This window comes from Eschrichtius robustus, chromosome 1 (assembly GCF_028021215.1).
Source record: "Eschrichtius robustus isolate mEscRob2 chromosome 1, mEscRob2.pri, whole genome shotgun sequence".
Lineage (NCBI taxonomy): Eukaryota > Metazoa > Chordata > Mammalia > Artiodactyla > Eschrichtiidae > Eschrichtius > Eschrichtius robustus.
The window spans coordinates 194,099,298-194,387,655 of record NC_090824.1 but is presented as its reverse complement, the minus strand read 5'-3'; the positions used below and the strand labels follow the sequence as shown (position 1 = coordinate 194,387,655).

Sequence of the window (288,358 nt, the reverse complement as noted above, 5' to 3'; positions counted from 1 at the left end):
TGTCATAACTGGGACGGGGTATTTAGGAGTCAAAACCAGACAGCCCCATCCAAGATGGGGAAACTTTCAAACAGTAGGCAGGAGGGGCTGTCCCAAAAGGTAGACAGTACTTGGTAGATGTCATGTTCTATCCCCACTGCACAGATGGGAAAGCAAAACCCAGAGGTTCAGCCTCAAGGTCCTACCACAGTAAGTGGCAGAGCAGGGACTCATAAGACTTTGAGTCCAATCTATTTTGACTTTGTTGGTGGGAAATTTACATTCCCACCAACAGTGCAAGAGGGTTCCCTTTTCTCCACACCCTCTCCAGCATTTATTGTTTGTAAATTTTTTGATGATGGCCATTCTGACTGGTGTGAGGTGATACCTCATTGTAGTTTTGATTTGCATTTCTCTAATGATTAGTGATGTTGAGCATCCTTTCATGTGTTTGTTGGCAATCTGTATATCTTCTTTGGAGAAATGTCTATTTAGGTCTTCTGCCCATTTTTGGATTGGGTTGTTTGTTTTTCTGATATTGAGTTGCATGAGCTACTTGTATATTTTGGAGATTAATCCTTTGTCAGTTGCTTCGTTTGCAAATATTTTCTCCCATTCTGAGGGCTGTCTTTTAGTCTTGTTTATGGTTTCCTTTGCTGTGCGAAAGCTTTTATGTTTCATTAGGTCCCATTTGTTTATTTTTGTTTTTATTTCCATCTCTCTAGGAGGTGGGTCAAAAAGGATCTTGCTGTGATTTATGTCATAGAGTGTTCTGCCTATGTTTTCCTCTAAGAGTTTGATAGTGTCTGGCCTTACATTTAGGTCTTTAATCCATTTTGAGTTTATTTTTGTGTATGGTGTTAGGGAGTGTTCTAATTTCATTCTTTTACACGTAGCTGTCCAGTTTTCCCAGCACCACTTATTGAAGAGGCTGTCTTTTCTCCACTGTATATTCTTGCCTCCCTTATCAAAGATAAGGTGACCATATGTGCGTGGGTTTATCTCTGGGCTTTCTATCCTATAACAGGGACTCTTAAATGAGACAAAGAAGGGCATTCCATAATGATAAAGGGGTCAAACAGCAAGAGGATATAACACTTTTAAGTATGCATGCACCAACCTAGGAGCACCTAACTATATACAGCAAATATTAACAGACCTAAAGGGAGAAATAAACAGCAATACAATAATAGTGGGGGACTTTATAAGCCACTTACATCAAGAGACAGATCATCCAGACATAAAATCAATAAGGAATCATTGGCCTTACATGACTCATTATGCCAGATGGACTTAACATTCCATCCAAAAACAACAGAGTAAACATTCTTCTCAAGGGCACATGAAACATAAAGCAGGATAGATCATATATTAAGACACAAAACAAGTTGATAAATTTAAGTAGATTGAAATCATATCAAGCATCGTTTCCTACCACAGTGGTATGAAACTAGAAATCAATTACAAGAAGAAAACCAGAAAATTCACAAATATGTGAGTATTAAACAACAGGCTACTGAAAAACGAATGGGTCAAAGAAAAATCAAAAGGGTAACTAGAAAATGCTTTGAGATCATGAAAACAGAATTACCACATACCAAAACCTATGAGGTGCACCAAAAGCAGTTCTAAAAGGGAAGTTCATAGCAATAAATGCAACTATCAAGAAAGAAGGAAAATCTCAAATAAACAACCTAACTTTACACCTCAAGGAACTAGAAAAAGAAGAACAAACAAAGCCAAAAATTAGTAGAAGGAAGGAAATAAAGATCAGAGTGGAAATAAATGAAAGACTAAAAAGACAATAAAATATATCAATGAAACTAAGATCTGGTTCTTTGAAAAAATACACAAATATGACAAACCTTCAGCTAGACTCACCAAGTAAAAAAAGAGAAGACGACTCAAAATCAGATATGAAAGGGGAGATGTTACAACTCATACCACAGAAATAAAAAAGATCATAAGAGACTAATATGATCAATTTTATGCCAACAAATTGCACAACTTAGAAGAAATGGATACATTCCTAGAAACATACAAGACTGAATCTGGAAGAAATAGAAAATCCGAACAGATTGATTACTAGTAAGGAGATTAAATCAGTAATAAAAACCTCCCCAAAAGCAAAAGTCCAAGATCAGATGGCTTCACTGTTGAATTCTACCAAATATTCAAAGAAGAATTGATATAAATCCTTCTCACACTCTTCCAAGACATAGTAGAGGAGGGAACACTCCAAATTCATTTTAAGAAGCCAGCATTACTCTGATACCAAAACCAGACAAGGACATCACAAAAAAAGAAAATGACAGGCCAGTATCTTTGATGAACACAGATGCCAAAATGCTCAACAAAATAGTAACAAACAGAATTCAATAATAATTAAAGGGATCACCCACCATCGTCAAGTGGGATTTATTCCAGGGATGCAAAAATGGGTCAACATCCTCGAAATCAATATGATATAAAACATTAGCAAAATGAAGCGTAAAAATCGTGCGATCATTTCACTAGATGCAGGAAAAGCATCTGACAAAATTCAACATCTTTTTATGATGGAAAATCTCAACAAAATAGGTATAGAGGAAATGTATCTCAACATAATAAAGGCCATATATGACAAGCCCTCAACTAACATCATACGCAACAAGTGAGAACTACACGTTTTTCCTCTAAGATCAGTAACAAGACAAGGATGTCTACTGTCACCACTTTCCTTTAACATAGTGTTGGAAGTTCTAGTTAGAGCAATTATGCAAGAAAAAGAAATAAAAGGCATCCAAATTATAAAGGAAGTAGTAAAACTGTCACTGTTTGCAGATGATATTATATAGAAAAAGCCCAAAGACTCCACCAAAACCCAGATAGAACTAATAAACAAATTCAGTTGCAGGATACAAAAATCAACATACAAAAATATGTTGCATTTCTATATGCTATTAACAAACTATAGAAAGAGAAATTAAGAAAACATTCCCATTTACAATCACATCAGAAATAAGAAAATACCCAGGAACAAATTTAACCAAGGAGGTGAAAGACCCGTACACTGAAAACTTTAAGACACTGATGAAAGAAATTCAAAGGGACTTCCTGGTGGTGCAGTGTTTAAGAACCCGCCTGCCAATGTAGGGGACATGGGTTCAAGCCCTGGTCCGGGAAGATCCCACATGCCATGGAGCAGCTAAGCCCATGCACCACAACTACTAATCCTGCACTCTAGAGCCCACAAGCCACAACTACTGAGCCTGCATGCCTAGAGTCCGTGCTCCACAACACAAGAGGCCACTGCGGTGAGAGGCCCGCGCACTGCAACGGAGAGTAGCCCCTGCTCACCACAACTAGAGAAAACCCCTGTGCAGCAATGAAGACCCAACACAGCCAAAAATAAATAAATAAACAATTTTTTTTAAAACAGAAAAATTCAAGACACAAATAAATGGAAAGATGTTCTGGGCTCACAAATTATAAGAATTAATAGCATTAAACACTTCATGCTACGCAACGCACTCTACACTCCATGCAATTCCTATCAAAATTCCAATGGAAGTTTTCACAGAAATAGAAGAAACAATCCTCAAATGTATATGGAACCACAAAAGACCCCAAATAGCCAAAGCAATCTTGAGAAAAAACAAAGCTGGAGACTTCATGCTTCCTGATTTCCAATTATATTACAAAGCTATATAATCAAAACAGTATGGAATTTGCATAAAAAAAGACACATAGATCAATGGAACAGAATTGAGAGCCCAGATATAAATCCACATATATATGATCAACTAATTATGGCAAAGAGGCCAAGAATATATAACGGGGAAAGAACAGTCCCTTCAATAAATGGTGTTGGGAAATCTGGACAGCCACATGCAAAAGAATGAAACTGGACTACTATGCTACACCATACACAAACATTAACTCAAAATGGATTAACGAGACTTCCCCAGTGGCACAGTGGTTAAGAATCCACCTGTCAATGCAGGGGACGCCAGTTCAAGCCCTGGTCCGGGAAGATCCCACATGCCGCAGAGCGACTAAGCCCGTGCGCCACAACTACTGAGTCTGTGCTCTAGAGCCTGCAAGCCACAAGTACTGAGCCCATGTGCCACAACTACTGAAGCCCGTGCGCCTAGAACCCGTGCTCCACAACAAGAGAAGCCACTGCAATGAGAAGGCCACGCACTGCAACGAAGAGTAGCCCCCACTCGCTGCAACTAGAGAAAGTCTGCACACAGCAACAAAGACCCAACACAGCCAAAAAATAAATTTATTTATTTTAAAAACATGGATTTGGCTTCCCTGGTGGTGCAGTGGTTAAGAGTCTGCCTGCCAATGGAGGGGACACGGGTTCGGGCCCTGGTCTGGGAGGATCCCACATGCCGCGGAGCGGCTGGGTCCGTGGGCCACAACTTGCTGGGCCTGCGTGTCTGGAGCCTGTGCTCCGCAACAAGAAAGGCCGCGATAGTGGGAGGCCCGCGCATCGCGATGGAGAGTGGCCCCCGCTTGCCGCAACTGGGGAGGGCCCTCGCACAGAGGCAAAGACCCAACACAGCCAAAAATTAATTAATTAATTAAAAAAAAAACTTTAATAAAAAAAACAAAAACAAAAAAACATGGATTAAAGACTTGCACATAAAACCTGAAACCATAAAACTCCTAGAAGGAAACATAGGCAGTAAGCTCCTTGGCATCCATTCTGGCGATGACTTTTTTGGGTTTGACATCAAAAGCAAAGGCAACAACAACAACAAAAAAAAGCAAGTGGGACTACATCAAACTAAAAGCTTCTGTACAGATAAGGAAACCATCAACAGGATGAAAAAGCAACCTACTGAACAGGAGAAAACATTTTCAAATCATATATCTGGTAAGGAGTTAATATCCAAAATATATTAATATAAAGAACTCATATAACACAACAGCAAAAAAAAATCTGATTTTTTTTAAAAAGGGGCAGAAGATCTGAATAGACATTTTTACAAAGAGGACATACAGATGGCCAACAGGTACATGAAAAATTGCTCAAGATCACTAATCATTACCTCACACCTGTTAAAATGCTTATTATCAAAAAGACAAGCAATAACAAGTGTAGGTGAGGACGTAGAGAAAAGGCAACCCTTGTTTACTGTTGGTAGGAATGTAAATTGGTGCAGCCACTATGGAAAATGGTATGGAGTTTCCTCAAAAAATTAAAAATAGAACTACTGTATGATCCAGGAATTCCCCTTCTGGTATTTATCCAAAGAAAATGAAAGCACTAACTGAAAAGATATATGTACTCCCATGTTCACATGTTAGCATTTACAATAGCCAAGATATGGAGACTACTCAGTGTCCATTGATGAATAATGAAAATGTGGTATACATATACAATGGAAAATTATTCAGCCATAAAAAAGAATAACATTTTGCCATTATAACAATGTGGATGGAACTTGAGGGCATTATGCTGAAATAAATCAAGCAGAGAAAGACAAATACCTTATGATCTCACTTACATGTGAATTTAAAAAAAAAAATCCAAGCTCATAGATACAGCACACAGGTTGGTGGTTGCCACAGGCAGGTGTTGGGAGGCGGGCAAACTAGGTGAAGGAGGTCAAAAGGTACAAACTTCCCAAAACGAAAAGACAACGTAGAGAATGGAAGAAAATATTTGCAAACGATGTGACCGACAAGGGGTTAATTTCCAAAATATACAAACAGCTCATACAACTCAACCAAAAAAACAAACAACCCAATCGAAAAATGGGCAGAACACATGAATAGACATTTCTCCAAAGAAGACATACAAATGGCCAATAGGCACAAGCAAAGATACTCATCATCACTAATTATTCGAGAAAGGCAAATGAAAACTAAAATGAGATACCACCTCACACCAGTCAGAATGGCCACCATTAAAAAGTCTACAAATAATAAATGTGGAGAAAAGGGAACCCTCTTACACTGTTGGTGGGAATGTAAATAGGTGCAGCCACTATGGAGAACAGTATGGAGGTTCCTCAGAAAACTAAATATATAATTCCCATATGATCCAGCAGTCCCACTCCTGGGCATATATCTAGACAAAACTGTAATTCAAAAAGATACATGCACCTCTATGTTCACAGCAGCACTATTCACAATAGCCAAGATATGGAAACAACCTAAATGTCCATTGACCGATGAACGGATAAAGAAGATGTGGTACACATATACAACGGAATACCACTCAGCCATAAAAAAAAACAAAATAATGCCATTTGCAGAAACAGGGATGCAATTAGAGGTTATCACACTAAGTGAAGTAAGTCAGAAAGGAAAGCCTAATACCATATGATATCACTTATACGTGGAATCTAAAATATGACACAAATGAACCTATCTACAAAACAGAAACAGAATCAAGGATATAGAACACAGACTGGTGGTTGCCAAGGGGGAGGGGGTCGGGGGAGGGGTGGAGTGGGAGTTTGGGGTTAGCAGATGTGAGCTTTTATATACTGGATGGATAAACAAGGTCCTACTGTGTAGCACAGGGAACTACATTCAATATCCTATGATAAACCATAATGGGAAAGAATATATTAAAAATAATGTGTATATATATATATATATATAAATAACTGAATCACTTTGCTGTACAGCAGAAATTAATGCAACATTGTAAATCAACTATTCTTCAATTTAAAAATTTTTTTTAAAGGTACAAACTTCCAGTTATAAAATACATAAGTCTTGGGGTTGTATTTACAGCATGGTGACTACAGTTAATAATATTATATTGCATATTTGAAAGTATTAACAGAGTAGATCTTGAAAGTTCTCACCACAAGAAAAAAAATGTTATCTATGTATGGTAACCGACGTTAACTAGACTTATTGTGGTGATCATTTTGCAATATATACAAATACTGAATCATTATGTGTATACCTGAAACTAATATAATGTCACATGTCATTTATACCTCGGTACTTCCCTGGTGGCACAGTGGTTAAGAATCCTCCTGCCAATACAGGGGACACAGGTTCAAGCCCTGGTCTGGGAAGATCCTACATGCCACAGAGCAACTAAGCCTGTGCACCACAACTACTGAGCCCGCGTGCCACAACTACTGAAGCCCGTGTGCCTAGAGCCCGTGCTCCGCAACAAGAGAAGCCACCGCTGTGAGAAGCCAACGCACCACAATGAAGCCCGCACTCACCGCAACTAGAGAAAGCCCGCGCACAGCAACGAAGACCCAACACAGCCAAAAAAAATAAATAAATTTATTTTTAAAAAATTATACCTCAATTTAAAAAAAAAAAAAGAAAATGAGAAGGGAAAGAAGAGGAGCAGAGAGGTTTCTCTCTGGTTGTCCATCCCTGTGGGAGTGGAACATTCATGGTGAAATAGCAGCCTCTCCTCACACCAAGTTTGGGAGTAGATGGGAAAGGGTCTCCCCTCCCTGAAACCAAATGAGTGAGGCACCAAGAGAAACACTACTGAGATGGTGGGCGCTGGCAAAATGAGGCACCTCCTCAGACAGAAGCTACGGGGATATCAAGGAGGAGGACGCTTGGAACAGCGGTGACGAGGTGGTGGGGCAGCCATCATGTCCACTTGCTGGAGGCACCAGGGGATGTAGTTGTGCTGGAGCTGTCTCCAGGTGGCCCAGCTAGAGCAGCACCACCAGGGACTAGTACTTCACACACCAGGTAACTGCATCGAAGGGAGCTCCTCAGTACAGTCTGAAGGACTCATCCATGTACACCCTTGAGAGAGCAGCATGTGGGAACCCACTGAAATGAGCATATCAGTGGATTAGTGTAGCCAGGAAAGGAGTGACCATCAGCCAAGAGGGGAATGCACAACTTTCCAACTCCATCCCTTTCTCTCTCCTCCATCCTTGCTCTGCACATTGGAGCATCATTCCAAATACTTTCCCTATCCCTCAATCTGAGAAGTCCAAGTCTCACTTCAAATCGGTACTAGCCTAGTGAGGGTGCGGAAGAGAGGGAGGTGATATTGACATTTAATTTGAAATTGAAGCTTTAGGCTGGATTGATTTAATAACTAAGTGAGCTGAAAGTTAAGGACTCTTAAAAGTGACCCTTAATTCCCTTTCTTTCTCTCTACACCCCAATCAAACCATCAAAGGAGGCTGTTAGTTTTACCTTTAAAATATGTCCTTAATTCAACCACTTCTCACCACCACCCCGGTACACCACACATTCTGGTACAAGCTACCATTCTTTTTTGCCTGGATTATTGCAAAAAGCCTCCCCACCTGTAGCCTGGCTTCCAATCTTGCCCCACTACAGCCTATTTCTAATGCGGCAGACAGAAAGATGCTACTGAAATGCAATTCGGTTCACGTCACTCTCCTGTTCAAAACCCTCCAGTGGTTGCCCTTCTCATTCAGAATCAAAACTGAAGTCTTTACACTCACCGATACAGTCATACACGATCTGTACCCATCCCATCCCCATCTTCTCTCTGATCTTATTTCCTGTAATTTTCCCACAAAGACACAACTGGCCTGTTTTCTGTTCTTCAAGTTACCACACATGCTCCTCCTGCCTCAGGGCCTTTGCACTTGCTTTCCTTTTTCTCAAAACTCTCTTTACCCAGATAGTCCAAACCTCACCCACTTACCCACTTCAAATCTTTGCTCAAATGTCACCTTCTGAACAAGTTCACCCTTGACCATGCTATTAAAATGTATTTCCTTTTCCGGGTCCCCAGCACTCTCCTCCCCATTTTACTCTTTATTTTTCAACTCAGCCCTTGTGTACATCTAACATATTTTGCTAGTTGTGGAAGACTATGTTCCCAATTATTTGCCGTCAGGATTGTTCATGTGTTGATAAAACGTGAGAGGCACTGATGCATGGTACTGCTGAGCAGAAGCTTTAAGAGGCAGCTCTCTTTTCCCTCTGCCACAGACCAGCATGTCCCAGGGAGGGATGTCTCCTTGACCTTGAAGGAGACATGGAGCAGAGAAGCAGCCAACCTACAGAGGCCGTACAATATAACCTTGTTTAAAATTGTTTGCATTATATGTAAACCACCTAACTAATCTGATACTTAATTTGTCTATTACCTATATTTTCCACTAAAAGGTAGGCTCCATGAGAGCAAGGACTTTTGCTTGTTTTGTTCACTGCTATATCACCAGTGTTTAACACACAGTGGGAACTCAGTAAGCATTTGTTGAATGAACTACTCTAGCCAAGAATTTGTCACAGGATAGGAAAAGGAGATTTGACAAATTATGGTTTAAACCAGTGATTGGGGGAAAGAATACCACAGCATTGAGACCACACAATAGTAAACCAGTCATCTGTATGCTTGGTGCATAACAAATGCTGCATAAATGTTTGCTATGATGTCTACTATTGTTATTTGTAGGTCAAGGAGTATATGCAACTGAAATTAGGGTATAAATGCCAAAGGTATTTTGAGATGGGAAAATTCTGTGTTGGGTCTAGGACACTGGGATGGTAGGAAGTTCCAAATGGCCTTGCTTACAGAGCTGAGATTGTTGCCAGCTGATGGCTGGGAGTTCAGCTGGGGTTACATCCAGGGTTCTCAGTTCTTTGCGACGTGGACCTCTCCATATAGCTGCTTGGCCTTCTGAACAGAGTAGAAGCTGGATTCTAAAAAGGAATGTCCCGAGAGGGCAAGTTTCAAATTGTAAGTGCCAAGCAAGCCTCGACTCGTGTTTCATTTGTTGATGTTCCACTGGCCAACGTTAGACGCATGGCCAAGATCAGAGGCAGTGAGGGAGGCAACTACACCAGGATGTGAGCACTGGGGAGTCTGGGTCATTGTGGGCAGCCAAAGGAACATCTCAGGGAGTATCTGGACCAAATACAGATCGAACATCCAACATCTCAAATTCATCACTGTATCCAAGTGATAAAGTATGAACTACTTTGGGAGTTCACTTCACACAAACCAACTTTGTGAGAGTGTGATTTATAAGTGATAATGCCAATTCATTTTTCTTGGGAAATCTGTATCAAAACTTGGAACCATACACATAGGGGCAGCAGGTCCTCGTGGTGGGAAGGGTCAACAGGAGACCAAATGGCAGTTCATGTGGTGCACAAAGAATCAGTAAAAAGGAAATTCTGCACTGTCAAAAGGACATTTTCAGCAAACTGAAAATACCTAGTGTGTTATCATTCTCCAAGTCTAAGAATATTTCATCTCAATCAGTGGAACTGGCCATTAGAATCAAAGTAATGAGCCCTCTGGAAACTGCTAGACCAAGAAACCAGATTTCATTCTCTAAATTTCTTCTTTAAAGACTTGGTATGGACGTATGCAATTCTTATTTCAAACTTAAATACCACCAGATTACCAAGGACAAAGCTTCTGCTATTTTAAATTTAAATTGATGGTTTCTGGATGAAATTCAAGGATACCGGTATCAACGGCAAAATACATACATAATACCTCACACATACCTTACTCCAATAGCCAATCACATTCACTTCTTGATGCTTCTACTTAGCCTCAGTTATACAGAGCAGTATTTTTGTACTTGCCTCCAATTCCCGAAAGGAATGTACCCGATTTGGGCATAATATTTGAAAACAAGTGTTTAGCAACATCAGTCTGGCATTGCCCTCCAGAACGTTAGGAAAATATAGAAAGACTAAAGAAGGAAAAATAGATCCATGATGTGGGCCATGACTAGGGAAGGGAAGAAGGAATCTGAAAAATCACAGGAAGGAAAGACCAAAAGGACTTGCTTTGAGGGTTGTATTGGATACAGGGTACACAAAGAGGGAGGAAAATAAAGATGACTCCAAAATATTGATTTAGGGAATTGAAAAAAATGGAATTTGAGAAACAAAATCGTTTGGAATTGGATGGAAAAAATAGGATGATGACTTATTGGCATGGGTGGGGGGTTGAGTTTCAAATACATTCACTCATTCTACAGATATATTTTGAGCGCTCACTATGAAGACACTGTTCTAAGCTCTAGGCTCCAGTGGGGAATAAGACAAGGACCCTGTCCTCAGGGAGCTTACATTCTACTGGAGAGCAACAGACTGCAAACATGTAAGCAAATAATTCCGAATAACAATTTATAAGTAACACGAAGAAAATAAAACTAGGAAATGGGAGAGAGAGTGAATGGGACTCATAGGGGAGGGTGGTAACCACATTACTTCGAGAAGTCAGGGGAAATCCGAGGCGTGAATGGTGGAAATGAGCTAGGGAAGGGAGCATTTGGGGAAGGCGTTCCTGGCAGAGGGAACAGCAAGTGCAAAGGTCCTGAGGTGGGAACTAGTTTTGCATATTTGAAAGCTGGAAATGAGAGAGGCAAGGTAAGACATTGGTTTGGGGAAGGGAGGCAGAGGTCAGATAATATAGAGGCTTTAAGTAGTGGTGAGAAGGTTGGATTTTATTCTGATAGCGATGGGGCACCACCGAAGAATATTAAACAAGAAAGTAATAGGACCTGATTTTTAAAATCACTTGTGTTGCAGTACATTAGTGTACCAGATCAATATGCTGTACACATTTACTTAATGATGTTACATGTCAATTACATCTAAATAAAACTGGGGAAAAAAGATTGCTCTGGCTGCTCTATGGCGGATGTATTATTAAGGAGTAAAAGTGGAGGTGAGACATCAGTTTGGAAGCTACTGAAGGGCTCCAGGGAAGAGATTTTGGTCTAGATTAGGGTGCTAGCAGGAGAGGAGTTGAGACATATTGATAACCTGTCGGTGGATACATTTTGATGGAAGACCTGCTGATGGATTCAAGGTAGGGTGTGAGGAACAGAGAGTAATCATGCAAGACTCACACCTGCAGATCCCAGAGAGAAACACCGTGAGAGACACTGAGAGGGAACTAGAGAGAGACACACACAGATAATTTGAGAGACAGCAAAAGAAAGAATTGTAAGATATTCAGGATGGGGGCATTCTCTAGGTACCTAGAAATATAGGGCTAGAATTTAGGTGAAAAGTTAGGACTGGAGATGTAAATTTGAGACTTCGTAGCCTAAGCGTGATGGCGGCAATGTTCATGCATCCTATTAGACTAAGCACAGGGTGGGAACAGCAAGTCATGCCAAAGGGAATATTCTTATTTAGAAACTAGCAGCATGGCTTTGGGGCGAGGATGGTGGGGTAGAAGGATCTGAGCTCACCTCCTCCCACAAAAACACCAAAATCACAACTAACTGCTGAACAATGATCAACAAAAAAGGACTGAAACCTACCAAAAAAGATAATTCTACTTTCAAGAAACTAGCAGGATGAAGGAGAGTCAGAGGGCTATTCCCAGAGACAAATGACCAGAATAGGGAGAGCACCAAGTGGACTGAAGCGGCATAAACACAGTGTCTGGGTGACTTTGTCACCTAGCAATGGCCTTGTTTGTTGGTTTGTCTAATCTGAGATGAAGCTCCAAAGGCCTTAGTGATGCAGGAGGATGAGGTCTTGGAAAGGGCCAATCTATTTTTAAAAAGGAATTCTTAGCAACCATTAAAAATCGAATCAGTTGAAACAATGAAATGCCACTACGCATCTACTAGAATGGCCAAACTCCAAGACACTGACAGCACTGAATGTTGGTTAGGGGTAGAGCAACAGGAACTCTCATTTATTGCGAGTGGGAATGCAAAATGGTGCAGCTACTTTGGAAGACAGTTTGGCGGTTTCTTACAAAGCTAAGCATACTCTTACCATACGATCCAGCAATTGCATTCTTTGGTATTAAACAAAGAAGTCAAAAATGTATGTCCACACACAAACCTGCACATGGATGTTTACAGCAGCTTTATTCATAATTGCCAAAGCTTGGAAGCAAATGGATAACTAAATTGTGGGACATCCGGATAATAGAACGTTATTCAGCGCTAAAAAGAAAGGAGCTGTCAAGCCATGAAAAGGCATGGACAATCCTTAAATGCATATTGCTAAGTGTAAAACACCAATCTGAAAGAGCTACATACTGTATGATTCAAACTATATGACATTCTGGAAAAGGTAAAACTATGGAGACAATATATAGATCAGCGGTTGCCAGGCATTAGGAGTGGGGAAGGGATGACTAGGCAGAGCACAGAGGATTTTTAGGGCAGTGAAACGATTCTGTAGGACACTACAAGGGGGGGGGGGGAACATGTGTCTTCATACATTTGTCAAGACCCACAGAATGTACAACACCAGGAGGGAACCCTAACGTAAGCTACAGACTTTGGGTGATGATGCGTCAACGTGGTATAAAGGAAATCTCTATACTTTCCGCTCAATTTTCCTGTGAACCTCAGACTATTCTTTTTAGTTTATTAATTTTCAAAAAAGGAATCAGTAGAGTGGTGTGGCCTGAAGTAAATGCAAAGAGACCCAGAACCACAGCCATTGCCATCAGTGAGATAAGCATGGCCATTGCTCTTTGTTAGCTCGACTCCATTCTTCCAGTTGCCCAGGTGAAAAACCACCATGCTGCCTTCATTCCTCTCTTTCCCTCACATCCCCACCTGGTCCATGAGCGTAACTGTTGTCTGTACCTTCAGAATACATCCAGGAGCTAATCACTTCTCCCCCTCTACATGATCTTCTTCTTAGATTATTGCAATGGCCTCCTAATTAGACCTCTGTGTCCCCCACCTTGACTCCTTAAGATCTGTTCTCAATACAGGAGCTGAGGAAACCTATTCAAGCCAGAGCCCAAGGTCCTGTCTCCACTCAAAATCCCCCAAAGACTTCCCATCTCACTGAGAGCAAACCGACATCCTTACATGGCCTAAAAGACCCCACATTTTGTAGCCCCATCTCACCTCCTCCCCATCAGTCTCACCTCGCCGCCTGGCCCTCTCCCCCTGAACTCCATCTCAGGTAGGAGGTAGATGGGCCCCTGGGCTGGACAGCTGGTGCTTGTCAAGCAGAGTAACACTGAAGCTTTGTTTTTCCTGGACACTCCAAGGACAAAGTTAGTGGCAGGAGCTGAGCTCTGCTGGAGTCAAGAGATAAGATGACCACTCCTGAGGTCAAGGAAACCTCCCCAGCTGCACATGCACAGGAAGTCTTCTTGGGGGTCACAAAGAGAGGGGCACCACCCCATAATAAGTGTGGACACACCCCCTTAGGCTTCTGCGGTGGGATCCATCTTAGCAAAAAGTTGCGCGCACACGTTGGGGAGGGCCCTAGGGCAGGTCAGGTGTGGCAAAAGAAGCCAGATAATTGGCCAAAGGTAAACAAAGACCCGGAAGGACTGTCCTATGGAAGTGACTCAGATCACCTCGTTACTGAGCTCCTCATTAGGGAGGACGCCCACACCCTTTCTCTTCGGGTGTGTATTTCTGCCTTGCTTCTGACTTAAATAAACAAACTGCTTCTCTGTGTGCTCTCCCACTTGTGCTGTGTCTCTAATAATAAACTTTGTATCTGTTTTTACAGTTTTTGCCGCCTTGAAATATTCTTGCTTTCAAATGGGGGCAAGAGCCAGGGCCACTCTGCTTCTAGCCTCTATCCCCTGGTGGACTAATGGCTAGGAGTCCTGGTTTTCATGCAGGATACCCAGGTCCAGCTCCTGAGAGGGAACTAAGATCTCTCTTCAGGACCGCTCACTGCTGTCTCTCCGAGATCACATCCACACCACCTCCCTGTGCTGCAGAATCCACTGGGCGTGGCCTGTGTGCTTCTCGCACTTTCTGCCTGGAATCCTTTTCTCCAGGACACCCCCATGGCTCACTCCCTCATTTTGCCCGATGTTCACACCATGCTGTCTTATTGGTGAGGCCCTCCCTGTCCTCTCTAAAGAAAATAGTCCCCTTGCCAACCATTGGCCAGGCCTTGGCTGTCTCCCTTAACTTGTGTTATTTTTCTTCTATAGGACGTTCTACTAGTTTATTATGTCCTTACTGGTTTATTATTTTATTGTCTTTCCTCTTTAGAGTGAAAGCCTCATGAGGGCAAGGACTTTTTTCTGCTCCAGCTACATCTGTCCACCGAGTGTCTGGCACACCCCGGACACAAAATATTTGTTGGGTGAATTAATGCAAGAGCTAAGAGAAGAAAATTCCAAATTTTTCAAGGTTCATGTGAAAAAAAAATTGAAAAGAGACTGAGGCTCTTGGGATGTCTCTGTCTTTGCTCAGGCTGCTGTAGCAGAATACCATAGACTGGGGGACTTACAAACAACAGAAATTTATTTCTCACAGTTCCAGAGGCTGGAAGTCTAAGATCAAGGTGTTGGCAGATTCAGCGTCTGGTGAGAACCCACTTCTAGGTTCATAGAGAGACTTTTTCCTCACATGGTAGAAAGGTCAGGGGAGATCTCTGAGGTCTCTTTAATAAGAGCACTAATCCCTTTCATGATGGCTCCACCCTCATGGCCTAATCGCCCCAAAGCCCCCCACCTCCAAATGTTGGGGACTAGGTTTCAACATATGAATTTGGGGGGACCACAAATGTTCAGTCTACAGAATTCTCTTAGTAGAGTTTTGACACACAATTTTAGAACAAATGGCACATTGCACTATTTTATTAATTACAGAAGTTCTGCCCCTTTGATTATACTGCACTGACTGACCAACCTGATATGTTTTATACCTTTCACTTTCTGTTAACATTTAAAGCTCATTTGCTTAACGCAAACTTTATGAACTAAATTAAGTTTTTAGAATGTATGGAGTTGATTATAAACTCCAACAAAGCCTGAATTTTAGAAAACCTTTGCCTTTCAGTTGGCTATTTTTGGATGCTTTTGCTTGAACACTACAACACTGCAACTGAAAGGAAAAACAAAAAACTCTACATGTGTTCAAGGACTTGACCACAAAACAATGGTCATGTATATTAAAACCTGATAAACCTTTTCAAACTACATTTATCATTAGTTCACAGCCAAAGCAAGCAAACTGCAAACAGGCCAAGCATGTATTTGGTAAGACATCAATTTGTTGTCACTGAGAAATTCTAGAAAAAAGAGAAATTACTTATCTTTTTCCTCAGTGGTTTAAACAAGTTTGAAATAGCTTAAATTACACTTACTGAGCAAACAGATAAAACCAGTTCAAGGCATCTAACAGCACCACTAAACAAGGAGAAACATTTATCGCTGCAATTAAGTAGTGATACTAATATTTTTATCTTTCATTATTGTTAATATCATCACTAAGAATAAAAAGAAAAACTTGGACCACTCCACTGAGCCACTTGAGAATGGGACCACAATTCCAGATTGGGTGACACCCTTACAATTGCAGCTATTTCTTTTCTGCAGTTTTGTTACTGCTGTCCTGTCCTCACCATCCTTTCAAACTTGTTTAGCCATAAAATACATGGAACCTAGTAAAATAAAAAAAAAAAAACATTAAAGTATCTCAGTACTCTCAATGTGAGAGAACACCAGAAGTTCAGACGTTATGTTATGTTGGGCTGTGTAACAATAAAACAGACATGAGGCTAAAAATTGTCTGTTACAGCTATTAAGAACTTTACAAGGTAAAATCTCACTGTAGCACTTCACAGCCTGTCTCCATAGGAACTGCAAAACATCAACACGTGACTTTGAAATACACAGTGTTCCTCTCACTGAACTCAACAAACCACAGTTGAGTTGGAATAAATCTTTCATGGCTAAATTGTTATCTTTAGTCCAAACTTACTATCATAGTCCCTAAATCAGGGTTAGGATTAATTCACACTTCTGCTCATCTGTCTTCATAATAGAACTACAATAACTAACAGAGTTCAATACATACTCAGGCACAGACAGAGAGATGAATAAAGCAGAAGATCCAGAAATGAGCTTGTGTGTGCGCGCGCACGCACACGTTTTATATGTAGTATTTCAAGCCAAAGGGAAAAGGATGGTTGATTTAATTGTGTGTCAACATGTATCCATTTGAGGGAAAAAAATTAGTTAGAGCCCTACCTCACACCCTATAATAAAATATATTCCAAAAGGATTTGATATCATAATAGTATAGTAAGGATTCTAGTACAAGATGGCAACATAGAAGCCTGAATTTACCTCCTCCCATGGATACAATGTTTCTACAGCTATATACAAAACAATTCCCTCTGAAAGAAATCTAGAAAGTAGCTGAGGGTCACCTACACAATAGAGCAAATGAGAAAAATACAACATCAAAGTAGGTAGGAGAGGATGAGACACAATCTCACCATAAACCCACCCCCTGGCGCAGCAACATACAATTGGGAGGGAATTCACAGCTCCCTGGTTCTCCATGAGTAGTGAAAGGGTTGTACCCAACATCTAGTGCCCCAACTTTTACGACTTTCACCTGAGGGATGGGCCCCCAAAACACCTAGCTCTGAAAGCCAGTGGAGCTTGAGTCAACAAGACCCACAAGGGTATACAGCAAACAAACGGGCTCATGAGGGCTCATAGTGGCTCTCACCCCAGGGCTCAGCACAAAAGCTGCAGAATGAAACACCCATCTCCCAGTCTTGTTATGAAAGAAGCCTATTTGTTTATCCTAAAAGCTTCAGCCTGAGGGTTAGACTCCTAACTTAACACAAATCTAGGGGCTGATGGCAATCTTCTCCAGAGAATGAAGAGGCCAGTGGGCACCAACTACATGCTCCCTCTCTCTGCCCTGCTCTAGGTTGCCAATATCTCTGTGAAAGGAGCTTGTGCAGCTGCCACCCAAGAGACACAGCCCTTGATCTCCTGGCTTAGGTGGCCAACAGAGCTTACTTTACCAGTCCCATAGGATTACAACAAAGAAACAGTTCTTAACTGACTACTCCCCAGAGCTCCAAGGGAGCTGATGGAAATGCCCAACTCCCAGTCTTTCCCTGAAAGAAGTCTATTTGCATACTTCATTTTATTTTTTTTTAAAGAATTTTTTAAATTTTATTTATTTATTTTTGGCTGTCTTGGGTCCTCATTGCTGCACGCGGGCCTTCTCCAGCTGCAGCGAGCGGTCCTCCCATTGCAGTGGCCTCTCTTGTTGCAGAGCATGGGCTCTAGGTGCGTGGGCTTCAGCAGTTGTGGCTCGTGGGCTCAGCAGCTGTGGCTTGAGGGCTCCAGAGTGCAGGCTCAGCAGCCGTGGTGCACGGGGCTTAGTTGCTCCACGGCATGTGGGATCCTCCCGGACCAGGGCTTGAACCCGTGTCCCCTGCACCGGCAGGCGGATTCCCAACTACTTGCGCCACTAGGGAAGCCCCTATTTGCATACTTTAAAAGCTGCTGCCTAGGGTCCAGCTTCCAATCAGCCTGCCTCTAGGTGCTAAGATCCTCCCCTCTTTGGGATACTAAAAGGTCTTGGCACACCCTCAACTACTAGGAGCCACTAAGAACAAAGAAGGCACTTGGACAATCACAAAGGTTAGAGAAACAACCCAGAGCTAGGGCAGTTCCGAATGATAGGTTAATCTCCTACAGGAGACCATGCCCTTAAAACCGGCAGTGGTGACTGTTTTATCTAATGCATGGAAACCACACAGAGAGTCAAGGAAAATGAAGAAACAGAAGAATATTTTCCAAACAAAAGCAAAAGGACTCAATCAACACACCTTAATGAAATGGAGGTAAGTGACTTACCTGATAAAGAATTCAAAATAATGGTCATAAAGATGCTCACCAAACTCAGGAGAATAATTTATGAACAGAGTAAAAATTTCAACAAAGAGAGAAAATAGAAGAAAGTATCAAACAGAAATCATGATGCTGAAAAATATAAAAACTGAACTGAAAATTTTAATTGAGGGGTTCAACAGCAGAAAAAATGAAGTAGAAGAAAGATCAGCAAACTCAAAGACAGGGCAGTGGAAATCACTCGACTGGAGGAGAAAAAAAAAAAAGAATTAAAAGATTGGGACTTCCCTGGTGGTCCAGTGGTTAAGACTCAGTGCTCCCAATGCAGGGGGCCTGGGTTCAATCCCTAGTCAGGGAACTAGATCCCAAATGTATGCCAAAACTAAGAGTCCACATGCCACAACTAAAGATCCCGCATGCTACAACGAAGATCCCACGTGCCGCAACAAAGATCCCACGTGCCACAACGAAGATCCGGTGCAGTCAAATTAATTAATTTTTTTAAAAGTGTGAAGATAGATTAAGGGACTTATGGAGCAACAAGTGGGCGAATGTTCACTACAGGAGTCACAGAACGAGAAGGGAAGGCAGAAAGCTTATTTGAAGAAATAATGGCTGAAAACTTCCCTAACCTGGGGAAAGAAACAGACATACAGATCTAAGAAGCCCAAAACATTCCAAAAAGGATGAATTCAACAAGACACACATGAAGATACATTATAATTAAAATGTCAAAAGTTAAAGACAAGGAGACAATTTTTAAAGCAGCAAGAGAAAAACAACATTATGCACAAGAGAACCCCTATAAGACCATCAGCAAATTTTTCAGAAGAAATTTTGCAAGCCAAAGGGAATAGCACTATACATTCTAAGTGCTGAAAGAAGAAAAAACTGCCAACCAAGAATATTCTACCTGGAAAAGTTGTTCTTCAGAATTTAAGGATAGATAAAGAGTTTTCCACACCAGAAAAACTGAAGAAGTTCATGACCACTAGACTGGCCATACCACCACCCCCCCACCCCCACCAAAAAAAAGTTAAAGGGGCTTCTTTAAGCTAAAACAAAAGGGTACTAATTAGTAACAGGAAAACATATGAAAGAATAAATTGCAGTGGTAAAGGTAAATATAAATTCAGAATACTCTAATGTTGTCATCATGGTGGGTAAATCACACATAAATCTAGCATGAAAGTTAAAAGACAGAAGTATTAAAAATAACTATAACTACATAATTTGCTAAAGTATAAACAAGATTAAAAAATGTAAACTGTGACATCAAAACAAGAGGGAGCATTTCAAAATGTCGAGCTTTAGTATGCATTCTAAGTTAAGTTGTTATCAGCTTAAACTAGACTGTTGTAAATATAAGATGTTTTATATGAGCTTCATGGTAACACAAAGCAAAAACCTATAATAAATACACAAAAGATAAAGAGGAAGGAATCTAAGCATACCACTATAGAAAATCATTAAATCACAAAGGAAGAGAGTAAGAGAAGAAAGGAACAAAGAACTTACAAAACAGTGAGAGAACAATTACAAAATGGCAATATTAAGTCCATACCTATCAATCATTACTTTAAATGTAAATGGACTAAGTTCTCCAATCAAAAGAGACGGGGGTGGGGGTGCTGAATCAATGAAAAACAAAACCCAACTATACGTGGCCTACAAGAGATGCACTTCAGCTTTAAAGACACACACAGACTGAAATTGAAGGGATGGAAAAACATACTCCACGCAAACGGAAATCAAAAGCAAGCTGGGGTACCTGTACTTCTACTTCAACACAAACTGTAATAAGAAACAAAGGTCATTATATAATGATAGAGGGGCCAATTTGAAACTGAACAGGACCCTGTGGGGCCCTCCTAGGTACAAATCCTTTCCATGTCCCCCATTTCTTGTTTGTAGGAAACAAGGCTCCATTCAGCCTCTTTGGCAGATTTGAACAGTTGCTAATCAGGGAAGGGAGGGAATGCAGAAACAAAGAAGGAGCAGCCAAGAAACAATAGTGCAGGGTTGTGGCTCCTCCTCAAGGAATATATATGTACTCAATATGAACTCAATATCTTGAGTTTCTGCTGCAGGAACTAAGGCCCCCACCCAGAGGGAGGATGGTAACTTCAGGCTGAGTACAAGATTCCTGGAACACCGCCCTGTTACCTCACCACCAACCAATCAGAAGAAAGTCTGCACACAGTAGAAGATAATGAAGACTCTGACCCCCTTCCCAAATGACCAACTGTGATTAACTTCCCCTTTCTCCCTTTAAAAACTTTCATGGTAAAGAAGAATCTTTAGAGTAGGTTCCTGGACATGAGTCTGCCTTCTCTCCAGGTTGTTGGTCTCCTGAAGAAAGCATCCTTTCTTTTCCACCTAACACGTGCCTCTCGAGTACTAGCTTTCAAGTGGCAAGCAGCTAAACCTGAGTTTGGTAACAAATTCAACAAAAGGATATAACATTTGTAAATATTTATGCAACCAACATAGGAACTCCTAAATATCTAAGGCAAATATTAACAAACCTGAAGGAAGAAATAGACAGTGATACAATAATAGTTGTGGATTGCAATACTCCCACTTTCAACAATGGTTAGATCATCCAGACAAAAAAAAATCAATAAAGAAACACTGGACTGAAACTACATGCTAGACTGGATGGTATTACAAGACATTTAATAGAACATTCCATCCAAAAGCAACAGAACACATTATTCTCAAGCACACATGGAACATAATCCAGAATAAATCATATGTCAGACCATAAAAACAGACAATAAATTTAAGAAGAGTGAAATCATATCAAGCATCTTTTCTGACCACAATGGTATGAAACTAGAAATCAATTACCAGAAGAGAGACAAATGAAAATGTAAATACAACATACCAACACTTATGAGATACAACAAAAGAAGTTCTAAGCGGGAATTAAATAATGATAAATGGCCACATTAAGAAACAAGAAAGGGCTTCCCTGGTGGTGCAGTGGTTGAGAATCTGCCTGCCAATGCAGGGGACACGGGTTCGAGCCCTGGTCTGGGAGGATCCCACATGCCGCGGAGCAACTAGGCCCGTGAGCCACAACTACTGAGCCTGCGCGTCTGGAGCCTGTGCTCCGCAACTAGAGAGGCCGCGATAGTGAGAGGCCCGCACACCGCGATGAAGAGTGGCCCCTGCTTGCTGCAACTAGAGAAAGCCCTCGCACAGAAACGAAGACCCAACACAGCCAAAAATAAATAAAATAAAAAATAAATTAATTAAAAAAAAAAAACCTAGTTCCATCATTAAAAAAAAAAAAAAAGAAACAAGAAAAATCTCAAACAACCTAACTACACCTCAAGGAACTAGAAAAAGAAGAAACTAAGTCTAAATTTAGTAGTAGGAAGGAAATAATGAGATCAGAACAGAAATACATGAAACAGACACTAAAAAGGCAACAGAAGAGATGAAATTAAGAGTTGGTTTTTGAAAAGATGAATAAAACTGACAAACCTTTAGCTAAACTCACCAAGAAAAAAAGAGAGGACTCAAAATCAGTATTGAAGGAGGAAACATTAAAACTGATACCTTAGAACTACAAAAAAGAATAAGAGACTGGGGCTTCCCTGGTGACACAGTGGTTAAGAATCCGCCTGCCAATGCAGGCAACACGGGTTCGAGCCCTGGTCCGGGAAGATCCCACATGCCGCAGAGCAACTAAGCCCGTGCACCACAACTACTGAGCCTGTGCTCTAGAGCCTGTGAGCCACAACTACTGAGCCCACGTGCCACAACTACTGAAGCCCACGCACCTAGAGCCCATGCTCCACAACAAGAGAAGCCACTGAAATGAGAAGCCCATGCACCGCAACAAAGAGTTGCCCCCACTCACCACAACTAGAGAAAGCCTGCGCACAGCAATGAAGACCCAATGCAGCCAAATAAATAAATAAATAAAATTAACTTAAAAAAAAAGAACAAGAGCCTATGGACAATTATACCAACATATTGGACAACCTAGAAGAAATGGAAAAATTCCTGGAAACATACAAGCTACCAAGAATCAATCATAAAGAAGCAGAAAATCTCAAGAGAATGATTATTAGTAACAAGATTGAATCAGTAAACAACACTCTCCCAACAAACAGAAGTCCATGATCACCAGCTTCATTGGTGAATTTTATCAAACATTTAAAGAACAATTAACCAATCCTTCTCACTCTTCCAAAAAACAGAAGAGGAGGGAACACATCCAAAATGATTTTATAAGGCCAGTGTTAGCCTGCTATCAAAACCAGACAAGGACACTACAAGATAAACAAAATTACAGGCAAATACCCCTGATGAACACAGATGTAAAAATCCTCAACAAATCAGTAACAAATTGCATTCAACAATACATTAAAAGAATCATACACCATGATAAAATGGGATTTATCCCTGGGATACAAGGATGCTTAAACATCCGCAAATCAATGTGATGCATCACTTTAACAAAATGAAGGATCAAAAGTTATTTGACCATCTCAATAGATGCAGAAAAAGCATTTGACAAATTCAACATCCATTCATGATAAAAACTCTCAACAGAATGAGTACAGAGAGAAAGTTTCTCAACATAAAAAAAGCCATATATGACAAGTCCACAGTTAACATCATACTCAACAGTAGAAAATTGAAAGTGTTTCCTCAAAGATTAGGAATAAGAAAAGGATGCCCACTCTTGACACTTTTATTCAACATAGTACTGGAAGTCCTAACCAGAGCAATTAGGTAAGAAAAAGAAATAAAATGTATCCACATTGGAAAGGAGGAAGTAAAACTGTCTCTATTTGTAGATGACATGATATATTTTATATAGAAGACCTAAAGATTGCACTAAAAACTGTTAGAACTAATAAAAGAATTCAGCAAAGCTGCAGGTTACAAAATCAATTTACAAAAATCTGTTGGGTTTCTATACAGTAACAACAAACTATCAGAAAGAGAAATTAAGAGAAAAAATTCCATTTTAATTGCATCAAAATAATAAAATATCTAAAAATAAATTTAACAAAGGAGGTAAAGACATGTACATGGAAAATATACAACACTGATGAAAGAAGACACAAATAACCATTCATGGATTGGAAGAATTAAATTGTTAAAATGTCCACACTACCCAAAGCAAGCTATGGATTCAGTGAAATCCCTATCAAAATTCCAAAGGGATTTTTAACAGAAACAGAACAAACAATCCTAAAGTTTGTATGGAACCACAAAGACCCTCAACAGCTGAAGTAACCTTGAGAAAGAACATAGCAGGAGGCATCATGCTTCCTGATTTCCAACTATATTACAAAGGTATAGCAATCAAAACAGTATGGTATTGGCATAAAAAACAGACACATAGACCAATAGAACAGAGAGCCCAGAAATAAACTCATATGTATGTGGTCAATTAATTTACAACAAAGGAGCCAAGAATATACAAGGCGGGGGATGTAAAGGAGAGTCTCTTCAAGAAATTATACTGGGAATACTGGATAGTCACATGCAAAAGAATGAAACTGGACCACTATCTTACACTGCACACAAACATCAACTCAAAATGGATTGAAGACTTAACAGAAGATATGAAATCATAAAACTCCTAGAAGAAAACTTCTTGACATTGGTCTTGGCAATGATTTTTTTGGATTTGACATGAAAAACAAAGGAAAACCCAAAAATAAACAAGTGGGACTACATCAAACTAAAAAGTTTCTGCACAGCAAAGGAAACCATCAACAAAATGAAGAGGCAGTCTGTGGCCTATGCACTGGGAGAAAATATTTGCTAATCATATGTCTGGTAGGGGGCTAATAGCCAAAATATATAAAAACTCATACAATTCAATAGCAAAAAAGCCAAAAAAAACAAAAACAAAACAATCTGATTAAGCTATGGGCAGAGGATCTGAATAGACATTTTTACAAAGACGACATACAGATGACCAATAGATACGTGAAAAGGTTCTCAACGTCGTTAATCATCATGGAAATGCAAATCGAAACCACAATGAGATATCACCCACACCTATTAGAATGGTTATTATCAAAATCACAAGAGAGAAAAAGTGCTGGCCAGGATATAGAGAAAAGGGAACACTTGTGCACTGTTAGTGGGAATGTTAATTGGTGCAGCCACTATGGAAAACAGTATGGAGGTTCCTCAAAAAATTAAAAATAAAACTACCATGTGATCCAACAATTCCACTTCTGGGTATTTATCCAAAGGAAACTAAATAACTGTCTCCAAAAGGTTATCTGTGTCCCCATGTTCACCGCAGAATGATTCACGATAGCCAAGACATAGAAACAACTCACGTGTCCACTGATGTATGAATGGATAAAGAAAATGTGATATATATGTGTATACGTATATATATATATGAATTTCCTTCTTTTTTACGGCTGAATATTCATATATATATAAATATACAAATATTATTCAGCCGTAAAAAAAGAAGGAAATCCTGCCTTCTGTGACAACATGGATGGACCTTGAGGGCATTTTTCGAAGTGAAATATGTCAGACAGAGAAAGACAAATACTGTGTTATTTCATTCATATGTGGTATCTAAAAACACAAACTGAGCATAGATACAGAGAACAGATTGGTGTTTGCCTAAAGCAGGGGGTGAGCTGAAATGGGTGAAGGCAGTCAAAAGATGCAAACTTACAATTATAAGATAATGTCTTGGGATATAATATACAGCATGATAACTATAGTTAACAATACTGTATTGCATTTTGAAAGTTGCTAAGAGAGTAGTGTTAAAAGCTCTCATTATAAGAAAAAAACTGTAACCATGTGACATGACGGATGTCAATTAAACTTGTGGTAAACATTTTGCAATATATACATATGTCAAATCATTATGTTTCACACCATGGACTAATACAATGTTATTTATCAATTATGTCTCAGTAAAAAATCAGAAAAAACATTTTAAGAGTATTAGTAAAAGTTCTAAGTGACTTTAAATGGCCTTGGGATGGAAAAAAGACTTTCTAAGCATTACCTAAAGTGAGAAAATGATAGCACTGACCTAAAATTTTACAATTTCTGTATGTAGAAAACCAGAACTGAAATTAAAAAGGAAATGACAAAATAGAAAAAAATACATAGACGTGGCTGACCACCACTCTGCCCCAATGAGAAAACAGACTCAGGATATAACAGGACACGCACTAATGAAAACGTGCCTCTCTAAGCTTTAAAAATGCTCTCTTGAATACTGGGAATCATGATAATGCATGGAAAGAGTTTAGGGCTGGCCCAGCACTTGACATTTCTAATAAAAATGGTTTTACAATATTTATTAATGCATGCGTATGTGTTGGTTTATGTTTGTGTGTGCGTGTGTGTGTGTGTGCGCGTGCACGCACACGCACAAATACATCTACACAACCAACTCTCCCATTTTGCCCAGAACTGATCACTTTGATAACTGAAAGCCCCAGGAAACTCCTCAGTCATCAAATCGAGACAGCTGGTCACCCTACGACATGCATACAGAGCAAAGGACATGGAAGAGTACGCACCAAGGTTTTAAGAGGACTTAATTCTGGGGAGGAAGTCTTATAGATTGCTTTTATTTTCTTTGTTATGCTTAGTTGTATATTCTAATTTCTTCATAAATGTGCTGGTTTCATGATAAGGAAAAAACCACATTCATTCCAATTTGACATTTAAAAAAAATTGAATAGAGCCTCTAGAACTATTAATCGCTATGGCATAATTCCCAAAATATAGGTCAGGTCAAATATTAGCAGTTCTTATAATATGAGAAAATCTTCCAGCCCAAAGACATGACATGCTATCAATTTACCAAAAATGTTCCCCATGCATGTTTTCTGTACTTTCACATCTTGACAATTAGCATGGAAAATCCAATATAATTGCTTTAATAAAAGGCATGCTATGCAGTTATATTAGCATGCAATGCTCTTAGTGCTGTCAGTAAAAATTGGAGATGGTCCACATTTCTATCCCGTTGAAGGTACCGACGTTTGTGATGTCATCATTTCAAAGACTGACTTATGTGCTAAAACTTTATCCATTACTTATGAGGATTATGTGATTAACTTTGTATCCTAATGATAGATTTTCTGATTTATTCTTAAATGGAGGGGTTTTATTTTTATTTAATTTCCTTAAGAATTGGAACTGTTCCTAACTTAAATACATACTTGGAAATGTCTTTTTTTCTTTGTTTTTTTGTAGAGGAGATGGGTGAAGGTGGGTCCCAGATCTTTTGAGGAGGGAAAAGAAAAAGGTATTTTCATTATTCTTTTAGTCCCCAGGGGCTGGGAGTTGCATGGAAGACAGATGTGGCAGGGAATGACAAACCATGGGGCAGCCCCTTCTTGTGACTAGGAAAAGCCTCACAATCCACACAAAGATCCCCCAGTACCAGGGGGATCATCTTTCATTTCCTTATTTAGTGCCAGCAAGCTGTTAATGGCTTGACTCAAGTCTTTCCAGTTACGGTATTTTTGAATACTTCTGCATGAGATTTAGAATGTCTGAGTTGTTAAGACAGAAAAAAATTTTTGGAACAGTGGAAGCACACAAGACAGCCTCTGATTCCCTAACTCTGCTTCCTAGAACTAAACTCAAAACACAGACACACATAGACAAAGACACACACACACACACACAGCTGCTGGCCAGGACCTCATGAAAACATAGACGTAACCCTGTAACTCGGTCCTATTCAGAAACCCATGCTCTCTGGTTTAAACAGCTCACCTACATGACCGGAATCCACTGAGCCATAATTCCAGATACATTTGAAATCCCATCTTTGGAATCTGGCACCATTTTGAATCAGGCCCTTACACTGACTGCCTCAGCTCCCTCTACAGAGAATTGCCTGTGCTTATCACTGTTGGCCTTAATTAAGGAGCCCAAATCAAGTATCTGGGATTACATTACTGCTCTATCAACTGCTCTCTGGCTTTGCCCAAGACAAAGGGTCTCTTTTCAGCAATTGCAGCTAATCAAAACCAAAGTGAGCCACAGGCTTTACGGCTCTCCAAAACAAAACAAAAGCCAAGCCACACCAGAAAGTACTCCCCCTTCATTGCCCCAAATGCGTCTCCTGAGTTGTCCCTTGTTTCTCACTCCTTTCCCCAACCACAGCCCCCTCCATATGCAAACTGAAAAAGAAGGCCACCAGGTAGACTTTTTGATGGATTCAAGAAAAACTTACTTTCTACCCACCATTATACTTTTTAGAGGAGCTCTATGGGGGGGTATCTGGAATACCCCTTGGAGACGATACAGCTTTGTTTTCACAGAACTGCACCAGAAAGTCACGCGAGTCCTTGAAGATGCACACAGGCTGGCAGCAAGCTGAGTTCTATGAACCGCTGTGAGCGAGTCTGGAGGAAAGTAAGCAGCATGGGAACAATCAGCCTGTAAAGTCCGCACCCAAAGCGAAGTGCTGGGGCTCAGGCCAACTCAAGAACCCAAGATTGAGGAACATACGAGCCAATGAGCGTGGGCAGTTGACCTCTTGTTTGAAGGGCTGTCACAAAGGCAGCTCATTAACCCACAAAAGATCCCACTTCCACATTCTCTGGTTTCTAAGCGTTGGCAGCAGCGTTCATGTTCTTTTGGACCTTGTGGTGCACATCGTCTCTCTTCCCTCCCTCCTTCCAATCCATTACCCGGTCCCAACTGTTTCCTTTCTGCACAGTTAAGCAGCCATAGGCCTGGCTCCTGTAAAAGTGCCTCCCCAACCTTCCTACCTCTGTCTCCTCCTATTCTGTCTCATGCCTAGAAACAAAAATCATATTTCCGTAGTACATTTTCTTAACCTACTCTGTCCACAGAATCTACCACTGGCTCTCCATTGATTAAATTATATGCATTGTTTCGATTTAAAAAAATGCTTAGGGATTAAAGGGGATTTTTACAATGCATTCCTTTCCCCCATCATTGAACAACTGTCATCTCCAATTACTGATACAAACAGCAGTGCCCACCCTCCTTCTCATCCCCTATCAACCACAGCTCCCACGGGCCCTGCCTTTGAGCCCAGTGGGAGTGGATGGAGACAATGCCTCAGAGCCGCTGGATTCTGAGACACAGCAAGTGTCGTGGCAGCACAGTTGGAAACCCATTTTCAACTCAGACTCGAAGCAGAAAGTGACTGAACACCCCCCGCCCAAAGCTGTTTAAAACAACACACTGAGTATGTTAGTTGGACACAAAGAACCTCGTTGCCCAAAGAGAATAAAGCCTGCGAGGAGACTCCAAACACAGTTCAATCTAGGTAGAGAGAGAGAGACAGAGAGATGCAACATCAATTTAAAGAGCCTAGCCAGTATTTGCAAAATACATGGGGAAAAGCAAAATCTTCCCTAAAAATCAATTCATGAAGATTCATCAGTTAGAGACTACACTGGGAGCAGTGACATAAGACTAGCTATTTTTGGGGTTTAGTTATAGGAACTTTGAAACCAACAAACAAAAAATCACAGCACAGCTGGTGCACAACAAATTCCTGGAGAAAGAAGATTCCAGACAAGAGTCTTTAACCCACCCAGGTTACTGCTATCATAGGTTCATGAATGAAGAAAAAGTAAAGATTGTCATCATAACCCACTAGATGTTCCTTTTAGCTTTGCGGGAGAGATCTGGCAAAATACATAGGTAATTGTATGTAGCTCTCATTTCTGAGCATGAGTTCAGCCATTCTCAGTAAATCCTTCTGTTGGATTTGTAAGACACCTGCTCCCCTCCTAGAAGGACTGGGTAGGTTCTCACTGACTCTTCCTAGAGGCCTCTGATTATTCAACTAGTACATTTCATTTAAAAATCACAGAAATTTCTCTGAGGCCATCCCATTTATTTCTAGCTCTGTATATAGAGATAGCACTAGTTATGTATATCTGCATATTTCTTAGTGTTTAAACATTGATGTAATTTGGTCCCATATTCCAAGTAAAAGACTCTACCAGATACTATGAGGACACACAGCACATTATTCTTACCCCAAAGGGCTAACAATCTAGTAAGATGAAAGAAACGAGAAGTCAGGAGTTAGATAATGATGAAGCAATTAAGAAATAACTCAGTCCTCGTGGAACTGCTATGGCAATCAGAGGAAGAAACCCCACCAGGACTGGGTGTTCTTGTGCTGTTTTTTCCTACATGCAGGAAGTTGCAATAATTTTCCTACTGAGTCTTGCTGGATGTTTTGGGTTTAGCCCCTTTACCTACCCCCAAAAATGGAAGTTTAGGTGTTGGGCCTGAGTTGTGATGTTCCATCCCCCAAACCTGGGAAGGGTGTTGGGGAAAAGGTCACTTGACCACTAGAGACCCAAGAACCAGCATCTTTGAGAGGAATTTAAGTCAGAAACCTGTAGAACATCCAATGAGAAATTCAAAGAGGCTAGAATTAAAGAGAAGAGATGGAAAGAAAATATAAGTAGGAGAGTGACCCCTGGCTAGAAGCCAAGGAAGCCAGGGTAACTGAAACCAGAGGATGGGCACAGAGTCTGGGAACATTCTCCAGGTCAAAGAAAACAGTTGCAGTAGCTTTTATTAAAAGGGATTGCACCCATGGATTTTAGTGGGTTGAGTCATCAAAGGGCTTATTGAATGCAGACGCCACTTCCCACCAGGTGTGACACCTTCCCATCAGGAAGGGAGGGATGGAGCTTTCCTACAAGAGTGTACCCAGGGCCAACCCTAATGTTCCCTAGAACGTTTCTGAGGTGGAAGAAGAGTTCCTGCACCTACGTCTCTGACCCAGACACTTCCTAGTGGCTGATTTTAATGCTGTTGGATGCCCACAACCTCTTCCAGCACACACTTAGGGATGTGAGGTGGAGAAGGGAGTCTTGGGTCTTGGTGATCTAGAGAAGCATTAATAGAATGCACGGAGGTGTGAAGACCTTGAAGATAGCATCTCTTGTTACCTCGGAGACCCAGAAGTTGTGGTCTTCCAGCAGCTGGCTTGAGCAGAACGTACATTGTATCTGGAGGCCAGCCCAGACTCACAAATCCCCCCTTACTCCTTCTCCCCGGGGCCCAGCACTAGTTATAAAACTCCTTATATGTATATGGTAATAGCTTCCTTAATACTGACCAGCTGTTAGGGTAACAGTGGTGCCAGGGATGGCAGGGAACCAGCAGGAGTGGAATGATGACGGATACCAAAGGGAGGGCTCTGGCCAGTGAGCCACGGTGAGTCATTACAACTGACTTCTGTCGTGAATACAAAGAGCGTGTGTCTTTTTGAGTAAGAGGTGCTACTCTGGGGTTCTCATTTGAGTATCAGTTGATGCAACCCATATGGCTGATGGTCTGTGTACAGTAGGCAGATGGAACCAGAAGGTCTAGGACAGTGGGCTGTTTGGTCTGACAACAAAATCACCTGTGAAGTTAAGACTACAGATCATTGGGCCTCATCCTTGATCTACTGAATCAGACTATTCAGGGGTGGAGCCTTGGCACACATACATTTTTTCAAACTCCACAAGTGATTCTGGGGCATAGCCAGGGTGGTGAACTGCTATTCTCGAACAATGCTTTACAACACTGGGATACAAAATGAGGACTGAATTCTGATACTATGTGGTCAGCTAAACTGGGAGATATTTGGGGCCAGGTAACCTGTGGGGATGTTATATGCTTAGGTCATCTGCGGAATCAGAAGGCCTTCTTGACAAACAGGGTGACAGCTCTTGATCCAGTGATGAGTGTACCTTCGGTATGGGGCTAACAGGCAAGGACTTCAAATTCTGTTTGAGATTATTTCCCTTTAGGTGGTACAGGGGAAAGAAGAATACATTTTAGTCTGCGCTCAAGCCTTTCCCCAAGAATATTATTTTGATTATCTTTCTTGGAAGAGAAATGAAAGTTACAGTGGACATGTTTAAAGTTAGATATTGATAGTGTTTTTAAAATATATCAATCAGAGAGAATCTTCTTGTCAGCTTGAGCTAGCCAGATACATCTCTTATCCCTAAGTATTTAATTCACTAAGTTAAATAAGGCGGCCCCAACAGGATTTGAATCACTGCTCTTCTGATTGGACTTGACTGAGTAAATAGGCCCCTGGCTTGTACACACTTGCTATCAGAACAAGAGCCACCAGTGGAAACAAAGCTCAACTCTGATAACAGTGGGAGGGGAGGGACTTCCCTGGTGGTCCAGTGGGTAAGACTCCACGCTCCCAATGCAGGGGGCCCGGGTTCGATCCCTGGTCGGGGAACTAGATCCCGCATGTATGCCACAACTAAGAGATCCCACGTGCACAACGAAGATCCAACACAGCCTAAATAAATAAATAAATATTTAAAAAAACAATAGGGGGAGGGGCAGGAGGCGGAGTGGAACACACTGTAAGAAAGCAGAGCTCTTTGAAAAGTGGGACGACTGCAGGAAACATGTCAGTTAAGACTCACCTTCTTCTGGAGGATATCCCCATAGGGAAAGCAAGGCAAAAATGTAATCCCAGCACAAGTCAAGCCAGGGTACAAGGAGATTATTAACCTTTGCTAGCCATGTAATCTCCCCCCATGAAAATATCCTCCTTGTAAGCTTGGGTAGAAGCACAGCTCGTAGATAGTTTACTGTTGCCACCACATCCTTCTTTAGCAAGCAGGTCACATTTCATTTTAAAGTCCCTGGTGTTGGGCTTCCCTGGTGGCGCAGTGGTTAAGAATCCGCCTGCCAATGCAGGTGACACGGGTTCGAGCCCTGGTCCAGGAAGATCCCACATGCCGCGGAGCAGCTAAGCCCGTGCACCACAGCTACCGGGCCTGCGCTCTAGAGCTCACGTGCCACGACTACTGAAGCCCGCGTGCCTAGAGCCCGTGCTCTGCAACAAGAGAAGCCACTGCAATGAGAAGCCCACGCACCACAATGAAGAGTAGTCCCTGCTCGCCGCAACTAGAGAAAGCCCGCGTGCAGCAACAAAGACCCAACGCAGCCAAAAATAAGTAAATAAAAATAAATTTATAAAGTCCCTGGTGTTAATTGCTCAATTTGACCAAGACGAGAATGGGTTCCAATGGTCCAAATTCTTCTAACTAACTCAGTCAATCAATCCATGGACAGGTCCACTAGTTGGCTGCATAACGTAATGTCATGGCAGATATATGGCCACTCAAAGTTTGGTTGGATTGCATTTAATGTTATGAATGGGCCCAGGGGTCAGCCGGGGTATTGCCATGGCACAGGCACAGTACATGGGCTCAGCCGCCCCAGGTTGCTATGTAGAACAATCCTTCCTCCATATTCTTTTGCACCCTCCAAATTTCATGACTGCCTCTTCAGTTCAGGGAGGGGCCATGACACATGTGCCATCACTTGGTTAGAGCGATAGCATCACAAAGTTTGGGGGCCAAAGGACTCCCTGTGAGGACACTTGGGAGCCCAGATATCTGTTGACTAAGTATATTGGTCAGACTTCTCCAGAGAACAGAACCACTAGGATGTACTGCGTGTGTGTGTGTGTGTAGATAGATAGTGTGTACAAGAGGGAGAGTGAGAGAGGCTTCCCTGGTGGCACAGTGGTTAAGAATCTGCCTGCCAATGCAGGGGACGGGTTCGAGCCCTGGTCCGGGAAGATCCCACATGCCGCGGAGCAATTAAGCCTGTGTGCCACAACTACTGAGCCTGCACTCTAGAGCCCACGAGCCACAACTACTGAAGCCCACGTGCCTAGAGTCCATGCTCTGCAACAAGAGAAGCCACCACAGTGAGAAACCTGCGCACCGCAACGAAGAGTAGCCCCCGCTCTCCACAACTAGAGAAAGCCTGCAGGCAGCAACGAAGACCCAATACAGCCAAAAAATAAATAAATAAACTTATTTAAAAAGAGTGAGAGAGAGAAGAGAGATGTATTTTATGGAATTGGCTCACACAATTATGGAGGCTGGCAAGACCAAAATCTGAAGGGTGGGCTCGCACGCTGGAGACCCAAGGAAGATTTGGTGTTGCAGTTCAAGTCCAAAGGCTGTCTGCTGGCAGAATTTCCTCTTGCTTGGCGGAAGTCAATCTTTTGTTCTATTCAGGCCTTCAACTGATTAGGTGAGGCCCTCCCACATTATGGAGGGCAAGCTGCTTTACTCAAAGTCCATCCATTTAAATGTTACTCTCATGCAAAACACCCTCACAGACACACCCAGAGTAGCGTTTGACCAAATATCTGGGCACTACAGCCCAGCCAAGTGGACACATAAAATTAACCATCACAGCGTCGAGTGGGCACCCTCATCAGCCTAGAAGACCGTCCCTCCTCAAGCATCAGAGAGTACCAGGTACAGGTAGTCAGTAACAGGGGTGTCCTTCTTTCCCACGTTGTAGAGGGGTGGCGAAAAGAACTAGATAGACCCCCCAATCCATCAGAACACCACCTGGCCAGAATGGTATTCATCCCCTCTGGAAGTCACAGTGTTAGAAAGAACGAGAGAGACTAATAGTGCCATTTGAAGAAAGTCCTTGTTGCCAGCGCGCGTTTGCATAGGGTCCTGAATGAGGATGGAGGGACACGTCGTGACCTCAGTGAGTAGGAGGAAATTGTCGGCTGTATGAGGGTGAGGCCAGGAGTGGTCTCACATGGCCCAAACCCCACTCTGCTTAAATATTTGCCTTTTCAGTGCTTTGAAGGCTGTACCCCAGGCTTTTGTTTACCATTCGTTTTCCCAGAAATCAAAATCCCTCTGGAAAAACTTAGTCACATTGTGGATTGTGTCCACCTTTATGAGTTTCACAGGAGTACACAACGAATGGGAGACAGTATCTTGTAGAAGAATTTGGCAAAAGAAGACTATTGTGACTCAATTCAGGGCAGTTAAGGTTACCACTGTCTCTCTACTGAAAAGCAATCCACACAAAGCCAGTAAAATCAACAGTAGAGCAGAGAAGAAGCCATTGTTACTGCTGCGGAGTAAACCACTTTAAGGGGTCTTGTCACGCCCTGCAGGCTTGGAAGTTCTGAGTTCCAAGTTTGCTTTCACTGAGCAAAGCAAACCAGCAATCTATAGACTTACATGACATAAACTAAATCAGACCAAGCCTAAGAGAAATGAGCTCAGTGACGATATAACAGATCCCCCATCTCTTCTCTCCCTGATGGCTTGCAAACTCCTGAGGGCAGGGTCTTGGCTTTGTTCTCTGCTGTGTCCCCAGAATCTGGCACATCACAACCTCTGCTCAGTAAACTTTTGTGGACTGACTAATTTGCTGATTAAATAAAGTTCAAAGCAATCTTTCTGTAAGTATGGACACAAATCACAGTGGTCAAAAAGGAACGAGACTTTTTGGTAGGAAAATTGGAATGTTCTTGGAGTGTTTAATTTTTGAAATGAATTTATTTATAAAATGGCCACCACCTCTGCCCATCTGCTTGGCCCTCTGTAACGTGAGACTGGGGAATGGCATATTTACTTAGCACCCATGCAATGCTCTGGGGCACACTTGATAGGTAAATATGGCAGGGTGGGTAGCACCCAACCTATTCATTCACAACAGCCCTTTCCCTTCCTAGCAGAGAGACAGAAGTTCCTGGAAGAGTCTACCAGGTTGCTAATCTGCCTGGATTTTAACTCGTTGAGGGCAGAGACTGTATCTTATCCCCAGAACCTATCCTACTGCCTGACATATACAAAGTGTGCTCAGACGATGGCTATCAAATGTTTGTGTTCCATTTTTTCTTGCCCCGCAAGGAGACTGGAACGTGGGGGGATTTCAGGAAGCCTGTGATAACAGAAAGCTGGTAAAGTGAGCAAAGCTGATTACAATGGAATATCAGAAAGAATTACGAGGATTAACGGTCGATATTGACAAAGAGAGCAACATTTGAAGAGAATAACTAGAATATTGAGTAGGTGGAGGTGATAAGAAGACCAGAGTAAAGAAAGATAACCAGACCGCGAGTGAGTACTTACTTACACTGCCGGGATATAGAATAGATTCTGATTTATATAAAAAGATGGAGAGCAAGAGGTTGGGTCTTAAGGAGATTCAAAGAACATGGAAGGTAGAGTTCCCAATTTCAAAGAGCTTGCACATTATACTTTGTGTGTGTCTCTGTGTGTGTGTGTGTGTGTCCACTGAGGCATTTTATTTGCACAGATGTATTACATCCCTAGAAAAAGAAGCCCAGGATTTTCCCTCCTGTGTGTTTTCATCTTGCTTCATGGTCCACGATGCCAGCTGAGGTTGGCAGTACAATGAAACCAAACTGACGTGAAGGGAGCAGGTTATTCTGCCATTTTTCCAGATCTTTGAGCTGCACATCAAGTCTGGGGCTGATCACTCCACACCTGCTTAGCCTGCCTGTGAGGTGCACAACAATTTGCCCAGCTCTGTGATCAACGATTTCAAATTTGCCAGCGTAACCATGCTTCATCATCACAGTTAGAAACTGCATGATGACTTCGGAGGATGGCCTAATGAGAACCTGGGGTTCGCCTCTCTTTTCAGCATCGTAGATGCTCTTGAGAACATCAGCCAGGACCTTCATGGGCACCATGACAGTGACACGGAAAGATGGCAGAAAGCAACACTTTTTCATTAACGATAACCCGGACCAAGTGTCATAGCAAGAAATAATAATTTAATAATCAGGAATTATTATCAGCTTAAATAATACCTATAATATGAATATTATAATGTTATATACAAATGTATGTTATATATAAGTATTATATATTTACAACTATATTTCATTTTCATAAACTAAGTCATAGGTTAAAACCCCACAAGTAAACAACAAGGTCCTACTGTATAGCACAGGGAGCTATATTCAATATCCTGTGACCAGCCATAATGGAAAAGAATATGAAAAAGAATGTGTGTGCATATATATATGTATATATATCACTGAATCACTTTGCTGTAGAGCAGAAATTAACATGACACTGCAAATCAACTACACTTCAATAAATTTTAAAAATAAAAATTCGGGCTTCCCTGGTGACGCAGTGGTTAAGAATCCGCCTGCCAATGCAGGGGACACAGGTTCATGCCCCGGTCCGGGAAGATCCCACATGCCACGGAGCGGCTGGGCCCGTGAGCCACAACTACTGAGCCTGCGCGTCTGGAGCCCGTGCTCCGCAACAAGAGAGGCCGCGACAGTGAGAGGCCCGCGCACCACGATGAAGAGTGGCCCCCGCTCGCCGCAACTGGAGAAAGCCCTCGCACAGAAACGAAGACCCAACACAGCCAAAATTTTAAAAAAATTTTAAAAAAAAATTCAAACTTAAAAAAACCCCACAAGTATATTTAAAATTTGCATTTGTCATCTTAAAACAGGAACTGAGGCATTTAGTACTCTCAAATGAATAAGCCCTAAAATCACCGTTTGAATGCTGCTGAAAACCCTCCAGCGCCTCTCAAAAGCCACCCATCACATTACAACGAACTATGAAGTGGACCCGAAATTAACGCCTGTGCTTTCACTCCTGCAGGGCAATGAATGTTGACGATTTGGGGGACATGAGTGCTTTACAGTACGGAGCTTTCTCCCAAGTTTATATAATTCTCTGTAGGTGGCTTTTCTTTTGTTCACATAGACCAACCATTTAAAAGATGTGTAGTTGTGTTTTCCATGCAAAAATTAATGTGTACTTCCGGAAAAAAAAATTGAACTAAATTAAAATTGACAAAGAAAGAAAAATAAAATTTGAACTCCGCTCACATTTCAACGAGCAGCTGAATTTTGTTTTGCCTTGAAGAAGATGAAATTATAATGAGGTCTTGGTTAGAGTGATGTCCATGTCGGGGTAATGTCTGACATCTGTTCAATTTTGCCTTTTCTTTCTGATGGCCGTAACTGCTGAAAAGTCCAATACACGAAACTCTTATGAGGTGTTCAATAAAATCAGAATTCTATTATAGTTCATTGTGAGACAGGCCTGGGACCCTTTGCTGCAGCGCTGAAATGCTTGCACCTGGACAAATGTCTCCTCCAGCTACAAAATACAAGTAAACTACAAGGGACTAAAAATAACTGTGTGCGTGCACAGTTGGGGCAAATTCTGGACAAAAGATACAAAAAGACCAAAAAAAGCCCAACTGCCACTTCTGAAGAGCCGCGAGCAAAAACAAGGTGTCGGGAGCAAAAGCGGGGTACTGCGCATGCCCCCTGCGCTCAACACCGCAAAGTGGTGGGCAAAACACCTAAGCCACCCTTCTGGCCCGACCCCTGGACCCATCCCTACCTACCCTCACCCCATACAGGGAACCAGCTTGCCTCCCTCAGCAAGGGAACTTGTTGCTTGTTCTCACTCCCCTCTGCTGCAGCAGGGGCCCTAATAAAGCCTTGCCTGAATTTCTTGTCTGGCCTCCGATCAATTTCTATTGATCAATGAGGCCAAGAACCCTGGTTGGTAACAACTGTGTTAGAAGAGCTCGGGCTTATGTCAAGATTCCCTGGAAACCCCAATTCTTTACATTTAACGAATGCCCCATCATTTCCTTTTTCTAGGAGGTGACCTTAGGAAAATCTGCAACCTTGATATTGCCCTCAAAGATAAGAATTTTTTGAAAAGGAGACAAGTCATAAGCAGAGACCTTTGGGCTTATGCTGTTATGAGCCTCCAACTTTCTCATCCCCTCACTCTCTAGTCTTCTCTTTCACAGCCCCTCAATCCTATTTGCTTCCATACTTGAGTCCTTGCCTATTCCCACCCATCAACAACTTTCTCCACAGAGTTCAACCGACTCTGTGTCCCTACACAACAGCCAAGGAGGACCCCAATCCCACTGCTGCCAGAGAGAAGGACAGCAACCCAAGTGCAGTCTGAACCATTTCCCCCCAGAAGCACCGTTAACACCGTGGTTGGGTTTTGTGATAGACGGTTCCCTTACGAAGCCATTATGAGCAAACCAGGTGGGCTGGCCTTTGGGCTAATCCCATTTGTTCCTATCAAAAAATACGTTCCAAGTTCCACACAACCCATAAACACTGGCTTTGGTAGCACTGTGTGTTCAGAACCCAGGCGCTGCTTTCAGAGGAAGTCACATTTGTACTAGACACGAGCTGCACCCTCTTTAGTTTTACTAGAACAGGGCAGAGATCCAGGTTTATTTTATTCCTGTGGGAATAAATATATGACTGAAGCCTATCCACGGCCCAAGTGTCAGATACAGAAGTTAACATTAAAAGAAATAAAAATGGAAGGTAAAATCTTCTAACCACCTGTTTTTTTCCCACTGCCAGGCAGATTTCTATTTTCTTAATATTTTGTTCTAAGAGCAGAGTGGAGAGCTGCCATTTTCACTGTGCTATCCTTTCAGCTAACAGGGAAGCTGAAAGCATCATGGGTTGTCTCAGATTAGAGAGCTAACTTTTCTCCCGACTGCCATCTTCCCAATTTGGTAAAAGTCGAGCCTTACTGGGCTACATCTCAACTGATTCCTAATTAGCTTTGGCCTTGTGTCCTTAGAGGCTAAGATCTCTGTAGAACATTAAGTTGGACATGGAGAGAATGTCCTTGGAAGTGTACACACTCAGACAGAACGTAACTTCCCGTGCATTTTCAGGTCCTAAATCGCTTCACTAGTGTCTCCACTCTCAGCTGCTAATGAGAATGAAGCCGCTGTTTTAAATCTGCTGGATAATGTATGACTAATTGAAGACATACAGGTTTATGTCTTGCCTCTCACATTATTATAATCTCGTGGTCCCGCCAAACGCACAAATCTTCATCACAGCAAGCTCTCTGTGTTTGTGGTGGCAAACCTCCAAAACAGTGTTGTTTGGCAAAAACAGGAGTGTTTTTAGCAACAAAACCCAAGACAATTGTGTGCTAAAACGTGAACCCAGTATAGTGAGGGCCAATTAACTGAGCATCTGTTACATCTGGGCCCAAGCTATTAACCGCAATCTTGATTATCTTCACGTGTAAAACAAAGGAATCCCAGGTCTAGGTGTATTTTACTTTTTTTTTTTTTTTCACATAAATCAGAGATCCAAATTTGTTCGCAAATGCTCTCTGGACGTTTGAAGCCCTTTGGATAATTCAGTGGAGTATTTTGTTTGCTTCTGTTTTAGTTTCTCGTGAAATCTGTTCTTTAAAAGTTTACTTAAATGTTTAGGTTTATATGCCTAACATAAGAAATCATCTGTGTCAGATGGCACGATTCTGAATGAAACGAAAAGAAACTCCAAGTCAAAGTGACTTAATAAAGAGTATTTAGGACTCACGTACCTGAAAAGTCGAGGAGTGAGGAAGACATCAGACGCGGTGGAATTAGAACTTCAGCTCCGTTTATCTGTGCTTTCAGTTTCTCCTCCAGGATGGCTGCCAGCAACTGGGGTTACGTACCACCTCTTTCCTAACCTGGAGGAGAAAGCGCCTCACCTCGCATCTCTCGTTCTATAAACCTGAACCAATCATAGTAGCTATTAGAATGACAGGCATTGATTGGTTTATGCCTGGGACACGAGCTTCATCCCCCACCAATCACATGGCCAGAAAGATGCACAGGCTGTTTGGCTTACGCCAATCAGAGCCTCGCCCTAGAGTTCCTGCTGGGTTCAGCCCACCTGAACCACCTCGATACTCTGCAGTGGGGTGGGGTGGGGGGCTGTGGTTCACCCTAGAAATGGGAAAGAGAGGTGATGGATGCTGCAAAAGCGACTATTAAATGCCAACGGCACCATTTTCTTCAAAAAAAAAAAGAAAAAACTGCTTTTTCTTTTTCGAATTGTCAAGAGACTACAGATAATTGTTTAGAAGGAGCATTTAATTTTTTTTAGAGTCGAAAGAGAAAGATAGAAATAGGACCGTATTTATCTACACAAAAGAACAATTTTATCAATATTATCATGGTTAGGAATCCAAGCGTTCTGGAATCTGAGTCCTTTGATTTAAATTGTGCCTCCGTCACGTACTAGCTGCATGATATTGGGTAAGTCAATTGGCATCTGTGTCTCAGTAAATGAGGGTAACAGTAGTGCCTACAACATCAGCACTAAATGAAAGCACACATGCAAGTAAATCTTGTAGCAATAATAAGTGCGCCATGACGTTACCCATCCTTCACAATGTGGCTTCTATGGGCAGGGACCTCGCCTGCCTTGTTCACTGCTGTAACCTCAGTGGCTGGCACATAATAGGTGTCCGATAAATACCTGTGGGAAGAATGAATGAATCTCCTTTCCTCCGTCTCTAACTCTCAACATAAGAGTAAAGAAGAGGAAAGAGTTAAGCAAATTAGAGGCCAGTACAGCTGGAGCCAGTTCTTGGTTGACGGCCAGCACAAAAATCCAGGAGGAACAGGGTTTGGAGTTGTAGATCCACTTTGACTGCGGTTGGAAAAGTGCAGCTGACAGGGTCTGGAAGAGAAGAGAGGAGTGTTTGCTAAATCCCACAGCATGGGCATTTTTCTTTCTTTCTTTCTTTTTAAGCCTGAGAAGCAAAGGATGAAACTGTATCATCTGGTTCAGTAACATAATCTTAAAATAAAATGAAAAAATCGGGGAGTTTCTCTGTGGGAAAAGAGAACAAGAGGATTCAAAGGAAAAAGACAATAGAGAATTTAATCCAAAACATCTAAAAGCAAGTATTTTTTTCAGGGATTTTCAGAGATTGTCTACAGAAAGAGAAAAAAAATTGAAAGAGAAGAATAAAACTGTGAAGATGTTTCAAACATGAGGACTCTTTAAAATATACCTACAAGAATTCCTTATTCGTACAGATAAACATGCTCAATTTCCTGCTGACCCTCCCCCTTCCCCTCTCCCCCAAATCTTTATCAGCTGGGCTTCTACCAAGATGTGGCAGAATATGGACTACACATGGGCCCTGCTCAGTGAGAAGAAACAAAACTAAGCTGAACTCTGCTCCCAAGACAAAGTAAGTGAATATTCACTTTGTAATATTCAGAGAAACAATATAAAACAGAAGTCATGTGGAAGACATAACAAACGCACCATTTCACATTTTTGTTTTAAATACACTGTTTAATTTAGAATAGCTTTAGATTTACAGAAAGCTTACCAAAAAAAAAAAAAAAAAAAGTACAGGTAGTTTCCATATATACCCTGTGCCCAGTATCCCCTGTTAAGATCTAACATGAATATGTTCATCATTAGTCATAACTAATGAACCAATATTGACATATTGTTATTAACTGAAGCCCATACCTTATTCAGATGTCTTTAGTTTTTACCTAGTCCTTTGCTCCAGGATTCCATCCAGGGTCCCACATCACAGTTAGTCATCATGTCTCCTTAGGATCCATTAAACTGTGACAGTTTTAGACTTTGCTTCTTTTGGGTGACCTGGACACTTTGGAGAAATTCTGTAAAGTGTCCCTCAATTTGGGTTTGTCTGATGTGTTTCTTTTGCTTCGACTGGGATTATAGTTTGGGGGAGGTAAAGTTCCGTTCTCACTACGTCATATCAAGGGTACATTATCAACATGAATTACCACTGATGATGTTAATCTTCTGTACTTTCACCCCCTTTCCATACTGTATCTTTGGAAGAAAGTCACTGCACACAGTGTAGGGAGTGTGCTGCACCTCCTCAAGGGGGCAGTATCCTCATAAATTTTTTAAAAATTCTAATGTGTAGGAATTTGTCTCTTCTCCCCACTTACCTGTTTATTCAATCATTTGTATTAGTATGGACTTGCATTAGTCTACTAGGGCTGCCATAACAAAATACCATAGACTGGGTGGCTTCAATAATAGAAATTAATTTTCTTGCTGTTCTGGAGGCTGGAACTCTAAGATCAAGGTAATAGTAGGGTTGGTTCCAGATGAGACCTCTCTCCTCAGTTTGCAGATGGCTGCCTTCTCACCATATCCTCACTGTGCACATGCCAAGAGAGAAGCATTTCTGGTGTCTCTTCCTCTTAAAAGGGCACTAGTCCTTCGGGATTAGGACCCCACCCTTATGACCTCATTTAGCCTTATTTACTTCCTTAAAGGCCCTATTTCCAAATATAGTATCATTGGGGGTTAGGGCTTCAGCAAATAATTTTGGGGGGTGGGAGGATACAATTCAGCCCATAACAGGGCTCATAATTATTTATTTTAGACTTTGGGTTATAATCCAATACTATATTATTTATTTTGCTCTTCAAGTAGCCTGTGGGAGCTCTTTCAGTTGACTCTTGTGTCCCCTTGACATATCCCATCAGTTTGGTTTTTGAACACTTCCTTATTTTCTGTGCTACAAGATACCCCAGGTTAGTCTTGTATATTACGTGCTCCAGCCTTAGAATCAGCTGTTTCTCCAAAGGACCTGAATTCCTTCTATTGGACAATGGTATGAGAAACCCAGATCTGGTTCCTGGGTTTGCTTGTTGCTATTGGGTGCTGTTGCCTCTAGGCCCTCTCAACAATAGCAGTTCTTTTAGTGCTTTTTATGTTGACTTTTCAAAGAGTCTGATATAGTGTCTTGTCCCAAACCTAAAAAAGAGAAATAGGTTGATAGAAAAAGTAAGTTCTTGGGAATCAGATAGAAATCCTGTGATTTATCATCAGGTTTCACCACTTACCAGACAAGTAACCTCCTGCAAGTTACTTAACCCCATAAAGTTTATGTTTCCTTATTTTTAAAATGGAATATTTAAAAATATGTTAAAAGAGATTATGTACATAAAGGGCAAAGCAAACCATAAAGCTCATGATCAATAAATATTAGTAACCCCTTATCATATCATGGGCCACCTATTATGTCTGCAATTTGGACTTCTGAGCAAGAGATAATTGCTCAAAAACTACTTTGGTAAGTAGTTTTCTCCACATGCAAAATCCAAAGCAAGAATAAGTTGACTTATTTATGAAGATTCTGTCCTGTATTTCAAACTAGCTATTGGACAACTCTAAATGGGTATATAGATATTACTTCAAATTTGAAATATTTTAAGCTAAATTCTTTTCCCTAAACTGAGTTCCACATTGGATTTTTTTTTTTTTTTTTTTTTTTTGGCTATGCCACGTGGCTGGTGGGATCTTAGTTGCCCAACTAGGGATTCAACCTGCCCCCATGGCAGTGAAAGCTCCAAGTCCTAACCACTGGACCACCAGGGAATTCCCCCAACATTAGATTTTTACATTTCTAAAAGGAGTAGTACCATAGTTCATCCTAATTATCCAGATTCAAACTCTGATAATACCAGACTAGATATTTCAGACTAACCCTCCTGCTAAGTATAATTTTAAAATATTGACAAAGCAGACAGAGAAAGAAAAATACCATATTGCTTATATGTGGAATCTAAAAAAAAAAAATGGTACAAATGAATCTATTTACAAAACAGAAATAGGGTCACAGATATACAAAACAAACTTATGGTTACCAAGGGGGAAAGAGAGGGGCATAAACTGGGAGATTGGGATTGATATATACATACTACTATATATAAAATAGATAACTAATAAGAACCTACTGTATAGCATAGGGAACTCTATTCAATACTCTGTAATGACCTATATGGGAATAGGTTCACTTTGCTGTACAGCAGAAACTAACATAACATTGTAAATCAACTATACTCCAATAAAAATTAATTAAAATTTTTTTAAAATAAAATAAAATAAAATATTGACAAAGTACTTTTTCAATAGTCTTAAAGACATCGGAGCATTTATAAGTTATTAAGGAATTGTCAAGCCAGTGTCCAACAGAAGAAGGAAACTCAGAGAGGGTAGCCAATATCTGGAGCCATTTTGCCCTAGAAGAATTTTCTATTCCTTTAATGAAATGGAATACTGAGAGTCTGGGGTGGATAGGACTTACGGGACGAAGGGAACAAAAATCGTAATCCATGGTCTTGCAAAGAGGTTGTTCAATGGCAAATACTCCATATTTAGTGTTGAGACTCTAAAAGTCTATACTCTAAGGAGGAATTGGAAATAGATTGGCCTTCCCAGGGACTGAAGCTCAGCTTCAAGTCATCTCAATCCCTGGAAATTGATTAAAATGAGTGAGTGGTATGATTGCTCATAGTCGCCTGCCAAAAATAAGTGTTAAATTCTATTTGAATGAAGAGCACATCATTGCAGGGCTCAAGTTACTTGTGTAGTTTTTCATATATGGTATCTGGCATTTAATTTTTTTAATATGTTCTTTTTTGAAAGGCACCCAAGTAAACAAGATAATGTGATCAAAACACAAGAGAAACAACAGATGATGTAAATAAACCCCTCCCCCATAAGTCACATAATGTAGTTAACAGACACAATCTTTAAAATAACTCCAAAAATGTTTAATAAAACAAAAACCAAGATTGAGATCTTTGACAGAGAACTGGAAACTATAAAAATAAAATAACCTATGGCAATTCTTTAACATAAGGGTACACTAACCAAATTTTAAAATTTGATGGACCAATTTAGTAGCAATTAGTCACAATTATAGAGCTAATCAGTGAACTGGTAGATAAATCACAAGAAAAATATTAAGATGAAACATGTAGAACTAAACAGATGGAAAATATCAACATAAAATAACAATAGAGGCTATACTGTGAGAAGGTCAAACATACACTAATTGGAGTCTCAAAAGAAGATGAGAGAGACGGTGGGAAAGAAGGAATACTTGAAGAGATAATAACTGAGAATTTTTTTAAAGATATTAACCCACAGGTTCAAGAAGTTCTATACCTCATGAAGTATAAATAAAAAGAAAATCACAACTACACACATATTAAAAGCACTAAAACAAAAACTTTTCACTACCCATCCCCACTGCATTGCACCATCCTAATTGTGACCTTTATTTTTTCACAAGTAGACTAATATATTCATGTAACTACTATTCTCTATTTCTCCCTCATTTACAAAGCTGTCAAATTAATATTCCTCAAACATGATTTCTTATCCAGAAAATACTCAGAATTATTTGGTAACCTCTCTACAACATGATATTGCCCAAAGGAGTGTTAATTGAGAAGGATCAACTAAGACAGCAGGACACAGTGAGCACCCGAGGTCCCTGGTGAAGGGCAGGCACATGTGGATAATTGAAAGGAAAGATTACATAATTCCATTAGTAATCCATAAGCAATCAGAAGTGTAAGTAATAATAATGACTAACACTCATAATGCTTTTCATATGGACCCTCATAGGTTGATGTATTTTAACTCATTTAGTCCTCACAACTCCATATGATATACTGTTAGTATCTTCATTTTACAGTTGGGGAAACAGAGATGGTAAGTAACTTGCCCATGGTCACACAGCTAAGCAACAAAGCTGACCTATGGACCCAGATATCTGGCTCCAGAACCCATGTTCTTAATACCTACTGTCTCTGCATGTATGAGCAGCAATGGTTTCTAAACAGAATCATAGTAGGACTGAGCTGACGGCAAGGATTAGAGTTCAGTAGAGAAATGTTAACTGTGTTTAGAGCTAATCTCTCACCTCCCAAGAGTGAGATTCATGTGAATGAGATCACACTGTGACTAAGGGCTAGACAGCAATCTTAACATCACTATAAAAAGAATTAAGTTTTAGAGCCCTTCTCTCCCTGGGATTACCATTATTTCCATGATTTGGTACGAAAATACATAGAGGCACAGGTTTTTCAGGGATTTCATAGGAAATCACTCTAACGTCTACATTGAGCAAGTCCTCCTCGCAAACCAGTTGAAAAATGGCTAAGCTTAATCCATTTGGTTTAGTTTTCTCCTTCCAGAAATGCTACTTGGCATCTTTCTTTTTCTTTTATGAGAGTGTTTTAACTTTCATCTGCTGGTTTTAATTTAACTTGTCATATTTCTATTTTTTTTGTGCGTGTGCCCAGAGGCCTCTGGGAAAAGGACACATTTTTTAATAAGTCGAAACAATAAAAACCAGAAAGGTCAACTTAAGTCAATTAGTCACGTTTCAAGCAATCTAAGTAGAAGACAAGAAATTCACTTCCAGCCTTCAAATTGTTCTCTCAAAGACTGCTAACCCTAAAGACACAGACGTAGGGAATGGACTTGAGGACACGGGGAGGGGAAGGGTAAGCTGGGAAGAAGTGAGAGAGTGGCATGGACATATATACACTACGAAATGTAAAATAGATAGCTAGTGGGAAGCAGCTGCATAGCACAGGGGCATCAGCTCAGTGCTTTGTGTCCAACTAGAGGAGTGGGATAGGGAGGGTGGGAGAGAGACGCAAGAGGGAGGAGATATGGGGATATATGTTTATGTATAGCTGATTTCACTTTGTTATAAAGCAGAAACTAACACACCATTGTAAAGCAATTATACTCCAATAAAGATGTTTAAAAAAAAAAAAAAAGACTGCTAACCCTGGAAACAGACTAGGGCATTCCTGCACAGAGAGAATTAAAGTGATCAAGGTCATGGGTACAGATAACTTAACTGTCATGGTAAGCAGGAAGCCTTTGTATGTAAGTTACACAGATGACAAAACACACAGATACCATAGGAGGCATATGGCATTCTATAGGGGCTCTAAACGTCCTAATTTGGTTCCATGTCTTAGCACAGATGAATTCTGCTAAGATTGAACTTTTCTAAGTCAGGGGCCCCAAGGGACCCCAAGCCATAGGGTCCCTTGTTTTCCAGATCGGAGTGAGCAGAGTAACAACCGTATCTTTTTTTAAAGTTGCATCATTAATAGTCCATTTTATTCTTTGGTTGATCATGTGGCCATGTTCTTGGAAGGAAAATGATCTCCTAAAATCTTCCCCACAGCCATTCTTCTCTAACCACACCCTGTTAGTTTTGCTCTTGGCACTTATCCACTTAATTATATTCTTACCAGGTTGCTATCTCCTCACTGCATCATAAGCTCCAGGAAGGGAAGAACTATATCTCTTAAATTCACAAGTGTTTCTCCAGGGCTGGCACAGTACCTAAGACATAGTTGGTGCTCATATTTGTTGATGGGATAAAAAGAAGGAATAAACAAATAACAAAGTTAGGTAGGCCAATAAGATTGAGTAGAGGGGCTTCCCTGGTGGTGCAGTGGTTGAGAATCTGCCTGCCAATGCAGGGGATACGGGTTCGAGCCCTGGTCTGGGAAGATCCCACATGCCGCGGAGCAACTAGGCCCGTGAGCCACAGTTACTGAGCCTGCGCGTCTGGAGCCTGTGCTCCGCAACAAGAGAGGCCGCGATAGTGAGAGACCTGCGGCCTGCACACCGCGATGAAGAGTGGCCCCCGCTTGCCGCAACTAGAGAAAGCCCTCGCACAGAAACGAAGACCCAACACAGCCATAAATAAATAAATAAATGAAATTAAAAAAAAAAAAAAGATTGAGTAGAATAGAGTCCTTGCACGAGTGACATGCAAATCTGATTTGATTAATAGCTAGCTGGGAAAATATGAAATACTGTTTTTATGGGCAAATTCTTTCCTTCCCTCCCTCCTCCCTTCTTTCCTTCCTTCTCTCCTTTACGTCTCTCTTCTTTTTCCCTTTTTACCTGATTTGCAAAGCTACCACAAGGAGATAAAGATGGTGATGAACGTGAGAGAGACCAACTCAAATTTGGGAACTTTGTAATGAAAAGGTCATCTAAATTGTGAGACTACCTCATTTTTTCACAAGAAAATCTCACACGCTTTAATAGGGTCACAGACACTAGAGGGCAGTCCTAGACACCCTCCTAGTATCTTCCCACCGTGGAATAAACCCAGCAACCTAGTCTGGGGTTTAAAACACATTCAGGGGGCTTCCCTGGTGGCGCAGTGGTTAAGAATCTGCCTGCCAGTGCTGCGGACACGGGTTCGAGCCCTGGTCCAGGAAGATCCCACATGCCTCGAAGCAACTAAGCCCATGCGTCACAACTACGGAGCCTGCCCTCTAGAGCCCGCGAGCCACAACTACTGAAGCCCGTGCGCCTAGAGCCCGTGCTCCGCAACAAAAGAAGCCACTGCAATGAGAAGTCCGTGCACCGCAACGAAGAGTAACCCCCGCTCGCTGCAACTAGAGAAAGCCTGGGCGCAGCAACGGAGACCCAACACAGCCAAAAATAAATAAGTAAATAAAATAAATTTAAAGAAAAAAGAAAACACACTCAGATCACCAATCAGATGCTCCAGGCTTCACCTCCTCCCATAAGTGGAGGACTCCTCCGTGACTTCCCCACCTATTTGTAGGAGACCTTTGGTGTCTCGCCGGAGTCCTTCAGCATCCTCCAAGGGCTGAATGAAGAGTTTGGCTGCTTCAGAAGGCCACAGCTGCTGTCTCCCCCTGGAACCCACAACTATTTACCCTTGTCTTGGGTCCACAGAGATGCCTGCAGGATTGTGTTCACAAAAGCCTCTGCTTTCAAGTCCTGGTGCAACGGGGTGAATGTTTGTGTCCAGCCCGCCCCCCCTCCCCCATGCATATGTTGAAATCCCAACCCCCAATGTGATAGTATTGGGAGGTGGGACCTTTGGGAGGTCATGAGGGCGGAGCCCCATGATGGAATTAGTGCCTTATAAAAGGAACCCCAGAGGACTCTCTCACCCCCTTTCTGCCATGTGAGAATACAATGAGAAGTGGGCAACCTGGAGAGGGCTCTCATGAGAACCCAATTGCACTGGCACCTTGACCTTGGACTTCCGGTCTCCAGAACTGTGAGAAATAAGTTTCTGTTTTTTATAAGCCGCCCAGTCTATGGTATTTAGTTACGGCTGCCTGAATGAATTAAGACACCTGGCACATGCACAGGTGGGGAGAATGCCTCACTCCTCACTTTAAGTGACTCTCTTTCCCCAGGACCCCTGATACCTTATTGAAATTTAACAATAATAAAGCCCTTCGAATATATTCCCACAGCCTCCCTTGGCACTGGACTCAAGCATAAGCTTTTGGGGAACTGCACTTCCCAACTGCCAGACTCCAAATTTACAACTAAGATGTTGTGAGTTTTTTCCCATGGAAGTTTGCTTTAGTCACTGTGGCCAACCCATCAGACGTGTGTAGGTCTTTCAAGATTCTGGAGTGGACTGGCCCTAATTGAAATCTGTAAATCAAGGTCTTGCGTATAAGCTCAGCTGCCTGGGGTCTTTGACTCTCAGGAAGATTTATCCCCAGATGTCAAGGCTCTGGAAGAACGCCATTGGCCTCAGTTACCTTCCTTTTTTAGAGAAAGAATTGTTTTATTTATTTTTATTTTTGTTTAAAGCAGAGTTGTATTTAAAAGGCTCATTCTAAAAAGAGATCAAGTCAGAGTCTGGTGGGAATTTTCCTTCAGCTAAACCAACTGCTGGCTGTGCTTGAACATCTGCCAGCACGGGGGCCACTGCTGCAGCACTTTTAACTTAAAAGTGGCTAATAAAATCATGAAGGGAAATCATAAAAGAGAATTACAAACAAAATTATCAAAAAGAAAAAAAAAGATTTTACTATAATGAGATTCATCTTCCAGGGACCAGAAATAGAAAATTTGCAGACATAAGCTTATGCTAGCAGAGACACTTGACAGATTTAAAAGTTGTTTGCCCAAAGTAAGTTTAACTGACCAGTGTTTACTAATCAGTGGTTTCTAGTATTGCAGAAACTCTGAGTCCAGTTGGGCAAAAAAAAGAAAAAAACAATCAAACCAAAAACAAAGAAACAAACCAAAAAACCCCTGAGATCACCTCAGTTACCCAAAATACAAGAAGAGATCGAAAAACTACCTTCCGTTTGTGGTGCATTCATTTTTAAAGCTGATGGAATCTTCAAGAACACATTGTTTTTACATTGGCTTATTTTGTAAATAGTTTAATTAACATATTGAAATTGTGGTTGTATTAATGAAATAATCAGGTCGGGACTCCCCTAGCTCTTGATTTGGAGGCAGGATCACTTTTTATCACATAAAGAAATAGATTTAAACGTATTGGGGAGGGACTTCCCCAGTGGTCCAGTGGTAAAGACTCTGCCTTCCAAAGCAGGGGACGCAGGTTCGATCCCTGGTCAGGGAGCTAAGATCCTACATGCCACGGGGCACCTAAGCCCATACACCACAACTACTGAGACCGTGTGCTGCAAACTACAGAGCCCACGTGCCCTGGAGCCCTCACACCACAACTAGAGAGAAGCCCCCGTGCCACAACGAAGACCCGACACAGCCAAAAAAATTAAAAAAATAAATAAGTTAAAGAAATAAATATTTTTAAAAACTGTTAAAAAATAAAATAAACAGTGGGGAATAGTAATTGGTTATTAAGTTACAAAGGTATTTGGTCTTCTGTTAAAAAGTATGCACTAATGGTTAAATGTTACAACATCTCTATTTTTAAGTACTTCGGACATGGCTACAACCCAGAGAGCATTTTTTTTTTCCTAGGGTACTCTTTACTTATTTATTTTTGGAATGTCTGGGCCAAATCTGTTTCATCTTTGACCTTTGGGTTCTTTTCTTTTCTGTTTAGGGAAACAACTATGTATACCTTTCTCAGTATTAAATATACACACGTACTCACATGCATGACAAACAATTCCCAGACTTGCTTTTCTGACAAATAAATCAGTGCTAGTAGATCTTTAAAATGTTAAACTTCTCATTCAGCATAAGGCCTGTCCCTGTCCACGTGTTTCTCTGACGGTGCCCCAGGTTTTACTGATTGGCATGGTTCCCACGTGTCAGAATAGTACAATGTGCAAGACACCTATGCAGACCTATTCTGTCCCTGTAATGATTGCAGATTTTTTTTTTTTTTTTCTGGCGTCTTGGAAGACTTACTACTCTCCCAGGCTCTTGGTCTCCCAGGAAGGTCAAAGAGCTTCAAGTAAGTTTGCTTTCCCTCCACTCTTTGAATACCAAGGTACCACCAAACCCTTTTCTGAGACCTCTTAACACACTGCTACATTATGCCACCTCTCAATCACGACGCATGGGCATGCTCAAAGGGCCAGCCCAGAAGAGCTTGCTACTTTAGAAAGGTGACTTCCCATTATTGCCATAACTTAACAAAAACATACTTATAGACCTAATAGTATGAGGAACTGGTTTTGGCATCTGCCAGTCCTGGGTTCAAATCACACCACTTACTTGCTCTGTAACTTTGTATATGCTTGTACCTCTCTGAACCTTAATGCCCTCATCTGTACAGTGGAAAGTGACACTATTAAGAATATAGGCTTGTTGTATAAATCAAGAACAAGTGTGTTTTAGAAGAAACGGACAACTATATGTATCCAATTATGTGGCAATAAGTAGAATTTTCTTTCCTGGCCTACCCCTATCTTGAATTAAAAATAAGGAACATGCTAGAAATATCAAAAAGCGAGACAGTGACAAAAGGGGATACCCTGGTGATGTGCTGATTTACACAGATCAAAGCATTTTATAATATTGAGCTACTTCTGTCTGGTAAGTTGGTATGTGGACCAAGTGTACATCTAGGATTATGCTATTACTTTCTTTTTGTTTTTAATTGCACTTTATTAATTTAAACAAATAGAGATAATGATTGCTTATGTTATCTTTGTAAATCTTTTGAAACATGCCCTCATAAAGACTTGAGAAAAGGCTGGATTTTTTAACTCAAAATACTTTTTTTTTTTTTAAATTTTTATTTATTTATTTATTTATGGCTGTGTTGGGTCTTCGTTTCTGTGCAAGGGCCTTCTCTAGTTGTGGCAAGTGGGGGCCACTCTTCATCGCGGTGCGCGGGCCTCTCACTATCGCGGCCTCTCTTGTTGCGGAGCACAGGCTCCAGACGCGCAGGCTCAGCAATTGTGGCTCACGGGCCCAGTTGCTCCGCGGCATGTGGGATCCTCCCAGACCAGGGTTCGAACCCGTGTCCCCTGCATTGGCAGGCAGACTCTCAACCACTGCGCCACCACGGAAGCCCTCAAAATACTTTTTTAAAGATAATTTTTATTGGAGTATAGTTGCTTTACAATAGTGTGTTAGTTTATACTGTACAGCAAAGTGAATCAGCTATAGATATACATATATCCCCTCTGTTTTGGATTTCCTTCTCATTTAGGTCAACACAGAGCATTAAGCAGAGTTCCCTGTGCTATACAGTAGGTTCTCATTAGTTATCTATTTTATACATAGTATCAATAGTGTATATATGTCAATCCCAATCTCCCAATTCATCACACCCCCCCCATTACTTTCTACCTATTTAGGTGTTCCATTTCAACATAAGACTTGCCTGCCATGTGATGAATTTACACATTTCAGCATGCAGTCTCAGGAAATGATGGAGTTGAGGTTATTTCCCAGTCTCAAGGTCTCCCACAGCTCTGAATATGCCCATGTGTATGTTGCATGTGAATTACTCACTGAAATTTACTCTAGGGAACATCCCTTTTATGAACAATAGTAACCTGACCCAGGGTAGCAAGACTTTGTATCCAACACAAGTGGACTTTTGGACTGAGAAAAATGTTTTCTACCCTCTACTTTTAAGTCCTTGTCTGGGAAAGGACTATCCAGTTAGGAAATGATCCAGATGTGATGATTTGCTACATAATCTTCTGATAGCTTATTAATTTTTAGCATTTTTACAGGGATGAGACAAGCAAAGATGAAAATGTAAAATTTAAATCAGTCTGCCAAGTGGGTTCTAATGTAAGAGAGAGAGAGTCTAGCTTTTCAATGGGAGCAGAGATTTTCCGTGGATGGACTCCTACATCTGCACCACCAGACTAGACCACTGCTCTGAATCACAGTTGATGCTTCCAGCTTCTTGGGGATCCCATGCTAGTAACAGACTCAACAGGTCCGGCATCTAACTCACCATCTACCTCCCATTATGCTCTCCTTGCCCATTGCTACTGTTTGTGATTCTCCTCTTCTTAGTCGATACCTGCAGACTCACCTTGGGCTCGCCTTCACTTTCCTTCTGCCATCAGTCTTCTGGCCCTTTTCCTGCTAGTTAACCCTGTGGGCTTCCTTTCCCTTCCATCTGTTAGTCATGTCGAAGTCCTCATCAGCCAGTGCATTTGGGCAACAGCTGCTCTGCTGTCTCTTCCTTCTAACAACTGACCCCCTTCCCCCAACACACACACACATCCTCCACTGAACTTCCGGAATCCCTGTGGGCATGTCATGCCTTTGCTGTAGAACCGGCTCCCTTTGCCGCAATAAATGTTCTTGTCATTAAGATCCTTTCTCAGGACGTCCATCCCTATCTCCCACTGCTCTCCAGCCCACACTTTTATTCTAATCCCTTGCACAACCATTTCATCCCAGCCTTTCTGTCTTTAATACCTTCCCTCAATTACTACGCCCACAATGTCCAAAGCCAAACCTCATATTCAAGTTTCTGTTGAAATCTACCAACACATCTCCTTAAAATACTGTAGACCCTACGCACCTCTCCCGTCTCTATACCTATAAAACCCCAGCGCCACCCTGTTTAACGCTTAATTGCTCTCTTTCCCCATCAGTCCTGTTTCCCTGGAAGACCACATGTTATGTAAGGGCTTCTACATCACGGTTCTGTTCTGCCTTCTCCCCCTACTCATCCTTCACTCCCTACCCCAAGCAGAAGACACAGAAAGAGATCAGTAACACCGGTGGTGGATTGGAACTGAAGTTTGACCTCCTGCTGATTCCAACCTACACCCTCGACCCCTGCTGGGGGTAAACTGGAAATTCCGACATTCCCAACTTTGCCAGTCTTCACCACAATTACACAGGGTCAAGGACATATAGGGCCGAGTCACTTGACGTGCGCCACGTGCCTTTGAGAAAGACCTAAATAAAATCTCCAGGATTGCTCTGTTTATCAGTTACCTCGGCAGGGAGGTCGGGTAGAGGTAGGGGAGGAGGGGATTGTTGGATTTAAACTTTCATTCTCAGTCACAGGCGAACAAACGCACATCGACCCTGAAAGGGTCTTCAGGCTGCAGAGGTGATGCAAAGATCCCGGCTTGGTCTGGCCTCGTCCCTCGTGCTGGGGTACGCTTTCACAGTTTTCCATTTGGGAGACACTGGAGTAAACCCTCGCCCCATGCGGCGGGGGCCGGGGGAGAGGGGAGATCGGCTTCCAAAAGCAATGGCTTGACTTGGCTGTGTGAGGCTCAGATCGTTCTTGAGATGTAGAAAGCCGGGCGGCCGAAGCAGGCGCCGGCCGCCAGCGGGACCGAGGGCGGCCGGGGAGTCGCGGGCTCCGGCCCGCAGTGCGCGGACGCGCCGCTAGGAGGCGCCCCGACCGCGCCGCGGCCCCTCCCGCTGCCAGAGGAGGGCTCGGATCCCCTCCGCCAGCCCCCCGAGCCGCGGGACCAGGCGGCCGGCAGACCGCAGGGGACGCGCGGAGGATCGCCCGGGGCTGTCACCGCGGACGCGCCGCGCGCACCGACCCGGGCCGCGGGCATCGGGGACCGCCAGCCCCCCACGCCCGCCGTTCCCCGGCCGGGGTCTTCGGCTCCCGCCGCCCGGTGAGCACCGGCCGGGCGGAGGGCGATGTCCGCCCGGGCCCGCCGCGGTCCCCGGGGCAACCGGGCGCCGCCCCTCGCGCCCCTCTGCTGCTTCTCGGCCGCGCTGGTGGTGCTGTGGTCGCCCGCCTCGCAGGCGTTCAACTTGGACGTGGACCAGTTTACGGTGTACGGCGGCCCCGAGGGCAGCTACTTCGGCTACGCGGTGGACTTCCACGTACCTGCCGCTCGCACGTAAGTTTCCCCGCGCGCTCGGGCCCCCCCCCCCCCCCCCGCCCCAGGATGGGTCCCTGGCCCTCTGCCGGGGGACCCGCGCCTGTCCCCGCAGCCTGATGGCAGGCGATCCTGAGAGCCCATCGCGCTGCCCGCTGGGGGTCCCGTCCGGCTCCCCGCCACCAGCCTCTTCTCTCGCCTTCCATGCTAGATGTGCCTTGTGAACTTTGAGCTAGGGACATGCCGCTTGCCTAGAATCCGAAGGTCCCGGGGAGGTCCCGAGACAAAGACTTCAGCGTCGTACAAAGGGGGAAACGGGACCGAGCGGACTCAAGCCAGTGAAAACCACGACCGCAACACGGTCTGTTTATACGTAGCCCGTAACCATTAAGGGTCTGGGCGAAAGTGCTGTCTGCTACAAGCAGCTGGGCTCTGTCCTTGGCTATTCCCCCCCCCCCCCGCCCGCCCCTCTTCCCTCAACTCACTATATACATAGCTCCACCTAGAGAAGAATTAGGACTATTTGCACCCTCCTCCAAACCAGGTTTCAGACGCCCATAGGTTTCCGCGAGGAAATCAGGTTTGACGGTCGGTCTCCATCCTAAACACGTTTCTGCCCTTGACCCCGACCCTAGTCTCGGTGGGCAGGCTGCTCCAGAGACTGCGTCGCCTGCGCTCACGTTTATGATTCCCAAGGAGTGATTCCTCTCCAACCCTTTGCGCAGAGCGAGTGTCTTGGTGGGAGCGCCCAAAGCCAACACCAGCCAGCCAGACATCGTGGAAGGGGGAGCCGTCTACTACTGTCCTTGGCCCGCCGAGGGGTCCGTGCAGTGCAGGCAGATACCGTTTGACACCACCAGTAAGTGATACTTGTCATTCCCAACTGCGGGTCCTGGTTTCAAAGAGCCACAGCCATCCTGGAGTCAACTGTCCACTTTCTTTGTGCTCATGTGGCCTGTCTGATGGGTCTGTGTTGTGGGCAGCGCAGGTCCCTAGAGAAATCAGCTTTTTAAAGCCGGAGTGAAGGGGAGGAAAATGTTGAGTGCACCCCAGAGGGGAAACGGTATTGTGAGCGTGGGTATTTGGGCGCATCCTGGTAACTGCTGTTTCCTTACTCTTCCGAGATAAGCGTTTTCAGGGGGAGTGGTCGGTTTGGAGAAAGGCAGATGTTACACCCTAACCTTGATTCCGGAGAGAATTTGGTTACTTCCCAAGGACAAATCTGGGAAAAGACAGATCCTTAGCATTTCCAGTGCCCAAGCTCCGGAGGCAAGAGTCAGCTGCTACAGACCCAGATATCACTCCATGTTGCTGTTTAATTCTTTACAGAAAGAAAGAATTTTCTTTCAAAATATCGGACATTGGATGCAAACTAGTACAGGCAGAGTGTGGATGGATTACATTCATTTCCAAAATCCCTGGACAGATGTTTCTTATTTAATTAAAGGGAAAATACATTTTAAACAATTCAGGCTGGTTATGTTTCCTCTGGTGTTTTCTCCTTGGGTCTTGAGAAAACAATTTAAACTTAATGCTTTCAAAAACGTTAACACTGAATGTTTTAATTTGTACCTCCAAAACTTTATGAATTCAAAAGGTATACATTATCAGGAAGAAAACACCTCTTTTCAGAAAAATGTGAATGTGTCAACTCAAATAATGTTCTTTGACGAACAATCAATTAAAATACCTTTTGCACCACACAGCTATTTTATGACCTATTCTTCATTATTGTAACATTAGTATTCATTTAGAATTTATGTAGGACATCAATTTTCACAGAATTTTGATGAAATTGGATGGGTGGTATTTACCTGTTACTTTAACTGGTTTGCAGTTTTTATTTTAAAGGAGAAAATAATTTCAGGTCTAAGTATATGGGAATCATTTCAAAGAAAAAACTCCTACGCAAGTATTAGCTTGAATTATGACCAAACTAGGAAATATTTTATGAAAACACTTTAAAATTATGCTTTTCATATGTGTCTATATATGGTCACAATAGCTCATTTACCATCTTATTGACTAATTCAGTTATTTCATACCAATTTTTATAAACTTTTAAAGTCTAACTCTTAGAAACTGGAAAAATTAAACCACTTGATATTAATTTGTGAAAGAAATCTTTCAATTAGTTGTTGAATCAGGACTTTAGATGCTTCTAATTACTGACCTCTTGCTTGAGAATAAATTTCCTAAATCAGAACAATTAAGCATAAAATTAAAGGTATTTTACTAATCCACGTCAAAATCATTTGTATTTTAAAAAGTATTTTAAATGTAAGCCTTGATAAATAAAAACATAAATTGTTGGCATACTTGAATTTAAGCTAAGGGAAATTAGCATTTGCATTTTGAGACATTTGATGTATTTTTACCAACAGTCAATCTATAGTCATGGACATGAATTTAATAACTTTCTAGAATATTCCCATAACATATCAGCATATCAAATCAGGATCTGGTTAGTATATTTTCTCTTTGATAAGGAAGAATCAATATCTGTCCGGATAAGTCACACCTGAATACCTTTCTAAGTACTCATCCCAGTAGATGTCACCGTTCAACAAATGAAAACCAGAGAATACAGACATCAATATGAATTACTGAAAACTGACCACTCCCAACCAAAAATTTCCAATGTTAAATTACAATAGGCAGCATCTCCCAAAAGTTCATTCTAAAGCAACTGTTTGGAGCTTTGAATTCAGTTTCCCATAGAGAACTAATGCTGAAAGATCGTGCTTTGGTTTCCAGAATAACCCATAGGAATGCACTTAACCCTTACTGTAGCTGAATTATATTTGCAATGAAACAGTAGGGGACAAACTAGTACAATTTTGGCGATTAAATAAATAGGAAAATAATGAGTGTTGAGAAAACATCAGTGTTCCTTGGAGAAAGAGGGGGGTAGATGGCACCTTTTGCACAGGTTCTCAGGAAGACATCTGGATATCGCAAAGGGCTTTCGAGATTAATGCTGCTGGTTCTACAACTATGTCTTATTTCACTCCTAAATGGATGTGTTTTTTTTTTTCTCTTTTATTTGTTTTTTGGCCTTGCCTCACGGCATGCGGGATCTTAGTTCCCACTGTCCCCTGCAGTGGAAGCATGGAGTCCTAACCCCTGGACCACCAGGGAATTCCCTGGGGTTTTTTTTTTCTTGAGAGGTGCATTCATCCTAGTATTTTATACTTGCAACCATAATCGCCATAACTTGAGGGTTCATTAAGTGGAACAAAGTGAGGGAAACAGGGAGGGAGATGGATGTTTCTGAAATAATTGAGCAAGAAATGAAAAAAAAAAAAAAAGCAAGGCATAGGAGGCCACACAACATTTGTAAGAAATGAATGGTCTATGATGGAATGAACAAAGCAGTGAACGGTGAAAGCCTGGGGGAGTTTCAGAGAGAGAAGATAAGAATGACTGAGAAAAGAAAGTTCCCCATTTAGCCATCAGGGGGTACTGTGGGCCCAGGAACCTGGGCTGCTACTGGGAATGGCCTGAGAATGGGTGGGGGAATAGGAATCAGAGGACTGTGGCTCAGGGGTTTGCTACTGAGTGAGGGCCAGCACACTACATACACATCATTTCTACCAATGACCTTATCCATGAGCCACAAGACGGTGGAATTGCCAGTGAATGCCATTTGCTGCAAAGCTGTGAAAGGAAGGGAAGGACAGCAGGAGCCTGTAGAGCTATTTCCAGTTCAAGTGTCAGTTCTGTGAGCAGAGTATGATCTTGGAACCAAAGATGAAAGGCAGAAACAGAGGCATTCTGACTCTGGGTGTTGCAGTCAATGCTACCAGATGCATTGCATTTATTCATCACCTACTATGTACCAGTCACTTATACACATTATTTCTAATCCATACAACAAAATGACCATGTAAAACCCATTTTATGAGTAAGGCAACAGACATCAAAGGTGTTTAAAAGATACATCCAAGACCACACAATGGTAAACAGTAGATGCAGGGCTAGTCCAAAACAGACTGCAAATTCAAGGTTAGATCGTATGGAGCTGAGGCACTGCTCACCTTCCCTCCCCCTCCTCCACTTCCCCACCCCAAAGTTACCGTCACAGGTTCCAGTTAAAATGATCCTCCAGAGAAGATCTGAAAGGGGAAAGCAGTTTGGGTAGAAGGTTGTGGAAACCAGAGGTCGTAGAGACAGCCTTTGTCTTGGTGGGAATGATGGGTTGTATATGCCCCCTCAGCTGCCTCTTGTCCTACCCTCTGCCCATGGGCAGCAATGTGCAGGTTTCCCCCAAAGAGGAAGAAAATTCCTCTGCTTGACAAAGTAGGGGTTCTGAGTGCTGGACACCCGCAAACTGAGATGCACATAATAGAGTGTGATGCCTCGGGCATCAATATAGATCACATTGCAAATATACCTTTGTACAGAGAACCATGACTGTCTCTGTCTTCCACCCTGTCTGCTTTTACTATTACATCTGAATTCGAGACATTCTAAGTAAATTTGACCTTTTAATGATGTTGTTTCAACTTGTTCAGGCCCCGGGGGTGTCTATAAATTAATGCTCGCTGCGGTAACCTACTAAACTCTCTCAGCCTAGACACTGGGGGAGACTGGCCTATAATTTAGTCCGTGAATCTGGTTGTGATCTTGAACCTTAGTTTATTTAAGGTCAACTGCCTTTTTTTTTTTCTTTCTGCCTTTGCGTTTGAAATTTTTTTCATTAAATAGTCATTTATTTTATTTTTACTTTATCCTATAACCTGGATTTTAAAAAATTACTTACCATAAACGCAAAAATACAGGAAGCTGGGAATTGCCTAGCACTTCAAATGTATGAATACTATTAAAATCTGTGGTCCTTTCAAGTATGAAAAAAGAAAACTTTCAGGAAGCATATGGTGGTGGGGAGGGAAAAGGGTAGATAATTTTCCTGCTCTGCACAAAATCAAGTGGCTCCAAAAATGTCCTTCTCTCAGCTCCCTCCTGGCTTTCCCTCTTACTTCACTAGAATAAAATTCCCCCATCACCGAACTGATTTCTTCCACTTTTGCCTCTAAACTGTGCCCACGTCTTAAATGTAAAACATCGCATCTGCCAAATTCATGCCTCTCCTTTCTAAATCTACTCCAAGGTTCATTGTTTTTCTTCTTCCTACGTTTTCCAAACCTATGTGTGGATTACATAAAAACTCCTAGGTTACAGCTCTCCAGCTAGAAGAAGGGTGAATGAGACAGAATGAAACAGACACTCCATCTTTGGAATGATGAAAAGGCAAATTGCAACAGTGGTAACAAAAGCATAGTACACAAATATTTGATTGTTTTAAATGCTCGAATGCAACCTTTTGCAGTGAAAGATAATTGCATGTGCTAATAATGATGATAATCATCACAGCATTAGTAATCAGGGAGGGGCAAATAGCTGGGAACACTCCCAGTTAGAGACCCACTTAAAGAGTGAACAGGAAGAGGTGGGAGGTACCATTGAGATTTGGAAGTCATCTGAGAAAGACTACCAGAATTTGCCTGGCCTTAATTTAGCATCTTTGTGTTCCAAAAAAAAAAAAAAGAAAGAAAGAAAGAAAAAAGAAAAACTTAAAATGGAAGACAATTTGGTTAGGGTATTTCAAAGCTCTAGAATGGTAAGATTTTTTTCGGAATTGTGTTTTAGCTTCGAGCCCGGAAGCCTTTGTTGGGGGTGGAGGGGCGGGCAGGGGTCTGTTTTATTTTTCATTTCATGTCGAGTGAGCCCACAATAAGCAGCAGCTTAAAGCATCTGGCGCTGTGACTGGTACAGGGTTGTTTTTCCATAGCATTGGGTGTGCCCTTTTTCTCATGTGAGGGTTGGGAAACATATTGGTCACATAAGTCTTGCTTTTCTAACCTCCTCAGAAAGAAACCAGTTTTTGTTCAGGAACAAAGCAAAGGCAAATGCAGGGCAGAGCTATCCCAGTAAATGACAGAGGAGATAACACCAAGGTGATAGAACTCAGAGATAGCAGATATCTGGACTCCAGTAAGTTCAACTGAAAGTGGAAAAAACAAAAAAGGCGGAAGGCAGCCCAAAGATAACCTGCTCCTTTTAAGAATTAATATTGCCAGAGTTAGGGTAAGTTTTGCTTCTCACACACACATGAAAAAAAAATATATATATATGTATACACACACACACACACACACAGATTAGGGCAGAAAGCTTACTCTGCTAATTATTGATCCCGCTGAGTCATCAGGGGTGATTAAGCTGGAAGGCTCACTTATTCTAGAAGCAGCTCATGATGGCTTCCATGACTGACAGGCTGGCCCAACAGATGCAACCAACATCCCTCAGCTTCTCGCAGTTGGCTCTAACTTTCATGTGACAAAAGGCAATGGCCATCGAAGTCCTGACATGAGAAGTGAAGGGGGAGCGGTCCCCACAGCTCACAGCACCGGAGGAAGCAATTAGAAAACGGAAGTCCTTGAAAGTCCAACTAGAAATGGGAAACAGATCTGCTCTACGGCTAGTTGAGTAGAATGTGCGTTAGGCGCCTGTTGCTTAATCTGCAAAATTCCTTCAAGAAGCTGGACGTGTGTGTGATGCAACAGGCGTCCAGGCTCTTGGCAGGAAGAATCCATGCAGCAGCTGCAGCATTCTGGGAGGAACGTAGGAAATTGTCTTGAAATTGTTGTGAAGGCAAGAAAAACGCACTGGCACATTGAAGCCAGCCAGGTGTGATGTGCGAGTTCAAACTTTACCTGTCGTGTACAGAGTCCTGTATCTGTGAGTTGTGTTGATGAAGGGAATTGCTGACATTTCTAACAAGCTCAGCTAAGCAGTGCCCTGATGGACACCATCCAGATACACAAACATGGATTTTTGAGGAAGAGAGATAAAAAAACTAATTATTGATCTTCTTAAAAGCGCTCACTTTAAAAATATTTAATTTTCAGAATTCAGTTCAAATACATTTTCACATAACATTTTAGTGCATCAAGCAAGGTGTACGTGTATAATGAAATGCTAAAATAGATTAAAAGTAGTTTCGATTCTGGGTTACATTATATGGGGATTTAAGGTAGATAAGCAAATCGTGATGCACAAATAAGCAATTTATACTTTAAACATTCTACCTAATACACCGGTGTTGCTCTGTTATGGACCTCAGCCAGGCAGCTCTCAGACCAGCTGGGAGGGAATGGGGCTCGTCTCCAGCCCTGCAGAAAGGCCAGCTCCTGGATCTCTGAGATTTAGACCCAAAGGTCTGCAAGTGGAGAAATTCTTCTAGATCCACAGACACTGGCCAAAGTGATCATTTACCCTTTTACTTGCTTTAGTAGAAGTAAAGCATAGATTATAAAAATATGTCTTTATAGAAATGGTTGCCAGGCATTAGGAGTAGGAAAGAGGGGTTGTCTCCAACGGGGAAGACCAAGGGAATTTGGAGAGCTGATGGAACTTCCTGCATCTTGATTGTGATGGTGGATCCATGATGGTATGTGTTTATCAAAATTCATTGAACTGTACATCACCAAGAGTGAATTGTACTGCGTGTAAATAAAACCAAAAAAGAAAGAAAAAACATTATGGAGCATGGCCATTGCTATAAGCATGTGGGCTTAAACTCTTCGACTACAGGAAGGTCTGATGTAATAATAGCTGGAAGTATAAGGACACATCCCTGAAAAGCTAAGTAAGTCACCTTACTGCCCCCAAATAGGGGCAAACAATGTGTCAGATCGTCAGACCTTCTATACATTGTTTAAATAAAGAATACTATATTCCGAATGTGTTTGGCAAGAAAACTGTGAATGGAAACATGTTGAATCAGAATAAATCTTTGCAACGAAGCATCATACTTAGTAATTCTCATATCCTTGCTGAAATTCAGGCATGGGACCTCTCATTGATCATCATTAAACTAAGGAGGTCTTACTTCAAACACATTATTGTAGTAATCAAAAGCAGTATAACTGCACTGCAGAGCATTAACTTATTAACATTAGGTCAATTTTATACTTAAGCTCTGATATTTGACATATGGCCACAGATTTGTGTATGATATTGCAAAAGCCTCTGTATCAATCTGCCCTGATTTCGATGAGAGAGATGAGAGAGAAGGGCACACACCATTGCTACAGGAATAGGTTTATGCAAGGACCCTACACAGCCCAGGTTACACACAGCAATCTTACCCGAGGTGTATTGGGTCAGAGCCAACTCCCCCCAGGCAGGTTATGGCTCCATTTCAGATCGGTCTGTTGTCATTCCCCATGATTTGCCCACGTGCCTCTGGCGTAAGCCACCCCTGCCTCTTACCATATGGTTTCCATAATACGTCATGGCACAGCTTACCTCTCGGCATCTATTACGTACACCCGTGTCCCCACTTACCCTGAGCCCATGTCCTGGTGCCTCTCTCTTAACCACCCAGAACATCTTATTTTCCAGGAACGATTTTCTGGTATTTTTCTGGCTTCTCTCTTTCTACAATTCCCAGTGGAAAATATGTTTCAAAATTAATTCTAAAGTTGCTGCAGATCCTTTTTTAGAAGAAAAGGGGCATAACACTAAAAAACTAACATTTTCAAACATCCTACATATGGATGTGTCTCACGTAAATGATGGTATAAGTCACACAATTGGGTATTATAGAACCATAAAAAAATTAAGCCTACCAAGAATCAGGATTAAAATGGGGAAATGCTTTTGTTTTAATATTAAGTGAGGACTTCCCTGGTGGCACAGTGGTTAAGAATCCACCTGCCAATGCAGGGGACACGGGTTCGAGCCCTGGTCTGGGAAGATCCCACATGCCGCGGAGCAACTAAGCCTGTGCGCCACAACTACTGAGCCTGCGCTCTAGAGCCCACGAGCCACAACTACTGAGCCTGTGTGCCACAACTACTGAAGCCCACGCGCCTAGAGCCCATGCTTCGCAACAAGAGAAACCACCACGATGAGAAACCCACGCACCGCAACAAAGAGTAGCCCCCACTCGCCGCAACTAGAGAAAGCCCACGTGCAACAAAGACCCAATGCAGCCAACAATAAATAAATTTATTAAAAAAAAAAGTGAAAAAAATAAAATTTAAAATTATGTCTACAACTTGTAGAAGAGTACGAGAGGAGATAGGCAATGAGACGCTATTGGGAAATGTAATTAAAACTGGTTTTTTTTTCTTCTTTTTCTAGTGCATTTATTACTTATTTGTAAAAACCATGAACAGGTATTTATTTATGATCAGGAAAAATAATGATAAAATGAAACACGCAAAAATTTCTAAATGAAATTATTGAGTACACGGAAGTGTTATGGAGATTAACAATGGAAAACCACAATTCAGGTTCTGTATTAGCTGAAAGCAATCTTAGTTGCTTCCTCTTTTGTCTTGGGTGTAGGTGGCAGAGTAGTTTAGAAATGTACTTATTTACGTATAGGTGTTTATGCTTCAAAATACTGAAGACAAAGGGTGTTTTCAATGACAGTTATATGTGTAAAAATAAGAAGATGCAGTGTATCACCTGTTTTCATTCTAGATTGCTCCTACATCAGTAGAAACATAGGCTTGGTGGTCTGACATGACAGTTTCTAGAGCCTTTTAGAATAAGAGAGCTGTTTGTGGAGGCAAACTGCCTTACTGAGTCCACCTATTTAAAGGCTGATTTCATCCAGAAACACGCTCATAGACATATCCAGAAATAATGTTTAGTCCAATATCCAGGCATCTCATGATCCAGTCAGGTTAACACACAAAATTAACCATCACATCTTCTTTGAGACTTACGATATATAGTCTCCTTGAAAAGGCACTGAGAATTCATGAACAAAAGAAACCTGTTGGATCCATAGGATAGAATATTTTTCAACAGTCATTTCTCCTCACATTTCTTAAGCCAAAGAGTGCCTAGGGATTACTGTAGTATCAAATAACCCCAAATCTCTGGCTTAAACCAACAAGGTTTATTGCTTTTTCACACTATCTGGTTAATATGAACTGGAGAGGAGCCTCTGCTTATTCAAGTGACCCAAAGACCCAGGCTGATGGAGACTCCTTATTGATACGTGCTTTCAAGGTCACTCTAACTGGGAAGGCATGTGGCAAATTGCACATCGTCTCTTAAAACTTCCGCCTGGAATTGACATTTACTTCTTCTCCTCACGTTTGGTAGACCAAAGCACGCCTAGGAGGTTGGCCAGGCCAACTTATTTGAATATCTAACACTTTGTGGTAGATTGGTGTATTTACACACACCTGTCAAAATTGTTTATGCACAACCTTTAAAAGAATACTAGAAAGGAAATGCAATACAAGAGGTTGTCTTTGCAAATGCGATGAAAACAGGTTTTTCTTCTATTTCTAATGGACTTATTTTTCAGGACCTTTTTTTGGGGGAGCTGAAATAGCATAGTTCTTTGGGGCTATGGTCCCAATCCCCACATTTATGGTAAGAAGCAGACACATGGCAAGGAAACGAAGGTGTTTCTATCAACAGATGTGAAGATATGGGTGAAACTCATACTGACAATCAGTTCTCAACTTGTTCCACGTGGTCTCCATTCTTTGGCACAGATATTGTCTGGGAGGTCTGAGTACCCTTCATCCTTTAAGTCAGGCTCCTTGGGTGACATGTTATTAAATCATAATGTCTTTTTCCTTCAAAGCACCCTTTGGTTAACTTTAACTCATTTTTACTTACAAAACGCAGTTGGCCCTTGAATAACAGGGATTTGAACTGTGCCAATCCATTTATAGGAGGATTTTATTTCAATAAATACTACATTATTAAAGGATCCTTGGATGGTTGAGTTTGCAGATGCAGAGCTGCGGTTACAGAGGGCAGACTGTAGAACTTGAGCATCTGAGGCTTTTCGTATCCTTGGTGAGTCCTAGAACCAATCCCCAGCATTGTTCAAGGGTCAACTATTTTCTCTTAAGGAACAGTGGACTTGAAAATAAAGCTTAGCGTTAGCAAACAGTAAAATCAAATTTCAGGGACAAGAGGAGCATTAGTAACTTTCTTCAAGCAGGTCCTGTCCTTGACCCTGGAATTATGGCCATGAACATACCCTTGTGGGATTTATAGTGAATAGCCAGCGGCAAGTTGAGAAAAAGTAAGGTAAGGCTAAGGGGACAGAGAGCGGTATGTGTGTGTGTGTGTGTGTGTGTGTGTGCACGCATGCATGCACACATGTGCACTTTCTCTTTTAGATTGGCTGTGGTATTATTTTCCTGTTGCTGCTGTAACAAATTACCACGTACTTCGTGGCTTTGAACAACACAAATTGATTATCATACAGTTCTGGAGGCCAAGTCTAAAATAGGTCTCACTGGACTAAAATCAAGGTGTTGGCAGAGCTGTGCTCCTTCTGGAAGCTCTGGGGAAGAATCTGTTTTCTTGCTTTCTCCAGCTTCTGGAAGCTGCTCACATTCCTTGATTCATGGTCCTCTTCCATTTTCAAAGCCAACACTGTCTGGCTGAGTCCTTCTCACACTGCCTTGTTTCTGGTTCTCCTTTTCTGCCTCCTTGTTTCACATGAAAGGATCTTTGTTATTACTTTGGGCCCTCCAGATAATCCAGGGTAATCTCCCTATTTTAAGGTCAACTGATTAGCAACCTTAATAATTCTCCTTTGTCGTGCTACCTAACATAGTCAGGTTTGGGGCATTAAGATGGAGACATCTTGGGGGCTATTATTTTGCTTACCAGAGGTGGTCAGAGAAAGTTTCACTGAGGAGGTGATGTCTGAGCACGTGCCTAAATCAAGTGAGGGAAGGAACCGTGTGGTATGGGGCAGGGGGAATGTTCTACGTTGCAGGAGAGTCAATGTTAAGTCCGGAGAGGATAGTGTTCTTGGGAAATGGAGAAAGGCCACTGGGTTAAAGAGAAGTAAGTCAAGAAAAGAATGATAGAAAATGAGGCCCGAGAACCAGGTCTAGGCAAGATTATATAGCACCTTAAAAGCCAGAGTCAGGACTTTGGATTTTATTCTAAGAGTGATGGGCAGCCAGTGGTGGTTTTGAGTAGACAAGTAACAGAATTTGAATTATGTTTTTAAAAGGATCGGTTTAATAGCGTGTAGGCAACCAAGAGCAGAAGCAAGGGGATGGGGTAGGAGACAGACCCATCGTCTGGTGGTAGAAAAGTGCAGTTTGGGTTGAATGATAGCACTTAGGGTTGAGACGTGGTTGGATTTGGGATTTATTTGAAAGTGCAGTTGGTAGAATTTTCTTTATGGATCAGATGAAGGGTACAGAAGAAAGAGAAAAATTTGATCTGAGTAACTGGAGGAATGGGACTGAGAAAGGAAACAGTGGGGAAGGAGCAAATCTTAGAGAAAATATCCAGTTGAGTCCAGACACGAGAAATTGGAGATGCTTATTAGACATCCAAGTGATGTCAAGCGAGCAGTTAGATAAATAAACCCAGAGTTCAGGCGAGAGGTTTGGAGATTTAAATGTGGAAGTTTTAAGTATGTAGATGATATTTAAGGCCATGACTTAGGGAGATGGTGTGAATGAAGACAAGAAGTGAGGAGAAGCGAAGTGAAGCAAAGAGAAGAGAGAAGGGGAGGGGAGGGGAAAGGTCAAGGTTGAGACAGAGTCCTGGAGTCCCTGACATTTAAAGAAAAATCAGAGAATTGAGGAGGATGTATAAACAATGATAAGAAGGCGGCGCTGGCCGGTTAGACAAAAGAAGTCAAGAAGCCAATGAAGAAATTCGTGTGCATTGCAGTGAACTTTGAACATCTGATTTGGTCACAGAAAGTGACTGACAGCTGATAAAAGTAGTTGCAGTGGCAGGAGTGTCAGGAGAGAATGGGAGAAGACCAACAGGAGACAGCAAGTCTGTAGAGCCATTTTATCCCAAGGAGTTCCACCCTAAGTGAGACCACAGAAATGTAATCATCAAGAAGACACGATAGCGTGTTTGTAATCTAATAGGAATTGTCCAGTCGATAGGGAAATGATGATGTTGATTAGAGTAGGAGAATGAGCAGAAACAGATTCCTGAGTAGATGAAAAGGGATGGGTGGGACTTTACACAGATGGAGGGATTGGCCTTGGAGGAGCACAGAGACGGTCCATCCTTAGAAAGCAGAGAAAGCAGAGCCAGAGTGGGTTTGTGGGTTTGGCAATAGAAGGAAGAAAACGATCTTCTTTCATTTCTTCTATTTTCTCAGTGACATAAAAAGCAAGATTATCAGCTGAGAGTGAGGAGGTAGACACAGAAGGTTGAGATAAGGAGAAAATGTAAATAGTAACAGCGAAATGGCAGAATGCATTAAGCAACAAAGTGCACAGGGACTGCCCAATAAATCCTATTTAAAATCTGAATTTATTTGGGGAAGGAATACATTTTGCCTCCGCTCAACCTATAGTATGGTCCTACTTGTTTGGCGTAGAGTTTAAGATTTCCCAGAGGATAATTCCATCTTGGGTATTAATCTTCCGTTAAGTATACATTGAAGAAACAGAAGGTTTGAATGCTGAAGTTCCTGTTTTGTGTAATGTTGGGAATGGTGATTTTTTTTAAAAATTTATTTATTTATACTTTTATTTTTGGCTGTGTTGGGTCTTCGTTTCTGTGCGAGGGCTTTCTCCAGTTGCGGCAAGTGGGGGCCACTCTTCATCGCGGTGCGCGGGCCTCTCACTATCGCGGCCTCTCGTTGCGGAGCACAGGCTCCAGACGCGCAGGCTCAGTAGTAGTGGCTCACGGGCTTAGTTGCTCCGCGGCATGTGAGATCTTCCCAGACCAGGGCTCGAACCCGTGTCCCCTGCATTGGCAGGCAGATTCTCAACCACTGCGCCACCAGGGAAGCCGGGTGATTTTTTTTTTTAAAACCACAAAATGAACCATTTTGTTAGATGATGGTTGGTTCCCTTTTTACCACATCTTCTGGCAACAGGGATGAGGTCCTGAGGAAAATACAAGCATACAACAGGAGCTTTTCAAGTGCTACAGGGAGGCAAGTTTATATAACCTTCATCCTGGAACCCAATCATATCCTGTATTTAAAAGTATTGCTTTGAGGTCATAGTGAAGAGATTTATGTCATTCAGTCTGCTTGCTGAGATTCCCATGCTGAGAGATTTTCATGATTTCTTGAAGCAAATACATTTTGGGGCCCCGAACAGAGAAGCATGCTCTTCTCCTCACAATTGGAAGGTGACATATAAGTTAAGTCAAGAGTTCTCATTTCCCCAGCTATGTCGATGGCCAAGATATTTGATCCCAGGTAATTATTCCAAGTGTGAGAAAATCTAGAGATGAGAGAAAGTGTGAAAAATTCAAGGAGCTGAAAGAAGATCACTATGGCTCGGAATGGCATGAAATGTTGATGCTGGCAAGATAAGGGTGGGATATGGCTGGTTTTAAGAATTTTGGCATTTTAGAAAGAACTCTAGTGTCAGGACGGAGAATGCATTTGAAGGTGACAAGCCTGGAGGAAGGGAAACCAGGTAGGGGACCACTGCAGCCACTGAGGCTAAAGAAATGGGAGTCACCCCAGGGAAGTGGCACAGGAATGGAGAGAAACAGATGGACTTGAGAGAGCTCTAGAAGGAGGCACCAGCAGCAATTGGTTACTGAGTGGCGATAGGAGGTGCGGTGCAGGGTTGGTGGTTGTCAAGGATGCATTCCAAGCTTCTGGCTTGGTTCACGGGGCTGCCATTCTACTAGGTATAAACAGCAAGCAAGACAGACGTACTCGCTGGGCTTGAAATGTTCAAGTCCAGTGGAAGAGAAGACTAGTGCCTGGCAGCCCTAACAGAGGGATAAGCGCTGTAACAGGAGAAAGTGTAAAAGGGTTTAGGTGTGCAAAAGAGGGCTCTTGTTCTTGACTGAAGGGGGAACTTTTTGTGTGGCTGGGAAAGCGTCTCGGAGGGGGCATCATTAAAGGTCAGAGGTGAAGGGTGAATGTGTGTGTGTGTGTGTATACACACACACGCACACATGTGTCTGTCTCGGGGTGGGTGAGATGGGAAGGAAAACCATTCCAGCCAGCGTATGTGAGGTGGGGTGGGTTGTAGCAGGTGAGGTCAAAGTTGAGATCTCAGTCTCTACCACCCACCTGTAACCAGCTCTGCCCTGCAGATTTGCGTGTTTCCTACGAGGAGCCAGAGTGTTGTGTCTGAGCTGCCCCAGCTGGCGTCTCATTTCCCCTTGGAGACGTGATTCTTTCATTTCTTGATATTTGCTCCTCTAGCTGCATCACGTAGATGAGAACACTCACCCGAGAAATTACTTGCATCATACCAACAGAAGTCCATATGTATTTCTAGAACAAACCTTACATATGGCCTCCGTCAAATTACACATGAAAAACACTTAAATGATTTTATATGATGTAGAAACAAATGTCTGAGGAACACTAGCTAGGCCCTATTGGTTATTAAAAACAGGAAGTTGGAAACGTGATCTTTCTCCAGAAGACGATATAGATGTGGAAATAATTGTAGCATAAAACTGATATTCTCATCTAGATCAGGAAAACTATATAATAGGAAGATTGTAATACAATATTTACTAGTGCTGTCCGAAACCCATATTTATGAACACTGTTACTAGAACTCTAAAAGCATACTTTCAGCTCATTTAACTTTATTAGTTATTTAGTTATGTGTGGAACCAAACATTTAAATAGTGATATGAAAAATACAATTTAAAATAAAAGCTTCATGATTTCCAGAAAAGAAATGTCTTAAACTAAAGGAATGAGCTAGAAGCCTCAAACTCTGAATGGCTGGATGGGTTTATAAAACAACAGTGAGTGTGTCCAGGGAGGGGGGGATTCCAGTGGCCTTTCACTTACTACTTTCTACAATTTTTTTTTTTAATTTTATTTATTTATTTATGACTGTGTTGGGTCTTCGTTTCTGTGCGAGGGCTTTCTCTAGTTGCGGCAAGTGGGGGCCACTCTTCATCGTGGTGCGCGGGCCTCTCACTATCGCAGCCTCTCTTACTGCGGAGTACAGGCTCCAGATGCGCAGGCTCAGTAATTGTGGCTCACGGGCCTAGTTGCTCCGCGGCATGTGGGATCTTCCCAGACCAGGGCTCGAACCCGTGTCCCCTGCATTGGCAGGCAGACTCTGAACCACTGCGCCACCAGGGAAGCCCTACAATTTTTTATACAAGTTTTCTTACTTTATATTGTTTGAATTTTTAAAAACAATAATCTGAAAGAATTTCAATTTGAAAAGAGTTTTGGGCCTTACATGTTATTTTATTTCACTTCATTTTTTATATCACTGGCATTTCTTTACTACATTTTCTCCCATATATTCTCCATGATTCTTTTTTTTTTTTTTTAACTTTTAAAAAATAATTAATTAATTAATTATTTTGCCTGCATTGGGTCTTCGTTGCTGCATGTGGGCTTTCTCCAGTTGCAGCGAGCAGGGGCTACTCTTTGTTGCGGTGCGCAGGCTTCTCATTGCGGTGGCTTCTCGTTGCGGAGCATGGGCTCTAGGCACATGGGCTTCAGTAGTTGTGTCATGTGGGCTCAGTAGTTGTGGCACACGAGCTTACTTGCTCCGTGGCATGTGGGATCTTCCCGGACCAGGGCTCGAACCCATGTCCCCCGCACTGGCTGGCGGATTCCTAACCACTGCGCCACCAGGGAAGTCCCTCCATGATTTTTAACCATGTGTGAATGGCTATTTGTCAAGCATGGCCCTACATTTTAAAGCAGTTTTTAAGAAAGTGATTTGGATTAGTTGACAAACAAGGAGGAGTGGAATTTTGTAAGAGAAGCTTCATGTACAAAGTCTGGGAGTAAGACTCAATAGGGAACAGAGAGGAAGCTGCCTGAATGGAAGGAAACGCCATATCTGGAGATCAGGTGTGAGGTCTGGGACCTACATGGTGGAGGGCGGGACAGTTAGATCTGATCTACTAGGTAATGGCAGGAAAACGAGTATGCCCATGTGTGTTTGTGTGTGTGTTTGTGTACAGGCACACATTTGTATACAGTATACATATATGATATAAATAATAAATCTCAGTTATATAGAATGTTTATTTAATCAGAATAACATATTTCTGTCCACAATGGATGAATGAATAAAGAAGATAGATATAGATATCTTATATATATGTGTATATATATACATGCACACACAATGGACTATTACTCAGCCATTAAAAAGGAGGAACCCCTGCCATTGGCATGAATGGACCTTGAGGGTATTATGCTAAGTGAAATAAGTCAGACAGAGGAAGATAAATACTGTATGATCTCACTCATGTATGGAATCTAAAAAAAAAAAAACAAAAACCAGCTCATAGAAAAAGAGATCAGACTTGTGGTTACCAGAGCTGGGGGATGGGGAGAAGGGGAAATGGGAGAAGGGAGTCAAAAGGTAAAAACTTCCAGCTATTAGATAAATAAGTACTAGGGATGTAATATACACCATGATGACTATAGTTAACATATATAAAATAATGCATACATACACATAAACACACACACACACACATATATATGTATAGTATATATGAAAGTTGTTAAGAGACTCAATCCTAGGAGTTCTCATCATCAGGAACATATTTTTTCTTTTTTTGTGTGTGTGTCTATGTGAGATGATAGGTATTAACTAAACTTACTCTGGTGACCATTTCACAATATACGTAAGTCAAATCGTTATGCTGTGCACTTTAAACTTACACTGTGCTGTATGTCAATTATATCTCAGTGTAACTGGGGGAAAAAAGAGTAACACGTTTTTTGAACGTTATATGAAACAATGAATTAGTCTGATATTTCCTTAAATACTTGAAAATTCCCAGTAAGATGATCAAGAGTATGAAGGCTACAGAGGTATTCCTTCATGGCTTTTAATTGTGGTTTTGGAATATTAGGAGGCATACATTTGGAAGTTTAATTTTCCAGGACATAAAAATTGACCCAGATTCTTTTCTTGGATTTGTTTCTTTTAGACAAGGAGTTCTCTGGCTACCGATATTTTATTTTAAATTTTACATAGGAGTATTCCTTGTTCTCAGATACATAATTTCAATTTGAATGAAATATTTACAGCATACGCTGATGAAGGAAAAGATTATAAATAAACATATAAAGATTTCCTTTCCCCTTTTCCTGATTAAAAATGTCTGGACAGCTCCTGCGACAGCTTTAAAAAAATCCCTAGGGTGAAGCACTTGAAGTAATGACTGAAGATTACAGGGAAACTTACTGTTTTCCAGGACAAGGCTGAGGACTTTATAGTTTTTCAGAAACCACCCCATCTGCCAAAATGTTTGCTGCACCTGTGTCAGTCTCAGCTCTTCTCTCTCACCCATGGTGATCTACCCTCACTTCTTGTAATTCCTCCCATTCTACTCAGTGAAAAGATTAGAAAAATCTGCTTGTAGCCCATATGTGCACCATATTCTACATTCCCTCACTCACTCCTGCTCAGAAATGAATATTCCCGTGAAAAAGGAGCCGAATGTTAGTAGGTTTGCCACCCACCGGGATTCATACCCTGATTGCCCAGAGACCAAAGCTACCAATTAAGAGAGATGGCTTCAAAGCCCAGAAGTGTCAGACAAGCCAAATCAGTTTTACTGCTACCAACCATCTAAATTTCTCAGGTTGACCTACAGATGTCTTGATTTTATCTCTAGGTTTTCTTTTTTCAGATCATAGACGTAATAACGTTCACTGTAAAAACTCAAACAACACAGAAATATATACAATTAAAGTACAAAAAGCCACTAAAGCATGTACACTCCCTGCCTTCGAGAGAACCATCACAAACAGTTCAGTGTCTATACACTTACACACCCACACACAGAACATTTTGAATTTAAAGGATCATACTGAACAATATCCTAGGCAAGCTTCTGAATGAATAGATGGGAGTTTGGTCATTCATTCAGCAAACTCTTCCGGAGGACTCACTATGTGTCAGGCATTGTTCTAGAAGTGGGGAACACAGCAGTGAAGCAGAGAACGTCTCTGTCCACGGGATTCATGTATATTTGGAAGGGAATGGACGGTCAGTAAACAGGCAAACTACGAAATAAGATCATCTCAGTTAATGGTAAGTGCTATGAAGGAAAGTCTAAAGGGTAACGGGAGAGAATGACTTAGGGTAGGGTGAACTAGCTGCTCAGGGAAGGGGGTCTCAGAGGAAGTGGCATTTGAGCTAAACCCTGAGTGACAGGAAGGAGGGAGCCATGCAGAAAACTGTGGGGAGAGTATATGCAATGAGGAGACAGAAAAGGCTGGGCGTGTTCAAGAAGGGCGGTGTAGGGACTTCCCTGGCGGTCTAGCGGTTAAGACTTCGCCTTCCAATGCAGGGGGTGTGGGTTCAATCCCTGGTTGGGGAGCGAAGATCCCACAAGCCTCATGGCCGAAAAACCAAAACGTAAAACAGAAGCAGTATTGTAACAAATTCAATAAAGACTTAAAAAAAAGAAAGGTGGTTGTCTGAAGCTTAATGAGCTGGGAAAGTAGGAGGAGGTGGTGGGGGCCAGATCATGCTGGGCCCTTCCAGTCGCATCAGGAGGTACCAGTGCAGAGGTGGAATGACAACTCTCCAAGGAACAAAAAAAAAGATGGATTGTTCAGTAAGTGGTGTTGAGACACTGGCCTTTCATATTGAAAATAAGTAAGATGCCCATGCCATGTCCAATATAAAAACATTCCAGATGGATGACAATACTCGTAAAGTTAAAAGACTAGCAAAAATCGGAAGGTGATATTGACAACGTATATGTGGGAAAAAGAATCAGTACTCAGAATATATGCTGAATTCTTCTAATCAAAAAGACTAATAACCAAACAAGGAAATGAACAAAGGATATGAGCTAGCAATTCACAGAAGAAAAAAGTGTATGGTCCGTAAGCATAAAAAGATGATTAACTCTACTAATTATCAGGGAAATGCACATGAAAACAGAACAAAATGAAGGACCATTTCATAGTCGTCCAGGTTCGCAGAAATTTAACAGCTCTACGATGACAAGAGCTGATAGTCTCTCTCTCGTGCCCTGCGAGTGTGCATGGAAATTGGGGCTACTTTGGAGGTGGACTGGCAGAACTGATAAAACAGATATAATAATTCTCTATGACCCAGCAATGTCATTTCTAGTCTGGTGCCGGAGAGAAACACTTCTCCATCTGCAGATGAAGATGAATATAAGGATACTCAGGGCACATGTTTGTTGTAGTAGAAAAACTGAGAAACCTAAATGTTCATGTGTAAATGGAATGGATAAATAAAATGCAGATGGCTATCTAATGAGATACAATACTTACAGGAGTTTCAAAGAGTGAGTTGGATCTATTATCTATCTATCTATCTACCTATCTATCTATCTAATTATCAAAGCATAGGTTATTTCCCAAAAACATAAAATTGAATGTTAAACACAGTTACACGCTGTTCCATACAGATAGTATAATACCACTTTTATTCAGTTAAAAAGAGCACACAGGGACTTCCCTGGTGGTCCAGTGGTTAAGAATCTGCCTGCCAATGCAGGGGACACAGGTTCGAGCCCTGGTCCAGGAAGATCCCACATGCTGCGGAGCAACTAAGGCCACGTGCCACAACTACTGAGCCCGTGCGCCTAGAGCCCGTGCTCCGCAACAAGAGAAGCCACCGCAATGAGAAGCCCGCGCACCGCAACGAAGAGTAGCCCCCGCTCGCTGCAACTAGAGAAAGCCCGCGCACAGCAACGAAGACCCAATGCAGCCAAAACTTAAATAAATAAAAAATAAAAATAAATTAATTATAAAAAAATTTAAAAAAAAAAGAACACACAAAGAATACTCAATAGTAAATCGTTGGCAAAACTACAGCAAAACCTGACCCACCACCTGTTTGTGCATGCCTATAAGCTGAGAGTAGTTTTTACATTTTGTAATGATTGGAAAATTTTTTTAAAGAATAATATTTAAATGATGCATGAAAATTATATGAAATTCAAATTTCATTGTCCCTAAGTAAAGTTTTATTGGAACATAACCAAGAGCATTTTTAAAAACATATTGTCTATGGCTGCTCTTGCTACAAGGGCAGAGATGAGTAGTTTCGACAGACCATAGAGAATGCAAAGCCTGAAATATTTATTATCAGTCCTTTATAGAAAGTATCTGCAGACCTCTGTTCTATATTATTCATGGACATTATTTTTTAAATGGCCGGGAGTATACACATCACATTCATGATGGTGACTACCTCTGGATGAAGAGGGGATGGAACTGGAGATAGATGTCAAAGGGTAATGTGATGTTTGCAAATGTGAAAAACTTAACAATTGTCAGTTCTGCCTGGTGGGAATACAAGTGTTTGTTATATGAAGTCCTCGTGCCTTTCTATACTTTTTTTTAAAGCCTCAGAAAAGGTAAAACAGAAAAGTATATTTTGTAGACAATATTCTATATCAATGCATCTAAATCTGGCATATGTATTTTTTTAACTTTTATTTTATATCAGAGTATAGTTGATTTACAATGTTGTGTTAGTTTCAAGTGTACAGCACAGTGATTCAGTTCTACATATACATGTATCTATTCTTTTTCAAATTCTTTTCCCATTTAGTTTATTACAGAATATCGAGCAGAGTTCCCTGTGCTATACAGTAGGTCCTTGTTGATTATTTCTTTCAAAGACAGCAGTGTATACATGTCAACTCCAAACTCCCAATATATGTTTTAATAGTTGAATAGTACTCTATTTTATAGGTAATAGGAATTTCTTCTCGAATCCCTTATTTATGAACATTTAAGATGTTTCAGTTTTGCTGTCACAACCAGGACAGCAAATATCTTCACATTGCATCTTAAAGCATTTGTGTAATTATTTCTATTGAACAAGATCCTAGGAGTTGAATTCCTTGTTCAAAAAAATGTACATTTAAAAATTTGATATATGTTGCAAATCGCCCTTCCAAAATGCTGCATTGAGTTATTATCTTGAAAACAGAGATTATTAATATTTTTTGCCAAACTGCTAAGTGACAAGTATTAAGTCATTATGGTTTTAATTTGAGGTTCAGGATCTCTGCATGAATTTATGAGATATTTGATTTCTTCTTCCCTGCAATGCCTGTTTAGACCCTTAGAACTTTTTCTATTGAATTTTAGTCTTTTTCTCTTATTGATTTGGGAACTCTTTTACATATTAAATATATTGATTCTTCTCTTGAAAAAAATTCACCTGGATTATATTTATTAACTTTGTTAATAGTGTTCTGGCACTTGGAAAGCTTTACATCACATGCAGTCACTATAAAACTTTTTCCTAGCTTTTGGCATAGTTTGGGATATGCCAAGGAGAGAATTGCTTTAGTAACTAATGGTCTCCACCATCTCCCAGAACCACTGGCCCTTCCAAGAATTCTCTGGGGTTGACAATGCACAGTGCCTTCCTTCTGTTCCAGAAGACATGTGGTCCTATCCTAAATGCATTGGTCCATATCACGGGAGTTTGGTCAGGAAACAGAAACCACTTTGAGTATTATAATTAGGACTGAGAGGTTTATATGATTATTGGAAAGACTGGGTATGTGAAAGCTAGGAAGGTCACTGCCTGCAGATCAAGAAATCTGGAAGTTCAGGACTTGATCTCAGTGGTCTGAAGCACCAAAAAGGCATGACTGTCAAAGGATACTTGAGAGCTGCAGGAAGAACATCACACCTGCAGCTACTGATGCCCCCATGCGTGCTTATAGTTGCTGCCAGAAAATAATGGCTTCTCCATCTTCTCCTCTTTCCAGATCTCTCCATGAGCCTCTCATTCAACCAGAATCCTACTTGTAAGAGGGTCTGGAAAATGTAGGTTCCAGCTTCTCAGCCCTTTGCCATACCAAGGAGAGCTTAGAAGGACAGAAATTGTGCTGAGTTTTTACAGGAGGTTGTTTTCAGGAAAGATCAGATCAAATCGAATCAAAAACATTCCCTGTTCATCGAGCACCAGTGTGCACAGGACTAAGCCCTGTGTTGGGTTGTTTGGCATGAAAGAATCTTGTTCAGAAAAGAAAGGTGAGAAATTAGGGAAAGGTCACTTTCACAATCAACCCAAATATATGTTACTCATTTGAATTTTATGACATTATAATATTAGATTTACATCAGTGAATTTATAAAAATAATAAAATAGAATTTTTAAAAGGTTACTTGGGAATTCCCTGGTGGTCCAGTGGTTAGGACGCTGTGCTTCCACTGCAGGGTCATGGGTTCGATCCCTGATCGGGGAACGAAGACCCCGCAAGCCACGTGGCACGTCCAAAAAAAAAAAAGATGACTTGTCCACCTCAAAGGTCAAGGTAAGGAGGATACACCTAGATCACAACTCATTTCAGTAAAGAGAGACCTGGGACAGTGGGATTATTCTCTTTTGTAATCCTTGGATTAGGGATGGAATTAGTGACGTCCGTTCATTTGTATTCTTGGTCTCGAAGAAATTTGTTGCTGGAAAATAACCCACAATTTACACTTTTAATCAAGTTATTACACAGTTCAACCTTATAATAGCAGAAAAGATGCCTTAGGCACCACAAAGGTAGAGTCATATCATTTTCTCTAGCAGAAGGCCAATTTGGAACATTGACTTGTGTGTCTGTGAGGTCCCTTCTAATTCTTGTACTTAGGTTGAGTTTCCAGGTTTCTAATTAAGAGAGATTTTTAAAGGGTTGTATTGCTGCAAGATTCTGTAGTATATTCTCAGCTTATAAAGTACTTCCACATTACCTATGTGATCTTTATGACTTTGATCACCTGTGAAAGAGGAAAGGGGGAGGTATTTTCAACCTAATTTTAGAGAAGAAATTAAAACTGCAGAAGATTAAATGAATTGCCCAAGATCACCCAGTGCAGGGTGACAAGATCCTTTCTCTCTGAGGTCTACGATCTTCTTGCCTAGATGCAAATAGGAATGTTTATATTTTCATTTTTATGCTCTAATCTGTAAGGTGCTCCAGTTCTTTGCCAGTTGTGTGCATTTTGGGTGAGGATTTCCAGAACTTGTTTTTTCTTTTTTAAAAGTCCAGAAACATCAAAAGCATAAGATTTTAAAGAAGGAAATTTGGAATTTCCTACTAACATGTCAAAGCATAAATTTTAGGTTAAGACCTAAGTATATACAATTTGTTCTTTCTTGAAAAGTCTGTAATCATATGTAAACTCAACTGAATATTAATTGCGTGTATATTTTGGCCTCCCTTAATAGAGGTTAAAAGTTCATTTGTAATGCATTTATTATAGAGTCAAGGAGGAAAAACAAAATGCACACCAAAGAGAACACATAGAAATAAGATGCCCTGGTACAAATGTCTTTTGAAATTCATTAGCTGTTACTGATGAAGTTCAGTTAGAACCATGCGGTTAGAACCACATGGGAGATATGTCGACTGGGAATCAGGAGTGAAAGAAAAGATATCTGCTTTTTATTAAGACCTGAAGTGTGTCGTAATTGGGTTGAATTTCCACCCAGATGGTCCCCCTCATGCTGACATCTGCAAAGTGCGGATAAAACTGTGTAGAGGTGTTATTTTCTGTGACTGAGTGGACACATGTTACCCAGTTAAAAACCAGGAACTTGGAGTCCTTTAAGCAGATTCCTGCTAAACCGTGCTGAGAAAGCTGTGCTTCCTGGAGCATGGAGGTTCCAAGTAGTTTCACTATCAGAAAAGGTTTGGAATTCCTTAGAGCAGTTATAAATGTTTGGTCTTCCATCTGGCAAACCAATGACAAAAGTGTAGATTCAAGACTGTCAGACTCTACATCAAGTTTACAGTAGTTATCCCTGAAAATGTAAGTCATTAAAAAAATTGCTTTTTTAAAGTTAAGTTGTGAAATGTCATGTTCAAATATGTATTTTCATTTGATTGGTATTTTTCTAAGTGAAAAGTCTAGCTTAGACTTAGTCAAAAAGGACCCCCCAGGTGTATGACATTTTTAAAAATGTTTTTAAATGGGTAAATTTATTATCACATATTTTAGCTGGCTGCCACGTTTTACAAATTATTAACAATCCATGTTCTCCCTGTCAGACAACAGAAAGATCAGAGTAAATGGAACCAAGGAGCCTATAGAGTTTAAATCGAATCAATGGTTTGGAGCAACAGTGAAAGCTCATAAAGGAAAAGTGGTGGTGAGTATCAACCGTGTGCTGGTGGGGCTGCTTTGGAATAATACGTACACTGAAATGTTTCAAAACTCATATCTACAAAAATCCGTTCATGTAAGAACATATCAGATTTTCAAAGATAAGCTATCAGCATTCCAAAAAAAAGTTAGTGCTTAAAATTAAAGAATCTATTTTAGTCTTTAAAGCTACAGGAAGTAAAGCTGGTTTTCCAGAAAATTGGTTAGATCTTTTCAAATATTTCAAAAACAAATACGGAAGATAGAAAAATAAAAGCTAAATCCTAAAAAGGTAAATATTTTATTGCTTAAGGTTGATTTAAAGGGCTGATTAAAGTTTGACCAGAGAAACAGGACTTCTACTGTTAGGATACTTTAAAAGTTAATCTACTGTGATGTCATTGATCCTCTTTAGAACTAACGGAAAGTTTTCTTTAAAAACATAACTACCAATTACATGGTTCTCTGAGTACACTGATACTTTTTAAAGTAAAAATGTCTCACTCACAGATAGAGATCTTTTGGCTTTAAAATGCTATGACTTTGTGATTCTCTTCTCTGTAGCTCTGAGTGATAATACATGTCTGGTTTACTGAGAAATAAATGAGTGTATTAAGTTGATCTGGAAACTTTTTTGTTGTTGGGGGATTTTTTTTTTTTTTACTATTGGCTCTAATTTCCTTACAAAATAAAGCAATAACTTTTGTTTTTGGGATTTGTTTAAAGGTGTTTGAATTATGATTTAATAAAAATAAGTATCTAAAGGAAATGCCTTGCTTTATTTGGTCTGTGGTTAATGCCCCACAGAAATTTTGACATAAAACAAGTAATATATAAAAACATAGATAGCCCTCTTTAGTGACAAATCCAGAATTTACAATAGGCTCTCTGTAGAATTGTATTTGCATTAATATAGTTCTCACATTCCAGGATTGGTAAAAACTTTTTAATCCTTTAGTGATTTACAATGTATGTGAATAGCTATTGAAAAGCTAATTCCATCTAATAACTATTTGGGGTTAAAAAATCTTTTGGTACTATATTGATTTTGATTAAGTCTTGAAAACTTATATTATTGTGCATTTATTCAATATTTGTAGAAATCTTCAGAATTACTGAACGTAAAATAACACACCATGTTCATAATAAATATGCTTAATCTGAGGGCATGCTTGCATTTTCAAAATTATGTGGTAGGAAATAGGATAATATAAAGTACCTTTCAAGTTAATTTTTTCCTTGAGCACTGAAACTTAGCAGCATAAAGAATTAAATGCTACGCTGTGTGACAATTCTTAGAACTTCAAATTGCTGTGAACAGAAGTATCGATTTTGAATATCCAGGTATCATGTGTGTTTGGGTCAAAGCCTGAATATTATCACATCATCGTGTTTCACATCAGTGTGAAACTGAACAGGTATAAAAAAGATAACTTTTTAGGGCTGATAGCAGGCAAGCACTGGAAAGAATTTTCATGGCATTAAAGTGTTCTATGGTGATGTGGAAGGTGATGCGAGTTGGCTTATACTGAGCCACATAGGTAATGCTTTCCCTTCCAAACTCCTACTTTTCACCATTCCACCTTATGTTAAATGTCTTAACCACACAGGGCCCGAAGTTAAGGGGACTTAGATGAGTTAGAGAGCTTTTCAGTATTGGCCAAGGCCTCACAATACAGAGAGAGACAAAAACCCAGAAAACTTAAGTTATTTTAGTAAAGATAACTTATATTCTCAAGTAAGAAGGGTGCTACTTAGTAAAGTTATCTAAAAGTTGTTACACATTGGACTGATTACCAGGGACATGTTTGCAGTCATGAAAAGACTTTAAAATCAGGATCTGCCTTCTCTTTTTCTGGCATTGTTTTAAGTGTGATGTCATCAAATTAGGAGAGAGGCTAGTGGTTCCATATTCTAGAAGTCTCTAATTCTGCATCCTTAGAAATGAGTGCTTGAATATTCAGGTAAAACACATTTACGTAGGATTCGAGCTAGCAAAACAGAAGTCAGAAAGGTGCCTGTGTTTTCTACCTGTTTATTTTTATTGCCTCTCTCGTTCCTAGCACAATTAATTATTTAATTTACTTCAAGAGGATTTCATATATCCTCTTTTATATTTGATAATCCAAGAATCATGTTTTTCTTACCATTGTTTAAATTAATTTTTGTTTTGTCATGAATAAAAACCATCAAATGAAAAATAAACCCACTGTGATAAGGGGGTACCAGTCCAAATGTAAGTTATTGTTTTTAAAAAATCGTCAGGTACACCCTCAGTGATAAACCAGAGGAATCCACAAAACAGAGGTTTATAAACTTGTCTGCATCTTTTGATTTGAAAGTAGTTTTTCTTTAAGCAACAATTAAACCAAGAAAGGAACTAGTTCTCTTTTTAAGACATCACGCTGATTCATTCACTGTTTAAATGTTCATCTGCTTTTATGTAGGTCCAATTAAAAAAAAAAAGAAAATATGAGTTCTTTGCCTTTAGTAAATATTTACTTTTGCTAGGCTACTTTGATTTGATTTAAAATCCTGTGGGGGAAAAATCTCATTCCTTTGTATATGCTTAATTTGTTCCAATTCTGTGGTGCCTTAATGTTGAAATATCGGCTTTGGAAGTTTAATTAACTCTGACTACCGAGGTACTCATTAGCATATTGGCGGCCAATTAAGTCACTTAATAATTTAGCATTGTTTGTTACAAATTTAGGTCCATTCATCAACAAGTCAAATCAAGCACTGTATGAGGAATCTACATCAAAAAAAAATGTATTGTCTTTGATGTTTCCCAGGCCTGTGCTCCATTATATCACTGGAGAACTCTTAAACCGACACCAGAAAAGGACCCAGTTGGCACTTGCTACGTAGCGATTCAGAATTTCAGTGCGTACGCTGAGTACTCGCCTTGTCGGAACAGTAAGTTGTTTTTATTCTTGGAACTGAAATTTAGCTCAAGAGCTTTTCTGCTATAGACAGTGCAGGTAACCCCAAAACACCACCGGTAAGGAGAAAGCAATGGCGGTAAAGATGATGAACGGTCTTACAGGATGCTTTACTGTGACGTGAGGACCAAGACACGGAATTCTGCGGATCCTCTTCCGTGTGTTAGAAATTTTCTGTTTTTAGATATTCTGCAGTCAAATTGATTGGTTCCTTATTTTAGGCCTTAAACTCTCCGTCTCTACTCAAAATTCACACTGCATTTGCAAAATGCTAACTGTCCGCTTGTTAATTGTAGGAATGGTGTTAATTAGCATGATTGGACCCAAGGGCACAGTGGATATGAGTTCTCCGCCTAGCCTGTGTTCTCAGTGCCTGTTGCTTTCTTTGGCTGCTATGTACTCAGGTTGTCTGTATGATATACTTTTCTTCTTAAGGTGTTTAATCCCGTTTTTCAAAAAGATTCTGTACCTTTGGAGTCCACGTCTCATCTGGTAGTTCTAGAAAACTTCTGATGAAGTATCCTTTGAAGCAAGCCTGTGAGTGCCATCTTTGGGACACGGCTGTTCAGTCACTGATCTACCCAAGCCCTTTTGTGAATTCCTCCAGTTTGCTGTGTGTCATGTAGATCATTAGGATTTGTCAGCAAGAAACCAAGAGATTTGCATTCTCATTCTTGATAATTCACAAGACCACGTTAGGGAAAGAAATGGCATTGGAAAGAACATTCTAGTGACTGATTTTAGGATACTGATTTTTAAAAACTCAACCCAAATTAGATTCCCAAAACTATAAGTAAAATTTTCCCATTCCATGTGAACATTTTTAAATTTCTAGATTAATTTAGGCCAGATAACGAGCAACCATCAGAAATCAAACAATGAAGGTAGAGAATGGATGGGTGATATTAGAGGGTTCGTAAAGAGGCCTCTGAGCTTTAGAGACCTAAAGGGCTGGGAGTGAAACAGCTAACTCTGAGGATTTGGGTGAGGATTTTGGCAAGGAGAAGATTATGACTTCCTGTTTTAAAATACTGAAATAAATCAGCCACCCCCTCACATCTTAACGAATGTCAGCTGAATGAATAATCATCAACTCAGAATTTTATTTTAAATGGCTTTTTTTTTCTGTTCAGTCTAAATTTTTAATTTATTTTATTTTGTTTATTTATTTTTGGCTGCATTGGGTCTTTGTTGCTGCGCGTGGGCTTTCTCTAGTTGCGGTGAGCGGGGGCTACTCTTCGTTGCGGTGTGTGGGCTTCTCATTGCGGTGGCTTCTCTTGTTGCAGAGCACGGGCTCTAGGCGCGTGGGCTTCAGTAGTTGCCGGATGTGGGCCCTAGAGCACACAGGCTTCAGTAGTTGCGGTGCATGGGCTTCAGTAGTTGTGGCTCGCGGGCTCTAGAGCACAGGCTCAGTAGTTGTGGCGCATGGGCTTAGTTGCTCTGCGGCATGTGGGATCTTCCCAGACCAGGGCTCAAACCCCTGTTCCCTGCACTGGCAGGTGGATTCTTAACCACTGCACCACCAGGGAAGTCCCTTAAATGGCTTTAAAAGAGGTGTTCCTGGACTTTTCCTGGTGGTGCAGTGGTTAAGAATCCACCTGCCAGTGCAGGGAACAGGGGTTTGAGCCCTGGTCTGGGAAGATCCCACATGCCGCAGAGCAACTAAGCCCATGCGCCACAACTACTGAGCCTGTGCTCTAGAGCCCGCGAGCCACAACTACTGAGCCCGCATGCTACAACTACTGAAGCCCACAGGCCTAGAGCCTGTGCTCTGCAACAGGAGAAGCCACCGCAATGAGAAGCCCGCGCACCGCAACGAAGAGTAGCCCCCGCTCACCGCAACTAGAAAAAGCACCTGCGCAGCAACAAAGACCCAACGCAGCCAATAAATAAATAAATAAATAAATAAATAAACTTATAAAAATAAATAAATAAAAGAGGTGTTCCTTATAGATAATAAGACTCAGTTATGCATTCATTCAACACGTGTTTTTTGAACACACTGAGCACTAATTATTCTATGTTTAGGGAATAAAGCACAGGACAAGAGAAAGCAAAACCCTGTCTTCAAAAAACATATTCTAGGGCGGGAGAGAGACAACATATGTGTAAATATATAAGTTAAGATCCAGCAATTCCACTTCTGGGTATTTATCTAAAAGAACTGAAATCACTATCTTGAAAAGATATCTGTACCCCCATGTTCATTGCAGCACAATTTACAATAACCAAGTCATGGAAAGAACCAAAGCATCCATCAATGGATGAGTGGATAAAGGAAATATGGAATAGATAGAGATATGGATATGGATATATACACAATGGAATATTATTCAGCCATAAAAAAGAATGAAGTCTTGCCATTTATGACAACATGGATGGATCTTGAGGGTATTATGCTAAATGGAGCAAGTCAGATAAAGAAAAATACTCTGTATGATCTCATTTATATGCAAAATCTTAAAAAAAAACCCACACAAACTCACAGAAAAAGAGTACAGATTGGTGGTTGCCAATGGTGGGGCATGTGGGTGTGGGTTAAACAGGTGAAGGTGGTCAAAACGTACAAGATTCCAGTTATAAGATAAATCCTGGGGATGTAATGTACAGAATGGTGACTGTAGTTAGTAATACGATATTGTATATTTGAACGTTGCTGTGAGAGTAGATCTTAAGAGCTTTAAAAAGATTGTAACGGGGCTTCCCTGGTGGCGCAGTGGTTAAGAATCCGCCTGCCAATGCAGGAGACGTGGGTTCGATCCCTGGTCCGGGAAGATCCCATATGCTGTGGAGCAACTAAGCCCGCATGCCACAACTACTGAGCCTGCGCTCTAGAGCCCGTGAGCCACAACTAGCGAAGCCCGTGCGCCTAGAGCCCGTGCTCTGCAACAAGAGAAGCCACCACAATGAGAAGCCCACGCACCACAACAAAGAGTAGCCTCCGCTCGCCGCAACTAGAGAAAGCCCACACGCAGCAACGAAGACCCAACGCAGCCAAAAGAAAAAGATTGTAACGATGTGTGGTGACAGATGTTAACTACATTTATTGTAGTAATTATTTCACAGTATATACATAAATCAAATTGTGTTGTACACCTTGAACTAATATAATATGTCAATTACATCTCAAGAACAAAATTTTTTTAAATAATAAATAAGTTTCTAATATAATGTCAGGTAGTGAAAAGTACTACAAAGAAAAATACAGCAAGGCAAAAGCGTGGGGAGCGACATGCCTGGGGGGGAAAGGAGCTGTCTCAGACAGGACGATGGGAAGGGCTTCTCTTAGCAGTTACTGGAGCAGGAAAGCAGGAGCTTGCCAAGCATGGCGGCAGCCATTAAGAGGGATATTTTGTGTCGTGTTCCACTCAAGGTGTCATGCCGCTGGGCTCTGTAAGAGGTCCTTATTATTATGCTACAGATAAAGGTCAGGGAATTCCCTGGCGGTCCAGTGGTTAGGGCTCTACGCTTCCACTGCAGGGGGCACAGGTTCGATCCCTGGTTCGGGGAACTAAGATCCTGCAAGCCGTGTATCATGGCAAAAAAAAAAAAAAAAAAGTCATCTAGAGCAATAAATAAATCCTGAATTTATTCATAAAATTTATGGTAGAACTGAGATTCAAAACTGAACTTGTTTCATCAATTTTTACACCTATCCATATCATATTTCTCACGATTTGCTAGAGATACCTCGCCACAACAGTAAACTATTGTAGCTGAAATGAGGAGCCCGTCCTTCACATGCCTCTTACCTTGATGACATATCCTCTTCCAGCTAACATCAAGGATGATTGTTTAGAAAACATGTCACTGCTTCTTGTTCTGCCTTTTTATCTGACTGCCCATGTGATGGGAGAGCTCAGATTAAAATACAGCATAAGCCATCTAGACTTGTGGATAAGAGTTGCAGGGCGAGTTTGAACCATTATCTAAAAATTTAACGTATAGTATGCTCTCATTTTGAGTTACACGGGTATATTATGTTGCCAATTTATTTAGCGTTTACTTTCCTAAATAAAAGAATAGCTTGACACAGGTAAAGGTGAAGTTTATGTCGAGTTGCAGAATAGCCAAACAAATGGCCAGGAATTCTGTTCAGTCTAGTACACAACTCCAGTGTCACATCCTCCTGGTCTGTCTCTTACTGGAAGTACTTCCTTCTCAAATGCACCCAAGGAGCCGGCTTCCTGTGTTCCCAAAGGAGTTCACGGTTCATAAACACAAAGCCACCTTGTTCATGAGCGTATGGTCAGTATCACAGAACAGGGATATTACTTTCAAAAGAGAATTTCAAGAAGCCTCTCATGTTCATGTCACACCGCAAAGCCCCTTCACTGACACTTTGAGCAATTTGGGTGGTAGTCTGCTCATTCATATTAATGACATGCCTGTAGCTCTTACGGTCATTCATAATTTAGGTGGCAATGGTTTACACACACCTTTCCATTCTCCTTGGGAAGCCAACACATGATAGCGTGATTCCCTGGATTCCTGAGTTTACTCTATAGGGCATAATTGTAAAGTTCACAGATCCTCTGAAGTTCTAGGAAGAAAGATTCCTTCAGCTCTCACAAACTATAATCGTAAGAGAAAAACTTACTTTGCAAAGGAAATAACCTCCCATTTCTATTATAATCACCACTTCAACATTTGAAGTTGGTTGCTTTCTCGATGAATTTTATGAAAAATGACTGTTTTCTCTTAATTTTTTCAGTTTCCTGTTTTGCAGCAAAATGATTTCAAAGAATGGTCCTGTTTCTTCCTTTCTGAATAATTTACAATATTGAAAAAGTCAGAGTTGATTTTCAAAAACGATTTATAAAAAAGATTTATGCATTAAAAATACATTTCTTAAATACAGTCAATACATCTGTGTTCACATAATCATGTATCTTGTGTTCATATATATTTCTGGGTGCATACAACTATTTACAGGCATGAACTTCTAGAAGAATGGTACCTGGACATTTGAGACTTTAAGGAACTTTGTAGCATTCATAATTATAAACCACAACATATAGTTATAAAATAAAATATATTGTAAGGTACTGTGCACTAAACATTTGTTAAGAGGAGATCTCATGTTAAGTGTTTCCACCACAAAAAAAACAAACAAAAAAGCAAATTTGATTGAGGGTGGGGAACACAAGAAATCTTTTGGAGGTGATAATATGTTTATTCCCATGATCGTGGTGGTGGTATCATTGTATCAGGCACATGTCTAAACTCATCAAAACGTACACAGTAAGATGTGCATTTTTTTGGTATATTAAGTATACCTCAGTAAAGCTGTAAAAAATACTTAGCTTAAAAAAAACACACACAAAGCATCAATTGACATTTGAATTAAAAACAGATCATCAAAAAAATACAGTACATGAAGTAGAAAAGTATTTTAAAATATAAAGGGAACATCTGGAAAGAATGACTGATGACAGTGCTAAAATTAGCTAAGTACTAACCAAAGAAAAGAAAAAACAGAAGGCATTCTAGGCAAAGCTGGAAAGGCCTGATCCATTTCAAAAAGCTTCTGGAACAGGCACATGTCCAGCCTATACATTTTTCCTGGGATGATGTGCATTTCCTTTCCTGCCCTCTTATTTTAGTTTCCATTCAGGAATATCCTTGATAAGAAAGGAGTAATTATCTGCATGTTTGCATCTAACTGTATAATGACTGAGATTCCCTCTACTGAACTATATTTTGGTTTTAATTGAAGCACTTTAGAAGTGATACTCTTTTAAAGTACAAGTGACAAGTAGTACATTCCTCATCCTAATGTCCCAGGATCCTAATATCCTGGGAATCCACAGGTTGACCTGCCTATGTTTTAAAAAACTGTATTATAAAAAAGTCCTATTGGACATTCAGCTAGTGAATTACATTGCAGAGAGTATAAAATAAGCCATTGCTAGAGAGTTTTCTCTTTTGTGAACACTACAGTCCCTGTGAGATGCAATGTGATCAGAAATGCAATGTCCAAATTTACATAATGATAATAGAAGAATTTGAAGTTAACTTCCTGTGAGAGATCAGGAAATCGAAACTCTTATCGGTGACCCCAGCAGAAAGTGTCCACCCAGGTGACTAAATCTAGCTCTCTCTTTCTCAAGGCATTGCTTTACTCAGAACACATGGGCACCACAGAAACACATTATTGGCACTTGGGGAACTTGGAACATAGCTGGGAGATGGAGGTTTTATTTCTTCAAATAAACATGAGTTATAAAACCCAGTATCATAACTCCAAGGAACATTATTCCTATTGCTCTTACTGTAGAATCACAGTGCCATTTGGGACAAGAAAACAGATTGCAATGTATTTAAGAAATTACTTGGAATAAATTTTAAAAATAAATATAGAACACACATTGATCATTTTAAATTTAGAAGTCTATAGATAAAACAAGTGTATCCTGAACTGGTGATTAAAATATATCTTGGGGACAATGACGTTATAACATTTGTACCTTTTGATCATTCCAGGCAACGCTGATCCTGAAGGTCAGGGTTACTGCCAAGCAGGATTTAGTCTGGACTTTTATAAGGTAAATTCTTTTGATCTTATAGCTTCTAAAATTTATTTTATCTGTTTGATTTTTTTTTACCCCCTACCTCTCATTCCCACTTCCACCCCCCAATAACCACCATCAACAAAAGAACCTTTAGGTATATACCTGGCCTGTTTTGGCAACTTCTTTAAATTTTTTTGTTTGTTCTTTATTTTTAATAAAGTAATCTATACATATGGCAATTTATTAAATAGTAAAGAAATCATGAAGAACCTAGGGGCAAGACGGGAATAAAGATGCATACCTACTAGAGAATGGACTTGAGGATACGGGGAGGGGGAAGGGTAAGCTGGGACGAAGTGAGAGAGTGGCATGGACATATATACACTACCAAACGTAAAATAGATAGCTAGTGGGAAGCAGCCGCATAGCACAGGGAGATCAGCTCGGTGCTTTGTGACCACCTAGAGGGGTGGGATAGGGAGGGTGGGAGGGAGGGAGATGCAAGAGGGGAGAGATATGGGGACATATGTATATGCATAACTGATTCACTTTGTTATAAAGCAGAAACTAACATACCATTGTAAAGCAATTATACTCCAATAAAGATGTTAAAAAAATAAAATAAAATAAAAAATTAAAAAATAAAAACACATGGAATAATGGTTAAAACAGTGAAACCTGCTTGCTACACAGAGAAGAGAGTTGTTTAAGGAACTGGATTTGAAAGACGTTCTGTAATGCATTTAGAGAATTGTTTAAAAACCTATGTAGGAAAATGTTTAAAAGATTGCTATGTACAAGCTACTTTGACAAGAGTGTTATGCCAGGGAATGGATGATATAAACATTCTTTAATGCATTTAGAGAAGTGTTTAATGCCCTTTGATAATCTCCTCTGCTTGCTTCCTTTGCTTGTTATGTATTAAAAATGGTTATATGAGAAAAAAAAAAAAAAAGAAATACACAGGCTGAAAAGCAACAGTCTTGCTTCATTTTTAAATGAAAATCTCAAAAACTCAGTAAAGAAATATGCTTCTAAAATGATCACAAGAATCTATGTTTTTATCTCTTAGGTGTAATTGACTGATAAGATTTCACATTAGTGTTAATGTTAATTTCACGCATCCTTTCACAAATTAAAAACAGATATTTAATAAGAATGTCGGCGGCAAAGCTTCCATGGTTTTGCAAATACTGTAAATTTCATCAGTGTCTGAAATTTTACTCTTTTTCTCCCACCCATCCCCCCCACTAAAAGTTGAGGATGCAGGATAAGGAAGGTGGGGCTGTAAGTAGAAAGGAAAGTTTTTATTTTCTAGTCTGGAGTTGTCACTCCCTCTCCTGGGAAGGGGTGGGTTTGCAGATGTATAGAAAAAAAAAAACAGGCATTACTGTGGCCTTGAAATAAACAGAAACCAAATTTTCTTTTTATTGCTAAGGCTCAAAAGACCATGTCTACTAAATTGCACAGCATGAAAGATGTAGATATTTTGCTTACCTGAGGCAGTGCCAAAAAACTGAATTTATATATTCTCAGGGGAGAGAATTTTACTTAACCTAATTGAATCTAATTCAAATTATTTGATATGATAACACACTAAATAATTGAAAGCAATAAAAGGAAAGAAAATGACCTGCATGACTCAGATGTAAGGGCCTCTTTTAAAAATTACTTTTTATGTATAATTGTTAGAGCAATGCTTATGAACAATGATTTCTCACCCTTAAAAAAAAGAAACTGTTTTTCTTTTCCAATTGTTGTTGCCGTTTCTGTTTTGTAGAATGGAGACCTTATAGTTGGAGGCCCTGGCAGTTTTTATTGGCAAGGTAGGTCCTGCTGGCAGAGAAGAAATGCCCACGGGTTGTTTCCAACAGGGAGATGAAACAGAAGTAACATCAAGTGTTGACTTTTTATTATGTTAATTTTCTCTCCATATTGGTAGTTTCTCCAATGAAGGAAGCATCATTTCAGTTTGTACTTTGTGATATAAATGATATTTTAAAATACTGTTGCAACTTAATTCCTTCATTCACCAAATGCTTATTGAGACCATGCCAGGCTTTGTGCTAGATGCTGAGGGTACAATAATGAGTAACCCGCAGAGGTTAGCATCTGGGGAAAGATGCAGGCGTTAATCGAATACTCACACGAGTATTTAAGAAACTCCAGGCATGATACTCACTAGGAAGGTATGTCAAGACGGGGCCATGAGAGCACAGGAGGCTTCTCCAGGGTGGCCCCATGCAGGTATGTTTTGTCCTCTGAACACTGGCTGACGAGATGAAATACGACCTGTGCTCTGCTTAGGGAGCCCTGAACCCAGGTGCAGGATGGCGTCTGCCCAGGGGGGATGACTTCCTCTAATTCTTAAAAAGGTGTTACATGAGCCGGCATCAACCTTAAGGTCAACGAATTTGGAAGCAGCAACCCTGAACTGAGGCTCTGAACCCCAAGTAGGAGGTAACCAGGCGAAGAGAGGAAGGGTTGTGTGAAAATGTTCTGGGGCATAAAGGAGCCCGGCGAGCTGAGAATGGAGGGAGATCAGGGGACTAGAGTTAAGAGCTGCTGAGTGGGATGGAGGGGTCCCACCCTCCCTGCAGGGCTTGCAGCCCCAGGTAAGTAGTTTTGTCTTTATCTCCAAAACAATGGGAAATCCCCGGTGGATGGCTGGAGTTTAAATGGATTGCCTGAGGTAGAATAAGAATGTGTTGTTTGTTCTGAGAATAATGGGAAACCACTGGAGAATTTGAAGCATGGGATGCTATGATCGGATGTGTGTTACGCAAAGATCACGCTGGCTGCAACGTGGAAAATGGATCGGGAGTTGGCCAAAGTGCAGTATCAGCAAACGAGTTATAAGGTTATCAGCTAGTTATAAGTCTATAAGGTAAACCAGCTGTAAGGTTCAGATGGAGATGTTTACTTCTTAGAGTGGTCATAGTACACACTGAGAAAGGGGCGGAATTTGAGAGATACTTCGGAGGCAGAATAAACAGCTTGGATGATGGTTTGGATGTATGTGGGTGAAGAGGGAGGATGCCAAGGATATGTTTCTGACTTTTGTAACTGAATGGTTTTAGGTGGGTCCCAGTCCCTGAAATGGAGAAAGCCGGAAGAGAACGGGTTTGGAGTGGATTGGGGAAGGAAGATGATGAGTTTACTTTTGGTTATGTTGAGTATGAACATGTTTGAGATGTCCAAGACTTTTCACATAAGTATTTAGATGTATGGGCTTAAACTCAGAGAAGATATCTAGGCTAAAATAAAAACTAGCATAGTGGTGATAACCAAAGCCGTGGATGTGAATGGGATGCCTAAAGAGAGATTACAGAGAATACAGACTTAATTTTGGCTGTAAAGTTTAGAATAAGGAAAGAGTAGAATATGAGAGAGATGAATAGTTGAGTGAAGTTTTTTGGGTTTTTTTTAGTGGAGGAGACCTGTTCATGTTTAAAAGGCCAATGGGAAAGATACAGGCAAGATGGATTTATGATAAAATTTTATATGAAATTACTGTTAAGCTTAATTCATACATATACAACTATGAACATCAAATAGTTAACCTTTCAGTCTTTAAACATTATTTTGCAAACTGGAAAACAATATATCTTATGCAGAGGATGGGTATAAAATAAAAATGATGTGTTTCAAAAGATTTTGTTCTAATGCACTTGATTAATTTCACATAATTCTTTCCTTACGCTGAAAAAAAATGTCTGATATAGATGATATGCTGACAATTAGCCATGTCAAGGGGATAAAGAGCATTTGTCTGAGATAGATAATTTAAAATTTTACTCAGTCAGTCCTAAGATTATAATATTTATAGAAGCAACTAAAGGAAATAAGCAAAGGCAATGTGTCTGTGGGAGGAGGGAAGGGGATATTTAGCTTTAACCCAGAGAAAACTGGCAAATTCTACAGACGTTGTTCAGAAACTCATGTGTAAATACGATTGTCTTAATATAAGAACAGTCATTTCAGGCAAGGTCACTTGGAGATATTTACAGCCTGATTTAACAGTTTTATTCTTTTGGAACTTCGGACAGGAAGACTGTGGGAATGTGTGAATTCCCAAGGAACAGTTTGGCTTTAAAATTAATATTAAATTTTAGTCTCTTGAAAGCATTCCTCCAGTTTTTCTCCCAAAGAGCATGAGATCACACTTTTTCCTTAGATTTCCATAATAAATATAGGAATGCATAAAAGTTGTAGTGGAACATTGCTGGCCATCTTTTGGATTCATCTCTATCCCAATACAATCGTATTTCAAGACTTCTGATAGTGACTATATTTGGGGGAGATTAGCCAGTGTTCTTATCATGCCAATGTTGGTGGCAACGGATTCCCTTTTTGCTAAAATTCTGGCTCTTGCTGGGCCTCGATGCTTTCCATTGTCATAATTTTATGCTTTATGTATATATTTTAGCATAAGATGTGAATGACTCAGAGATTACATAATTCATTCCTTTAGCTTAGCTGATATGTTTTACAACCTATGAACTAAGTAAGTGATTTCGATTTAATACATTTGTACTTTGAGAGACGACAAAAAGTCTTATTAGAATGCCAAAGAAGACCCTGGTTGTAATGCTGAATATCCTAATAGCAAAAGCATGTAACCTTAGGGAATGCACTCAAGCTCTTTAGGCCACAGTTTCCCCACCTGTAAGAAGATATATTTGGGGCTAGATGATCTCGAATCTAGATGATGTTTCTGCTAGCTAGAATATTCTAGAATATTTAAATTACAGATGAATAGTTGAGTGAAGTTTTTTTTAACTAATCACATAAATTTTGCCTACAGGTGCCCTCACCCTTAGAAATGTTTATCATTTGGAGGTGGAGGAAGTAAGCAAGGTAAAGGCAGGAGGACTACAGATAAATTCAAGGGTATTGGATTAACAGATATGAACTACTCTATATCAAATAGATAAGTAACAAGGATATACTGTACAGCACAGGGAATTATACCCATTATCTTGTAATAACCTGTTATGGAGTATAATCTATATAAATACTGAATCACTATGCTGTGTGCCTGAAACTAACATAATATTATAAACCAACTATACCTTAATTTAAACAACAGAAAAAAATAAATGTTATATGAAAACAATCACATAGTTCATCTTTGGTTCTTCTATCAGAATGGAAAGCTCTAACCAGCTGTCAGCAAATTTAGCCTGCAGTTCTAGTGCCAGGCAGGAAAATTCATTGTCGAAAATGCAAGCAATCTCATGACCATTTTCAAGGGCGTGTGTGTTGTTCAGACGCCCTGTGTCTGTGCGGAGAGGGCCTGCCTCTCACGTTCATTCAGTTAATCTATTCATTTGTTTGAACACAGGTCAGGTGATCACTGCCAGTATTGCAGATATCATTGCAAACTACTCATTCAAGGATATCCTGAGAAAACTGGCTGGAGAAAAGCAGACAGAAGTGGCTCCTGCTTCCTACGATGACAGTTACCTTGGTGAGATGCATTGCTCAAGACATTTGCGGTTTCTCAAAAGACAAGCATGTTAAATGTGGAAGCAAATTTTATTCCTCACTTATAATATCTGGCGCCTTTTGCAAATTTTCTTCTCTTACTAGCTTCGAGTGGACTCTTAACTTTCTTTTCTTTTGATTCAGCCATTATATGTAGTCTCCATAGTTTGATAGCTGTTTTATAGGCTCCGTGACAATCTCTTGCAAATAAAATATTTTGCCAGTCGTAGATACTATGTATTAGTGAGGATGCCCAGTACCACCCGGGCAACATGATGATGACCCTTTCCAGTTTCTAGAAAGAGCAAGAGACTTTCCAGTTGCTAGAATGTTCTCGAAATTTATTATGTGCAAACCACACAATGCCATTTCATCAGTATTGTTTGCCACCTTTGGTATCGTATTGGCATTTTGATTCCTTGATGAACTTTTAAAAATTGTAGTTATCTTTTATCACCTCATCTCACTTTACAGCCAAGTGAAGTTTGTGGGAAATCATCATTAAAGGTATTAGGAAGTAGGCCTTGTTGGTGATCAGAAATTGCAAAACCTGACCACAAGAGATACCTTTCAGAGTAATTATGTCGGATTATGATGAGTCAGCAACTCTTAAAATGCAGCAACCACCATTCACACGTCAAGGTGGACAATGAAGCATTCCTATTTCTAAAAGGGACCTCAGAATCCGAAGGTGTTGCCAGGCTCAGAAGTAGCAGATCTATTATGCTTCCAAGATTTAGTATAAATCCCGGTTTGATTAATTTTTCTCTTTATAGAACCCTAAACTTTTATGTAATAGGATTTGTCGGAATTTCTGCACAAAGTAGTACTATGGTAGTGCCTTCATATTTCTAGATATAGATCATTTGTAAAGCCTTCAAACGTGTGATTTGCTTGTTTCTTGCTTTAAAACAGGATATTCAGTTGCTGCTGGGGAATTTACTGGGGACTCTCAGCAAGGTGAGAAACACTGTTGAAATGAAGCCCTCTATTGGATTGGCCAAAACGTTCGTTCAGGTTTTTCCATGCGATGTTACAGAAAACTTGAACGAACTTTTTGGCCAGCCCAATATAAAACACGGGGAAAAGTACAGTGACCTAAAAAGCTCTTTTAGGACTGTGATTTTTAAACAATTCTGAAACTTTTAATCAGCACTACATTTAATAACTCCTTTATGTTATAGCCATATGAGGCTGCAGGCTCCAAAGTTACTAGTGTGATGGCTATTTCTTTTTTTTTTTTTTTTTTTAAACCAAATTCTGAATGTTTGTGGGAAATGAGAAGCCGTGATTGCCAGGTATCTCACTTGGTATAATCCCCTTAGTCTTTCCTGTTTGGCAAGCCTGATTCCGAAATCAGTCAGCTCCGTTATATCTGACTGTGGTCTGTTTTTAGGTGCCCCCAGTAAACATCCATACCTGTGTCTATGAAGCTGGAATGCGGTGTAAGGTCTAGAATCAACTCAACATCTCTATTTGAATGGCTCTTCCAAACTTAATAAGCTTATACCTGAACTCCTGATCTTTCCACTTAAACATGCTCTACCCTCCATCAGCTCCACCTCAGTAAATGGCAACGCCATCCTCCGAGCTGCTCAAGCAAAAAACCTTGCAAGTCAGCCTTGGACTGTGCTCTTTCTCTCACACCCCAGCCATATCTAATCCATGAGCAAATCCTGCTAACTAAAGTCAAAAGACAGCCAGAATCTGCCTACTTCTCACCTCCTCCACAGCCTCCACTCTGATCCAAGCCCCCATCATCACTGTGGCAATAGCCTCCTAACTGATCCTCTTTGCTTTCATCTTGGCCCTCCTATGGTCTTCCCTAGATCCAGCAGCCAACGTGGCCCTCGAGGAACAGAAGTCACGTGGTGTAACTCCTTTGCTCCCAATTTGCCTGACTCATTCTGTCTAAAATCCAAGTCTTCACAATGACCTAAAAGACTCTGTTCATGAGGCCCCTATTTACTCTGACCTCAGCTCCTAGTCCTTTACGCCTGACTCCTTCCATCCACTCCAGCCACCCTGCCCTCCCTGCTGTTCTTTGAATACTCCAGACACACTTCTACCTCAGGACCTTTGCACATGCTATTCCTTCTGACTAGAACATACTTCTCCCACATCTCCATAATATTTACTCCTTCACTTTCTTCAGTCTTTGGTAACATGTCATCTTCTTGCTGAGACCTTCCCTGACCACCCCAATAAGTCATAATTCCTTCCGCCTCCCAATTCCAGCACTCCCAGTACCATTTTACTGCTTAGTTTTTCTGCGCTACACTCATCCCCCTCTAACATGACATTTGACTCTACTTTTCAAATTGACTGCCCCTTCCAGCTCGAGTATAAGCTCCATGAGAGCAGGGAATTTTGTCTTTGCTCCATGCTGTATCCTATGTTTGCAATTAACATCTATATGTTGATTGAATGAGTAAACTTACTACTGAAAAGTCCAACATCTAAGCCCAAATGGATCTTCTCTGATTATTAACGCTCCAACAGCATGAGCGCCCAACTCTGCTAGAGTTTATTACATCAGATAGAATTAATGCTAGAATTTGTGCTATACCTTTAGGACCAGGTTTGGGAGAAGGGAAATGTGAACGGAAGAGGACCCTTTTCCAGGCCCCCTTTCTTTAAATTAAACTAAAATGTTGACCCCAATGAATCAAAGGATAGTTTAAATTTATAGAAATGAGAGCTGGAAAGATCTTTGATAATCAGGCAGTTCCAACTCCCATCTATTGTAGGTGACTGGAAAAAATCAGTTTCAGTGATTGATCCCGGGTTTATGGCAGACCTAAGAACTGAAACCACTATTTCCTGAATCTACAGCCATATCATTGTGCATTGGAATATGCTCCCCACTTTTCACCAGAGTTGCTTTTTCTACCTCTATTATTGAAGCGTCCCTTCCTCGCGTACCCTTGGCTGCCAGGTTGTCCTATAATTCTGTTCCAGGGGGCCAGACTCAATCATTTATGGTATTTGGCTTTTCCTTAGGTAACTGAAATTGTTTGAACACATTAGTGGGACAGGAGCTGTTACTTTGTACACTAGTACAAAAGACTAGTACGAAAGACAGTGAAAACTGGAGAAATCAGAGTACGAGGTTTAACTGACAAATCACACACAGATCTGAGAAGCCAGGCTTATGTTCTGCAGGCAGAAACACAGGGAGAATGTGATGGGGACAGGTAAATCTCAAAGTACGACTTTGGGTCTTCTGTCTTCTTTCGTCTGTAGCAGAAGCAAAAGCCAGTGCGAAACTGTGGCTTCAAACCTCCATCTCTCTAAGGGATCCATGATAGTTACTCATTTAAGAGGCACCCTCTTTAGCTGATTTGTTGTATAGCTTTGCAGTGTACTATGCCACTCACCTTGTAAATGACTATTTCCATCACAGAATTGGTTGCTGGGGTTCCCAGAGGAGCACAGAATTTTGGATGCGTGAGTACTAAGAAGGCGTTACACGCTACATTCTCTACATACGCAAAGAAACCTTTTGCTGCATACAGTTTTCAAATCTTTTAAAATGCCCTTTAATAGTGAGCAGTACTGATCCACGCTTGTTTGCTTACGAAAAGGGAGGCTAGATTCTTTTCTGATCTGGGTGCAGGATCAACTCCATAGTCTGTGGGACCCAGTGTAAAGTGAAAATGCCTGGCCCCTTGTTCAAAATTGTTAAGAATTTCAGGACGGTGACAGCTGGGCTATCCAGAGGTTGGGTAGGGCTCGTCTGCATGTGGGACCCTTTGTGACTGACTGCACGGGTCACGTGCCCATGAAGCTAGCCTAGCCCTGTGCGTGTGCATAATCTGGGAATAGTTGCAGAGGATCCCATTGTTGATGTGATCAGCATTTTAATATGTCCCATACGGTGGACATAATAAGGTCAATTGTTATTTCACTAGTGTATTCGTTTGCAAGGGCTGTCATAACAAATGACCCCAAACTGGGTGGCTTGTAACAACATAAATTTATTCTGTCGCAGTTCAAGAGGCCGGAAGGCTGAAATCAAGGTGTGATCGGCAGGGTCACATCCCTCCCATGCATGTAGGGGTGGATTCTTCCTGCCTCTTCCAACTTCAGGTGGCCCTGCCTTTCCTTGGCATGTGGGAGCTTCACCTGAATCTCGGCCCCGGTCTCCATATGGCCTTCTTCCATCTGCGTCTATGTGTGTCCTCTCCTCCTCTTATAAGGACACCAGTCATTGGACATAGGGCCCACCCTAAATCCAGGATGATTTCATTTCAAGATCCTTAACTTTACTTATTCCACCTACAGAGACCCTATTTCCAAATAAGGCCACCTTCCGAAGTTCTGGATAGACATGAGTTTTGGAGGGATACTATTCAAACCCATTACAACTAGTTACCATAAAAATAGGAAAGGAAAATAAATCGACCTTATGAAAAGAAAAACTTATATTTTAAATAATGTTTAAGTCTGGTAAACTTATAATATCTATAGATTTTAGGTTGTCTGGATAGAATTTAAAAGGAATATTTTTGCTACATGGATACTACTTTAAAATTTCATTTTTTTGCAGAGAACCATAATCATCAATTTCTCATAACAGCATACGCACAGAAATGAAATTTAGATTAAATTTTTGATTAGATCAATTAACTGACTATCAGATTAGGCGCTCTCAGCGTTCCTGAATTCAGATTTCTCTACATCAGATTAGTAAGCATGCATTTTGTCTGAAAGGATCCCAGATTTAACCATAAGCAAAAAGTTCAGTTGGATTTTTTAAAGATCGTTCCTTTGGACTTATTTTTTTACATATAGAGCTAACCATTTATGACTCCTCACAAAAATTTTAAAATGATTTAAGTTAAACTTTTTAAAAAGTGTTCCAATCCTATGCCAAATGATGTAACCTATCTAATTTCTATGATTTCAGGTTTCAATCATTAACTCTACAGATATGACCTTTATTCAGAATTTCACTGGTGAACAGGTGAAGACATTTTAGAATCAAATAATGATTGTCACTCTGCACTAATAGTATATTGTAATATGTTATTTATTCATTCATAAAATAAATATTTACTGAGCACCTACTATGTGCTGGAAACTCTTCTGAGCACTGGGAGTGTAGCCAAGTATCAGACAGACGAGATCCCAGCTCTCACGCAGCAGTACGGGGGAGGCTGATGGGGGGTGACAATTAACAAACAAGTAAATGCCCATGATGATTTCGGAAAATGATAAGTGATGTAAAGGCAGAATATGCTCCCTAAAAGCCCAAAAGCCACTAATCGCTGAAATCCGAGAGCAATCCTGTTATGTTGCGGTCCTTATGTAGTGTGCGCGTTGATGAGTTCTGAGTACCCGCCTTCCCCCCGAGAAGACACAGGATTCCTGTAGGTTTCACATGTTGGTCAGTCAGTGGGTCTGGGCTCTGCCTTCCTGTCCTCACAGTGACTGGAACCCTCCCCAATCCCAACATTATATGGAAGATAAGCTCTCTGGTTCTGGTCCCTTCTCCCCAGGGGCTAGGTATGGCCCCTTACCCACTGTCACTGGCTGGGGTCTTATTATCGACGGGTCAGTTGCCTGCAAACAGGCTGCTGTCATCCTCCTGAACTAACACGGCCTGAGGTCACACTTCATTCACTACCCTGGGTTTCCTGGGTTTTTGACCTGTTGAAATCTGTCACATTTCTTTAAAGGATGAATGTGATACTCCCGTCTAAGGGAGCCAATCGTGAGTTGAATTCATTTATCTGGGCAACCAGTTTCCTCTCCTAACCACCAACCCAGGGTAAGGAGCTTCTAGCAAGCCTCACACTTGACTCCGGCCAAGTTACATCTTGGCCCACGGGATCCCAGGAGAATCCAGGTTTAAGATCCTGAAATGCTCAACTCTTAGCTACACACAGAAATGTGGAATCATATATTTGTCAAGCAAATAGAATTTTTTAAAGAACACAGAGCATTTTTGACATTTCCTCCCCCAAACTGGGGCTTTAGTCTATCCGTTACTGTGCAATCTTCAACAAAGCATTTAACAATGTCCCTCATGGTACTCTTGTGGTAAATATAGAGATATAAGGCTGTGATGATAGTGAAGTTGGTTGGATTTATAAATTTTGAACCATGGTTCACAAGTGGTGACAATTAATGGTTTAATGGAAATCTGGCAAGACTTCTCCTTTGTCTTTTCATTTTACATTTTTATCATTAAAAGTTCTTTAAACATTGTTAAATTTGGCCTTTCCGTAACTTCTCATCTTCAATACCACCTAGTTCTGCAATCTTGAACCTCAGAACTTAATACATAAGTGATGAAATTCCTCTGAGTGAAGACCACACAATGCCACCCAGGAATAAGAATTTCACCGTATGTGTTTGGAATAGAGAAAAGAGGTGGGAGAATTGAGTTATTGCATGACGCAGTTAAATGAGGCGTTCATTTCCTCTGCAAAGAGTATTTTGCACCTGGCACCCATGTCTTAGTCCATGGACTGCTATAATAAAAGTACCATAGACTGGGTGGCTAAAGCAACAAACATTTATTTCTCACAGTTCTGGAATCTAAGATCAAGGGGTAGGCAGATTTGGTATCTGCTGAGAGCCTGCCTCCTGTTCACAGCCGTCCTCTCACTGTGTCCTCACCTGGTGGAAGGAGGGCTAGAGAGCCCTCTGGGGTCTCTTCTCTAAGGGCACTAATCCCATTCATGCAGGCTCAACCCTTCATGACCTAATCACCTCCTGAAGGCCCCACTTCCTAATACCATTAAATAAGGAGTTAGGTTTCAATATTTGAATTTGGAGGAGGGGAGGCATAAACAGTCTATAGCAACTGTATATATTTGGAATAGACAAAAAAGGTGAGAGAATTGAATAATTGTGTTACACTTGGTAACTCATCTATTTTTTTCCTCTGCAAAGAGTATCTAGCACCTGGCACCTACTCTGAGCTAAACACTGGTCAGACAGGGCAGAGAGAAGAATGAACAACACAGACGGAACTGTCTGCCTTCTGTGGAGCACACTTTCCAGGGGACTGTAGGCTGATTAAATTTGTAGGTGATAGGAAGCTAAACTGGCTAAATCAGGGGTCCCCAACCCCTGGGCCACGGACTGGTACTGGTCCGTGGCCTGTTAGGAACCGGGCTGCACAGCAGGAGGTGAGCGGCAGGTGAGTGAGCGAAGCTTCATCTGTATTTGCAGCCACTCCCCATCGCTCGCATTACTGCCTGAGCTCCGCCTCCTGTCAGATCAGCACCAGCATTAGATTCTCATGGGAGCTCGAATCCTACTGTGAACTGCGCATGCGAAGGATCTAGCTTGCATGCTCCTTATGAGAATCTAATGCCTGATGATCTGAGGTGGAGCTGAGGCGGTGATGCTAGCTCCGGGGAGTGGCTGCAAATACAGATCATCATTAGCAGAGACGTTTGACTGCAGAGACCATAATAAATTAATTGCTTGCAGACTCATAGCAAAACCCTATCAGTGAGTGGCAAGTGAAAACGAGCTCAGGGCTCCCACTGATTCTGCATTATGGTGAGTTGTATAATTATTTCATTATATATTGCAATGTAATGATAATAGAAATAAAGTGCACAATAAATGTAATGCACTTGAATCATCCCAAAACAATTCCCGCCCCCCGCCCAACCTGGTCGGTGGAAAAACTGTCTTCCAGGAGACCAGTCCCTGGTGCCAAAAATGTTGGGGACTGCTGAGCTAAAGCATTGGATGGCAGAATATGGAACTGACAAATCTTGGCAAGCTAAAGCTACTGGCCAAATCTGAAAAGATTATAAACCTTGAAAACATAGGTTGAAAACAAACATATAAGAGCTAGAATGTAGAGAGATTAGGCACACTGGTTACACTCAGAAAAGACTTAGAAACCTTAGCAGATGATAAACTCAATATGAATTGATACAGAGACGTGGTTTACCCTCAAGTTAAAACCTTTTTATGCTTCAGTGATATAAAGAGTCCAAAGCAGAGGGTATCCATCCTACTTATCTTCTCCTGTCAGTGTGCTCATGGGGGTATCATCTTTTCTTTGGTATCCCATGTTGTATCTCTAAGAAAGATGACAAGCCAGCTGAAAACATTTCCATAGGAGATTTCATATGGAAATGGAATTAGATTTATTCTGTGACATTCAAGATTGCAGAACTAGGTAGGAGCATTAAGGACCAGATGTTACAGGAGGACCAATTTTAGCAAAAAGTATTCTAATAGTTGTATCTACAAATTGAATGGGCTTATTGTTGAACATCTCCAGAGGATGTCCGAGCAGATGTCATGGGTGTTGTGAGGAACATTATGCATTAGGTCAGGGGTTAAACTAAATGACTCGAGGACTCTGTCCATGTCCAAGGGTCTATGAATTTAAATGCAAAAATGTGCTGCAATGTAGCTAATCTTTCAGGGAAAACTGAGAGATGACTATAAAAATGACTTTTTGAGCACAAAATATATCATCTTATGGTTTTCCTTTGCAGATGGCATCTTACTTTGGATATACAATTGCAGTATCAGATGTTAACAATGATGGGTAAGTTTATAAGAACTTCCTCACTCACCAGATATTATATTCGTCCTTAAAGATGTTATATTTTTTCCTTCATGAAATACATCCTTCCGTACTTCCTCAACAAGATCGAGGCTCTCTTGTTTTAACTTTTTTTTTTTAGTCCAGGGCAAAAGGATACATCTACTAAAAAATTCTCTATCATCCTTTTTTATGTCTTTACCACATCTGCCACTTCTAAGAAAGGACTATTTTACTTAGTTTTATCTTTGATTTTATGAATTAAATAGTCCTTGGCCATTTGACTTCCATAGCCATTGAGGAATTTGCTCATCTGTCTTCACCCTTTAGCACATGCTATTCATAAAACATTTGCACATAAATATTTATTCTCCTGACAGTGCTTTAACCAACATACTAGTGACACCCATGCAGAAGATGAAATAATAATATTATTTTTTCCAGTTTATGGCAGTAAATTACATTTGAGCTTGGATCAAACAGCATGATAAATTGTGGTTGTGTTTAAGTTATTACGTCAAAGAAAATTGTTATTAAGCAACTCTCTGATCCACGAAAAGCACCTAACTGACAGATAAGACAAATGATTAAATAAGAAAACCAATAAATTGAGATGAACTGATTATCCATCCAATAAATATTGTTGGAGCACCTACCATATGCCAGGCATTGTTCTTGGGTGCCCAGAATGTAGCAGTGACTAAGGAAGAATAGGTCTCTGCTTTCATGGAGCTCACATTTTGGTAAGAAGCAAATATCTGAAAAATCTGAACTACGTTCCCTGATCTGGGCTACATCATGGATAGACATTAGCTATGACCTCTACATAGCTAGAAATGAACTTTATTTATTATGTGGTACCGTATGATTGGAGATAAATTTGGTAACTTTTGTACCTTTTGGAAAATATCTTTTTATTATTCTTTCATTCAACATATATTTCTTGAGCATCTTCTACACACTAGCACTGTTCTAGGTGCTGGGATACAGCAGAGAACAAAACCAAAACCCGCACCCTCATAAAGGTTATACTGTAGTTTGGGTGGGAGCTACAGACAAAAAATAAATAAGTCAAATAAAGATTATGTTAGATGGTGATGATCACTATGCAGGAAGAAAATAAAAACAGAAGGCCGGAAGCAATCAAGATGTCCTGTCGTAGGTAAATGTGTAAGCATTCTGTGGCCCATCCAGACAATGGAATATTATTCAGTGCTAAAAAGAAATGAGCTATCAAGTCATGGAAAGACATGGAAGAACCTTAAATGCTATTACTAAGTGAAAGGAGCCAGTATGAAGAAGCCTCATACTATATGAGTCCACTAGATGACATTCTGGAAAAGACAAAACTATGGAGACAGTAAAAAGATCAGTGGTTGCCAGGTGTTAATAGTGAAAAGAGGGATGAATTAGGTGGAGCACAGAGGCTTTGTAGGGCAGTGAAAGTACTCTGTATGATACTGCAACGGTGGATTCATGTCATTATACATCTTTCTAAACCCACAGAATGTACACCAGCAAGAGTGAACCCTAATGTAATCTGTGGACTTTGGGTGATGATGATATGTCCACGTAGGTTCATCAGTTGTGACAAATGTACCACCTGGTGTAGGATGTTCACAGTCAGGGAGGCCTTGCTTGTGGCAGGGGGTATACAGGAACTGTCTGTACTTTCTGTGCAATTTTGCTTTGAACCTAAAACTGCTCTAAAAAAGAAAGCCTATTAACGAAACTTAAAAAACTTAAAAAAAAAAAACAGAACGGGGATAGAAAAAAATTGGGAGGGATGCAATTCAGGTAAACAGGGTAAGGCCGGGGTGTTAGGTTAGGTGAGGGAGCAAAACACAATAGTATATGGGGAAGAGTGTCCAAATTCCCAGCGGAGCGGGGAGCTGCTGGCATAGTCAAGGAACATCAACGAGGCTTGGAGAGAAGGTCTGTGAGCCTCTTTACACAGCACCACACGGACACTGCCATGGATAGAATGAGTCTGTTTCCAAGAGGGACACGTCATCCTGAAAACTCCTGGAGGAATCTAAGCAAGGGAGTGGCGTGCACCCACTTTGGTCTTAGCAGCCATGCTCGGTTCCGTGGGTCTCCATGGAGTGAGGCCTTCTGGGAGCCCATTGCCATAAGCCGGGTGAGGCAGGACAGTGGCTTGGACCAGAGCAGTGGCAGGAAGAGTAGAACTGGTTGCACTCTGGGTCTATTTTGAAGAACGCAAATCTTATCCTGCATGAGATCTTTGAACACAGTCTTATCCTGGATAAGATCTTATCCTGCAGATAATTGAAAATGAAGTTGCTTTAATCTTCAGCTGTCTGAATTGCGGAAAGGACGTAATAATTAGGACCACCATTCAAAATGAGCAACCTGGACGGACTGTATCTGTTACCAGAGCCTTTTAGTCATTTAGAAAGAAAGTGGTGGAGGAAGAACTTGAGGTCCAAAAACATGGCGTACTGTCCAGATATAGGAAGCCCATTCTTTAGTGAAAACAAAAAATCCAACAGTGGCCCTTGGGATAAGTGTAGACGCATTTCCCTCAACAGATAACAACACAACACGCGTGAGGGCTTCTCTCCTGGGAGCCAGGCAGCATTTTTTAGGGCACAGATCACCCAGTGTATTTCCTTCTGTAGTTCACTCCCTTTTCAATCCTTTGAGCTTTCCCCCCAGTGTCACAATATGCCCTGCAGGGTACCATGTCCTTCCTGAAAACACATTCATTCTAGTCTAAAGAAAAGTTTTGTGACAACGTTTATAGGACATTTTTTTTTTTTTTGCCACATTAAGAAAAAAAAAAGAAAACTTGTGAAAAAAGGACCTCATTGGTTTCAAACATAGGAATTTTCCAGCGATGATTTGTTCTTTCTTGATGTTCTTAAAAATTGCTATGCACATAATTTCTTTTTATTAGGCAGTATATTCTGAATTCTTTAGACTACATTGAAAAATACATCTATTATCTTAATATTGTCATTCTTAAAGAAAAAAATGCCTATAGATTCTCAGTCTGTATATTGTTTGCTGCTCTAATTACTTCGATGCAGCGTACATTCATGGGCCTATAATCAATGAGTGTGCTCTGGAAGCCATTGAGAACATTGCATCCCAAATAAAGATAGAGAACTCACGTAAAGTCTGAGATTACAATAATGCATATATAACTTGCCATCATTTTTGCAGCACCTGTTTTTCTAGAACAATCACCTGATATTGTTGGCTTTCAGATAGACACAAATAGGGAAAACATGGCATCTTGTGTTTCTAGGTTTATACTTGATCCCAGGACGGGGGCCTGAAAACCACTAATTACTGTGACAGCCCGTGTCCTCACCTCCCGGGGTGGATATTCATCCCCAGGGAAGGTACAAAACAAGCCATCAGGGCAGAGACATAAACCTGTAATCCCTCAGAAATCTTAGCAGAATGAGAAAATAAAGGCAGTAAATCATGCATGTGTCAGTGACTTTTCCTAAGCTCCTGTGATGGCTCCATGTCAGGACACGTGTGGCCTTGTTTTGACAAAGAGTGCTTTTGTCATTCTCAGTTTCTGACAAGATTTCTAGCAGGGACCCTAAGGCTAGAATAGGATTTGCAGCAAACACAAAGTCTCTATCTCAAAGTTTTCCTGGATATAAACCTCAGCTGGTTAGCAGTTTCAAATGCAGAAATCTTGATTCTCCATTGAAACAATTGTAGAACTTAACATGCTATTAAGCAATCACATTTTACCTTTATCATGAATGATTAGCAGACAGTGTTTTTATTTCTCTCAAAGTACCTTTATGTGTAATAAGTCTAATAGCACAGGACAACCTGTACTACAATCCAATGAAACTACCTAAAATTCACCAATGAGGAAACTGAGACACAAAAGTTAAGTGAATTGCCCAAGAGCACACACTAAGTAGGGGAAGGTCTTGATTAGTTCACAGAACTTTTGCTGACTTACCTTATAAATTTTTTGTTCACTTATATACAGAGAACTCTTTACTAAGCTCTATAAAATACCTAGTAGGAAAGCATATATATAATTTCAGTCTTCAAGGGTTTAAAATCTGTAAGAATTAAGAATTTTTAATCTAGTAAGTGAGTACAATGACTGGCATGCCTCTCACTTACTTTTTAAAATTGGGAAACAGATAAATTAGTATACTTGTCACTGAAGAAATCCAATAATAACCTGTAAAATATTTTTAAAGTAAAAAACTATGTATATTTAAGGTGGACATGTTTTGATATACATATACATAGTGAGATGATCACTACATTCAATCTAATTAACATCTCCATCTATGTGATTCATCTGTATCCATCCAACTGGGTGGTCCATCCATCACATAGTTACCGTGGGGGGGGGGGGGTGTGTCTGTACAGTAAGAGCGCCTAAAATCTACTCTTTTAGCAAATTTCCAGTATACAATGTAGTATTATTAACTATAGCCACTATGCTGTACACTGGATCTCTAGAAATTATACATCCTACATAGATGCAACTTTGTACTTTTTGACTAATATCTCCGCATTTCCCCAGTCTCTCCACCCCTGGTAAGCACCACTCTCTACTTGTGTGAATTTCACTTTATAGATTCCACATATATATGCACATATAGACCTATCTGTACTCATATTCATGTAAAAACATACAGATATTGTCTATAACATGTATATAGATATACATATACATACACACGTAGAATACACATGGATTTCAATGACCTTAAATAAGGGTTGGGGTAGAAGAATAGCATATACATGTGTTTAAGTGTTTACTCTGTTTTGCTCATTGATAAGAATCTGTTTATTAAGTGTGCATTTTATTAATTTCCATTATTTTTATAAACAAGCTCATACTTCCACTTTATAAAAATATAAAACCATAATTTCAGTTATTTTCACCCAAAGAACTTTAAGATTGTCTTTAATGATGCTAAAAACAACTGACTGATAAAAAATTCAGTTATGAATGGTTTTCAGCATCATGGCATATAAGAAAAACCAGTTTGTTTGATTATATTAAAAGTAGCCCTACTAGGCTGCTGCATTTGACCAAGTCATTAGTTTAACTCATAAATAATTTTAGAGAGTCTATAACTCCAATTTTTAAAAAATTCACAAAGCCCTTTCTAGCTTTCCCAGCATTTATCAGTGATTAAGGAATTATAAATGAGCATTAATCAGCAGAGTTTCATACTAGAATTGAGATTTAATTCCCTTTCTTTACCCAATTTCTAATTTTCCAATAGCCTTTTTTTTTTTTTTTTTTTTAATAGCCTGAATCTTTCAAGTCTTGGACCTGAGTGGATGTTGTACAGTGACCTCAGAATAGGATTAAGAGCATCAGTCGTCTAGCTGATCATTCATGGTTCAGAAGTTAGGACTCACATTTTGTGGAACTGAACCAGACTTCCCTTTCTCCATCCGAGAGATAACTAAGTACTATTGTACGCGAGACTACCTAGTGAAGTTTCTTTCACAGTGTATGTCATCCTCTCTATCCACTGTGCAACAAAAGCAAAGTCCCTACAAATGCTCCAAAACCCACCATCAGGGAAAAAAAAAAAAAGACAGTGTCGTTAAGTAATGTGACCAAATATATAAACTGGTGGGGATTTCCCCAATATTTTTTTATTTTAAAAAATCTCCAGGTGTTACGAGTGGACTGCAAAAGTTTAGACCAAACAGTTACATGCATGCTGGTTGGTGGTTGATCTTGTCAAGCCTGTGACTTATTTTGTAAAATATAAACAAGCTGGTGAAATTAACTTCAGTTATCTTAAGATAGCCAGAACTACCAAATCTTTCAATGTAAACTCTGTTAGGCATTTCTGGACAAATTTAACAGCAAAGGGAGATAGTATTTTCCTCTTGAACCTAAACAAGCAAATCCGTTTTTTAATTTTCTTATGGCTTTTTGAAACAAAATATTCATACTATTTGAGAAATTCACAGAATTACAGTTTAATCCATTGGATTGTTTTAGCCTCTGCAGGGCCAAACGGTACTAAATTTAGAGAGATTCTTAGCAGTTAGTTAACTTGAGAGCATTTTAGAGAAAATTTATTTGAAAGGAAGCAGCTTTGAGTAACTGTGTTTTGGTGCTAGATTTACTCCAAGTGGGTTCTCTCATAGAAGAGAAATCATTATGATTCAATTAAGTAGAAAATCTAGAAAATTAAAACATAAAGAAATTGCAAATTGATTTCTGTAACATAAATGATAGGCTATATTTGTTCTCACCTATCATAAAACAATTATATTGATTAGATATCAATTCTAGTATACAGCCTCCTAACCTGCATTCTCTTAATAACTACATTCTGCAAATCAGTCACAGGCATTAGCATGCACTATGGACTATTGTGAAAAAAGAAGAAACAGAGACGTGTCTATGTTAAATCAACATATTAAACACCATTTGGCTGTAGAAAACTTGAATTCAGATTCTTCATAATGAATATTCTCACTGATGAGTTCCCTCATCCCCCCCTCTCTGTTTATCACTCTATTTATGCTTTGCTCTTCAGGGAAATATTTATAATGTTTTGTCTCAAAGAACATGTGAAAGAATGAGAACCTGCACCTTGCATTGTATTATTAGAGTGGACATAATACTTTTTTAGACATAAAAAAGGACGCAAATAAAACCTGTGTGAATGCTACATAGAGATGTAAAGAAAACTGTGCTCAAATATTAGACATTTCAGATAAGATGAGATTTAGTGTGTATATCCTACTTTTATAAAATGCCTTTACATAATAACTTAGATCTCATCCAAACTACCAACATGACACAAACAGAAAAGATGGTTTTTAGTGAAAACCTTATCATAAATATTGCTTCATCATTGTTCTTTCTTGAGATTACATGTATACGTATAAAATATGATATACTTTATATATATTATATTCTTAGAATGGCACCCAGTCTGTTACACAACTACTTTTTCGGAAGCTCAGTAAAGAACGTCTTTACTAATAAATATTTTTAAAACTTTAAACTTGAATTGGGTATATTCTAAAAAAGGATATGACAAGTAAATTTTGAAATAGCCTAATAGCACGCATGGCCTACCGCAGTGGTTTTTCAATGAGTTTTTGGCCCTGTGGGATCGTAATCAGAAATACATTTGACATTGCAACCCACTACACACACACAACTGAAACAAAAGGTTTCATGGAACAGTATTCACCCTTAGTATGTGTAATGCATTGACTCATATTTTCTATTGTATTCTATTTCATTTTTTATAATTGCTTGTCAAGACCCAATAAATTGATTTCACAATCCACTAATGAGTTGCAAATCAAGATTTAAAAACACCAGCCTAAACAATAATATATACTGTGACTCTTAAGTGGTACTGCTGACATAAAATATTATTGACACTAAATGCAAAATATTGCACAAGGCACATTGAATCAATTGAATCCAAGACAGTTATTGTCTCTCAGCTTTATGAGAACACAATTATAAATTAAGAACAAATGTCTTTCTCCGTTTTTGGCGTTTAGAACATTTTAGAAGCCTTACACTTAAATATCTAGGGAAATCTATTTCTACGAAAATAAATCAACATTGTCACAATAGTCCAAGAATCCAAAGATCCCATGGATGTGCTAATCTTTCACAATCATAGGTCGAATAATTTTGCATTTCTGGAACTCCACAGTGTTGGCAGTGAGAAACGTAGTGAGGTAATGTGTCAGTCCCATGTCCCTCAGGGACCAATTTTATGGCTTTGTTCCTTCTGTTGAGAATGAGAAGATGGCCCTACTCAGTCTCTGCACTAGAGAACCAGTGGTTTTAGACGTCTTTGAACTACAAGGCAGCAACACACACAATTAGGTGTTTAACAAATGTCTCTTCATACTGACAGTAATAATAACAGAAAGAGAGGCAACCAAGTTCCTCCACGGCAAAGCCTGAGGCCTGGCGCAGCCCCAATCCCTGCCTTACTCTTGGCCTAGATAGAGCACAGAAGCACGGCAAGTAAATGCATTTGGAACATTTTTTTAAGATTTTTTTTGTTTTTTTGATGCGGACCATTTTTAAAGTCTTTATTGAATTTGTTACAATATTGTTTCTGTTTTATGTTTTGGTTTTTTGGCCATGAGGCATGTGGGATCTTAGCTCCCCGACCAAGGATCGAACCCTCACCCCCTGCATTGGAATGCGAAGTCTTAACCACTGGACCGCCAGGGATGTCCCCATTTGGAACATTTTTAAGAAAACGTTTTACCTAAGTGTGTAGCAATCCAATTGCTATCTCTTTCTTGAAATTTTTTCAGCCTGAAAAATTATCTACTGGTTTCCTGCTATAATATCTTCACCTACAAAGAAAAACTATAAATTTGCATTTGGGAGGAAAATTTTGTTTTCTAGCTTTCTAGCCAGTATGAGAACCTTCTCTGGCCTCTGTTTTATTTGAATGGAGGCAACAAGAGAAAAGAGGAGGACAGACTTTATTTTAAACCTTATTACTGCAAGAAAACTTCATAATATAAATGTATAGTTAACTAAATTGTAGACAAATTCTCATCCATGTTTAGAAAAACCTATTTAGGTCTTTCTGATACATTTTACTTGTGTAAGTACATTTTCTGGAAATGCACCAAAGAGCTGAAAAGGGTGAAATAGCTGTGGTTTTCTTAAAGTAGTAATTTTTAGCATAGCTAAAAAGTTCAGTGTGATAATTTAACAACTCTTATTTTCTTACAGCATTCTATTCTGTAGACATAACAAAAGCAATGAAAGAAATATGACAACTGTAAAATATCCCTTGGAAAAGGAAATATACCAGTGGAAATGTACTAATCTAGTTGATTAGAAATCTACCCAACATCATCTCATGTCTGTGTTGACCTCTTTCGTTGTTCCCTGCAGAATGGATGACATATTGATCGGGGCACCTCTCTTTATGGAACGTGAATTTGAGAGCAACCCCAGAGAAGTAGGGCAAGTTTACCTGTATTTGCAAGTGAACGTGCTGGCCTTCAGAAATCCGCAGATCCTCGCAGGCACTGACATTTTCGGGAGATTCGGTAGTGCTTTGGCACATTTAGGAGACCTGAACCAAGATGGATACAATGGTAATTTACACCAATGCATGGAAATTACTTATGTGCCACAATTTCATGTTACTGTTGCATGACGGAAACAAGAGACCTCATGGTGGTGTGTGTGGTACAGTTCTTCTGATTGGTCTTTAATAAACTATCCAAAATCTCAAGGCAATTTAAACTTTAGTTTGGGCTAATATAGATGTTACATGGAAATTTTCTCATGTTGATTTAGGGTGTCATATGACAGCTCTACACAAAACAGCAATTCTTTTTAAAATTGACATACAGATTTATGACTTGAAGAGAGTTAGAGAACGTACTATATGTACAGAGTCAAAACAAATAAATACATGTTGATATATTAGCAAGTGTATTGCCTTCTGAGTAACTCATATGGCTTACGTACAGGTTATGCTGAATTTTAATTGATCTCTCAACTTCAGCTTAAAGGCACTCTCAATGTGCACTGTTAAGCAGTGTTAAATTCTTAGTTTAGGTTTGTGGTTCTTTAAGTTAGGAATTTATGAATGCCTTCTAAGTACCCTCTCCTCAGAAAAACATGCCAGCTCACACAAAATTTTGCATACATTTTCAGGACCTTTAAGTTAAGAACCAAGGTAGAGTGGGTTTCTTGAAGTTCCAGGGAGTAACAAGAATTTGCTCCAACAAAATAGCCTAGGGAGTATTCCCATCAAATCAAAGTATTCATTAATACCTTCGGCAAGTAGTCACGTACTTTTATGATTTCCTTGAAAAAACACGTCTCAGCAATGTATAGTTAGTAACTTTTAAAGTACCATAAGACATAAATGCATACTAAAGGCTCATGGTTCCAGGGAAACTTTTTAAAAAAGAGAAAAGTTCATCTTTAACTGATTTGTTGCTTTCAAAAACTGCCCTATTCCTGAGCACCAAATGAAATAAATAATGCTAAATTATCTGTGTCGTCATCTTTTTCATCATCTCTTCTATTTGTCTTTTCTCTCAAACCCTTAATGATACTTCTAAGAGCTAAGAGAAACATTTCTAACAACCTAAAAGGGGTTGTGCCTCTCTGAGCCTTGGTGTCCTTAAAATGATGCCAAAATGTGATGTAACCAGGGGACAGATATAAATTCACTGACTCAGAGGATGTGAAGAAAGTACCCCTTTCCACCTACCGTATGGCAATATCTTTATTTTCCACAATGATCTGAGTTTTTTGACAGTTTATCCTTACCTGTTAAATGAAAGTGGATTTATGATCCTTGTTATGTAGTGAAAATCAGTTTACAATTCATTCAGTCTTATCAGACTTACTTAGGAACAAATACAAATGGATGAAAGACAAAATGAGGACACATACCGTCGTCCGCAGCTTGGGCTGTTATGTTGCTGTGTTATTGGTGCTCTTTTTCATGTAAACCTAAGTAGTTAGGTGTATTGTTTAGAGCAATCCTGGTGAACACAATATATGGAAGGTAGTTTTCATTCAGTGCTATGTTTAACAGGGAGACAGGCGATAGGGTTCTCTCTCGGTTTCCCAGAGTCCTCAACTATGAAACAGGTCTTGCCTATATCCTGGGATGATGTAATCATTCAAGGATATAATATTTGTGAAAGAGGTTGTTTATTTCTTTTAACAAGAAACTCTTAAGTACTCTGCAGAGGTGCCTCATCTGGTCTACCCAGCCCATTAATCTGACCCAGCTCTACCCTATTACTCACTAAGCTCCCACGTAGATCACCTTCTGGCTGCTCTTCAGGTGGGCCAAGCTCCTTGCATCCTTGGGCCTTTGCACAGTCATTCCTTCTGCCTGGAATGCTCTTCCCTCTGATTCCACATAGTCAGTTCCATCTTGTCCCCAGATTTCAGTTTCAAGATCAGCCTTAGAGACACCTTGTCTGACCACTTCATCTAAAATAACAATCCAATCACTCTCCATCACATCAATATTTTTAAGATTCTCTGCATAGCATTTGTCACTTTCTATCTTTTCTTGATTATTTCTTTATTCAAATTGTCTATTCCCTGCACTACAATATAAACTTTTGAAAAGCAGTGTCTGGTTCGCCGTTGAACCCACTGTGCCCAACACATAATAGGCACTCGATAAATATTTCTTGGATGGATGAAAGACAACAAATAATTTCCTCTTGTTGCAGTACTACAGATTTTCATGGAAACCTTAAGAAGCCCTTTGGGCCGTTTGGTACTGCTCTTCGATTGTACTTAATTCTCTTTTAAAATACTCTTCCTCATTTAAAAATTGTGTGTCTCTGTTTGTAGACATTGCCATTGGTGCGCCCTTTGCAGGCAAGGACCAAAGAGGCAAAGTGCTCATTTACAACGGGAACAAGAATGGCTTAAACGCCAAGGCTTCCCAAATTCTGCAAGGAGTGTGGGCCTCACAGGCTGTCCCTTCTGGATTCGGCTTTACTTTAAGAGGAGATTCTGACATAGACAAGAATGATTACCCAGGTAAGTTCTTCTTTCTTTTTTTTTTTTTTTTTTTTAAATATTTATTTATTTATCTGGCTGCACCGAGTCTTAGTTGCGGCACGCAGGATCTTTAGTTGCGGCACGCAGGATATTTAGTTGCGGCATGTGAGCTCTTGGTTGCAGCATGTGGGATCTAGTTCCCTGACCAGGGATCGAACCTGGGCCCCCTGCATTGGGAGCGTGGAGTTTCAGCCACTGGACCACCAGGGAAGTCCAAGTTCTTCTTTCTTTTCCTACAACAGAGTCTGCTTCCTAGAAAGAGCTATTCTCTGGACGATGCATCGTGTTTAAGCAGTTCTCTTGCACAGGTTAAGGCCAAGCTTGCCCATCACACGGGTTCTTTGGGTACCATTCCAAAGCAACTTTCATGACAGCAATTATGACAGCAATTAACGTCAACTCTGAAGACAGACAAAACAAACACTCCTTTTCCTGTCAAGAGACGAAGTTAAAAAAGCAAGATGGCTTTTAAAAAACTACATTGGACATAAAACTTATCAACTTTGCAACCAAAGTTTGTAATTTGAAACTCCTCAGTAATCTGGTCTCCACTGACAATGACAGCCTGCATCAGATAACTTTTCGGAGCAATTAATTTTAACCCCATAATTCCCTGTTGAGCTCACAGCTCCTATGAATTGACTTATGAACCTCAGCATTTCTGTCATAAGCTCATGGTTTTGGAACATAAATATTTTCCAGCCACGTTTGGGGGTTTTCCGAAGATAGAATGACTTTTAAAGCAAAGCAAAAAGAACTGGTTCGTGATACAGATCATTACCAATTCTTGATTGCTTAATTCACAGTGAGGATTCAGTGGAGATCCATACAGCCCAGTGAGATAATTCATGTTTTATGTACGCTGTATGGAAATATAGATTTGTCTTAAAGGATTGTTTCAATAATCGGGGTTGTTAGCAGACAACACATGACTTCTTGGTTTTATGGTTCAATTTTCCCTTTTATGTTGGTTATTTTAAGATGGTTTCAAGAAATAGTTAGAAATCATTAATAGTTCACTGACAGCTTCAACCATTTATTGAGACCTTGTCTCTTTCCATCACCCCTCCCCTAATTGAGTATTTTCCATGTGTAGAGCATTTGCTGGTTTGGGGCAGCATTCCAGTAAGCTGACTGCCTAAATATACATCACTAATTTCAATCCTTTGACTTTCTCTTCCCCTCCAGGATTAGGCAGAAAGGGTACTGCAACATATTCTTATAAATTTGCCAGGAATTTTCAATGGCACTAACATAGATGTTGTAGTGGGCTCAAAGCGGATTTAGAATTATATTGTATATGAATGGGTCCTCCTTGTGGCAATTGCAAGAGCATCTAGTGAAATTCATTTTCTTAGGTTATATTATACTAGCCTAATCAATGATTGGTTAGGTTTTCTTTTGGGGAGGGGAGTCTCATACATAATATATTCACTTTTAAATAATCCAAAAATTAGATCCCCTATGTGACTTCTTCCCAAACTATGTCAGGATGATTAATGAAATTCAATTCCTGGGTCACAATTTTAGAGAAACAGTTATTTTATTTTACTTTTTAAATTTATTTTTTAAATTTTTGGCTGCGTTGGGTCTTCGTTGCTGCACGGGCTTTCTCTAGTTGAGGCGAGCAGGGGCTACTCTTCGTTGTGGTGCACGGGCTTCTCATTGCGGTGGCTTCTCTTGTTGCAGAGCACAGGCTCTAGGCACGTGGCCTTCAGTAGTTGTGGCGCGTGGGCTCAGTAGTTGTGGCTCGCAGGCTGTAGAGCGCAGGCTCAGTAGTTGTGGCACACGGGCTTAGTTGCTCCGCGGCATGTGGGATCTTCCCGGACCAGGGATCGTACCCGTGTCCCCTGCGTTGGCAGATGGATTCCCAACCACTGTGCCACCAGGGAAGTCCTGAGAAACAGTTATTTTAGAAAGTTATTGCTATTCCTTATGCCCTTCATAGTCTTCCCTTAGTACCAGGGAACTGACAGAGAATGGCCGTGCCTTCCACAAGGTGAGGGAAATATAGGATGTATCAGTCACATAGTCAAGTCCAGTGATTTCCTTTGAAGTCTTCTAAGTAAGGGCCAGGAAGGAGAGAAACATGAAACAACTTTTCTCTCAAAGAATATTCCCTCCAGGGAGGGGGGTAAAGGAGTGAGACAGAGAACAGAGAAAGTAAGTACAATGTCAGTAATTGGTCATCTCTTAACTACATCTTTTTCATCCCTTCTTAACAATCAGAAAATGGCCATTTGAGGCCATTCACTAGTCAATAACTTTATCCACTGAGGCTGATTCACTTTACAGTAATGAATGACGTTAATGCAGTGTATCCATCTGTCTGTAAAGTAAATGCTCTTTACTAAGACAGGACCATTAATGACGCTTAGTTGATTTCTTAACCTCAAGATGGCCTTGAGGCTTTCAGAGTTCATCAGTACATCTTAGATAGTAGGCCTGAGTTCTGGTCCCAGTTCTGCCTCTCAGATATAGATATCCTGTGCTTCATGATCGTGTAACATTTCCCCTCATCCTCATTTTCTTGCAAAAAGAATGCCATTCAAAGAAGCCTTTTTATCTTGATACCAAGTCCCAGGGACTTAATGCGAGGAAAACTGCCTTATGGGCAGGTGACTAGATCCTACTAGCTAGTGTAGCAGATTTGAAATTTGCAGGCATAATTCAGGAATTAGACATGGAACTTTCCTCATTTTTCTATAAGCGAATCCCATTTAGCTCTCAAGCCTCCATTTCTCCTATGGTGGAAAACCTCAATCTTGCAGTCACTTCTAGATTCAGATTTAATGTCACTTGGGTAAGTATTCATTTGGATTCAAGACTCTCTCTTTCCTCCCTCTGCAGCAACTCTCCCAAGGAATGGAGTAGCAAAGGGGGGGCCTTTTGTCCAGGGACGGAGAAAGGGGTGCCTGGATCAAGCACGTCATCTGTATTTGTTGGCCTCTGGCTGAAGGATAGCTCAGTCTCTCATGGTCTTTGACATGTTGCTCAAGCTTCAGTGATTAATGCAATGGTCTGCGTAATGGCCACTCTGCTCAAAAGTTCCACGTGTCCTGCGTCCTCCTTGTTCTATTTTGGCCTCTTCTGGTTCACTCTCAGCAAATGCTTCTGTGCCACGGTTGGGACTCGCAGGCTGGGGTCTTCAGGTCTCTGAGATTGCCTTTAGGCTTATCCTAGATTATTCCTTTAGCCATTGCTAATTTTCCACCTAGGCATCTGTTACTCCAGCACCTAAGAGGGTTGCAGTCTTCTTGGGTTTTTCTTAAGAAGTAGCAAAAGCCCTCTTTTCCCCCAAAGGTTACTGGGTGGCATGCTTTCTAGACTCCATAGTTCATTTTGTAAACTCTGAGTTCTCCTCCTCTGTGGTCTCTCTTATGATTTTCCAAACCAGCTCTTTCTGGAACTTAAAAAGAAATACAATTTTCTTTCCCTCTTGGGTCCTGCTCCTTCAAGTCAAAAGAAATCTGTCTTCAGACTATGGTCCCGTCCGTGAGTTTCAAAATCCATTCAACAAATTGAATGCCTTCTTCTAGGAGGTATCTAGTCATCCCTGTTAAGCAATGGTTCTCAATCTTGGCTACACATTACAATCATTTAGGGGAACTTTTAAAAGTGCTTATCCTCAGGTCACCCTCCAGACCAGTTAATTCAGACTCTCTGGGGGGTAAAACTCAGACCACAGTAATGTGTTTAAGTGACCTGGGTCGTTCCAGTGTACAACCAAGCAGGGAACTAATGATCTCGAGCAAGGTTTCCCCCACTTTAATGAACATCTCGATCACCTGGTCATCTTGTTCAAATGCAGATCATGATTCTGTAGGTCAGGTGGGTGGGAAAGACCCCTCATTTCCAGGAAGTTCCCTGGTGACACCATCCCTGCTGGTCTTCACACCACATCCTGAGTAGAAAGCTCTGAGACCGTGTGCATACCAGTTGCCCATTGTACCTTTTAATAAGGGCTGAATGCATGGCACCCCCTCAGATATTTTGATTTCCCAGGTTTGGAATGGGGTTCAGGGGTTTGTATTTTTACCCAGGACCCTACTTCGAGAAACACTGCCCTAGAGTCCTTTTGCCTGGTTCCCATGCTCACAGCAGACAGATGTGCGAAGTTCTCTTTTGGCAAGAACCTATTAGCTGAGCTCTGGCATTTCATTTATTCTTCGCCCGGCCATCAAACCAACCTGAAGCTCTTCTCTCCAGATTGCCTCTGTGTGGTGATGCTAGGGCATACCACCTGCTGTTGCCTCACCTGGCGATGTTAAGGAAGCCCCACTGAAACTATTCAATTTTTCTTGCACTGCTCTACATTTCCTGGAAGTTATCTTTGCACTGAAAACAATGCCTCACTTACTTTTCATTTAAAATATATTATCACATTTGTTAGGAATTGACCCACTTAACCTGGCTTAAGCCATAAAAGGAGCTACTATTTACATTAAGGCTACAGAAGTAACTCAAGGGAACCTAAGGACAGGGATTCTGCCAGACCTTGGAAGGGAGTGACCGGCATCTAAGACTGTCAGGACTTTCTTTCTTTTTCTGGTCTCTCTCTCTACGCATCTGCTTTTCTCTGCCAGCAGACTGTATTTCTCTGAGCACACGGTGCTGTTTCAGCACCAGCACTTGCACCTTGCAGTTGTACTCGCTCACAAAGAGACTGTATATAATTTATCTCAGTCCTAAGTCCCAGGGAAGGAAAGCTCATAGGCTCCGACGCAAAGGGTGAGTGACGTTTTCCAAAGAAAGTCGGAGTTGACTTGTGGATTGTGCAGGTATCCCAAGAGGTACCCATTATGACTCCCCTATCAAACTAAACAAAATGGCCCTAGGAAACAAGCATTGTAGCAAGAAGTGAAGAAAGTACTTGAAAAGAAAAAAATTTATTTTTAAATGAAGGAATAAAAATGATTTTTAAACTGCTCATCAGAAATTTTATATTTGTCCCTTTAGTTTCAAGGTCTAAAAGAAAAATAAGAAATCCCCCCCTTCATTTAAAAAATATGTGGTAGTATTTACTGTGTGCTAGACACTGTGCTGTGACAAGGTAGACACAGTCACTGCCTTCCCAGAGTTAATATTCTAGGTGAGAAAGACAGAGAATTATAACAAAGTATGAGCATTGTAATGTTTGTCTTTAAATGCAAGACTTATTTTGGAATATAATAATGTAACGCTTGAAAAAATTCAAGCATGGTTGCTGAACATTATGCTTGTAAATTTTAAAAGTACATCATGAAAAAAATATTGTTGGACTTTAGAAATTTTGTAATTATTTGGTCCTAATTAAATGAATTAGCTGAGGAAAATGTGCAATCTCTGTAAGCTCCATGTACAGGCACCTGCACAGCCCCTGACATACTTCCAGAACCGGAGCTAATTTCGTGACCCGGGCTGCAGCCAATGATGTACAGGTTGTATCCCACCACGGGCAGGTAGGGGGCAGGTGCACTTACCAAGTGGTTCCCTTCCCTTGGGATAAGCAGAGGCACCTTTAAATTCACACACAGGCATGGTGTGGGCTCTCGGTGGCCCTGTTCCAGGTCCTCCATTCTAAATAGAACAGAAACAAAATTTCAAACCTTGTCACTTTATCTACCTGGTCACCTGCAGAATTCAGGAGAAAACAAACGCAAAAGCCAATAACAGATTTGAAATTCTGAATTGAAATGCGTCCAACCACTCGGAGTTGTTATGGAGTGGAACACACCTGAAAAAGTGTGCTTATCCAAAGTGATGGCTTTTGATGGGGTTGTTTTTCCCATTCCTGAGGTGAACAATTTTCCCTCATTGTAGGTGCTTCCTCCGGTCCACACTGCCTGCCACTGACCTATTTCTGGGCAGGCTGCTGTGAAACCTACCTATGATAATGGCGGGGCACACACATTGCCCAATTCGTTAGACGGCACGATGCACTCTTTACATGTTCTTGACACAAGCCCGCTGCCTTTCACGGGGAGAAAGACTAAGGTTGACCGTGATGTTTGATACATATATTAATTGTGATTACAGCTGTTTCATCCCCCCAGACTGACTAGAAATCAGACCACTTAGTACCTTGAAATAATCAAAAGCACAGACATGCAGAGGTGGTTTGATGGACGTTTACCCTTTGTCACATGATCTGTTCTGCAAGTTACAGATGTTCTGTATTTGGGCAGGACCAGACACTTAGTCTGCTTGTCTTAGCAAAAAAAAAGAATGCTGGCAAAAAGCAGGCACGAGGCCAATTATATTGCTAACACTATTGCAATTATAGCCAGTGTTACTCCTGAGAATTAAGAGTCCAAAGCATGCCAGCCACTGCATAGAAGATAAATATAGTTCATATTCCTTGGAATATTATTTCTGAATCTCTCTCCTATGTACATATGTACACTCACACTTATATGTATGTGTGTGTGTGTGTGTGTACACACACAGCAGGAGAGTACATAGGGTAAATTTGGATGACACACTACTTCTTTTTGGGAAACATCAAACCAATATCAATATAACCATATTAAAGCTGGCAGAGTGGCTGTGAAGGGGAAGGGAAATCAGACTGCCCGGGTTCAGATTCCCATCTGTCACTGATAAGCTGTGTGGCAGTGGACACGTTCATTGATTTCTCTGAGCTTCCAATTCCTTATCTGGTATTATGGGGCAAATAATACTGACTTCACTGGACTGTGTGTACTAGCACTTTCTAGGCTGGGAGAGGATTATTACAAAATGTTGTAAATGGCTTAGAATAGGAAAGAAAACCTGTTCAACTAACATAAACAGAATCAAAGCTACTTTACTTCCCAGACATGCTGGGCCACGTAAGATGTTGAAAAGCTGCATTCTAGGATTCTGGAGATGGATGGCGCAGGTTTAAAACTTGACTCCACTGCTTTCTAGCTGTATAAGAGTAAGACAATTCCTTAACCTTTCTGAACTGCAATTTCCTTATCGGTAAATTCAAATAATAATATGTTGGTATAATGATGAAATGAGATTGTTTATCTAATATGAAATGAGGTGAGGGTTTAATATGAGATTGTATAGAGCACAGTTTAATAAATGGTAGCTCTTCAATCAAGTCTTAAAACGAGACTCTATATTTTGGAGGTATTCTTTTTCTTAGTTGATATTATTACACTAGTTGATATTATTTTCTTTTGCTTATTCAATGTCCATGGTCCCCAATCTTAATTTACACTACTACCTTTGCTTCCCCTGCCCCTGCCAAATGGGAATATGAGGATAAGAACATAACTACTGGGACCTGCCAGGTTGAGAACCACCCATCAGATTCCTGTTTCTGGACCCTCACTAGAAGCTTCTGCTCGTATGAGGTTGCTGCCCTGCTATGATGTAATCCCACCACTCACCCCATCCTACTTCTGCCCCTAAGTGGGAGATGAGGCATAAGGGACTTCCTCCGTATCTCACTACTGTGATCTGCTGGGTACCAAAGATGGAAAATACTGTTTTCCCTCAGCCCCGTAGCCATCTAAGGATACTTCATTTCATATCAACTGGGGCCAAACGAGGGTGATGATGATGGCAGCTAAGAGGAAGGAACTGAGGAAATCATGTAAATAGGAAATAGGCAACGCTTGGTAATGACTGGCTCTAATGGAACGTGGAGGAGGTAGGAGTGGGGAGCGGTGATGGTGAAGATGACTCTGGAAGTTTGGTCCCGCGTACCCGAGAAAAGTAGAGTTTAATGGACCAACACGGGGAGTTTCAGCTCTAGAGACACAGAGGTTCTACCCTAGAAATAATATTTGGAGTAATTTTCCTAACATCTAGCTTAACCACTCAGTAATTTTTTAGACTTTTTCCAGTAAGTATTGTCGTCACACACATACATAAATAGCAGGCATAAGTACTTTCATTTCTGGCACCCAAATTCTCTTTTTCTAAAAGAAAAAAATACAGATGTGTTCAGGTTTCTGTATTGGTGCTTTTTGGAAAACTAGGGTTGACCAGAGGAGTATCTTGCATGCATTATTTGAGTGATAGCATTTCAGAGAAGAAACAGCTGTGATAAGGAAGAATCTCTAAAATGCAATGATCTAGTCTAATCCCATTAAGTTGATTGTATAACAAGGCCATCTGTTAAATGCATAGCCCAGACATTTCAGGGTGGAAGGGGGTAAGTGCAGGTTTTGTTGAGGAATAGAAATCCTAACAGGCAATAAAAACTGGAGGAAAACATGGGCTGAATGCCAAGACTATCATTGTCTTGCTATGGCCCCTATTAGGCGATGATTATATCATGAAGCCATCTCAGACAATTATACCAAATGACATAAAGTGACCTATCATGTTTTAATGAATGTGCTCTGTGTGTGTGTGTGTGTGTATAAGCAAACAACCAAGCAAGAGGGAACCTACATGCAAGAAGAAATCAAAGGGTGGCTTTAACCAAAGAGAATAATGCATTTTAATCAAACCCTGAGCTCCTTGAAACTGATTTGAAGTTTAGTTGAATTAAGTTCAAATCTTACGGTCAAAGTTTATTTTTACTTCTCAAAGTGCTACTCAAGGTTTTATGAAAAGCAAAACATTGTTCTTCTTGAGCAAGATTTTCATAATTTCATTATAAACACATTAGACATTAGAATATTATATTTCTTGTAAAAATATCTTATGAAGTTAGATTAAATTGAATGAATTAAATCAACTGAAAGAGTTCTTGGACTTGAATCCAGCAGTGTTGTAAAGTAGAAGTAAAAATGAATGCATAGATCAAAGACTTGAGTTCTAGAACCAAAACTTTAGTAACTCAGCCTCCCTGGGCCTTGCTTTCCTCACCTGAAAGTGATGTGGATGTACGGAATGCTTCTCCAAGGGGCTTTTTTTTTAAAGTTGTTTTTTTTTTCTTTTAATTAATTAATTTATATATTTTTGGCTATGTTGGGTCTTCGTTTCTATGAGGGCTTTCTCTAGTTGCGGCAAGCGGGGGCCACTCTTCATCGCGGTGCGCGGGCCTCTCACTATCGCGGCCTCTCTTGTTGCGGAGCACAGGCTCCAGACGCGCAGGCTCAGTAGTTGTGGCTCACGGGACTAGTTGCTCCGCGGCATGTGGGATCTTCCCAGACCAGGGCTCGAACCCGTGTCCCCTGCATTGGCAGGCAGATTCTCAACCACTGCGCCACCAGGGAAGCCCTCCAAGGGGCTTTTAAAACTCTAAACTCTGATCCTATAATCCAAGATCTAGACTTACTGCCTCCCAGATTTCTGTAATATTGGGTAGATTATTAAGGCTCTATCTTTGAAAAAAAACAGGATTTAATAAAACCATACAAGATTTCTCCTTAACTTTTTCTTGAAAATAATTTTTAACTGGCAGAGAAGTTGAAAAGTTAGTACAGAGAGTCCTGTAAACCCTTCACCCAGTCTCTCTTAATATTAACATCTTGTATAGCCATAGTAAATTGGCTATTGACTAATCTATAGACCTATTAGAAATTCTAATAGAATTTCCCCATTTGTTCCACTAGTGCTCTTTTTCTAGTCCAGAATCCCACCCAGGATCCCACACTGCATTTGCTGTCATAGCTCCTCAGTCTCCTCCAATCTGCGACCACTTGATCCTTCTGTGCTGTCACCACTTTGACACTTTTGAAGAGTATGGTGAGACATTTTGAAGAATGTCTCTGAATTTAGGTTTGCCTGATGTTTGCTCATGATTAGATTGAGGTTATGTATTTTTGGCAAAAGTGCCACACAAATGCTATGCCCTTCCCAGTGTATCACAGCAGAAGATGATGTCTGTTGTCCTTCTACACTCTGATCACTTGCTTGCAGTGATGTCTATCAGCCGGGTTTCCCACTGTAAAGTTACTACTTTCCCCTTTGCATAATAATTATCTTTGGAGAGATACCACAACACTATGTAAATATCCTATTTCTCATCATACTTTTGCCCACTAATCTTAGCACCCATTGGTGATTCTCGCCTACAACCATTATTACTGCGTCATTGTGATTTTCTATTTCCGTCATTCCTTCTACACTTATTAATTTCAGTTCTAATATAAGAAAAAGATGTCTCTTCTACCTGTTTACTTATTTATTCTATTTTTTATATATTTGTGGACTTGTGTATGTTTTATTTTATGGGCTATAATCCATTACTGTATTTATTTATCTTTGTTGCTTAAATTGTCCTATATTTGGCCATTGGGAATTCCTGCCATTTGGTTCCTGTGTTTTTTCACCATTCCCTATCCTTTTATGAGCATATTCCTTACTTTCTGACACCGCAAGATACTGCAAGCTCATTTTGTATTTGCCCTGCCGCAGCCCTGGAATCAACCATTCTTCAAAGGGCTCTAGTTCCTTTTATTGAAGGATTGTATTTGGAAACCAAGATCTGGATACTAGGTGCACTCATGGCTGCTAGGTTGTCAAGATAAGACTTGCAAAGCACTGAATTCTATAGATTGCCATATTCCCATACACTATATTACATTTCAAACCATGTTTATTACTTGAAATCAACAAATTACATTTTTATTTTTCAACCTATATTTTGTAAGTTAGCATTTTCGCATTTCACTTGTCAACAACAGGTATTTGGGCAACATTAATATTATTCAGCTAATGTTGAGAACAACTACCAATTTTCTCCATTTTTTAAAGATGATAATAGTAGCATATTTACTGATTATATGATATTCAAGAAGACTGTGCTTTGGAAATACAATTTATTAACTTACTCAACAGATACTTACCGGGTGCCTTTCATGTGCCTGGCGCTCTTCTAGGTTTTGACTGAATTTGACAAAGACCCTGCTCTCATGTGCCTGAGTTTAAATTCTAGCTGTGATATTGGCTGACTGTGTAACCCTGACAAGTTACTGAACTTCCTCAAGCTCTAGTCGTCATTGGTAAAATGGATATAACACTGCCTATTAATAGTTCCCCCTTTAGAGGGGTGTTGCGCTACCATGTGAAAAATAGAGAACTAATGAGAACCTACTGTATAGCACAGGGAACTCTACTCAGTGCTCTTTGGTGAGCACTAAATAGGGAAGGAAACCCAAAAAATTGGGGATATATGTGTTCGTATAGCTGATTCACTTTGCTGTACAGCAGAAACGAATACAACATTGTAAAGCAACTCTACTCCAATGAAAATTACATAAATAAATAATAAAGAGGTGTTGTGGATGTTAAGTTAGAAAATATATATAAAGCAGTTAGCATTGTGAATAGCACCTAGTGGCAATCATTAGATATTAGTTATAAATGACACATTTATACTATTTTGACATAATCCGTGCCCTTAAGAAACAATGCAGTCATGGAGACAAAGTATCCAACAATTAACTAATACAAGATAGCATGTGAGAAGAGTGTTAAGAAGGTTAAAATACTATAATGAATGAGTTTAAAAGAGAAAGTACTTCCGGCTAAGGTGTTCAAAGCTTCGTGGGGGAAGTATTGGTTAAGTAGAATCTTAAGATATAGGTATGATTGTTAAGTGGTGATATGGAGAAGGCATTCCAGAAGAGGAACAGAGCATGAACAAAAACTTAAAAATATGAAAAGGCAATTTTGGAAGTGATTTGGTCCAAAGTGATGGGAGCAAAAATGGAGAGAGTCAACAAAAGTAAGATTTGGGCCAGATAATAAAGGGCCTTGAATAGCATGTCAAATAATTGGTACTTTATTAGGAAACTAACAGAAAAAGATAATATGTCTTATCTTGAAAAATGACACTTTAAGTACTTCAGTCTTTAGCAATGGCTAGAATGAGCTGTAATAGAAAAGAAACTTGAGGTCAAAAGCCATTAAAGTGTCCTAGGTAAGAATAATGCACTGAACCAGGTGAGTGTAGCAGTGATCCCAGTGCAGCCTGGGATAAAGAGCCTCAGGGCCACCTTCAACTGCTGTTTGAGGGATGAGAACCGTTGGGTAAGCATCCAGCCTCCCATCTTTCAGGCAGACAGTTTGGGGGCCATTGTACACACTTCTCAAGAGATCCCATCTAACTCTTACATGTTAGATTAAGGACAAGAAAAATAAAAGTTTTAACTTTACCCTCACTTTTTCCTTCCTAAGTACTCTTTCTCTCTTTAGGTAGATCTGAGTTTCTGACCTATATCATTTTCCTTCTCTCTAAAGAACTTCTTTTTAGCATTTCTTGCAAGGCAGGCCTATTGTCAATAAGTTCCTAAATTTTTGTTTGAGAAAGTGTTTGTTTCTCCTTCGATTTTGAAGGATAATTTCATAGGGTAAAGAATTCTAGGTTGGTGGGGTTTTTTTCTCTCAACGCTTTAAATATTTCACTCTACTCTCTTCTTGCTTGCATGGTTTCTGGGAAGAAGTCACATGTAATTTTTATCTTTGCTCCTCTATAGATAAGATGCTTTCTTGCCCCAGCTTCTTTCAGGAGTTTTTTCTTTATGTTTGATTTTTTTGTAGTTTGAAAGTGATATGCCAATGTGTAGTTTTGGGGGGCATTTATCTTTCTTGATGTTCTCTGAGCTTCCTAGATCTGTGGTTTGGTGACTGACATGAATTTGGGGAAATCCTCAGTCATTACTCTTTCAAATATTTCTTCTGTTTCTTTCTCTCTTTCTTCCTCTTCTGGTATTACCACTACACATACGTGATACCTTTTATAGCTGTCCCACAATTCTTGACTATTCCATTCTTTTTTTTTTTTTCAGTCTTTTTGTCTCTTTGCTTAACAGTTTTAGAGGTTTCTATCGAGATATCCTCAAACTCAGAGATTCTTTCCTCAGTCTTATCCAGTTTACTAATAAACCATCAAAGACAGTTCTTAATTTCTGTTACAATATTGTTTATCTCTATCATTTCTTTTTTGGTTCTTTCTTAGAATTTCCATCTCTCTTCTTACATTAACCTCCCTTTCTTACATGCTTCTATTCTTAAATACTTTATCCAGTAGAGGCCTTAGCATATTCATCATAGTTGTTTTAAATTCCCGGTCTGATAATTCCAATGTTCCTGCCATATCTTAATCTGGTTCTGATGCTTGCTCTGTCTCTTTCAACTATGTACATTGCTTTTTAGTATGTTTTGTCATTTTTTTTTTTTTTGATAGCTGGGCATGATACACTGGGTAAAAGGAACTGCTGTAAATAGGCCTTTAGTTAATATGGCAGTAGATGTTGGTGAGGAATTGGGAGGGGAGGAGTGTTTTATGGGGTGTGATTAGGTCTCAGTCTTTTAGCGAGCCTATGCTTCTGGACTGTGACCTTCACACGTGCTTCTTCGTTGAGACGGGATGGCTAGAGTGGGTTGAGGTTGGGTATTTCCCTTCCCCCAGGTTAGACTCTTTTTCCTACTCCAGCAGGTCAGGCTCTGGATGACTAGCTTCTCCTGAGGGTAGACCTTAAGATGAACGAGTGCTCTGGTGTGTTTCAAGTTGATTTCTTCTCCCCTCCCCTTGCCAGAAGTACTAGGAAATTGTTCTTTGATGTTCCCTGGGAGAACCTGGTAGAGATCCAGGAGAAAAGCCTAACGAAAGTGTACCCCTACCTGCACCCCTCATGACTGGATCCCTGGAGGGGTTTAACTTTCAGAGTTGTCCACACTGAGCCTCCTGCAATTCACCAGTAGAGTCCGGGTTTCCCTGCCCCACTCTGGTTCCCGTGGAGTTGCTGCTCTGAGAAGCTGTGAGTCTCTGCACGTGCCTGTCTGTCTCTCCAATGTGGAGGCAGCAGATTGCCCTGGGATCTCACCGCTCGTGTGGATCTAAGAAGAGTGGTTGATTTTTCAGCGTGTTCAGCTTTCTACTTGCTTGGATGGAGTGGCGACTTCCAAGCTTTTTACATGCTAGGCCAGAAACCATAAGTCTGACAGTTTAAATCCGAACTAACTACCTTCCAAACATTCAATTGTAGAAGCTGGCTTCTTTCTGAAACCCAAGGAAACAGTAAATATGACAGGATATCATTTATCCTTGATCTTAGTTGTAAGTGTACAGTTAAAACTCTCTGGCTGGCCATGGCTCCTTTTATGGGTGGGTGGGCGCTGGTGAGTGGGAGTTAGTTCCCCTGTACTTAGAACCTCTCCTTTACTTCTGAGCTCCTGGGGCGTGTTCCTCATATAAGTCATTTTTAATTGATGAATGTACGATTTCAAAGTTGAGTGTAATTTGCTTGAAGCATCCCTTCTGTCTTTGCACATCCTGGACATCTTCCTGGGAGTTCACTTCCCACTTAGGAGCCCAGTTCAAATGTCACTTCCTCAGGAAGCCTTTCCTGACTGTTGTCCTTCCTCTAAAAACACTTCTCTCAGATTGAAATGACACATTTTTTTGTGGTTATTTGATAAATGCATCTTTCACCCCTCGAGACTGGACACTTTATTAGTGGAGGGCAAGCAATGGATTTAATTTTGCTCATATGGAACTCTAGTGTCCCAAGCAGTGGCTGGCACTGGAGGTGGCTAGTAAATGCTTGTTGAATGAATGAATGAGAATGAATGAATGAATAAACCAATTTCCTCACAGCCACACACCTTGGTATACGAACTCTTTCCCTCCTTTCTCTGCCTGGCCACTATCTTCGAACTCTACTTAAGTCCAACAAATTATCTTATTCTTGTGTAGAATAAGAATAGACCTGGACAGAAAGAGAAAGATGAGTACCGTATGATATCACTTATAGGTGGAAGCTAAAATACGACACAAATGAACTTATCTACGAAACAGAAACAGAACCACAGACATAGAGAACAGACCTGTGGCTGCCAAGGGGGAGGGGGGTGGGGGAGGGATGGATTGGGAGTTTGGGATAAGCAGATGCAAACTAGTATATAGAGGATGGATAAACAAGGTCCTACTGTATAGCACAGGGAACTATATTCAATATCCTGTGATAAACCATAATGGAAAAGAATATGAAAAAGAATGTGTGTGTGTGTATATATATATATATAAAATTGAATCACTTTGCTGTACAGTAGAAATTAATACAACATTGTAAATCAACTATACGTCAATAAAATAAATTTTTAAAAAAGAATAGACATGGAAGTTGAGACGATGATGCTCTTTTAAATAAACCTGGACTTCCTCTCCTGGGATCACGGGAGGCTCCACTCAAGGTGGTGCACTCATTCTCGAAAAGCAGAACCCTTGACCTTCGTTCTGTATTCACTGGGCATTTAAATGCCAAACTGCTAGACTAAGAGAACCAGCAGCCAGCTTGATAGAAACAGCACCAAACTGGGAGTCAGGGGGCCCATATTCTCGTTTCTTCACCCATCAGTTTCAGCTCTGTCACCTTGGATATACCACTTACGTCTCTGAACCTTAGCTTCCCACTGCTCAGGATTGTTATGAAGGCGATTTGCAAACTGTGAAGAACTCTAAGCAGTCAATATATGTTATTTCTTAACCCCACCCACTAAATGGAGGTGAGAGGGACCCGAAAGAAACTCCAATGCTGAGATCCACATGCTCTAATGCTTTGCACCAGACCTAGCCCTGTGCCTTAAGGCGATGACTCAGGTAACATGCCTAGAGCTTCCTAAGAGACGAGGGGGAGAGATTTTCAGAATAACCAACCCAGCAGCAAAATCCTCTTTAGTACTTCTTATCTGCAAACACTGTTCCTGTGACGCTCTTCTTTCTATGTATGGCCATCATCTTGTATTTTCTTGCTGGCATTTTCCTGGGATGATATTAGTAATAGCCAGTTTCCTAAAAACTACCAGCCCTAATAGAAATTCATGAGAGCGTGAGGGTACAACAGAAAGCGTGGGGTCTGGCCAGCCTTCAGGCTAAATTGTGATGTAACTGAAGCTCATTTTGGGGGATGCTCGGCCCCTCTCATCTCCGGCTTCCTTTTCTTTCTGTCCCTGACAGCTCCTCTACACCAGCTGCAGAAGCTTATACTATTTCCTCTTCTCAAATGTGCAGCAGAAAAGGATCTAATATACTTATTCCCATCAGATATAAATGATGCAGGGGAAGTAGGTCGCACCCAGGGACTCAGATTCAGTGGGTGCTGGCCTGCATCTTTAACAAGCCCTCTTGGAGAGTTGACTGATAGGCTATCAATGCTTGAAGGGCAGGGAATGTGTTGGTTTGCTCACTGTTGAATCCTTGGCGTCTGGGACAGGACTTGGCTCATGATGGGTGTTCAATCACAAGTTGCTGAACGAGGGTCCCCAGGATAGGGAACCACTGCCCACACCTTCTTTTCTTCCTCTGCTCCCTCCCTTGCAACTCTATAAATTTGTATCTTACTGTATCAGTTTTCCAGGGCTGCCATAACAAAGTACCACACACTGGGTGGCCCAAACAACAGAAATTATTTCCTCACATTTCTGGAGGCTGCCAGTTCAAGTTCAAGATGTGGGCAGGGTTGGTTTCTTCCGAGGCCTCTCTCCTTGGCTTGTAGATGGCCATCTTCTTTCTGTGTCTGCACCTGGTCTTCCTTCTGTGTGTGTCTGTGTCCAAATTTCCTCTTCTTACAGGACACCAGCCAGATGAAATTAGGTCCCACCCTAACGACCTCATTTACCTTACCTCTTTAAAGATCGTTTGTCTAAATAGAGTCACATTCTGAGGTCCCAGAGATGAAGACTACAACATCAAATTTTGGGGGATGGGGGGATACAATTCAGTCCATAACACTTAGCAAACTTTTAAAGTCCCTCAAGTTTTTAATCATAGGATTTTCTCTATCAGGATGGATGTGGGAGTAGTGTCTTGTGGGATACTAAAACCGAGCAGGACCCTGTGGGGCTCCTGGGCACAGAAGCCTTTCTGTGTCCCTGTTTCTTGTTTGTAGGGAATAGACTTCAGCCTCCATGACCTTCCCTGAGTTCCAAAGGGCAGGTTCAAACAGTTGTTGATCAGTGAAGGGAGGGGATGCAGGGACAAGGTGGGGAGCAGCCAAGAAACAATAGTGCAGCCTTGGGGCAGGGTCCTGGTTCTGCCTCAAGGGATACACATGACAATATCTTTGAGCTCTTCCACAGAACTAAAACCCCCAACAAATGGAAGATGTCCCAGAGAGAAGGTCACAGTTTGATAACCTTGAGAATCACAGAAGCTCACCAGAAGACCACCTGAGGCCAGGTTAAAGGACTACAGTCCCAGCACACACCCTGATCCTTATCAGCAACCCCGCCCTTGAACCACTGCTAGAAAACTCCTCACCAAATCCCCCTGGATTGGGACACACAGTTTTGAGGGGCACTAGCCCACTGTGTCCCCCTTTGCCTGTCAAAGCAATAAAGCTATTCTTTTCTACTTCACCCAGAACTCTGTCTCCGAGATTTGATTCAGCACCGGTATACAGAGGCCGACTTTTCGGCCTCAATACCAGACTCTTTTGGAGACTGTGAAATCATTCCCAGTAGTCAGCCACTTATAAATGAGACTGGTCCTAAAGAAACAAACTTTTCTCCAAGACTTTTAGCAACTGACTGGACAGCACACATACTGTAAGTGTGGCCACAACAAGGATAAAGTGAAATGCCTTTCATCCAGTGACATGAAATGCAACTAGCGAAGCATCAAGCAATGGTAGGGGGAAAGGGGTGAGGCTTACAGCCACAGGATGCTAATAACACATAGAAAACAATTTTCATAAGGCAGACTTAGCACTTGATAGTTCAGTCTTATTTTTTTGTAGGATTTTTTTAAAAAGAAAATAAAGTCTCAGTAAATTAGAATGTTGCAACCTAATACCACAATCCAACTCATAAATGTTTTCCTTCAGAGTTCATTTGGAAGCATTTCAGACAGACTGTTAGGATTATTACTTTCTGGGATAAAATCACGCATTTTTTTTTTCAAACATTTTCTTCCTCAACTCATAACCCTCCTCTCAGTAATATTTTACATGTTGCAATAAAAAAGCAAGGAGGAAAGGCAGCCTCTGTCTATTTTTAGATAAACACATTTACCAAATTCAAGGAGACTTATCTAAATGCCTGCTTCCCACAGACATGAGCTGTTTTTCCAGTGCCAAACTCTTAAGCCAGTTTCGTAACCCACTTACGAGTCAGCATTGCCATATTGACACGGCATCTTTAACCCCATCATTTTACACGTTATCTTTAATCCTGTTGTTTCTCTTAAAAATCATCCTTGTATGAAAGTGAGCAGACCCTGGGTGGGTCTAGGTAAACAGCTATACTTGACAACCCTCGTTCATCTATTTTTTTTTTTTTAAAGGAATTCCTTTATTTTTATTATTTATTTATTTATTTTTGGCTGTGTTGGGTCTTCATTTCTGTGCGAGGTCTTTCTCTAGTTGCGGCGAGTGGGGGCCACTCTTCATCGCGGTGCGCGGGCCCCTCACTATCGCGGCCTCTCTTGTTGTGGAGCACAAGCTCCAGACGCGCAGGCTCAGTAGTTGTGGCTCACGGGCCCAGTTGCTCCGCGGCATGTGGGATCCTCCCAGACCAGGGCTCGAACCCGTGTCCCCTGCATTGGCAGGCAGACTCCCAACCACTGCGCCACCAGGGAAGCCCCCCTCGTTCATCTTTAAAATGCTGTGGGAAGGGGCTTAGCAGAGACGGAGCTGCGACAGTGATGAGGAGTGTCTGGAGGAGATGCTGGGGGCTGTGAGCATGAGCAATGCCAAGACAGGAGCCAGAAGTCTATGGATGTTGAGCTCAGGGAGCTGAGTCATGGAGGCGGGCCAGTGTGATGTCCAGGTCTGGTTAAGCCAGGGAGAATGCCAGAAACTGTCCCATAAAGGAGGCAAGACGAGACACAAACTCTGCAGGAGCCCAGCTGACTCAAGAGGCAAAGCACAGTCCTGGATTGTAAATCAGAGCTGAGAAAGTACAGTCATGTGACCCCAACCAATTCTACTGAGCTCTTGGCTTTCTCATCTGGAGAACCTTGAAGACTTCACCAGAGATTTGGCAACCAAGAGCGACTTGTCCAGAGTCATTAGGAAGCCAGTGGCAAAGTAAACTGGAAGTTAGAACTCCTAAATTTCTACCCTCTATTCAGGAATTTTCCACTTGAAATACAACACTGCATTTAAAAGAGGGCTTCAAAGAGATTACAGAGATTCAATGAGAGAGAATTTACAAATCAAAATCGGCCTATAGGTACAAAAACCTGTACACAAATGTTTATAGTGACTTTCCAAAAACCGGAAAAAACGTAAGCTCCCCTTAGCCAGGGATGGATAAACAAACCATGAGCCATCTGCACAGTGGGGTACGACTCAGCATTAAAAAGGAATGAACTGCTGACACATGCAAGATCGTGGATGAATCTCAAATGCACTAAGCTGAGTGAAAGAAGCCGGATCCGAAAGGGTACATACTATTGGTGCAGCCACTATGGAAAACAGTACAGAGGTTCCTCAAAAAACTAAAAATAGGGTTGCCATAGGATCCAGCAATCCCTCTCCTGGGCACATACCCAGGAAAACCTGTCATTCGAAAAGACACGTGCACCCCAGTGTTCATTGCAGCACTATTTACAATAGCCAAGATGTGGAAACAATCAAAATGTCTATTGACAGATGAATGGTAAAGAAGATGTGGCACATATATACCACGGAATACTATTCAGCCATAAAAAAGAATGAAATAATGTCATTTGCAGCAACATGGATGGACCTAGAGATTATCATACTCAGGGAAGTAAGTCAGAGAAAGACAGATACCATATGATATCACTTATATGTGGAATCTAAAATGTGACACAAACGAACTTATCTATGAAACAGAAACAGACTCACAGACATAGAGAACTGACTTGTGGCTGGGGAGGGGTGGGGGAGGAGGGGATTGGGAGTTTGGGATTAGTAGATGCAACTAGTATATACAGGATGGATAAACAACAAGGTCCTACTGTATAGCACAGGGAACTACATTCAATATTCTGTGATAAACCATAATGGAAAAGAATATGAATATATGTATAACTGAGTCAGTTTGCTCTACAGCAGAAATTAACACAACATTGTAAATCAACTACACTCCAATAAAATAAATTTTAAAAAATAAAAAATAAAGAGAAAAGGCCAGACAAGGTAAACCAAAAAAAAGGCTACATACTGTATGTCTCCATCTATGAGACAGTCTGGAAAACAGATTAGAGGTTGCAGGGGGGCTAGAGGTGGGAGCGGGCTTGACTAGAAAGTGCATGGCGGACATTCTGGGATATGGAGTTGTTCTATATCTTGCTTGTGTTGGTAGTCACACAACCAGATGAATTTATCAAAGCTCTGAGAATAGGATACTTCTTAAAAAATTTTTATTGGAGTATAGTTGATTTACAATGTTGTGTTAGTTTCTGCTGTACAGCAAAGTGACTCAGTTATACATACACATATATCCACTCTTTTTTAGATTCTGTTCCCATATAGGTCACTACAGAGTATTGAGTAGAGTTCCTTGTGCTATACAGTAGGTCCTTACTAGTTATCTATTTTATATACAGTAGTAGGTATATGTTAATCCCAATCTCCCAATTTATCCCTCCCCCGCTTACCCCCTGGTAGCCATAAGTTTGTTTCCTACATCTGTAACTCTGTTTATGTTTTGTAGATAAGTTCGTTTGTACCCTTTTTGTAGATTGCACATATTAGGATACTTTTTAAGGGTGAAATTTACTGTATGTAAAATACACCTCAATTTTAAGATTTTTTTAAAAGGTAGCCTGTAGCTATGCTCCTGGGAAGCACTGGGACAAAAACAGGTAACAGCCAGACTGCCTGGGTTTAAAACTTGGCCTTGCCACTTACTGTATTTAATTTTTCAGAACCTCATTTTCCCCATTTTAAAATGGGGATAATTAAGGTATCTCCCACATGGGATTGTTGTAGCAGTGAAATGCATATACTTAAAATGTTTAGAAGGTGAGCTTTTGTTTGATACATCTCTGCACAGCTGTACAGTATAGCCTCAGGATAAATTCCTAGAAGTGCAAATTCTGGGTCAAAGGTTTGCATTGTCATACATACCAACAAAGCACCTTTTAAGAAAATGGTGCCAATTTATATTCTCCCTCAAACAGAGCCTATGAGTTCTTGGTTCTCTTCTCTCTGCCTAATACTAAACTTTTCACCTTTTCAAACTTCAAAGGTCAAAACTGATATCTCATTGTTTCTTCCATTTGTAATCCTTTGATGACTAATGAGGTTGAACATCTTTTCATATACTTATTGGTCACAGCTATTTAATTTCACATGAATTGCCTGTTTATTATCTTTTTATTGGACTATTTATAGTTTTATTAATTTGTATGAGCCTGTCATAAAATAGGGTTAATAATAATAATTAACATTTATGTTTTCATAGGTGCCAGACATTCTTAAAAGCATTGAAAAATATTCCCATTTGATCAGAGGTCTGCATTGTAAACATCTTCTCCTGTTTCTTTCACTTCTCTTTTGAACTTGCTTCAGTTTTTAAAAAGTTTCAATCTTAAAATTCCTTTGTGATTTCTACATTTGGGGGGTCATGTTGAAGGGGGGTGCTCTCCTTTTGAGTCATCATTATCTTTTTCTTTTTATAAATTTATTTATTTATTTATTTTTGGCTACGTTAGGTCTTCGTTGCTGCGCGCGGGCTTTCTCTAGTTGCAGCGAGTGGGGGCTGCTCTTCATTGTGGTGCACGGGCTTCTCATTGCAGTGGCTTCTCTTGTTGTGGAGCACGGGCTCTAGGCGCGTGGGCTTCAGTATTTGTGGAACACGGGCTCAGTAGTTGTGGCTCGTGGGCTCTAGCGCACAGGCTCATTAGTTGTGGCGCACGGGCTTAGTTGCTCCACAGCATGTGGGATCTTCCCGGACCAGGGCTCGAACCCGTGTCCCCTGCATTGGCAGGCGGATTCTTAACCACTGAGCCACCAGGGAAGCCCTTGAGTCATCATTATCTTTTCATACAACTCTTAGTTTCACATTCCCATGTTTCTCATTTATTTGGAAGCTCTTTCTAGCACATCTCACTGTCCAGAATTATTCTGAAATAGTAAATGTCTTTTAACTCCAAAATTTAAAAGGAGGAGTTTGATGGCATTTTGAGCAAGAGACCAGCACTCGTATATTTCTTAAGAAGATGACAGAGTAAGAAGTAGGAAGAAAGAAGGTAGCAGGTAAGAAGGCTCACAGCTTATGAAATGTCAGTGCTTGGGTGACCGTGGAGGCTTCCCCCCATGAAACGCCTGTGGCAGACTCTTTCATCTAATCCTGTCATCACTCTTCCTGTTGTCTTCCCCTCCCATCTACCCCCTCCCATGAAGTTTCCATTCTCTCCTTTCTGCCCCCTGCCTACCTAGGCCCAGACCTCAAATCCACACTCAGAACAAAGCTGATGTTTTCACATTGAACTTCTTCCAACTCTAAAATTTCTTTCAGAGATTAATGAAATCAGACCCTATAGTCCAAGTACCACTTTAAAGACTTGGCTCTTTGCTTCTTCCTCGTTTAAAAACAACGGTTTTAGTGAAATAAAATACAAAACAGAGGTGTAATACATCTCCTATGACCTCACATTTTTTAGGGCTATTTTTTCTTGCCAACTGATCCTGCATTAATGCTAATGTCCCCTTTTCATATCCTTAAAAGTACTCAGTTCCATCAAAAGCCAAAAGGAAAATAAACTATGTTTCTCGGGCAATGTGAGGTGATAACAAAGGACTCCAGCATTTTTAGAACAGTTTTTGATTAAGGGGAAAGAACCAATTTTAGTGGCCAAATGTTTCTTCAAGGGAAAAATTAAAAGGCTAAATGTCTTTGTATAAAGAAAGGCAAAGTTTTTGTTTGCTTGTTTTCAGAATGTGCTTTTAAGAAGTTTCTATAAGAAAGGAAAGTAAACATTAAGTAAAGGTATAAGACCTGTTGTCTCAAAGTGAGGGAAAGAGTTCAGAGTTATGAATCCAAATATTAGCACCAAAATTTGTCATCAGATTATCATTGAAAGTCCTTGATGTGAACATACACACACTACTATATATAAGATAAATAGCCAACAAGGACCTACTGTATAGCACAGGGAACTCTACTCAATATTCTGTGATAACCTATACGAGAAAAAAATCTAAAAAAGAATGAATATATGTATAACTGAATCACCTTGCTGTACACTTGAAACTAACACAACATTGTTAATCAACTATACGCCAATAAAATAAAAATAAAAAGAATACAGTAAAAGTCCCGAGGCGGATGGCAGAATCATGCAAGATTTTTAAAAATTGTGTGTGTATGTGTATATATATGCACACATATATACATATGTGTATATATAGAGAGATACATATGTGTATATACATCTATATCCTCAAATATATGTATGTATATATATGGAACATAACAGCATATATATATATATGGAAATCACATAGCACTTATCAAAGCAAATCACATATTCTGGAAGGACAAATCGGTTAGAAACACAAATCAGCAGATCCATTCTCCTCCCCTAGAGAAATCTGATAACGTTAAGGTCCTGAGCATAAATGCTTCTGGCCTTTTCCAGCAGGCACAATACCAAGGTGGTGTCTCAAAAGACAAACATACTTTTGGTGGTAGATAATTGTTTTCTTAGCCTCTGAATAACTGTGGCCACATTCTCATGAAAAAAGGAAATGTGGCTGTTTTGCCAGTTATTTGATTTTTCCAGAGTAGGAAAATTCCCACCCTGAGGCCTAGGAATTAGAGTTCCCAAAGAAAAAGCCCTGCTGCTCTTGACCATCAGGAGGGTGGCTCTCAACTTCTCCTCTGTAATGACAGTCTGATCATGACGCAGCCTCTGAATCTGGAGCCTCTGTGTGTGTATGTGTTTCTCTCCCAACACCTTCAAGTGCACATGCCAAAATTCAGCAGAACTTGATTGTAGTTGACATTAGCCTGTCTTAAAAACTGTTTCATTTTCCTCATCTCCCTCTTCTTTAGTATATTATCTCATGATTACTTATCCTCCTATTTCACAGGTATTTATAAAGTCCCTGCCCTGTCTCTGGCACTGTGCCTGGTGCCGTGGATGCAAAGATTATATCTTTCTTCATTTATTTCAACCCCTACCACTCCATAAAATCTTTGTGATATGCAAACCTGAGGAAAGATTCCTGCCCTGGAAGAGTTCATAGTCTCATTTTCTTGGCCATTTCCAAAGAGTCAATTCTTACAATTCTTCTGTTATTTATAAAGTGTCTAATCTCAAGATACAAACATTTCACCTTATTTGGAGACAAAAACAAAGCACATGACTCCCTTGAATCAGTTTCATAATCAGTTTCATAATTGTCATGTCAATAGAACGGATCAGGCCGAGTGCCACCTGTGTCATACTTGTCTAAATAATTAAGTCCAGGATTATACAGGAAGAACAGAGTTCGTGTTTCTTCAAATCAGTAGCTCTTCTTCCTCTGACATAGCAAAAACGCACTGATGTGCTGGGAGAGACGAATGTAACAGAAAAAAATAAATGTGAAAATCTTTGCAAAACTTGAAATTCTGATATGATTTTAAAAATTGGTAGACTTAGAAACTTTGACTTCTGGCTTCAAAGATTTGAACCCTTGGAAGAGAATATTTTATTCCATGAATCACAGATGGTCAAGTTGCAGCCCTTTACTTAACAGTCTTCCTTAATCTCACAGACAGAGCTCCTCAGATGACCTTCATTTGACTTACTAAACATTAGCATGCACATCTTTTAAAATATGGAGCTTTGGAGTCCAGTCTTGAGCCTATGATCTGAATCTGATTCTGTATCTATAAACAAGAGAGTTTTTTAAAACTTTTAAAATTGAAGTATAGTTGATTTACAATATTCTGTTAGCTTCAGGTGTACAGCAAAGTGACTCAATTAAATGGATATATATATATATATATATATATATATATGCTTTTTCTGGTTCTTTTCCATTATAGATTATTACAAGACGTTGAATATAGTTTCCTGTGCTATACAGTATATCCTTGTAGTTTATTTTATGTATAATGGCGTATATCTGTTAATCCCACACTCCTATTTTATTCCTCCTCCATCCGTTTCCCCTTTGGTAACGACACATTTGTTTTCTATGTCTGTGAGCCTGTTTCTGATTTCCCTCAATAAATAAATTCATTTGTATTACTTTTTAGATTCCATATATAAGTGAGGTCATATAATATTCATCTTTCTCTGTATGACTTCACTTGTATGAAAATCTCTAGGTCCATCCACGTTGCGGCGAATGGCAATATTTCATTCTTTTTTATGGCAAAGTAATATCCCATTGTGTGTGTGTGTGTGTGTGCGTGTGTGTATACACACGCACACACACACACACACACACATATATATATATACACATACCACTTCTTCTTTATCCATTCATCAGTTGATGGACACTTAGGTTGCTTGCATTTTCACTGTGATTTTAATCCTGAAGCCATTTCAGTCCATTTTTTAAAAAACATTTTTAACAAGAATTATTGTGTCTTAGGTTGGGTTCTATTAGAGCAGACATTAAGACAAGGATTAGAAGAAAAGTCGTTTGACTAGATAGCCTCATCCACCAGAGGGCAGACAGCAGAAGCAAGAAGAACTACAATCCTGCAGCCTGTGGAACAAAAACCACATTCACAGAAAGACAGACAAGATGAAAAGGCAGAGGGCTATATACCAGATGAAGGAACAAGAAAAAAACCCAGAAAAACAACTAAATGAAGTGGAGATAGGCAACCTTCCAGAAAAAGAATTCAGAATAATGATAGTGAAGATGATCCAGGACCTCGGATAAAGAATGGAGGCAAAGATCAAGAAGATGCAAGAAATGTTTAACAAAGACCTAGAAAAATTAAAGAACATACAAACAGAGATGAACAATACAATAACTGAAATGAAAACTACACTAGAAGGAATCAATAGCCGAATAACTGAGGCAGAAGAACGGATAAGTGACCTGGAAGACAGAATGGTGGAATTCACTGCTGTGGAATAGAATAAAGAAAAAAGAATGAAAAGAAATGAAGACAGCCTAAGAGACCTCTGGGACAACATTAAACGCACCAACATTCGCATCATAGGGGTCCCAGAAGGAGAAGAGAGAGAGAAAGGACCCGAGAAAATATTTGAAGAGATTATAGTCGAAAACTTCCCTAACATGGGAAAGGAAATAGCCACCCAAGTCCAGGAAGCTCAGAGAGTCCCATACAGAATAAACCCAAGGAGAAACATGCCAAGACACATAGTCAATCAAACTGGCAAAAATTAAAGACAAGGAAAATCATTGAAAGCAGCAAGGGAAAAATGACAAATAACATACAAGGGAACTCCCATAAGGTTAAGAGCTGATTTCTAAGCAGAAACTCTACAAGCCAGAAAGTAGTGGCATGACATATTTAAAGTGATGAAAGGGAAGAATCTACAACCAAGATTACTCTACCTGGCAAGGATCTCATTCAGATTTGATGGAGAAATCAAAAGCTGTACAGACAAGCAAAAGCTCAGAGAATTCAGCACCACCAAACCAGCTTTACAACAAATGCTAAAGGAACTTCTCTAAGTGGGAAACACAAGAGAAGAAAACGACCTACAAAAACAAACCCAAAACAATTAAGAAAATGGTAATAGGAACATACATATCGATAATTACCTTAAACATGAATGGATTAAATGCTCCAACCAAAAGACACAGGCTCACTGAATGGATGCAAAAACAAGACCCATATATATGCTGTCTACAAGAGACCCATTTCAGACCTAGGGACCCATACAGGTGGAAAGTAAGGGGATGGAAAAAGATATTCCATGCAAATGGAAATCAAAAGAAAGCTGGAGTAGCAATTCTCATATCAGACAAAAGAGACTTTAAAATAAAGACTATTACAAGAGACAAAGAAGGACACTACATAATGATCAAGGGATCAATCCAAGAAGATATAACAATTGTAAATATTTATGCAGCCAACATAGGAGCACTTCAATACATAAGGCAAATGCTAACAGCCATAAAAGCAGAAACAACAATAACACAATCATAGTAGGGGACCTTAACACCCCACTTTCACCAATGGACAGGTCATCCCAAATGAACAATATATTCCATGTAAATGGAAATCAAAAGAAAGCTGGAGTAGCAATACTCATATCAGATAAAATAGACTTCAAAATAAAGAATGTTACAAGAGACAAGGAAGGACACTACATAATGATCAAGAGATCAATCCAAGAAGAAGATATAACAATTATAAATATATATGGACCCAACATAGGTAATACATAAGGCAACTGCTAATAGCTATAAAATAGGAAACCAACAGTAACACAATAATAGTGGGGGACTTTAATACCTCACTTACACCAATGAACAGATCATCCAAACAGAAAATTAACAAGGAAACACAAGCTTTAAATGACACAATAGACCAGATAGATTTAATTGATATTTATAGGACATTCCATCCAAAAACAGCAGATTACACTTTCTTCTCAAGTGTGCATGGAACATTCCCCAGGATAGAGCACATCTTGGGTCACAAACCAAGCCTCAGTAAATTTAAGAAAACTGTAATCATATCAAGCAACTTTTCTGACCACAAGGCTATGAGATTAGAAATCAATTACAGGGGGAAAAGATGTACAAACCACAAACACGTGGAGGCTAAACAATACGTTACTAAATAACCAAGAGATCACTGAAGAAATCAAAGAGGAAATCAAAAAATACCTAGAGACAAATGACAATGAAAACACGACGATCCAAAACCTATGGGATGCAGCAAAAGCAGTTCTAAGAGGGAAGTTTATAGCAATACAAGCCTACCTCAAGAAACAAGAAAAATCTCAAATAAACAATCTAACCTTACACCTACAGGAACTAGAGAAAGAAGAACAAACAAAACCCAAAGTTAGCAGAAGGAAAGAAATCATAAAGATCAGAGCACAAATAAATGAAATAGACACAAAGAAAACAATAGCAAAGATCAATAAAACTAAAAGCTGGTTCTTTGAGAAGATAAAATTGATAAACCATTAGCCAGACTCATCAAGAAAAAGAGGGAGAGGACTCAAATCAGTAAAATTAGAAATGAAAAAGGAGAAGTTATAACAGACATCACACAAATACAAAGCATCCTAGGAGACTACTACAAGCAACTCTATGCCAATAAAATGGACAACCTGGAAGAAATGGACAAATTCTTAGAAAGTTATAACCTTCCAAGACTGAACCAGGAAGAAATAGAAAATATGAACAGACCAATCACAAGTAATGAAATTGAAACTGTGATTAAAAATCTTCCAACAAACAAAAGTCCAGGACCAGATGGCGTCACAGGTGAATTCTATCAAACATTCAGAGAAGAGCTAACACCCATCCTTCTCAAACTCTTCCAAAAATTGCAGAGGAAGGAACACTCCCAAACTCATTCTGTGAGGCCACCATCACTCTGATACAAAACCAGACAAAGATACTACAAAAAAAGAAAATTACAGACCAATAGCACTGATGAATATAGATGCAAAAATCCTCAACAAAATACTAGCAAACAGAATCCAACAACACATTAAAGGGATCATACACCATGATCAAGTGGGATTTATCCCAGGGATGCAAGGATTCTTCAGTATATGCAAATCAATCAGTGTGATACACCATATTAACAAATTGAAGAATAAAAACAATATGATCATCTCAATAGATGCAGAGAAAGCTTTTGACAAAATTCAACACCCATTTCTGATAAAAACTCTCCAGAAAGTGGGCACAGAGGGAACCTACCTCAACACAATAAAGGCCATATATGACAAACACACAGCAAACATCATTCTCAATGGTGAAAAACCAAAAGCATTTCCTCTAAGATCAGGAACAAGACAAGGATGTCCACTCTCACCACTATTATTCAACATAGTTTTGGAAGTCCTAGCCATGGCAATCAGAGAAGAAAAAGAAATAAAAGGAATACAAATTGGAAAAGAAGTAAAACTGTCACTGTTTGCAGATGACATGATACTATACATAGAGAATCCTAAAGATGCCACCAGAAAACTACTAGAGCTAATCAATGAATTTGGGAAAGTAGCAGGATACAAAATTAATGCACAGAAATCTCTTGCATTCCTATACACTAATGATGAAAAATCTGAAAGAGAAATTAAGGAAACACTCCCATTTACCAATGCAACAAAAAGAATAAAATACCTAGGAATAAACCTACCTAGGGAGACAAAAGACCTGCATGCAGAAAACTATAAGACACTGATGAAAGAAATTAAAGATGATACCAACAGATGGAGAGATATACCATGTTCTTGGATTGGAAGAATCAACATTGTGAAAATGACTATACTACCCAAAGCAATCTACAGATTCAATGCAATCCCTATCAAATTACCAATGGCATTTTTTACAGAACTAGAACAAAAAGTCTTAAAATCTGTATGGAGACACAAAAGACCCCAAATAGCCAAAGCAGTCTTGAGGGAAAAAAAACGGAGCTGGAGGAATCAGCCTCCCTGACTTCAGACTATACTACAAAGCTACAGTAATCAAGAGAATATGGTACTGGCACAAAAACAGAAATATAGATCAATGGAACAGGATAGAAAGCCCAGAGATAAACCCATGCACCTATGGTCAATTAATCTATGACAAGGAGGCAAGGATATACAATGGAGAAAAGACAGTCTCTTCAATAAGTGGTGCTGGGAAAACTGGACAGCTACATGTAAAAGAATGAAATTAGAACACTCCCTAACACCATATACAAAAATAAACTCAAAATGGATTAGAGACCTAAATGTAAGACCGGACACTATAAAACTCTTAGAGGAAAACATAGGAAGAACACTCTTTGACATAAATCACAGCAAGATCTTTTTTGATCCACCTCCTAGAAGAATGGAAATAAAAACAAGAATAAACAAATGGGACCTAGTGAAACTTAAAAGCTTTTGCAAAGCAGAGGAAACTGCAAACAAGACAAAAAGACAACCCTCAGAATGGGAGAAAATATTTGCAAACGAATCAACAGACAAAGGATTAATCTCCAAAATATATAAACAGCTCATGCAGCTCCATATCAAAAAAACAAACAACCCAATCCAAAAATGGGCAGAAGGCCTAAATAGACATTTCTCCAAAGAAGACATACAGATGGCCAAGAAGCACATGAAAAGCTGCTCAACATCACTAATTATTAGACAAATGCAAATCAAAACTACAATGAGGTATCACCTCACACCAGTTAGAAGGGACATCACCAGAAAATCTACAAAGAACAAATGCTGGAGAGGGTGTGGAGAAAAGGGAACCCTCTTGCACTGTTGGTGGGAATGTAAATTGATACAGCCACTATGGAGAACAGTATGGAGGTTCCTTAAAAAACTAAGAATAGAATTAACACCTGACCCAGCAATCTCACTACTGGGCATACCCAGAGAAAACCATAATTCAAAAAGACACATGCACCCCAATGTTCATTGCAGCACTATTCACAATAGCCTGGTCATGGAAGCAACCTAAATGCCCATCAACAGACGAATGGATAAAGAAGATGTGGCACATACATACAATGGAATATTACTCAGCCATAAAAAGGAACGAAATTGGGTCATTTGTAGAGACGTGGATGGATCTAGAGACTGTCATACAGAGTGAAGTAAGTCAGAAAGAGAAAAACAAATATCATATATTAACGCATATATGTGGAACCTATAAAAATGGTACAGATGAACCGGTTTGCAGGGTAGAAATTGAGACACAGATGTAGAGAACAAACGTACGGACACCAAGGGGGGAAAGTGGTGGTGGGGTGGTGTTGGTGGTGTGATGAATTGGGAGATTGGGATTGACATGTATACCCTGATGTGTATAAAATAGATAACTAATGAGAACCTGCTGTATAAAAAAATAAACAAAATAAAGTTCCAAAAAAAAAAAAGAAGGCAAGTGGTTTGAGAAATAGCCCCAGAAAATCATTGCTAAGGGAGTAGGGAAGAGAGAGGTGGGAAGGGAAGCTTATTATCAAGAGGCTGACAGGGTGGGCAACTCGGGCTCTGTCTAGCTGGGGAAATCTGGGAGACAGGGAAGTACATGTCTCAGAGTCACCCTAAGAAAGCAGCCACGTGAGCTCATGTACCTGGTTATCCATCCAACTCCCATCCATCAGGGACCGAGGACAATGCCCTGGCCCAGCCAAGAGAGGACCCTAGAGAAGAATCATAGTTGCTTGCAGCCTGGCCAGTTCCTTTGTTCTGGAAAGGTGAATGCCAAGGGCATGTGGCTACAAATCATTTTCCTGTATGAATTCCACTGAACCAGTTTAATTTCTTGATTGGTTTTCCATATGGCACTGACAAAGGAGTTCCCCCCTCTCTTTTTCTTTTTTTTTTCATTTTCACTTCTGTCGTACTAGAATTAACCGATTAGAGTTTCAGCTACTGTAAGTTTTCTTCTGTGGCCGTTATTTCTTCCGAATCCAGTTTTCTCATCTCTGCTTCTAAATGTTACTCTGCAGATATCACCATGGTCATTTTAATTTTTGTTTGATTGCATCCACCGAGAAAGAATAACCATTATAAATGAGATTAAGAAAAACAGAGTTCTGCCTATATATCAGCCAGTCACTGAGGTCATTGTGAACATTACCCCTCAAATAGTCTAAGATTGCTCTGTTGCCCAGCACCACTGTAACCCAGCTTCACCTCTTATGTACTTGTGTGAACTTCAGTGAATGTATCGGTGAGCCTCCCTAAGTCTCAAATTACTCTTCTGTAAAATTGTGCTAATAATATGATAGAGACTTCTTAACTTGTTAAGAATAAGTTAAAGTAAATCCATTAAAAGAATTCCTGGCCTAGAATAAGTGTTCAATATGTGCTATTTATTATTATCATTGTTGTTGTTATTTAATATTTTTTGTATAGTGGTTTCCCTACTTATCCGGGGGGGCATACGTTCCACGACCCTCCAGTGGATGCCTGAAACCACGGAGAGTACTGAACCCTATACATACTACGTTTTTTCCTATACATAAAGCTGGATTTATAAATTAGGCACAGTCAGAGATTAATAACAATAACTAATAATAAAATAGAACAATTATAACCATATAATATAATAAAAGTTATGTGAATGTGGTTTCTCTCTCTCTCAAAATATTGTTATAAATTTAATGCCTCTTCCATCTTAACTAAGCACTTCTCACCCACCGTGGCTTTAACGTTTGCAGTTTGAGATGCGACAGCAAAACTAGCACGGCTTTCTTTTTCCTTCTTCACAATTTCACAGGTAGAAGATTCCTTCTTACCACAGATCTTAGCAACCTCGGCATAGGATTTTGTTTCTTTCCTTATTAAGTGGAGAACGTTCACCTTTTTACGTAAAGGAAGCACTTTACAGCTTCTCTTTGGCACATCTTAATTGCCAGCATCACTCCTTTTTAAAAAATTTTTTCAATTTTAATTTTAATTTTAATTTTTTTTTTGGCTGTGCCACGCGGCGTGCGGGATCTTAGTTCCCCGACCAGGGATCGAAGCCCTGCCCCCTGCAGTGGAAGCACGGAGTCTTAACCACTGGACCGCCAGGGAAGTCCCTAGTCTCACTCCTCTTGCACTTTGGAGCCATTATTAAGTAAAGTAAGGGTCGCTTGAACAAGCAGTGAGACACCAAGTTGGCTAAGTGACTACGGACGGGACACGCTGGACCAAGGGATCATTCACATCCCGGGCGGGACAGAGCAGGACGGCGTGAGATTTCGTCACGTTGCTCAGAACGGCGTGCAATTTAAAACTGATGAGTTGTTGATTTCTGGAATTTTCCACTTAATATTTTCAGACCGTGGTTGACCACAGGTAACTGAAACTGAAGAAGCAAAACCGCAAATGAGGAGAGACTGCTGTAATGCTATGTCAGTTATTTCATATGCTACTGACCACTCTGCCAAAACCATACTTGCCATCCGCATATTTGTCAAGAGCAAATGGCTGTGACAAGATGACAGCCAAAACGTCCCACTTCGTTGGTAAAATGCTTTCCTTATAGGGTTGTTCCGGTAGCGGGGTGATAAAATACTATGTGCAACGAGCCTGGCACTTAGTAGACCCTTAGCACCTGCTTTTCCCCTATTGATTTAAGATGTGTGCCTTGAGTCTGGAGGATAGGAGAAATGGTGTTACGATGAGTATCTGAAGCATTTCTAGAAGGCTGGCCTTCCTGAGTCCAGAAGCGTTTGAGATCTATTGATGCATGTGTCATATGGAGCTAGAGTGAAGTTCCAGTATCCTTTCCAAAATGTCTTAAGAACGGTGTGATTTGCTGTTCTTACTTTTATGACTCTCACTCTGCAATCAGCATTTCAGGATGCTCTATGTGCTATTTCTAATTATGAGTTTGGATCGTTTCTATAAAATTTGTGCACGTGTTGTGTGTTTTTGTCTTTTTTAGATTTAATTGTGGGTGCATTTGGAACAGGAAAAGTAGCTGTTTACAGGTATGTGGTTGGTGGTATGCAAATACTCTTTTCTTTTATTGACATGTAGCATTATATTAGTTTCAGGCATAATGATTCAATATTTGTGTATATTGCAAAATGATCACCACAATGTCTGGTTAATAACATCCATCACCACACATAGTTACGGTTTTTGTGTGTGTGATGAGAACTTTTAAGATCTACCCTCTTAGCAACTTTCAAATATACAACACAGTATTCTTAACTCTAGGCACCATGCTATATATTTCATCCCCCAAACTTATGTATCTTACAAATAGAAGTCTATACTTTTGGCCACTTTCATCCATTTCCACCTCCATCTCATCCCCACCTCTGGCAACCACCAATCTGTTTTCTGTATCTATATGTTCATTTTTTGGTTTTGATTTTTGTTTTTAGATTCTACATGTAGGTGAGATCATATGGTATTGATCTTTTTCTGTCTGACTTTTTTCACTTAGCGTAGTGCTCTCAAGGTACTTCTGTGTTGTCATAAATGGCAAGATTTCCTTTTTACGGCTGAATGCCACATTTTCTTTATTCCTCCATCCGTGGGCATGTTCTTCTAATTGTCTCAAAGGCATTTCTTTTTTGTTGTTAGTTTTGCCTTAAAGAGTAAATCCCAACTATTTATTTTGGAGAACATTTAGATGCTCTTTGTAAAGCTTGGAGGAATATTTGCTCTCAATATTTTCCCCTTTCTTTCAGCTCTTATGTCTTTTTGTTCTCATACCTCATGACCAAACTTCCAGCTTCTACTAACATAACATTAAATAAGATATGAATCTTAGCAGAACTTCTAAAATGACACACATTTTAAAGGTATTACATTTAAATACTTCTCTTTGCTTTGGAAATGCATTAAAATGTGCCTATAGATAAGGAATGCAGGGTGGGGGAGTGTTGCTATACACCCTGGCCTCTATCATCAAGCGTGGACACTAAATTAAGGAACAGAAATACCGAGAATTGGTAGCCTCCAAAAGCAAGAATTGAACAACTGTTCAAATGTGACAGGTCTGGATTTAAAAAACCTGGCCACTCCACACACTCACCCATTTGTAATCTTGGGCGAGTTTCTGTAACTTTCTGAGCCTCAGATTTTTTTCATTGTAAAATGGGCATAATATTTACATTACAAGTTTATTTTTGTTGGAAGGATTAAGTGAGAATCTGCATGTAAAGTACATGGAATAATAAGTAACTGGTAGACAGTGCTACCAATTACTTATTAGATTCTTTTTTATTCTTAAAAGAAAGTTTTATAGGAATGCAAGACACTAGGTCAGGATATCAAGACAAAAGGCAGAGGGCCAACCCAGGTGTTCTGGGCACATAGTACGAACCTAGGTCAACTCCCTGAGGGATTCTAAAGTAGGTTTCCTCAAGTAGGCAAGATGGTCTTCTTCATCAGTCCCAAGACATACTCAGAGGGCTGGTTTATACCAGCCACTCTCCACTTCAGGGGGTAGAGAATCAGGTGATTGAAACTCTCAAAGTACCTGAAGGATGGGGCTGTGTTTGTGGTGGCCGTGAAGTGCACCACTCAGAGCTGATGGAGTGAAATTGACTCATGGTCCCTCCACTGTGCTCTGAATCTACATTTGCAACAAGGCCCTATTTCCCATGAGCTGCTCCCAGCCGATTACTGGACACAACAGGGATACAAATACAGGCCCACCTGGAGCTCCACTAGCAGGCAGATTTGGCTCAAGGACTCCCCAGTGCCCTGGCTGGAGCTTCTTTCCCAGATCCTCTTTCATTTCCTTACTTCTTCACAGGAATCAGACGTACATCACACTCTGACTGCTGGTCCCAGCCTCCTCCCTCCCTCCCCTTTTTCCCTCATCAGTATTTGCCCTAATAAGTGTCTTGTGTGTCTAATCCTGTCTTATCATCTGCTTTTCCAAGGGCTGGAGCTAACACAATATTGAAAAGAAAAATCACGTAACACAGTACAGATAATAGCGCACAGGAGTTCAGGAAAATTCCCATTGGGCGCCATTACGGTAATCATGGAATTGTTTAAACCAGTGCCCTAAACAACACGCTGCCCCAAGGCCCAGCCCTCCCTCCTGTCAGAGGAAAACTTAAGCAACATGGCATCATTTCACACTGTCATCTGGAGATTTGGCTCCCAGTTTTCACATCTTGGCACCAAGCTTTATAAATATTGCCCCATTCCTTTCCCCAGTGACTTACTTTCTTGTCTGATTTATCCTCACTGGGTGGTTGGAATGGAGTTTACTCGGTATTAGACCCTCCCCTCAAACTTGGCCGCACAATAGAATCACCTGGAGGTTTTTTTTTTTTTTTTTTTTTTTTTTTTGACATTCCAGTGCCTGGCCTTGACCCCGGGAGACTGGCTTCTGTTTTAAAGCTCCCGGGGTGCTTCTGTTGTGCAGTCAGGGTTGAGAACCATTGCTCCGCGTGAAGCACAGAATGAGTCAGCTCACCCTCATGCGTTTAGCTCCATCTGCAAAGCTTGTCTAGAAAATGATCAATCAGGGTTAAAAATCACCAGCCAGTATGGTGACAAAATTAGCAAAACTCAAGTACTTACAGATGCAACATGAGTGACTGTAGGATGATGTATTTCCTCATATTCAGATGGGAATATGGACAGACTAGCAGATCCCAGAGGAGAAATCTTTCACAGCCACGTCGCCAAAATACCGTGAGCCCCTCCACAGACAGAGAAGGTCCGTGAATGCGGCTGTGCTTGATGGGCCCATGGCTCCTTGATTTGTATTCATGAGCCACCAGATGTGTCTGGAGGTCGTTGGTTGAGTCTGGAGCCCACCTGTTCACTCAGTGAGGGGAATTCTTGGCACCAGGGCCGGGAATGTTGGCCGTGGCCTCTAGAAGTGGAGTAGTGGGCTTCTGCCTGGCCCCTCTTGGGGCTGGTTAAAACCGTGCGTCTTCTCCTTGCAGAGCGAGGCCGGTTGTGACGGTGGGAGCCCAGCTCCTCCTGCACCCGGTGATCATCAATCTGGAAAATAAAACCTGCCAGATTCCAGAATCGACGGCATCTGTGGCGTGGTGAGTCAGTGTGGGGCTTCCGGCCCTCTTGTGTGAACTCAGATCACCTGGAGATCTGGTGAACATACAGCTTTTGGGGGCCGTAGGCCTGGGATGGGGGCTGAGACTTCACATTGCTGAAGAGGCTCCAAGGGGGTGCTAATGCTGTGGGTCTGTGCACCAAATCTGAGTGGCCAGTTGTTAGTCTCTCAAAAGAAAAATAAAAGGATCTCTGACACGATGCTGATCTTTTGCTGTCATGGGAAGGCCATTTCTCCAATCTACAGCCTCCACGTGCGATGAGAAACAAAAGCACTTGAGAAAATTCCCGACAAAGCAAATCTTGGAGATCTCTTTTAGATTCTTGGCATACTAAAATAAACATTAACCAAACTGAAAATATAATAAAATACCTTGATGCTCGTATTTGCATATGCATATGGAAACCACTTTTCAGACATATGTATTGTCCTTTTTTGTTTTTCTTAAATAGTCAGGCTTGGATTAAATTACTTGGTTTCCTGTGCTGAAAATAGATGTCAGTTTTATAACCTCACATCTGTATACAATGAGACAGAAGGTAAACATGGTAAAAATAGAGATTTTTGTGTCCTCAGCTATATTTCTGTGGCCATGATCTCATCATCAGGAATAGTCCTCTTCCTGGCCTGTAGGCAAACAGGCTCGTACACCTTCTGAGAACGTTCCTTGTGAATCTGGCCGGTCACCCGAAGGCAGTAAGAAATGGAACTTGGCTGTAGCACAGCTCAAGAAAATGCCACTTTGCTTCTCAATATGTAGGTCCTCCAGGGTCAGAAGTCTGTCATATTGGGTAATGCCTTAGGGTATATTCTCTGAAAAATCAACAAACATTTGGAGCATCTGAGATTTACCTCCATTTCCAGATGATATGGTCGGTTCCTGAGAAAGTCAGAATGCAGAACACACCAGTCTAGACCCACTGAAGTTATTCCCAGCCAGTTTCAGCACGTTGCTTATGGCCTTGGACAGGGGTTCAGACTGGAGTCAAAGCCTTTGAGGGTGGTGGATGGGGGTGTGGAGGACCCTGAAGAATTCTTTGAAAAACATCCTTTGCTGGGACCTCTCGGTTCAGGGAGGCCTGTCTTCCCCTTAAGCAGCTTCTGAAAGTAGCTGGGAAATGCCTTGAGCACATTTTAAAATGGTATGAAACCATAAAATACTATAATGAAAACCTGATCTGAGAAAGTATGTGAAAGAGCTAGCTAGCATCTCTCCTAACCCTGGATGAAATGAACATGAAATGAACAATGAGTGCTACTTGGGCACAAGTATTAAAACTTTGGTATTTCGCCCAATAGTCCTCTGTTCGCACATTCATCACTGAATGGACTTCTAGACTGAATTCTTTTTTTTTTTTTTTTTAGTTTTTAAATTTTTATTTATTTATTTATTTATTTATGGCTGTGTTGGGTCTTCATTTCTGTGTGAGGGATTTCTCTAGTTGTGGCAAGTGGGGGGCCACTCTTCATCGTGGTGCGCGGGCCTCTCACTATCGTGGCCTCTCTTGTTGCGGAGCACAGGCTCCAGACGCGCAGGCTCAGTAATTGTGGCTCATGGGCCCAGTTGCTCTGCGGCATGTGGGATCCTCCCAGACAAGGGCTCGAACCCGTGTCCCCTGCATTGGCAGGCAGATTCTCAACCACTGTGCCACCGGGGAAGCCCCCTAGACTGAATTCTTTAAAGCATATGTGTGTGGCACACTCTGGTGTGAAATGTTGTTACGAACTAGATCATCTTTTCTCAGGATTTTTCAGTTTTTGAATTTTTTTAAAAATTTAAGTGTTTTTTAACAGATTGTGGGATCTGTTTGGTTTTATGGAAAGAATATTCCTTTTATTTTTATTTTTTAAAAATTTTTTATTTTTTAATTGTTTTTTTCATGGAAAGGCATTTTATTTTAAATATAGCAGATTGGGAGTTTGGGATCGACATGAATATTACTTTTTAACAAGAAAATTTCCTTCTTTTCACGAACTCTTGTTGCATTAAATCAGATTGCTTAGATAAAATACGATTTGTTACGTGGGCAAATTACAATTACAATTATTTATTTGATTCTATTGCAACCATTTCCTGAAAGATGTTTTATTTTCACATGCAGAAATTTTGAATGGGTAACTCAGAGTATTAGAAGATGGAAAATTAACAGTGGGTTCAGTCTCGAATGTGTTCCTCGGATACTTTTTAAAATTTATTATAGGAATTTAGCTCATTTTTTTCAAAATGATTGAAAAGTGTTTGTTGATTTTCTTTTCTGTAATTTTTGTCTGTATTTGGTATAATCTCGTACTGTACATCTGAAAACTATTAAGTAAACCTCTAACTGGGAAATAGTTCTCCATTTCCCTCAATGTGAATTTCTCTGCCTTTCAAACAGCTGTGTAATTTTATAAAGTTTCTGCTACTTGCATTTCTAAACTAGAAAAAAACAATAAAGCCAATGCATAAATATTCACATAATTGTTATCTAATGAGAAAGATTAAAACTATTTGGTAAAAAAATTATTTTATAAATTTAAAAGTTAATAACTATCCCCTTTTCAAATTTGGAAAAACTTTTCAGATATGCCTGATTTTATGTAAAACCTGATATTTGCCATCACTGAAAGAGTATTGAATTGGTTAGATTGAAAAATGAATTGCTTTGTACTTTTAAGTCCTGTTTCACATTTATCTCATTCCTCCTCTCCCATATGTGGCTACGAGCACCATTACATCACAGGGTCATTATTCTAACCCTTCTTGCATTGGGTTAGGACTAGTATTAGAGGATTTGTAAGGTACTGTCCTGCCTTCTGAAGCACCAGAAGTATAGCCCAACAGTTTCATTTAGAAATTATGTGATGAGGGATCTGGGCTGGTTTAATGGAGTTTTTTCGCTCCAGTCAGACCTATTCATGTTGACTATGATCATAAATGCTAGTTTGAAATTTTAATTCTAATTTAACAATAATTCACAGCTTTCTCTGACAACAAGTGTGCGTTATAATTAGGTATAGACCTGTGAGTGCACCTAAGTATTTGTTATATAAAACATACGATGTATATGTGTGTGTTTATATATAACATAATATAATATAAATATTCTAAATTCAGAATGAATACTTCAGTGAGGTTTTCTTTTTAGATCAGAAGAGAGTGCTTTGAAAGTTATAACTTGGCAACTCTTTTCTGCTAAAGACATCTATAAGCCAAAAAGTTTAGGTTGGAGTGCTATTATCAATAATTCAGTAAGTCGTAGCAGTTATTTAAACTTGTATGAAAAAGTTAAAATCGTCCACTTAATGATATAAAGGTAACAGAAAGGGGGAACTAAGAAGTATAGAATAACACTGACATATAATTTATAAACTGAGTGACCCTTCAGCTGATGACATCGTTTTTCAATCAAATTCTTCTCAAAAGGAGGAGATGATGTTCACATTCATAACTTTATCTCTTCTGCAAAAATTTTTATTGCTTCTCAATTGTGTTAGACAAAATACTGTATGTAAAATTATTTTAATCTATAGATATAATGATAATTTTATTACAAATAGGAATTTATCTTATACAAGCTAATGAGTTTTGTCTATTCAGTATAAGGATGAATAGAAAAACGGTCAACAGTTTTAACACGTACCCAAGTACCTCCAAAAAAGTCAGACACAGAAGAAATTCCAATTTTGAAAGCCAGACCTGCTACAAAATTTAAAGATGTGATTAACTATTCATCTTTCTTGAATTATTCCAATTGAAGTGGAAGTGGGTTGGAATTCATGATTTCTCTGGGGAAGTGGTACAAACACTTGAAATAGCAGAGACATCTCGGAAAACGTTAGGCTTAATGGTATGTGACAAATTACTTACCCTGAAGGGAGACATTGACTGAGGTCACGGGAGCTAGATGAATCCCAGATGTGACACATCTTCATTATATCTGACACAGGAAGCTGACACATAATTAAAGCGCGACTAGAGATTATTTACTCCTTTTGGATTCTGTGGAAATATTCAAATCATACTATTTACTAGTAAAAACGTTAAGGCTGTCATTAAATCATACTTAAGTATTTTCTTACATTTTTACTTTCTTGGAAATGTGAAAAAGCCCAATCTTGAATGCTGGCGCTTAGAGCTTGACATTTTTCCATAGGGAGGTCAGCACATGCAACAGTCAGGCAGAGACCACTGGCCGGTCCTCATTCCCTCCAAGGCCACAGGATAGACCCAAGTGCAGGCCATCCTACAAGCCACAGCAGGCACCTCCCTGGATTGAGTTTAGGGCGTGTTCAAGGCAAAACTATAAAGGTCTCTCCTACATATCCATCCTTTTTTTATTGACCTTATACACTGTATCATTGTGCTTACCAAGCCTGAGACGGTCACTCTACGCTCCCCATTTTCTTTCTTTTTCCCTTCCCTCTTCTGGTGTCTCTGCCTCAAATTATATCCCACTCCTGGCAAGTAACTGCCTGAGTTCTTATCTCCTTCCACGGAGAGTGGATTATGGGTTAATCGTACCGTGATTCTCCATGCCTCTCAGAATTAAATCCAAATACTTTTTTTAAATTGAAGTGTAGTTGATGTATAATATTATATAAATTACAGGTATACAGTATAGTGATTTACAATTTGTAAAGATTATACTCCATTTATACTTATTATAAAATATTGGCTATATTCCCCATGTTGTACAATATGTCCTTGTAGTTTATTTTATACCTAATAGTTTGCACCTCTTGATCCAAATTCTTTAACGTGATTTTCAAAGCCCTGTTCCCTACCTGTTGACCCAGCCAGCCTCCCCATCCTTCTCTAACGCACCAGATTTCTTCAGGTTCCTCAAATTGCGGTCACGTGCTTGCTCACCTCCAGGCTCTGCCACTAGCTGTCCCCCTGCTGTTCTGCCCAATTCTTTACTCCCTGGCACATGGAAGATATTCACATGCATTTCCTGAAAAAAGGCAGCAAGTAATTGATCAATTAATCCACTGATTAAATCAATCGGCCTCTAGTAATATTTTAAGTATTACCTTCCTATGTAATAATGCCACCTTTCTTAATCGTATTAGAATTGTCGGATATATATATGTATATAAATATATTTTTGATAAGTATATATATCAATCAGTAAATATATGCATATTTATTTGTTTGGTCTTGTGTGTGTGTGTGTGTGTATACTAAGAGAAGTATAGAGGAAAAATAAAGCATTCGTTTTATCTGGGGTAAGGTAAAGGAAGTTTGCTACTTCAGATTGAAAAAGTTTATTAACCAATAAATTATTGATTATCATTTTCCCTAGCTTTTCTTTAAGAGTGTGTGCATCTGTGGCAGGCCAGAGCATTTCAAACACAATAGGTGAGCATATTTTCATTTTTCCACTCCTATACCATATTAAGAAAAGTCAACAGTAAGCGTTTCACTGCATAGACCATATAAAGCTTTCAAAGCGCTCTTCATTAGCACCAAGATTTCTATTATAAATATGGGAACTTCTACATAAATAGTCCTTGAATAATTGGTACTGTCTGGAAGAACAGACCTAATTATGGGGGAAATGACTTTTTGTGTAAAACCATTATAAAACAAGTTTTTTAGCTTGGGGAGTATTTTATCAAATCTTTGCAGCTCATGTATTGTTTTTGATCCCAACTATGGAAAAAATGTTTCCTGAATAAGCAAGTTGAAATAGGAATTCATATCTCTGATAAAGCGCTACATTCACTGAATACTTTTCCTTTCTGGATTATATTTGCTTTATGTCTGTCCTTTAGGCCTGACTGCCGAGGTGCAATTAGATTCCCTGAAACAAAAAGGAGCCATTAAACGCACGCTCTTCCTTGATAACCATCAGTCACATCTCGTCTTCCCTCTCGTGATAAAGGGGCAGAAATCCCTCCAATGCCAGGATTTTATCGTTTACCTTCGAGTAAGTGTTCCAGAATCACCTTTCTGGCCTCTAACACTGAAGTCCAAATTCCAACCATTTTTCTCCATTTAAACATCACAGTGGTTCACACAGACCCACATCTATGTTCACTTTATAGGAGGAATCTTTAAGGCCACACACCCCTCTGTTGAGCCTGACTTCAGCCAACCTAATGACGTATTGCTTTTAATTCCTAAGCTGCTTCTTTTTTTCCTTTAAATTGTTATTAGAGTATAGTTGGTTTACAGTGTTGTGTGACTTTCTGCTCCTAAGCTGCTTCTTGTTTTGAATACACTCTTTAGTACTAGTACTAACTCAGGTGGTTTTCATTTCTAACTGCCTCACCCCAAAAAACATAAAAGTTAGACACAATTTATTTGAATTTTTATCCTACATGAGGATGTTTGGCCAGATTTTATCAATGTGCATTTCTGAGCCAACTTAGGAAAAGGGTGAGGCATTCAAAGTCTTTATTAAAAGTAAATTATAATTACATTTTTTTTTTTTTTTTTAATTTATGGCTGTGTTGGGTCTTCGTTTCTGTGCGAGGGCTTCCTCCAGCCGCGGCAAGTGGGGGCCACTCTTCATCGCGGTGCGCGGGCCTCTCACTACTGCGGCCTCTCCTGTTGCAGAGCACAGGCTTCAGACGCGCAGGCTCAGTAATTGTGGCTCACGGGCCCAGTCGCTCCGCGGCATGTGGGATCCTCCCAGACCAGGGCTCGAACCCGTGTCCCCCGCATTGGCAGGCAGATTCTCAACCACTGCACCACCAGGGAAGCCCTATAATTACATTTTTAAAGCAATGTATTTTTACAATAACTCCTAAACCTACCATGAAATAAAAAGCCAAAATGTGTTATGATATCGTTATTTCATCTTCTTACCAGTGGTGAGGTGGTGAAGCCTCTTTTCATTTGGTCTCCTCTTTGAAGGGATATAGTAAGGGAAAACCTGTAGAAAGCAGAGTCTACAAACACATTCTAGAACGAAAAGCTGGTGCACGACCCTCGTGTCTCATTATGACTGATACTGGCACCCAGCTGAAGGGTGGTATGCCCACTCCATGGTTTGGGAGTTCCTGTGTGCCCAGACCTTTTCTGCTGGTGCTACCCCCTCCCTCCCCAGGAAGGTTCTGGTGCTTTTTCTAAGGGAACTTCAGATGTGCTGAAGGTGTTTTGAAGTTCATGCAAACAAGGACTTAAAGAGATGATAAGAAAGGAAGAGAATCGAGAGGTTTCCTTCCTCTGAGCCCAAGGGGACTGATAAATTCTGCCAACCTCATTAAAGTAAAAATCCCAGTTCACGAAAGTTTCAGTGACGTTTACTGTGCATCTGATTTTTAACTGTGCAATTTGACCAATCCGTCTGAGTTGTTGAAGATCTGGAGAACCTGAAGATTGCTTCTAGAAGCACGTATTTCAACGAAGCCACAGCTCTAAATGATTCCAACTCTGAACATACGTTCATTAAACTGGCTTCTCTATGCCACGTCCACAGCATGTGCCTAGGCCCGCTGGGGTGGTAATAACTTCATCGTTCACTCTTAAGGGCCAAAGTCAAGTGCTGCCTGCCTTTCACCAACTAACATCTTGCAGCCATTTTACAGGGCCTTTCTTGAGTTTGTGATTATTTTCCCTAGGATGAAACTGAATTCCGAGATAAACTGTCTCCAATCAACATTAGTTTGAATTACAGTTTGGATGAATCCACCTTTAAAGAAGGTCTGGAGGTGAAACCAATATTGAATTACTACAGGGAAAACGTTGTTACCGAACAGGTAGGTCCTGGCCTGTCTTTGATGGTATATTCTCAATCAGGCCCTGGGCATTGCTCCTGTGACCTTAAGACGAAATCCAGGCCCTTTTGTTTTCATTCCTGCACACACATTTGTAACATTTGGGAGATTTTCTGAACATGTTTCCTGAAACACTGCATCCCTGTGTTTTCAGAAGCCCTTCCCCTTGTGGAACCAAGATTTAATTTGTTCAAAATGTGGCTGTAATAGAAGCAGTACAGCCTGTAATCCTCAAAACATCGGTCAGCGTAGCATTCTTTACAGACATTTCAGAATGAATTGGAATTGGGCTCCTAAGTAAACTAGCCTAAAGGGGAGGTCACTGCCAAACAGAGCTTCTAGCTAGGTAGACTCATGCAGAGTGAAAGGAGAGCTTTGGTTTAACTTGTGGGATCATTCATAATTTTCAAGAGAAAGGATGGGATTCAGGTTTTCCCAGATTCTTCCTGATAACGTGTTTTTCCACAACACAGGCTCACATCCTGGTCGACTGTGGAGAAGATAACATGTGCATTCCTGACTTGAAGCTGTCAGCTAGACCGTAAGTTTAAATAAATAAACTTGTCCATTTTATCTAATGGCATACAGGTGTTTACTTAAAGCTTCTCTGGAGAAAGTATACACTTCCAGCCACTACCAAAATAAGTGCACTGCGTGAAATTTCTGAGCTTGGCTACACTTTGGGTTAGCCTGTGGTTTAGGTCTTTGTCATTGGTGTCAAGTGACACACCCCAAGACTTTGCCTGAGCCGTTCCATCCTTCACCAAAAGCGGGGGGAAGTGTTTTTGTTTGAAGTTAACTCATCTCCGGTGGTTCTGGTTTTGCTCCTCTCTACCCGCCTCAACCCATCCCCACCCCAGGAACTATCTCGCTGCCAGTGTTTGGAAGCTTCTTGGTAACCTCTCAAGGGGACTTTTTCCAAACTTCATAATCTAGCCAGGGTCCAAAGCAATAGCTTTGATTAAGGGTCACAAGTAGGCATTTCCAAATGCTGTTTCAATTTGAAGTTTGGAGTGAATTAAATTTCCTCAAAATACCTCACAATCAGCTATTTGAGATCTTCCTTTATCTGCCTCTTTCTTCCCTCTTATTTTCCACTTTGCGTCACACACAGCTTCCCCTCCTACTTTCTAAACCATCTCTCTCCCTCTCTTCCCATTGCCCATCTTCCTCCTATGGGATGTTTTCAGTGATGTGCTGAAGCCATCTCCTCGTGGCTTGTGAGCCAATTGTTAACTTTTCGGGAATTTTTGCTGGCAGACTGTTAAGTATGTTGGGAGCTTGAAATTGATCACAGTGGGAGGATTTACACCACTGGAATCGGCCAATGCTACACATACTGGTTTTCTTTGTTTCCTTTTGTTTTTGAGAACTGGTTGTTACTTTATTATACAGGTTTTTTTTAAATAAATAAATTTATTTATTTATTTTTGGCTGCATTGGGTCTTTGTTGCTGCGTGTGGGCTTTCTCTAGTTGCGGCGAGTGGGGGCTACTCTTCGTTGCGGTGCGCGGGCTTCTCATTGCGGCGGCTTCTCTTGTTGCGGAGCAGGGGCTCTAGGCGCGCGGGCTTCAGTAGTTGTGGCACGTGGGCTCAGTGGTTGTGGCTCACGGGCTTAGCTGCTCTGCGGCATGTGGGATCTTCCCGGACCAGGGCTCGAACTCGTGTCCCCTGCATTGGCAGGCGGATTCTTAACCGCTGCACCACCAGGGAAGCCCTATTACACAGTTTTGAAACGTTACTTTACATTTACAGTTATTCCAAAGTAGGGGCTCTATTCCCTGAGTTGTACATACAGCCGTGAGCCTGTCTCAGACCCAGTGGTTTGTACCTCCTCCTCGCCGCCCCCCCCCCCGGATGTTGCCCCCTCCTCCACTGGTAACCACTAGTTTGAAGCGCTGGTTGTTAAACATTTACCAGAACACCGCTGGATGTTTTCCTGCCCTTCTCATGCAGACATAGTTTTGATTCCTCTCACCGCCCCCTCATGACGATCCATCTTGTTTTTTTTCCCCAGTGTTGCATGTTTATATCCTCCTCTAAGTCCTTAAATAAAATATCCATGAATCCAGAGGTGCATAGTACCTAATGATTCTTTTTAAACTGCATTTTTAGAGATAAGCATCAGGTCATCATTGGAGATGAAAACCACCTTATGCTCACAATCAACGCGAGAAATGAAGGGGAAGGTGCCTATGAAGCCGAGCTCTTTGTGATAATTCCAGAAGAGGCTGATTATGTTGGGATTGAACGCAGCAACAAGGTAATGCCTGTAGGTGATCTGGAGGAGGAAAGAGCTCGGTGTATTTTTGAAGACAAATCCGTGTTAAGTCATCTTAGCTGAGGATTTCTTCCTCAATGAAAGAAAACAAAATGGCACCTTATTTTGTTAAGCAGAATAGCAACGGCCCAGGAAGGAAGATGGTCTTAAGCAGTATTAATATCTTTCTTGGCCACGGTGCAGAGATAAACTGGCCCGAGATTGGGAGCTGAACCACGGAAGACAGCTGTCCGAAAGCAGCCCCTCATCAACGGGATCCATCCGCTACACTCCCAAGCGAACTCCCACCCTCCCTGGCTGCTTTCTGGTCTTTGAGTTCCTTTATGCTTCAAGCAGGTCCCAGGAGGTCTGGTTTTCATTACTGCTTATGGAGGAAGGTCCGAGCAATCCCAGCTGAGCACTGAAAACAGCCTAGACAGGCACTGGAAAGGAAACACGTTCATGTTTTCTTTTTTCTTGATCCACCTTTTCGGGACCGGGACCAAGAAAAAGTCAGGTTTTTGTCATTTGCCAGTCCTGCAATGCCACTATTTGTTAAACTGATGGCAATGGTTTTTATCGATTTCCTTTCCTTATCACAATATGAATCTTCCCACTCAGAATATCCTCAGGTTCTGCTCTAAAACCATTATAAATACACTGAAGGATAACAGAGAGAGTCCCTTGGTTTCGGAGATATACAGACTCACAATTAAGGGCAGAGACCAAGTTTCACACTTTCATAGTCACCCCTGCACTTCACGTAGAAGTCGGCATGATGAGTGTTATTTAAATTCTTGCTGATGGATGTGTTCATTTAACTGAAGTTTATTAAAGTTCTGCTACTTTCCAAAAACTGCATCCTCTTGGGAACATGCACGTTCTAATGATTAAATAATTTAATGAAAAATAATTCCTCTAAAGAAATGCTAACAACGGTTGTGATGTCAGTATTTGAAAGGCATTTACAAACGTGGGGAATACAAAATTATCTGTGCACACCTCTAGTCTCATGACTTATGTTTTGACTGAATTATCTTCTCAGTGAAAAAATAACCCAGAGGAGCAATAATCAAGTATCTTTGACAGTTGTAAAATCATCACGAGTTTCTGCTGAAGAAATTTGTAGGAACATATCACTTAAGAATAATTACATGCAAATAATACATAAACAAACAAACAATGAAGCTCAAGTATGTTATCTTAAAAAATGTTCCAGGGTTCTTTCTATATTTTTATTTCAACTCCCTTTCTGTCACTGCACCCCTGACTTTGTTAAACAAAGCATCTATTCAAAATATTCTTCTTTTAGCAAAACATCTAGTTTACTGTTCACTGTTGGGTGGAAAACACAGGAAACATTTATCATTTCTATCTTTGGCTTTAAACATTATAACAGACATTATCTATAATCTCCAATGAGTCTTTAACTGTTTTTCCTCCATCAGTTTCCCTTGGGCAGAATTTGATTTGACATGACTAAGCCACATCCTAATTCCTCCTTTGTTGTTAAGCAGTTTGAAGTTTGTGTCTCTTTTTATTTATACTTGGTTCAAGTTTTCTTTTTTTTTTTTTTTTAACAATTTTCTCTCAAGGGGAAAAGTATGAGGGATTATCTGATTGTCAGTTTTGTTGTTCTTTGGCTAAAAACATTCATCTTTTTGAAAATGTAGAAGCTGATCATCTCTTTCTCTGGAGACCTTAACGGAGCCAGCCTTTACAATTCTTTTCGATGACCTTCTAAATTTTTCTAGGAATAAAGGCCCATGTGCTCTATCTTTTTATTATTATTGTTGTAAACTATATGTAACATAAAATGTACTATTTTAACCCTTTTGAAGTGTACAGTTCAGTGCCATGAAGTATAATCACGTTGTTGTGTAACCATCACTACCGTCCATCTCCAGAACACTTTCATCAGCCCAGACTGAAACTCTGTACCCATGAAACACCAACTCCCTCTTACCCCCTTTCCCCAGCCTCTGGTACCCAGCGTTCCACATTCTGTCACTATGACTGTGTCTATTCAAGGGACCTCATACATGCTCCACTCCTCTGTCTCAACCTACCTCACACTCAGTACGTCCGGAACTAGACATCATCTTCCCACACTCCTCCTCCTCTCTCTAGTCTATCTCAGAGAATCGCGCCAGTCTCCACCCAGTTTCTAAAGCCTCAGAGAATCGCGCCAGTCTCCACCCAGTTTCTAAAGCCTAAGTCAGTCCTACACCTGTCCAACCCTATCCTCTATCCGTCTCACTGCCACGGTCCCTGCCTTCCTCCAGGCTGGCACAATCTTCTCCCGAGATGGTTACACCAGTCTCCTAACTCATCTCCCCATCTCCCAGCCTCCAGCCCCTTCCCTGCATGGGAAGCCCTCTTTCTTTCTTTCTTTTTTTGGCTGTGTTGGGTCTTCGTTGCTGGGCTTTCTCTAGTTGCGGTGAGCAGGGGTTACTCTTCGTTGTGGTGCACGGGCTTCTCGTTGCAGTGGCTTCTCTTGTTGCGGAGCCTGGGCTCTAGGCGCGTGGGCTTCAGTAGTTGTGGCACGCGAGCTCGGTAGTTGTGGCTCACGGGCTTAGCTGCTCCACGGCATGTGGGATCTTCCCAGACCAGGGATCAAATCTGTGTCCCCTGCATTGGCAGGCGGATTCTTAACCACTGCGCCACCAGGGAAGCCCCGGGAAGCCCTCTTTCTAAAATGCAAATCTGACCCTGTCACTCTCTGGCTGAAAACCCTCACTAGCTCCCCATTGCTTGTAGGATAAAGTCCTACAAATCCCTGAGATGACTTATGAGGCCCTTAATTACATCACCCCTGCTGACCTCCTCAGCCTCATCACAAGTCTTTGCTTCTTTCCTTTACCTCCCACCCTAGTCCTCGAGGGATGGAATTTCTTTTCTGTTTCTGTAACACCTATGCACCCTCCCGCCACAGAGAGCTTTCACTACTGTTCCCTCTGTAACTCTACTCTCTCATCCCCTTTCCCCAGCTTACTTCTTACTACTCACCCTTCAGCCCTCAGCCTAATAACGACTGAGGCTGCTGAAATTCACTGAGCAATTGCTATGAGCTGGACTCTGCTCTGTGCTCTTGCAAGTATTCAATTTACTTAGTCCTCATAACAGCCTGATAGAGAAACAGTAAGGCTATCATTATCCCCATTGTATAGATAAGGAGAAATTCAGAAACATGCCCAAAGTTACACAGTTATTACGTAGCAGAACCAAGATTGACACCTCAGCTGTCAGGTCCAGGCCCGTCTTCTTAACCACTGAGCTGCCAGGCCCCCTAATGAGCTTACGTCACTTCCTCCAGGATGTCTTCTCTGATTGCTTACTTCTATGTGCCTGTCCTCCTCCATCACTGTGAATTTCTGCTCTCATGAAACTTAACAAACTGTACTAATTGTGTGTTTCCACTGCTTGTTACAATTGCTTGTGATTCCTTATTACGATTCTAATAATAATAGGACATTTAAGAAGGACAAGCGTGGTTTTTTTTTTTGATCAGTGCCTGGTAAGTGGCAGGTACACAGTAAATATTTTCAGTGAATGAATAATACTCTAAGAGCTATAAATGGATGAGAACAAGATAGTCCAAGGAACAGCTGAGGAAAATAATCTAGAAATATCTAGAAAAACAATCATTGTTTCTCCCACTCAGAGAGAGGAAATAAAGGTTAAAAAAAGAAAAAGGGTGGGGAATCTGGGGAGAGAAAAGATCTCTGATTGATGTGAAAAAGCTATTTCTAGAAAGCTGGGGAAAAAATGTACATATGACTTTCAACCTTCAGATAAGATAAAAATATTTACTATAGAAACAAAATCCTTGAATTATATTCAAGGGACACGTGGGTATTTTGGAAAGCTTTTGCTGAGTTCTTTTTTTTTTTTTTTTTTTTTCTGTTTCCAGGATTGAGTTAGTAATCCCAACACAAAACATCTCTGTACATTTAGGGTTAGTTATGGATCCTTCAGAACTTGAATACATGCTAAAGCTACCTTTGAGAAGCAAAAATATTATCAGCTTTTGGAAAATATGTTTCTTACCTCCTTAGGATACTAACATGTCACTCGGGTTATTTGGGACGAGCAGGTATTAAATGCTGCCTCTGAATATCAGAGATTTCATTTCTTTCTCATGAGTTAAAACAGACCTTTCAATGGCTGATGGCAGGAAGAGGGCCTTATACTCAGCTGTGTGCTTGTCCATTTCATTTCAGGCTCCTTGTAGGGAAGATTGGGAGCCACGTTTGCTGTGTATCTCCTGACACCGTCTACTACTTTGTGCTGGACATTTTTCTAGGCACTGGGAAGAGAACAGATACAAAAATACCCCTGCCTGCTTAAGCTTATTTTCTTAAAGTGTATGATTTACCCACAGAGCTCTTGACTTAGGTGTCTGGGGTTTGTTTGCCTTTTCTTTGTTTTGGTTTTGGCTCTTGGTTTTTCTCAACCATGTGGAAAGAATGGAAAGGAGGTGGTTTCTGAAACTTATCCTTGAAAATTCACATTACTTCCTTAAATGAAATTTCGATAGAGCTGACAGACGGATAAGTGGTCCTTGTATTTGGAACCCTCTTCCATGGTCCTCTCATGGGGTCCTTTGTGAAAGTCCTCAGTTTGCAAGCTTATCTTTGGGCATGAGGCTGACAGGTAATATATCAGTAGCACTTAACAAGTTAGAGTGAAATAATGGATGAACATATGTAGCTATTACCAAAGGCAAGAGCAGGGCCATAGGGACATTAGGTTTTGAAAGATGGAAAGGGGCTCAGGGTGGAGATCCAGATGTGGATTTCTAGCCTGAAGACACAAGGGAGAGCTGTGAGCAGAGGACAGGAGTCCAAAGATAAACCCCCTTTACTTTCCCCTCCGTCGGGTGTAACTTTTTTTTTTTTTTTTAATGCTACCACATAGAAATAACTTTTAATTCTTTCCACTCAGTTTGTATATCCTTGCAGACTATTTTCTCTACCCACACATACACACCTCCATCTCTACGTCTACGTTTCATAGACTATCTTTCCAGATCAACACTCATAGATATAACACATCCTTTGTAATTCTGGCATAATATTCCACTGTAAAGATCCATTAATTTAAACACAGGAACATTTATAATAACACAAACATAGGTTAATAACTCCTTTTCCACTAGATTTCACTGTTTTCCTTTCATTTGTTTTCCACATAAACATAGGACAGAAGACTAGAAAGCAAAACACCACAATCTCAGTTTTTTCCACTAAACTGAAACCAGTGTTGAATCACAATCTTGTTCTTGCTAAAATAAACAATATTTTAAACACAAACACAAATGCTGCAATAAATATAACCCTTATTTTCCCTTGTGTACTAAATTGCCATTATGGTACAAATAACAGGCTTTGGCAATGGACTCAAAAATGCAGTTAAAGATCCAGATCATCTCCTAAAATTATTCTTTGAACCTCAAAGAAATCTCCAAAATGAATGAACAATAATCAAAAAATTATTCCTGAGCTATCAGATGCTCCTGGTGCCCAGTTAAACAAAGCAGTTTTCAAGAACTGGGGCCCAATAAGAAATCCACTAACACCACCTCATACAATCAGCAAAACAATAGTCTCCCCAAATTTTCCCCTTAAAAATTACATCATCCTCAAAAACTTCAACAAAGAACTATCATATGATCCAGCAATGCCACTTCTGTGTATATATACAAAGGAAATAAAATCAGTATCTCAATTGATATCTGCACATCCATGTTCGTAGCAGCACTATTCACAGTAGCCAAGAGGTGGAAACAACCCAAATGGCCATCAATGGGTGAACAGATGAACAATATACAGTACACACATACAATGGAATATTATTCAGCCTTAAGGAAGGAAATTCTGCCACATACTACAACATGGATGGCCCTTAAGGACATTCGGCTAAGTAAAATAAGCCCGTCGGGTGTAACCTTGAGACCTTCTCCAGCACATAGTTCTAAGTGCCTCTTCAAACTTGAGTTTTTATACATTCTAATCAGAACAGGATATGGGGCAAGACGGGAGGTGAAAAGCAGTGGGTAAACATAAAAAAGTGTTCTCTTCCCATCTTAAGTATTTATAGGATTGAACAAAGATTGGGTATGTAATCTCAAAATGGAACCATGGTATGGAGAAATTTGTGTCCAAAGCAATTCTCTTGCAAATGGTCATTGGGTTGTAGGATAATCTATAATATACATCTTGCTGGCATTTCATGTTTGCAAAAGTTAATTTGTTTAGTCATGTTTAATTATCCATGATCTTCATGGCCCAAATTGAACATGAACAGTAGTGCAAATCATTTCAAAAATGTTCATATAAATAGTCTACTAAGCATTTTCAGGGACTTCCCTGGCGGTCCAGTGGTTAAGACTCAGCGCTTCCACTGCAGGGGGTGCAGGTTCAATCCCTGGTCAGGGAACTAAGATTCCACATGCCACGCGGAGCGGCCAAAAAAAAAAAAAAGAAAAAAAAAATATATGTGTGTGTGTATGTATATATATATATATATACACACACACACATATATATATATATATATATATATTCTACTAAGCATTTTCTTCCTCAATGAAACACAACAAATGTGTTTACCCATCCAACACGTTTCTTCTTAAAATTAAACTTTGGTCTTTTCTCACAAGCTTCTCTTCTGAGTTGATGGTCACACATGAACCCTTGGGCTCAGGCACTCACACAGGTGTTTGAAATCAAGGGAAGCTGCCTGGCCCACAGCATTGCTTTTGCGACAGGATGTCGTTTATTCTGCCCCTGACTCTACACTGGTGTTCTTTCCCGTTGCAGGCATTGAGACCACTGAGCTGTGAGTACAAGATGGACAATGTCACCCGAATGGTGGTGTGTGACCTTGGGAACCCTATGGTGGCTGGAACAAATGTAAGAGAAAACCAGATGCACTTAACTGATTTCTGTCTAACTGAATTTTAAAGAGAACTAGTGGAAATCCCCCCCAATTAGCACTCAGCAATTTAGCACCTGGCAACTAAAACCAATTAGGCAGGAAATTCCCAGGGTGGTGGGATTTTGCATCACAACCCACACTGAGTGGACAATCCGAGCTAAAATACACAAAATGATGAATACTTTCATATGCCTTTTCTTTTGACATCAGTCTTACATGTCTTCAGTCTCAACAAATCTCTAAAAACTATTTTTTTTACTACAGATTTTTTTCTTGAGTATTTTTTCTTTGAATTTCACTACAAATTTTTTCTTTGAATCCAAGAACTATGATGTAAAGGATTTAAGAAATAACAGAATTAAGAATTTTAGCAAAGATGATTAAACTTTTACTTTAGATATACCTCCCATGTGAACATCATTCACAGTGTTTTCCTGTTAAAATATTACCATAATCCAGGTTTTAAAACAGCTTTACCAGGTCTGTATTTTCCATGCATCTTACTTGATAAAGAATAATGTAGAAAATTGTTTATAGCAAGAAAAAAGAAAGGATCAATCATGATCTGTAACAGGCTTATGAAAGAATAAGGAGTCTTCTTTTTCTTTCTTTGTTTCCGGATTTAGGAACTTCCCATTCAGGATCACTTGTGGTCAATAAATTCATTTTATGCCATTGCAGTTTAAGTATACACAGAGTAACTCCTTGTAATAAATATCACAGTAGAAATCATTATTTTATGGAGTCATAAATCAGGAAAAAACCCTGAAATCTGCAAATACTACGTAATTAAGTGTTACAAATTAAACATATGTATTCCTCTGTTTTAAATTAGATGCTTATGATTCATTGATAATGAAATGGCCTGTTTGAAAAAACCTTCCTGGAAATGTGTAAGTGTGTAGGTTTGTGTTAGAACAGCTTCCCAAAGCGTCTTCCAAAGAGTGTTAATCCTTTGAGGCAAGCCTTTAAAAGGGAGCCCTACAGTCACTGCTGAGAATCACATCCTCCTCTGGGACATTCAGGTGCCTATTTCATTTTAAAGGTGCTGAGAAGTTCTGCAGTAAGGAAACCTTCTAGCCCAGTGTTTCTCATATTTATTTGAGCCTTTGAAACTTTCTATCCAGTAACACCTATTCCCAGTTTATACTCTAGGATACTGTGCTAAAATAATATGTTTGCCTTTTTATATTCTAAATTGATTATCATTCCATTCATCCTGGGTATTTAAAAGATATGCCAAGCTGTAGTCTAGTAAACTCACTTCTTGGGTCAAAAAAGTAAATATTTAAATGAAAGATAAATGTTTATAATAGATTTTTATTAACTAATATGTATTGATTGCCCTCTGTATTATAATTCCATCACTGGGTGTTTTGTGTGTGTTATCTCATTTAATTTTCACAACTACCAAGAATCCTATGAGTCAGGTATTTCTCCTGTGTTATGGATGAGGAAACTGAGACTCAGAGAAATCAAATGAGTTACCCAAAGTCTCACATAATGAAGAACAGAGCCAGGATTCGGACCAGGCCTCAACAAAAAACCCACATTCTAGCAGGTCTGCAAAAATTGGATAAAAACTAATGAATAACAGATGAGATTTTTCAACAAAGCCATGAAAGATAGAATGGGATGTCTAAGCTGAGATATTAGAACATTTTTCATTAGAATCCTTTTATCTAGACGCTAATAAATCCTTTGGCTAGTTTTCAAGAAAAATTCAGCCACCCAATTTGATAGGAAAAGGTCTACCTAAGGCCAGACAGAAATGAATTGACATGGTGGTAATGGTGTTAGCATCTATAGGTGACCGGGCACTCATTCCTTTTTCAGTATTAAAAGTGTTAAATCCAGACCAGAGATCATCTAAGGTCATCAATAACTAAGGATAATCTTGGAACAAAAACTGGACACCAGTGTTGTTCAAAGTGGAGGGTAAAAATGGCAGTGTGGTCTTAGCCACAAATGTGTTTTTGTGAAAAGATGTCAATCCATTTTACCAGCAAATAATCTTTAGAAGTCAAGGAAGTAAATTGTTTGTATTCGTTTATCTCTGAGGTCTATAGTAGAAGAAACCTAACAGCCTTCTTATCTCACGCTTGAATGCCCTTAAACACATCAAATTTTATTGCATTCTGTTTTGTTATAAAATGCTTTGATTTATTTACTTCTTCATTTTGTACTTCTAAAAGAATACTCTCAATGGGTTGTAGTAAAATTCCAAATGTAAAAGTAGTCCTAACTATTTAAAAGCATCACAAATTGCCAGGATTAATTATCCCAGTCCTGATATTTCTTAAAAAGTAGTTTTCAAGTGACGTTTTATTTTAACAAAGCATTCAAGGTTGTATTCAGAAGTTTACTTCTGATTTGTAAGTAGTAACATCATTTTCACATAATAGCTTTAGTAATGTAAAATATTTATATACCGATAAGATTTGTAAAAATTCACAAAGTCTCTCTAGTAGGATAATAAAAAAAATAGTGGCTCAACAAAGGCTCTTTAGAATCAATGTCCAGAGATCTGGCTTTTGGTTCTAGTTAAGAACATATGTCTCTTATCAGTATGAAACTGTCACACCTTTAGGGTATCCTCATCTCATGCTGAATAATAAAAGACCAACATTAAACAGGCCTCCCCACAGTATAGTAAGCTCCCCATCACTGGAAGTGTGCAAACAAGGGCACACTCTTTTTCACCATTTTTAATTACACCCCTTCTATATGCCTGGTACTAAACTAGAGTCTGATAATATCGAGATGAAAATGTACAATCCCCATTCCATAAGAAACTTAAAATTTAGCAATATCATAGGTTGAGTCATGGGTGAGTAGCAAAGAAGGAGACAAAGGATAAAGAGAACATTTCTGCCTGACCTGGCCTGTGGGCTTGGAGGGTGTATTGCAGGAGGATCCCTTGTCCTGAGCTTTGACGCATGAGTGGGAGTTCTGCAAGTAGAAAAAGCAGGAAAAGACTTTAAAAGTTTCTAAAGAAGAGAGCAGAGCATGTGCAAAGCCCCAGAGGTCTGACAGAAAATTGCACGTTTGGAATTATAAAGGAATTCCTCCTGGCTGGGGCATAAGGATGTATAGGCTTAATAATTAGGCATACCCTAATTATTATCCCAGTTTCTCCATCGATCAGCAGTGATACCTTGGGCAAGTCACATGGAGATGGGAGAATACCTGTTTGTAGGAATGTTTGGAGCAATGCAATGATACGGTAGATGTAAAGCCACCAGGGCAGTACCTGGCTTGCAGCTCGTTCGGTAAGGGCTAGTGAACTGACGATTTATGATAAAAATGATGGTTTATTATTAGTTCATATTATTACTGGTTCATAATAACACGAGTTTGACGGCTGGTTTGATTCTCATAGTGTAGTGGCTGTGAGTTCCAGGTTCTGGAGTTGGCTTGTAGCGATTTCAGTTCCAAATCTAGAGTGTATTTGCTCTGCACCTGGAACAAGGCACTGAATCTCCCTAATCCTCAGATTGTTGCTGGACGGTAAAATGTCAGCATTCACAGTATAGCTCGTAGTGTGGATGTTGTGATCACACGAGACATTGCATGTAAGGCTTAGTACAGCGCATGAGAGCCTAAGTAATAGAATTACATGTCTTAGCTATTATTTTTACTTCCTTATTTATATTATCATTGGATTCACTTTTCTCCAGGTTTTTAAAAAGCTGTTTTCAAACTATAAAAATATTACAAACAGTTTTAGAACTTTGGAAAAGAAAGAAAGGTGGAAAAAATAATCCATACACTCACAACCGTTAACTGCAGCATATTATTCTGGTATATTTTCTAACAAGACACCCTCACTCCTGTACAGTAATTTTTCCACTGGTAGCCTTTTAAAACCATAGGTGAAACCATGGCACATACAACTTCGCAACATTTTTTCTTTTTTGACCATAGTTACATTAGAAGCATTTTCCACATGGCATAGGCTTCACAGATGTAACTTCAATGATGACATAAATGTCCATCAAACAGAATTATCACAGTTTTCTAAATCAATCTCCTCTCGTATATTTAGGTTGTTTTTAATTTAGCACATAAAGAAGGTGGCAGGAAAAGAGTTGATAGGAAGATAAATGAAGAGAGGGAACCACAATATGTAGGGACTCACATCGCCTGGGCCCCGAAGTCTCAGCTACCCCAAGGTAGAAGCAGAAAAAGGGACAGCGGTCTAGGGTGGGGATTTTCAGGGATGACTTAAAAAGATTTCTATGCTGTGTATAAGGTTCCTCCCATGTAATAAACTTAGTGTCTTGTGATTTTTTCCTTTTTTTTAGTCTTCCCTGGGCCTCCGATTTGCAGTTCCACGACTTGAGAAAACAAACATAAGCATTAACTTCGATCTCCAAATCAGAAGGTTAGACCTTTACATGCCTGAAATATCATCAGCATTCAGTATTAAAGAGAATCCATGGTGAAATGAATGCCCTCATCAAGCTCCTTCACATTAAACATTCCTCTGAAATTAGAACCCAGACGTTCACAGACCATTTTCCTTTGTTTCTCAGTTATTAGTTATTTCAGTTTTTTTCTTTTTCTTTTCTTTTTTTTTTTTTTTTTTGGCTTTTGAAGAAGAGATCCATTCTGCAGGCCAAGGTGTGAGAGTAAAATTCTGTCCTGAGCATGCTCCCACCCCACCTGCTCCTCCGTCTTTCCTCTTTCTGATGCACATGGCTTTTCCCACCCTGCACCAGTACGCCTACCACATCCTGCCATTCTCTCTGCTGGGGGTCAGCTAATCCCTGAGAACAAAATTTCTGCAAAAAAAAAAAAGCATAGATTTTGAGCTTGCGATCTTGAAATCTAACTTTTCTAGGATGAATGAGTCTCTGATGGTTTAATTGTGAGCAGCAAGGCAGGACGCAGGTAAGATCATATACTCAGAAGGCAGGGCCTTCTCTGGCAACTCTAAGCCAAACCCTGAAGGGAGCTGCCCCTTTTATCTAAGGCTGACTCTGCCCCAGGATTCAAGTGTGACTTTACCTTGTCTCTGTCTATTCTGTTTGCTCCTTCATGGCTGAAAATAATATTTCATGAGTTAAAAGACCTACAGAGAGCAATGTGTCATGAGGGCCAGGGATTCCCAAGTGTGGACTTAAACCCTTTAGCCAGTAAGGGAATCAATGTAATGGCTCTAGACCTGGATGAAAAGAAAAGGATATTGAATGGAATATATCAGAGTTCATGAAAAATTCCTTTCAGATACATGTAAATGTGTGTTGTAAGACATCCTGTAGGATGTACATAAATATATATGTGTGCGTGTATACATATACACGCACACATATATATTTGTGATCTGCAATTTTAAAAGTTTGAAAAACACTGATATAGACAGCACATGCTCAGTGTGTTCAACCCTTGTTCTAATATAACAATGACTCTGAAGTCAGTACCTACAATTTGGTTCTCAAATACTGGTGTGCAAGATGGCTAATCTCTAAACTTACCTTCTGTCCTGCAAGAAGTGAAGTCATTAGAGTGTGATGACTTTTAGAGTAATTACTTTACACAATGGATTACTTTCTAATAGCTACTTCAATTAGAGGTTTACAATTTTTAAAAAAAAATATATAATCCCGGACTTCCTTTGTGGCGCAGTGGATAAGAATCCGCTTGCCAATGCAGGGGACACAGGTTCCATTCCTGGTCCAGGAAGATCCCACATGCCGCAGAGCAACTAAGCCCGTGCGCCACAACTCCTGAGCCTGTGCTCTAGAGCCCATGAGTCACAACTACTGAAGCCCGCGTGCCTAGAGCCCATGCTCTGCAACAAGAGAAGCCACCGCAGTGAGAAGCCCGCGCACCACAACGAAGAGTAGCCCCCACTCACCACAACTAGAGAAAGCCCGCGAGCAGCAACAAAGACCCAATGCAGCCAAAAATAAATAAATAAATAAAAATTTTAAAAGTCTTAAAAATATATATATATAATCTCTATAAGAATGTAGTAGATTTTTAAAATCTGCAACCTGTGTCACAAACCACATCCCCTCAACTTTGTGATAGATTTCTAGGAAGGAAGGTTTTCTAACTTAGGTGTTCTTGTCTGACCATAATCAGGTCTTTTTTGAATTTAACTTAAATATCTTCTACTGAATCTTAGAGGTTTTAAAAACTTTACCCAAATTAGTGATGGGATACAGATGGAATGAATTCATCTATCATATCCCTTCATTTTACCAAAAGCTTATTAAATCACTTCTTTGTATCTATATAAATGTATATTTTCCAAAAGGTTCAGGTAGTCCTAAATATTTTCATTTGGAAAATCCCCTGTTTATATTTCTAAGTTTTCAGAATAAAAAAGAGAAAAAGAAAAAGCACTCCATAGGGAAGGACCACCATCTCTCCAGACACTTCAGTAACCTGAAGTTTCTGTTTTTCACCATCATTGTCTGTAACACTGATCCTGCAGTAGCATGAAGCTTTGCATCACTTCAGAAAAAGATACCTATCTCATAAAAGTTGCAGCCTTTAGATAGAAAGTCTGGTACGAAGATGCAAAGCAAATTCCTGATGTTTGCTTCTTACCCTTAATTGCAGTTTCGAATAATAGAATGGATGTAACTAGTAGCTGAATCAAGGAACAAAAGACACTAAATAATGTTGTAAATGCCTTCCCCAAAACCATTCTGTAGATCATCATTCAAATAATGAATTTAGCGAGGAAGTGCTGAATTTGATGGAAAATAGAAATGGTCGCATTTTAAACATCCCTCTTCATCTAAAATGGTCCATGATTATATTCCATCCTCAGACTCTATAGAAACTCATGACTATTTTAACATTATCCTGAAAAATACAAAAATGCAGAAATGTAGAAAGAACTGGAGAGGCAACAGCAACATACTAAACATCAAATTCCCAAAACATAAGTTCTAGAGATAAAAGTATTTGAGAATACTCTTAATATTCAAATACAGTGGTGAGCATTTGTCTGCATGCTTTGCTGGTGGGCTCCAAAGATGTACATAAGTGTTTAATGGATGGCTTGTATTCAGTTTAAATGTGTTTAAACCAAAAATAAATTAAACCAAATGCTCTCAAGTCTGAACTCAAGCTTTTGAGCACGTTGACCACCGGTACCCACATTTAATATCCTTTTCCACAAATAGAACCCAAAAGAGAAAATTAATAAACTTAAAATATTTTGTGTCACCAAATGTTTGCATTAACTGGTCTCTCCATGCCCCGGCTCTATGTGACATGTAAACATCTTCCTTCCTGCTTACAGCTGGTCTCGATTTGCGATTCCCATGTACAAACAGATCTTTATGATCATCCTTGAAGCTGCTTCCTCAGTAATGGTGAAATGAACATTGTATTGTTTTGCTGACATTCCAGAGACCGCAGAAAGCATAGAGGGAATGTTAGAAAATAGAAAATAGGAAACAATAAGGAGAAAGAAAATAGCATCGGAGTAATAAGTGAAAAACATGTTTATCCTTGGTACACGACATAAGCTATAGTCATGGAGAGGAAATTCATCATTTCTTGAGAAGAACTAGCACTGACGGTATAAATAGCTCAGCATCCAGGGCAGTGATGAATTGTTTGTTTGAATGGAGCAGTGGTATTAGTGAGGGAGGTTTCCTTCCAGGAAAGAGGTGAAAGATGCATCTAAGTTATATATCCAGCCTGGTGTCTTTTCTTACCAGGAGATTTTGCTGACACCACTGGTTGCAGTACCAAGTGCCCCGGCAAGCCTGTATGACAGAGGGTGATTTTAATTAGCCATCCAGGTCCAGCCTTGGATTCTGCCACTGCTTTTGTGGCTTTTCAGAACAGCCTCTATAAGCCTCGTATTAGACTCCTGTCCCAAGACAATTTCGATGCTTGACATCTATTTATATTTTCAGGATGTCATGAAAATTGTATTATTTAAACCACTTGGAAGCAAAATGCAATAGAATTATAGGATAACTTAAATAAAACTTTTTTTCTATAATTCTAATTTCCACTGTTGCAAAGCAGTAGTGACCTAGAAACTAGAACAAGGTCTGGGTAAAAATGTGGAACAATTAGACTTAAGCTTCCAAACAAAAGAGTTCCCTGTAATGCACTTGGAACCATGAAGTCTGGAACAAGTGGAATTACTTAATGACTTCTTAGTAGTTAGTAAGTCAGAATCCTGCTTTTAAAAAAAAAACAACAGAACTTTTTAGTTGACTGATCCTCCGCAGATGTGATAATAATAAAGTGGCCTGGAAACTGGGGTTCAAACTTCGGTGAACAAGTCCCTGTAGGCTCATCACAAGCTTAGCAGTGATACCCCTTTGCAGGAAATGAGCCTGACATTTGCCTGTTTATGTCTTTTATGTGTGTTTGCCATTTAAGTTGCCTTATCAGTATATACAATCGAACAGGACTTTTCAAAAGCATTGTGGGAACAATTCTGTCTCTTCCTGCTTGGAAAGCAGACTTTTATCATATCTTTTCCAGCTCCCACATTTGGAAAGCTTCAAAAGCTAGTCAGGACATGCCCCATTACCCTCATCAGTGTGAGAGCTTGTCCATTGCATCTGCATGAGATTTGATGATGAAAAAAGAGGAGGCTTTCTCTTCTTAATGAGACCTGAATATAAACATGACCTGTTAGTGGTGGTGTCATATCCCAGTTTGCTAAAAGCTGCCTTATCCTTTGGAATATGAGGGTGATTTCGATGACAGCCTAGTAAGACAATGAGTGCAAATGGCAGCTGCATCCAAAGCCCAGCTACTGGTCCAGCCTCTTGTGACACGATGTTTTATTTTCCTTACAGCACTGGTTGCTTAATACATGCATTTTTAAAGTTAAATTTTATATCTAATTATATTTGAGAGAAAGAAACAGCAAACTTAAAAATAATTTTGCCACTGTTCAAAGAAATATTATTAAACATGCACCTTCTATCCTGAGATTCTTGAGGTGCCTGATGAACATATATGTTATCTCCTAACTGTGTTAATCTCTTCCTGGGGTCTTACTTCTTCTCTCCACTGGCCATGCTTCTAATTCACTCCTCACCCCTCACCCTAGTCAGCCAGTGAGCATGCAGTAAAGTACGCTTATTTTAATATTACTTAAGAAATAAATCATAAGGAAGATAAATTTGCTGCCAGAACAATGTATGGTATGATGCATTCCAGAGCCAAACACAAACACTTTTTCCATTATGTGCTGCTCTTGGATTATTCACGTCAGTTCTCCTTTTATTAGTATGGAAAATCAGGAGTTGACTGTGCTGTCCTTTCCCATTTGATGCGCAATGAACTTGATGCACAGAGAAGTTAAGGAATGTGTCCCTTGTAGAAGCTGGACGAGAGCTCAGCTTACTGCCTTTTGGGCTTAGTCATTGCAACAAAGACATGTTGGCTTCTCTAGAAATATATTATGTTTTCAGATAAGGTGTCTCCTCATGGAAAGTTATTACATTTCTTTTGCTCACAGAGGATCTTAGCATTTCCATTTACAAATGGTTACAATTTTGTAGGATGGATATACTTTTGTTTTCCAAATGATCATATTGGTAATGCATGTTGCTCCTCTGATATATAGAAGGTTTTTTATGATTGTCTATGGTAGTAACACGTCTGAGAAAATATAGTTAAATCATATGTCAACTGTGTTTTAGTTCCAACAAGGACAACCCAGACAGCAATTTTGTGAGCCTGCAAATCAACATCACTGCTGTAGCTCAAGTAGAAATAAGAGGGTAAGTAATAAACAAGGCATTATAGTAATTATACTTTAATAATAGCTTTCTGTATAGGAGTTATGATAAAATACTAGTAACAACTATATGGAATTTTCCTAATGTATTAGAGATCAGTTCCCTTTGGTTATAAAGTTTCATTCTTTTCAACCCATCTTTAGCTTTCCATTGGTAAGTAAGCGTCAACCCTGTATAATAATGCTAAGGCTATCAAAACAGGAGATCACTTTATTCTCCAGACTGACAATTCAGTAATCAAACTATAAAAAACTAGTGATAAGAAGCCAGATAAAATAGGCAACCATGTGATTGCCCAAAAGTCTCACTTTCCCCCAAAATTATTTTCACGTAATGAAAATTCAGCCTCACCATACCGCATCTTGAGTTTAAGAAATGGCTAAGTCTTAGATGTGAGGTTTGATGGGCTCTACACTTTGTGTCTTTTTCCTTCTGTCCTATTCTTTGAAGAAGTTGCCAATAAGCAATCAATTGAGAGACAGGAAGAATGTGGTCAAGTAAAAGGCTTGGAATAAATACCATCTGGGAAATCTGTGCCTGGAGGGAAAAAAGAAATTGGAAATGGACTGCATGTAGTTCTTATCTTGCACCAAGTGTGGACTTCCATTGATTTTATTCTAGTTCTTGTTTCATCAGAACAGTTAAGGACTTGGCTACAAATGTCAACTGGTATTTTAGGCTGAATTGTCCCTGGGGCTCCAGAAATCCCAGTTCCCTTTCCTTTTCTGTAGGTCCTGAGTCCTGGTGGTTCACACTCCTCCATGATGCCAGCTGTAGATTTCTGCACTCAGAGCCATTGTCATTGTGCATTGTCTTACTGCTGCCCCGTGTGCTCAATGGCGGCGGGGTGGGGGTGGGGCCCGTATGCCATCCTGGCACCACTGAGTTTCCACCTAGGGGGCTAGGGAATAATAATAATGCCTAACATTTATGATCTCTTCATGTGCTACACCAGCATGTCAGCATCTCTTAATAAGTGCTCGCACCCTCGCTGTACAAATGAGAAAGTTGTGGTGCAAGGAGTTGAAGGCTACACAGCTAGGAAGTGGGGAGCTAGAATGTAAATACAGGCAACTTGTCTCCAGCTACATGTTTATAAATGATCATGCTCTACAGCCTATGAGAGAGAGGCTTTTGAACCTTGTCTACACAAATTTTGTGTGTACTTCTGTGGTTTATATTCATGCAGATGAATGTTTTTGACATTCGCTCACTTTAATGCCTGTGCCTATAGTTCATTCATTTGAATTGTGGAAGAATATAACGTTGTAAAGCTATAAAGTAACTTATGTATCTATTCTACTTTTGATGAATATTGGGGGTTGTATTTTTTCTTTTTTACAAGCTTTCTTATACTATCTCCTGCTACACACGTGGCAGAATGTCAGAAGGGTATGTGCTTAGAGGTGGAATTTCAGCATCAGGAAGTATACACTATTTAACTTCACTAAATAATACCAAACTGTTTTCCAAAATAGTTCTACCAAATTACAGCCCCACAAGAAGTGGATGAGAGTTTCCATTGCTCTACATTATTAACTAACTTTCAAAATGGTCTAGTTTTTCATTTTGAGCCAATCTGATGGAGAGGAAATAATATCCAACTGAAGGTTTAATTGGCTGTTCCTTGATTCCTAAATGAGATTAAGCAGTTTCATGTGTTTGTTAATTTTTTTGTTTGTTTGTTTGTTTTTTTATACTGCAGGTTCTTATTAGGCATCAATTTTATACACATCAGTGTATACATGTCAATCCCAATCGCCCAATTCAGCACACCACCATCCCCACCCCACCGCAGTTTTCCCCCCTTGGTGTCCATATGTCCATTCTCTACATCTGTGTCTCAACTTCTGCCCTGCAAACTGGCTCATCTGTACCATTTTTCTAGGTTCCACATACATGCATTAATATACGATATTTGTTTTTCTCTTTCTGACTTACTTCACTCTGTATGACAGTCTCTAGATCCATCCACGTCTCAACAAATGACTCAATTTCGTTCCTTTTTATGGCTGAGTAATATTCCATTGTATATATGTACCACAACTTCTTTATCCATTCATCTGTTGATGGGCATTTAGGTTGCTTCCGTGACCTGGCTATTGTAAATAGTGCTGCAATGAACATTCGGGTGCGTGTGTCTTTTTGAATTACGGTTTTCTCTGGGTATATGCTCAGTAGTGGGATTGCTGGGTCATATGGTAATTCTATTTTTAGTTTTTTAAGGAACCTCCATATTGTTCTCCATAGTGGCTGTATCAATTTACATTCCCACCAACAGTGCAGGAGGGTTCCCTTTTCTCCACACCCTCTCCAGCATTTGTTGTTTGTAGATTTTCTGATGATGCCCATTCTAACAGGAGTGAGGTGATACCTCATTGTAGTTTGGATTTGCATTTCTCTAATAATTAGCGATGTTGAGCATCTTTTCATGTGCTTCGTGGCCGTCTGTATGTCTTCTTTGGAGAAATGTCTATTTAGGTCTTCTGCCCATTTTTGGATTGGGGTGTTTGTTTCTTTAATATTGAGCTGAATGAGCTGTTTATATATTTTGGAGATTAATCCTTTGTCCGTTGATTCGTTTGCAAATATTTTCTCCCATTCCGAGGGTTGTCTTTTCGTCTTGTTTATGGTTTCCTTTGCTGTGCAAAAGCTTTGAAGTTTCATTAGGTCCCATTTGTTTATTTTTGTTTTTATTTCCATTACTCTAGGAGGTGAATCAAAAAAGATCTTGCTGTGATTTATGTCAAAGAGTGTTCCTCCTATGTTTTCCTCTAAGAGTTTTATAGTGTCCAGTCTTATATTTAGGTCTCTAATCCATTTTGAGTTTATTTTTGTGTATGGTGTTAGGGAGTATTCTAATTTCATTCTTTTACATGTAGCTGTCCAGTTTTCCCAGCACCACTTATTGAAGAGACTGTCTTTTCTCCATTGCATATCTTTGCCTCCTTTGTCATAGATTAGTTGACCATAGGTGCGTGGGTTAATCTCTGGGCTTTCTATCTTGTTCCATTGATCTATGTTTCTGTTTTTGTGCCAGTACCATATTGTCTTGATTACTGTAGCTTTGTAGTATAGTCTGAAGTCAGGGAGTCTGATTCCTCCAGCTCCGTTTTTTTCCCTCAAGACTGCTGTGACTATTCGGGGTCTTTTGTGACTCCATACAAATTTTAAGATGATTTGTTCTAGCTCCGTAAAAAATGCCATTGGTAATTTGATAGGGATTGCATTGAATCTGTATATTGCTTTGGGTAGTATACTCATTTTCACAATGTTGATTCTTCCAATCCAAGAACATGGTATATCTCTCCATCTGTTGGTATCATCTTTAATTTCTTTCATCAGTGTCTTACAGTTTTCTGCATACAGGTCTTTTGTCTCCCTAGGTAGGTTTATTCCTAGGTATTTTATTCTTTTTGTTGCAATGGTAAATGGGAGTGTTTCCATAATTTCTCTTTCAGATTTTTCATCATTAGTGTATAGGAATGCAAGAGATTTCTGTGCATTCATTTTGTATCCTGCAACTTTACCATATTCATTCATTAGCTCTAGCAGTTTTCTGGTGGCAGTTTTAGGATTCTCTATGTATAGTATCATGTCATCCGCAAACAGTGACAGTTTTACTTCTTCTTTTCCAATTTGTATTCCTTTTATTTCTTTTTCTTCTCTGATTGCCGTGGCTAGGACTTCCAGAACTATGTTGAATAATAGTGGTGAGAGTGGACATCCTTGTCTCGTTCCTGATCTTAGAGGAAATGCTTTCAGTTTTTCACCATTGAGAATGATGTTTGCTGTGGGTTTGTCATATATGGCCTTTATTATGTTGAGGTAGGTTCCCTCTATGCCCACTTTCTGGAGAGTTTTTATCAGAAATCGGTGTTGAATTTTATCAAAAGCTTTTTCTGCATCTATTGAGATGATCATATGGTTTTTATTCTTCAGTTTGTTAATATGGTGTATCACATTGATTGATTTGCATATATTGAAGAATCCTTGCATCCCTGGGGTAAATCCCACTTGATCGTGGTGTATGATCCTTTTAATGTGTTGTTGGATTCTGTTTGCTAGTATTTTGTTGAGGATTTTTGCATCTATATTCATCAGTGATATTGGTCTGTAATTTTCTTTTTTTGTAGTGTCTTTGTCTGGTTTTGGTATCAGGGTGATGGTGGCCTCATAGAATGAGTTTGGGAGTGTTCCTTCCTCTGCAATTTTTTGGAAGAGTTTGAGAAGGATAGGTGTTAGCTCTTCTCTAAATGTTTGATAGAATTCACCTGTGAAGCCATCTGGTCCTGGACTTTTGTTTGTTGGAAGATTTTTAATCACAGTTTCAATTTCATTACTTGTGATTGGTCTGTTCGTATTTTCTGTTTCTTCCTGGTTCAGTCTTGGAAGGTTATACCTTTCTAAAAATGTGTCCATTTCTTCCAGGTTGTCCATTTTATTGGCATAAAGTTGCTTGTAGTAGTCTCTTAGGATGCTTTGTATTTCTGCGGTGTCTCTTGTAACTTCTCCTTTTTCATTTCTGATTTTATTGATTTGAGTCCTCTCCCTCTTTTTCTTGATGAGTCTGGCTAATGGCTTATCAATTTTGTTTATCTTCTCAAAGAACCAACTTTTAGTTTTATTGATCTTTGCTATTGTTTCCTTTGTTTCTATTTCATTTATTTCTGCTCTGATCTTTATGATTTCTTTCCTTCTGCTAACTTTGGGTTTTGTTTTTTCTTCTTTCTCTAGTTTCTTTAGGTGTAAGGTTAGATTGTTTACTTGAGATTTTTCTTGTTTCTTGAGATAGGCTTGTATAGCTATAAACTTCCCTCTTAGAACTGCTTTTGCTGCATCCCATAGGTTTTGGGTCGTCGTGTTTTCATTGTCATTTGTCTCTAGGTATTTTTTGATTTCCTCTCTGATTTCTTCAGTGATCACTTGGTTATTTAGTAACGTATTGTTTAGCCTCCATGTGTTTGTCTGTTTTACGTTTTTTTCCCTGTAATTCATTTCTAATCTCATAGCGTTGTGGTCCGAAAAGATGCTTGATATGATTTCAATTTTCTTAAATTTACTGAGGCTTGATTTGTGACCCAGGATGTGATCTATCCTGGAGAATGTTCCGTGCGCACTTGAGAAGAACGTGTAATCTGCTGTTTTTGGATGGAATGTCCTATATATATCAATTAAATCTAACTGGTCTATTGTGTCATTTAAAGCTTCTGTTTCCTTATTCATTTTCATTTTGGATGATCTGTCCATTGGTGTAAGTGAGGTGTTAAAGTCCCCCACTATTATTGTGTTACTGTCGATCTCCTCTTTTATAGCTGTTAGCAGTTGCCTTATGTATTGAGGTGCTCCTATGTTGGGTGCATATATATTTATAATTGTTATATCTTCTTCTTGGATTGATCCCTTGATCATTATGTAGTGTCCTTCTTTGTCTCTTGTAACATTCTTTATTTTAAAGTCTATTTTATCTGATATGAGTATAGCTACTCCAGCTTTCTTTTGATTTCCATTTGCATGGAATATCTTTTTCCATCCCCTCACTTTCAGTCTGTATGTGTCCCTAGGTCTAAAGTGGGTCTCTTGTAGACAGCATATATATGGGTCTTGTTTTTGTATCCATTCAGCCAGTCTATGTCTTTTGGTTGGGGCATTTAATCCATTCACATTTAAGGTAATTATCGATATGTATGTTCCTATGACCATTTTCTTAATTGTTTTGGGTTTGTTTTTGTAGGTCCTTTTCTTCTCTTGTGTTTCCCACTTAGAGAAGTTCCTTTAGTATTTGTTGTAGAGCTGGTTTGGTGGTGCTGAATTCTCGTAGCTTTTGCTTGTCTGTAAAGCTTTTGATTTCTCCATCAAATCTAAATGAGATCCTTGCCGGGTAGAGTAATCTTGGTTGTAGGTTCTTCCCTTTCATCACTTTAAGTATATCATGCCACTCCCTTCTGGCTTGCAGAGTTTCTGCTGAGAAATCAGCTGTTAACCTTATGGGAGTTCCCTTGTATGTTATTTGTCGTTTTTCCCTTGCTGCTTTCAATAATTTTTCTTTGTCTTTAATTTTTGCCACTTTGATTACTATGTGTCTCGGCGTGTTTCTCCTTGGGTTTATACTGTATGGGACTCTCTGCGCTTCCTGGACCTGGGTGGCTATTTCCTTTCCCATGTTAGGGAAGTTTTCGACTATAATCTCTTCAAATATTTTCTCGGGTCCTTTCTCTCTCTCTTCTCCTTCTGGGACCCCTATAATGCGAATGTTGTTGCGTTTAATGTTGTCCCAGAGGTCTCTTAGGCTGTCTTCATTTCTTTTCATTCTTTTTTCTTTAGTCTGTTCCGCAGCAGTGAATTCCACCATTCTGTCTTCCAGGTCACTTATCCGTTCTTCTGCCTCAGTTATTCTGCTATTGATTCCTTCTAGTGTAGTTTTCATTTCAGTTATTGTATTGGTCATCTCTGTTTGTTTGTTCTTTAATTCTTCTAGGTCTTTGTTAATCATTTCTTGCATCTTCTCGATCTTTGGCCTCCATTCTTATTCCGAGGTCCTGGATCATCTTCACTATCATTATTCTGAATTCTTTTTCTGGAAGGTTGCCTATCTCCACTTCATTTAGTTGTTTTTCTGGGGTTTTTTCTTGTTCCTTCATCTGGTACATAGCCCTCTGCCTTTTCATCTTGTCTATCTTTCTGTAACTGTGGTTTTTGGTCCACAGGCTGCAGGATTGTAGTTTTTCTTGCTTCTGCTGTCTGCCCTCTGGTGGTTGAGGCTATCTAAGAGGCTTGATGGGAGGCTCTGGTGGTGGGTAGAGCTGACTCAAAAATTAGGTGGTGCATTTTTTTTTTTTTCTATTTTTTGGCCGTGTGGCCATGTGGGATCTTAGTTCCCTGACCGGGGATCAAACCCATGCCCCCTGCAGTGGAAGCGCAGTGTCTGTGTTTGTTAATTTTTTATTCTTCCTATATGGGGAAATTTCTGTTCGTTCTTTTGCACCTGTTTCTACTAAGTGACTTGAATTTTTCTTATTAGTTCATAAGAATTCTTTCATATTCTAGAGTTGAGACACTAATCCTTTATCAGTCATGCATATTGCAAATGTCTTTTCACAGGGTTTGAGTTTTGTTTTTAAGTCAAGTTTATTGAGGTATAAATTATATAAAGTAAAACTGACTGTTTTTTAGGTGTCCAGTTTGAAGAGTTATGACACCACAAGAACATTCACTATAAAACAGTTCCAAAACCCCAAATAGTTTCTTCATGTGCCTTGTAGTCAATCCTACCCTCACTCCCACACTCTGGCAACCTTGATCTATTTTCTGTCGCTCTGTTTCCAGAAAATCATATAAATATACTCATACAGAATGTAACCTTTTGAGTCTGGCTTCTTTCACTTAGCATAATGCATTTGAAAAAAATCCATGTTCTTACATGTATCAGTATTTTGGGTTTTGTTTTGTTTTTTTTTAATTGCTGAGAAGTATTCCACTATATGGATGTCCCATGCATAATTCATCCATTCACAAGTTGGTGAACATTTGGGTTATTTCCCGTTTTGGGCTATTAATAATAAATCTGGTATAGGAATTCACACACAGGTCTTTGTTGGGACATTTGTTTTCACAAATGGAGTTACTGAGTCGTATGGCAAGTGTATGTTTAGCTTTATAAGAAACTACTGAGCTGTTTTTCAAAGGGGCTGTACCATTTCCATTTTGCATTCCTACCAGCAAAGCATGGGAGTTCCGGCTGAGCAGTGTGGCTGCCAGCATGTGCTTGAGATTTGTTTGTTTGTTTTTAGCCATTTTGGTAAGTGTGTCAGTGAGAAGTATCTCACTGAGGTTTTAATTAGCATTTTCTCATGACTAGTGATACTAAGCATCTTTTCACTGCTTATTTGCCATCCGTGTCCCTTTTTTGGTAAAGTGTCTCCTAAAATTTTTATCCATTTATTACTGAGCTGTCTGTCCAAAATCATTTATCAGATAAGTGTCCTGAAAATATTCTCTCCCAGTTTATGGTTTGGCTTGTTATTTTCTTAATAGTGATGTTCAAAGAGCAAAAGTTTTAAATTTTGATATAATCCAACTTCTAAATATTTTATAGTTTGTGGTCTTTGTGTCCTGTCTAAATCTTTGCTTTATCCGGAGTCACAAGATTTTCTCCTATGTTTTCTTCTACAAGTCTCATAGTTTTACATTTTGGTCTATGATTAGTTTTAAGGTACTTTTTGTATCTGGTGTGAGGTAAGGGCCAAGGTTCATTTTTGCATGTGAATATCCACTTGTTTCTGTGCCATTTGTTCAAAAGACTATTCTTTCCCCATTGAATTACTTGGCACCTTTGTTGAAAAATCAGTTGTTCATCTGTGAGAGTCTATTTCTGTACCTCCTACTGTTTCATGGAGCTACGTGTATACATATACAACAAGTCTTGAAATGCAGTCTGTATTCTGAGATCTTGGTAAACCCCCTTACCAATTTAGTAGCATTTTGTGTGATGATTTTCTACAAAATTATCATGTTATCTGGGAATAAAGACAGTTTTACTTCTTCCTTTCTAATCTGTATGCTCAAAAGTTTAACCAGCTACAAAGTTACAGGGAACAGGCCCTGCAAGAGATCACCCTCACTTCTGACACAAACTACAGATTTGGGTGGTTCCCATCCACCCACAGGTTCAGTAATTCACTTAGAAGGACACACCAAACTCTGAAAGCTATTATACTCATGGGTACAATTTATCACAGGGAGAAGATACAGATTACAATCAGCCAGGGGCAAAAGTGCATAAGTTGGAGTCTGGGGAAGTACCAGACACAGGGCTTCCATTATTCTCTTCTGCAGAGGCAGGATGGATTACTTTCCTAGTATTGATGTGTAATAGTATGCTGCTATCAGGGAAGCTCACTCAAGCCTCAGTGTTTAGTTGTGGCTTTTTTGGGTTTTTTTTTTTGGCGGGGGTGGAGGGTGTGTTCCATAACATAGGTATGATTGACTGATTGACCACTTAATTGATCTCAGTCTCCAGGATGACTGAGATGATGTGACCAAACACCCCATCCTGAATCACTCTGTTGGTCTTTCTGGTGTGAGCCACTCCCACCACCAAAAAACCAAAGATACTCCTTCCTCGCAAGCATAAAATTTTGAGACCACAGAGGTTACCTCTCGGAAGCTGAGGGCAAGGGCCAGACCTCTTTGAGGGCAAGGTTAAACTGTTTACTGCCTAGTTTTGCCTTTTATTTCTTTTTCTTTTTCTTTTCTTACTGCATAGACTACGACTGCCAGTGCAAGCCTGAATAGAAGTGGTAAAAGTAAAAGGTAAAGCCTTGCCTTGTTGATAGACCCTGGCTTGATCTTAAGGAGAAAACATTCAGTCTTTTACCATTAAGTCTGATGGTAGCTGCAGGGTTTTTATAGATGCCTTTATTAAGTTGAGAATGTTCCCTTTTTCCTAGTTTTCTTAACAATTTCTGACACGAATGTGTATTCAGTTTTGTCAAATGTGTTTTCTGTGTCTATGAAGAGGATTACATGATTTCCACTTTTTGCCCACTGAAGTGACAATTCAGTTAATTTTTGTTTCCAAATTTTAAACCAAAATTGCATTCTGGGCAAGAAGCACACTTAGTCATGATGATTAGCCTTTTTATATATTGTGAGATTCAACTTCCTAAAATTTTGTTAGTGACTTTTGCATACATGATGGGAAATATTGATCTGCAGTTTTCTTTTCTTACAATTTTGTTCTGATTTTGGTGTCAGGAGGATGCTAGCTCCTTAAAATGAGATGAAAGTATTTACCCATCTTCTCTATTTTCTGGAAGAGCTTGTGTAGAATTGGTATTATTTCTAACTTAAATATATGGTAAAATTCACCAGTGAAGTCATCTGAGCCTGGAGTTTTGGGGTTTTTTTGGAGGGGGGCGGTGCTTTTTGTTTTTGTAGGAAGGTTTTTAACAATTCCATTGCATTCATAGATATAAGGCTATTCATATTATCTATTTCTATTTGAATGGGATTTGGTAGTCTGTCTTTCAAGGAATCATCTTTCAAGAATCATCTAAGTTGTTACATGTTTCGGCATAATTTTCTCTCATTTTCCTTTTAATGTCTGTAGGACTTCTAGTGGTTTCCCCTCATCATTTCTGATACTGGCAATTTGTAACTTCTCTTCCCTTTCATTTTCCTTAATCAATCTGGCTAGTGTTTAGTGATCTTTTCAAAGAACCAGTTTTTGTTTCATTGATTTTTCTTTCTTTTTTTTCCTGTTTGTTTGTTTGTTTTACTTTTGTTTGTTTTCTATTCCATTGGTTTCTACTTTTGTCATTATTATTTTTTTCCTTCTGTTCATTTTGGGTTGGATTTTCTCTTCTTATTCTAGTTCCTCTATGTAGAATTAGAGACTTTCTTCTTTTCTTACATAAGCATTTAGTGCTATAAATTTCCCTGTAATATTATTTTAGCAGCATACCAAAATGTTGATATGTTGGGTTTTCATTATAACTCAGCTCAAAATATTTCCCAGTTTGCTTTGTAATTTCTTCTTTAACTCATGAGCTGACTCATAGGAAGTGACTTGTTTGATTTAGAGATATTTGCAGCTAATCTAGATGTTTCATTTTTGTGCATTTCTAATTTAATTCTGCTGTCCCTCTTGATGAGAAAAACACTATATTAAAAAATCAGAGAAGAAAATACAAGCATTACTTTTTACCATCTTATTCTGATATCTTTTTAAAATTTACTATCTTATTTTTACTATCTTATTTTGATATCTTTTTAAAATTTACAACTAGTGTATATGAAATTTTGTCTCTTTCTTTAAGCTTAGCTTATCTTTGTTTTGCTTACCAAAAATAAATTGAAACTGTTTCTTAATTCCAAAATAAATTTTAGTCCAAGTCATCTAAGTGCTTAATTTAACTGTATTTATTCTCACATATCCATTTTAAGAGATTAATATTTTAAATTATATTTCTGCAATCACTTATGACACCAGTGTTTCTAAGTAAAAAAAGAAGGAAACTTTCTATTTGTTTTACCAATGATCAAAATAGGTAATTAAAATTGGGTTTCTCATGTAGGTGGTTATTTTCATTGCTAGATTAATATCCAACAATTTTCCACAGTTTATTCTCTAAGATAAAGGGTTTTTTTTAAACCATTTTGCAAAGTAAAGCTCTTTCCTCCAAGTACTCAGCAGAAATATTTGTTCCAATGTTTAATTCTTCAAGGAGAAAACAGCTAGTGTGTTGAAAATCTTCCATGTTCAGTCCAATGGTGTTTATTCCAACATATTTTATCTAATAATTCTTTTCTAAAATTTACTGTTGTTTTTATAATTTTAAAAATAAACTCAAATGGATTTATTTCTTTGAATGGGGGGGGAAAAAAGTACTGCGAATTGTCCCATTTGTTTCAAAGCCAGATAATGTCAACACTGTCTTTAAGCAGATTTACATGTCATTTGTTGGTACAAAGGATTAATTTAGCATACACCTGCAGAGAAGTAAATTTGGCTATAAGAGGCAGCACACATAGTATTGAGCTCACAAAGAGTAATAAAATTGTGTCCTTGATAAACAACAAGGTCCTACTGTATAGCACACATAACTATATTCGATATAAACTATAATGGAAAAGAGTTTGAAAAAGTATATATATATATACACACACACATATATGTATAACTGAGTCACTTTGCTGTGCACCAGAAACTAACACAACATTGTGAATCAACTATACGTCAATAAAAAAAATTCTTAACAAAATAAAAATAAAATTGTATCCTTGGCAAAATAATCAGGACTGAGTGGGTTTGTGTTAAGAGAGACTGCAATCATGGATAACCATGATTTACATAGATACTGTCTCTAGCAGGTATAGCCAACCTACACATTATTGTTCCATACAACAAACGATAGTCTTTGCTATTTGGGACTAATAGGGATTGGAAATGGGATTATGAAAATAGGGCTCACACCACACAACCAAATCATTAGATTTGAACTCCCTGATAACATATAGACTTTAACTTGTAAAAAACCGAATTCCTTGCTTCCCCTTAAATCCCCTCCTCATGTCCAGTGTTACCACTGAATACCCCAGTCTTATTCCTCTTAGGTCTCCGTGGAATAACGCTCTGTCTCAGAATGTGAAGACCATTCAGTACGGGTTGTTAGGTTACTACACTGGCTGTACCTCTTAGGCTAATTAGTTGTTCACATTCTCTTTTATTCTTCCTCACTTGCTATCTTCTTTCTTAATAACTTTGAAAACAATAAACAATGTTTCACTTATGTAGTTGGGAATCTTTAGGGAGCCATTCTTTGTCTGTGGTTTGCCCAGATTTGAAAAGGTCTTAGAGGATAGATAACTGATTTTTGTAAGCCATACTTTTTGAATTTTTCCCAAGCCCTGTGATAGACTGTGTATTTCTTTATAGATTTCTATTTGATTTTGCTACACAAATGGGCCAGGAAGTTTCTTTCAGTTGTGTTTACTAAAACCACTGCAACCTAATGGCCCCCACAGAGCACTGTAAATTGGAAATAGAGCGAATAGTGCTTAGTAAACCTGAGCCCTCGTCTTCACGTGCAACCAACCCCCTACATTTTTGGTCATCAGTTTTATTTTCATGTATCAAATGAGGAGGTTTGAGCACGTTGTCTCCACAGTACCTGCCAAGGTCTAAATTTATGACTCTCTGGTCCTAGGAAATTTATGACCAGCCCTACAGGATTGATGACCACAGGAATAAACATTTTCAGAGAAAATGGGCTCAGCTTCTATTCTGTATTTTTTTTCTTCTCTATACCAAAATAAATAAATAAATAAAGTTTCCCTAGAGCCTCACAACGGATGTAGAGCATGGAACCAACTCTCTGTGGCTAAACTGAGAGCAAAGTAAAGCTTTGGGTGGTGAGGTTGTCAAGATCCTTTGGGAATGGAAGCCCAAGCTCTCTGGGCATCCCTCTGATGAAATCACCCTGCCATCTTCTCTTCTCCTCACCACATCCCCTATGAGTGATCCAAACTTGGTTTAATCAAATCAAGTCAGAAAGGGGAGCATGGCATAATCACAAACTGATCTACAAGTAGAAAACGGTAAAGCATCAGTCCAGAAGGCTGTGCTCTGCACTTTTTAGTTACTAGTGGTATATGAAGGATGAATGCAAAGGGCTTTACAATTTAGAAACATTTCTGTGGGTTGTCAGTTTAAAAAAATGGATGTCTCCCATCCACCCCTAGGAGACAATGAAGCGAAATTAACTTTGACCAAAAGCATTTGACATGTTTTCCAATCATTTGTGGTGTACAACCCAGGGTTTTATCAAAATTTTCCAGATGAGGAAATAGAGACACACAGAAATTAAATTATTTGCCCTAGGGTCAGAATTTAACCCAGTGCATTTTGCTTTCTGCTTTAGAAAGACATTACCCAAAAGATAACATTTGAAGTTGCTAAAGGCTGTGCTAATTACTGGGTACTCTTAAAAGGGCATTTAAGACTTCGGATTGCCAAGAGATGTTTTTCTGTTGAAGTTAGCTGAAGGTCTGAGAATTCTTTTTAAGATACCTTTTACCTAAAAACTGCTAGAAAGCATTGTTTTGGGGGAATTATCCTTTTTAAGATTATATAACAATAACAATTTAGTTTGCAATCAATTGTTAATATGGAATAATGCCATGTGCTCCCTTTCTAGGTGTAAATAGCAGGCAAAAATACCTATGTAACAAGTTAATATCCTACTTACATGATTCTACCATGTAACTCTCACATTCTCTCACTCTGTCTCACGCTTCCAGTTATCTATAAAATAACTCTAGAACTTGATCAAGCTTTATTTTGGCTCTGGGCCTGGCCTTGTGAGAGGTATGCCTGCGTTCATGGAAAGCCAGAGAAATCTAAGAAGGAGAAATATACAAGTGGCCACTTTTCCACTCTTAAGTATTTAACTAGAAACGGTATTTCGTCACAACTGGACATTTCACACACCACACAGAATTCTAGATTTTTATCCACAAAAATGTCCCATTTCTTGATATGGCATAAAGCATGGATTATAAGTCCTGTACACACACACGCGTGCACGCGGACGCCCACACACACACACACACAGGATCTATAGATAGATGTATGTATTTACGTATGTATATGTGAAATTAACCATCTCAGCTCAGGCATGCTCTCTGCTCTGCCCCCTAGTGCCCAAGAGAGGAGATGCTATAAAATAGTCAGTCTCTGAGCTACAGACCAGTTAATTAAGAGATGTTTCAGACCCTTACCTATTAGTGATTTTGCTGAACAAAACTTTCACTACTTTTTTCCTGGCGGGAAATATCTATTCAAATAAATTGACAGTCACTCTTTGCCGCTGCCGTTAATGTACTCCACACAAGTGAAGCATTCTCTACATGTGCCAACACCAGCCATTGACGTCACATTCCATGTTTCAGGGTATCCCACCCTCCGCAGATCGTTCTGCCCATTCGTAACTGGGAACCGGAAGAGGAGCCCCGCAAGGAGGAGGGAGTTGGACCATTGGTGGAACATATTTATGAGGTAGCCGTTGTCTCTGTTGAAATTGTGTTCAGGGTTTGTTCTTATGCTCTTTGGTAATAATAAAAGACATCGATCTGAGGTCGGAGCTGTTTATATCCTGCCTAGATTTGTCCTCGTTTGCTCTCATATTGCAGTGGGTGCTGGGAGTGTCCTGTTAAATAACCACTCTACGGCCACTTGCTTTTTAGTGGCGAGAGCCATTATACAGTGAGAAACATTTTATCTTGTTCCTGAACATTTTTTTTAATTTTATTTATTTATGTATTTATTTATTTTTGGCTGTGTTGGGTCTTCGTTTCTGTGCGAGGGCTTTCTCCAGTTCCGGCGAGCGGGGGCCACTCTTCATCGCGGTGCGCGGGCCTCTCACTATCGCGGCCTCTCTTGTTGCGGAGCACAGGCTCCAGACGCGCAGGCTCAGTGGTTGTGGCTCACGGGCCCAGCCCCTCTGTGGCATGTGGGATCTTCCCAGACCAGGGCTCAAACCTATGTCCCCTGCATTGGCAGGCAGATTCTTAGCCACTGCGCCACCAGGGAAGCCCCCCTGTTCATTTTTAAATGCTCTTTATTTCCTCTCTTTTAATGTTTGGACAGCCTACTTCTAAAAATGACTAGCTCCGTAGACTTTATTTCACTTCTTCCTACGTTTTCAGCTATTTCTAAAACCCACCCACCTCTTAAACTAAAGGGTCACCAACCAGAAGTTACCAGACAGAGAAAACTGTATGGATTATTCACAATTGTACCCCCCAAAATGCATATATAATGTGGGTGGATGGTAGATAGATAAGAATAATTTTACTGTTCATTCGACTAACCCCAATCAGACATGTATCTTATTCTGAGATTTAAAAGAGTCCATTGATTTTTACAGAAGCAAACCAGGAGCTCCTGATAAAGCCCTGATGATCTGATCCCACTTCAAGTGTTAAATTGTTTATAGGGAAGAGCTTTGTGAACACATTATATGAAACATTTAAATTTTTTTATAGTTAGAAGCCAAGATATAGCAAAGGGTTAGTTTAATAGTTGTTCTTTTTTTTTTTTAAATAAAGTAAATTCTATCAGTGGAGAACAGTTTTTCCTGTTCATCTTCAAGGGGCCAGGAATGGAAATCTGGTGAAAATGATGTTCCAAGCCCTTTTCTGTTTGAGGTTCCTTCTTGGTTAATGCTCCCTATCCCTTTCTTGTGTCATGCATGCCGCTGACCCAATGGTTCTGTGACTTTCATCTCAAGCTACAGGGGACACGAATAGCGTTCTCTAAGGATAACAATAAAGCCATTTCAAAACTGACGAGCTGCTTACATGTATGGGGAAAAGGCATCAGCTCCTGTGCAGTGTCAACATGAAAGCCTGCCATGTGCCCAACCTGTGCTCCAGAATCAGAAGCCCTGTCCAAAGCTGGATCAACGCTTTGGCTTAAGCTCTCTTGATAACAAAAGGATAACACAGTCCCCAAGGCCATTCAGATTAAGAACCTAGCTGGAAGAAAAATTATTGTCAAATAATTTATCAAACCTTGTGTGCACTAGTTTCTCCTTAAGAATGGTGAAACTTTAAAGTCTGAAAACATTCAAACTCAGTCATTCTCAGGGCAGCCCTGTTTCTAATCTGAGCAAAATGGATCATAAAATTTTAGGGTAATAACCAGTAGTGCCAAAAGCAATCGTTGAACATTTCTTACAGGCTAATCTCATCTCTCAAAATATACTTTTATCAAAGGATGCCATGTTGCTTTGATAATATGAATTAAACAAGCCACCTAATAAGCAAAACCAATTATAAATTGTTTTATGGATCATTACAATTGTCAGAACTGTGAAAAAAAAAAGGACAAAAGGTCCCAGCTAACTTTGAAGTGAATTTTTGAAAACCACAGTAAATTTAAATCCACTTAATGTTTTGTGTCCTGCAAGCTGTTTTGTGTCCTGCAAGTATAGGATTCTTGTGTTCGAAATGTTCATCTCCTTATGCACTGTGGCCTTTCTTTCCTTGAGATTCGTTGATTAAAACAGAAGGAGCTCAGCTTTGAAATGCACACTTGAGGTGTACTGTGGTGAGCCTGGACCATCTCTGGTATTTGATGGATAGCCATTTTTCCAGAGGGTGAGAGAAAGTGCATCGCATATGGTTGCAATTGACAAATCAGTAGTCAGGAAAGGGGCAGATTTCAATGGAAAGAAAGGATAACCAAGTTTAGAAAGCATATAATTAAAATGGCATTCCTAGCACTGTGATTAGATTAATATAAGTGTCAGGTAAACTGCGCAATTATCAGACATGGTGGATCTGGTCTTTGCAAAGGAACTCTACCCTTACTTAGAGCTTCACAGATTGAATCGTCTTCTCTCAGCATCAGCTCACCTTGCTTTCAGAACTCCTCTTGCTTATAGAGACTCCGTCTTCCTATTTTTGTGGTCAAAGTCCATATTTTGGCTTTGACTTAAAGCCAAAATAAATGCTTCTTTAGAAGAGGTCCAGAGTCTACGGAGTTTGATTTCATCTTGCTGCCTTGTGCTAACCATTCCGTGTTGTGTTCCTTGCTTGTAGCTGCACAACATTGGACCAAGCACCATCAGTGATACCCTTCTGGAGGTGGGCTGGCCCTTCTCTGCCCGGGACGAATTTCTCCTCTACATTTTTCATATTCAAACTCTGGGACCTCTGCGATGTCAAACAAATCCTGATATCAACCCACAGGATATAAAGGTAAGGAGCCTTGTCTAACCAGCAGCTTTGCTCTATTTTTCATGGTAAAGAGAAAATACGAACAGTGGCTTACTAAAAGTAAAAAGCAAAGTAATTATGTTACTTAAGTGATAATTGATCAGATCTTTGCTTTTACTTTTATAGGTAAAATACCAGATCTAACTTAAAATATCACTCCTAGAAAACTTCAGTTTCTCCTGGTTTTATTGCTCATGGTAATCTGTCATTCATTTAGCCTCTTTCAATATTACCTCTTGCATATGGTTTGACTAGCAGCATGACTAAACCCAAATCAGAAATAGACCCCATGTCTTGTTTTGGAGAATTTGTACAAAATGCTATTTATAAAGTCTTTTTTGGTATATTGCCAAAAAACATAAGGATCTTTGCCAAAATGGGCTTTTCCAGATGTTGCCAATAGCAAGTAGTGAAATGCGATAATTTGCCAAAGGCCATCTCAATGCCCTGAGAACCCCCACCTTACAGAGGCACCTAGGTCAGGGCTTCTCAAACTCTAAGCGCATCCGAATCACCTGGAGGTCTCTGTAAGACACAGGGTCTGGAGGGCGTCTGAGATTCTGCCTCTCTGCAGACCCCCAACCCGATCACCATCTGCTGGTTTGTGAGTCACACTTGCACTACCCAGGACCTCAAGCATCCACGGAGCTGATTCTGTCCAGATTAAAACCCAAATCTGGCTTTGGGTTCCTTCTGGGAAGGAAAGAAATTAATGACTGTAAGCCCTTGAAAATGTCACATTTGAATGAAAAAAAAAAAAAATCCCTTGTTAATGAGATGTTGTCCTCAAAAGAGAACTTCATTAACACTCTCTAGTACTGGCAGGGACACGATGTCTCCATTATCAATGGAGCAGAGGGCGGGCTTTGGGAAATACTAATTCAATCATCCGGAACGCAGGTCCACCTCTGTTCTCAACCAGTGGCACTGGGGCACTGACATTATGAAAGGATTTCTTCTTCAACCCAACATGCCTTTTATTCAAAGAGAGGAAGATTAAAAGGGGGTCCAGTATTCACGGATTTGTGGGGCAACAAGCCTCCTACTTCATGGGGAACTAATAAATAAGGCCACTTGTATTCCACAGAATTATTTAAAATACTTCCTCCTTGGCATCCTTCCCCCGCCCCGCCCCATTTCCTCTCTCTTTGCTCTTCATTGAGATAATTTTAACATCTTCAAGGACAGTAGCTTATTAGAAAATAGTATCTTTAAATGTTAATGGATAACATCTAAGTAATGAAAACGTTCACATCTCTTGTTCTGCAGTTACCTGAGACCCTGTTTCAGTCCTGAGATTCTTGGAGCACATGATTATGCAGAAGGTTTCTAACTCTCTTTGAGCGTAATGCTTAGTGTGTATCTGACACTATTTATATATGTTTGTATATATTATGTAACTTGGTGCAGTGTGTTGGTGGTGAGTTATTTTTTTCTTTGTTGCAATTTAACAATCGTTTACACTGGCTGGAATGGTACCAATAGATAACTAGCCTTAAACATTGGCAGATTCGTGCAAACTGGATGGGAGTATGTCCCCCTTACCTCCATTCCCTGCTAGCCAGTTATTCCTTAAAGTATAGACTTTGATTAAAAATCTTTGTGAGGCTAGTGCTTTTTTTTTTTTTTTTTTTTTTTGGGCTAGTGCTTTTTAAAATGCAACTCAGTTATGCTTATTTTATAAAACTCCATCTGTAGAAACTGAATATAAGATTTGATCACAATAGGAAGTAACAGCATGCTAAAATAACTAAGTATAACAAGTCGTGAATTCTTGAAATTCTGAATTCATGGTAAACTTGAAATGTTACTACTTTCAGGTTCTCAAAGTACTTTTACCTATATTTAACAAGTATGACCCAAAGAGTCTAAATGAGCTTTTATCAATGAATAGATTTGAAAACTTGATAATCAATTTTTATATGAGTAGCTATAAACAGTTGAGAGTACTTGGAAATTACTTTCCTCTTAAGCTATTAAATAGTTTCTTGGTGAAGTCACTATTAATTTACTTGGCAATTTCTTTCTTTCTGGATAATGCAAAGCTAAACAGTCTATTCTTTGTCTTAAATATGAATTGGAAATTAGCAAATTATTTATTATATCTTGTTGTTGTCAAAAGAATAGGCCGGGTAAACTTTTAAATCTCATATCGATTTCAGATTGTTGCATCAAAGCTAATTGCCAGGGTTGTTTTTTTTTTTTAAATTGGAGTATAAATAGTTTTATTTTAAACTATCTAATTTTTCTAGAAACTTAGTTCTTTAACTGGGGAGCAGAGAGGGGATGGATATGGTATAAGGAAAAAGGAGACAGAAATATATTCGCATAGGCAGAGTCAAACCACAGAAATATATTCGCACAGGCAGGGTCAAACCACAGAAATATATTCGCACAGGCAGGGTCAAACCACAGAAATATATTCACATAGGCAGGGTCAAACCACAGAAATATATTCGCATAGGCAGGGTCAAACCACAGAAATATATTCGCATAGGCAGGGTCAAACCACAGAAATATATTCGCATAGGCAGGGTCAAACCACAGAAATATATTCGCATAGGCAGGGTCAAACCACAGAAATATATTCGCATAGGCAGGGTCAAACCACAGAAATATATTCGCATAGGCAGGGTCAAACCACAGAAATATATTCGCATAGGCAGAATCAAACCACAGTATTAAATCTTACCTATGGGTGGACGAATGTACAATTCCTTACTCTATGGTTCTACAATTTCTTTATGAGTAGAGGGATAGGTGGTGAGTGTCTCTAAAACCTCTGCATCTACAAGTCTTTTCTGAGGATACTCCAGTCTCCACTGGATCAGCCACCAAAATGTCCCAACCATGGACCTATCAGAGGAGGAAACACCACCTCAACTTTCTGAAATTTCTTCCAGAGGATTTCCAGAGTTCCCCACCATGTTTTCCTCTTCAGCCATTCAGTTGACTTCCTTTCACAAAAAAATCCCTTCCTCTTGTGTTCACATACAATCTTTTAGTCCACTTCTCCTCCCATGTATATGCTCACTTTTATCCACTTACCACAGAAAATAGCTCTCTCCTTCACTGACTCCAACTCTCACAAGTTCTCAGGAGATTGGCTTATGAATTAGAAACCATCAGATTTCCTCTGAAACATTTTCTAGGCCACCCACTTTAAGGAACCAGTGCCACCAACTCTAAAACCTTTGAAATTCCCCAGATATCCTCCGCAGAATCTCCACAAGGCTACACTCTAATTAAGTCTATCAGCATTTAATGTAATGTACTTAACACAACCATTTTTTTCCTATTTTTAAATATTACTCATGTAGCAACTGCCCTGGCTTTATTTTTTATTGCAAATACTTAGTTGTATGCATCAAAGCCATACTGTGGATAAAGTAGATTTTCTTGCGGGCTGGCCCGAGAACTGAATCATCATTTAAAACATCATTTCTAAAGAGAAAGGTATTCTGAGTGCCAAACATCTAGCTGAAAACCTTCTGAAATACAACCCACCTATAAATTAAGTATGCCTTCCAAATGCACTCTCCTCACTTCAGCCTCTAAGTCCAAATAGGCCTGACCGGGTTCAGTTCTAACAGGAAGTGTACTGTTTGGTTATCCCATCAGTTACCCGAATGTCCACAAGGTTTGAAGAGGAGACACTGACCACGTTGGAAAGCCACCACCATGTCCGTGTTCTCCTAAGACCTGTGGCTGTCTTAGGAGAAAGTGGGCACAAGATCTCACCCACATCCCACTCATTTGTTACCCAAGTCCAGAGCATCGACAACTAAGTTAGGGTTGGGGGCAGGGAGGACACATTCAGAAGGGCATGAGGTTTTTATCTGTAAATGCCTGCCTCGTGTTAGCCTTCACGGGGACCCACTCAGCCTGCTTTCTGACACTGTTCAAACGTCTGAGTGTGGGGGTAGAAAGAAGCCCAGGGAGATGATGGGCTTCAGGAAAAGCTTGAGTGAGGTGCACAGCCCCTTGCGGAGTGCAGCTCAAGCAAGCATGAGGGGTGGCCCTTGGGAGTGTCACTGTCACCACGGCTTTCACTCCCAACTCCAGTGAAAAGGCTGTGGTCTCTGGTTTTCTGTTCCTCCCATGATAGTTCCACTTCATTTCTCTGTCTTCTACAAGCCTTGGGGCAGAAGCAGGTGGCCGTGAAGTTTCTACTTCCAGACTCCATGGTCTAGGGCAGGGACAGAGGGTTTGGAGGTGGCCATTTCCCCACATCCAACCATCTGAAATATTTTGAAACCTTCAACTGTCTGCAGCACTCCAACCAATCCATTAAATCTAATTCGTTCCAGATCCTTCTTGGAATAAAATATTAGAGTTGGGTAAAGTATTTCTCAACTATTCTAAAGGCAGTAAAATAATGATTTCAAACCACCAATTTTCTTATTTTGGTGGACTCTATCCTAGGGTTGGGAGAGTCCTTCAAACAGGCTACGATCTCTCGATAAGATGAAGTTGAAAAAGTCAACACGATTAAGGAATCAAATTTGCATAGAGCGTGAAGAATTTTTTTAATTGGCAAGATTTTGTCAGGAACAGCCAAGTATGAGATGCTGGGACACAGAGCTACGGATTGTAAGACTGTGCCCAGAGAGGAAGACAAACAAGGTGGTCAAAGCCAACCTGCGTTAAGATCACAGTAGAATGTTCTGGGGCTGAGTTCAAGAAAGGAGAGTCCTGAGGTAAAAATGATCTGACGGGGACTGGACTAGGATGACTGATAGCAAGAGAGAAAGCCAAGGTATGAAGACCTGTCTCTGGAGCCGTGGAAGGCAGGACGTTACCACTGAGAACTGATCTCTTGAACAAGACCATTCCCACAGCAAGTCCAAATTACAACCAGAGAGTGCAGACACGGAAAGCAGAAACACAGAAACTGTTCATCAGGGGTTATAGCCCTGCAAATTGCTTTTTTAAATCAGACAGTGGCTTGGCAAACTTGCATAGTTTTGTCTTATCCTTAAGAGAATTTTCTTCCTTCATAACTGCCTCCATCTGCTATTGCTTCTTGTTAATTCAGAGTGCAGGACACTCGGTACTTCCTAGGTCAGCAGCTCCCAGCCCAACTCTCTCTCTGTCTCTCTTTCCCTCTCTCTCCCCCGCCCTTCCCTCCCCCTCTCTCTCTCCCCTCCCTCTCTCCTCTCTCTCTCCTTTCTCTCCTGCTCCCTCTGATAGAGGAATTTCATTCACCTGTTACTTATAACACTACCTGTAGTAGTGTTACTTATCACATTACCAATTTTCAGCCACCAAAAACAATATACTTTCTGAGGTCTATTTCTCTTTGCCTTATCTTCTCTTTAAGATGGTCTTCAAGTTCTCGTGTATATTTCAAAATGTAAAAACACATGTCCAACAACTAAGCTTCAAAATCACCAACGGAGTGAACTGATTCTTTCAGTTGTGCTTTGCATGAACTGTTCAGGAGGTTAATAAACAGTTGTGGTTTTTTTCTCTCCCAACAAATCCTGAACATTTATGTCTTAAAGAAAATGACATGGTGGACCGACCCCTTGGACTTGTCTCTGTTTCGATTTAATTACAAAGTGTCACAGGAGAGAAGGGCACTGCCTCTTGTGTTCTAGGAATATCTGAAATCCAAAGGCAAATGACAAACAAGTTGAAAAAATAGCACGTGTTGTGTTTGTTTGGATTCACAGAGCCCTTAATCTAATGTCACCCAACTCTTCCAAAGCTGCATTTCCAACTGCATTGCACATTCCAGCCACACAGTATCCCTTTAATCTGTCAATTTAAACCTATACTAGAGTAAGAGTTTGTGAAGATTTATGAAAATAGAAAACTCCTGTTGGGGTCAGATTCTGACTAGCAGCTGGGGAGAGAGCCATATTGCTAACAATTGTTTCCTTATTGCAGAAAGAAGCAATTTTCATGTTTGTTCTAAAGAAGATACATGAGTGTTTACCACCAGCTTCCATAGCACTTAGCAAACTACCCTGAACTGAAAGTCCGCCTAACATAGGTGCTAAGGGGCCAGCCTCCCTCACCCCTAAGGGTTTCAGATTAAGGAAAAACTTGACTTACGGGTGCATGATCCATTGTGAAACAGGCTCTGAAATTTCATCTGGAAAATAGCCTTTAACTAACTGTTTACATTTCTTGGATAACTTCTACCTTGTTTTTTGGGTTGTATTTTGTTTTGTCCTTTGAAATAATTTCTGGAATGCCATTTGAGAAAACTGTGTTGCGAGCCATTGGAAGACTTTCTGATGATGGTGTTTAAGCGTGGAGTTCCTCTGTTTGTAAAACAATGTCACTAAAAGAAAGAAACACATTTTATCAACCAATCCCTGCTGTGTCATAGTTCATTCTCTAGCTCAGAGCAAGTCCTTTGTTTTACCGAGAGACCACTTAGACATATTTGTGAGAAATGGTACACCAGGGACCACCACAATAGGTTGTGTCATAACTTTATCTGTACACAAGCTGCATCTGATATGAACACACAGGAAGTTGAAGAGTTTTCTTCTCTTTGGTCTATTATTTTACTACAGCTACTACTACTACTACTGCTGCTACTACTAGGCTATACCTTAGGAATAAAAAATATTCCCTAGTTCTTTCCAGCATCTCTGCTCTATAGTTTGGTTACTTACAAAGTTAACATGTCTCCCAGTGACCTATTAAAAAAAGAAGAAATTGGACATAACAAATCTCAAAGCAAAAATTACACACACACACACACACACACAGAGCGTATGATGGAAAACATATAAGGGAATCTTAAAGATTTCCACAATTCTGAATTTTCTAAGCTCAAGTTTTAATCTTACGCTGTAAAGGTTTCTCTATCAGATTCTCCACCATTGAGTGTCCCTGAGCTAACTCATGGCTCACCTGCCATTGCCCTGGAATACTGCAAAGGCCATGGGGCTGACCCTCCCCCCACTCCCAGGCACCTCATCATCCCAGGGCTCTGATCATCACCTCTAGCTACCTGACCTCCGAAATATTCAGTTCAGCAACCAAGACTCTAAATCAATCTCCTGTTTTTCTATTTTTCTCACTTCCTTTCTCCACTAGCCCTTTTCTTCCTTGATATGAAAGCTTTCTCTGAGTCAGTTCACCCACCCCACTCTCAGGGCTGCCTTTGGCCATGCTTTCTCTCCTGCCAAGCCTGGAATCCACGAGGAGCTGGTTAAAACATTCTTGTACAAGCTCCCTTACTTCGCCTCCCTTGTCCTCTATCCTTTCCGAGTCCCTGCACCCTCCCAGATTTTGGCTTCTCTACCACTTAGCCTGCGGGCTTGTTGCAGCCCGAGGGCGGCTCGTGCTCACTGGGCCGCAGCATCTGCAGACTGCCCTCTGCCATCTGATGGTCTCTCCCTCCGGCTCTCCTCACCGGCTTCTCCAGACCTTCACTCCTCTCCCCGTACCTCCTACCCAGTCTCCCGAACATCACTACTATTAGCAGGTGACCTTAAAGCGAGACGGTCTTCAAATGACCCATTTCCCATCCCAAACCCCTCCTCGCCGCCCGCCTCCCGCCCACACATACACCTTCCAATCGTCGCTCCCTCATCCTCAGTTCCTCTCCCGCACTTTCAGAGGAAAGTTCTTCTCCCGGTTCCAAATTTAACTTTGCTGCATCGACTATTCCCCCTGTTTCCTGTATCTGCAATCTCCTCTCTACTAGCTCCTTCCTTGGAGCCTATAAAGTTACTTAAATTTCCTCCATCTTCAAAACAAACAATAAGCAAATAACTTGCCTCTGTAGCCTCTTCCAAGAACGGATTTCTTTTCCCTTCCATTGTTAGCCAAGCTTGCTACCCCTACTTCCTTACTTCTGTCTTACTCTTATTATAATTTTTTTGGTTTTCATCTTAAGAGGTACTAAATGTCCATCATAGGAATATATCAGGCAAGATGTAAAAACATAAAGAAGAAAATATTTAATTTCTAGTAATGTCATAACCCATTTACTGTTATATTTTCTGTTTATTTATGCATTGTTTTTTCATTTCACCCATAAACATTTCATTGTATATTGCCAATAATTAAGGACACTCTTTAGAAATCCAAAATTCCATTATCATACCTAAAAAGTAATTAGCAAAACTTCCTTAATATCATTAAAACTCCACCGCTGCCTAACAATTAGATGGCTATTCTAAATAGTCCTATTTCTGATACACAATGTAAATAAACAGCCATTTTTAAAAATCGTATTACGTGTGCAATTTTGTAACCGGCCTTTTCCTCTTACTAAGATCTTATATCTTTCTAAATTACTACATAGCTCTACATCATTTTAAAAAAACTGTCCAGTAGTCTTCTGTATAAAATGTCGTAACTTTTAAACCAGCATCCTCTTTGTGCCCTTAACGCTTTATGTTACTATCTTTTGTCTCCGTTATAAATAGCTGCTAAGAATATTCATGTTTTATTTTGCTTTGTTTTAGTGCTTTCTTATTTGGAGGATGAAGCTGCACCTCATCCCTTAGCCATTAGGAATTAGTTAATAAGAGAATAAGACTGAGATTTAATTTCGTACTTCTTCAAATAATTATCCATTTCTCTAAACCCATTCATTCTTTAGCTTCTGTGGTTCAGTTTCCACCTATACCAATCCCCTGCTCAGGAAAGGGCATCCATAACTTCTTTTTTTCTTCTGTTCTTGTTTTTTTTAAATTGAGATATAATTGACACATAACATTTTATTGTATTCAGATGTACAACATAATGATTCGATATCTGTCTGTATTGCAAAATGATCACGATGTCTAGTTAACATCCATCACTTTATATATTTACAAATTTTTTTTCCCTTGGGATGAGAACTTTTAAGATGTACTCTCTTAGCAGCTTTCAGATATACACTACAGTATTGTTACTTATAGTCACCATGCTATACATTACATCCCCAGGATTTATTTACTTTATAACTGAGATTTGTACTTTTTGATCCCCTTCATCCATTTCACCCACCACTGACCCTCACCTCTCACAACCACCAGTCTATTCTCTAATAAGTTTGTCTCATGATTTTTTTTTTGTTTTTGTTTTTGTTTTTTTAGATTTCACTTGTAAGTAAGATCATAAGGTCTTTCTGGGTCTTATTTCACTGAGCATATTGCCCTCAAGGTCCATCCGTGTTGTCACAAATGGCAGGATTTCCTTCTTTTTTATGGCTGAATAATACTGCATTGTATATCGTTGTATATGTTTAGCACAATTTCTTTGTCCATTCATCCACTGGTGGACACTTAGGTTGCTTCCAGGTTTGGCTATTGGAAATAGTGTTGCAGTGAACATGAGTGCAGATAGCTTTTCCAGTTAGTGTTTTTGTTTTCTTCGGGTAACTATCCAGAAGTGGAGTTGCTGGATGATATGTCCATAATTTCTTAAGTGACAAATTCAGTGAATCCTTTTAGTCCTAACCTTTCTTTATTCCTCTGCAGGATTTAACATTCTTAGTCACTTATTTTTCATTTATTTTTCTTTTCTGCTACATTCTTTTGGTCAAGCAAGTCCCTGAAGCCAGCCCAGGCTTAAGGGGGGGAATTAGACCCTAACCTGTCCATGGGAGGAATAGCAAAGAATCTAGCCCATTTGGCACTATTTTTGCAACTTTCTTTTCCTGAGGCTCCTGTAGAATCACACTTTCCTGGATTGTCTCCTACATCTGATTTCCCCCCCTGTGACTTTTCCCGGCTGGGTCTTCTTCCTCTTTTTTTTTTTTTCTGATATTTGTTGGGATGTTATATATGACTCTATGCTTCTCATTTGACATTTTCTCATGGGGCAACTCAGACCAGTTGGCAGACAGTGACTGTACAGCTTGATAGGTGCTGATGGAGAGCAGAGCCATCACCTGGAACATCAGACAGGCCTCGGGGAATCAGCCTGGTGCAGGGCAGGAGCGGAGTGTGGTTCTGCTCGCTGGGAAGCAGGATGCCCGGGCCTCTTGATGCAAAGGGGAGGCTGGAGCAGCAGGCAGAGGTCAGCATATAGAGGGCTGTGTCACACCAGGAAGCCTGGACTCCATCTTTCTGTTTATCCAGTAGATTTTTCTAGGTTCTTGGGACATACTGAGCACTATCATTTCAGCTGCAGTGTAGGAATATCTTTTTTCATTCCACGGAGACGAGCATACTAGGATTCTTCCTGTGACTCCAAAAAAAAAGACTGGGTAAAAGAAGATGTGCTGTCAGGGACGGGTAGTAGGGAGCAAAAAAATTAGGTTTTATATTCAGTCGGTCTAGAATTTTAATGGGATACTATGTGTGACTTATTGGAATTCTCAAAATATTTATTTGGTGACCAGATATGGCCAGCACGGAGCCTGAGATAACATCGTAAGTTCAGGAACACCTGAAAAACAAACTCAGGGCTGAAAACAAGCTCCATCACGGCACAGTGCTCAGGTGGTGTGCTAGGGAAGAGTCATTTTCATTACAATACAGTTCTCTCCTGAGGGAGCAGTACTTAACAGCTACAGGGTTTGGGGCTCAGACACGCCCAAGTCCTTGACCACATCTGGCTGTTTCCCCACCATCAGCACCTCACTTTTCTGCCACCTCAGGATGCATCTCACCACACAGAATGTTCCTCGGTTCCCTGATCGACAATGAGAGCAAAGTAATGGGGAAATGACAGCTCACGCTTAGAAAGTCACTTCCACCTTCTCTGCCCTTACGGGGAAATCACTTCTGCTTAAAATCTTATGCTTACAAAGATAAACTTTCCAGGAGTGCCTTCCCCGGGCTTCAGGAATTCCTATGATTGGAGAATGGAAAGGCTTGTTTGCCGCCAGTGTGGTTCATCTTGCTGATGGGTATGCTGCTGGTCAATGAGAACGGGTCTGAATTCTCAGGTGAATCATAGTCAAGAAAAAAAAATTGCCTAGCACTCAAGGCTAATGAAAAGGTACCGAGTGCTCATGTACCTGATGTGCGGTTTCTGGCTCGCTCTTTGCAGCCCGCTGCCCCCCCCGAAGACACCCCCGAGCTGAGCGCCTTTTTGAGGAACTCCACCATCCCTCATCTGGTCAGGAAGAGAGATGTGCCTGCGCTGGAGCCTCACAGACAGAGCCCCGCAAAGATCCTGGTGAGTTGTCTCAGTGCGCAGAAATCTGCTTTTGGACTGGACAGAACTCCCAAATGCACGTGGTTTTAACTTCAAGTACTGCTTTTCAGTCCCCTCCCAGGCTCAGATATGCCCCAGTTTTTGGCAGTACGTATTGTAGATGTGAAAGCAACTACTTTTTTTTTTTTTTGCAATATAACCTTTTCACTCTTCTGAACCTGCTCTGGGGGCCACATGAGAGAAATAACAGTGAAAACATAAAAGGTGACCTTTCATGCATTTCAAGAAGACACAGATTCAGTCGTCAGCCGGTCCCCAGACACTGAACTGGTGAAGAGTTTGAAGTGAGCCTGGAACACTGCCCATGCAGTGGGTCCTTGGGGTGTCACACTCCATTCCTGAATCTCACAATTCTCTGCTCCAGTGGAAGAACTGAGAATGGTATTTGCAGATTTCCTGGGCCCAAAGCAGTGGGGTCTGTAGTGGATCTAGCCTGAGCTTAGTCAGCCTTTCGTGAAACTGTGGACAGCATTCATGACTCAGCTTTTGTTTTGTTTTGTTTTTTTGGCCATGCTGCGTGTCATGCACGATTTTATCTTAGTTTCTGGACCAGGGATCAACCCCCTGCCCCCTGCAGTGGAAGTACGGAGTCTTAACCAGTGGACGGAGAGGGAAATCCCATGACTCAGCATTTTCGATTCAGTTTTCCCACTCATTCCAATGTGAATGTTAATGCCATTGGTTGTATGTGTAAAAAAGGCTAAAATGTTGTGGTCTTTTTTAATGTATGTCTTTTTAAAAAATTTATGCCAGCCCTGACATATAATGAGTGTACTGTCTCAAGAATCTTTGATCACTGTAACAAATGATAATAAAACCTACATAATCTCCCAGCACTTCACAAGTAGAGACACATGGGGATGGGTAGGGCAAAAAGTAACCAAATATATAGAAAAACAGCAGTATAAAACAGAATTTTTCAAGTCAGGATGACAGACTGAACACATGTATTTGCCTAGTTTGCTTCCCCAGATCCCACTGAAAAGACAATAAAAATTTAATTAGTGAAAATGTATGTCTTGAACATGCTCTGGCATGTATTTATTTCATCTTGACCATACAAAATGTTTCAAACACGGAAATGGCCACAAAGTGCAAGGAGCAAGTCTAACATAATCAGTTAAACTTAAATCAAGAGAGGAACATTTATTATAATATTGATAGAAGTACCTGCAATTACATGGCAAAAAGCTATGGCAGTTGGCAGATACGACTCAAGGTCCTGTAAATTTTTATGGCACTGTAATATTTTTCAAAACATAAGAGTAGGGAATCTATATACTACGCAGTTTAGGATAAGTTAATAAAACTAATATTATTATTTTTAAAAAGTTTCCAGGAAGAATGATAGAACAGAAAACAATGATTTAAGTTATGAGGTTGTAATGTACAGCATGGTGACTACAATTAATAATACCGTACTGCATGGTGACTACAATTAATAATACCGTCCTGCATATTTGAAAGTTGCTGAGAGAGTAGAGCTTAAAAGTGCTCATCACAAGAAAAGAAAATTATGTAACTCTGCGTGGTGATGGGTGTTAAGTAGACTTACTGTAGTGCTCATTTCACAATATGTACAAATATTGAATCATTTCGCTGTATACCTGAAACTAATCATGTTCTATGTCAATTATGCCTCAATTCATTTTTTTTTGAATTTTATTTTTTTTTATACTGCAGGTTCTTATTAGTTATCTATTTTATACATATTAGTGTATACATGTCAATCCCAATCGCCCAATTCAGCACACCACCATCCCCACCCCACTGCGGTTTTCCCCCCTTGGTGTCCATACGTTTGTTCTCTACATCTGTGTCTCAATTTCTACCCTGCAAACTGGCTCATCTGTACCATTTTTCTAGGTTCCACATGTATGCGTTATTATACGATATTTGTTTTTCTCTTTCTGACTTACTTCACTCTGTATGACAGTCTCTAGATTCATCCATGTCTCTACAAATTACCCACTTTCGTTCCTTTTTATGGCTGAGTAATATTCCATTGTATATATGTACCACATCTTCTTTATCCATTCGTCTGTTGATGGGCATTTAGGTTGCTTCCATGACCAGGCTATTGTGAATAGTGCTGCAATGAACATTGGGGTGCATGTGTCTTTTTGAATTATGGTTTTCTCTGGGTATGCCCAGTAGTGAGATTGCTGGGTCAGGTGTTAATTCTATTCTTAGTTTTTTAAGGAACCTCCATACTGTTCTCCATAGTGGCTGTATCAATTTACATTCCCACCAACAGTGCAGGAGGGTTCCCTTTTCTCCACACCCTCTCCAGCATTTGTTGTTTGTAGATTTTCTGATGATGCCCATTCTAACTGGTGTAAGGTGATACCTCATTGTAGTTTTGACTTGCATTTGTCTAATAATTAGTGATGTTGAGCAGCTTTTCATGTGCTTCTTGGCCATCTGTATGTCTTCTTTGGAGAAATGTCTATATAGGTCTTCTGCCCATTTTTGGATTGGGTTGTTTGTTTTTTTGATATGGAGCTGCATGAGCTGTTTATATATTTTGGAGATTAATCCTTTGTCTGTTGATTCGTTTGCAAATATTTTCTCCCATTCTGAGGGTTGTCTTTTTGTCTTGTTTGTAGTTTCCTCTGCTTTGCAAAAGCTTTTAAGTTTCATTAGGTCCCATTCGTTTGTTTTTATTTCCATTACTCTAGAAGGTGGATCAAAAAAGATCTTGCTGTGATTTATGTCAAAGAGTGTTCTTCCTATGTTTTCCTCTAAGAGTTTTATAGTGTCCAGTCTTACATTTAGGTCTCTAATCCATTTTGAGTTTATTTTTGTGTATGGTGTTAGGGAGTGTTCTAATTTCATTCTTTTACATGTAGCTGTCCAGTTTTCCCAGCACCACTTATTGAAGAGACTGTCTTTTCTCCACTGTATATCCTTGCCTCCTTTGTCATAGATTAGTTGACCATAGGTGCGTGGGTTTATCTCTGGGCTTTCTAGCCTGTTCCATTGATCTATATTTCTGTTTTTCTGCCAGTACCATATTGTCTTGATTACTGTAGCTTTGTAGTAGAGTCTGAAGTCAGGGAGGCTGATTCCTCCAGCTCTGTTTTTTTCCCTCAAGACTGCTTTGGCTATTCGGGGTCTTTTGTGTCTCCATACAAATTTTAAGATTTTTTGTTCTAGCTCCGTAAAAAATGCCATTGGTAATTTGATAGGGATTGCATTGAATCTGTAGATTGCTTTGGGTAGTATAGTCATTTTCACAATGTTGATTCTTCTAATCCAAGAACATGGTATATCTCTCCATCTGTTTGTATCATCTTTAATTTCTTTCTTCAGTGTCTTATAGTTTTCTGCATACAGGTCTTTTGTCTCCCTAGGTAGTTTATTCCTAGGTATTATATTCTTTTTGTTGCAGTGGTAAATGGGAGTGTTTCCTTAATCTCTCTTGCAGATTTTTCATCATTAGTGTATAGGAATGCAAGAGATTTCTGTGCATTAATTTTGTATCCTGCAACTTTACCAAATTCATTGATTAGCTCTAGTAGTTTTCTGGTGGCATCTTTAGGATTCTCTATGTATAGTATCATGTCATCTGCAAACAGTGACAGTTTTACTTCTTCTTTTCCAATTTGTATTCCTTTTATTTCTTTTTCTTCTCTGATTGCCATGGCTGGGACTTCCAAAACTATGTTGAATAATAGTGGTGAGAGTGGACATCCTTGTCTTGTTCCTGATCTTAGAGGAAATGCTTTCAGTTTTTCACCATTGAGAATGAAGTTTGCCGTGGGTTTGTCATATATGACCTTTATTATGTTGAGGTAGGTTCCCTCTATGCTCACTTTCTGGAGAATTTTTATCATGAATGGGTGTTGAATTTTGTCAAAAGCTTTTTCTGCATCTATTGAGATGATCATATGGCTTTTATCCTTCAATTTGTTAATATGGTGTATCACATTGATTGATTTGCGTATATTGAAGAATCCTTGCATCCCTGGGATAAATCCCACTTGATCATGGTGTATGATCCTTTTTTTTTTTTTAAAGAAATTCACGTTCTTTTATTTATTTATTTATTTATTTATGACTGTGTTGGGTCTTCGTTTCTCTGCGAGGGCTTTCTCCAGTTGTGGCGAGTGGGGACCACTCGTCATCGCGGTGCGCGGGCCTCTCACCATCGCGGCCTCTCTTGTTGCGGAGCACAGGCTCCAGACGCGCAGGCTCAGTAATTGTGGCTCACGGGCCCAGTTGCTCCGTGGCATGTGGGATCTTCCCAGACCAGGGCTCGAACCCATGTCCCCTGCATTGGCAGGCAGATTCTCAACCACTGCGCCACCAGGGAAGCCCCGTGTATGATCCTTTTAATGTGTTGTTGGATTCTGTTTGCTAGTATTTTGTTGAGGATTTTTGCATCTATATTCATCAGTGATATTGGTCTGTAATTTTCTTTTTTTTGTAGTATCTTTGGTTTTGGTGTCAGGGTGATGGTGGCCTCATAGAATGAGTTTGGGAGTGTTCCTTCCTCTGCAATTTTTTGGAAGAGTTTGAGAAGGATGGGTGTTAGCTCTTCTCTAAATGTTTGATAGAATTCACCTGTGAAGCCATCTGGTCCTGGACTTTTGTTTGTTGGAAGATTTTTAATCACAGTTTCAATTTCATTACTTGTGATTGGTCTGTTCATATTTTCTATTTCTTCCTGGTTCAGTCTTGGAAGGTTATCCCTTTCTAGGTATTTGTCCATTTCTTCCAGGTTGTCCATTTTATTGGCATAGAGTTGCTTGTAGTAGTCTCTTAGGATGCTTTGTATTTCTGTGGTGTCTGTTGTAACTTCTCCTTTTTCATTTCTAATTTTATTGATTTGAGTCCTCTCCCTCTTTTTCTTGATTTTTTTTAAAAAAAGAAAACAATGACTGACAGCTATAGAATTCTCATACTCAGCGCCAATGAGAAAGCCCTCTGGCGAACCAATGTCCAAACCTATGGGAACCAACAATTTGGAAAATCAAGATTTAAATATATTTTCCATTTTCCACTTTGGTGGATTTCTCATGCATACGCTGAGGCAATGGAATTCAATAACTAAAATTCCTTTGAATATTATATTCACTTCTGTTGTAAGGTCAGATTTTTTCCCTCCTATTCTGTCTCATTAAAGCTTTTTAATGCAAAACGATTTTTAACTTCTGAATATCGTAGAAACGTATTATTTACAGATGAGAGCAAGGCGATCCTTTATTTCCATATCTGATTTTGATAACTCATGTTTTATTCCCTTTCTCTCTTATTGGTTCAAAAATTGCAAATCATCCACCTCCCCATGTCCTCAAGTCAAACAGTTCTGGATAGGGAGTGATTATGCAAAGTTTATTTTAAAATCAAAAGCTAAATAAGACCTCCTACAGTTTTTGTTTAGTTAAAAACAACTTACTGAATCCCATTTCTGATTAGGAATTTGAAAGTGCAAAACGCCAGCATCCTGTGTTGGGATCATAATTTCCAATTTGCATAGAAAAAATCTGTATCTGTTAACATGGAACTATAATTTCTCGTCCGCCTAGGAATATCCTTGCCTTTCTCATCTTGGGTCCCCACTGCTTTTGTACTTTCCATCCCATCTCCTCCTCTCCAAGCTTTCTTTTCCCCCCTTTCACTACTCAGCATGCAGAAACCTTATCTTTCTGACCCTCCTCAGCATATGATACTCTTGACCACTTCTTGAAATCATCTCATCTCTTGCCATCCCCAAAACATTCTCTTCTGGTTCTCTTCCTGCCTTCTGGCCTGCCCCTTCTTGGAATTTTTCACCGACTTCTCTTCGGCCCATCCCTAAATGCTCCTGTGCCTCAGGATTCCATCCTCAGCCCCCTCCCTCTTCTCTCCCATTGATTTTGCTCTTTTAGAAAAATTTCTTGGGTGACCCTAACTCCAGTCATGCCTACGTGCGCCTTCTGCCATCTTAGCCCCTCCTGACTACACTCTAGACTGTATACGTCCATCTGGATGTCTGATCGACCCCAGCCCCAACATGTGCAAAACTGTCTCCATGAACCCCCCGAAATGTGCCTCTTCTCTAGCATTCCCAATCTCAGGAAAGCCAGTACCCATTCACTCAATCTCCCAAGCAAAAGAGCTCCCCCATCCCTCTCTCTCCTTCGTCCCAACCTTTGATTGGATATAGTCCAACAGTCACCAAGGATCTATTCTACTTCCTAAACTTCTCTAGAATTCATCTTCCTCTCTCCAGTCCCACTGCATCAGTTCAGGGCCCCACATTTCTCACCTGGACTCTGGCCATTTCTCACTTGGCCTTTATCAACCTCCTTGCCTCCCACTCTTCTCCCTCCATTCTTCCTCACCTACCACCCGTCCCCTAAAGTACAAACATGATTAGATCCCTGGCTTAAAAATGCTTCGTGGGCTTCCCGGGACCTTCTGAATCAAATTGAAACTTCTTAGCAAGTAGGAAGATTCTTTACCACCTAGACTTTCCCTCATTCCTATCTCATTTCCACCTGCCCACCCCACCCCCAAAATACCCTTTTCTCCTCTCTTCTGAACATGCCCTGGTCTTACACAGGAGAACCATGCCCTCATCACCTCATACTGCTAAGTAACTCTTCCCCGCCCTTCAAGATTCATTCTGAGCATCACCTTCTCCAAAAATCCTCCAACAGAGCTAGCTAACAGGGACCACCATCCCAGGGAGTTTACAAGAATTACCTCCTTCTGACTCCCCTCTTTTGCTTCCAGAGGGTGGGATTGGTGATATACACAGCATGTCAGTAACGGAGCACAGGTAAACATGAGAGTCCTCACAAGGGGCACGAACTGCAGAACTTTGAGATTCCTGCTCCTGCTCAAGGCACAAGGCCCCAAACCTCTTGTGCCCAGCTAGTGGAACCAGAACAGCCCAGCCCACCTGTATTTGGAAACATCTTAGAGAAATCTGGCCTTACTGGACTTTATCAGATACACAATCCTGACTGCTTTTGTTTCTGAGGTTCTCAGAAAAGGTTTTTCTTTTTTTTAAAACCATTTTTTTAAGTTGAGAATTACGTTTTATGTTTTATTTTTTGGCTGCACCGCATGCGGAAACTTCCCTGACCAGGGATCAAACCTGTGCCCCTTGCAGTGGAAGGGCAGAGTCTTAACCACTGGACCACCAGGGAAGTCCAAAAACAGTTTTTAATTGTATCAATAGTACATTCCTCAGGTTACTCTGTGGTTTATCAATGTCATTAAAGTGAGATGCCTCAGTCCACTACTTCACATAATATCCAATAAACTGATGCTTATTGAGCATCAGTGCTTGAGAGGTGGAAAATGAATAAAGCACAATCCACAAGATAAATTCAGATCAGTGAGGGGGTACAATTCGAGAAGTATCATCCTATCCATGGGCACACAGAAAATGAATTGTGAGGTGTCCATTGATTTACATATTGGGATCCAACCAGAAAAATACAATTCGATAGAATGTCATCATAATGAACACTTTCTAGGAATATGCATTTCATATATTAAAAGTTACCAATTATAAGTTAGGCAACCCTACAGACTAGTTTAAAAACAGCTTAATGTACGTGGAATCTAAAAAAATGGTACAAATGAACTTATTTACAAAAGAGAAATAGAGTCACAGATGTAGAAAACAAACTTATGGTTAATAGGGGGGAAAGAGGTGGGCGAGGGATAAACTGGGAGATTGGGATTGACATATACACACTACTATATATAAAATAGATAACTAGTAAGAACCTACTGTATAGCACAGGGAACTCTACTCAATACTCTGCGGTGACCTATATGGGAAAAGAATCTAAAACAGAGTGGATATATGTATGTATATAGCTGATTCACTTTGCTGTACACCTGAAACTAACACAACATTGTAAACCAACTATATTCCAATAAAAATTGTAAATAAATAAGTAAATAAATACAGCTTAATGGATGGAACTTGCAGGAGATTCTGCCTTATAACCAGGAAGTAACTTAAGATAGGATAATGTTATGGAACAAATACCTGTCAATGGCTTAATATCATTGGTTCTCTGAGATAATGGACTCATGGACCTTCCTCCGAAGCTTTTTCAGGATTTACTTAGTCCAGGGTCAGGTGTTGTGATTGTCTATAAGAAATATCTTCCCAAGTTCTGAGAATATGAAACAGCAATTCGGTCACTGCTGTGGGAAGTAAAGTCCTTAGAACAGAGCTTAAATTTTATGTTGTATTTTATGCTCCCTTTTAGCTCTACATTACCACTAATGTTGATGCATCTTTCCTACCAAACTGTGTTTTTTCTTGATCATTTCAGTGTACTTGTTCTTTATTTAAAGTTTATGGATTAAGGGATGACTTCTGAGGAAACAAAATGTAAATAAACTGACTTTGGTGTTGATTCTCTACCACAATTTAAAGACACTGGTTCGTCACCACTGCTGTTGTTTTTTGCAGAATTGTACAAATATCGAGTGCTTACAAATCTCCTGTGCAGTGGGACAACTAGGAGGAGGAGAAAGCGCTGTCCTGAAAGTCAGGTCACGGTTATGGGCCAAGACATTTCTCCAGGTAAGAGAAACAGTGCAGCTCTGACGTGCCACTCACAAGAAACCTCTTCTCAAAAGCTCAGAGGGAAGCTTTTTTGAAAAGAATTTTGAGATGTTTTAACTTTTTTAATTTTCTATTTTTTCCATTAAAGTTGTTTATATTTTTAGATTAATTTTCAAATTTTTTTAAATTTAATTTTTTAATTTTAAAAAAATTTTGAAGAACACTCTGGAAGGAATGGAGCCTAGATCAGCTGGTCATCTTTCCCATCAGGTGAAGTTTATATTTTTCCAGGTTTATTGAGATCTTATTGACATATGACCATATGTAAGCTTAAGGTGTACAACATGACAATTTGATACTATATATTGTGACATGATTATCACAATAAGGTTAGTTAATACCTCTATCCCCTCACATAATTACCTTTGTGTGTGTGTGTGTGTGTGTGTGTGTGTTGAGAACTTTTAAGATCTGGGCTCTTAACAACTTTGAAGTTTATACTATAGTATTGTTGACTATAATCACTATGTTGTACGTTAGGTCTCCAGGACTTATTGATGTACTAGTTGCAAGTTTGTTCCTTTAACATCATGTATCCATTTCCCCCACACACAACCCCTGGTAACCATCAGTTCTCTATTTCTATGAATATGGCTTTTTTTAGATCCCACGCATAAGTGGGTTCATACCCTATTTTTCTTTCTCTGTTTGACTTATCTTACTTAGCATAATGCTCTCAAGGTCCATCCATGGTGTTGCAAAAAGCAAGATTTCTTTCTTTTTTATGGCTGAATGATATTCCAGTGTGTGTGTGTGTGTGTGTGTGTGTGTGTGTGTGTGTGTGTGATATGTTAGGTGAACACAATTTAACTATCCTCAGTCCCTAAGACTGTGAGACAGTAACTGAGATTTGAACAAATCTGTTTGACTCAACACTATCTAGTAGTTCCTCGGTAAATAGTAGTTAATGAAATGATGGTGAGTACAAGAACATAATTCAAGCCATATGCCCAGAAAAATTCAAATATAAATAGTTTAGCAGGGGAAGAGATAGTGTCTTAGAAAGTTCTTCTTGTCTGATGATACCACAGCCTGGGCTTCAGCCAGAACAGCTTCTCAGTAAAGTTCCAGGCACATTGATTTGTAGATTCCTCACTCCTTTGGCTTGTCTGGACTGTGGCATCCCATACTTCTCAGGATGATTATATTGATTGTGTGTATTTTGAAGGTTTAAAATCTCCTTTATACTAAGCAGATGAATTTTTCCACGTGGAAATTGCTATTTATTTAAATGAGAATGCTGTGTTGTGACCTTGTTGTTTGGGGAGGATTTGGGGGAAAAAAGCTAAATTAAAACTCCTCAAGTCTATGCATTCTTGCCCATATTTTAACTACCAGAAAACTCATTTGGCTCATTGTACCATAGAAAATCCAATGATAAAATCCTTCTGAGTCTAGCTAATAATACAGAATTTTGTAGCTCTAGATTCTCACGTTTTCTGTGAGTCAGAATACCTACGGTAGTCTCACAAATCTTATATAATTTTGTTTCTAAAATAAACAGGAGGAAAATTAAAGGTATTTTTTAAAAGGTTTTTGTGAAGCATTCCTTTTTTTTTTTTTAACCTAAGGCAGGATTCTTCAACCTCAGCCCTATTAATATTCTGGTTCAGAGAATTCTTTGTTGTGGGGTGGTCCTGTGCATGATAGGACGCTTAGCAGCATTCCTGGCCCCTGCCCACTAGATGCCAGTAACAACTCTCACCTCAGCTGTGACAACCAAAAATGTCTTCAGACATCGCCAGTGTCCCCTGGGGGCAAAATCATTCCTGGCTTTGAACAACTGACCTAAGGAGAAGGGCAGTGCACAATTTCTTTTTGCTGTTGTTGTTAAACCATGATTTATTCATTCACTCAATAAATATTTATGAAGTACCAACTGCCAACTATGGGCCAGGCACTGCTTCAGGTACCACTTGCATGCCATCAATTTGCTCATTGCCATTCCGCTTTTTGGCTGTTACTTTTTCTCTAAGAGTTGGGGGAGATGAGTTTTAATGAATTCCCAAGCCCACACAGTCTAAATGATAAACATCCACGCCTCCTATTACTTTGGGCATCACATCCTACTGAAATGAGGAAGCACAGCTTTTCAATGAAGCAGGACTAAAATCATTACGACATTACAGTCACAGGGGAAATGACTATTTTAGATGACATATGTCCGTTCTGTGCATAACATACTGTTCCAGTAGAAGACCTAGGGAGTGAAAATTGCACCTTTAAGAAAGACAAATACCATATGATATCATTTATATGTGGAATCTAAAATATGACACAAATGAACCTATCTATGAAACAGAAACAGAAGCACAGACATAGAGGACAGAGTTGTGGTTGCCAACGGGGAAGGGGGGTGGAGGAGGGATGGACTGGGAGTTTGTGGTTAGCAGATGCAAGCTATCATATATAGAATGGATAAAAACAAGGTCCTACTGTATAGCACAGGGAACTATATCCAATATCCTGTAATAAACTGTAATGGAAAAGAATATGAAAAAGAATGTATATATATGTGTAACTGAATCACTTTGCTCTGCAATCAATTTGCAGAAATTAACACAACATTGTAAATCAACTATACTTCAATAAAATAAATCTTTTAAAAAGTTTAAAAAATAAAGCACTTTCACCATGTAGAAGTAAAAAAAAAAAAAGACAGAAAAGAAAATTGCATCTTCATCTACCTGTTGAAGACCCATTGGATATGGAAGAAGTCAATAGCAATTGAGGGATTTTCTTTTTTTTAACATCTTTATTGGAGTATAATTGCTTTACAATGTTGTGTTAGTTTCTGCTGTATAACAAAGTGAATCAGCTATATGTATACATATATCCCCTCCCTCTTGCATTTCCCTCCCACCCTCCCTATCCCACCCATCTAGGTGGTCACAAAGCACCGAGCTGATCTTCCTGTGCTATGCGGCTGCTTTCCATTAGGATTTTCTGAACAATAACTATTTAGCACAAGTAGAGTCAGACCAGAACAACCTGCAGGGACATTCTGAGGTTCTACCAGAGCAAAGTGACACTTCGAAAGATTCAGGAGAGACTGGCACACGTCACTTCATGTTTACCCACAGCCATAGCCCAAACTTCTGTACTTCCACTGTTTCTGCTTATACCAGTCTCAGAAGCTGATGGCCAAAGAGGAGAGCATTACTGCACACTGCCGCCGGCCTGCCGCTCAAAGAATATACTACATCCTGGAAGTCTTTAATAGTTTTGTCACACAACCCAGCAGGAGGCAAACATTTTCTGCCTTCCTAATCCGGGAGAGAAAGTTTATGATTCTCGGCTGACATGATTTGCGGCGTTATGTTTGGTTTTGCCCACATGGTAAACATGCATACTGGTCTTTAATTCTAAACGATGATCTGTGCTGTGATTGTTGCTTGAAAGAGCAACCTCTTTAACAGCTTAAAGTTTGACCAGTAATTGTTTAAGTTTTGTTGTCCCACAAGGCTTCGTTTCTGGGAGGTATTGAGTATTTAAACATAGGCTTTATAAAATGGATGTGTGGTTTAAAAATAATTCTTGAGAAGGAATTAAGCAGCGGGGGAGCTCTTCATGGTCCCAGCCACGCTCACTAGGTCTTTAACCAACTTAAAAGCCTCACTCTCCACTTCATTTGTTCCCAGCTCTGTAATTTTTATGAGTACCATGACCATAAGCCAATCTTTGTGCACTAGTACATAATAGAGGCAGGTGGTGGGCTGCAAACCACAGTTTAAATGACGTGGCAATGACAGAGGGATAGGGCATTTTCTGAGGATTAATAGCTAGCTGGGGCATGTGGAGGGTTCAAGATATTGTCAAGGGATATTAACTCCAGCTGCTTTTTTAATCCTAAATTGCCTACAATATGGCAGTGATGGCTATTACAGCAGTCGATTGCCACACAGAAGAAGAGATGATTTTTTTAACATAAGAATAATATCATAGTTACGTAAAGAGCACTACTGAAAGCATTCAACTTTGAACACGGAATCAATAAAAGGACTGTGCTCATGATTGTTTTTCATGAATTAAACGCTTACCTGTACCAGGTTTTTGACTTACAGACACAGTACTCGTGTATCTTTGATGCTGACCTAGATCAGAGCCTAATAGCTCATATCTCCCGTTCCGTGGAGCTTCAGAGCATCTTAGAAAAATGAAAAAAAAAATGCATTTTTCTACTGAAAAGGGTAGAAGAAACATAGCTTTTGGAGAATAATTTAAAATAAAGAACAGATCAATCTATGAGTTGTATTATTCACAGTCTATTTGCCTACCACCAGATTTGTTCAGGTCCCAGACTGTGTCCATTTGCATTGCTGAATTAGGTAACGGAGGTGAGAGTGTGTCCATAGCCCCTTATCATGATCGGCAGCCCTCATTTTATGTCACTACCTTCTCTTACAACTTCCTGAACTTCCTAATCTCGTTGATGGGGTAGGAGGTCCAATTCAATAATTGACAGAATTAAACCTTTTATAAGGTGCTATCAAATGGGTGGATACGGGAGAGGAGGGTTATCGGATAACCCAGCCATCTGATGTGTTCATTCACCATCCATTCATGCTGTCAGTCAAGCAGGATTGATGAAGCCCTTCCGGGCATACTGTTCCAGGTGCTATGGAAGGTATAAGCCTTATTATATTCCATGCTCTACGCCTTCCAGTTTTGGGTAATCTTGTCGGGGAAGAAAGTAATGAAGAAAGATAAAAAGCTAAACAACAATGTGGAAATTCCAAACAATATAGGGCAACTATAGTTTCATCCCAGACTTGCTGCATCACGATCTGTGAACCTGATCCCAGGTGTTTCTGAGGTTCAGCAAAGCACAGTGTTTTGTGAACCAAGGGAAATGACGGTAAAGATGGGTGATGAATGGAAAATGTGAGGAAGAGTCAAAATGGCCAAGAGTAGAGGGATAAAGGGAAGGTGAGAGAAAATCCCCTCAGAGAAACATGTTTCTCCACATTCTAGACTTCAAATCCCATCTCTCTCTCTTTTTTTAATTTTTATTGGAGTATAGCTGATTTACAATGTTGTGTTAGTTTTGGGTATACAGCAAAGTGAATCGGTTATACATATGCATATATTCACTCTTTAAGATTCTTTTCCCATATATGTCATTACAGAATATTGAGTAGAGTTCCCTGTGCTAGACAGTAGGTCCTTATTAGTTATCTATTTTATATATAGTAGTATGTATATGTCAATCCCAATCTCCCAATTTATCCTTCCCCCACTCCTTTACTCCCTGGTAACCATAGTTTGTTTTCTACATCTGTGACTCTATTTCTGCTTTGTAATTAAGTTCATTTGTTATTCATTAAGAAATTTCCATGTTCATAAATGCAGAATATCATGTAGGACAAAAACTTTACATCTAGAGTTGATTCAGAGATAGAGTTCTCTCATGATTTGTTTCCCAAAGATATGACTTCAAGAGCAAGGGAATTATTTTCTATCAGTGTTTTTTTATTGAACTTGGAGACTAAAGAAAACTTGTTCTTTGAAGGTTTGGGAGCCTAGACACACAGTTGAATATGTTTTATAACCCTTATGCACAGAATATCATTACCAGAATTTGTCATGTTTCCTCTGAGTCTATCAGCCATGATATTAAGGAAAGTAGATTTAAATCACCAAGTACACACAAGATTTTATGAGCAAAGATTTCCACATTTTAAAAAACACTTCTCACACAAACAGAAGTCCAGCTTTCAGTTAAAATGGAAATGCCAGGAGACAAGAGAACATAGGAAGAATAACGACCAAAAATGAATTTTTCCAAATGAACAAAGTTGCTTACCCTATAATGTCAGGACAGAAAAAACAAAAAAGCCAAAGAAATAGTGACTTTAAGTATATATAAAAGTTTTGCATACTCTAGCCTGTCCTCATCACGCAGAAGAAATGGGGTTTATTGAAAGGAGAAAAAATTGAACCACAGGGGAAAAAAAAATTTGTAAAAATATTTAAATTATTACAATGCAACCTGTTGGATTGGGCTCAAGAAACTCAACATTGGATTATAGATGGGGAAGTGCTAGTAAATGTTTAATAAACCACTTTCTGGAGGGAAAAAAACTCTGAAATGTAACATTTGCTGATTCCCATGGTGTAACTGTTCCCGCCATGGTCAATTTCAAGCTGCCAACATGACATCACTGAATATGGAGTTGGGAAGAGATGCAGAGCAGCACACCCTCATACAGTATTTCCCCTACAGATACAATAGACTTAAATAATATCAAGAGCATAGATAATAGTAAAATGCAATAAAATTATTACTAAGTACTGAGTTTACAGTGTTTATTACCTTTTTAAAAATATAATTTACTAACGTTTATGTATATATAACTTGTTTTAATAATGGCTCTATTTAACAACAGGTACTCAAAATTCTTGAAATTTTAACGTTCTGCTCTCCAGCACCATTATGAGCCAGCTACAGCCCACCCCTGGCTAGCTCTCATCACTGTCTCAGGCTAAATGGAGGAGAACCACGGGAGCTTAAGTTCTCAGAATGGTTTTCCTTGAGTTACTCTTAAATACTTTCCCTTGACCTTAATCAACAGTTAATATGAGAACCGATTAAACAAAAAGAACTTGCTGAAAAGTTCTGTCAAGAACACTGTATGCCTCTAGGTCGGTGGTTCTTAACCAGGGGGATTTTGCTCCCCAGGGCACACTGGCAGTAATTAGAGACATTTTCAATTGTTACAACTGGGTGAGGGGTGCTACTGGCATGTAGCGGGTAGATGCCATGGATGCTGTTAGACATCCTACGATGCCCAGGACAGTTCCTTAACCAACCCCAAATCCTAATAGTGCCATGACTGAGAGCTCTGTTCTGGGTCTTCTGTGTATGATGAAATGTGATTAATTTCTTTGTAACTTAGCAGCAGTCTCTCTCCTAAAATATTTCCTTCTCTCAGATAACAAGAATTTGTAACCCACAATGTCTCCCTGTTATGTTCTTCACTAATGGCACTTGTGCTTACTCCTTTTAGGAACTCTGCTTTTCTGTTTTTATTTTAATCTTATTATGCCAAGCCTTTTGTTCATAAGATGAATTATCTTTAGAAATAAGAAGAAGATGAATGGTTGGTTGGATGGATAGTGAATGGGTGATGGATGGATGGATGATGGATGGAAGATGGATGGGGAGATGATGAATGGATCATGAATGGATAGATGGATGGGGGAAAAGTAAAGAGAGAAAAGGAAGAGAGAAGGAAGCAGGAAATTTTGCTTTGGAAATGGACAACATGAAAAACAACCGGTTGGCTGCCAATATAACTTTTAAAAGCTTTACATGGACTATACTTAACTAAATATTTTTAATTTCAGAGGAAAAATGATCCCTATTCTCTTGCATCCCTGGTGTCCTTTGAAGTTAAGAAGATGCCTTATAAAGATCAGCCAGCCAAACTCCCTGAAGGCAGCATAGCAGTGAGTATCTTAAAATATATAGGTACAAATAATTTTATTGAAACTATTTTTTAAAATCACTGTTTTGCTTGTGGTAGGTTTACATGCTTATTACAGTGGCTTGAGAAAAGTTTCCCGCTTCAGATCACTATTTTCTTATTTCAGTCTGGAAATTCCTTAGTGTTATTTGATCAAATTTTTAAGCCTTCAGTGTGAATTTCTACCCCTCCCCCACAAAATTCAGGACTAACACCGTTTTTTTAATTAGGCTCTTTTGTCTGAAAGAGGTCCAGATAGTAATGATCATCAGAATGAAGTCATACCGATTGTAATTTTAAAGACAGCCTGGTGAGTGAGGTGGCGAGGGCGACTCTCTTCCTTAGGGACAGTTGCCACAGACCCGCTACAGGGCCAGTCATCTTTCCTTTCTAAACAAAGACCAGTAATACCTGGGGGAAGAGAGGCGTACACTCTGAGCTTCATTTGAATGAAATAGGTTTTAAATTGAGGCTATTAAACATGACTGACACCCACATATCTGTCACAGCACAACTGCTGGCCTCCTCAGCAACCTGGCAAGGCCATGCAGAGCAGAGGGGAGAACAGATGACGGGGGATGAACAGGCACGGTCACCAAAACTCTGCCTTTAACAGTGACAGTGACCACAGTCAGGGCTCCGGGAAGCAATGTTAACATGTAAACGTCATCTCTTGGTCACGCCATAGAAACTTGCAACCTCGACTTGGATTCTGGTCCCCAGGTCCTTGTTACTCAAAATGTGTTTTGCAGACCAGCAGTATCAGCAGTAGCTAAGAAACTGTTAGAAATTCAGAAACAGGCCTCACTCCAGACCTGCTGAGTCAGAATCTGCCTTTTATCAAAATCATCAGGGCAGCAGGTACCCTGTCATGTTTGAGAAGCATTGCTTCGGACGGTGTAAAAGTCGATACTCTCGTAATTTCTCTTCAGCCTAGGTCTTAAAAAGGTAACTGATATTTACTCTTTCTAGCCGAATCTACTTTTCGTAATTTAAATTCATCCCTTGATTAGTGATTTTCAACCCTGAGTATGCAAAGAATCACCATCCATGTGACTTTTAGGGTTTATACATGCTCAGACCCCATCCGAAACATCAGCATTGAGTGAGTCGGGTGGAGCCCTGCCACCATGCTTTGAAAGCTCTACAAGTGATGATTCTGCAGTGGAGCTAGGATTGGGACCCTCTAACACAGGCAGGCAGCATCGAAGAAAATCCAAAGATTTCAAAACAGCTTCTCCTGGCCTTCACCCTGGATCCACCCTGCTCTAAGTGGAAACCTTCTGGAAATCACTCTATGTACTTTGCTGAGGCTGTTAACCACATTGACCTGAAAGTATTGTTAAGAAGATTATTAAAATTATGTATAAAAAGCTCTAGCTTTGTACCTAAAACGAGTTAAGTCTCAGGTCTCAGTAATAGTAACCCTCCCAAAATGTCTTACCTTCTCCAGCAAAGTCCAGGAAGTCCAATTGGAAACATCCATGGATTCACACAGTCAAAATATTTCAGTAAACTTTGGTGGCATTTAAAGCAAATACTGCCACATCTTTCTTCACTTAGCTTGCCTCTGTTTCTCTTACGAGATGTCTGCTGGAGTTTGGATTTATGTTCAACCTAGAAAACAGAGGCTTTGGGTTTTCAATATAGAATGTTCATCCAAGGAGGTTCAAAGGCTTGTAACTCTAAGGGAGATAAATCTGGGTCCTTTGTTTTCTCTGAGCACACGCTCCATAACAGAAACATATGTGACAGTCAATTCCATCAGCAGGATTGCGTCTTTCTGTCCTGGCCACAGGTGCCAGCCTGCTGTTCTCAACTCATCTCAAAAGATCCACAAAATGATCAGATACATGCTTCCCCCGTCCCTACCACCCTTGTTCCTGCATCTTTTAAAAAGTCTTGTTATCTGATGTAGATGATTTACTGCACCATTTATGCAAAGGTTATGGGAAAACTTTTTAGGTCTCCCAGTCCCTGACTGACTGAAGGAGATGTTGCCAGTAGGAAGTTAGCTGTGCCCTACAGGCTTGATTTGAGAGGACTGTGCTTGGAGCTGGCAGATGTTTCTTAGAGCGTGTTCTCAAAAATCCTGTCATCCTTATCTTGAAAAGGACCCAGCAGAAGGGAGTTGCTTTCTGGCGGTAGAATCAGTTGGACTCGGTGGTTGGAGGATTATCAGAGCTCCAATCCACACTCCGCCACTGGGGAAAGCATCTCGGTTCCTTCTTTGGTAATAAGACAAAAATATGTGCTTGTTTTACTAGGCCCTTGTGTGCCATGAGTAGTCTATCTGTGCTTCCTTTTCAACATGGTCATAATGCAACCATTCCTTGAACCCTAGATAAACTTTCCATATTGAAGAAAATAGTAATCCCCACCTGCTACTGGCACAGTGTCTGTGTTTGTAACAAATGAACTCTCCGTGCCAGGTGACACTTGTCGTGTTCAGAGGCAAGGGAAAGGTTGCATGATGTAAAGGGGATATGACTAAATGCTGAATCATTACAGCCCAGAAGAAAAAAAAATCATTCAGTTATTTGAACACTTTTTTTGCCTATTCATAAACTTTGGCATTTGTGTGTCATGTGACTAAAGCCGAATAATTTACATCTAGAAGAGGATATTATTGTCTGGTGTAACTCCAAAGAGAGTTATTATAAAATATTTCAGTAAAATCCTTAATTAAGAACTCACACATAAGCTATGAGCCCAATTGACTTTTTGAGTTGTTAGCAAAACTTCAGAATCTTAAAATGGATCTCTTACATGAAACAATTGTCTGGAGTTCAAACTTATCACAGGACTTCTTTTCCTATATGGGCTATTTGAATGTTGTTGAAAGGTATGTTCAGCGGGTCCACTTCATGTTATTATTTTGTTCTAAATGGAACTCTAGGTAGGGTGTCTTGGTGCATTTATATAAAACATTCTTGTGACCCCACTGAAGTATGTTTACACAAGATTTTGTGATACATAAATACAGACATCAACATTAATTACCATTGCAAATACGACAGAGCTTTTTCCTTCTACCTTGGTATTTTGTCAAAATATACAAAAACATATCATAAATGTCAACGATAAAATGTAGGCATATTAAAGACTTATTTACGGTCTTTCCACCATAATAAAAACAACAAGATTTACAACATGATGAAGGTAAGATGAAATGTTCCCTACTTAGCATCACTTTACGAACATCTAAACCACTTACAATTCATGGACCCCCCTTCCTAAAATTGCAGATAGTTATATTAAGTGGATTGTTAAAATTTTATACTATTTCTTTAAATAGCCATAGGTTCTTGATACATTAAAAAAAAAACATTTTGTTAATTAGTTGGCATGTAATTGAATTTTTCTCCCTACGTTTTAAGTACTCAAGTTACTCAAGGTGACTCTTTCTTAAAGCAGTTGAAATATGTAGTCAAAAACCCATGTTCTTAAAGTAAAGCTTTAGTCCTAAATACACCCCATCATCCGCCTTGGGACCACCTTCTTGATGAATGAATCTAATAAACAGGGACTTGGGTAATTTGGCTCAACACACCATTGTGTGAGATTATACAAAAGTTCTCGAGCTGTGCAGTTCAATATGGTAGCCACTCACCACATTACCATGGATGGTGAGGAGCCCAGATGTGGCTGGAGTGACTGAAGAACTGAACTAGTAGTTTTACTTCATTTTAACTCATTTAAATGTAAACTTTAAAACTATAGCAGTATAAGATATTTTTTCCATTAAACGCAGCTTTATTTTTTGGGTAAGACTACATTTTACTTTAACCAATAAAAATCCAGCAGTTGTCACTTGCTGCAAGTGTAAAATAAACACTGGATTTTGGAGACTTAGTAAAAAAAAGAAAAAAAGAAGAATATTTTTATATCAATTACATGTTGATATAATTTATATCAATTACATGATAATTTTGATATTTAGGGTCAAATAAAATATATTATTAAAATTAATGCCCCATGTTTCTTTTTACTCTTTTTAAATGTGATGACTATAAAATTTTAAATGACATACGTGGCTTGCATTATATTTCTATTGGAGAGCACTGATCTACAGTGGAGTTATAGAGTGTTCCAGCTTGGAGCTGTTGATAATACCAACAGAGCTTCAGAGAACATAGGGTGTTTAATAAATCTTACTCAAAATGAATGAAAAATTCTTACTATAAATTGGCATTAAGTCATTAGGAACTCTAAAAATTAAGACCTACTTTTCTCCTTTAGTATCCAATGGATAATCTAAGCTTCTTGTGAGCTTGTCAAAATGAGCTGCCAAATATAAATTTAGAAATAACAAAGTCTGGGTATTTTTCAACATTTTATTTCATGGCCAAGCTTCTTCCAAACCATCCTAGGGTTTCCACAGGACTATGACAAATTTAAATAAACGCTGGTCCTATAAAAGTGATCAATTAAGTCTTTTCTCTTAAGCTTGCCTGTAGAGTTCAAGTTTCTCGTCTATACAGAGTATTGAGTCTCAGGAAAGCTTGGCTTTACCTGTTTCCACTTGCAGATGAAATGCCCTGTTGCCATTTACAGACCTGAATATGTCACCCGACTCCCTAATCAATGTGTTCTCAGAAAGACCTCTTCTTCCAAGACCTGGATGACTCTCCCAATGATGTGTTACCTTTGACTCATCCACCCTTTTCTGGCAGCAGCCATCTAAATCCTCAGCCCTGGAAATCCGAAGAAATGCTCTGGGACACTACTGTTGTTCTGTATTTCTACTGTCGCTAGTGTAACAACTTCTCAACTAGGCAGTGAAAAACCTAGATAAGCTTAGGGAGCCACCAGGGGCGACGGAAGGTCTCTGCATCTGCACCCCGTTTAGATCGAGATCGGGCAGCCTCCGTGCCACATAGAAGTCCTAAAGGCAGCAGGCGAGGAGAGCAGAATGCAGGCTTGGGAGCAAAGTCACTAAGTTTGCCTTCCTTTAAATCTCTATGTCCTTTCCCCTTAGTTAATTACAGATGGTGAACGTATATGACGTGCATAATCCTTCCACTGAAAGTGCTCAGAGAAAGGGTATGAAATGGTATTTTTCAAATGAACATAATGTTACCAGCAGCAGACTGCAAAAGTTTTGGTGATGAGAATTTCAGATTTTGGAACGGATAAGGACATCAGTGATCATCTTCTCTGAGACTGTTTTAAGACTGTTGTCAGACTCTTTGGAAGTGAATGCAAACAGAAAGCCAGTAGATTTTGTAATTATACCTTATAAAGCTGTTTTCTGCTTCTAGACACCCTAATAAGCATACCCCATTCAATTTAATGTTTTATTTGTACTTTTCCACCACTTCTGCAAAAACAACTTCAAATATCATTATTAGATCTTTGTGAGTGACCTCTCCTGCTTGTTTCTACAGGTAGACCATGGTGGGGGGCGGGGGGGGGGGGTTGGTTTTTTCTTTTAATTTTTATTGGAGTATAGGTGATTTACAACATTAGTTTCTGCTGTACAGCAAAGTGAATCAGTTATACATATACATATATCCACTCTTTTTTTAGATCCTTTTCCCATATAGGCCATTACAGAGTATTGAGTTCCCTGTGCTATACAATAGGTCCTTATTAGTTATCTATTTTATATATAGTAGTATGTATATGTCAACCCCAGTCTCCCAATTTATCCCTCCCCCCTTTCCACCCTGGTAACCATAAGATTGTTTTTTTACATCTGTTACTGTATTTCTGTTTTGTAAATAAGTTCATTTGTACCATTTTTTAAGATTCCACATATAAGCGATATCATATGATATTTGTCTTTCTGTGTCTGACTTATTTCACTGAGTATGACAATCTCCAGGTCCATCCATGTTGCTGCAAATGGCATTATTTCATTCTTTTTTATGGGTGAGTAATATTTAATTTTATATATGTACCATATCTTCTTTATCCATTCATCTCTCGATGGACATTTAGGTTGCTTCCATGTCCTGGCTATTGTAAATACACAGTGCTTCAGTGAACATTGGGGTGCATGTATCTTTTTGAATTATGGTTTTCTCCGAATATATGCCCAGGAGTGGGATTGCTGGATCATACAGTAGCTCTATTTTTAGTTTTTTAAGGAACCTCCATACTGTGATCCATAGTGGCTGTACCAATTTACATTCCCACTAACAGTGTAAAAGGGTTCTCTTTTCTCCACACCCTTTCCAGCATTTATTTTTTGTAGACTTTTTGATGACTGCCATTCTGACCAGTGTGAGGTGATACCTCATTGTAGTTTTGATTTGCATTTCTCTAATAATTAGTGATGTTGAGCATCTTTTCATGTGCCTTTTGGCCATCTGTATGCCAACAGACTAGTTTTATAGATAAGACATTGAAGCCTGCAATAGCCAAGTGGCAAAGAAACTCAGCAAAAACTCAGCAGCTATTCTCTCATTCCATTTCTTTTTATTAAACCAACAATTTGAACAGACCATCAGCCCTTATTTCAACTCCTTTAGCTTAGCTTTTTTTTTTTAACTTACAAAACTAGAACTGTTTCCTATGTTATAATGAAACATTGGGAGGTGACTTCAGATATTAATTAGGTAAATCAGAAGAGGGAACATGGAAAAGTATTGTTGCCTGTCTTCCTGTAAATTATCTATTAGTAAATTTTGGTGATCTCTAACACATGCACAAAATACAGACCAAAACTATGTTGTTTCCTTAGTGGACTTAGAGCTTAGGGGGAAGAGACATTTACAAGAAACCTCAGAATTGTCCATGGCACCAGATTTTCTCTCTCCTAGGTCACTATAACTGGCTTATGAGTGCATGACCACTACTAACCTTTATAGTTCCAAAATTCTGAAATTCTCATTCTTAAAACTGTACCAGAAGGCGGAAGTGAGGCAGCAGCTCGCATACTGGGAAAGTTGGTGCAGGGAGCAGGAAAAAGGGGGCTCGCGCTGTTTTGACTTCAATGGAGTAAAGCCTCAGCTGGGACTGTGGCTCCTCTTGCTCCCACCAGCTTTCCTTCAGCTTCTCCCGGTTCAGGAGAAAGAGGGTGTATGTTATCGGGCTCAGTTGTTGAGAGAGAAAGAAAGCAACAATAATGGCAGATGGATGCTGCAGCCGTGTGGCTGACACGGTTTTGGTGCTCCAGCTGGGTGTCAGGCCTGAGCTTCTGAGGTGGGAGAGCCGAGTTCAGGACATTGGTCCACCAGAGACCTCCTGGCCCTATGTAATATCAAAGGGCGAAAGCTCTCCCAGAGACCTCCATCTCAACGCTAAGACCCGGCTCCACTGAACAACCAGCAAACTCCAGTGCTGGACACCCCATTCCAAACAACTAGCAAGACAGGAACACAACCCTACCCATTAGCAGAGAGGCTGCCTAAAATCATACTAAGTTCACAGACAGCCCAAAACACACCACCAGGCACGGTCCTGCCCACCAGAAAGACAATATCCAGCCTCATCCACCAGAACACAGGCATCACACCCCTCCAAAAGGAAGCCTACAAAACCCACTGAACCAACCTTACCAACCTGGGGCAGACACCAAAAACAACAGGAACTACGAACCTGCAGCCTGAGAAAAGGAGACCCCAAACACAGTAAGTTAAGCAAAATGAGAAGACAGAGAAACACACAGAAGAAGAAGGAGCAAGGTAAAAACCCACCAGACCAAACAAATGAAGAGGAAATAGGCAGTCTACCTGAAAAAGAATTCAGAGTAATGATAGTAAACATGATCCAAAATCTTGGAAACAGAATGGAGAAAATACAAGAAACGTTTAACAAGGACCTAGAAGAACTAAAGAGCAAACAAACAATGATGAACAACACAATAAATGAAATTAAAAATTCTCTAGAAGGAATCAATAGCAGAATAACTGAGGAAGAAGAACAGATAAGTGACCTGGAAGATAAGAGAGTGGAAATGACTACCACGGAGCAGAATAAAGAAAAAAGAATGAAAAGAATTGAGGACAGTCTCAGAGACTTCTGGGACAACATTAAATGCACCAACATTCGAATTATAGGGGTCCCAGAAGAAGAAGAGAAAAAGAAAGGGGCTGAGACAATATTTGAAGAGATTATAGTTCAAAAAACCTCCCTAATAAGGGAAAGGAAATGATCAAGTCCAGGAAGCACAGAGAGTCCCATACAAGATAAATACAAGCAGAAACACACCAAGACACATATTAATCAAGCTATCAAAAATTAAGGGAAAAGCAACAAATAATTTACAAGGGAATCCCCATAAGATTAACAGCTGATCTTTCAGCAGAAACTCTGCAAGCCAGAAGGGAGTGGCAGGACATATTCAAAGGGATGAAAGGGAAAAACCTACAACCAAGATTACTCTACCCAGCAAGGATCTCATTCAGATTCAACAGAGAAATTAGAACCTTTACAGACAAACAAAAGCTAAGAGAATTCAGCACCACCAAACCAGCTTTACAACAAACGCTAGAGGAACTTCTCTAGGCAGGAAACACAAGAGAAGGAAAAGACTTATAAAAACAAACCCAAAACAATTAAGAAAATGGTAATAGGAACATACACATTCACAATTACCTTAAATGTAAATGGATTAAACGCTCCAACCAAAAGACACAGACTGGCTGAATGGATACAAAAAAAAGACCCATATATATGCTGTCTACAAGAGACCCACTTCAGACCTAGGGACACATACAGACTGAAAGTGAGGGGATGGAAAAATATATGCCATGCAAATGGAAATCAAAAGGAAGCTGGAATAACAATTCTCATTTCAGACAAAATAGACTTTAAAGTAAAGCCTATCACAAGAGACAAAGAAGGACACTACATAATGATCAAGGGATCAATCCCAGAAGAAGATATGGCAATTGTAAATATTTATCCACCCAACATAAGAGCACCTCAATACAATAAGGCAAATGCTAACAGCCATAAAAGGGGAAATCGACAGTAACACAATCATATAGGGGACTTTAACACCCCACTTTCACCAATGAACAGATCAACCAAAATGAAAATAAATAAGGAAATACAAGCTTTAAATGATACATTAAACAAGATGGACTTGATATTTATAGGACATTCCATCCAAAAACAACAGAATACACTTTCTTCTCAAGTGCTCATGGAACATTCTCCAGGATGGATCATACCTTGCGTCACAAATCAAGCGTTGGTAAATTTAAGAAAATTGAATTCGTATCAAGTATCTTTTCTGACCGCAATGCTATGAGACTAGATATCAATTACAAGAAAAAAACTGTAAAAAATACAAACACATGGAGGCTAAACAATATGCTACTAAATAACCAAGAGATCACTGAAGAAATCAAAGAGGAAATCAAAAAATACCTAGAAACAAATGACAATGAAAATACAATGACCCAAAACCTATGGGATGCAGCAAAAGCAGTTCTAAGAGGGAAGTTTATAGCAATACAATCCTACCTCAAGAAACATCTCAAATAAACATCCTAACCTTACACCTAACGCATTTAGAGAAAAAAGAACAAAAAAACCCCAAAAATTAGCAGAAGGAAAGAAATCATAAAGATCAGATCAGAAATAAATGAAAAACAAATGAGGAAACAATAGCAAAGATCAGTAAAACTAATAGCCATTTCCTTGAGAAGATAAACAAAGTTGATAAACCATTAGCCAGACTCATCAAGAAAAAAAGGGAGAAGACTCAAATCAACAGAATTAGAAATGAAAAAGAAGAAGTAACAACTGACACTGCAGAAATGCAAACGATCATGAGAGATTACTACAAGCAACTCTATGCCAATAAAATGGACAACCTGGAAGAAATGGACAAATTCTTAGAAAAGCACAACCTTCCAAGACTGAACCAGGAAGAAATAGAAAATATGAACGGACCACTCACAAGCACTGAAATTGAAACTCTGATTAAAAATCTTCCAACTAACAAAAGCCCCGGGCCAGAGGGGTTCACAGGCGAATTCTATCAAACATTTAGAGAAGAGCTAACACCTATCCTTCTCCAACTCTTCCAAAATATAGCAGAGGGAGGATCACTCCCAAACTCATTCTACGAAGCCACCATCACCCTGATACCAAAGCCAAAGATGTCACAAAAAAAGAAAGCTACAGGCCAATATCAGTGATGAACATACATGCAAAAATCCTCCACAAAATACTAGCAAACAGAATCCAACAGCACATTAAAAGTATCATACACCATGATCAAGTGGGGTTTATCCCAGGAATGCAAGGATTCTTCAGTATACGCAAATCAATCAATGTGATACACCATATTAACAAATTGAAGGATAAAAAACCATATGATCATCTCAATAGATGCAGAAAAAGCTTTTAACAAAATTCAACACCCATTTATAATTTAAAAACTCTACAGAAAGTAGGCATAGAGGGAACCTACCTCAACATAATAAAGGCCATATATGACAAACCCACAGCCAACATCGTTCTCAATGGTGAAAAAATGAAACCATTTCCACTAAGATCAGGAACAAGACAAGGTTGCCCACTGTCACCACTATTATTCAACATAGTTTTGGAAGTTTTAGCCACAGCCATCAGAGAAGAAAAAGAAATAAAAGGAATAAAAATTGGAAAAGAAGAAGTAAAACTGTCACTGTTTGCAGATGACATGATTCTACACATAGAGAATCCTAAAGATGCTACCAGAAAACTACCAGAGCTAGTCAATGAATTTGGTAAAGTAACAGGATACAAAATTAATGCACAGAAAGCTCTTGCATTCCTATACAATAATGATGAAAAATCTGAAAGAGAAATTAAGGAAACACTCCCATTTACCAATGCAACAAAAAGAATAAAATACCTAGGAATAAACCTACCTAAGGAGACAAAAGACCTGTATGCAGAAAACTGTAAGACACTGACGAAAGAAATTAAAGATGATACAAACAGATGGAGAGATATACCATGTTCTTGGATTGGAAGAATCAACATTGTGAAAATGACTATACTACCCAAAGCAATCTACAGATTCAATGCAATCCCTGTCAAACTACCAATGGCATTTTTCACAGAACTAGAACAAAAAATTTCGCAATTTGTATGGAAACAGAAAAGACTCCAAATAGCCAAAGCAATACTGAAAAAGAAAAACGGAGCTGGAGGAATCAGGCTCCCTGACCTCAGACTATACTACAAAGCTACAGTAATCAAGACAGTATGGTACTAGCACAAAAACAGAAATATAGATCAATGGAACAGGATAGAAAGCCCAGAGATAAACCCATGCACATATGGTCACCTTATCGTTGATAAAGGAGGCAAGAATATACAATGGAGAAAATTCAGCATCTTCAATAAGTAGTGCTGGGAAAACTGGACAGCTACATGTAAAAGAATGAAATTAGAACACTCCTTAACACCATACACAACAATAAACTCAAAATGGATTAAAGGACTAAATGTAAGGCCAGACACTATCAAACTCTTAGAGGGAAACATAGGCAGAACACTCTATGACGTAAATCACAGTAAGTTCCTTTTTGACCCACCTCCTAGAGAAAAGGAAATAAAAACAAAAATAAACAAATGGGACCTAATGAAACTTAAAAGCTTTTGCACAGCAAAGGAAACCATAAACAAGACGAAAAGACAACCCTCAGAATGGGAGAAAATATTTGCAAATGAAGCAAGTGACAAAAGATTAATCTCCAAAATATACAAGCAGCTCATGCAGCTCTATATCAAAAAAAACCAAACAACCCAATCCAAAACTGGGCAGAAGACCTAAATAGACATTTCTCCAAAGAAGATATACAGATTGCCAACAAACACATGAAAGGATGCTCAACATCACTAATCGTTAGAGAAATGCAAATTGAAACTACAATGAGGTATCACCTCACACCGGTCAGAATGGCCATCATCAAAAAATCTACAAACAATAAATGCTGGAGAGGGTGTGGAGAAAAGGGAACCCTCTTGCACTGTTGGTGGGAATTTAAATTGATACAGGCACTATGGAGGTTCCTTAAAAAACTAAAAATAGAACTACCATACGACCCAGCAATCCCACTACTGGGCATATACCCTGAGAAAACCATAATTAAAAATGAGTCATGTATCACAGTGTTCATTGCAGCACTATTTACAATAGCCAGGACATGGAAGCAACCTATGTGTCCATCGACAGATGAATGGATAAAGAAGATGTGGTACACATATACAATGGACTATTACTCAGCCATAAAAAGAAATGAAATTGAGTTATTTGTAGTGAGGTGGATGGACCTAGAGTCTGTCATACAGAGTGAAGTAAGTCAGAAAGAGAAAAACAAATACCATATGCTAACACATATATATGGAGCCTAAAAAAAAAGTAAAAAAAATGGTTCCGAAGAACCTAGGGGCAGGACAGGAATAAAGATGCAGACGTAGAGATTGGACTTGAGGACACAGGGAGGGGGAAGGGTAAGCTGGGACAAAGTGAGAGAGTGGCATGGACACATATACACTACCAAATGTAAAATAGATATCTAGTGCCATAGCACAGGGAGATCAGCTCAGTGCTTTGTGACCACCTAGAGGGGTGGGGTAGGGAGGGTGGGAGGGAGACACAAGAGGGAGGGGATATGGGGATATATGTATACATAGAGCTGATTCACTTTGTCATACAGCAGAAAGTAACACACCATTGTAAAGCAATTATACTCCAATAAAGATGTTAAAAAAAAAACAGCAACTGTATCAGTGTGCCTCCAGTAATATTAGGGTCATTTTAAGTTATCATTTCATGCCCTTTCTCTGCGCACCTTAAGATGCAGGATTGAGCACTGATTTCATACATTATCAGATATAATTCACCAAGGAAAAGGGATATAAAGAGAAATGGTCTGGTCCCCAACTGGCTTGTGGAGCCGTATCCATGCAGAGGATCACTTCAGAGTAAATTACTTAGGCTGCAGATTCCAGGTGGCATGGAGATGTTTGAGTCCTTGCAATGCATTTCTTCAAAATTGGTACCATGTGTCCCGTCCTCAAACCGTGTCAAGTAGGGTGAGTGTGATCCCATTGTGGTCATGGAACGTTGCACTTCCTATCGATGCTCTGGATGAATAGGGGCAACACCGGCCAGGGAAGCTAACAGGCAAAGGAGGAAGGTACAAAGGTGAGTAGGTTACGCCAGCCTTTCTCTCATCGAGAGCATCTGTCAAGTCCCTGGCATTCCTCACCACGTGGAATCTCTAGCAGTTTCACCACCATCAGTGTCGTTGCTCAGTCTGGACGTAAATGATACTTGGGGCTGGAGAACCAAGTGAATTAAGTCATCAGTACATGTGTGGCACAAGGGACGTGGACCAGGATGAAGGAGCAATAAAAACCTTGACAGGCTAAGACGAGCACAGGCAGAATGCTCAGATCTAGTTAAGAAGGTGGAAGGAAAGTGTGAGCAGAGGGACTTCCCTCGTGGTCTCGCGGGTAAGACTCCGTGCTCCCAGTGCAGGGGGCCCGGGTTCGACCCCCGGGCGGGGAACTAGATCCCGCATGCCGCAACTAAGACCGGGCACAGCCACAATAAATAAATAAATAATAAAACAAATAAATAAATATTTTTTTAAAAAATACATGAGCAGAGGCAGGACCCAGCGCTAGGGCACAGGCTATGAAAACACCAATGTTTCCAGCCAGGGGAAGCACCAGAACCACCAACCCACCCTGAGTTCACCCTCACCTCCTGGTGGGTTAGGGAAGTGTGGCCTAGAGTTTCTGCATGTGGGTCAGGACAAGACTCAGGATCCTTCCAACCAACACAGTTCAAACGAGGAGCACATGAAGCAGTTTAACTGAGGCGATGCTCACTTCTCTCTAAAACCAGACAGGCCTGCTTTGGTGAATAACATTTTAGAACCAGGAATGTTTTTCTTTCTCTTTTCTTTGACAGCAGGTGTGCACGGCAGGGCTGGGTCTCTCCTTGGTTTTGTTTGGGGGTCTCCAGAGGTACAGGTCCCCAGCACATGGGCTATAGGAGAGCTTCTTCTTCCCACGTGGGGAGGCAGGGGTGGGTCGCACACAGGGAGCGTGCAGTCCTGCTGGGAAGGTCTCATTTTTCCTCTAAGTTCCCTTGCAACAGTGGGGAATTCAGTGAGGCCCAATAGCAACTGAAAATTGGATTTAAAACCAAAGGCAGCTCCAATACATCGGGACAATTAGCGTTCACGTCGCTGACTACAGTTACTTTCATAAAATGTGAGTTACTTTCATAAAATGCATCATGGCCTTACATGACTGTGATTACTAGAGCAATGATGGGCTCTTTCTTGATACAGCACAGAGCCTAGGGCTAAAGAGGCGGTGACACTAATTAGATCTGTGGATCACTTAGCCGCCTGGGACTCAAGTTTCTTATCTGTAAAATGGGGAATTAGGTGATGTCTATCCTTCTTGCACTCCAGCAGTCCATGGTTGTTCGCAAGCTCACCTCTCAGTGAGGTGAGCCCAGTTCTGTTGAGAAACGTGTGGGCAGACTTGGCTTTTTGTAGGGTCTACTTTTAGCCGTTTTTTGCCGTAAAAGGTCCAACCCAATTTAAGGTAACTCCTTTCCACCTTGTTGGTTCCTGGTCCACCTCAATTCTATTCTAGGGTTTCTGGGTTGGTATAAGCCAAACACCCACCAAGTGTCTGTAATTGGACTTGCACCTAACCTGGGAGGCCTGGGAATGTGCCAGTTTTTAAGATGCCATGTTTGAGTGCTGTAAACCATCAAATCTCCCCTGGGGTGATTTCAATTATTGCATGGATCCTTTCAGAAGTACTCCCCCCAGTATTCTATTGGTAATTACTGCTCTATTTCACCCAATAGTTTTCAAGTTAGAGCTCATTTCTTTTATGTTCCATTCCAGATTAAAACGTCGGTTATTTGGGCAACCCCAAATGTTTCCTTCTCGATCCCGTTATGGGTAATAATACTAGCAATACTTCTTGGATTATTGGTTCTGGCCATTTTAACCTTGGCTTTATGGAAGGTAAGTTTATTTGCTTTCTTTTCCTTTTTTCAGTAGAGAGGCCACTGAGAGGATTTAGAAGGATATACCTAGGATTTTAAAAGACAAGGCTAGAGGCATGATTTGGGGATTTCCAACACAGGGACATGAAGGGAAAATGGTCTTGTTTGCTTTGGCAAACTTAGTATGCTTGTGGAACTGACATTTAAGAAGATTGAGGGTGTTTACTGCTGCTTTTATCTTGCATTTTCTTGTAAATAAATGTAAAGACAGTTGGACTTTATTAACTAAGACCTGTGATCTTCTTTCCAATATGCTTGGAGTGATCATGTTATGATGAAGACTTCTTTTTCTTATTTAATTAATCGAGATCTTAAGCTTTTTGTTGAGACAATCCTATCAGCAATACTTTGAGAATTTTCTTTGTAAGCACTACATGGATGCAATTAATATAGTAATTAACTATCACATGGGCTTTCAATGACCCCACATAGATCATGCATGTTCTAATATTCTCAGACTTGCTTTTTTGATCTTGCCAAAGAGTCCATCTCCATTAAGAAGCCTTAACTTACTCTTTCATGTGTTTTGCTGAAGTTTCTGCTAAAAGTCTACAATGTGAATTAATTTCTGGTCCCCGAACCACAGTACTGCCAAGTTTCACAGAGCTTTCCATTCCAAAATAGAAACAATGTCACAATGACATGACTGTGAGAGTAATTAATCCAGTCACATCTTAGTTAATCGCTATTGTTGTCATTCTCCAAAATCATAGTGTATTTTTATTTTGAAACAACATGAGGCATGCTTAATAAACTGAGAAAACCTTGCCTTTTGAGTTAAATAATGGCTTTCCTGATCATTATCAGCTGTTTTGTGCCATCCTGAGCCCACAAAGGTCTATTGCACAGTCTACCTTTACAAATAGACTTTCATGTTAGTCTGTTATAGAAACTTTATGTCCATAAATGATGTAACGATACATAGCAATTGATAGAATATTGCACTAGTCCTACAAAGGAAAGATGACTCAAATGGTTATAAGTCAAACCCAACAAACTGGGCTTCCAACCTAAGAAACAATAAGAATTAAGGTTCTAGGTTTCTAGGAAAAGTTATATTCTCCTAGACCAAGTACTCCTTTGAAATTCAGGAGAACGAAACTTCTATAATCACCTCTTCCCTGAGTTGCTGATTGATCTTCGGAGTCACGAAGATGTTCTGGGATTGAAATAAAGGACCCATCTAATTTTCCTCCATATACTGTATGTTCCACCAAGTGCAGAGAGATAGACAAGCATCTCCTCACTTCCTCCTTCAGTCCATCCCAAGGTAGCCCAAAGTCCACTTCAGGAATCTGCCATCCCTGGCTGGCAGTTCACATTGCTGCTGGCTCCAGAAAACATGTCGAAAAGCAGAGAGGGACTCCTTGGGCCAGGTTGCTGTAACCCCAGAAAAATACACGAGGTCCATAAGCGGTTTATATAAAATGAACATTCTCCCACCACCATGGACATGGCAGGAAGGACACAAACGCTCTGCGTAGGCAATGAATTCCTCTCTGCAGGTAAAGAACACACTGCTTTCACCTCCTAATTTGGAGAATTGGGCAGATTATAGTCTCAGAGCACCAAATTCCTTAGACAACAAATAAAGGGAAAAGTCTTAGAATGAGGACTTTCACAAGTTCTCAGGATGACCTGACTTGCTGGCCCGTTTCTCTCTTTGTAGTGCGGATTCTTTGACCGAGCAAGACCCCCCCAGGATGATATGAACGACAGGGAACGGCTGACCAATGAGAAAACCCCTGAGGCGTGAAGAGGAAAACCAAAGACCAAACAAACTCCGACACTGGTCCAGTTCAAAGAAAAGAAGGATCAGGAGGGTTCAACCAAGGTTTTCCTGTACCTGCCAGTGTCCTAAGAAATAGAAAGGCCATGGTATCACCTTGTCTACACTGTGCTTTGGAGAAGTTGCCTCGGATCCCAGTGACTCTTTTGGGGAAGGAAGCATCCTCGACGCTGCAGAAACAATGGACAATCGTGGAAGATGTCTTTGGCTTGAGTCCTTCCGTATTTGGCAGACACTTTGAAATGGGTATGGGAACGTGAGGTTGCTTTCCAGATAAATCCAACTGAAGTCTCAAAGACGCAATGTCTGAATTAGGATAGACTTTAGAAGGTGAACTAGGACCAAACCTTCCGACACTACTGTATCCAACGGAATATTTGACACCTCCCTCTGGAAAAGAAACATTTCTAATGACGTTACTGCTCAGGGAGACCAGCCTATGCTGTTGGGACTGTGAAAGTACTTTGGAAACGGCAAAGATCATCTTTGTAAGTGAGGATAACGATTTATTTATTTATTTTCCATGGCTCTAGGCTGATACTCTAGAGGATTTGGAAATTAAGATTTGGTTCGCTGGTTTTCAAAATCACTCACTAGATTTCCTTCCGAGATATCCAGTTTGTGCAGAATATATCATTTAACAGAACTTCGTCAGGATTTAGATAGCGTTAAAGAAAAGCAAATTGGTATACGAAGACCGTTTCACTTAACACCTTGCTGCCTTCTACCTGAAATTACTTTTATTCACACTTTCCAGGGACTCACATCTGCTTAATTTAGCTTTGCAAAAAGTTGCATTTGTATTTCCTTTTACAAAAAAAAAAAAATCATCTTTCCGTTGACTTAATTAGCAATATACAAATTTCCAGGGACTCTTGACCCTAGGTGGTGCTTAAAAGTAATGGTAAAATTTCTAGAGTCCATTAATAAAAAAGCAATTTAATAATTTGGGTAAACATATTATTTTTAATATCTACAAGAGGCAATGCCAACATTTAGCTTGGTATTAAACACCTATTTTTTTCTACTATACCTCAAACTTATATTCACAGAAAAGACATGTTAAACATAAATAGGAGGAAACATAAAGTTAGGCAGATGTGAGATGAACCTAGAAAACAGGTTCCTAGGGATTTTATTTAGAATTGCCTATTCCCACTTTACTATTCATTTTTACTGCTAATCTTTATAGTACATGACTTTGGAAAATAATTTTTACTTAAGCTATTTTCCCATTGTCTTTAATTTAACCATCACAGAAACTTTATGTTTAAAACTCTTGTAAATAATCCATAATCATGTGTAACAGTATCATTTTTCAAGTAAAATTGTCCAGCCAAATTTATATAGTCTGCCCAAGTTTGTATCCTTTTTATGATAATGAAAAACTATTATGAAGAGATACTGAACAAATTTTATATTTATGTGCAATATTTTATAGACCTATGTATCAAAAGCATGTTTACACTGGCATTAGTAATTTTTTAAATTAATATCCTGAATATTAAGTATGATAGAACCAGCAGACCCAAATCCTTAAGTTTATGAAGCAGTTGGAAAATTTATATCCCTACTTCAACAATCACACTTGATTTGAAAGATAAGCCAGACTCACAGACACTAAATTTTCGGTCATGCCTTAACCTGGAGACGAGCCATTTGGCTACAGCTGTGCAACTTCTTTGGAAACCAAATGAAAGGCACACGGACGAATACACTGAACAGTTCATATTCTGCCTGCTTGTGAGTTAAATTCTGTCATGGTAGTGGTTTCAAGCTGTCAGGAACCGAAGTCTGGCTCCCAGTGTGTGCGGCTGACTGGGTGAGAACTGCACATGTTTCAAAGAGTTGGAGGGTCCCAGACCAGCCTCAGCCTCTGGGTAGAATTGGTCGTACAGGGAGGTGGCCGTTTCTGTAAGATGATTGGAGGGATGTCTCTCCAATCATATCACAGAGATGGGTCTCTCTTCCCCCAAATAAAGCCCCAACTCTTCTCGTTATGCCTGACTTCTGCCCAAGAGAGAATAGCTCCTCAAGGTCTTTGGTCATAAAAGATCCCTGAGAAAACACACCTATTGCCTTTTAAGCTAACCTTTGAGAAGGAACTCTTAGGTCTGGGACCCTATGAGCCAGGGCATACAGACACCTGGAGGAGACTCGAGGTGCCAGGAGCAAGGCTGGATCCAGAACAGAGCAGGTATGAGGACTTCAGAGGCAAGCTCCAGGCTCACAGTCTCAGCCAAGAGTGGTCCCCGTCTAGAAGGACAGGCGCTGCCACCTGCAGGCAGTTCACAGCCGGCCATCAACGCACACTGAGGTCAGGTGCGTTCTTGAGCATCCCCCCCGCATGGAGAATATTCTAACAGTGCACTGAGTGAATCTGCTTCTCATCATGTAAAGCCAATCCCTTTCGTCATTCATAATGTGCCGTGCTTCTCTTAGAATCTATCTATATTTTAGATATGCCTTTTGAAATACTTGCAGCTAGCTTTTAAGAATGGGAAAAAAAATGGGCAAATCAAGTTTTATAAACTTGGAGATTTTTATACACTAAGTAAACAACATGGACCAGTCGCCACTGAAGCCCCACTCTTTGAACTCAACTCTTGCTTTATTTAAATACATGTGTAGACATCTGTGAAGATTTTCATGTACCTATTTACCTTGTCACTAATAAAAGTAAAAATTAAAGACATGATGACATATTTGTGGTTTGTTTTGCAAGCAACATGAAGCTTTCCCACAATGGCAGACATCAAAGGTTTCTGTCTTTACACCTTCATTTTTTTTTTAAATAAATTTATTTATTTATTTTGGGCTGCGCTGGGTCTTCGTTGCTGTGCGGGCTTTCTCTAGTTGAGGCGAGCAGGGGCTACTCCCTGTTGCAGTGCGCGGGCTTCTCATGGTGGTAGCCTCTTCTGTGGCAGAGCACGGGCTCCAGGGGCACAGGCTTCAGTAGTTGTGGCACACGGGCTCAGTAGTTGTGGCACGCAGGCTCAGTAGTTGTGGCACGCAGGCTCTAGAGTGCAGGCTCAGTAGTTGTGGCGCACGGGCTCAGTAGTTGCTCTGTGGCATGTGGGATCTTCCCAGACCAGAGCTCAAATCCGTGTCCCCTGCATTGGCAGGTGGACTTCTAACAACTGTGCCACCAGGGAGGTCCCACGCCTTGATTCTTTACTACAAAAACATTTAACATTGGAAGAGATTTGAAAGAGCGAGAACACGACCCTTCTTTGGGATGATGAACATGTTCTAAACTTAGATTGTGGTGACGTTTGTATGAATAAACTAAGAAGGACTGGATTGTAGGCTTTAAATCATTGAATTTTATGGTATGTGAATTAAATCTCAATACATATGTTTGAAAAGGTGTGAGTCATTTCTAATACCTACACTTTCATACAACTGATTTCTTTTCTCTACATTGCTGTCAAATTTTGTGCATATAAAAATCTTCACTTCTTTATGAAGCCTTCTTCGAGTCTTCGGCCAACTTAAAGGCTCCTCCTGTTCTCCAATGGCATTTTGTGAATGACTACACTTTTCCATTTGTTCTCATGACGGTTTTCCAGCTGGGCCGGCCCTCTGTGTGAGCAGGAACATCTTTCACCTTTGTGTTTCCTACACCTAGCACCAACATCTGTTATATAGTCAGTGCTCAAAAAACATTCTAAAGTGAATAAATGAATATACATATGTGCACAGTAATAATCATGGGAAATATGTACTTCTGTAATCTGCTCCCATTATAAAGCTTGGAGGTACACACATTTTTTTATCCTATTTATAGTGTTCACACAGTGTTGTTATAATAGTTACCCAATGTTTGATCCAATTAGCAGATCATCATTTGTTTAACCAACCCTCTTATTGGAAATATTTGTTCACAGATTCACATATTAAGAATAGCATGAAATTGAATACTTTCATACATGAGGCTTCTTTTTCATTATTTTAGTTATTTCAATGAGTGAACTTCAAAAGAGTGAGGTGGTTTGGTTAAAGTATATGAAGATTTTTGTAGTTCTTGATAATATATGTTTCTTAAGAGGACTAGATCAATTTGCATTAACCTAAAATACCATTTCCTTCATAATTCTGTCAGCATTTTAAAATATTTTGGTAATAATTTTCAAATATTACTTTATTTCAATGTGTATTTCACTGGAATTTGGTACATTTAATGTACACATTTAATTTTGAGTTCTAATATTTATCAGCCATTCAATATAGACCAATTTACTGCTCATAAAGGTATTTAAATAGTTGCCACTTCTCTGGTATTCATGAATTCCAGTGAAAAGAACCCAGTGCCTGGATGCTTTTCTTATAGCCGAAAGCAAGCACTAGGATGAATCCTTCACTTCATACTGTATATTCACTCACACTTTAAAGCCTAGACATATCTAAAAACTCAGGGTGGTCCAGAGGTGCCTATGTATCCCAGATGAAAAAACTTAAAAGGAAATAAGATTCAGGAATATTGGTGCTGAAAATCAACGTGCCATCCCAGTACAAACTAGCTGAGTGGGCAAGACTTCCCCGCAGCGCACCCAGAATAATCCATAATGGGCTAGCCCCACCAGTTAGAGCCTGCGCACGCTCATAGTGGGGGAAATGAAAGAAGTCTTGTCGTGTCTTGTAGAGTAGTAAAGTGCTTTGTAGTTGTATGTATGCAACGAGAGCTCAGCCTTCTCACCAAATTCTGTTGATACCTTTGTCACGTCCAGCCATTTTATATGCAGATGCTGAACAGCATCAAAACTTTCTAAAGGTTGAGTTGAGATCTGGGTGCCTAGAGTGGGCAAAATAAGATAAGGATCACTCCTTGGAGAATTCTGAGAAAAGGCAGAATTCCCTCCAGAGTTGCACATTTCCTCTGTGAAAGGTGACCATCTCACAGGTTATCTTTATAAGACACAGCACCCTGGTGACCTCAGGAAGAACCAAAACATGAACACTTTTGGTTGCTATCCATGAATGCCAACACAGTACCTCCCTAGGGCCTAATGTTCTTTTCCCCACATACAGCAGATTTTCTCCTTCAGAATTCTGATGACATTAAAAGTTGATTTCTGGCCTTCTAAGCTTGCATCCTTCCTCGCTGTCCTCTCCCTTCTCGCCACCCACCACCTGATCTGGAGGAGCCGGCTCAGTCCGTTGCTGCCAAACAACATGCGGAAATGGTGGTGCGGAACCGGGCATCCCGTGCACCGGGCCTGGGCCTCCTCTTGCCTCACCTGGGCCCACCCACTAGGCACGGGGCAGCAGAGGAGCTCTCCCTTCATTTTTGAGCCGTGTGGCTGACAGGGTCTTGGTGCTCGGGCCTGGTGTCAGGCCTGAGCCTCTGAGAGGGGAGAGGCAAGTTCAGGACATTGGACCACCAGAGATCTCCCGGGCCCACGTAATATCAATCAGTGAGAGCTCTCACAGAGATCTGCATCTCAACACTAAGACCCAGCTCTACCCAACAACCAGCAAGCTCGAGTGCTGGAGGCCCCATGCCAAACAACTAGCAAGACAGGAACACAACCCCACCCATTAGCAGACAGGCTGCCTAAAATCATACTGAGTTCACAGGCAGCCCAAAACACACCACCGGACATGGCCCTGCACACCAGAAATACAAGATCCAGCCCCACCCACCAGAACACAGGCAATAGTCCCCTCCATCAGGAACCTACACAAGCCAGGGAACCAACCTCACCCACTGGGGGCAGACACCAAAAACAACGGGAACTACAAACCTGCAGCCTGCGAAAAGCAGACCCCAAACACAGTTAAGTTAAGCAAAATGAGAAGACAGAGAAATAAGCAGCAGATGAAGGAGCAAGGAAAAACCCAACAGACCAAACAAATGAGGAGGAAGTAGGCAGTCATCCTGAAAAAGAATTCAGAGTAATGATAGTAAAGATGATCCAAAATCTTGGAAATAGAATGGAGAAAATATAAGAAATGTTTAACAAGGACCTAGAAGAACTAAAGAGCAAACAAACAATGATGAACAACATAATAAATGAAATTAAAAATTCTCTAGAAGGAATCAATAGCAGAATAACTAAGGCAGAAGAACGGATAACTGACATGGAAGATAAAATAGTAGAAATAACTGCCACAGAGAAGAATAAAAAAGAATGAAAAGAATTGAGGACAGTCTCAGAGACCTCTGGGACAACATTAAACACACTAACATTCGAATTATAGGGGTCCCAGAAGAAGAAGAGAAAAAGAAAGGGGCTGAGAAAATATCTGAAGAGATTATGGTTGAAAACTCCCTAACATGGGAAAGGAAATAGTCAATCAAGTCCAGGAAGCACAGAGAGTCCCATACAGGTTAAATCCAAGGAGAAACACACCAAGACACATATTAAACAAACTATCAAAAATTATATACAAAGAAAAAATATTGAAAGCAGCAAGGGAAAAGCAATAAATAACATACAAAGGAATCACGATAAGGTTAACAGCTGATCTTTCAGCAGAAACTCTGCAAGCCAGAAGGGAGTGGCAGGACATATTTAAAGTGATGAAAGGGAAAAATCTACAACCAACATTACTCTACACAGCAAGGATCTCATTCAGATTCAATGGAGAAATTAAAACCTTTACAGACAAGCAAAAGCTAAGAGAATTCAGCACCACCAAACCAGCTTTACAACAAATGCTAAAGGAACTTCTCTAGGCAGGAGACACAAGAGAAGGAAAAGACCTACGAAAACAAACCCAAAACAATTAAGAAAATGGTAATAGGAACATACATATTGATAATTACCTTAAATGTAAGTGGATTAAATGCTCCAACCAAAAGACACAGACTGGCTGAATGAATACAAAAACAAGACCTGTATATCTGCTGTCTACAAGAGACCCACTTCAGACCTAGGGACACATACAGACTGAAAGTGAGAGGATGGAAAAAGATATTCCATGCAAATGGAAATCAAAAGAAAGCTGGAATAACAATTCTCATATCAGACAAAGTAGACTTTAAAATAAAGGCTCACAAGAGACAAAGAAGGACACTACATAATGCTCAAGAGATCAATCCAAGAAGAAGATATAGCAATTGTAAATATTTATGCACCCAACATAAGAGCACCTCAATACAATAAGGTAAATGCTAACAGCCATAAAAGGGGAAATCGACAGTAACACAATCATAGTAGGGGACTTTAACACCCCACTTTCACCAATGGACAGATAAACCAAAATGAAAATAAATAAGGAAACACAAGCTTTAAATGATACATTAAACAAGATGGACTTAATTGATATTTAGAGGACATTCCATCCAAAAACAACAGAATACACTTTCTTCTCAAGTGCTGATGAAACATTCTCCAGGATAGATCACATTTGGGTCAGAAATCAAGCCTTGGTAAACTTAAGAATACTGAAATCATATCAAGTACGAATTCCAACCACAACGCTATGAGACTAGATATCAATTACAGGAAAAAAACTGTAAAAAATACAAACACATGGAGGCTAAACAATACGCTACTAAATAACCAAGAGATCACTGAAGAGATCAAAGAGGAAATCAAAAAATACCTAGAAACAAATGACAATGAAAACATGATGACCCAAAACCTATGGGATGCAGCAAAAGCAGTTCTAAGAGGGAAGTTTTTAGCAATACAATCCTACCTCAAGAAACAAGAAACATCTCAAATAAACAACCTAACCTTACACCTAAAGCAATTAGAGAAAGAAGAACGAAAAACCCCCAAAATTAGCAGAAGGAAAGAAATCATAAAGATCGGATCAGAAGTAAATGAAAAAGAAATGAAAGAAACAATAGCAAAGATCAATAAAATTAATAGCTGTTTCTTTGAGAAGATAAACAAAGTTGATAAACCATTAGCCAGACTCATCAAGAAAAAAAGGGAGAAGACTCAAATCAACAGAATTAGAAATGAAAAAGGAGAAGTAACAACTGACACTGCAGAAATGCAAACAATCATGAGAGATTACTACAAGCAACTCTATGCCAATAAAATGGACAACCTGGAAGAAATGGACAATTTCTTAGAAAAGCACAACCTTCTGAGACTGAACCAGGAAGAAATAGAAAATATAAACAGACCAATCACAAGTACTGAAATTGAGACTATGATTAAAAATCTTCCAACAAACAAAAGCCCAGGACCAGCGGGCTTCACAGGCGTATTCTATCAAGCATTTAGAGAAGAGCTAACACCTATCCTTCTCCAACTCTTCCAAAATATAGCAGAGGGAGGAACACTCCCAAACTCATTCTACGAGGCCACCATCACCCTGATAGTGAAACCAGACAAAGATGTCACAAAGAAAGAAAACTACAGGCCAATATCACTGATGAACATAGATGCAAAAATCCTCCACAAAATACTAGCAAACAGAATCCAACAGCACATTAATCCAAACAATCATACACCATGATTAAGTGGGGTTTATCCCAGGAATGCAAGGATTCTTCAATATACGCAAATCAATCAATGTGATACACCATATTAACAAATTGAAGGATAAAAACCATATGATCACCTCAATAGATGCAGAAAAAGCTTTCGACAAAATTCAGCACCCATTTATGATAAAAAAAAAAAAAACTCTCCAGAAAGTAGGCATAGAGGGAACCGACCTCAACATAGTAAAGGCCATAGATGACAAACCCACAGCCGACATCGTTCTCAATGGTGAAAAAGTGAAACCATACCCTCTAAGATCAGGAACAAGACAAGGTTGCCCAACCTCACCACTAGCATTCAACATAGCTTTGGAAGTTTTAGCCATGGCAATAAGAGAAGAAAAAGAAATAAAAGGAGTCCAAATTGGAAAAGAAGTAACACTGTCACTGTTTGCAGATGACATGCTACTATACATAGAGAATCCTAAAGAGGCTACCAGAAAACAACTAGAGCTAATCAATGAATTTGGTAAAGTAGCAGGACACAAAATTAATGCACAGAAATCTCTTGCATTCCTATACACGAATGATGAAAAATCTGAAAGAGAAATTAAGGAAACACTCCCATTTACCACTGCAACAAAAAGAATAAAATACCTAGGAATAAACCTACCTAGGGAGACAAAAGACCTGTATGCAGAAAACTATAAGACACTGATGAAAGAAATTAAAGACGATACAAACAGATGGAGAGATATACCATGTTCTTGGATTGGAAGAATCAACATTGTGAAAATGACTATATTACCCAAAGCAATCTACAGATTCAATGCAATCCCTGTCAAACTACCAATGGCATTTTTCACAGAACTAGAACAAAAAATTTCACAGTTTGTATGGAAACATAAAAGGCCCCAAATAGCCAAAGCAATCTTGAGAAAGAAAAACGGAGCTGGAGGAATCAGGCTCCCTGACCTCAGACTATACTACAAAGCTACAGTAATCAAGACAGCATGGTACTGGCGCAAAAACAGAAATATAGATCAATGGAACAGGATAGAAAGCCCAGAGATAAACCCATGCACATATGGTCACCTTATCGTTGATAAAGGAGGCATGAATATACAATGGAGAAAAGACAGCCTCTTCAATAAGTGGTGCTGGGAAAACTGGACAGCTACATGTAACAGAATGAAATTAGAACACTCCCTAACACCATACACAAAAATAAACTCAAAATGGATTAAAGACCTAAATGTAAGGCCAGACACTATCAAACTCTTAGAGGAAAACTCAGACAGAACACTCTATGACATATATCACAGCAAGATCCTTTTTGACCCACCTCCTAGAGAAATGGAAATAAAAACAAAAATAAACAAATGGGACCTAATGAAACTAAAAAGCTTTTGCACAGCAAAGGAAACCATAAACAAGACAAAAAGACAACCCTCAGAATGGGAGAAAATATTTGCAAACGAAGCAACAGAGAAAAGATTAATCTCCAAAATATACAAGCAGCTCATGCAGCTCAATATCAAAAAAAACAAACAACCCAATCCAAAACTGGGCAGAAGACCTAAATAGACATTTCTCCAAAGAAGATATACATATTGCCAACAAACACATGAAAGGACACTCAACATCACTAATCATTAGACAAATGCAAATCAAAACTACAATGAGGTATCACCTCACGGCAGTCAGAATGGCCATCATCAAAAAATCTACAAACTATAAATGTTGGAGAGGGTGTGCAGAAAAGAGAACCCTCTTGCACTGTTGGTGGGAATGTAAATTGATACAACCACTATGGAGAACAGTATGGGGATTCCTTAAAAAGCTAAAAATAGAACTACCATATGACCCAGCAATCCCACTACTGGGCATATACACTGAGAAAACCATAATTCAAAAAGAGACATGTACCACAATGTTCATTGCAGCTCTATTTACAATAGCCAGGACTAGGAAGCAACCTAGGTGTCCATTGACAGACGAATGGATAAAGAAGATGTGGTATATATATACAATGGAATCTCACTCAGCCATAAAAAGAAACGAAATTGAGTTATTTGTAGTGAGGTGGATGGACCTAGAGTCTGTAATACAGAGTGAAGTAAGTCAGAAAGAGAAAAACAAGTATCATATGCTAACACATATATATGGAATCTTAAAAAAAAAAATGGTTCTGATGAACCTAGGGGCAGGACAGGAATAAAGACGCAGACGTAGAGAATGGACTTGAGGACAAGGGGAGGGGGAAGGGTAAGCTGGGACGAAGTGAGAGAGTAGCATGGACATATATACACTACCAAATGTAAAATAGATAGCTAGTGGGAAGCAGCCGCATAGCACAGGGAGATCAGCTTGGTGCTCTGTGATCCCCTAGAGGGGTGGGATAGGGAGGGTGGGAGGGAGACACAAGAAGGAGGGGATATGGGGATATATGTATACATATAGCTGATTCACTTTGTTACACAGCAGAAACTAACACATCATTGTAAAGCAATTATACCCCAATAAAGATGTTAAAAACAATTTAAAAAAATAAAAGGTTGATTTCTTTAGCATGCAACATTTAAAGCATTGAAATTTTAAACTCATTTAGATCTACGTAAAATCCAAAGAATGCCCCCCCCAAGTGATGCTTAAGTCAATGGTTAGTTCAGAACAGCCAGAGTACATATGGCACCACTCTGCTTGCCATGTTAAACTCTCCCCCACCTTGACCCCAAAAACCATCTGCCTGACACACTGCCTTTTGGAATTATTTATAAGTTCTCTGTATTTAGAGTCGTTGACCAAAATCCATATGGAAACGTAGCCTGAGACTAGCACCTCTTGACAATAAAATGTCTTGACTTTAACTTCTATACGTGCCATGATATGACATAGTAGGGATGTTCTCAATATATCTGTGCTCTTGCTCATTTTGATTGTGCACTGTTTTGTAGGAAAAACGAAGTCATCAGAAGATTGTCCTGCTGTCCAACTTTTATGTTGGAATTTTTTTATGCAGTAACAATGGACCGCCCTGGTTTTTAATTTTGAGATTTCAACTTTCAGTCACTGAATCGACTTTAGTGTATGAGCAAATTGAACAATTTTTATTTCTATAAAAACTTTTAATTTTTGAAAACTCTGTGTATCGCCTCTATATTGGTTTCCTAGGGCTTCCATCACAAAGTACCACAAATCGGGTGGCTTAAAACAACAGAAATTTGTTGTCACAGAGTTCTCCAGGCCAGAAGTCCAAACCAAGGTGTCAGCAGGGCCATGTTCCTCCAAAGGCGCTAGGAAGGGATTGCTTCCATGCCTCTCCTGTAGCTTCTGGTCATCTCAAGCACTCCTTGGTTTGTAAAGGCATCACTCCACTCCTCCCTCCTCACATGGCGTCCTCCCTGCCTGTCTCATGTCATCTTCTCTCTGTGTCTGTGTCCGTGTTTCCCCTTTTTATAAGGACACCAGGCATATTGTATTAGGCTCCAACCTGATGACCTCATTTAACTTGTTTACCTCTGTAAAGACCCCATCTCCAAATCTGGTCACATTCTGAGTCCGGTTAGGACTTCACCATATCTTTGGGGGAGGATACAATTCAATTCATCACATCCCCCTTCGTAAGTTTCTATTGAGTAGAACTGTTAGACAAGTGAACCCAAGATGACGAAATACATTTGAATCAAGGAAAAGGCTGAGGAGTTTAAAGAGAGTATCTTTCTATGAGTCTTTTGATTTCTCTTCACTCAGGTGATACACGAGAGTTGCTGAGTACATAAGACGACTCATAAACGTTTGGATGCCTTCCCTCGCTTACTGCCTTCACGCACATATTAGAAGATTAAGACAACTGCATTTTTATATAATTTACTCATCTGTTCTGCTCTTCGATTTCTTACCGCCACCCACATTCTCATTCTCTCTTCTTCTCCCTTGAAATAATCATCTTATTCTCGTGGACTCGATGGAGGCAATGTGCGTTTTGTGATATGAGAGAGGAGACTCCTCACCAGTTGGAAACTAGAGGCTGCTGGTCACCGAGTTAGTGGGGAGCTGAAGGAAGTCCCTGTCTTGGGGCTGTAGGGCTTGTTCCCCACCCCCACTCTCCAGCACAGGGAGAGCATGGCTTAGATCTGCAAGGACCCAGAGCTGAGAAAAACAGTTACCATAATGGATGAACAGAACCACGAAAATGAAACAAGGGTCACTAGCATTCCCTGGGCCACACACTTGATGGTAGGAAGGAGTTTAACCCCCCAACCCCAAAAAAGGCAGGTCCCTCAGTGCCACAGACAGATGATGTGTCCCTTTCTGGACACTGGTCTGGCCTCACAGGCTGGCCAACAGGCAGAGTCACAGCCCAGGAAGCAAACCTCTTTCTCCTGCTCCGCCTTATCTGCTCTTCCCACCATCATCTTTCCCGGTCCTTATCCGGGAACTCCCACCCACTGACATGTGGAATGCCTTCCACACCAGGTGAAAGACACTGACTATTTCCTTTTGGCCAGTGGCCCTTCACCCCACTCAGCTCGAGGAGTTTATCCTAGCCGACAGGCTCCAGGCATCAGCTGCAGTCTCCGTATCTCATTACTGAGAGACACCTAGAGGAACAGGCATCTCAAGCTTTCCATGTGAGGAACAGTTGAGGGCCTTGGGGTTGTTTAACCTGGAGAAGACAATGTCTGGGGGAAAATATTACCCGACTGTAAGTATCTGAAGGATTATTATGAGGAAGTAGAAGCAGGAAGGAGTTGAGGATGGAATAATAATAGTAATCATAACGATAAAAATTGGAATGCATTAAGCATTTAGTCTGTGTCAAGTTGTCAGCCAAGTGCTTTACATGCATTTCTTTTTCAGTTAATCCTCACAGCCACCTTATGAGGCAGATTCTAGGGTTATTCCTGTTTTGTGATGAACTGAGGTTGAGGGGTAAGTAGCTTGACAGTTTACACCATAGCTGGTGGCAGAACTGACATTCAAAGCCAGGTCTGCCCGACTCCAGAGGCCAGGACCGTACAACCTGCCATTTTCAACAAGTTGAGAGTAACTATTCCATGCTGAAAGCAGAGAAGAAACCATTTAAGAAAATGGGATTAAAATGGTTTTTCATGACCTTGGGGATCCTTTTCAAATTCTCCCAGAACCAGAGAATTAAAAAACAAGGGCTTCTAGGCATAAAAGTACAAAGCTGACTCCACCTAGTTTACAGAAAGTTGGGCATCAGAACCACAGAACTTTTGTCCCCTTCTACTTTCTGAACTCTATTTAGATTCATGCACATGATGAAATATTCTTAACATCTTTCAACCCCTAAAGCTAGATATATGCTATTTTAATTCTCAGAATATATGGATAGAGAAACTCCTTTTTTAGGTCATTTACCAAGATTGAAGCTGACTCCCAAACCACAGGGATTTCAGAGTTTGAGAACAGTGTATTTTAAATAGTTTTCTTCACCCCAAAACGCTACTGGTTAGAAACCTAAATGACAGAATAAACTTAATTTTCCAGATCAAAAAATCTAGACTTTTTCAGTTTTATTTCAGGAAACTGTGGCCTCATATAATATTCTGCCAAGACTTCAAACAATTGCTGCCCACCGATCTCACTGCTTAGGAGACTACTCTTATATTTTGTCTTCATCTTTTGGAAACCAGAGGTAATGAAGGATTAACCCCTAGCAAATAGATTTCCCATTTCATCCTCAACCTAGGAGACCTGCTAACTGCCTTAGCAGCAAGGTTTGTTCATATGTAACTGAAGTTATATGACGTTGAAAGACTGTACATTATTTTTTATTCAAGAGGCTATCTGCACAATTAGAAGACTGAATCTCTCCTAACTCACCTCCAGTTGAACAGAGAGTGGGGGGAAAGACCATGGTCTTTTGTGGCTTGGACTTTTCATCAAGGAAACGTAATGACAATGTTTTGCCCGATGTTGTGGGACAGACAGCACTTCATTTGGGGTGGGTAGGAAGAGACTGATACAGAAGGTGTTTTACTTTCTCTTTGAGTGCTGGGGTCACACTGTCTTCAAGAAGTCATATTTATCCTTAGGAGTAGTAAGGGATGTGTGTGTGAGTGTGTGTGGGCAGACAGGACAGTCTACAAGGCACGCTGGCGGACAACCTGGAAGGTAGCCGCACATGGAGACCCAGAAGCTACCGGAAAGCATCCTAAGGTTCACTCCTCCAGTCTGGATGCTCAGACGTGGAGAAACGTAGTGCTATGGAGCGGGATGGGCGCCACGCGGAGGTCCAGCGAGTGAGAAAGGGAAGCTCCAGTGAGGTAGACCGAGACTGGCAACGTGGAGAACAGGGGAGCTTTGTTGAGGGACGGAACTGCGGACGGGGGAGCAGGGAAGGAAACAGGAATCCCTATAAGGAACTTCACATCACGGGTGCTCTTCTCGTGGACAATGGGAAAGTAACGATCAACGTGAAGTTGATCACTTCCTTTCCTCCTCCACGGCAGTGCCTTTCAGGGACCCCGTCTCAGTGGGATTAGACCCGCCCTTCAATGGCAGACTGCACTAATGGTCCCAGTTCTTCACTCTGCCCTCTATCTGTGCTCCTTGCCACATGGCTTCAAGGCCCCCTATCCTTCTCTACCTGTGATTCTGAGTTCACCCTGTGACACCTGGCCCCTGGGATGTTACCGGATGGGCAGCTGGCAGAGGCCTGAAAACACCCAGGCATGATACAGCTTGCACGCCATTAACTCAGCCTTCGCACGAGAAGGACATGCCGGGGTTAATCTCCCCGTCCCAGGCGGAGGGCAAGAGACACGAGGAGCAGAGCCACCCCCATCCAAGCCCAGTGTGGATCAGCTGACCTCCTGCCAACCTGCAGACTCGAGAGAAACAACGTATGTAATAAAGGAAGTAGCTCATCTGAGAGCAGGACGAGCTCGCAGGAAACCAGAGGCCACTCTCAACGGCGGTGCTATGCAGCTCCCCTGGAGGATGAAGGTGCAGGGAGAATAAAGGGAGGCGTGGCACACCCTAACTCTCACCCCCACTGCAGCTTGTGTGGAACGAGCAGCACCCCACGGTGGGGGGGGGGGGGGGGCGTGCCTGGCTAGGAGTCACCGGTGGTGGGAGGGACCGTGGTGACCTGGGAGCAGGGAAGAGCTTCTCCTCGCCCCACCCAGTCATATGCCAGGTCTGGAGATAATCCTAGGACAATTCTCCCCAGTATACACTAGAGGAGGGCTCCCTGCAGAAGAGGGAGAAACACCTCTTGGGCTACACAACATGATGTAAGTATAATGAAGTATATACTTCATATATATATGTTATATATAACAGAGACATATATATATGTACACACACACACACAGATTATATGTGCATTGAGCATTTTTAAAATTTGTACGGGCAAGTATCATAGGTACATATGAATAGGGCTATAAACAAGGTAGCTAGTATATTAGCAACCCTTCACATCCTTTGAAGTGCTGTCATCTTCAGAGGACCCTTCTTTCACAACTGTTACTATAATGACAATATTACAAGGCTGAAATTGCTCAATTAATTGTTAAAAACTCCTCCTGTAGACTTCAGACCCTTCTCCAGTCAAATAAACATACCTACTCACAAGATATGTACCACAAACAGACACAGTGACACTTCGGGTTTTGTTTTTACTTCTTCCGGCTAAATGCAAGCACGTGTTGATTAATTAAAATACCATTCTCTGGATCGCACCCAGACATGCTGTTGGGCTCCTCACCCAAAGGTAGAATGTAGCTTCCAGCTATTCGGATTGTGGCCACAAATAGCTTACACGTAAAATTAGAGTCCATTTTGTGCTTGATAGTTCGTAAGTCCGAAATTTTAACCAAAGTCAAATTCAACATTCCCATCACTGCTGGTGACCACGGCACTTCTCTCACAGTAGTCACAACCATTCCACTCATCAAGGCATTGAGTATCAGAGAAAAGGACCCAGAAAACCTTGCCATCAGCTCCTCTCTTATTCTACACATAACCAGAGCCGAGTCTTTCGTGTCCTTGTGGATTCCGCTCTTTTCCTCACATCCCATCAGCTACATCCCACCAAGGCTTCTGCTTTTTGAATTCATCCTGTCATCACCACACCCAATGACCCTCTGCAAAAATGATCACCTTAGCTGCCTAACCAGGGACTGACACACTTTCTCTCTCCCTCTCTCTCGCTCCCTCTCACACATACACACACTTATTTGACCCTTAAAGTACTTTCTAAATTTTCATTTGATTCCCATATGCAAACACACGCGTATCTCTCTCCATCCTCAATCCTATAATCTGTGAGAGAACTGTTACAAGTAAATCACCCTTTTTAGTTCAGAACCAAGATTTTCCTGTGATATGAGTTATCATAAATTTTTTTGATCTAGTCCTTTTGACCCAACTCTCTTCTTTTTTCCTTTATGAGACAGGAGAGAAACCACACTATACCAAGTATGTTATCACTGAAGTTGTAATTCAGTGTCTCCTGCTTTCGAGGTCACATGAGGAAAAAAAAATTCTTAGTTGTGTTTTAGTCAAGACAAAAATTATGAGGCGGGAGAAGGAGTGAAGGGTTACATCTGGAGAGAGTTAAGTTCCGTGGCTGAAGGAGCAACTGGGACCATGCAACCTAGCGGCTTCCCTCACGCAGCCTTTTTGCTGTAGTTTGAAATCGCGTGGGTTTTCAGATGGTGTGGGTTTTTATTTGGAGAGAAAGAATACTGGGTGTTTTCAGAGAGGAAATTCAACAACTGATTCATGCTCTTAAACTTTCTGCCCTACATTTATTGACCGGGAAGATACTGTTAACTAAAACTGGAAGATCTTGGGGAAACTAAATCTTGCACAGCAGTTAACTGTTGGGCACTATTAGGGCTTCTGATAAGATTTTTGTGGAGCGCCTTTTTTAAAACGGTTCCAAAACTTAAGGTCTTTTTATCTGTTCCTCTTTGATGACTGTGCTGCTCTTGCTTTGCTCACTTCAGGGACCAGCAGCCTGATAATCCAGGCTGAAGTCACCCAGGGATGGTGACTCATGGCCTTGAGGGTTGCCAGCATTAATGTTCCTCAAACAGCCATACCTTTGCTGGAATCGTCTGAGGATTTGTCATCCCTTCTCTTCCTCTCTTATGTGTCTACCTGCACCGTTTGATTAATGATAAAGAATAATTCTGGCATATAAAATCGTTTTGAAATGGAAAAGTTTCCACTGGAGTATAAAACAGTATCTCATCTGGGCTAAAAACATGACCTACTGTGCAAATTGCTGCCCCAAGTTGCTTAGAAGGGAAAAAATGGACTTTCACTGTGTATAATCTTTAACAAATTGATAGTCTTCTCCTGAAAAGTTTTAGGGTAATAGACATCTATTTTGTAGGCTGAATCCTACAGCCAACACTCAATTTTTTCTATTTTATCATTTTTTCTTTTTTTTTTTTGCTAATGTTGAAGTTTGCATATACTGGAGGATTCTTTCTCCCTCAGAATCACACCTACTCCCAAATAATTCATCCACAACATAGGCGCAACTTCTGTCCTTTTCTCACCGTTTTCTTGTGTTTTCCTTTCTCTAATACCCTCCCATCACAACATTACGGGACCAGGTTTGTTCAGCCAGATGTGCCACAAGCAAAACGTTGAGATGCCGAGGTTTGCAGCGAGGGTTGATTCACAAGGTAGCCAAGAGACAACAGATCTCAGAACCACCTCCCTGAAGACAAGAGGCTGGGGGAATTTATGGGATAAGGCAGCAGAGCAGTCTGAGGCATGGGGAGTGTGGGGAAACATGATTGGGAAAAGGTGTGGTCATCATCCTGATTCTGTGCAGGTGTAACTAAGCTACCGGCCTCTATGTGTTCAAAAACGGAGTTTGGGATTAGCAGATGCAAACTGGTATATATAGGATGGATAAACAAGGTCTTACTGTATAGCACAAGGAACTATATTCAATATCCTGTGACAAAGCATAATAGAAAGGAATACAAAAAAGAATGTATATATATACATAACTGAATCACTTTGCTGTACAGCAGAAATTAACACAACATTGTAAATCAATTGTACTTCAATTAAAAAAAAATGGAGGCGCTTAGCACATCTGAGGGTGGAGTTTCCAGCCCTCTGACGTCAAAAGGACCTCGCGCATGCCCAGTTGGCGGGCCGGGGGTCCTAGTCTTAACCAGCGCAGCTCCAGCTAGACGCAGCTGGCTCCAAGTTTCTGAAAACACCTAGGGCAAACACCTTATTGTTTAGGCTACGTGCTCCTTGAAGGACATGAGAGTCTTAAAATGACCTTGATTAGTGGAGTCAGGTGAAATGGATTTCACTAATGATAACCGAGGGCTTCACAGTTACTGCCGTTTTAACAGTGTCATAGCTTTCGCACTTATTGGGCACGTCAGGGTTAATAATACCCTAAAGCACCTGAAAATGAAGCACAAGCACAATAAATACAACTGGATTGATGATCAAAGTGAGGTCAATGCCATCTCTTGATGCAGGAGATGAATCAATGTATTCTAGAAGGATGACCTTGTGGCCTGGGAGCCACAGTGCAGCCTGTGGACATGACTTCTGTTGTTGGGGATTTATTTGGCCCATAAAGTACTTTTTTTGTTGTTGTTAATTTCATGGTTTCTATTTTTTTTAACATCTTTATTGGAGTATAATCGCTTTACAGTGGTGTGTTAGTTTATGCTGTGTAACAAAGTGAATCAGCTATATGTATACATATATCCCCGTATCTCCTTCCTCTTGCATCTCCCTCCCATCCTCCCTATCCCACCCCTCTAGGTGGTCACAAAGCAGCCACATACCATAAAGTACTTTTTAAATTTTAATTTGATTTCTATATGCAAAGCTTTGGAGCTGCACATAAAATATCCAGATTTATGACCTCTTGAAAAGCTAGAAGATCAGCAGGTGGGCCTACATCCTACAGTAACAAGCAGCTGGTCTTTGGCAGCAGGGCCCCTTCAGACAACAAGGTCTCCTCACCGACTACAATCCCCACCCAGCCCTCTTCACTCGTGACCCACCTGGTCCCGACAAGCGCTTCAATTGTGAAGGAAGGGCAGCTTTCCACCTAAGATGAAGCCTCATAAGAGAGGCTTCCACACAGGGAGAAAATTTTGCTCTTCAATGTTGAATACCCCAGTGACAAACATGCCTCAACCAATAAAGCCACTCATGTGTATAAGATCATGTTCACGAGTTCTTAAGGAATAAATTAGTTAAACATGGATAAACCATAGGAAAACCAAGCAAAATTACTTAGTGAAGACAAACCATTTTTTTAAAGTATTGCACTTTAAAAGTGACCTCCTGGTAATATTTAAAATGTTTATTAGCTAATGTTTTCAAATGATGAAGAGAAGAGTTTCATTATGCTAATCAATAGTATCACGTGGAACACGCAAAGACAGAAGGAAGACTCATTACAGCAAAATTCCATGACAAGGTCCTGTCTTCCTGACGTAGTCTTGACACTGTCACATAGATTCAGGCTGACCACCTGTCTACACAGACCGACAGTTGGTGGTGCTGGGAGTTGGGGTGTTTTGACTCAGATCTTTATAAAAATAAAAAAGTGACTGGTTGGGAATGGCTGAGTACACTCTATGAGAGAATATATGTAGTGAGAATATATGCACATATATATGTATATATATATATATATATATATATATATATATATATATATATATATATATATATATATATATATAAACTATAAAAGACATAGAGTTGTTTCTATCACTTTGGTATGCCTCCTCACTAAAAACTCGCTAACAGAATTGGAAAACCCAAGTTAAACTGGCTTATGCAAAAAATAAATTTCTGGGTTCACGTCACGGAAAAGCTCAGGAGCAGCTTGACCTGAGTATCCAGTCTGTCTCCCTTTCTTGGCTCTGAGCTCCCCATGTTGCCTTCAGTTTTTGGCTCTCCATGGTGATAAGATGGCTCCCCGCATCTCCAGGGTTCAAGCCCGCAAGCCTCTCTCCCAAAGGTCCCAGAAAAAGTCTTTTAGCTGACTCAGATAAGTCCAACCCTTACCTAATAATGATGACCAGGCAAATGCAATGTTCTAGTTGGGCAGGTCTGAATCACACACTCACATCTGATATGAAAGAGGAAATCTCCCTATTCTGCAGGTCAGAAGTCTGAAATGGGTTTCACTGGGCTAAAATCAGTGTCAGGAGGGCTGTGTTCCCTCTGGAAGCTCCACAGGAGAATCTGTTACCTTGCCTTTTCCAGCTGATGGACGTCGCCTGTATTCTTTGGATCACAGCCCCTTCCTTCATCCTCAAAGTCAGCAGCACAGCATCTTCAAATCTCTCTCTGACTTGGACCTCCCCTTCTGCTTCCCTTTGTCACTTTAAAGGACCCTTGTGATTGCACTGGGCCCATCCGGAAAACCCAGGATAATCTCCTTACTTAAATATCACTTAATTAGCATCCTTTGCTCCACCTGCATCCTTAACTACCCCTTGACATATCACGTGGCATATTCACAGATGCCATGAGTCGAGCAAGGACATTTTGGGGGGATGGGGGTATTCTATCCTACCACAAGTCCAAGCTGAATTATCTTCTGTGATCTCAAGGTGATCTAATTTTACACTATCTGCTCAGGGTTTCTTCATTCTTCAGAGTCCTTTCTGCTAAGCCACTGCTAGGGAATTCATTCACTCATTCATTTAGTAAACAGGCACTGAGTAGCTACCATAGGCAAAGCACAGTTTAGGCAATGAATATACAATGGTAAACAAGATGTTCCCCTCCCTCACAGAGTATAGAGTCTCATGGATGATCAGACCACGCATAAGCTAACAAATAAGTAATATTTAAATAGTTATTAGACATCTATTTCTATGGGGGCTTTTTTAATCTCCAGAATGGGAGATTAAATATTGGCTGTGTCAGAGATTCTACTGCTCTCTGTTTTTCTACCTAGACTCTGTGTCTACACTCCCTCTAAGTGGTTAAGGTCAATGAAGAAAGTCCCAGCCGAAGCAGATGCCCATGGCACAGAAACAGGGCGACCATGACCCTCCATACAACATGTTTTTTAATTGAAGTATAGTTGATTTACAATATTATATTAGTTTCAGGTGTACAACATACTGATTCAATATTTTTATAGATTATATTCCATTTAAAGTTATTACAAAACAATGGCTATACAATATATCCCTGTGCAATACAATATATCCTTGCTGCTTATCTATTTTATACATAATAGTTTGTATCTCTTAATCCTATACCCCATCTTGCCCCTGCTCCTTCTCCTCATTGGTATCTACTAGTCTGTTCTCTATATCTGTGCATCTGTTTCTGTTTTTTTATATACATTCATTTGTTTTATTTTTTACATTCCACACATAAGCGAAAACATAGAGTATTTGTCTTTCTCTGTCTGACTTATTTCACTAAGTATAATACTCTGTAGGTATATCTATGTTGTTGCAAATGGCAGAATTTCATTCTTTTTTATGGCTGAGTAATATTCCAGAACATCTTCTTTATCCATTCATCTCTCGATGGACACTTAGGTTGCTTCTGTGTCTTGGCTATTGTAAATTATGCTGCTATAAACATTGGGGTACATGTATCTTTTCAAATTAGAGTTTTCATTTTCTTCACATATATACCCAGGAGTTGGAATTGCTGATCTTATGGTACTTCTATTTTCAGTTTTTCGAAAAACCTCCATACTGCTTTCCATAGTGGCTGCACCAATTCACATTCCCACCAACAGTGTACTAGCATTCCCTTTTCTCCACATCCTCTCCAGCACTTGTTACTTGTAGACTTTTTGATGACAGCCATTCTGACAGGTGTGAGGTGATACCTCATTGTGGTTTTGATTTGCATTTCTCTAATGATTAGTGATGTTGAGCATCCTTTCACGTGTTTGTTGGCAATCTGTATATCTTCTTTGGGGAAATGTCTATTTAGGTCTTCTGCCCATTTTTGGATTGGGTTGTTTGTTTTTTGATATTGAGCTGCATGAGCTGTAAATTTTGGAGATTAATCCTTTGTCAGTTGCTTCACTTGCAAATATTTTCTCCCATTCTGAGGGTTGTCTTTTGTCTTGTTTATGGTTTCCTTTGCTGTGCAAAAGTTTTTAAGTTTCATTAGGTCCCATTTGTTTATTTTTGTTTTTATTTCCATTTTTCTAGGAGGTGGGTCAAAAAGGATCTTGCTGTGGTTTATGTCATAGGGTGTTCTGCCTATGGTTTCCTCTAAGAGTTTTATAGTGTCTAGCCTTACATTTAGGTATTTGATCCATTTTGAGTTTATTTTTGTGTACGGTGTTACGGAGTGTTCTAATTTCATTTTTTTACATAAAGCTGTCCAGCTTTCTCAGCACCACTTATTGAAGAGGCTGTCTTTTCTCCATTGTATATTCTTGCCTCCTTTATCCAAGTGTGGATAAAGGGTTTATCTCTGGGCTTTCTCTCCTGTTCCATTGATCTGTATGTCTGTTTTTTGTGCCAGTACCATACTGTCTTGATTACTGTAGCTTTATAGTATAGTCTGAAGTCCGAGAGCCTGATTCCACCAGCTCCGTTTTTCTTTTTCAATACTGCTTTGGCTATTTGGAGTCTTTTGTGTTTCCATACAAATTGTGAAATTTTTTGTTCTAGTTCTGTGAAAAATGCCATTGGTAGTTTGATAGGAATTGCACTGAATCTGTAGATTGCTTTGGGTAGTATAGTCATTTTCACAATGTTCATTCTTCCAATCCAAGAACATGGTATATCTCTCCATCTGTTTGTATCGTCTTTAATTTCTTTCATCAGTGTCTTATAGTTTTTTGCATACAGGTCTTTTGTCTCCCTAGGTAGGTTTATTCCTAGGTATTGTATTCTTTTTGTTGCAGTGGTAAATGGGAGTGTTTCCTTAATTTCTCTTTCAGATTTTTCATCATTCGTGTATAGGAATGCAAGAGATTTCTGTGCGTTAATTTTGTATCCCGCTACTTTACCACATTCATTGATTAGCTCTAGTCGTTTTCTGGTAGCATCTTTAGGATTCTCTATGTATAGTAGCATGTCATCTGCAAACAGTGACAGTTTTACTTCTTCTTTTCCGATTTGGATTCCTTTTATTTCTTTTTCTTCTCTTATTGCCAGGGCTAAAACTTCCAAAACTATGTTGAATAATAGTGGTGAGGGTGGGCAACCTTGTCTTGTTCCTGATCTTAGAGGATATGGTTTCAGTTTTTTATCATTGAGAATGATGTTGGCTGTGGGTTTGTCACATATGACCTTTATTATGTCGAGGTAGGTTCCCTCTATGCCCACTTTCTGGAGAGTTTTTTTTAATCATAAATGGGTGCTGAATTTTGTCGAAAGCTTTTTCTGCATCTATTGAGATGATCATATGGTTTTTATCCTTCAATTTGTTAATATGGTGTATCACATTGATTGATTTGCGTATATTGAAGAATACTTGCATTCCTGTGATAAACCCCACTTGATCATTGTGTATGATTGTTTGGATTAATGTGCCATTGGATTCTGTTTGCTAGTATTTTGTGGAGGATTTTTGCATCTATGTTCATCAGTGATATTGGCCTGTAGTTTTCTTTCTTTGTGACATCTTTGTCTGGTTTCGGTATCAGGGTGATGGTGGCCTCGTAGAATGAGTATGGGAGTGTTCCTCCCTCTGCTATATTTTGGAAGAGTTGGAGAAGGATAGGTGTTAGCTCTTCTCTAAATGCTTGATAGAATTCGCCTGTGAAGCCCGCTGGTCCTGGGCTTTTGTTTGTTGGAAGATTTTTAATCACCGTCTCAATTTCAGTGCTTGTGATTGGTCTGTTTTTATTTTCTATTTCTTCCTGGTTCAGTCTCAGAAGGTTGTGCTTTTCTAAGAAATTGTCCATTTCTTCCAGGTTGTCCATTTTATTGGCACAGAGTTGCTTGTAGTAATCTCTCATGATTGTTTGCATTTCTGCAGTGTCAGTTGTTACTTCTCCTTTTTCATTTCTAATTCTGTTGATTTGAGTCTTCTCCCTTTTTTTCTTGATGAGTCTGGCTAATGGTTTATCAACTTTGTTTATCTTCTCAAAGAAACAGCTATTCGTTTTATTGATCTTTGCTATTGTTTCTTTCATTTCTTTTTCATTTACTTCTGATCCGATCTTTATGATTTCTTTCCTTCTGCTGATTTTGGGGGTTTTTCGTTCTTCTTTCTCTAATTGCTTTAGGTGTAAGGTTAGGTTGTTTATTTGAGATGTTTCTTGTTTCTTGAGGTAGGATTGTATTGCTAAAAACTTCCCTCTTAGAACTGCTTTTGTTGCATCCCATAGGTTTTGGGTCATCGTGTTTTCATTGTCATTCGTTTCTAGGTTTTTTATTTCTTCAGTGATCTCTTGGTTATTTAGTAGCGTGTTGTTTAGCCTCCATGTGTTTGTATTTTTTACAGGTTTTTTCCTGTAATTGATATCTAGTCTCATAGCGTTGTGGTCGGAATTCGTACTTGATATGATTTCAGTATTCTTAAGTTTACCAAGGTTTGATTTCTGACCCAAATCCGATCTATCCTGGAGAATGTTCCATCAGCACTTGAGAGGAAAGTGTATTCTGTTGTTTTTGGATGGAATGTCCTCTAAATATCAATTAAGTCCATCTTGTTTAATGTATCATTTAAAGCTTGTGTTTCCTTGTTTATATTCATTTTGGTTGATTTGTCCATTGGTGAAAGTGGGGTGTTAAAGTCCCCTACTATGATTGTGTTACTGTCGATTTCCCCTTTTATGGCTGTTAGCATTTGCCTTATTGTATTGAGGTGCTCTTATGTTGGGTGCATAAATGTTTACAATTGCTATATCTTCTTCTTGGATTGATCCCTTGAGCATTATGTAGTGTCCTTCTTTGTCTCTTGTGAGCCTTTATTTTAAAGTCTATTTTGTCTGATATGAGAATTGTTATTCCAGCTTTCTTTTGATTTCCATTTGCATGGAATATCTTTTTCCATCCTCTCACTTTCAGTCTGTATGTGTCCCTAGGTCTGAAGTGGGTCTCTTGTAGACAGCAGATATACAGGTCTTGTTTTTGTATTCATTCAGCCAGTCTGTGTCTTTTGGTTGGAGCATTTAATCCAGTTACATTTAAGGTAATTATCAATATGTATGTTCCTATGACCATTTTCTTAATTGTTTTGGGTTTGTTTTCGTAGGTCTTTTCCTTCTCTTGTGTCTCCTGCCTACAGAAGTTCCTTTAGCATTTGTTGTAAAGCTGGTTTGGTGGTGCTGAATTCTCTTAGCTTTTGCTTGTCTGTAAAGGTTTTAATTTCTCCATCGAATCTGAATGAGATCCTTGCTGTGTAGAGTAATGTTGGTTGTAGATTTTTCCCTTTCATCACTTTAAATATGTCCTGCCACTCCCTTCTGGCTTGCAGAGTTTCTGCTGAAAGATCAGCTGTTAACCTTACAGGGATTCCCTTGTATGTTATTTGTCGTTTTTCCCTTGCTGCTTTTAATATTTTTTCTTTGTATTTAATTTTTGATTGTTTGATTAATATGTGTCTTGGTGTGTTTCTCCTTGGATTTATCCTGTATGGGACTCTCTGTGCTTCCTGGACTTGATTGACTATTTCCTTTCCCATACTAGGGAAATTTTCAACTATAATCTTTTCAAATATTTTTTCAGTCCCTTTCTTTTTCTCTTCTTCTTCTGGGACCCCTATAATTTGAATGTTGGTATGTTTAATGTTGTCCCTGAGGTCTCTGAGACTGTAATGAGGTTATTTTTAAAGGAGTTTTAAAGCATGGAGAAAGTCTTAGGCTACAGGTCAAAGGGTTTTGTATACAATCACTAAAAATTCTTTCAATGCCTCTGTAGCTCAAGCTGCATTTCATCCTTGTTATCTCATGAGAATCATAGATCCCTAAAAAACATGACCCTGAAAAAATCCTTTTAATTATGTGTTGACAGCAGCGTTATCTACTCCCTCCCTTTTCAGTTCACTTTCCTCCCCCAACAAAAATAACACAAATATTCACCCTGGAAGATAGTTTTATGCCAGGACAGAAGACCACAAACTTTAAATCTCAACTGAGCGAGCACCTCATACTGCTGAAACAATTAGTTAGCTTTGCCCAACGTGAGCACCATCATAAGATGGCCATCAACTATAGACTTCATTCAGTATATTTCCTTATAGTGCTCACATTTTCCCCCCGACAGGGATCCGCATTTTACTTTTATTTTTAATTTTACAAAATGGTGCATTTTTGGTAAAATAATTCAAATAATACACAGAATTATAAGGGAGTAAAAATTCCATCAGCCAAAAATAATCACCTTTAATATTTAGATAAATAACTTTCCAGATATGAATGGGTATCTATGCATATGTACAGACACACATTATATATAATTTATATATAAAAATCATCATACAATACCTTCTGTTCTGTAACCTCTTTTCCCACCCATTTTCAAGTGAATATGTGGGGTCAGGTACAGAAATGAGACAACCACGCAGAGAAGAAAGAACATCATTTGGAGGCTGGGTGGACACTGTTTAAATCCAGGCTTGGCAATTTACTAGCCAGATGGCTTTGGACTCATTGATAGTGCTCAGATTTTTGAGGGGATTTCTAACCAATTCTACCACATGTGTCAGCCTTAAACGTCTTCCTCCTTTATGGTTTCACATTTTCTCTCATTTCATTTCCATTGCTATAGTAACCAAAGTTCCAGCAGGACACTTATAGAACATTCAACGGATTGAACTGAAGAACGTTAAAAGAAGAATTATTTACAGAGGGCAAATCTGTGGCTGGACAGGGAACGAGTAAGAGGAATAAATAAATACTCCAATCTCTCTTTCATCCTGACTTCTGATCTCCCACCAATCTCTCTCATTGGCCAGCCCCAGACAGATGCCAGAGGGCAGGCAGAATACATGCCATGGACTGTGGGCCCTGCAATGGAGGCCAATCCATGGCCTAACAACATTCATTTTCCCTCCCCTGCCACTCAGGGTGCCCACCACGCCAACAGCAGAGACCAAGCTGAGCCCGTGAGACGGCAACATTACGGAGGGGGACCAGCCTTGGGATCCCTAGGGCGATCCAAGGGCAGATCATCAACATTAGCTGCCTCTTCCATGCAATGGGTAGATTTCTATCCCACACTTGACACAAAAATGAACTCCAAATGGATACATGAGAAAATAAATGCTATATCAATGCTAAAATAAACAGAATTTGTTAATAACCTTAGGATAGAGAAGGCCTCCTTCAGAAAAGACATGAAATGCAAGCTCTGCAGAGATGGATGAGTTTTATTCAAAAATGTTCAATTTGCTCCTTAAGAAAGACATCACAAAGTTGAAGAAGAGCAGCAGGTAGAAAAATATTTGCAGCAAATAATAATAATAACAACTGCTTCATATGGTGCTTATTGTTATGTGCCAGGTGCTACTACTCTACTGTGTCCTAATTTGTTGAATCTTATGACAATGTGAGATAGGGACTATTATTATCTTTCCCATTTTTCAGACAAGGAAACTGAGCCATAGAGAGGTCGAGTAACTTGGCCACCATCACACCACACAGCTAGTAAGTGCCACACCCAAGATTTGAATCCAGGCAGCCTGGCTTCAGAGGCCATGCTCTTAACTTGTACCCTAGCTTATTCTTTTTAATGCTCCCTGAAATGAACACTGAATTTTTATCCAAAATATATAAAGGAATCCCAAGAAAAGGCTCTTAATAGGCAATTCACAGAAGGGAAAAATGACCGATAAACATAGCTTTGCTGGTCATAAGGGAAATGCAAATTTTTTAATTAGATATTTTTTCACCCATTACATTAGCAAAAATTAAAAGGATGTTGTCATATATTGGCAAGGAAGCAGGTATTCTCAGAGGCCAGTTTGGAATACAAATTGTTAGAGCTTTTGTTGGCAGTATAGAATAAAATGCTAAAGATCCATTAATTGATGACTCAGCAATGCCCATGGCTTGATATCATTTTTAGAGAAATATGTGCTTGTGTGAACAAAGATATCGCTGTAATATTATCTGTAATAGTAAAATTTTGGAAAGTACCTAAATATCAATTAGTATTGTTAGCTTAAAAGAAAGGAAAAAAAAAAAAACTGTAGTACAGGCTATGTAACTCTCCCCAAGAGTTTAGAAGCCTGAGAGGCAGAACTGCATGGTGTGAAGCTTACAGACTCTGTTCAGGCCAGCAAATATCTGGTTCTGATCGCACCACTTCCTCTTTGTGTGAACAGCAAGCCCTGAACCTCTCTGTGCCCCAAGGTCTTGATCTGAAAATGGGACCTAATAACAACACTCACTTCATTGTGAGAATTGAATACGGCAGTCCAAGTCCATGGAAAGTTCTCAGAACAGCAGCGTCTGATACATAATGAGTGTTCTATACATGTTCCCGTTGCTGTTACAAGTAACAACATGGAAAAGTCTCTTAGACATGTGACTTTTAGAAACTGCACACACATGCACTCGTACACACACAATATGATTGCAATTATATATATATATACATACATATATTTGCATAGAGATGAACAAAAGCAATCACTTATAAGTGATTTTTATAGTTGTCTTTAATCCATTTTGGAAGAAGGTGGAGTTCAAAAAAAATAAATTATTTTTCAAACTCTCCATGGAAAAAAAACTGGAAGAAAATACATCCAAATGTTCACAGTGATAACTTTTGGACGGAGAAATGATTTATTCATTTTGCTTATTTTTTCTATTTCTTTCCCAAATTTTCCTTCAGGCTTATATATTACCGTAATCAAAATACTTAAACAACCATGGTTCTAAACAAACACATTGATAACCTATATTAATGGAAATGATGACATTTAAACATAAAGACCTTAATCAACTCTACTTCAATAAAAAAAGAAAGAAAGAAAAAGAAAATAAAGACCTTTTCTCAGCACTAATGGTTTTCATGTTATATGATGAACTTCGGGAGAACTTCCTTCTCCACCCTTTTTAAGAAGAGGCAGGAGGGTCTGAAAACAAGTAGCAAAAACAACTCCTGGTGAAGAGGTCAAGTGAATAAAGATGAAAGGATTTGGAATCATTTGATTTGGATGGAAGAAGAGATTTCTTAGCAAAGGTTCCAAACTCACAGCCTCTCTTGTTAAATCTGGCCTTGAGACACGTCTTTTGCCTGGCCATGGCAGTGAACACAGCTGTTTCAGTATGGAAGCCTTTGCTGGGCACACACACGCACCCCCGCCCCGTTTTCTCATGAGTCCCATCATTTCTAATTGACTTAAATCTTTCTGCAACTTTTATTTACGATACCTGTCCAGTCCCCGAAAGCGTTGGAGCTTGCAACGCCCAACTAAACCCTTAGTACATAACCACAAAGGAACTGAAAGCACTTCAAGAGACTTTGGTTAAATATGAAGAAACAGTATACAGTTTTAAGTCAAAGAGAGCTTTTGCAGGCCCGTTTCTGGTGACCTTTCACAGGAGGATTTTTAACTCTCTGTCTCAGGTGATCTTTGTATAAACTCTCATCAAGATCAGGCATTAAAGTACCACTGAGAGCCCTAGAATACCGTACTAGTTCTCCAATTTCAGAAAGCATCAGTACCAACTGGGATGCTTGTCAAACATGCAGATTTCTGGAGCCACTCCACCCCCTCCAGCCCTGAGACTCTGATTCCTTAGGTGACACTAAATCAGGGAATCCTTAGACCACATTTTAAGAAACAATGTTGTGGTCGATACCGTTCAAGGTGCCCGTTAGGTGACAACCCCCTTCTCTTCTGGATGAGCCCACAGCAGTCCCCAGCTTGTAGACAGTGGTGCTGATGAGTGGTCCTAGCAAACTGGCACAGGGGAGGGTATCTGCCTCAAGTGGGACCTCTCAGATTCTCTATCATGGGAACTTGCAATTCAACAATACTAATAATCTCCACTAATTACAAAACTGGAAGCAATGAAGGGACATGCAAACTTCAGGGTGGCTATCCTCCGCCTCAGGTATGCAGAAGCAAAGAAAGCTAATCCTTCAAGGAAATGAAGCAGCCGAGCTGAGAAAAACAGACGTGAGAGATCAAGCAGTCCTGCATTAGGGTACAGTAACAACGATAACAAATATCCCCAAATTTTAGTGACTTGAGAGAATTTTCTTTCTTGCTCGTTCAGTACCAGGTTCCTTCTGTCTTGTGGCTCTGCCCTCCCCTAGGTCCCTGCAATCTTTTCCATTTAGCCAGTAGATGGGCTATGAAACATAAGAAGTTTTTACGAGCCAGGCCGTGGAGCAGCAGATATACTTTACTGGCCAGAAGTCAGCCCTGCTTACAAAAAGGGATGCTTGGAAATGTCATCTACCTATGTACCCAAAGAAAAAGGAAAAGAAAAACGTAGTTTAATGAACACAGAGCAGCCTCTGCCACAAGCCGCAAAGAGAGAAAAGTTAAAAGAACAGTTGCCAAACTATTATCAAATCAAAAATCAGAAAATAAGTATTGGTGAGAATATGGAAAAATTGGAATCTTCGTGCATTGTTGACTGGAATGTAAAATGGTACGGTCACTGTGGAAAACAGAATGGTGGTTCCACAAAACGTTAAACATAGACCCAGAAGAACTGAAAGCAGGGAATCAAACAGATACTTGCACACGAATGTTCGTAGCAGCAGTATTCACAACCGCCAAAAGGTGAAAACCCAAATGTCCATCAACAAAAGGATGGAGAAACACAGTGTTATATCCATACAATGAAATACTATTCTGCCTTAAAAAGGAAGGAAATTCTGATACGTGCCACGTCACAAAAGGACAAATACTGTACGATTCCACTAATATGAAATATCCGGAGTAGTCAAATCCATAGAGATAGAAAGTGGAGTAGTGGTTACTGGGGGCTGGAGGGAGGGAGGATGTCTTTAGGTCAGCATTCATTCCTGAGCTACAGACACGAATACAAAAAAAGCTGTTTCCACTTAGACCCCACGCATCCAGTGCAGACCCACTCTCCCCTACATCCCCTTTTCTATCTCAGGCAGCAATTATGCTTCCAGCTGCCCAAACAACCAAGGAATCATTCTAGACTCCTCTCTCTCTCCATCCCGACCAACAAAGATGTCTGTCAAATCAGAAGCATCCCCTCCGTCCTCATGTCACTGTCTACTCCAGGCCTGCTTTAGTTTTCACACTCATCACTACCACAACTTGCTAATCACCTTCACCGTCTTCAATCTCTCTTTGCCCTTCTTCCACACTTTTGCCAAACTGCTCGTTCCGAGGTATCAGTCTGATCGTGTGTCTCGTGCCCATCACCCCAACTTCATTGCCCACTTCTCAGAGACTCTGATTCATCCTCAAGATGATGGTACATGAGGTCCTTCACGACACCAGCATTGCCCATTTTCCTGCCGCCCATCCCACTTCCCACAAGTGCCCAACTTTCTCCCCACTCTGGATTACTTACCATGCTTCCCTGATTTTGCCACGCTATTCCCCCTGCCTGGAGCCCCTTTCTCAGCCCCTCCTTCGCTTGGCCCAATCCCACTTCTCTGTCGAGTCAGCTCAGAAATCACCACCTCTTGAAAGCCTTTAGTGATACCCCATCCCCATCCCTAATCCTGTGTTTTCTCACAACATCCCAGATGGTCATTCTGTGTTATCTCTCCATCTACCCACTTAGGTCAGGAACTCTGCCTTTGCCTGTGGGCCACGAGAGCCCATTTCTGTGTCTGGCAGGTCTAAACCCTCAACAATGTCTTGTGGTCACCGTGAAGGGGGTATCCTTAATTCCGGAGATTATTAATAAAAACAAGCTGCCAGTCAGAAATCAAAACAAAACCAAACAAGCAAACCCCAGATATACATTGATGCCTTCATTGCATATTCAGTTGCATTGCAATTTGGGAAGAATGGTTTTTGGACCATTGATTGTCAAGCAAAATATCTTCCTATACTAGAAGCATTAAACTGCAAGTATCTTTTTTTTTCTTTTTCTTTTTTTTGGTCTCTGAGGGCTGACTGGATTCAAGAATGCAGACAAGGGAAAATAATAAAACACAATTATGAGTTAATGAAGTAGTAATTTTTATGCATGGGAATAGTCCGTCTGTGTCTCTAGAAGGAAAATCTGGGTTTCATTTTGCAAACTCAGAGCAGAAATAAGATGCTTGAAGACATCCTGACACTGGAGCAGCATTTTGAAATCTCACGCATTGTACATTTCCTGATGACACCACATCTACAAAATGTGTCGTTTTCTAACGAAAGAGAAACCATATTCCGTCCATAATCTGACAAGTCACCTCTGAAGGCCGAGTTTAGGGCTGATTTGCTCCTCATTTCCAGAACATATTCATGCAATTCCTATTTATAGGTGAAATCTAGTCACCACAAAAATGCAAGATAACAAAAGATTTTTACACCCTAAGGTGATAACCTACTTAAAGGAAAATCACTGATCACGGGGAGAGTGCAGACCACAAAAGATTTAACCCGTCTTGCTTCAGTGGAATTTGACCTGTGTAACCCTTTCCCTTCCTCATCTATAACCGTTCTACAGTAGAGCTTCTCTGCGGGCTTAATACAAACTTTTCCTGCTGCTTTCCCTGCTCTGTTTCTGGCAGATGGCATTTTGCAGGACTGGGTTGAATTAAGACAGCACGTTTCGGTGGCTAGAAACACAAATGCATGAACGAAGGCAAGGTGAATTCCAGCGCACTCTTTCAGGAAAGGATAGAACAGGATCCATATAAGGCAGTGGGGTAAAATCTCTCTCCTCTTGGCCCTAAAAATATTAAAAGGACTTCATGGTATGAATAAACAACACCCCATTCCTTCCGTAGATGAATATTTCACACAGTGTTCCAGTTCCCATTGTTCATGTTTGCAGTCTGTCCCTTCCCACATTCTTATTTTAAGAGTAATAGATCTGCTTCAGTGTCCCAATTTTATGAATGTGGAAGTTAACCTTTCGCAGAGATCACGTTGGTACTAAGTATAAATCAGAATGACAACAGAGTTCAAAACCGTATCATTCTTTTTCTGGCCCTCCTTCACCTCTATCCTTACCCACCACCATCGACAGTCTCCAGAAGGTACACACCTAGTTTCTAGAACCACCAATGTTACAGAAATAGTCTAAACTTGCACAGGCCCTCCTAGAGGTTCGGGCCAGAATGAAGACCCAGAGGCTCTGCAAGCATCCTCAGATCTGAGGCCAGCCCCCATTCATGAGGATTTCTAAGAGAACTCACTGATCCAGGGTATGGGATCTACTCAGGCTGCCAGCATCCCAAACATCTTCTGGGACTAAAGATGGTTATGATTCCTTTCCTCATTCCAAGGTGGCAAGGCCATAGGAAAATTACAGAAAATAAGCTGGTTGAAGGTAGACTTGCCAGATATCAAAATATACTATCAGGCCACATTAACTGAAAGAGTACAGATGTCATACAAGAACAGAGATATAGACCAATGGAATAGGATGAAGAGTCCAGGAACTAAATGCAAATACACACACACACACACACACACACACGCACGCACACAAATTTGTTACATGATGTAAATATCTTAAATTGGTAACTCATCGAGAAAAGATCCAATACTGTTGAAACAATAGACTACGAGTTTCGCGGAAAAATGAAGATTGATCCCTATTTTATATTTTTTATAATCCTACCATGAGGGATGTCTTTCTATGTACCAAAACAAAACAAAACAAAAACAAAAAACAACAACAAAAAACACACAAAAAAAAACAAAGAACTCGGAAATTGCAAAGGAAAAGCTTGATAGGTTTTAAACTTCCCCGTGGTAAAAAAAAAAAAGACATATGATGTTAGTTAATATAACAAATGAGGGGAAATATTTGCAATGCATCCTTTTAAAGGTGAATATAGAAAGCCATTTTACAAATCAACAAGGGAAAGGGGAATTCTCCACCAGAAGAATGGGCAAAAAACAAAGAAGCAATTCACAAAGGTAGAACTACAGATACCAGGAAATGTTAGAGATCAAAGAAAGTCTTATTAAACAACAATGATATATCAAATGTCACCTATCAGATTGGCAAAGACTAAAAAGAGTGATCCTACCCAGGGTTAGCAAGGCTGAGGGAAATTAGACCGTTTTATCCAATGCTTATGGGAGTGGAAATTGATACTCCTTTCACGAGCGCAATCAGGCCCTTGGTATCTATCTAAATTCAAAATACGAATATCATTTGACCTGTGATCCCACTTTTGAAAATCTATCCTGAGAAACAGTCAGCCAGGTATGGGGAGAGGAAGGCACACGCCCTGTAAGGTAAGTATTGGGAGGGATGGGAACACAGAAAAGGGATGCAGAATAGGCCTGGGGACCAGGGAGGGTTCAGGCAGTTTCCAAGAGGAGGGCAGGCTGGAGGCAAGTCTTGAAGGACAGGTGGAAGGGTGAACAAAAGAGGACGGGAGGACACAGGTAAGGTCGAGCGAGAACACTGTGTGGCTGGGGACACAGCATGCCTGGAAGCCAGGCTCAGGATACAGGTGGGAACCAGGAAGGGAAAGAGTAGGAGGGGCAACTGCAACAAGAATACGAAGGATGGCTGCTGACGGTGCCCGCTTTCTGGATGAGGAAACTGAGGTTTGGTTACACAGCACAGGTGAACACAGCTGGTCACATAAATTGTAAAGACAGAGCAAGAATTTGAGCCCACGTTTTTCTGACCTTGGAGCCCAGACCACGGTCAGGAATTTGGACTCTATCTCGATGGCCCTGGTCCACTGTGGAAGGCGGGCGAAAAGTTAGGTCTGCCCTTCGGGAAGTTTGCTCTGGAGAGAGATGGGAGGCAGCCCAGGAGGAAAAAGAGAAATCAAACAGGGCTCCATTGCTGGGAAAGATGGGGTGGGAATGGGGGTGGGGTATTAGAAGATACTCAGGAGATAAAATCCACAACTGGGGACCAGTCGAGTGAAAGGTGGGGACAGGCAAAGCAGGAGTCAAGAATGACTCCTGATTTCTACCTGACAATACAGGTGAATGAGTGCAAACATCCAGACAATTGCCTATTGCATCTTTTTTTTTTAAATAAATTCATTTGCACTGGGTCTTCATTGCTGTGTGCGGGCTTTCTCTAGTTGCGGCGAATGGGGGCTACTCTTGGTTGCGGTGCGCGGTCTCTAGGTGCGCGGGCTTCAGTAGTTTTCAGTAGGTGTGGCTCGCGGGCCCTAGAGCGCAGGCTCAGTAGTTGTGGCGCACACGCTTAGTTGCCCCGTGGCATGTGGGATCTTCCCAGACCTGGGCTCGAACCCGTGTCCCCTGCATTGGCATGCGGATTCTTAACCACTGTGCCACCACGGAAGCCCTTGCCTATTGCATCTTGAACACACCTTATGTTCACACCTGTGCTCTCATTCTTCCCTCCCCACGAAACATCATCCCTGACTGTCTTCAAGGTGAAATCCCAACCGTCCCTCAAAGCCTGTCTCCAAGGCTACCTCCTTTCTCATGAAATCATCACAGAAAACTCTCCCTTCGCCCCACTCAGAGTGTGAGTCTTGGGGCATTTTGTTGTTCTCTCCTATTTGCCTTTATCTGCCCGATAGTTAATCAATGATGCATGTTTCTCTTTCTCCTCTCTTATCAGCCTCCTGATGGCAAGGGCCACATGGCCACATCATCTGCCCCCTTCCACAGTTTTTGCAGAGCACAGCAGAATCTCTTCTGCATGGTAGACATTTAAATAGTTGAAATCAAGAAAACAAATAGCTCTCCCCCTCTTTCCTCTCCTAGATTTTGCCTTCTCAGCTTTTAGCAAAGAAAGAGCTTCTTTCTTGCTCCAGAAGAAACCGAAAGAGTTGGAAGGCAGTTTTGGAATGCCTGCGGGAGATTTTCTTAATCGTTAACTGGCTGATAACACTGCAGGAAACTATCTTAAGGAAAACACACACAGTGATGAAACAGGAGGGTCCTATTACCACTTCCTTGCTTTACTGAACAGAAGATTTGCAGAGTAATTTCCAATGGAATGTCTTCCAAATGTATATAAATAGTCATGGTCAACTTGGTGAAAGTGTGTGTTTCCAAGATGAACTGATAAACGACACAGGATAAAAGAGGTCAAGGGGACAAGATGGATTGCATGGGACATTTATAGACAAAGTTTGCTCATTTTGCTGGAGAGCAAGTGAACAAGCAAAGACACCCTATGAGTCTGCCTCATTTTGGAGAGCACAGTGCAAAACTTTAATCTCAAAAAAAAAAATTATAGATAAGTGAATGAATGAACAAGTGAATGGAGGATTGTTTACAGGACTAAAATATTCCATAGGTGAGGCATAAACAGATATTCATGCAAGAAATAAAGCTGATCCTTCGTAAAAAGGAATCAGTCCAACACGCTCCACCATGTCATGCTTTGGTCATCACAATGACACAATGGGGTCCCTCCTGGAGTTGCTTTTCCTTTCACTGGTGACTCCATCCTCCAAATCAGAATTTCCCAAAGTGTGTTGCCTGGAACACTAACACCAGAAAATTTTCCACCAAGGCGGTGCCACGGTCAAATACATCTGTGAAACGTTTAACATTATAACATCTCTCAGAGAATCACGGTGCGTCTTGACATCATGGAGGCCCTGAAAAGTCCTACTGTAAAGAAACTTCCGCACTCTTTATGTATGTGTTTTCCCAACTTACTTGGTCCTGGGACCTTCTGAGTGGAGTAAAAGTAAGACCTAGTAACCCCAGCTGGAAATAATGTCCCCAAACCCAACTGGGAACCTCAAGACCTTCCCATCTCTGGTTTTCCCTCCTTCTTCTGAACCCCACCTCCTCCCTTGAAAATTCAACAGCCTTGTTGCTCATTTCCTCAGAGCCCAGAGAGCTGACGAGAAAACATGAAGAGAGGATTTATTTCACCTAAAGTTGCTAATGGGTAATGACTTTTTAATTACCTCTCCCTGGGAGTATTTACTTTTTTTACTGAGGCCTTCTGAAAGATAATGGCTAAATTCAAAGAACAGTGCAAATGCCAAAAATCTTGCGCCTGTATGTCGCAGAAGACAAGTCACCTGTTCGTTCCATGAGCAGGGTCCCTACAGCAAAAGTGCAGGGAAATTATTCCCTCTCTCCCTGTCATCAAAGCAACTGCGGTGACAACAAAATAGCACACCCCGCTCCTTTGTGAACCGTGTGCTAAGATTCACCCCTCATCTTTACCTGGCTCACTCCTGCTCCTGATTCAGGAATCAAAATCAGCGTTGATTCCTCCACCCTGACGCCTGGGCTAGGATACGAAATGTGTGATGCCCTTTCACAAACCCAGTACCTCCCCTCCCCTGGCCCTAGAGCATTTATCACTGTGTGCAAGAGCTGCTTACTTCTCTGCCTCAACCACCAGATTTTAAAGTGTGTGGAGGCAAAAATGTTATCTGTCTTATCTCCTTCTATATGCCCGGAGCCTGGTCCAGGATAGGGTCCATAGAAAATCAAAAACCTAAAGTGTAGAGAAGTTTGGTTGTTTTTAACACTATGGAACAAAAAACCCCATTTTCAAGAAGAAATTTAAAAGCAGAAGATGAATATATGAAAATGGATAGGTTGGTGAAAGTCCAGTGGTCCCATTCAGCTGTGCACAATATTAATTGAGCATAGCTATATACGCCGTTATAGGAGAAACTGCAGGAAAACAAACAATGTATAAGATTCAATTCCTACCTTCGAGGAACCTAAAATAATGAAGTGATCATCATACTCTTTCACTGGCCTTCAAACATGGCTGACGTGGGAGAGCATTTCTGAGATCTGAGAATATCCTGTCTATGTGGGTTGGCCAATTCCCTCTCAATCCGCTAAGAACTCGAATGTTTATTAGATTGAAAGTTTCACCCTGGTCCCAGGGCCAACAGCTGACAATAGGGTAGTTTCCTAGTGCAAGGAGGGGTCGCCCACAGGATACCTAACCGACTCGGTGTGTTTCTGTGACTAAATACTGTGTAGGCATTAGCTCAGCAGGCCAAATGCAAGGGACAGCTCAGGGGAGAGGAAGTCAGGGGTGGAGCTGGGCGTCTCTGCTGGTGAGTGTGACAGCAGCCGCATGGGGAACATCTGGGTCCTGTCAGAGTTTCCCAGAGATCTCCTCTGTCCAACTGCAGCGTGAGCAAATTAAGATTGATAAATTGTATGGTTCTTTCTGGCTTTAAAGATCCCAGATGCGCTGCTAAATTAATGGATGCTCTATCTCCACTCAATCTGACACCAAAACAGAGCCTTGAAAATGTACCAGACCGCCACTCCCCCAACCATCTGAGCACACCCAGGGCAGCCCTGCTTCTTCGGCCTGGGTTCCTGTGTGCAAACTTATGTATTTAGTTGGCCTGTGTGTGTGTGCATATGTATACACATGCATTTTCAGACTAGAGCTTATCTTCACCGTAGGGCACGTGTACACAGTCTTGGCGACGAACATACATCTTGAAGCAAAAAGTACTCCACTGGCCCAGAGTTCCTTAAACACCAAACTGTCCACTATAGAATAACTCCAAGGGAGATGAGATCATCTGTGTCATTGGGAAACAATCATTTTATGCAAATGGAACACAGTGCTAATTCTATTACCTAAGACTGTTCTGTTCTTACTCTCTAGCACTTAGTTCACTAACCCGGTTCTCTACGTGGCTGACAGCATGTTTTGTTTCTAACAGTAGAAAAATAACAGTCAAATATACCTTGAGGAAGAGTCTTTGGGGCACTTAGCTAAAGTCTTCTGTCTCTGTGATATTCTAGAGATCAAATCCAACTGGAGAGTGGCCTCTTGGTGGCCATCCAGGTAGCCCTAAGCTTGCAACTCCAAAGGAAGTATCGCTTATAATGGTACTTCCTCTAGAATGAAACTGACTAGAAGGAAATATCCCTAACAAAGGAAAAGCGGTCTAGGAAGGCACCAAAGCCAAAAAAGAAGAAAGGTCCTGCAAATTCAGACCACTGGATTGTCTCCTTCCACCGTCTCTTTCTGATAAGGGTACTAAAGGGAAGTAGATAGAATTTATCCTCTATGATGTAATCCTCAAAAATCCTAAAATATTCCTAAACATCCCTAAATTCCCCGTCAAGGGTTGGAAGAATGACTTATAACAATGATTTTGGGGCTTCCCTGTTGGCACAGTGGTTGAGAATCTGCCTGCAATGCAGGGGACATGGATTCGATCCCTGGTCCCATGGGAAGATCTCACATGCCGTGGAGCAACTAAGCCCGTGAGCCACAACTACTGAGCCCGCGTGCTGCAACTACTGAAGCCCGCACGCCTGGAGCCCGTGCTCCGCAACAAGAGAAGCCACCGCAATGAGAAGCTCAAGCACCGCAACAAAGAGTAGCCCCCGCTCGCTGCAACTAGAGAAAGCCTGCGCGCAGCAACGAAGACCCAACGCAGCCAGAAATAAATTAATTAATTTAAAAAACAAAAGACAATGATTCTGTGTGCCCAAGTTCTTCTTAGCAAACTGTGCCTGGACACGGGCCCCAAGTCAGAGGCCTTCAGCGTGGGAACCACAACGGTTTCCTCAGCTGCTAGTTATTTGGTTTTCAAAGTTCTCCCATTTCCAAAGACCACTAATCCTATCAGCCAGCCAGCTTCCACTCATTCACTCACTCATTCGTTCATTCATCCAACAAGTACTCACGGAGCATTTACTATCCCACGTGCTGGGGTACCTTGGCGAAAAACAGCCCCATGGTTCTCAAGATGAGATGCCGGCACCAGGAGCGTCAGGATCACCTGGGAACTTGTTAGAAATGCAAATTCACCGAGGCTCTGCCTCAGACCTACTGAACTGCAAGCTCTCGGCGTGGCCCCAGATCTCTGTGTTTTAACAAGCCCTCCAGCAGACGCTGACGCACATCAAGTTGGAGAACCACTGGTGTAGACTAGACCACACTTGCTCAGAGCGTGCTTTCTCCTAGAGGAGAGCCGTAAATGACTACGTGAGATGTAATGTCAGGCAATTATCGATGCTCCTCAAAAAAAGGAAATCAAGAAAACAGGGGTAGAGTGATGGGATGCTATTTCAGCTGGGCAGTCATGGAAGGAAGACCTCCCTTCCGAGCAGTGAATGGAGTGAGAGGCTGGGACAGCTCTGCTGGCTCCGCGTCACAGCCCTGCATCCCGTTCCCTTCCGAGTTTCCAGGTAGATATCAGACCACACTGGGAAGACGCTTGTCTCACCAGCCATTCCAGAATGCCTATGGGAATTTGAATCCTGAAGAAAAGCAGAAATCTAGTACCTGCTCCAAACCTCCAAGGTCTGAAATCAGCAGATCCCAAAATAGCCAAGAGCCTCAGTGATTTCACGGAGACCATTTGTGACAGACATCAGGAAGAACTTCTTGACAGCAAAGATTATGAAAATACAGAAGAGGCTGCCAAAGAAGACAGAGGAACTCTTTCCTGGAGGGAAGATTATTCTCCAACACTCATGGTTCAAGTGCAGTTTTGGTGGGAGGTAAGCCTGAAACAGACGGTACTTTAGGGTCACAGTTATTCCCAAGATCATAAACATCTGCTGTATCACTTTTTCCAACGCTTTTTATGAAAATCCTCAGACATACGGAAGAATAGGAGGACGATCATACATAGACTTATCATGTAGATCCAAAATTTTTAACATTTTGCCGTATTTGTTTTATCTATACAGATGGAGATAATAAATATTGCAAGTCATTTGAAAGTAAATTACAGATATCATGTAATTTACCCCTAAATTACCCCTAAATATATAATCATACATCTCTTAAAAATAAAGCCATTTTCCTACATAGTCACAATATACCGTCCCAAGGAAATTATTGATAATTTTCTATTATCTGATAATATCTACTTCCTATTCAAGTTTCTGCAGTTGTTCCAAAGGTGTCTTTTACTTACTTCTTTAGGGGAAGATTGCAATATGCTTGCCTTGTTTGGGTAGAGATTTGAGTTCCATTTGGTTTTAAATACACATGTAGATACTGACATTGAAATAACATCAAAATTTAATATGAATCACACCAAAGCTTAATATGGTGATGATTACAAACCCAATAGTTATGACTAATAAACAGTTCACGGAAAAATGTGAGAAAGGGAAGGAGGGACCCCAGAAAAAGAGACTGAGTAGCTTGTAAACTGAATGTTTGTGTCTCCCCAAAATTTGTATCTTGAAATCCTAACCCCTAATGTGATGTTATTAGGGAGTGGAGGCTTTGGGAGATAATTAGATATGGGAATGGAGCCCTCATGATATGATTAGTACCTTTAAAAAAAAATGAGAGAGCTTGAAATCTGAAAAAGAGGGGATATATGTATACGTATAACTGATTTACTCTGCTGTACAGCAGAAACTACCACAACATTGTAAAGCAACTAGAATCCAATAAAAATTAATTTTAAAAAACCGAGGGAGCTTGTTTCCTTTCTCTATCTTTCCCTCTCTCTCTCTGTCTCTGTCTCTCTGTCTCTCTCTCTCTCCCCACCCCCAGACATGTGAGGATACAGCAAGAAATCAACCGACTATAAACCAGAAATCGGGCCCTCACCAAACACCAGATCTGCCAGCACCTTGAACTTCAGCCTCCAGAACTGTGAGAAAGAAAAGTTTGCCATTTAATCCACTCAGTCTGTGATCATTTGTTACAGCAGCCCAAGCTGACTGAGACAGAGGCTGAATGTATTCATTCATCTATTCAGCCAGTAGGCTTGCCCTTGGAAATGGGGTGATGTGCAAACCGCACTACCCTGTGATCTGGGGGTCAGCTGGGCCAGTACAGGAGGAGGGCAGGAGAAACGGCTGCTACGTAAGGAGGATCCCTTCCTTGGCTCAGGACTACCCATCACCTACCTGTTTCAGCTTACTGCCATCCATGAAAAATCCTTTTTTATAACTTCTAATATGGGATTTTAAATTTGCAGTGGACTCACTCATGGTCTCTAGGGGCCCTTTGTCTCGGGGAGGTAACCTGGGCTACTGGTATCAGAGTGCCAAGCAGAGGGGTGCTGGATGACCCTTGTCAGTGGACCAGTAAGTAAAGGTGCTGGATGACCACCTTTACCCAAGGTCGTCTTGGATAGAGGCTCAAACAGAAGAGCCAGGGGAATAGGATGCCAGGTCAAGGAGTGTCTGGGCCACGGTGGATGATTCTTTGGCTACTTGAGCGTGTGTGTGGATGGGGGAAGGAAGACATCTCTCTGCATCCCTTTTTGGAGGGATTTGTCTAAAAATGGGCACACAAGAGACATAAAGCTTGACTCTCAGGGACAAAAGTCATCTGTAATACCATAATCATTGAACAGAATGCTAGAAATGTAAGAGAATATGAGGTCTGTTCATTTAACAAATATTTATGGAACATCTGTTAAAAGACTCAGGAATCTGTTAGACAGGTTAGGAGACTCAGGCAATCAATGCTGGCTGGCTCTGCCCTTCAGAAGGTTACAGAACAGCAGGAAGGAAAGTATCAGTGACTTTCTGAGGACACATAGCTATGGTGGTGGTACAGTAACACTTAAAGCATAAGTTTCTTAATTTCCCACCCAAGGCCGTCTCCACCAGCTCATAGTGGCCTTGGTGAGATTTCATTTTACATCAGTTCTTTGTTAGTGTCATTCCATGTAAGTTTCAGGTCAGAAACTTAGATTTGTTCCCTATTTTATCCCTCACCCAGTGGGGAACACACATGCTGTGTATCTGACGCATGATAGGTGTGCACAATACATTTTTTAACTAAACGAACATGCAATTCTAAGGTCATGCAGTATATTACAATGTCTCCTCGCATGCTGTACTGAACACTTCCAATTTGTATTTAACTTGCTTTCCCTACCACCCTTTACACAGAGGTAGAAGAGATGATGATGATGACTTTAAATAGCTAAGGATATTTTGTTCTCAGATCTGGCCTTACTGTTCAGAAGCGACTTTATTCTCCTGTTAGTCTTAAGTAATGAAAACCATACAGGCAGAAGCTATTTGATCCAACTCTTTGGGGTAAAAAATCAACACTACTGCAACATTAATGCAAGTTATCGGTGTAGCTTAAATGCTAATCCATTGATCCTCTTTCCGTTTTATTAAAGCAAGAAAAATCACATCATAGATTTTCTGTGACTTGACAAGAAACCAAAGCCATGTCTAGATAACGTGACTAGTTCATGTACCACTTGGACAGTAGCCTAATCGGCATTTAACCCAAGCAGTATTCTCCATAGTAAACACAACTTAGAAACATAATTTCCATTGTTGCTGAAAGCCTCTTCTGGGCTTAATTTTTAACTCTGATTGAATTTTCCAAGGCAGTGAATGCTTTTTCAGTCTCCTCTCAGTTAGAAACATGCCAGTCATTTGGAATAAAGAGTTAATAGTTATCGAGACTTTGGGATTCTTCAGTCTGTGAGGTCACTTTTTATAATAAGTTTAATAACCAGGCAGATAGCTCTCATCTACGTTCTTAGTGTCTCACAGTAACGGGAGAGGCATTGTCCAAACTCCGCCGTTTACTTTTTTTATTCTATTTGCAATTATTTCAAACGCTCTCCGGAGAGGTTAGGGCATCTTTCTGTGGAGGTGGGATATCTACCAGCAATGACCAAAATCTTACACCTGGTGTTTCTCAGGCTCAGTTAGAAACTCCAGCTGAGCTTCTGGTCCTGGCTGGGCGTCAGCGGAGCTGACTTCCACGGTGCCATTTCATTAACTCACTCCAGGAGACAATGCGGTCCGCAAGGAGACTTTGTCCCTCCATGTCTGCTGATCAGCTGCGGTGAGAAGGGAATGATCCCTTGGCTCCAGTTTCACTGGGCCTCATCCTTCCCTCAAGCCTTTTAACACAGGTCATCACATATCCTATTTTCTGTTTAGTGTGGTGAGGAGGGTGAAAGGACCGGAAGGGGTGGGTGAGAGCTCGGACCCTCGGTGGCTGGACGGGGTCCTCTGAGCCCTGGATCTCTTTGCACACTGTGCTCCTACCTGTCAACATCAGCCACTGGCTTTGCTGTCCCAGCACCCACGGATCAGTTACCGCTCACAGTCACAGGCTTTTAAGAGGGAGCAAAGCTGGGGGCAGGATGTAGGCAAAGACACTATCTAAAAGGTGCACAAGAGCCTCACCTTCCATCCTTTGCCCAACAGCCCCAGGCTCACCTCGAATCTCACCTGCTACCCCCAGACCCTCTTGACCTAAGAGGCATTTTTACCCAAATTCTGAACATCAGCCCTTCTCTCTTCTGCAGAGGCTGCAAAGGCTGGGCCCTCTCTTGCCTCAAGGGTCAGGAGCCCTCATCCGGGAAGAATGACCAGCTCACCTTCTCACTCTCTAAAGCTTCCTGTGCTGGGCTTCCCTGGTGGCAGAGTGGTTAAGAAGCCGCCTGCCAATGCAGGGGACACGGGTTCGAGCCCTGGTCCAGGAAGATCCCACGTGCCACGGAGCAGCTAAGCCCATGCGCCACAACTACTGAGCCTGTGCCCTAGAGCCTGCGAGCCACAACTACTGAGCCCGCGTGCCACAACTACTGAGCCCACGCGCCTAGAGGCCACGCTACACAATGAGAGAAGCCACCGCGATGAGAAGCCCGCGCACCACAATGAAGACCCAACGCAGCCAAAAATAAATAAATAAATTTATAAAAAAATAAAAAATAAAGCTCCCTGTGCTGAGAGAGGCTGACGGCCTTGGGTTCACCTGAGAGGAAGCAGCAGGCCTGCACCCCTGGGAGCCATGCACAGTGGGATGGGGCACCCGGCCTGGCTGGAACTGCTGGAGCTGGTAGGAAGGGAGCTTCAGAGAAGAACACTTCCTGCCCCCAAGATGCCTTTCTGTGTGTCCTACAGCAGTGCCCCAAGAGGATTATAGTCAAGTGTTTCTGAATTGTCCGGTTGGTACCTAATGCTGGAAGATTCCTCAGAAGTGATGAGTACACACCAAGGAACTAGTCTCACATTCTGGCTCCTTATCTGGGCAGGTTGCTTTGAATCACTCAGGGGCTCCTTACCTTGACAAGCATGGCCTGGCCATCTGGTCCCGGCCTCACTCTCCAGCCTGGGCTCACAGGCTTCTTGCTCTGGAAACTCTGAACTCTTTGCAGTTCCTTGTAAACTAGGCCAGGAGTCCAAAGATTTTATCTGTAAAGGTCCAAATATAAATATTTTAGGCTTTGCAGGCCCTACAGACTCTGCAACTTGCACATCTTGCATATATACCTAATGCTCTATTTCTATTTGGTTTTATAATCATCTGTTTTTATATACATTTCCCCATCAGACTCTGATTTTGCAGGCAAAGATTATTCATCTTTATATCTTTGTATCTCTAGAATCCAGCAAGTATCTGCCATATCTAGTGTTGAATGAATAATTTTTAGTGAATGAACCAAACAACAATACCAATGAAAGTCAAGCGATATCCCCTCCCAAACTGCCTCTAAAAGAAAACTGAAAGAAAGAAAGAAAAAGAGAAAGAAAGAAAGGGAGAGAAGAGAAAAGAAAAGGAAAAAAAAGAAAAGCCAAGACAGACAACAGCCAAATGCCAGAACCTGGGAGTAATTTACACTAACTTTAAGTCATTCAGAACTGAATGAAGAAAAACAATCAGCTGCTCACGTGTGCTACAGATAGAGAGTCGTCTAGACCTGCCAGGAGAAAAGAGCTTGAACTCATTCTATCTGCCTCTGGACTCAGAGACTCAGGGTCTGTAACATCTGGAACAATCATTTCTTACACATGTAGATTCTGCTTTGGGGGCAGTGAGCTGCCATAAATTCTCCCTTCCCCCTTTATTCCTACCTATTTTCTCCCTAACTTATAGCCTCCCAATCTTCCTGTCCATTCAGATATCAGACAGAATTCCCAGAAACAGTGGGGCAGGAAGTGGGGAGAAGATGTGGTCCTCCTACAGATCACAGTGAATGCAAGGAAGGTGCTGCAGTGCACAGTCTCCCCTGGGTTAGTTTTTCAGAGGACGGGGCAGTGAGTAGAGTAGGAAATAACTTCACCTCAGCTCATCAGAATCACAGCAAGTGTGTGCCATGCTCAGTTCAAAACTGGAACAATACAGAGAAAACTACTAAAGCCCCTGTGCAAGGATGACACGTAAGTTCCTGAAGCATACTTTAAAAGTTTATGCTGTGTGAATCTTACCTCTCTCTCTCTCTCTCTCCCTATATCTATCTATCTATCTATCTATCTATCTATCTATAAACTAATAAATGAATAGGTGTCTCCTCGACCCTGGAAACTGAGCTGGGAGTTATACACATTAAGCAGTCCTTTGGCGGTAAACCTCAGGATGTACCATAACCAGCATTTGAGTGGACAGTAAACATAGCCAAGAGCAATCTTCACTCTCTATAGCTATTGTTCTAGAATAGAAAATAAGGAAAAGAATCCCAGAAAGTCAGTAGAACAAGACAAAGGGAATTGTTTCAGAAAGAACATCTCAAAAAATAATATAGTAAATGAAGAAAATTAATCTCATAGAATGCAGAGTCAAGTTGAAAAGAGAGATAAATGACGTATGTGACAGTGTTCCAACCTAAGAATGACAGTAGTGTTTGAGAAAGAAACCGTAATATTTGAGATAGAAGCAATAACTTAAGCACATTTCCCTGAGCTAGGGCAAAGAATCAAGCCTGTGGATCAAAAGAATGCTCCAAACAAAATCACTTAAAACAAATCCACAATTAGATATCCTTCTGGGGAAAAAAAAGTGGATTCTGAGAATGTCTCAAGTCAATGCTTTGACAGGAACAATAACCTCTACAAATAGGTCAACCGCGTAGCTGTGGGGAGGATGCAGGAGAATCTCATAGAAGTCAACCAATGGAAGTAGAGCTGGGCTTAATGGGAAAAAATAACTATCGTTCTTTCCCCCTCTCCTTCAGCTCTCCCCCCCAGCCCCATCTCACTTTTACTCCATGACTGCTTCATCCAAATTTCTCTACAAACTGACTTCTCTGCTTATTTATTTGCTTATCCATGGCTCATAATGGCTTCCTTCAAATGAAACATCAGAACTGGAGTCTGCATTTTCTTTGAGCTTAATTGCCTACAGGTAACAAACTCGGTCTCTGCTCCCCACTTACAAATTTCTGGATAAGATTACTGATAGTCAAGTGAGCCAAACAACAATACCATTGACAGTCAAGCTATAACCACTCCAGCTTTGGAGAGTTGTCACCCGTGGCCCAATTAGCTGTGCCCCAAAGAACAGGGTCATATCATAATTAGAGCTGTTCCATCTGGACTAAGTTCTTTATGAAGGGGTTATGGGATTGGAGGAAATTATTGAAATCTTTAGCCCAGTGAATTAAGAAAAAAATTCTTATAAGCACCCAGGCAGGAAAAATATTTATTGAAAATGGAATAAAAACAAGTGTGGTCTTCAATGACTCTGCAGCATTCAATACCAGATGACAAAGATGCATAGTCTTTTGGGTTTTGAGTGGAGAAAAGTTATGACCCAAGAATTTTGTATGCAACCAATATAAATATATTCTTTGCACCTGAAAAATGTTCTCAGATCTGCATGAGATTTTTTCTTTTTAAATACCATCCATAAGACATAGTCCAGCTAACCAAAAGGAGAGGCAGGACCTACCAACTGCACTTGAGCTGTGGCACCAACCTCATGCCACATGGAAGTCATGAATGAAGCAACAGACGAGTATAGCCATGGAGCTCTGCCAGTTTGAATGGAAGTACTTTTCACTGAATGTATCACTAAGGAATGCCACCCACCTCACTACAGCCGGGACAAGATGCCACTCTAGCTACTGGAGCAGTGCACCCCAACTACTATGCTTTAACCTCACAGGCTAAGGCCAGCTTCTGCCCAGAGGCCAAGCCCTCCTAACACCAAGGTAGAACTGGATGGGACAGGACCTCTCTATCACCAGAGTCTGGTGAACACAAAGGATTCCTACACATGTGAAAAGAAGTGAGTTAGAGCCCAGAAGTGGGTTAAACTAGAGCTTCTGCTATTACCTGTACTGGTAATCCAACTTTGAGATTGAGGCACATTATTTTATACACAAAGCTATAAACAAATGCTCCCTGGTTACAGGAGACGCTGGTCACGTATTGACACTGGTCAATACTTAATAATTCAGGTATTGATAAGTCATAGGCTGAATGCTCAGGGTTTTACTCTAAAAATTTGTGTATTTACAGTAATAAACCATATCCAGTTGATTGATTATGAGCCTATCAAGTGGAAAGTAGGTCCTGGCAAAACTACTCGGTCAATGTCATTGACAAGGAAAGGAAATGTCTGGGTTTACTACATGAACGAGACATGCCATTCTGGTTAAATCATTAATAGATTAAAAATTAATAATAAATAAAACATTAACAAACTAAAGCCTAAGACGATAGTAGTGGTGATTTTATTTAGTACTCATCTGCATACAAGATCTGTGTGAAGGATTTTCCTTGCATTACATCCTTGTGATCTTTATAGAAACCAAGTGAGATATATTTTATTATTTCCGTTTCATAGATCATTAAA

The 288,358-nt window shown here is 40.2% G+C and overlaps 2 protein-coding genes and 1 non-coding gene across 4 annotated transcripts; 2 read left to right on the top strand and 1 right to left on the bottom strand.

Moving 5' to 3' along the window:
- Positions 1-35,660: 35,660 nt before the first annotated feature.
- LOC137761850 (small ribosomal subunit protein uS8-like) lies at positions 35,661-36,008 on the bottom strand. The gene has a single exon (XM_068538883.1). The coding sequence runs from the start codon at positions 36,006-36,008 to the stop codon at positions 35,661-35,663; it is 348 nt and encodes a 115-aa protein (XP_068394984.1).
- An 18,551-nt stretch (positions 36,009-54,559) lies between these two features.
- Positions 54,560-242,153, top strand: ITGA8 (integrin subunit alpha 8). Of its 2 annotated transcripts, XM_068561963.1 has the most exons (30): positions 54,561-55,012; positions 55,717-55,850; positions 79,964-80,064; positions 82,853-82,976; positions 89,489-89,550; positions 91,298-91,343; positions 94,865-94,990; positions 95,923-95,967; positions 98,414-98,457; positions 99,920-99,976; positions 103,491-103,543; positions 112,434-112,639; positions 114,882-115,073; positions 148,430-148,475; positions 151,413-151,520; positions 156,829-156,884; positions 157,301-157,455; positions 159,095-159,232; positions 159,724-159,791; positions 161,365-161,512; positions 168,334-168,426; positions 172,759-172,838; positions 178,099-178,179; positions 192,652-192,757; positions 195,307-195,465; positions 206,443-206,571; positions 215,045-215,158; positions 222,551-222,652; positions 237,510-237,632; positions 239,343-242,153. In XM_068561963.1, the coding sequence occupies exons 1-30, from the start codon at positions 54,807-54,809 to the stop codon at positions 239,427-239,429; spliced, it is 3,189 nt and encodes a 1,062-aa protein (XP_068418064.1). In that variant the 5' UTR covers positions 54,561-54,806; the 3' UTR covers positions 239,430-242,153. The 2 variants fall into 2 exon arrangements, with proteins under 2 accessions (XP_068418067.1, XP_068418064.1); XM_068561966.1 differs by lacking the exons at positions 206,443-206,571; positions 215,045-215,158; positions 222,551-222,652; positions 237,510-237,632; positions 239,343-242,153 and adding an exon at positions 196,753-196,794 and having other exon boundaries at positions 54,560-55,012.
- A 43,712-nt stretch (positions 242,154-285,865) lies between these two features.
- On the top strand, positions 285,866-285,974 carry LOC137749877 (U6 spliceosomal RNA). The gene has a single exon (XR_011070311.1). It is a non-coding gene; the product is annotated as a U6 spliceosomal RNA (small nuclear RNA).
- Positions 285,975-288,358: the final 2,384 nt, after the last annotated feature.

Bases quoted from the DNA above. Each gene is read 5' to 3' on its own strand.
- LOC137761850 (XM_068538883.1), bottom strand. From the start codon at position 36,008: ATGGTGCCCATGAAGGTCCTGGCTGATGTTCTCAAGAGCATCTACGAT.
- ITGA8 (XM_068561963.1), top strand. From the start codon at position 54,807: ATGTCCGCCCGGGCCCGCCGCGGTCCCCGGGGCAACCGGGCGCCGCCC. The intron at 89,551-91,297 runs GTAAATTCTTTT...TCTGTTTTGTAG, and splicing joins TTAGTCTGGACTTTTATAAG to AATGGAGACCTTATAGTTGG. The intron at 222,653-237,509 runs GTGAGTATCTTA...GTTCCATTCCAG, and splicing joins TCCCTGAAGGCAGCATAGCA to ATTAAAACGTCGGTTATTTG.